Consider the following 226,580-nt stretch of genomic DNA (forward strand, 5'->3'; position numbering starts at 1 on the left):
AATAGGTACTAATATAAATGAATAAATAAATCTTAAAACGAGTGAAGCTTAAATTGCAAATACAAATCGAGGTCGAAGCGGATAAAAATCATTTCAAACAAGAGTTTGGGGTTCGCCTCCTTCTCTCATTGTAAATTCTAAAACTACTGCGTCATTGGCGCTTTATTGAAAACTATATGTGTCTTGAACAGTCTTGTAAAGTACAAATGAAATCAAACTGAATATTAAATATATGATGATATTAATTGTTGAAAGATCATCAGTTCAAGATTTTATTTCACTTTAATTTTTATTTTCATCTTCAATGCTGCTAAAACGGCAAAAAAAGTATTTGTAATATGATTCGTTTTTAGTAAAGCGCCAGTGACGCAGTAGGCTTTAGACATTTACAGATAGGGAAAGAGGCAGTATCCAAACTTCTGTTTGTAGAGGAAGTATATTTTTCTTGAACATTCTTGGAAAGAACTACTAAAATTAAACTGAATATTTAATATATAACGATATTAATTGCTGGAAGTTCATTGACAAAAACTTCAGGGTCCACATAAGCCCCCAGAGCTTGGGGGAGAAATGTAACTTATGCCCGAGGGTGGAATCAAATGAGGAAAGTAAAACTCTCCTAGACTTAGGTTATACTAATGATTTAAGCATCCTAGATGAAAATGTTAGCAAAATGAATGAGCTTTTAGAGGTTTTGCGAGTTCAGGGTGCAAGAATAGGTTTGAAAATAATATCAAGAAGACTAAGGCGCTAAGACTATGAATAAGCGATGGTTAAGAGATGATGTTGGGTAACGAAAAGACCGATCAAATTGACAGCTTCACTTACTTAGGCAGTATTATTATTAAAGCCGTTGGGTGTAGTGAGAATGTTCAAAGTAGAATAACCAAGCTCCAGGTTGTTTTTTACAGTTGAAAAAAGTTTGGAAGCTACAGTAATGACAGCGGCCAAGTATTGTTCCAAAGCGTGGGCGCTCCAAAAAACGAAAGAGGAGTTGCGAGATGATTTCCAGAGAAATTGCCTACAGATTGCTTTCGGTATTCGACTGACTCACTATATCTCAAATAGAAAGCTGTACGAAAAAGCTGGCTCAGTCCCACTTTTTAGGACTGTAACCAAAGAAATGATGAGATGGCTAGGACACAGCGGGCGGAAGAAGAATGACAGACTGCCAAAGATTGTCCTTGTCGGCCAACCCTCCAGGACCAATCGAAAAGCAGGTCTTCCCCGAATGGGTGGAAGGATATTGTAAGGAAAGATTTAAGGGAAATGGGAACTTCTTGGGATGGCATAAAAAGGGATACTTCTGATAGATTGGGATAGAGGAGAAGCGTGTGTAGCTGTTCTGGCCTTACGCGGCTTGGCACTACAGTGAATTGTTATTACTAGTAATTAATGATACAAAATCATTACCGGAAGCTTTAATTTTTATTTCGTAGCTGACGTGCTTGATCTCATTTGGTGATACAGGTATTAAACACATTGACACCTCAAATTCATTAAGGTCATCAAAAATACGTGGATTGTGTAACAGCGGCCAGATTCCTTCAGTAACACACTGTCATACCGTCGAAAAATACTTTCCGAATTTCTCCGAGACATCTTCAGTATTTTTTTTTCGTATCACCTACTTAGTTTATAATTTCAAGCGGAATAATTTTTACTGTTTTCTGAAGTGCTTCCTTGATCTCACGCCATCCGTTTGCTAGACTTGTTAAAAATAATTATCAATTCTATGTAACATTAACTAAAAATGACTGTTTTTATAATGACATACTGAACGACAACAAAATTAAAAGAAAATTAATTACCGTATACATAATGAGGTCGCTATTCTCAGTTTCTTGCTCTGCAGGCCAAAGTCTGATTTGTGCTCAATTGAAAACGATAGATATTTTCACATGTTTAATTATGTTTTTTATCAGAAAGCTCTCAGATTGAATTCGTTCAATTAGGTGTGTTTTCTGGAATATAAGACTTCCGGAAAGATTCAATAGGTTCAATTTTTAGTTCAATTGCTTTAAAGTATAGCGGTATAAAAGGCTTGGAATTGTCTTTGCTATATTCCGTGCAGTCAATGTAATTTATGATAAAGCGCCAGTTAAACTGTCTACTCTTATCTGAACTATAATCTCAGCTGTGTCCATAAATTTTCACCCAGATCCGAGCACTTTCATACTGAATGTAAGTTTAAATTGCAAGTGGCTTATGCGTCAGAGAATTTACCCTTCTGATTCTTTGACCCAAGACACTTGTAACATAAACACTATCTCGTCGTATCCCATTTAGCCACGGTACTAGTTTTAACTTGATAGAAGAAAAAAGCCTGCAAAAAAGGCTGGTGGCTTTAGTAAAAGAATGCAGTAATCAATGAACCATGATTTTGGTTCAAATAAGGTGTTACATGACTAATTTTCTTCTGAGGGTTTGTCAAGGGGGGGATGTCGAAGGGACCACAGTCAAACATTGGCCCTCAAATCATGAAGATTATAAATCTTTGAAAAATTTTGATCCATAGGTAATAGATGCTTACCTTTCTTCGATCAAAAATATTTGCAATTTGAATCTACAATAATAATCTATACGTTTAAATTCGTTGCATGATTCCTGTTTTAATAAAGTGCAATATTCCCACCTTTTTTACTAATATATATTTATTAGTATAGCTTTAGATAATCCTGTCTCAGCCTGTGCAGGTCGTATCCTCTTTACGGGGCGCATTTTTGGATCTTTCGAACATTCTTAGTGAAGTGGGTCAATAAAAATTTTGAGGCGACTCCGTTAGGGGACTGGTCGCCCTTCAACCACTTTTGACCCTTAAAAAAGGCCCTATACGTTTCAAGTTACAACTGACTAAGGCCCTCCGAAGTTTCCATATCCATCTGTTCTATATAAAGCGGCCGGGAAACAGAAAGTGTAAAAATTCTTCTTGTTAAGTCAACATAACTGTGTCGACTATATGGATTATTCTTCATTTCAAAGAAAATATGAACCGAAAATTCCTCCTTTGTCATTCAAGTAAAAACACAATAAATTTGTGTATGAATGAAGAATCATTAAAATTTATACGCCCCCATATGTTAACATAATCACATAAAGAAAAAAGAAAGAGATTATATTCAATAAATGAAAACGAAATTAAACATGTGTTCTTTAAATAGAAGGAACTGGTCTTTTCGGCAATTGTAATAGCACTACAGGTCGATCTTTTTCATGTTTCTCTTTAACAGCACGGACAAAGTCTTCAACCTCTTTTTCAATGTCAACGTCACTCAGAGGTGGGCACTAGAAGAAAGAATACAAGTAATTATGAAATTTACTATAAAAAAAGCAAAAAAACAAACGATAAAAGATTACCAGCAAACATTGTTTACTCTCACTTTCTGCAAGTTTATTTATGTTTAAGTGCGAACTATTGTCAAAGTAAAAACAACTGGTTGAAATTTATATCTTTCCGCAAAATTCTAAATATATCTAAATGTCCTTCGTAGGGTTCATTGCCCATTACAAAAGAAGGTACAACCTAACCTAATATTTTATGTCTTACCATTAAAACCGTTGCCCCTGAAAAACATGTTAGTGGCTAATAGCTTGTCTCATGGTCTTCTATTTTTCTCCATAAAAAAATGCTTTTCGCTTCCTCTTCTTCTTCGCTTTATTTCTTCGCAGCTATCACTGCAAATTTGCCGTCCATTCCATCTGAATCAAAATCTGGCTTATGCGCTTTTGGCCGGTCAACTCAGTAGCTTTAATACTAATATCCATTCATAGAATTTAAAAATAAAATTTCGAATTAGTGACTGTAGGTAATTAAAATTAACGGTACCTTTTAGTATTTCATCTGTAATATTTTTACCAGTCTCGGGTTTTTAGCATTTTAACGTTAGAGTGGGATAGTAAAATGAGCAGAAATAAAGGATTAGGGTTCATCCTTTATTTATTGATCATACCTATCATGATTAGGTAATTTCATTCACCAGGAACCATCATTTCAGCTTATTCATCAACCATAAGGCTAAGACTTTCAAAAAATGAAACATCTATTATCACAACTAGATAAAAATTGCTATTTTAGCGTTTCAAGAGCAACCAGACCTTTCTTACGACAGGTATAACTCTAGAAATACCCTTTATGACACAGATAGCAATTTTGACAGGGAGTATTTCCGACTTTTGAATGCAACTCAATATTTTTACCTTCAAAACAACATGATCAGTTTCAAAAACCTCGCCATTAATAGGATTGTAGAGATTCATTGCTGAAAAAAGCACTTAGCCTGAATCGTTTCTCTGAAAATCTGCGTGATACTAGGTAAGAAAAACTCGAAGAATGGCACTAATACATCCAAGCTATGGGGAACCAAGGGGGGGGGGCAAGCACATGGCAGAATATCGGTGAAACTTGGCAAAACTCTTGTTTGGCTAAATGAGTCTTGGAAGAGCAACAAAAGAAGTTTCTGAGCTGTGGAAAGACAAAACAATCTCACTATCTTTAACATACATTTTCTAGCAAATAAAATTAGATCTACGTTGCATGGGAAACGTGAGGCGTTGCGGCATTTTGTTCGGCTTCGCCGAGTAAAGTGTCGCGAGAGCAACACTTTGGTTTTGTTTCCTCGCTTTGATTAAACGCTAAGATCAGCTTATCAAGAGCTATCGACTGTCGTCGAAAAAAAAAACTATATGTCTTAATTCCAAAAGTTGACTTTTTTTGCCGTAGGCCACGTTTCTAACGTCATGACTTAGAAAGGAGCAAAGGATAAACTCTAATTTCTTTAGCAATGAGACAACTTCTAAAGTTTAAGAAGCAGATAACTTCGAAGACCTTTCCATGACTAAAGTAAAACAGTTCAAAATAGGGATGAAACCTTTTTATTGACAGTGAACAGATATAAAATTTAACTGGATATTTCGAACACATATACAGTGTTCATCATCAGCAGTGAAACTAACAGACATGAATAAAACCAAACAAAATTTATACCTAATAAACTAATTACATATAATTTATTGCTCTTATTTTTTCAATGCAACAGCGGAAGCCAGTCTCTTTGACCTTTTCGGTTCCGGTTCATTAGATTTATCTGACATATTACGTGGACAGAGGTCATAGCTTTTAGATGAGGTGATATTTACTTTATTTGAACTCAGTAAATTATCGTAAATTGAATTCAATCCAAATTCACCTGTATCTCTGTTTATGGAATTATTCTTGAATAATTTTTTTTTTATTTCGATTGTTTCCCTGAAAATTTGCTTTAAACCTTGGTCCCTAGAAATCAAAGAAACACTTTCAAACAAAATAAAATGATTTGGAAAATTATAGATATGTTCCGAGAGGGCCGACGTGAAATCTTCAGGTTTGGCAATTTGCTTTAAAGACGATGAAATGAAATTATGATGTTGTAGCAATCTCATTTTTAAATTCTGGTTAGTACGTCCCACATAAGAACTTCCACAAGTATATGGGATTTTATAAACCCCACTATGTTGCTCTACGGAAGTTCGATCCTTTCCAGAATTTAAAAAACTAGCCTAAGTATTACTACCTCTTAAAGCTACCTTTAAGCCATTATTTTTTAAAATTCTTTTAAGCTTTTCACTCAACCCTGGAACATATGGTAAAGAACAAAAAAAAAAATCTTTCTTTTCTGTTGTTTCCAGTATATCGTCAGAAAATTCTACAAATGTTTTCCTTCTTTTCGAAAAAGTCTGGTCAATTAACCAACCCGGATAATGGTTACTTATTAAAATCTCTTTTAACAACAATAATTCCTCCTCAATGAAATTTGGAGAGCAAATTCTAAAAATGCGGTCAGTTAAGGATATGATTAAACCAATTTTTACTTGGCGAGCATGACCGGAGAAAAACGACAAAAATCTGTTATTGTTAGTAGGTTTTCTGTAAATCTTAAAATCCAGACTATTTTCATTTTTTAAAAGAAGAACATCCAGAAAAGGAAGTTTATTATCCTCTTCTAATTCTATTGTAAATTTTAAATCACCTCCCCAAAAATTAAGATGTTCTAAAAAACCTTTTAATTCCTCCTCCCCATAATTCCATATTGAAATTACGTCATCCATATTTCTCCCCTAAAATTTATGTTTTAAAAAGTATGAATCTAAAGCTATTGTTTCAATATTTTCTACAAAACAATTTGCTAATAAAGGACTTAAAGGGGCCCCCATGGGTAAACCATTTACTTGTTCGAAAAAACCTCCTCTGAATTGAAAAAAAAAATAAGAGAACGTGTTGCACAACCTAACTAAATTCATAATCACACCGACAAAAAACAAAAAAAAAACGACAAAACCAAAGTGTTACTCTCACAACACAATTACACACATACATGATCACAAGTCAGAGCCAAGGGAGAGAGATCCAAGGCAAAAAAAAAATAAAAATCTTGGACTGACCTCAGAGGAAGGGAGATTCCGCCCATTTATGTTGGTGCCTGGGTAGAGAGTTTAAAGTACCGAAACCCAATAGGCAAGTATGTATTCTCCTGGTGGACCCTTGTGTTGGGTTGTTGCCTCTGAATTATTTGTCTTTTCTCTTTTTTTTCTTTTTTTTTAATGTTTGGTAAATGATGACTTATACTTACTGAAGACACGACTGCCTGTCCACGGATTATTCTTTATGGTTGATTGTGTATGGCTATGCTGTTTGACCTATGTGATCGTATGGATGAGTAGGGTTAAGGCCTCATTCAAGTGCTGATCTATATTAATCACTAATGTAGGAAAACAGTCTTCCTTTTCTCCTTCTGTTTTTTTTTATGATTTTGTGCTGTTGCACTGGTGATCTCTCTTTTCATTATACAATATGCCTAAAATATTTTGCGCCCAGAAAAAACAAGTTATTCTAGTCTATATTTTAGAGTAGAATGATACAATTCGTACAAAAGATAAATTTTGAAAAACTAGACCAGATAAGAAAGAGCTAAGCGTAAATTTAAAACAAAAATGTCAGTCCGAGTGTTCCATCATTGAAAACAAATCACACACATATGATTATTTTACATAAACTAGGCAACAACAATAGAACCATAAAATAGGCTAAAATTACGCCTAATGAGAGACGGGATTATATTGGTTTTCATTGACCGGTCACTTTTGAAAAGCTTCTGCAATTTCAGAAAAAAATATTATTTTTTCATTTCATATAAAAACAAAAACTCGTACTTTTTTTTATAAAGTATAGCTAGTGGGAATAAGATGTACTATGGCTCCTCTTATGTTATTCAGTAGGTTTATTATAAAAATGAACCTAATAAAGTAAGGATGCCAACACAGACAAAAAAAATGATGTAACTCTTAGCAAAAGAATCAACGGCGATGGGTAAAAGCGGCAAAAGCGATGGATTTTCTCCATAGTAACTTGCTATCACAAAATGTCATTACGATATTCACCTTATTTAGTATTTATATAAGCTTAATAATTTACAAAACTAAAATAGCATGATACATCCCCCACAATCTACACGCACTAATAGCTTCCCTCTTGATAAAAATATCATCCAAAAACACTTGTTCCTAGGCGTAATTTATTATGAGTTCTCACTGACTCGGAACAACTCGTAAGGAGCGACTCGGCTCAATAGTAACCGAAACTCTAAAAAAGGGAATTTTAATATCAATAGATACATCGCAAGAATCAGCTTATTATGCCGATTCCAAATATATAAGATTCATCAGGTTTAGTGTTACCCATCAAGAGTTACGAGCCCAAGAAAATTTGCCTGATTTTTGGAATAGGGGGGAAACCACCCTAAACCTCAAATAATCTTAATGAAAATAACGCCATCATACTCAGCGTACCAGGGAAATCTACAATAGACGTTTCAAGCTCCTATCTGCAGAAATATGGAATTTTATAATTTTTGCCAGGAGATAGATTACGGATGCGTGTTTATTTGTTGTTGTTTATTCCAGGGGTAAGTAAGCAAGTAAGTAAGACGGCACTAGACCCATAAGGTCCAAACCAGCGGTGATGATCTCCGTTTCATGGCCCTTCAGCCAGGAAGTCCAATGGGGGGCTGGGGGCCAACCATCTTGTACTTTCACACACCCTTCCTGCTTACCTTCCACAGATTTCTCCAGGTGTCCATTTAGAGCTGGGTAGACTCTGGATGAGCTTACAGAGTCACGCCACAGACCCCCGTCCCAAACTAAATAACTGGTTACAACTGAGATTGAACCCGTGCCCCTTGGACAAAGAATTCCCACACCAGCGCGCCAACCACTTAGCCAGGACTGCTTTTTCCAGGGGTAATTGTATAGCAAACCTATCTGGTCAATGGACCCTTGTTTAAAGTCGATAAAAAATAAAGCGAAACTATGGCTCCAGATATGGAATGAATACGGTCGGCCAAGTTCAGGGTGTATCGCTGATCTCAAACGTAAAACTAAAACCAAATATAAACGTTATCTGAGGTTGGCACGTTCCCGCAGTATGGACTTCCCTGTGAGTAGGAAGGATTGGCGAAAAGTGATCAATTCTGACATGTTAAATGATGAAACTATGACAAGTAATTACCTTCCACCTTCTGCTTGGTATAAACATTATTCTTCGATTTTTTCAGTGATTAACTATTCAGTGCATTCTGTATATACTCGCCTTCTTACCCACCTCTTTAGTACAACGCTTTCGCAACGCCATATAGTGCCCATATCTTTTTCTTCCGTAATTGATGTTGCGAAAAGTTTAAAATCTGATTCAATAGATAAGGATAGCATTTCTAAGATGCATATGCCGATTGAATGCACCCCCCTTATATCTCACTTTCAGCTTCTTTTTCAAATGTGTCTATGTACTTCATACGTACCTGAGAGTTTTCTGTGTGGCACTGTTTCGTCAATTTTAAAAAGGGGAAAGTCACCGACTGATTGTTCCTGCTATCGACCTATTACTGTATCTTGTAATATTAGTAAGGTTTTTGAGTATATCCTTCTACCTTTTTTGACTAAAAATATTATTGAGGGTGAGAACCAATTTGGTTTTCGATATGGGGTGGGTTGTCAGCATGCACATAAGATTCTGTCTTCTCTACTGGCTGATAATTCTTCCAAGGGAGATGGTCTTTATATTTGTACTTTGAATCTTTCGAAAGCGTTTGATAGTGTGGTCCACAGTCAGCTCCTTTTTTCCTTGTATAATTCTGGGGTCAATCTCTCTGTTATAATGCTTCTTAGGTTTTGGTATTCAAACTCTTTTCTTCAATTAAGATCTGCACCAGACACTATTATAACAATATGAAGAGGAGTTAGGCAGGGTGGTGTTCTGTCCTCTACGCTTTTTAAGATTTGTATTTCTAGTGTGCTGGCTAAGATTTCAGGTACATACCTTTCTGGTCTTGTGGATGTTTCTTATCTTACATATGCTGACGACTTGCTTCTGATTTGCCGTTCCAAAAAGGGTCTTCCCCAAATGGTCTCTATAGTTTCTGATGCTTTCTTTGATATTGGCCTTTCACTTAATATAGATAAATGTGAGTTTATTCCCTATAACTGTACTACTGCAACTCGCCTTCACTGTAATAACTTCACTATCCCTCTTGTTGATTGTATTCGTTGGCTTGGTATCTCTATTACTAACAATCTTTCGAGCTTACGTCAGCGTACTGTTTGTGATATAAACAAAAAGATTCAGATTGGTTAGGCAAAAATTGTTGCAAACAGAGGGAAGTATAATAGACGTGCGCTGGCCAAACTTTATTCTACTTTTTCTGATCATTCTGTCCTTTATGCTTCAGGTCTTTTCCCACTTCTTAACAATTATAATTTAAAAAGAATTTGGATAAATTATTTCAAATTTTGTAAATTTCTTATGTATCTTCCACCTTGGACAAAAAACCGGACTCTTGTCACAAAAATTTTCAGTTCCTGATATAACTTTGAAGTTGGAGATTCTTCACAGAAAACTCTCCAGTACAGCTTCTGCGCGCCTATCCCTCACCACCGTCTTATCCGTTTTTTTCGTTGACTTTCTGGTGGTATTTGTTTTTCTCTTTGTGTTTTTTTATTTATTCTTACTCCACCATATTTACTTTATGTATCGTGTGGGTGAAAAATAAAATAAATAATAAAAAATAGAAATAATGGTCCTAGAAGACTGGGAGAAGATGTATTCGAACGGAAATTAAAATTCTAGTGCCCTTTTTAAGTGACCAAAAAGATTAGAGGGGTGATGGGCCCCCTCCCACGTTCATTTCCACCAAAGTTATCTTATTAAAATCTTGAGATATCTATTTTGTTCAGTTTAGTTGAAAGATCAAATAACTATGACTTTAGGTGTAAAATGACCCCCCCCACACACAAAATCCGTGGGGAGAGGCCTGTTAGTTATGAAATTTGCCTGTTTACGCATTGTATTTTTTATTGGGAAGTATACAGACATTTCTAGAGGGGAGGGGGTTGTGGGTTTCTATAGGGAGTCTTCCTTGGGGAGGGAAATTTCTGGGGGGGTGAATTTTCCATAAGACATGTTACACATGGGGAGACTCGACATAATTATTATACGAAATTCTTTTTAATTGTCTGCCTTTCTCTTTGCCAAATTTTCAATGAGAAGATGTTCCGGGGAAATCACCCGGGGGATATTTTCCGCGTATTTTGATTTCTGGGAAATAATTCCAACGCAAGGGGGCATCTCAGGAGTGATCGAGAAACCGATTAAAGATTAAAGTTTTATTCAAATGAAAGAATGCTAAGGAGAATTATTCAGGCTTAATCGTCCGGAAGCAATTTTACAGAGAGGGGATGTCTAGAGAGAATTTGACTGGAGGGGTGCACTTTGTATTGGATGAAATTTCCATGGAGTTGTTTTTCGTGAGGGGGAGGGGTATATTCATAGAGGGTGAGCCAGATTTACCGGTATTATTTGAAAAACGAACATAAATCATTCAATATATGAAGAGTTGCCCCCTTCTCAATATCTTGATCTTTACGCTTAAGCTTGACTTTTGTCCCAGTTTTTCAATAGCGGCTACTGAAACACCGGGGCCGTTTAATTAGAGTACGAAGTCTTTTTTAACAGTGCTAACAACTTTAGCGTAAAGAGCAAGGTATTGAGGAGAGGGCAACCCTTAATAAACGGAATAAATCTACAAAAATTAGTGTGCAAATTTTATTTTAATTTTTCATATACGGTGTGCCAAATTGGAACCTGCATTAGTTGAAAAACGTTCAGAAATTAAATGAAAAGAAGAAGTTTTTTTAACTGCAGTTAAGAAGCAACATTAAAATTTGAAATAATCAGAAATTATTCCTTATATGAAAGGGGATGTCCCCTCCTCAACGCCTCGCTCTTTAAGTTAAAGTTTGACTCTTTGCCACATCTCTACTTTTTAAAACAATAAAAACTTTAGCGTAAAGGACGAGGCGTTGGGAAGGGGACAGCCCCTTTCACATACGGAATAATTTCTGTTCGTTTTAAGTTTTAATGTCACTCTTTACTTTCACTTAAAAAAAATCGTTTTTTTTTAAATTTAATTTTCATTCAAATCAGAGGGTCTCCATAGAAGCCGAAGCAAAGTCTCGCGCAGCGTTGAATTCCCTAGCATATGCTATGGGTTGAACAGAAACCCGTAGGTTCAACCAAAGATTTCAATTCGTATTCAAAAACCAAACCGTTATTTAGAGTATAAGCTTAGCATTTCACCTAATTTAATCTGTGGAAAAACAATGAAAATGTTTTTGGTTCAAAATAGGTGTGATGTTGTAATCAACCGACACCACCCACCCCTAATTTCCGATTTGGAGATAAGAATTTGACATATTTATCAGTTTGTTAAAATTGGGTTTTTCTGTCAAAAAAAAAAGAAAAACAAACCAATAATTAAGACAATGCATTTTTGTGCATTGCAAACAATTTCTCTAAGAAATTGTTCTAAGAATAGAAAAGAGAATTGATTTATTCTCCAGGAATAGAACTTTATTTGACACCATTAGAAACAATCCACGGGAGATAAATCCTTCATCTTCATTCCTTTAGTACCCCCCCCACCCCACCTTACCGAACAAAATCCTGGATACGACCAGGGCTAAGGTTAGACAAAACCGTAAAGAAGAAGGACAAAAAATACTACCTTGCAGACTTCTCTTACGGCGGCAGCACTACCTTCAAGACCCTTTAAATGATCTCTACGCGTGGCATTAGCTGGATGAGTTGAAATCCAGTCAGGTATCTCAATTCCCATTTCGATATCTTCCAAGAGGCGCATCTTCTCCCAAAATACAGCACCATATCTGGTATCATAACAGGCCTGTAAAAATTGAACTAGAAACAAATAGTCAATACCGTATGTAAGAAATCTGAAATGTGTTCCCTGTCATAGTCAGCGTAGAAGATAATAGTGATAATGGTCCAACTACTTTTTTTCCAGCCCACTACGTATGGAGTAAGTTGTCACAAAAACTTGTCAAGAAGGGGGCTCATTCGATAGGAAATTGAAAGTTCTAGTGCTCTTCTGAAGAGTAAAAAGTGACTGGAGATCAACCGGCCCCCTTCAAATTTTGAGATAGCTGTCTTTTTCAAAATAGTTGAAAGGCCAAATTACTGTGCCTTCGCGAATGACAAGACCTCTTACAGACCCAAGAGGCAAGGGCTACAAGTTATGCAAGTTGTACATTGCTTAAACATAAGTTTTGTTATTAGGAAAAGGGTCATGTCTTATCCTGGGTCTCCAAAAAGGCTAAGGATCTCAAGGTGAAACTTTCAGAGAATGTTGAGGGGGTTGTTGAACTAAACCAACACAAACTTTGTGCCTGCCGGTTGTCAAGCCGGCGCAATATTTCAGGAGCGGCTTAGAGCATTAAGCTTAAGTTTCCAGGGCCTATTGAAGGGGATGTTGAACTAACTAGAAGAAACTATGTGCACTGTGACTGTAAGTGTGGCCACTTGCGACTGCCCGTACTTGCGAAAGCGACTGTGACTACTTGTGGCTGCTTCTATTTACCACCACTATCACAATTACGCCTATGATTGCGACTGCTATGGCAACTTCTACTGCCTTAGTTATTACTGCTATTACTTCAACAAATATTGAACTAGATTAAAAGGTTTTGAGTGCACGAAAATATCCAAATTCGACTGCGATTAATTGAGATTGCAACTGTGACTACTTGTGACAACGACTACTAGCAACTACTACTACTGCAATCATGACTGGGAAAGCTAAAGTTACTTCTACTGCTGCTGATAGTACAACAACTATTACTACTACTACTAGTACTTCAGCTGTTGAACTAGATTCATCTATTGAATAAAGAGTAAGTACATCGAGGTTGTCAAAATGGCATAGACACAATATCTCAGGAACGGGATAGGGTATCTAGTTGAAACTGACAGTGAATGCTGGGGAGGATTTAAGACTTAGTAAAAGACACTATGTGCATCTAGATTGCAAAAAAAGGCGTATGTATAATATCCGAGAAACAGCTACTGCTAGCACAACAACTATTACTACTACTACTAGTACTTCAGCTATTGAACTAAATTCAGCTATGAAATAAAGAGTAATTGCATCCAGGTTGTGAAAATTGCATAGATACAATATCTCAGGAACGGGATAGGGTATCAAGTTGAAACTTTCAGTGAATGTTGAGGAGGATGTAAGGCTATGTAAAAGACAATGTGTGCATCCAGGTTGCAAAAAAGGCGTCTGTATAATATCAGAGAAACAGTAAAGGGTATTATGCTGGAGCTTTCAAGGCATGTTGTTGGGCATATCAAACTACATCAAAGGGCACTATGCGCATCCATGGTAGTCAAAATGGCGAACCTGTGACACCTAATGAACAGGTGAAGAGACAGAGAGAGAGAGAGAGAGAGAGAGAGAGAGAGAGAGAGAGAGAGAGAGAGACTTTTAATTCAAAAACGACTTTCACAACGCGTGGCGCCGAATTAACGCATTACGTCAGGTATTACAGTCAGATAAAACTTGTCAAATAAAAAAAAAGAAGAAAACACTGACACACAGTGTCATACAGACACTTGTCAGATTAAAAAAAAAAAAAACAATCATCAACTAAAAAACCGAGTCAATACAACAAATTCACAGATTAATAGTGTTTACAAATGCAGGAATGAAACTCTTCCTGTACCTCTCGTGGATTGGTAGGAAAGGTTGAAGGGTGGGAACTGAATTGGTAGGAAAGGTTGAGGTCGGGATCTCAAAGGTTGAAAGAGTGGGGGGGAATAAATATTGGAAATGGGGATTCGTCATGACTTTATTGCCAAACTGGGTACACAGGAGGGTTCTTCTCTCTGATAGGGTAGTGAGCTGGAAACACTTAAGAAGAAAGTGATATGGGAGTTTACCTTGACCATACATAATTCTTAATGCTCGCTTCTGGACTGACTCTATTGAATAAGATTTGGAAGTAGTTAAGCCAAAATGCCAAGCCGGACAAGAATGTTCCAGAACAGGGCGAATGAAACTTGTATAAATTCTTAAAAGGTGAAATGCAGGGCAAGAAAACTTGAAGAAAAATTTATACGTAGAAAGTGCCAAATTAGCTTGCTTTGTGATGTTAGTAACGTGGACCTCCCACTTCAGACCGCTCGAGCTAGTGATACCGAGGAGCTTGCACTGCTGGACAGACATCTCCGGAGGAATTGATTGCTTGAATGAAGGTGTATTCTTCAAGAAACTGATAGTCATGATATCAGCCTTTTTGGCATTCACAGTCATGTTGGCCTGTGCAACGTCACTGGACATATCTTCCAGGATTTCAATGACTGAGCTCTTCAAATTTGTTCGGCAATTTCCAGTAAGGACATGTCGCCGAAAAATTTCCAGTGGCCAAGGTGTTGAGTAGCAAGTCCATTTATCATAATCAGGAACAGGAGCGGGCAAAGGAGGGTACCCTGGGGCACACCACAGTAAACTGAAAGGAGATCTGAATAGACATTTTTATACTTTACACATTGAGTTCTACTGGAAAGGAAAGATGCTATTATTCTAATAAGGTCTGGGTTAAAATGAAATTCTTTTAGGAGTTTTTCAACTAAAACATTGTGGTTAAACAGATCAAAAGCTTTTTGGAGATCTATTAGAAGTAGATTTAGCCAAACATCAGGGTTTTCCAAATTTTTATATATTGTATCTAGTAAACTTACAAGATAATGAGTAGTAGAAAGGTCACGCTGATTACCAAATTGCTCTGGGTCAATAAGTTCTTCAATTTTTGTTTTGAGCCAATCAGTCAGAAATCTTTCATATAATTTCGAAAATACTGAGGTGAGAGTAATTGGCCGAACCCTATTGAAACCCTCCTCAGCTCCCTTCTTCTGAATCGGCGTCACGAATCCCTGCTTCCAGGTGTCAGGGTAGCATCCACTTTCAGTGATCGTGCAGAAAATATCTGCCAGTGGTAAGGACAGCTTGTCAGCGAAGGTTTTGACAAGTACGATCAGAATATCTAATGGACATGTACTTGTCCTTTTTAGGTTATTTATCTTCTTATCAATATCCTTTGGTGATATATGGGTAAAGTTTTCATCCTGACTATGGGAAATAGACTCAAGAGTCTCTGCGGAAAGTGGAGGTAATGCCTGGACAATCTTGGCGATGTGTTTGTTGAGATCATTAGCAGTTTTAATACTAGGCTCATCAAGCTGGAAATCAATATTACTAATTCTCTTGCCAGAAAGTTTTTTAACTAGATCATACCACTTCTTGGGGTTATAATTAAAAATATCCTTCATAGTATTTTTATTGTGCTTGGTAGCTGCCTTTCGAATTTACTTTTTTATCATTGTACGCATATGGCTGGCTTCATCTTTTTTACCATTACGAAGTAAACGAATTTTTTCTTTGATCTTGGCTTTTAGAGGTTCATTAATGTAGGGTTTAGCATTTTAACACTTTTTAGTTTTCTTTTCGGGAAAAGATTTTCCATAATTATCAGATAGCTTCCTTTGAAAGATTTGAACTTTAGAATTGACATCAGGAGTAGCTAGGACCTCAGACCAGTGATCTTCAGAAATCCAGGAACAGAAACTGAGAAAACCTTTGTCGGTTAGTAGGCGATGTAGCGTTTCTATGACTTTGTATTTGACCTTTATTTGATCCAGAAGCTACATTCTGAGAATATAATGGTAGCTCCCTCCTAATGGTGGCAAGGCTTCTGGTTGACTGTAGAACTTATGCAAGTTCGTAGAGATGACATCTGAAGAGGAGCCTCCCTTGGTTGTGGGTATATTTACACCTTGCTTTAGGTGTAGACTCCTTCATAGGTATTCGAGTTTCAGTTCATTGGCATCACCAAGCAGTAAAATCCCAGCGTTTGGGAATTTCGAGAGAGCAAAATCGGCACTGGCTCGAAGTTTTTTCAAGTAACTTTCGCCGAGACCACGCTTGCTGACCTAGAGAGTAATAAAAATTACATACTAAGATATTAGACGGTGGACGAGGGAGTACTCTTTGTTTAATACTTATCCACATGATTTCATCATAATCATCAATGCCGGGGATTGTGATCAGTTTTGGACTAAGTACCTCACGGAAGAGCAAGAGAAGTCCACCACCACGCTTACTAGGCGGGTGATCGGTTGGCCTCAGTTTCAAATTTTCTTTTTAGCCCGAAGCTTTCAGGGAGTCAGGGTGTTGCGCCTGGACTTCAGTTACGGCAACAAGGTGGGAATTTGTGATATTCGCCGTAATAGCCAGTTTTATCATTTTCTCGAAGTTGAGACTCTCAGCATTACAAATCATGAAATTTGGAAAATGGTCTCTTGAACCAAACGAAGAAGAAACTGTTTTATTTTTTATTTTCGGGGCTCTAGGAGAATAATTGGGGGATGTCTGAAGAGTGAACGGGGGAGACTGTGGTGTCACAAATGAGGGTAAGACTGGAGGAAGTATCAGGGTGGGGGCAGGGGAGGGGTCCAAATGGCTTTCTGGATCATTATTCGGGGACCTAGACAGGGAAAGGTCCCTACCAAAATCAGATAACCTATCCTGCGTATTCGAGGGGAAAGTCAGTGAGAATCGCGAAAGAGACCGGTTCTTCGGTAGGGGGGCTGTGCTGTTTGGAAGGAGGAATGGGTCCTTTGCGATCGGAAAAAACCGACTAGGGGGGCCAGTCATTGCACCCCACCTTGCGAAGTTTTTTGGGTGGGAATAAGGTAAAGGTTAAATCAGGCAAGGACTCGAAGGTTTATCGTGGACTAGCCTAGTCCGGGGGGAGAGCTCTTGTCTGGGTATGGAAACAAGGGCGAAACTACAAGATCTGTGACTCGAAGGTTTATCGTGGACTAGCCTAGTCCGGGGGGAGAGCTCTTGTCTGGGTATGGAAACGTGGGCGAAACTACAAGATCTGTCAACACAAATTAAAATACTACACAAATCTACATGATCAAAAGAGGAGTTTCTATTTCCACAGCTTTTCGACCTAAAATGACGACATACATGTAAAAATTTGCACTTCTTTTTCTTTTTACAAAAACCACTCTAAAAAATCTACATAGCGTACTGAATTTGCAAGGTCACTTGTGCGTCTGTCACAAATTTTTTTTGTATTTTAAGGTATTTTTGGACCACTTCCAACTGTTCAATTACTTCCAAATTTGATCGATATAGGGACTTCTAGTAACAGTGTAACAATACGACGAAAGGGAATCCCCACTCTTGTATGGCCCCTATATATAAATTCTCTTGAGACCATAATATCTTTTCAATGTGTAGAGTTCCATCCATAAATCATGCATCTAGTAGATTAATGCCTAACAGAAACCAAAACTAATTTTAAAATTTTTTAGGTATTTTTCTAGGTCGAATTAAAAATTAAAATTATTGCTGAATACTATAAAGATTTTGCAATTTACATAATAACTTTAGCGATTCTGAACTGAAAATTAAAATATTTCATTAAAAATTTTCAGGAACTATTCTACTTTTGATTGACAAAACAGATTTTCTGTTAAAACCCAAAAGAATTAACGCATTTTATAAAACTAAATTTATATTATTTTGTGATGTTAAAAATCCTATTTTGATCTTTGCATGCAAAATGACGTTTTTCACATTTTCTATTACAGTGTTACAGAAAAAATCAGTTTTTTCATAAAAAACTGATTCTATTTTAAAATTACTTTTGTCAATTACGAAAAGTTTACATCAATTTACTTTAAAATGAGCTCGTAAACAACTCTCTATGATGTTCCAGTGCCCTGCTAGCTAAGGAGAAAGAACGGAAAAGAAGATGCTGTCGATATAGAATATCTTGGTTTCAGCCGTTTTCTTTTTTCAAGCCAATCGATATGGGTTTTGGACAAGGCGGATCTAATAGTGTACTTCTTGTTTTGATCTAACACCGTTTTTAGGAGTTATGGGATATTGTATTTTTCAGCACTGTTACTAGGTTACTAGCTACCGCTGCAACCCGGATAAAACAAGGCAAACGGTGTTGACTGGACATGGCAAAAAGAATAAAACAGCATATATTATACAAGACCTGATAGCGCAGCAGTAAGAAAAACTTGCCTGTGGCCGTGGTAACTTAGGGTCGAATCTTAAATAATACAATTTTTTTTCTTAGAGAAGACTAAAGTTTTTTTAGCATTAAAGAAGACTATAAAGTTGAAAATAATAAATAAAAAAATTTAAGAAAAACCTTATTTTCAAAATGGATCAAAAAGTAGAAAATAATTTTTTTTTTCGAGAATCTATAAATATCAGTGAGAAGTAGGGGTAAAAAACGGACTTGGCTTTGCATAACTTGATCATTTTAACTCGTTTACCTCAACTACAGACTTTTTTCCTTTTATGCCTTTATAACTTATATCAATTTGATTTCTATGTTATGTAAGGCTCATCCCTCTTTTTCACTTATATTCATAGATTCTCGAAGAAAACATTATTTTGTACTTTCAGTTCATTTTCAAAAAAAGTCTAAACAAAGTTATATTTATTCTTAATTCTAATCTTTCCATGTTAAACAGCTGAAGAAACAACTCTCAAGTTTACTATTCTTTTTTACAGAGTTGCTAAGCTAATGAAGTAGAAAAATAACCTTGATTGTTTGTAGTAACCTTGACATTGCTGTTGGTAATAAATGATTACTTTTGGTATTAATATATATATATTCAGCCATCAAATAAGAGAATTTGGAAAAGATATCTCTTATTATAATCATTTTTTTAAAGGCCAACAAATTTTTTACACTTAGCTAGGCAGTATCGTATTTAGAAGAATTTAGTCTTGGTACAAAGAAAATACTTGAATATGATATTTAGTCTTAAATTTTTTCAGTAATCAATAATTATAAAGGAAACAGTAGAAACTCCGGATGTCTGGCGCTTTACCTTGGTTGTTATTTCAATTAAATTTTATTAGCACCACCCCCCCTCCCCATTCTCAGAAAAAAACCTGTGATAATTTCAATATCTCAAAATTTACCAGTGTATGAGCAGAAAAATAATAACCAAGACGACATTTATTACCCTTGCTACAAGAGTAAGTCCAACTTCATCAGCTTCTCGTTCCAATTCCCGTCCATACGGCAGTTCAAAGGCTGCAGTAAGCGTTCCAGACCCAAAGAGATACGATAATATTCCTGTCATATCTGTCGGTAACAGTGCCATACAGACCCCCATCAACACAATTTTGATTGCATTCAGGACACTAGTACGAGAGTAAAGCTCGGCCTAAAATAAAAGATCAATTTTATACATAAATTTGCTTCATATAATACATTTCGCAGCCCCAACTACACCAACAATGCCTGAAATTCTAATGTTCATTAGCCGAGAAATGGACTACGGATGGACATGTACTGCTGATCATAGCTAATTTTCTGTAATATTTCCTACTTGTATCTTGTTTTAGGTAGTTAGAGAAAGCTGCATTCTTACGTATTTGTCTCGATGCCAAGACAAATGATGGCAAAATGAGAAAGCTACCCAAAAAGAAGTGAATTTATTAATTTGAGAGATATTCGTTGGTCTTTCGCGTGTAGCAGTTGGCAGCTGAAAAATGGTGGACTCTGCAATAGACCAAACAAGCTTACCTAATAAAAGTTTTTAATATCGGTGATTTCAGTGTTTTAGGCTCGTAGAAAAAAGACAAACACACAATGTGTTGAAAAGTCGGCAAATGCGAGTGATTTCTGTAGAGATCTTGAAACAGTTTGTCTCCAATTGTATGATGTTTGAAGAATAGATAAACAGAATTTCATTCGCTCTCAAGTTCCCATAAAAAAAGGGGGTGGAAACAGGGGTTTTGAGGGTGTGTCGGCAGATGGAATGAAAAGTTGTTTGGAAAGGTTGGTGCGACCAGGAGTAGGGCAAATCCATGTTATTTCCTTTTCTTTTCTTTCTTTTCTCTTATTTAAATTTCATTCGTAAGTTCAAAGGGTTACTCCAAGCAAGCAAAAGCTTACGGAGGGTTAAGTTTTTTGTTGTATTGTTTTTCTAGTGTTTTCTTTGTGTGTTTCGTTGTTGTTTGTTTACTTAAATAAACCCCTTTATTAAATTGAAATTGAATTGAATGAGCGAAAAACTGCTTATGTAAATCTGACATCAATGTTATAATGTAAGGTTAAAATATTTCTGCTGAAATATGCGAACCCCTTACTCATATAATTAATTTGTCTTTAACATTTCTTCATGTCCCTTTGAATGTACGAGGGATCTGATGAATCCGATGTACAAAAAAGGGTCCATATCAGATTTTAATTATGGGCCAATTTCATTGGATCAATATTTTGTCATTTTAAGGGAATAATGATGGCAGCTCGAAATTAAAGGCATTTTTCTGATGAGTCCTGCTATAGAGCCCTGCTCCACATGTTTTTCTAAGATACTACAATTTTGTTTCTCTGATATTAACTATAAGCTATAGAGCCCTGCTCCACATATTTTTCTTTAAGAGCAGCTAACATGGAGCTAAGCTTCTCAAGACTTTCTGAGTGTTCTTTTACATAGCTGGAATAAGAGGGACATATTCAGCACAAAAGTGTTGACTCAAGGATAAGAAAAAAATAGTGTCCCAAACAAGAATCATACGTAGCTTTCCCAAATGTAATGTCACCTTCATCCATCGTACCTTAAGTTCACACTTTCTAAGAAAAACTGCAGTTGTTAAATCTTTCATATTTTCTAAACATAAGCTGAAACTAGCTGCACAGAAAAATAAAGAAAGAAAAAAACAAATTGTTGCTCTCGCACCACAATTGAAGGATTCTTCGTAATATCCAAGGTAATATATACAATATACCAACAAAGTTACATCTAAGGAATTAAAAAAAAACAATTAAGAAATGTGAATCCAGTTAAAAATTGAAAAATATAACCTAATTTTTACGAAAAAATTAGCGCTGGTAGGGAGAGAGTGAAGACCCAAGGAGAAATTTATCCTGAAAAACAAAAGCCTATGACAAGTTCCTTTAGGTAGTTCTTAAAGTTCGTTACAGTAAAAATACGCTCGATTTGCTAAATACATACTTTATTCTCTATTTCCAGACACCTAATCAATGTTTTTACCTTTAGGACATATATACAAGCTAATCCTATATTACTGTGTCCATGAATATGCATCTAACCAAATCCATCTTGTTATTTCTATAATCCCAAATTTTCCGAAAAAAAGGTTTCTCGAAGAAAATAGACCATCTAATTTCTCGGATTTATAAAACACTAGAAAATTCTTAGTGACTATAAAGTACCAAAAATAAGCAATGGGTGAGAAAAAGTACCTTGCCTCGAGATCATATAAAATAGACTCTGATGAGGCAGCTTGAGAAAGTTTTTTGTATCTATTTTCTTCAGTTAACTAAGAGTTTTAGTTTTCTCTTTTCCGCCATCTATAGCACTGCCAGGATTAGCTCTGGCAGTTAGCCGTCACTGTACTGTGTTACCATGAGCTAAAAAAAAAGAAGAAATTCAACGAATTTTTTTTTAGCAGTTTTACAAATCTGCTTAAATAAGCATATCGAAAAGGGGAGAATACTCGCAGCAAGAGCAGTTGTACCAGTCAAAAGTGGAACCTCTTTTAGACTTCGGAGAATAGATAGCAGGAACCCACACTTCCATTGCTTTGTTTGACTATTCGACTGCTTATTAGCGCTGTCAACTTCCATTATTACTTTCAAACCAGTACACAGCGCTGTGCTGAATTCTGTCTATCGTTCAACGCAAGCTGCCGTGAAATCTGGTCTGTTTATACGATATTGTGCTATTTTTTGAGAAATGTGTTATTTTGAAAGCAAAAATGATTCTGTACGATAAAGTTGAGTAAGAAGAGCAATACATTCAAAATATAAGGAGACATCGAAAAAGGACCGGACATAAAAAAAAACTGGCAAAGATGAGAGAAAAATCTTAAGGGGCTACAAAAATTTGTACTTTCGACCCTTCCAAAGCTCCGATCCTGTTAAGGGCCCCCCTCCTCCACGCCCTTTGTTCCCCAAATGCGCTAGACGAAAATATTGATACAATCATTTTCTTCAAAATAGTTCAAAAACATAAAACTATACCCCCAACCTCCTAGGAAAGGGCAATAAGCTATGCAAGTTGCCCATTGTAATCATATAGGGAGGGCGTGTTTGATCCTGGGTCTTCAAAAAGCTTAGGGTATTAAGGTGAAACTTTAAGAAAATGTTGAGAGGAATGCTGAACACAATGAAAACTCACTCTGCTTTCTGAGTTTGAAAAAGGGAATATCTGCAATATTTTAAGAAAAACTAAAGGTATTAAGTTGATACTTTCAAAGTATGTTGAGAAAATTTTCAAGAGAGATTAGAGCGCAACCGGCTCCTCTCCTTCCCCTTTTTAGGTGCCCCTCTTCTACACACAGAATTTAAATTTTGGAATTGTTATTATGTTCAAACTAGTTAAAAGGATCTAGTAGCTAAATTCCAGGGACACCACATCCCCCCAAGCTATGGGGGCAAGGATTGTAAATAATGCAATTTGCCTATTCGCGGAATCTATCATTAGGAATAGAGGAAATATTTGATTATGGGTGTATCCAAAAAGGCTACGGGCCTTAAGACGAATTTTGGAAAATATTGAATGTTATGTGGGTATGTTATACACTAAGTGGTATGTTAAGAGACACTAAGTGAATAGGGTTTATCAAAAAAGAAAACCGGCAATATTTTAAGGATGGCTGAGGGTATTAAGTTGAAACTTTTCAGGATATGTTAAGAGGGATTTTAAAACTTGGCTGGAGGTCCCAGCCCTTCCATTCTCTTTTTAGTTACCCTTCCTCCAATTGAATTCGATCAAAATTTTGAAATAGACATCTTGTTCAAAATAGTCAATAGGTCAAACAACTTTGTCAATGGGGATGATATCACCGCCTACAGCTTTGGAGAGGAATGCCTAAGACTCTGTGTGTGTGCTCGTTGTCAGAAGGACGCGTAATCAATATCTAATTAACGGCTGACGATGTAAATTTGAAAATATCAGGATATTGAAGAGCAACCGAAGGACAACCAGCTCCTTTTACCCTTTTTAGATGCTCCCTTCCCTCATCATTGACCAAAATTTTGAAAAAGTGATTCCCCATAGCCCCTAGGGCAATTATTGTAAGTTATGACATTTTCCCCTTTATTTTATGCAGAATTTATCAGTAATAAAAGGGGGGATGTTTAATTCTAGGTGTGTCCTAAAAGGCTAAGGGTATGAAGGTAAAACTTCGGGGAATGTTAAGGGGCATATTAAAACAATTCTAAAGATAGTATGTGTACCCTCTTCATCAAAAAGACGTATCTGCAACATCAAAAGAATAGCTGAGGGTATTAAGCTTAAAGTTTCAGCGCATGTTGAGGAGGATGTTAAAAAGTGGTCGGAGGGCGACCAGTCCCCCTATTCCGTTTTTAGTTGCCCTTGCCACAACAGCAATATCTGAGGACGGCTAAGGGTCTTAAGTTGAACCTTTAAAGACATGTTGAGACGAATGTTGAAAAAGGAACGAAGAGCATCTTCCCCCGCTTGCCCTTTCAATTGCTTCCTTAACACTGATAAAAATCTTAAAAAAAAACATTTTATTTGAAATAGTCACAAAGCCCAAAAGCTATGCCTCTGGGATGGGATACCCCCACAGCCACGGGGCAAGGAATGTAAATTATCTGATTTGTACATTTTTAATCCGGGATATATCAAACAAGGCTAAGGTTTTTGAATTTCAGGAAATGTTGAGCTAAATAGGCTACAAAGAAACAATTTGTATCCAAGTTATACAAAAGAACTATCTGTCATATTTTAGCAACATGGAAGGATATTCACTTGAAACTTTTAGTACCGATACTAATACTGCTACTATTACTGCTACTAATACTGCTACTGCGACTACAACTGAGACTGGTTACGACTGCAAATGTGACTACTTCCAACTGTGACTGCGACTGCTTGCAACTGCTACTACATCTACATGTGACTACTTTCAACGAATGTTTAGGGGGATGTTGGATTTTGAAATTTTAATGTCGAAAAATAAAACAACACTTATATGTTAGATGTTTTGATACTTTGATGAAACTTTGATTTTGAAATGGGGAATATCGACAAACTTGAAAATTTGGCGATAAAAAAAAATAGTGGAAATTGCTTTAAAAAAAAAGACTTCCCAAAAAAAAATTTCTCAATGAAAATTAAAGAGCCATATTAATTTTGACAAGCAGAAATAAATTCCTATAATGATTACAACTGAAGACAACCAGAAATTACTATTTAAGACAAAAATGAAACTCAAAACAAACAGAATTCAAATAAACGATCATAAAAAGCAAACATACAACATGTAGTAATATAAATGAATAAATAGATCTTAAAACGAGCAAAACTTAAACTGAATTATTAAAATGAAACTTAAAACAAACAAAATCACTACACAGAAAAGTTTGGCAACTGCCAGCTTCACCCTCCTCAACTGTAAAAGTCTAAGGCCTACTGGGTTATTTGTGGTTTACTGAAAACTAATCATGTGACAAATCACATCAATTTTTTTTTTTACTTACGATATAGAAAATAAAAATAGATTTCAGTAAAATAAATTCTTGAATTCCTGAGCTTTCAGCAATTAATTTCATAATAAATCAAATATTCAGTTTCATTTTATTAGCTCTTCCCGAGGACTTTTCAAGATACACAGGCTTATAGTCTTCAATAAAACACAGCTTTGTACGGATGGAGTGGTTGTAGAAACTTTGGAGGGGGCTCATTCAATTGTAAATTGGCACTTCTAGTTCCTTTTTTAGATTCAAAGTGACTCTTTTCACTCTTATAGTCTGTAAAGGATAAACAGAAGCAGGAATTGAATTCCCGCCACAAATTCCCTAATCCAACTGAAATTGCTGATTTGTCACCCTATGACATTGAAACAAATGAACAGAAGCATAATTATGCCTTTGCATAATGTGGATACTTCAAAAAGCATAGGCATTGTAACATTGCTGGTTGTTACTGAATTTTGTGAGAGCGCAATTGAAGCAGAAATACAACGACTTGGGAAAAGTTGGGAGTATCTGTGACAATATGGGAAATTACGCTTGATTTCAAATGGATCTGAACAACTAAAGCAAAAGTCCTGGAAAATGTCTGCAGGTCCTGATACACGAAAATGGAGCACAAAGAACGACTAGAAGACGTGGGACAACAAGCGTCAAAACAAATCCCAAATAAAACAGTGGAAAAAGAAATCCACGGTTAGAAGAAAAACAACAGGATCACAACAGGATAATCACATCGAATTGTGGACGAATTTTACGGTTAGACGATCTGCGGTTACGCTCAAATGGCTCTTCTTAGTTCAAGAAAGTTGCTGCTGGCCAGGGAGTTAAAAACTTCATAATTGTCAAAATTTCTTTATCATATACATGGCCCCCTCATTCTGCAAAAATAAAACTAAGAAAATAAGTTATTCTGTTTCTTGAAACTGCCCCTGTTTTCGATTTCTAATTTTCTATGTTTTAGTCTAAGAAAACCCTTTAGCAATGGGGCCATGAACCAATACACACACGGTTTTTTAGATTTTTGTCTCAGTTCGTAACGAGAGCCTACTTGCTTACCAGCTTCCACAAGATTTTCGAAGAAAAGAGAGCTTGAGAGAACGGCTGGAGCAAGTCGTCTCTAACTGAGTTATCGGATTCGGTTATGAATTCTACTAGTAATTCGGATATGAGTGTCCATGCGGAGTGCCAGAAAACGAATGCAGAGAATATCATTAAAATTTTGGAAATGGTCCAATCTATTAATGTGAACATGGAAACCCTAAAGCAAAGTGTACTTAAAATTCAGAAGGATTTGGGTACAGTTAACAGTCGTGTTGTGGTGCTAGAAAATAAAAGTAGTGCAACGGACAATGAAATTGCAACAGTGAAATCGGAACTTCTAGCTCTGTAAAGTTTTGTAAAAGCCCAGTCACAGCTCAGTTGATTAAGAAATGCAATGAGGAAATGAATGTGGTTGTGTCCAAGTCTCTTGTTGATGAAAATCGGGACAAGTTGTACAATTTGCTGTTTTGGGGCTTTATTGATGCCCCCATGAATGAGGCGGCATCTAGGGTTTCCGAGGTGATTGTAGATGGTTTGTCACTCCAACTGACAAGTTGCCACCATTCACTGTGGTTCACAGTGCCAAGAACATTGTTAAAATTAGGGTGGACAGTGTCCAGGCACGTTTCTCGATTTTAAGCAACGCAAAAAATTAAAATGGAAAGAGTTCGGTGTTTATAAGTATGTTTTTATTAGTGATGATGTTACACCACGTGTAGGGGTTTTGCGTAAAGAATTCCTTGGGTTACGTAAGCGTTTGATGGATAAAAGTGTGGAATACTGGATACCTCCAACCCTACAACCCAGCATCTTTGTCAAAAAGGACAACCGTGTTACTAAAGTGCCTTGGTACAATGTTAAGAGTTTGTAGAATTCTTAAATTTTGTTTGCTGCTGTTAAAATTAGTGAGTGTTTATTTTGTTACTGAAAAAACCAATTAAAAAACAAAAAGTTAATAAAAAAGATTAATAAAAAAGATTAATAAAAAACAAAACTTTCTATTTTGTGGCGATAATTATGGTTGTGTGATTATGAGAATTAGTAGCCGTTGTATTTGGTGACTTGTATATGAATTCGTTACGGGCAAACCAAGTACAGCCTGTTTCTTTTTTGTTTATTTTTTTACGAGATGGAAAGTTTTTTTTTTTTTGTTGTTGTTTGTTATATTCTGTTTTGTTCTTGTTTTTTTGTTGTATGAATATGTTTTTTTGTTGTATGAATATGGCTGATGGTGATCGTGTCACCCTCGGCAACAGCCGTCTTAAAAATTTGGAAGCTTCAATTGTGGATTTTGGTAGTATGTTTACGGAGCAGCTCCACCGGAATTATGATATTGGGATTGCTGGTCAATATGATTCTTGTAATTCGAAGTTCCTATTTAAAGATGGTTTGTCCTCATGGACAAAGAGGTCCGAGTTTAGTGGTGGTGATTCTGAAGATCTCAGAATTTTCCATCTTAACTGCCAGGGTTTGAATTCATCTTTTAATTTTTTAAGCGAGATATGCGAACTTTCCATTTTTCAGGTTATTGGTCTCACAGAAACTCTGAGCATAACTCTGCTCTCTTGGATACTCCAGGGTATACGCTTTATCATAGGAATCGTCAACTTCGACAATTGTACTATATAGACCACCATCTGGGTCTATACCGGCCTTTATGGATTTTGGAGGAACAGTTGGATAAACTACCTACTGGTTCGCACCCATTCTTTATGCTTAGGGACTTTAATGACCTTAACAATATGAATTCAAACACTCCTATTGATTTTCTACAGCTCTGCATGTCATATAGTTTATTTCCCACTATAAGTATTTGTACGCGTGTTACCACTTTAACGGTAAAGCTACTTGATGACATTTTTTCTAATTCAAAATTTTCACACCCAGGGGTTATTGTCACTTATGTTTCTGACCATTTTGGGATTTCGGCAAGTTTTTAAGTTTGTTTCCCGAGGCAGCAAGGCCCTAGACTGAAAACGAGTATGTTACCTGTGCTCTATCAGAGGAACCTAGAAAAGTTTAAACAAGAGATTTCTAATGTTGATTAGAATAATGTAGTTGAAAATCTAGATGATATAAATATCAGTTTTCACAAATTTTATAATACATTGATCTCTATCTTGAGTAAAACTTCTATAATGAATCGGACAAGGAAAATGATACCTAAAAAGCCGTGGCTGTCACCTAGTCTTCTGCGGTGCATAAATAAGAAAGACCAGTTATATAGGGATTCAATAAGGAATAAAAATGATCCAGTTTGCACTAGAATTTTAAAAAAAATATAGAAATGCTCTTAATAAACTTTTGAGAAACTCGAAGAAAAAAATATTTTGAGTGTAAATTTAAAGATACTTGTGGTAACCCAGCTAAAACATGGAAAATTATTAAAAGTGTTATATCTTCAACAGGTCCGGTTCTGCCTGATGAAGTTAGTACAAGTGATGGGTTAAAATCGAATGACCCTGAAGTAATATGTAATGCCCTTTCGGAACATTTTGCAACTGCTGGGGCTCGATTTTCTCGTACTACAGTAGCTTCAGATAATGATCCTCCGCTTGAGACTTTATGGGTACTTCTGTCGGTGTATCAATGTATCTAAGACCTGTCATTGATAATGAAATTCGTAAGATCATGTTTGAGATGAAAAGTTCTTCGGCTGGGAGTGATTCCATTAACCTTCCTGTTTCAAAAATCGCGTTTCCAAGCATTTCACATATATTTACATCCCTTATTAATACTTGTTTAAGCAAGGGAAGTTCCCCCAATTGTCTTAAAATTGCAAGAATAACTCCTGTGTTTAAGGGTGGTAACAAGAATGATTTGGGGAATTATAGACCAGTTTCATTATTACCTGTTGTTTCACGAGTTTTAGAAAAATGTGTTAATATTAGAATTTATGACCATTTGGAACGTCATAAACGTGTACATCCAAATCAGTTTGGTTTCCGGAAGGGTAAAACAACAGAAATGGCGATTTCATTTATTACTACTATAATTATGATGCTCTTGATAAAAAGCTTAGGGTAGCTGGTATATTTTTGGACTTAATTAAGGCGTTTGACACTTTTGACCATCGGATATTATTTAAAAAATGTGATTTTATGGATTAAGGGGTGCTATATTGGGTTTGTTTTGCAGTTATCTTCAAAATAGACAGGAGTATGTCAATTTACAAAGATTTTCGTCTGGTAAAAATGTTTTTCATTGGGGGGTTCCCAAAGGATCCGTACGGGGTCCGACTCTGTTTTTAATTTTTATTAATTATCTGCTGTATGTTGTGAATGCTCTGCCCAGAATTGACGACATTGTTGACAATGGTACGAGTAAGACCCAGATTACTATGCCCTTATTTGCTGATGATACAACCTTGGTGTGTGTTGACCCTACGGAACAACTACTCATTCCAACGATAAATGCGGCGATGAGCAAGATATGTACATGGCTTAAAATAAACCACCTCGACCTGAATATAGATAAGTCAAATTTTGTTATTTTCTCTCGATCTCCGAATTTTCACCCTTGGTTTACGGAAATGATTTCGGAGCGGGGAATTATTAAACGAACAAGGTTCACCAAATACCTCGGAATCAATGTTGATGAGACCCTATCATTTAAAGATCATGTGAAGTCAGTTTCGAAAATATTGTCACGTAACTTAGGTATCATGCGCAAATTAAAACATATTTTCCTCCCAAATGTTCTACGATTGTTATACTTTTCCCTGATTCACCCTTACATTTTGTATTGCTCGTCAATTTGGCTTGGTACTTTCCCTTCGATAGTTCGTCCAATCCGTGTGATCCAGAATAATGCTATCCGAGTTTTTTGTAGTGTTGGGAACCAGGAGTCTTTGAGGTCTGTGTATAGAGATTTAATTGTAATTTCTGCAGCTGGATTACGTGATTTTTATACGTTGATTTTTATGTATAAGTATTACAGTGAGGGCCTTTCTGATTGTTTTAAAGGAATATTTTATGAGAGGTCTGATGTTCACCACCACGTTACCGTTACTCGGATACAAGGAAATACTGAGGTTCCTCGATTAGTTTCAAGTAGGTCTTCTTTATCACTTACTTACAGAGCTTCAAAACTTTGGAATAACAGAATATAGATATCAAGGAAATAGGTAGCTTTGGCCAGTTTAAGTTTTCGTTTGTAATATTTATATAAGTTTTTCTTTGTTATTTTTTGCTGTCTTGGGGTCACGCAAGGTAATGTATTGTTCATGTTTTTTATTGTTGTTGGATTCGGTATATAGTCTCATTCTCCATATTTTCCATTTTCCATTTTCTCTCTTTTATTTTCCTTGAATTTAGCACAGCCTCGCAAGCTTCACTTATGTTGTGTTATTGATTAAGAAATGTTTGTTTCTAATAAAATTGTTCTACTACTACTACTAATTCATTTATAGCCTCTCAAGCAAGCCTGTCACTTTAGTTCCTTGTGAGTACAGTTTCTGGCTCAAGGACAAGCGGAAACTATCCCCTTTGACCCTAGACAATAAGTATAAGCAGTTTTCAAAAATTTAATGTGATATTCATCAATTCATGCTGAAATTCGTAAAACCACGTAGATTAGACCTTGTCACATTCTTGCGACAAAGAAAGATTAGGAGCCAGAAATAAAGGGACAAAACTAAGGAGGCGCTCCCGTAGTAAAACTATGCTGTGGTGAATAGGTACCTATCGAATACTCTCTCTATAAATATAGCTTTTTTAATGGCAATATTTTTGGGGGAAAATTTTTTGCTTTTTGAGGGGAGGGTATCCATCCCCTATTTATGCAATTCCAAAAGGAAAATACATTTGTCCCTTCTTCTTCTTATTATTTAATTTATAGAAAAGCGAAAGCATAATCTCCACGCAATTCCTGGAGCTGCGGCAGCTCGGACTGAATCCCGTGTCTCATATTGCCAGCAGAAAGCAATCAACTGTGTCACCAGAGTTTGCTTGAGTTCATATCAGTTCACTATTAATAGAGCATGTATATACAATCATGACGTATAAATAAGCCATCAAGATACTTACATTATGACCAACAATGCAGTGGGACAATTCATGAGCTAATACAAATGCAAATTCATCTTCATTTGCACATCTGTCCAAAAGACCAGAAAATACTAGAATTGCACCAGACTGAAAAAAACTTGAACTTAGAATGGTACTAACTACTGAAGCACCTTTAAATAAAAAAAAAATGTTGTTACCTAGTTCTGAAAACTTTGCCATCAATTTTTTTCTATTATGACAAATATATGAAAAATAAAAATAAGAATATATAAATATATTCTATTGATATAAACATAGAGTTATCATTCCTGAACCATCTTTAAATGATAACTTCCTCTTTCGATAGTTTTTTTTTTACAAACTGCGTTTTCAAGACTGCGGTTACTATGGACTTCAATTCACTCATTACTAAATTAAATAAAAAAAAAACAAAAAACAAGTTCTTTCAACTGAAAGCACTGAAAAGAAATGATTCTTACAAGAAGAAGTTATTCCTTGTCTGAAAGGGGGACGCCCTTCCCTCAACTCTCACTCTTTACAGAGTCCTAAAGTGCTTTAAAAAAAATACATGTCATTAAAATTCAACATCCACTACTACTACTAACAACTCACCGTAGCACCAAGCCTCCTGAGGCCAACACATCTACGTACGCTCCTCCTTCTAAAACTATTCAAAGTTATATATACTCTCCCACGAAGATCCTGTTTCCATTAAATCTTTCTATACAAAATCCTCTCACGCCAACCGCGGACTACCTGCTTTCGATTCAGCCCTAGACGATTGACCAAAAAGCATAATCTTTGGCAATATTACATCCTTCATCCCCAAAACCTGCCCTAACCGTCTCAACCGTTCTCTCATTATAGCTCTAGAAAGCGGGATTGAACCACACTTTTCGTACAAACTACTGTTTGAAATACGTTCAGTCAGCCAGGTACCCAAAATAATTCCTAGGCAATATCTCTGAAAAACATCTAGCAAATCTTTCTATGTTTTAGAGCGCCCATTCAAATTCAACCTTTGTGTTAGAGCAATCTTTTTTAGAGAAACTTTCAGTTAAAAACAACTTGTTCTGCTCTGTTTAATTTCTGACTATTTTTCAAATCTTGCGAAGAAATCCCCTTCCCCCGTGTAAATTTCTCCTTGAAAAAATCCCCCAGAAAATTTCATCTCAACGGAAAAGTCTTCCCGTCGAAAATACCCCCCAATATAATGAAATTCTCTCTGAAATTTCTGAGCCTTTCCAGATAATCAATGTTAAACAATGAGTACATTGCGTAGCTTATAGCCCTTTCCTCAGGGGCTGTGGGGGATCATGTCATCACCAGGGGCATCGTAATTGGTCCATTCAACTATGCTGAATCAAATGGCTATCTCAAAATTTTGATTACATGTCTTTGGGGGAAAAAAGGGGGATGGGAGGGAGGTTACTTGCCTCCAATCTTTTTAGTTACTAAAAAAAGGCATTAAAACTACTGACTTCCACTCGAATGAGCACTCTCCCGATCTTCTAGGACCTTTCGTTTAATACGACCACCCCTAAAACACACACATCCGTGACCTTTCCTTCACCTTTCAGTTTTAAGAGTAAAGATAAGTAAACTTGCATATTTTACTATAACTCCTAAAAAGGTTAAAATCAAGTTCTCATTATCTAGTTATTTTGATAAGCGGTCTGCTTTCTTCTAGCAAAAAGAATTTCCAAAATTGCACATTTTTGTAAACAAGAGATTACTAGTAGTACAAAGGCTTGGCAAAAACTCGGCAGCTATCCCTGATTTGCGCTTCTTTACAACATATTCAAAATCAAACAACACTTGTAAATTTAAATAAAAGTATAAACATTAACTCTTATTATACATATCGATGAAAACCGGGACAAAAGAATGAAACCTATACACCAGAGTTATCTGATAAGCTGGACTGACGGTGGGATATTCATTAGATTTACTTGATTTTTAGGGGTGCTTCCCTCTTTCCCAAAAAATAAGGCATATTTTCTTAGGTTCGTAGCTTTTGTTGGGTACCATTAAACTTAGCGAATTGTATATATTTGGAATCAGCTTAAGAAACCAATTCTTTTGATGTCCAATTGCTACCAAAATTCCATTTTTTCTAGTTTCTGTGAAAGAAAAGAAAAAAAGGCAGCTACTGCGGGAACCAAAAATGTAGAAACAAACAAAAAAGAAAAATTCTTCAGCTTTTTCCTATCTGGGAGCTAAAATGGAAAGAACGACAGCCATAAAGATTTTTAAGCTATCAGGTTAGCATTTCTAGGCTATTCTCCCCTAGAAACCTTCCCCAATGGAAAGTTTCCTCTTCTTCCCCCAACGGACGATTCTCTTCTCTCAAGAAAATTCCCCCCTGGGCGATTGCCTCCGGAGAATTCCTCCGCAGACAATTATCCCCCCTCTCTGAAATTTCCTCCGTAGACAATTATCCCCCTCTCTGAAAATTTCTCTTTAATGTAACGAGTCAAAGGAAAAATATGACAAAAAAATGAATGAAGACAGAAGGAATTTTGGTATATTCTACTTATGTTATAAAAAAAAAAAAAAAAAAAAAAAAACAAAGAAAGGAATATAAAGATTAAATGATAAAACTAATTTTTTAAATCATTTCCATTAATTTGTAAGTACCAAATGAAAGGTTTTTCTCAGGAGACGGTCTTTTCAGAATCCATTTTCAAACTTCCCGTCACTATGGTCTGTAGTTTCCTCTTTACATTGTTGCAGCTCTTGCTCCAACGATGATATATGTGCGGGCGATACAATATTCGTATTTTTGGACAATTTTATTTTGGATCTGCTTAAAAGATACTTCGGAAGATACTAGGTTTTTCAAATAACTATAATAATAATAATTTACACTGTACAAGTTTAAGATAGTGGAGTATGAAAGAAAAAGAAATAAAGAAAGTACAAAAAGCAACAACTGAAAATCACTCAACGAAAAAACCGGATGAGACCATGGTGCGCACCAAGACGGAAACGCGCATCAGCGACAATATTGGTCTGCAGATTATCCAGCGAACATAAAATTTTAGTAGCTCCGTACGATCTATAAGGCGTCTGTTTCGAACCGACCTGAGTAGGTACAAAAGAAATTTACAATAACGAAAATAATTAACCCTCATTTAATTACGAATTAGAATACCACAAACGTAGCACAGATACGATTGAAATATTAATACCAAGCTGATGCGTTGACAGAAAAGCTTGAATTTCTATTTAGAAATTCAAGATTATATACAGAATATTTCTTTTAGCTTAAGCAGGATCAGTCCGCTACCTTCAGTCTCATTTAGTTCTCTAGTCACACTATGGTTTCGTGTATTTCGATACTTTCCTAAGATGTTACCCTTGTCCATGTCTGCATGACATGTATGTTTAAGCTAAATGATAATCTCCAATATATGAAATTAATGTCCAAAAACCTAAGGCGAAAGCGTTTTACAAGCTGGGGATTCAAATTTGCGTACTTATTATTTCAATCCGCAACCGTTTTCGAAGGTTTTAAAGCTCTTTTCCAAAATTCTCACAAATATGTTTCCGTCGTTAGCATAGCAAAGACAACAGTAACAGTTCCTGAATCACTTTCAAAAAGGAATTATCTTGAATTTAAAAATTTGTTTTTTAATCGCTCTTAACTATGTTTTGTATTGAGTATACAAAAAGAGATATTTTCTAGAATCTAAAGCGGTAGCTTTTTTCAATGAAGAAAGAAGGCATGTTCTTTCTACAAGTCCGCTATCAGTGCGTTTACAGTCTTTTCCCAGGAGATACCGACTCCGAATGGGTCGAGCTTACATGCAGAGCCCCACAAAGTAATAAGCTCGCTAGTCTACTGTTTTAGGCAGTGATAAATTTCATCCTTTCCGGCTATGAAGAAAGATTTAAGTATGTAGACGACTTGTCGGTCCTACTGAAGTACATTGTTGAGAAGTCTGAGGCTGTTCCCCAATTCTGTAACAAAATAATCAACAACTTTAAAGATGAATGTACTGCGAACAGCTTCCAAATCAACGAAGGACAGACTAAAATCCTTCGCTTTAATCCCCTGAAAAGAGACTTTGTGTGTCCTCCTCCTCCGTATCCTAGTGAATCTCGGCAGTAGTGCTTGGTGTCAAGCTTAGCATTGACTGCTCTTTCAGCCTTCATGTCGATACAATTATCAAAAAGGCAAATAGTGAGATGCGGACACTTATAATAAATGCGTCGATTTGGTTTCTCAGTGGCACAACTAAGGATAGCCTATCTCACTTACATCCGACCAATTTTAGAGTATGCATGTCCCGTATGGGGCCCACAAGTCAATAACACTATTTACTTTAATGACCAGCTTGAGCCAATACAAAAAAGAGCAGTCAAAGTAATATTGTGCGATGCTTTTACTGAATATAAGTTAGCATTATCCACTTTACAAATTCCCTCTCTTCAAGAGCGTCGTCTCAGTTTGATCCTTGAATTTGGCCAATATCTTCTCAGAAGTGATAAACACAGATCGATACTACCACCAGTTTTAGTGAAACATCGAAGTACTAGGTCGAAGAACATTGACAGATTAGCAGCACCTCCTTCACGCACAAATCGTTTTTCCAACTCATTCATCCCTTTCTTTGTATCAAAGTATAACATTTGTTGATTTAATCCTATTCGTCTTCTGATTTTTTTTTTTCGCTTGATTTAATCCTTTTTTTGTAAGCACAAGCGCCATTTAGTTTTATGACTAAGAGAGATTGTGCAAATAAAACCGATTCGATTCTATTCTTCTTTTTTAAATATGCCTTTTAGATTATGGACAAACCTGAGTACATTATTGGTTTCATCGCAAGAAATTGCTATGACAGAACTATTATTTCAGAATTTCCCACCTTCTCGATACCACAGTCACAAAATATAGTTATGTTTTTCTATAGGGATAGCAAATAATTGTTCATAAAATTGTATAAACTGCTATATATACTAGCAGCGAGAAGGGGGAAGTAAACTTTCTAAGAGGAGAAAATCCCCCCCCCGCCCTTCTCCAACAAAACTATTGGTAAAAAAAAACATTTTTTGCTCAAACTCTTCGCTGAAATCATCCAGTGGAAAAATAAATTGGTTGGTATCTATGCATTTGTGCTAATTTGTCTTCCTTTCATCCTTAGATTTATTAGAAATTACATGATGCTTGTTTTTCTTAGTTTAATGAACTTTCAATATTATTAGATGCTTTTGGAATTAAGGAATTATCTTGAATTTGAAAATCTCTTTTTAATCACTCTTTACTATGTGTATATTGAATATACAAAAAGAGATATTTTCTAGAATCTAAAGGGGTAGCATTTTTCAATGAAGAAAGAAGGCATGTACTCTTTTAAATATGCTTTTTAGATAATGGACAAACCTAATTACATTCTTGGTTTCATCACAAGAAATTGCTATGACAGAACAATTTTCAATTAGACTAACATAATTCATTTCATTCTCGTCAAACAGAATTCACTATAGAAGCTTGCATACGCTTAAACCATACAATACTGAAAGTAATAGCACTTGTTAAAAAAAGAAGAAAAAAATTAAGTCTCACAGGTAATACTGCAGCATTAGCAATATCTGGCTGATCAAAAACTGTCACACTCCATTGTTTATGATAAATTTCTTCGATATCTTTATTTGCCTCCAAGATGCGATTTGCTATTGCAGTGACCTTCTTATAAATAGAATGATGTGGAGGCAAGGCTTTTGAGCCAAACTGGACCAAGAACTAAAGAAATAAAAACGTGTTATATTTTGAAACTACAATTCAAATATAAAATTTGAAACCTCCGTTTTACAGTCGACTTCACTTTGAAATTCCAATTGCTATTCGTCTCTTCTTTTAAAACTATATTTAGGAATCTCCTTAACTTCTATACTACTCACAATAACTGATATTTTTGTTTTGTTATTTAATGTTGATAAAATCTTTCTCCGACTTCTTATTGTTTTGATTGATAATGTATTTTAATTTTATCAGTATATTTTACAGCGTTTTAGTGTACATTCTATATTTTCTTGGTGTTATTTTTTGTTTAGTGTGCTTCATATTGTATTTGTAGTATATTCTTAGACTAAAAAAGCAAAGCATCAGCGGTTAAAAAATCGTCAGCTAATCCTGAAAGATATGGAGGATTTATCCTCTGCTTGCCAATAGGGGGCCCAAAGGATCAATCATCGCTGACGCAACGCAGGGCAAGAGGCTGGCTCCATATCCCCGTAAAAAAGAGAACCAGCAATTGAAACGTCGATTTGGGGCCCTCTATCAATGGCGCTGCAGGATCATTATCCTTTTTATCTTTCTCCTCCTGTGTTGAGGTGTAAAAACCCTATAAATGATTATTATAGCTTTTCTTATTGTGGCTGTTTTCAAATCTTCTTGCATCAGTTCTTTTCCTTTTTCTTGGCTGTCTTATTTTTCTAATTCATAGGATAATATAATATTCATGGCTAAAATGTGTATTTCTTCAAATAATTACGTATTTTATTTTGAATTTACTTTCTAGTGTTTGAAGCTTTGCTTAGTTTTTGTTGGTGTGGTGCTCAAATTTCAGATAAACGATTAGACTCTCATCTTGTTATAAAAAAAATAAAGCCCAAAGTGGGCTTTTTTTATGTTGTTTTTGTCTGAAAATCTTCTACCAAGTCTACCAAAGCCTCGGATATTCTTGCAGCTACATGGTCAGTATTTCTTCACATTTTGTGAATGTTTAATATACCGTGAAGGTTATATTGGCATGAATTACATTGTGATCCAATATCAATAAATAACGAGCAACAACTTACATTTTTATTTCATTTTATACTACAGGTAATACCTATATCAAAATTTTAAGATGTACTAATCTAAAAAAAAAAAAGAAAAAAAAAACTGGAAACATACATCCAAGTTTTAAATAAGCAGATAAGACGCAGTTAATAATAAAGATAAAAAAATTCATTCTTAAATATGACAAAATGAGTCAAACACTATCTATTTAACGATAAATAAAAATAATCAACATTCCCAGCCATAAACATACAGTAATAATTTTTGAAACTTTCTGCTAAAAGGACAAGTCATTATCTTAAGGTTGCATGAACTTCTTCTAAAGATCTTTCTGTAATGATTTATGTATCAAGGACATACTTTTATATTGCTAAAACCAGCCTCCTAAATAAATTCGATTGTTTCATCATACAAGAAATAACTTGGCCCATCGCTGACAAGATAAAGCTTACAAATTTTAGCTTAAAAAAAAAATGAAACGCTATGCTCCTATGTATTACCTCCAGGGATTTCATAGGGGCATTAGCCTCCTTTTGTTACTGTCTGTTTTACTTGAATGGTCACAAAATGAAAATTGGATTTGTTTGATTGATGAAGTCATTGTTTAGCACCTTTATAACCATTCAAAAGAGCAAAATTACCATCGTTATTTTTTTTTTTTTTGGGGGGGGGGGGTACTGGTTCAACGAAGCTTTCTTTTCTAATATATTTTACTTCCCATAATTCCTCCCAAAGTAGAACATTCTCCCCAATGTAGATTATCTGTTTAGTTTTAAGCCTACATGCAGGATTCCAACACTGCCAACAAGACTATAAAGTTCTTCCTTCTATATTATTTCAAACTTAACAAGATGGTTCTGAAGTACATTTATGCGCATTAGATGTTTGAAAAGTTGTAGTCTACTTTTGATCTGTGGTAGCAGATTTTCAAAAATGTCAAGAACTGAGGGCAACTCTCCCCCCCCCCCTCATATCAGTTGGACTTGGTAAGGACCCCAAAAGGCATAACCGAGATGCTTATTGTTACTTTCCACCAAATTTGGCTGAAATCTGACGCCACCCGCTCTTTTTTCCTTCCATTCAGAGTCAGATCGGGTCTTTATCCCCCGAAATCATAGCAAGAACAGTATATTTTACTTCTCAGAAAATATGCTTAAGATCCAAGAACCATTTCAAGAACAAAACAATTCTAATATATTGGGACTTTTTTCAAACAAGGCGATAACAGACAAACTAATATATATGAATATTGTCTGGAAATAAAATTAGCAGGTCTTAACTTGATTAGGCCTTATCTTAACTTTAGCTAAACTTGTCTGCAGTAATGGTGCTAAGGCTATTTCGCTTTCAGTTTTGTTTCTCTCACATGTTTGTTAATTGTGAGTCATCTTATAGTTTTGTTTAAATTTTCTCTTTCTTTGAGGATGGGTACTGCACATATGGCCAACGTATTTTATTTTATTTCTCTGACTCTTGCTTTTGTATGATAGATATATGTACGGTTTTTGCATTGATTGTCCAACAATTCCTTCTGGTAGAAGTCTAAAGACAAAAATTTTTGGAGACTCTCTAAGTGTATAGGTCAGATTATGCCTTGACCCTTGACAGCCCAACAGGAACAGCTGGAGCACTTTCTTGCCAAACAGAAACTACTAGGATATTTACCATCATGTTTTTTTTTAAGATCTGATAATCCCTCTTGACAGTTGTGAATCATAATTTATAGCATTGTGGCACAAGTTGGAAGACCGTCTCCTCTACCTTGTCAACAAGCAGGATCACCGCCAGAAAAGTTTCAGTATATTTCTGTGCTTACGCTTAAAATTTTAAACAGTTTCTTAAAATTTGATTCCAGTTAAAGATTTCTGATAAAAAAATGAATTTGTATTTTCGAATTTGAGGTCAAGTTTTCCAGAATCAACTCCTGCAAATAAAGAAGACATAATGATTTCCGATAAAATGTTTATCAAGAAAAATTTTATGCCCTGCATTGGTCCAACATTACATGATCAGTAAGAATTTTGCTTTTGGTGATAGGACAGTCTTATTTAATTCCTTTTTCATTCTACTTTGTAAGTAGGACAATTTTTTTTTTTAATAAATTCTTCGTACTTAACTGGAACTTAATTCTCCTATTCATGGGCAACGCATCACAAAACTAAACTTCCATCTTTTACCATTTCAAACAACAGACAAACGATCATGAAAAAGAAGGGAAGAGAAAAATAAAAGCCATATTTCTTCATTGAAAAATTAGATGTAGTCTTTGCACAAAGCAATCCGGTTTCTTTCTCAAAAATCGAAGTTCGTGAAGGAAGAGGTTCCGTCTACTTTGTATACCTGAAACGTTTTCTTAAGAGTCAGATTACGCTTCCAACTTTTTTATCTCGCTTTCTGTTGATGAAATGCTTTCTTTGTAACTATCTCCAACTTAAAAATTGACTTGGCTTTAAATTCAATAGATTTTAATGAAACAAAGGGCAAACTGAAACAAGGCCAAGCCCAAACACAGGGTAAATACATGAATAAACAAGCAAGCTCTACGAAATACATGGAGCAGAAAAACAGATGAAATCCATTGCAAAAGATTTATTTTCCTGAAACATCACTGATGAAACTAGTCAACGTAGTAAGTTAGTCGGTTTATTTTTCCTTTTTAATAGCTCCTAACATGAATCAGAAAGCTTCTCTAGTATACTTACACTTTCAAATTCAAATTTTGAAATTTCAAGAAGGCTCTTTTCAGAAACAAACACAAAACGCCTACGACCAGTTACTGGGGCTTCTTCCAGGTGAGTAAAATAAAACGCGATTCCACCAGTGGTCAATGCACCAAATAAACCTGGAGCAAAGATTATTAGGATTATAAGTGTAACTTATGGGGTAAGTAACCATACCCGTCTATTCTTTTTAAACAAGACAAGTTATTGACTACACAACTGAGAATAATTGTATGAAATTATATTAGTTACCCTAAAGCAAAACAAATCATGTGCAGATAGAAAAATTTTGTTTAGTTGAATTTATTTTGGTTTCTAAGAAAGGGTGATTAAATACTTCTTGATTGTACTCATACAAGTGCCCAATAGATATTGTCCATTTGTTTGAGTTATTTTATCTCTTTTTATCTCAATTTCTTTTATGTTGGTTTCTGTGCTGTTTCTTTTTATTTATTCTTTTTTATTAGAATTTCATACATAGCTTAAACAGAATCTTGACCTTTGTTTGGAAACTACGGATGCTCAAGATTTGATCTCGCGAAGAGGGCTTGAGAAGATCAGCCTGTTTACTCCTCCGAAAATTCTTGAGATTCTTGCAGTTTTCGAATAGATTCTCATATTCTTAATAAATTTTACCTATTTATTGGACTTCTTATTGGATCGTTGGCCCCCTCCCCCCCAAAAAAACTACTACACCCTGAATTCTGTGTTTTCTTACTTACTTGAACATAAAGTGGCTAAATTTCCCTTATTTTCACTTGTCATTAACTTGAAACCATTCAGGTTTTGAATGTTTCTTTTTATTCTGACATGTGAGTGGAAAGACAACATATTTATCTGAATATCACTGAAAAATTGTGATTTCTTGCTGAAATTAATCCGAACCACTGCCATTAAAGTTAACAGGCAACAAAAATTAATGAATGAATGAATGAATGTATTTTACAACCCATCAATAACAGAAAGGCATGACGATGGAGTATCAAAAAGAAGAAAAAAGAAAAAGAAAGACACATTCAAAAACAGGAGCAAATATATACAAAAAACACGGATAAACTCAAAAAGGTAAACCACTACAAGGGTGGCAAACCTCTTTTGATGATATGTTTACATATAAATTAACCAGCTGTACGATTGGGTCGAGATATCAGTAATATTGTTCCAGTACGGTGTTACGGGGCCATATCGGAACATTCAGAAGAAACTTCGCATAACGAAAAAATAGCTTTTTAATCTGCTTCTTATCACTTTCATTCAGAATAACTGTGAACACAGCTAAGTACAAAACATGGGGAAGAACAACAGCATTATACATTTTCGCGAGGAGCTTTTTTGTCATATTTCTTTGCGACAGCACTAAAGAAACATAAGCAGCCCGGATTCTCTTTTCAGTTCTAGCCACCAATAAATTTCTTGTTGAAGATATTGAATCTCCAATAGGTAGGCCTAGGTAAGTAAGCTCTTGAGACGGCAAAACGGATGCTCCACCAAGATTTACGGAAGTTAAAGCCAGCTCAGACGGGCAATTAAACAGAAGAACTTGGGATTTCCAAGCGTTAAGATTCAAACCAATCTTTCTCAATTCACTCAAAATCACATTAAAACTCTCCTCTACATTACACACTGACCAACTCAAGTTTAGGAAGTCATCTGCAAAACATAATACTGACGCGTTAGTCACTTTTACAACACACTAAATCGGTATGCTATCCTGAGCTGGCAGCGTAACATTATTATACGCCATCGGTGACGTAATTGCGCCCTGTTTAATACCTATATACATAGGGATATCAAGCGGGACGACTGACCCCGCAATTTTCAGGCGTACCTTTAGGTGGTGATACATATAAAACAGCAGACCGACAAAATTAATTGCAACCCCACGCCTAATCAGCTCCAACATTGCCTGTGAATGAATCAATGAACCAAATGCATTAGTAATATCACAGGCACTAATAACCAAAATTTCTCCTTTCCCAACAGAATCAACCAATACCGAACAAAGGGATCTCAGTGCCTGGAAGCACCCAAGCCCCCGCTGAAAACCGAACTGAAAGGATCTAACAAATCCTCTGAACATCATGAGTAATCAACAGCTCAAAAATTTTTGGTAATACGCTCGACCCGTAATAGGACACGAGGGGTCTAGGCATGGGGGTCTAGGCAAAATACCCATACACAAACAAAGCAGACTTGTGGGTTTTAAATAATTTCTAAGCCTTTCATGTTTAAAAATGTCTAAAACATATATTGGTTATTTTTTGTTCCTTTAAGTGATTTAGTCTGAAAGTTAGAGCTAGTAAGTGAATCCTAAGCTTTAGTTGAAAGAGGGCCTCTCCTTCACCCTCATGGGACAGGATTAAAAATCACTTTGTATGCCTTGCTTGGGCTTCTAAAAACAAGGCTCAGAAGTCAAAAGCATATAATAATATTGAAAGTTCATTAAACTAAGAAAAACAAGCATGATATAATTTCTAATAAATCTAAGGATGAAAGAAAGACAAATTAGCACAAATGCATAGTTACCAACCAATTTATTTTTCCACTGAATGATTTCAGTGAAGAGTTTGAGCAAAAAAATGTTTTTTTACCACTAGTTTTGTTGGAGAAGGGCGGGGGAGGGGTTTTCCCCCCTGGAAAGTTTACCTCCCCCTCCCCCTTCTCTCTGCTAGTTTTCGAGAAATTTCTTTTTTGGAGATTTTTATTAAAAAAAACACCCTTTTAGGAATCTTTATTAAATTAAAAAGAAAGAAAAAATGGTTGCACCCTAAATTTTCTTTAAATACATTCAGCACATCTGCCCCCCCCCCCCTCCAACATTTTTGTGAATTGGAACCATATTTTTATACAAGGTATTCTGCAACACCATCATTAGCAAAACAAAACTAATTTTTTTTAGCATTCACATTTCCCAAAAAATAGCCTTTTTTTAAAGTCTTTTGGGAGTATTTTGAAACTATTCATGAAAGGAATAAGCCTGCCAAATTTGAACGAAGTCCATGACAATAAGTGTCATGGTTGGCTCTTTGTCTTTAAACATCTTCCCTGTACCCACCATCTTTGCTAATAACACTACCTAGTTAAGTGAGGTTGTCCACTTTGATTGTTCTTTTCTTTACCAAATGTCACCTGTTAATCTTTACTTATTCATAGCCTTAGGGCCTTAGTATTCTTAACATTAATTTTCAAACCTAATCTTGCACCCTAAATTTGAAATACCTCTAAAAGCTGACTCATTTTGCTAAAACTTTCACCTAGGATGCTTAAATCATCAGCATAATCCAATTCCAGGAAAGTTCAAGTCCAGAAAACTTTTTGGTCCCCATTTGATTCTGTGTTCTCCCATTGCCTTTGCAGTGCTTCTTAAGACAAAGTCTTATAAAAATGATCCACATAAATGGGGATAGAACGCAAACCCTGCTATACTCCTGATTTAATACAAAACCAGCTAGCCTCATTTCCCACCTTAACCGCAGCAGTGTTATTCTCGTACATAGCACTAATCACTTTATTGTGTTTGTCCAGAATACTATACAAGGATAAGACCTCCGCTAAAGCAGCTCTTCTATTAGCTGAATCAAACAATGAATCACTATCAGCTGAATTAAGGATGACAAAGTCATCCTTGATTCTACTAAGGTCATAACTTCCCAGGAGGTAGTTACCTTTCCGAAATTTCAGCTTTAAATTAACCCTAGATACTATTAGATGGTAATCTTTACTTTTAACATCAATAACAGCACTCCTAGATAATCTGGTATCTTGTATTGATCCTGCCAGTCTTTGGTTTACTATAATATAATCAATAAGGTTTGCTATCTTACCACCAGGTGAATACCATGTCACCTTGTGGGCCATTTTATGACCAAACACCACATTGGTTACAACTAGATTGACTGTACTTAGGGAGTACAGTCACGTCCAGTGGCAATTCTGAAAAAGAATTGCACACCAGGATAGCCTTGGCCACCGCATCTTTTGAGAGCCTTCTACCAGTCTGGAAATCCACCGTGTACTTGCTGAAGTTAAAACTCAGGTTGTTCCAGAGCAATGTAATGTCTGTTCTGAGTTATGCAATAGAATACCTTAAGTTAACTGCAGAACAGGAGAAATGCCTTACCACCTTTGAGAATAACTGTCTTTGCAGAATCCTTACAATCAGTTGGAGAGACTGTGTCAGCAACAATAAGATCCGTACACGCACAGGCCAGACACTTATTGAAATCATTGTATGACAGTGTAGATGGCCATATCTTGGTCACATTTTCTGCAAAATACTCTTCCATTGGCAACCAGAAGGCACCCGTCATCAAGGAAAACCAAAGAACATGCTCCATAGGGCATATGAACATGACAGAAGAGGCCTCCAGATGAGTCTCATCCCAGAATGGGAAGAAATATACACAGCAGCTCACATGAGGGAGGATTGGAGGATACTCACCAACACCCTGTGTGCCTCCAGAGGCACTGAAGGAACTAGAGTCTAAGGTAAGGTCTAGATTAAATTAACCTTAGACAGTAGGCTACTAGAAGTTGATCTTTACTTTTCAAATCAATAACAGCACTCCTATATACCCTAGAATATTTTCTTGATCCTGCCAGTCTTCAGATTACAATAGCGTAATCAATAAGGTTAGCTGTCTCACCACCATGTGAATTTCATGTTAACTTTCAGTCTATTTTATGACGAAATACTATATTGGTTACAACTAGATTGTTACACCTACAAATTTGCAGTGGTCTATAGCCATAACTGTTTCCTTTTCCTACACAAAATTTACCTAAGCTAGGATACCATCTATCCCTATTTCTACTAGCCGAGTGTTAATATCTTCTAATGAAAACACCATATTTCTACCTAGGGCCCTTTCTATTTGTTCCTGAGGCTGTAAATAAAATTCATCTCGGTTGCCAGCACCTCCATCGGGTGGTTCTAAATGGGCATATATTACTATCACTGATACCCTGCACCTTTTATTAATAAAATGATTGACTAGCATTTTATTATTAATAAAAAAAACTTACATAAAACACAAAAACCTAAACAAAACTTAGCAGCTTCCTTGTTCATCATGAGCCCTACTCCCCATCTCTGTACCCATCTTGTCTGCCTGAGTAAATAAGTTTTTATATCACCAAATTTCATATTTCCTACCCCCAAGAATATGATTTTCTAGAACCCGGAGACTAACACATATTCTCAAGTCTACATTATTAGGCCAGCTTAGAACCCAACAGCAAGAAGTCCCTGGGACCTACAGTAGGAATAAAGGCTTTGTGCAATCCTGGGCTCATCTTGGTTGCAACATAGTTTCAGCACTTGGCAATGTTCTTTAACCAACAAGAGTTGGAATCCTGCACAGACAATCTCAAGCCTATCACCTTTGACTCATTATATATTCATGCCTAGACATATTATGTTGTGCAGGGAAGCAGCTCATAGTACATATATCAGCTATGAAGAGGTTTATCAGACCCCTACCCCCCCCCCCAAAAAAAAAAAAACACCAAATGCCCATCTTGCTTGGTGTAAAGCATAGCAATATTCACCACTTTGAGGTATGCTGATGGAATTTCCATGTTACCTAAGGTCAGAGGGATAAGTTTCACTTTTCTAGGCTTAGCTTGCCCCTTGCCCCCAACGAGTCAGCAATACAGTAGCTACACCTATGAGGATATTTCAGGTATAGTTACAACAGGAAATGCAAGGAAATACAATATAAAATACACAAAAAGAAAACAAACTTACTCAAAAATTTCATCAATAAAATGAATTTTAAAACAAAAATCATAAAATTAAGTTTGAAAGAGTCTCAATTTCCTCGCCTCTCACAAGTTCAGGTAAAATTGGCAAAAAAAAAGAGTTATTTATTCATGATAAGTGAATTTATTGAAAATAGAGCAATTCTTTATTGTAATATGTGCCCTTTGCGCTGCAAATCATGTATTTCTTTTTTAAACAGGTTCATTTTAATCAACTCCTAATTTATTTTATTCTGTATTAAATGATTTTTTAAATTAATTTTGTGTACATAGGATTGAGTTTGTACTCACTCAAGTCTCTATTTAGGGATGCATTATTATTTAAAATTGGTTTTATTTCAGCATGGACTGGCTGCCCCTGCAAGCTTAGAGTTATTACCATAAAAGGTCATTTTATTTTCTCTGCAATCAGGGGTAATGCTAATATGAATGTTGAACAGAGTAGGGCCAAGCCAAGTATATTGGGGTACTCTGGTTGAGTATTGAAACAAACTAGTAAGTCATCTGAAATATAAACAACTTCAATCTGCATTTTGTCTATCAGGAAGGTCATTACCTAATCAATGTATTCTTTATTCACTTGCTGCTTTCCAGTTTAAGCTTCCATCTTCAATGTGAAACCTTATCAAATGCCTTAGCCTGGTAAACTACTACTAATAATAATAATAACTCACTACAGCACCAAGCCGCATGAGGCTAACACAGCTACGCACGCTCCTCCTCCAGCCTAATCTATTCAAGGCCTCCCTATTTACACCTTCCCAGGATGTTCCCATTTCCTTTAAAACTTTGTTTATGACATCCTCCCAACCCAAACAAGGACGACCTGCTCTCCATGTAGCTCCAGATGGTTGGCCAAAAAGGACAATCTTTGGCAATCTATCAACCTTCATCCACAGAACATGGCCTAGACATCTCAACCTTTCTTTCATTATAGCCCTAGAATGCGGGACTGAACCATATTTTTCGCACAACCTACAGTTGGAAATACGGTCAGTCAGTTGGGTACCCAGAACAATCTGTAGGCAATTTCTCTGGAAAACATCTAGTAAATTTTCATCTGCTTTTTGGAGCGCCCATGCTTCAGAGCCATATTTGATCACTATCATCACTGTAGCTTCCAATATTCTAATCTTGGTTTTCAGACTTATCTTCCTATTCTTCCAAACTTTTTTTAACTGTGAAAAAACACCCTGAGCCTTGGCTATTCTACTTTTAACATCTTCACTGTTCCCACCATCTTTACTAATAATACTACTAAGGTAAGTGAAGCTGCCAACCTGATCAATCTTTTCGTTACCCAACGTTACCTTTTCATCTTCACTTATTCCTAGCCTTAGTGACTTAGTCTTCTTCACATTAATTTTCAAGCCTGTTCTAGCACCCTGAACTCACAAAATCTCTAAAAATTCATTCATTTTGCTCATGCTTTCATCCAATATGCTTAAATCATCAGCATAATCTCAGTCCAGGAGCGTTTTTCCTCCTCATTTGATTCCGTGGTCTCCAATTGCCTTTCCTGTGCTCCTTAAGACAAAGTCCATCAAAATGATCCATATTAATGGGGATAGAAAACGACCCTGCTTAACTCCTGATTTAATACAAAACCAGTTGCTAACCTCATTTCCTACCTTAATTGTAGCAGTATTATTCTCGTACATAGCACAAATCACTTTAATGTATTTTTCTGGTATACCATATAAGGATAAGACCTTTGCTAACGCTCTTCTATCAACAGAATCAAGAGCTTGCTCATAATCAATAAAACTGAGGACCAAAGGTGTTTGACAACAAAGGGACTTCTCAAATATTAACCTATGAGTGAAAACTTGGTCGACACATCCTTTATCTTTTCCAAAACTGCACTGTTCTTCCCTTAAAACTTTGTTTACAGCACCTCTTAGTCTAAAAAGTATCGAATTACTAAGTAATTTGCTACCTACAGAGACCAAACTAATGCCTCCATAATCATGACACTCACTATTGTCACCTTTCTTATACAGTGGTTTAATTAAGGTTTTCCTAAAATCATTGGGCGCTTCCCCCTTTTCAAAAATCATATTCATAATCTTTAGTAGCTTATTCCTAACCTCAGAGCCACCATATTTAAGAAAATCATTTATCACACTATCAGCACCTGGAGCCTTATTATTTTTTAATCCTTTTAGTACTGTTGCTAATTCTTCCTCACTAAACTTATTTCAACTGGGATCTCTCTATCTATTAACTGAATGTCGTCATAGACATTAAACAATTTTAGTCTATTGACCTGCCTTTCCTAAAAACGTGTTGGCAGTTGGACATGAGGTTATTAGCTGTGGGGTATTGTATGATGGCATCATTTACAATACCTTCCATAATTCCTGAGGGGACAGAGATCAGACTAATAGGTCTATGGTTTTTGGTGTATATACCTGTCCCTTCCTTGAATACAGGTAGCACATAAGTAGTCTGCTAATTACTGGGAACTGTTCTGGTATTCATAGATGCCCGAAAGATGTTAGCAAATGAGGGGGCTGTCTGGTTTGCTATTTCTTTAAGAAGCCATATAATTTAGTCACATTAACCTTAGATTACTGTTTATCAACCTCTGCAGTAGCTAACTTCACAGTAAGATTTTCTGCAAACTAGAAATTGGATTGTCTCACCATTGGATTTGTCTGAATTTTCTCAATAAAAATTTGATTAGCCTGAATGTTTAATCCACAAAAGATACTAAATATTTTAAATACACTAAGAGTCAATAGTGGAGCTCAATTTTGGACAGATATTAAACAGTTCATGGTAATATACTGTAAGTAAGGAGCAACTTGGCCCAATAATAGTCAACTCAAAAAAAATGATAGCCAATAATTCATCGAAATAATTGGCTTTCTACATTGATTCCAAACATATCAAATTTATTAAGTTTGATGTTACCTACCAAAAGTTTAAAAGCATGAGAAAATATAGGAAGGAATAGGTTTTAGGAATAGGTTTTATTTGCACAATCTCTCGTAGTCATAAAACTAAATGGCGCTTATGCTTACAAAAAAGAAAAAAGGATTAAATCAAACAACAAAAAAAAAATCAGAAGACAAATAGTTTAAAATCAACAATTGTTATACTTTGATACAAAGAAAGGGATGAATGAGTTGGAAAAACGATTTGTGCGTGAAGGAGGTGCTGCTAATCTGTCAAATTTCTTCAACCTAGTACTTCGATGTTTCACTAAAACTGGTGGTAGTATCGATCTGTATTTATCACTTCTGAGAAGATATTGGCCAAATTCAAGAATCAAACTGAGATGACGCTCTTGAAGAGAGGGAATTTGTAAAGTGGATAATGCTAACTTATATTCGATAAAAGCATCGCACAATATTACTTTGACTGCTCTTTTTTGTATTGACTCAAGCTGGTCACTTAGGTAAATAGTGTTATTGACTTGTGGGCCCCATACAGGACATGCATACTCTAAAATTGGTCGAATGTAAGTAAGATAGGTTATCCTTAGTTGTGTCACTGAAAAACCAAATCGACGCATTAGTATAAGTGTCCGCATCGCACTATTTGCCTTTTTGATAATTGTATCAACATGGAGGCTGAAAGAGCAGTCGATGCTAAACTTGACACCAAGCACTACTGCCGAAGATTCACTAGGATAAGGAGGAGGAGGGCACACAAAGTCTCTCTTCAGGGGATTAAAGCGAAGGACTTTAGTCTTTCCTTCGTTGATTTGGAAGCTGTTCGCAGTACATTCATCTTTGAAGTTTTTGATTATTTCGTTACAGATTTGGGGGACAGCCTCAGACTTCTCAACAATGTACTTCAGTAGGACTGACAAGTCGTCTACATACTTAAATCTTTCTTCATAGCCGGAAAGGATGAAATTTATCACTGCCAAAAACAGTAGACTAGCGAGCTTAGTACCTTGGGGGGCTCCGCATGTAAGCTCGACCCATTCGGAGTCGGTATCTCCTGGGAAAAGACTGTAAACGCACTGATAGCGGGCTTGTAAAAAATTGATCACTAAAAGGAGAATATGTTTTTGCGCACCCATGGTGCGTAGATTTGTGATAGCAACGGAATGGCGAATAAGATCAAAAGCCTTTCGGTAGTCTACGAGGAGAAGGTCGACTATAGCACTTCCTCGGTCGAGCCACTCGACAATGAGATGGTACATCCGTACTAAATAAACAGTTGTGCTGCTGCCTCTTAAGCATCCATACTGATACGGGTCTAGATGTGCAGAGACCTGTGACATAAGTTATGCCTGACTTTCAAGAAAGGGGGAAACACTCCCAAAAAGTCATGCTAAAACTCTGACTAGGACAAGGATGCTGTCAAATTGAGCATAAAAAACAGGTGTAAACAGTATGAGAAAGCAGCAGCTTCCAACAAATGTCAAGTTTTAAATTCTTGCTTTTGCACTGTAAGTAGCTGCTATTGCTTACAGCAAAGAAGAAGCTAAAGGTTCTTTTCAGTGTCTGATATACTACCTTAAAGAGCAGCTAGGAAAACAGTGATAGTGCTAAAATAAGATAAATATTTAACAAAATTTGAATAACTGATTCAATCAGCTTCAAACCATAGAGCCTTACTTTATGTCAATTAACTTAGAAAGAAAACATTGATGTTTTGAAGGAGCTTTGAAACTGTTTATTTTTAAGTTAACATCTACCATGGCTATTCCAACCCCACAGCAATGGCTCTGTTTTGTTTTTTTTTTGTTTTTTCAGGCTTGGCATCAACAGCAATTGAAACAGAAGTGGCAGTTCCTAAAAATGTAGAAGAACCACAACATTTTATCCATTTCAAAAAAGGTTAAATAATTAGCATACTGATGACACATTTTTCTGTTTTTAATAGCAAAAAATGAATTTTGAACAAATAGTTTTAATGACTGAATTCTATGGAACTGAAAAATAATTTGAGTTACAAGACAAGTTTCAAAACATATCCTAATGGACCTTTTAGGGATAACAGAAATAAAGTACAGAATGTAGGTGTAGTTAGGGTATAAAGGAAAAGTTATGAGCAGTATACAGTTATTTTACTAATCATTTTAAGATAAATACAAGTGACTTCTTCAGACCCATTGTCATTGTACTATATATTAGATGTTGTTCAGAGAATACAAAATTCCTCTCATGAACATTTTTAAGATTGAAAGAGGAGAGGAAATATTATCTGGGGGGTTAGAACCCCTTACTTTCTGCTGGTTTTGCTTTTTTTATACACTATGTTTAAAATAAAACCAATTACATGAAACAGGATAACAGCAAATAGACTAAAAAAAGATTTCTAAAACTTGACACAAAGCAAATATTTCTCCCATAATGTTATTCAGGGGAAAATTAGGTGAAAATTAGTCTAAAACACTAATATTTGAACCTCACATATTGAAACCCATGCATAAAACCATAATTTAAATCAGTATAATATCTAGATATTGTTGTTGAATCAAAATTAAGAATTTACAATAGGGTCCATTTCTTATAATTTCACTTCTGTAACAGAAAGTTTGGCCAAGTTCATGAAATGTCAGTACCCTTTGGTGGTGGAAGGAATGCAGATAGCTACTTAAGACCTTTCAAGACATAGCTTTGACTCTGGAAGTGCTCCTGTAAATATCATTGACCAGACTCAATTACTCTCCAAGACAGTGACAAGTCCCTTGTTCAGAGTTTTTATCCAGTAAATCCTTTAATCATTCTTTTTATCCTAATGCTCTTTATATATTGCAAGTACAAGATAATATACAGTTTGACTATCTTGTGAATACTGAAAAACTTTTTTTCTTTTTTATATAAGATCTTAAATGTAAATTCTTTTATACAATGTGGAATAATGACTTGCCCAAATCATACAAGCCATGCAGATGGATATTGCACAGCTTTATTTAAGGTAATTTTTTTCTAATAAATTTTTGTTGTTTTGTTGATAGTGCTCAGGGAGTTCCAAAGGAGAACAACATGGTTGCCTTAGCCTACCCTAGGTACCAATTTGAAGAGGGTGCCATCTTGTACTACACTTCACATATGATCAAAAAAAAATTAACCCTAATGTCCATTTCTGGAATGTGTCAACATTTGACTTGAAGAACTATTTAGCTAACCTTATATCAGTTGCTTTTAATGAAAAAAGCTTCAGATTAAAAACTGCCTAGAAACAAGATTACCAAACAGTAGTTGACAAACTTGAGTATAATCCACATGTAGCATAATACAGCTTTGAAGTTTCCATACACAGATATTATAATGACATTTATTTGAGAAAAGAACATGAAGTTAAGTTTTAATTTTAGCATAAATATTACAATAGTAGCAGAAAGCTCTATACTCTCCATTAAAGATTTTTGAGACACATCAGTCAACACCTCTCTTCATGACTCTGCCTTTGTGCATGCACAAGGAAAAATAATACATATGCTATGATCTGATCAAATGCAAAGTAGTGACTGAAGCTATTGCTCTGACAAAGTGGTAACTTCCTAGTCACCACGCTATGATGCGTCCCATTTCTGAACCAAATTTTGCTATTGTTATAATATTTATACTGTGATTTCAATCTACAAGACATATCTGGGCTACTTTAAATTGTCTTACCAATAAAATTGCATTACATGGTATTTTAGAGTTTTTCTTTAACCTAATTGTACAAATTAATTTCTTTTAGATTAGATTTATTCATAATTAATTGACATATTAAGAATACACATTCATAAATATATTAATAACAGTAAAAGAGAATAATTATATAAATGATTGAATATACTGCTTATAAAAGTAAAATAACATTAATTTGATATCTATGATGGGTTTGTTGAATGGAGGGGGGAGGGGGCAAAAGCCATTCTTGCCCTGGGTCCTGACATCTGTCCCTGTACTACTGGATGCTTCAAGAATTGTTTAACTCTGTAGAATTGAGGTCTATCATACTCTAGTGCTGGATTAACAAGTTTTTATTACATATGGCTTTCTGCTGACAATTGTTTTTTTGATGGTGCCAAGATGTCTCTCAACATGTGCAATGGTTGACAGAGTATGCTGACAGAACTTTTGCTGGGAGTCTACCCTGACTCCAAGGCCATGCTAATCTTTTGTTGATGTAAACTTTGAGCAACTGCCAGATCTGGGATTGACCAATGAGTACTGTTACTTATACTTGTTTGGGCCAGAATGGAGCATCTGAATTTTTCTCTTGCAGCCAAAGCCTGCATGGCACAAACAATATATTTAAGCATTTAACTCTTAACTATTTTTGTGTAATTATTTTAAAAGCTTGACTTTACAATTTAAAGTTTGATCCTAATCTTGAAAAATGATATAGTATCCTATTTTTTAACAAGCTTCTAAGCCACAGATAGACTTTTTCTGGACACATGTAATCAAAACAAGTGTTATAAAGCAAAAAATTATATTTAAATAGGCTAGGCTGTTGGAGTAACTTCAGTCTAAATTTAAATGTTGGAAAACAAAGTTGGCCTGCCAATCCCAAGTAGCATAGTCTTAAATACCACCTAATCCTAACAATCTTAACCTACATAGAAAAAATCATGTCCAAGATTAGAAGCTTACTGACCAAGTTTTAAAAAGATACTTTTTAATTGAAATAATATTATGCCTAGAATTTGGGCTGTTGAGAAGGAATTATATTACCATGGTAATAAAACAATTCATACTTTATAACATGCAGAACAATTGTAGTTAACAAATGTTGAAAGCAATTCTTTTACAATTTTCACCCTTAATTTGCAAACATATAGCCCAAAATATGTATTCCTTGTGCTATCCCATTTTCTGGTTTTGTCAGTGCTGAGCTATTCTATGGCTGCACAGATCAGAGCAAGAGTGATAGCATGGCAAAATTTATAGGAAATATGTAATTTGGGATATAGCCTATATTTGAACATTGGGGGAGGTGAAGTAAAAAAGAATTGTAATCAAAATGTGTTAACTATAGTTATTCTGCATATTATGAAGTAATAATTAATCATCAAGGTCAGTGCTTAAGGGAGGGGGAAGAAGAGGAGAAAGCCAAGTTCCTTGGCAATACCTTCCCAGGTTGTATTTTTGGCCCTGGATTCAGTCCTGAAAGTTCATTTGCCAGTAAAATTCTAGTTAATTGACTTCTTGCTATCTTGGAAAGGGTTTAGGTTAGGAAAATGAAGGTTTCAGGGATAGGTCTACAGGCTAAAGTATGTCCTGAGAAGGTATTTTAAAGTACCCACCTCCACTCCTTCTCCCTCTAGAGGGTCCTGAAATTTGCCTTCATAACAGGTGCTATACCTATTGAAATTTTGACAAAACAACATTTTACCTTAATTTTCAGTTACTAGTTGCTTTTCTCTGCCTTTAGCCTAGTTCTGAAAATGCAATTCCTGTTATTTCAGTAGAATTTTGAGCCATAGGCTATCAATGTTTTTTTTTCAAAATTTAGGAAATGTATTTTCATATCTTTAAAACCTTATAAAATGGAACTGAGCAAAGTTATGAAGCTGTAAACAATTTTGTTGTACTTCAATTAAGCAGAAGATCTATTTTGGAAGGTTTCACTTTTATAACATATTTTTAAAGGTTGTCAAAGGTCAGAGCCCTTTAGAGGACAAAGGAGTGGAAGTTGTTGCTTAAAGATACCTTCACAGGACATACTTTAGTCTGTAGATTCATTCCTGAAAGTTTCATTTTCCTAACCTAAACCCTTTCTGAGATAGCAAGAAGTCAATTAACTAGAATTTTACCCATTATTTTACTGATGTTGTTTTCTTTATCCTAAACTACAACTTACCCAAAAAGTAATTCTTCTGTTTTCTTAATCTTGATATATACAATGCCCTGGTTTCTGGAGGTAAATTTTTCCACCATTTTCGAAAGTTTCTACCAAACAAGAATGCACCTATTCTGGCAATAGGAGTTAAAACCAAGGCTATAATTGGTGGAATTGCTCTCCTTGGAGGAGAAGAATGAAAGAATAACTTTTGTGAAAACGATTTGTCTTGGATCATATATTTGCTATTTTTAAAAATTAAGCTTCTAGAAGCAAATAATAGTGCCTGGCTGAACATATTTTCCAGTTTTCAGCTACTCTTCAACCAAAACCAAAATCCCCATTTGCCCTGTTTAAATTGTTAAAATTTTCAGTTCGACAACAATTCACATAAAAAGACCTAACCCTTAGATTTCAGCTAGTTGGGGGCTTTAGCAATGTTGTTTTTAGAAGTTTTTGAAAGCGAGTAAAAAAAAAAGATTTGTCAAAACAAAGTGGAAAAGTGATCTGTCACCGTCTAGAGCACTGGTTTTTGGCCAATGGGCCACCTAGGCATTTCTAAAATCCTAATGCCTCCCTCGTGATATTAAAATTTGGTAATTAAGAATTTTAATTGCATTCACCCGAAGCAAGCTTAAAAGGACATTAACTTGGTGTAAGTGCCAATTAGGGCAGGGACCTTACCACTTGATTTTTTTTTCGGGTCCTCCAACATACAAACTTTATAATAATTAAAAATTATTCCCTGAATACAACGCCTTATATATAATGTAGGTCATTTCAATACTACCATGTATCTTTTTTGCTATTTAAATGCATATGAATGTGAAATCATTCGCATTCAAATTGTTATTATATTAAAAATTAAGGCTCTAAAAAACAGTCAGCCAAAGGGTACACGCCCTGCCATGACCCATCAAGATATTCCTATGCCCTTTCGGTGGGGTATGTGCCCTAAATCGGGAATCAAGAGTCTAGAGCAATTTAAGGGCGCATAACTTGTCATTAACTTAAGATGATGAGAATAAAACACTGAACACAATAAAGCTATTTATTTTTTTTATGAGATAGCCCCATGATTAATAAGTGTCTTGAGATACAACTGAATTTACTTTGTACTTTAGCCACTTTTGCTAAATGAGAAGAAAAAAGGCCTTCGGGATACTAAAATAATAATAAAAAACGAAGAAAGAAAATTGCTATTAAGAAATAAAGAATAAATGTTTGAATAAGAACAGGGGAAGAGTTGTTAAGTGTATCCCTGGGAGATTTTTGTGGGGCTACTAATTTCCCCTAATAGGTGTAGCTATTAATATCCGTGTGAGAGCTCGTGGTCTTAATTTTGGGCATATTCTTGTGTTTCTTATTTCTCCTTAGTTTCTTTTTTCCATTATTTACTTTTTTCCCAAGCTAGATCTGTCGGTATTAGGAGGGGGGAGTATTTGTGGAGAGTATTTTTAACGGGAGGGGATTTATTTTATCGGTGTATGCAATTGCTGACAATTGGAAACGGAAAGCTCCCAGTAGACTCAATTTCAGGACGTATACAACTACCTGCTGATTTCTGTAATTTAGTGACGTCCAAAAATGAATTGATTGAAAAAGTATTTCCGAATATTCTAAAAAATTATAAAAATAATAAATGGCTAAGTGAAAGAGCGATTCTCGCACCCAAAAATATAGACGTCCACGAAATCAACAATATTGTTTTGACCAAGATTCGAGACCAGGCAGTCCTTTACAAGTCAGTCGACACAGTTTTGGAACCAAATGAAGCGGTTAATTATCCATCTGAATTTTTAAATTCCATAGATCCTTCAGGGTTTCCACCACACGTGCTACAACTAAAAATAGGCGTACCAATAATACTTTTAAGAAATATCAACCCACCAAAGCTTTGCAATGGCACGCGACTTGCCGTAAAAAAAAACAATGGAAAACCTAATAGAGGCCACAATCTTGACAGGGCCTTATGAGGGTGAGGCTGTTCTTATTCCTCGCATTCCCATGATTCCAACGGATCTGCTTTTTCAATTTAAAAGATTGCAATTCCCAATTCGATTAGTATTTGCAATCACCATTAACAAAGCTCAAGGTCAATCATTAGAAAACTGTGGTATAGATCTTAATACTGATTGTTTTTCCCATGGACAATTGTACGTTGCATGTTCGAGGGTCGGTAAACCTGACAATGTATTTATATGCAGCGAGAATTGGACAGAGAAGAATGTTGTATATTCGCAAGTTTTACGCAGTTAATTTGTATTGTATCTATCTATCTATCTATCTATATAAAAACGAGTTGTGTGGATGCATGTTTGTTTGTTTGTAAAAAGAGCGTTTGCATATGACGTCATTATTAGTACATACGGCTTTGTATATGCACAGACAATGGGAAAGCCAAGAATGTTGTTTATTCGCAATTTTTACGTAGTTTGAAACACATATATAAATCTGTCTATATTCACAGGTGGGACACAGGGACACAACTACAATGGAGCATAACTAATATGGTGCGTAACGACTTACGCGCGCGGGGGGGCTTGGGGGGGCGCGAAGCGCCCCACCAACATCAGCTAGTATCCAATATTTCCATCAAGAGAATCATATTAGCGGTGGATGGGTCTTATTGTGTTACCTTTGTCATATAGATTCCCTGTCGAGCATTCCTAGAGGTCATGAGAATAATGCCTGGTATCTGGATACATAAGCAAAGACGATATAACAAACAATAATTTACACACAGTACTTTACACACGTACTTAAGCACAATTACTTACACACTCAATACTTACACACAATTTGTCTAATAAATACACTTCAATAGATTGAGTGTTCAGACAAGCATAAACTCAGATTTAGAGATGATTCTATCCTGCTTCAAAATCCTCAAAAGACTAAAACTGGACTGTCTCTCCAAAAAGCTAAAACTTGAACTAAAACTCGACTAAGAGCCTAAAGCCTTTTGTCTCACACATATATATATATATATATATATATATATATATATATATATATATATATATATATATATATATATATATATATATATATATATATATATATATATATATATATATATATATATATATATATATATATATATATATATATATATATATATATATATATATATATATATATATATATATATATATATATATATATATATATATATATATATATATATATATATATATATATATACTAGCTGTTGGGGTGGCGCTTCGCGCCACCCCAACAACTAGTTGGTGGGGCGCTTCGCGCCCCCCCAAGCCCCCCCGCGCGCGTAAGTCGTTACGCGCCATATTAGTTATGCGCCATTGTAGTTGTGTCCCTGTGTCCCACCTGTGAATATAGATAGATTTATATATGTGTTTCAAACTACGTAAAAATTGCGAATAAACAACATTCTTGGCTTTCCCATTGTCTGTGCATATACAAAGCCGTATGTACTAATAATGACGTCATATGCAAACGCTCTTTTTACAAACAAACAAACATGCATCCACACAACTCGTTTTTATATAGATAGATAGATAGATAGATACAATACAAATTAACTGCGTAAAACTTGCGAATATACAACATTCTTCGCTGTCCAATTGTCGCTGCATATAAATACATTGTCAGGTATACCGACCCTCGAACATGCAACGTACAATTGTCCATGGGAAAAACAATCAGTATTAAGATCTATACCACATTTTTCTAATGATTGACCTTGAGCTTTGTTAATGGTGATTGCAAATACCAATCGAATTGGGAATTGCAATCTTTTAAATTGAAAAAGCAGATCCGTTGGAATCATGGGAATGCGAGGAATAAGAACAGCCTCACCCTCATAAGGCCCTGTCAAGATTGTGGCCTCTATTAGGTTTTCCATTGTTTTTTTTACGGCAAGTCGCGTGCCATTGCAAAGCTTTGGTGGGTTGATATTTCTTAAAAGTATTATTGGTACGCCTATTTTTAGTTGTAGCACGTGTGGTGGAAACCCTGAAGGATCTATGGAATTTAAAAATTCAGATGGATAATTAACCGCTTCATTTGGTTCCAAAACTGTGTCGACTGACTTGTAAAGGACTGCCTGGTCTCGAATCTTGGTCAAAACAATATTGTTGATTTCGTGGACGTCTATATTTTTGAGTGCGAGAATCGCTCTTTCACTTAGCCATTTATTATTTTTATAATTTTTTAGAATATTCGGAAATACTTTTTCAATCAATTCATTTTTGGACGTCACTAAATTAAAGAAATCAGCAGGTAGTTGTATACGTCCTGAAATTGAGTCTACTGTTTGACCAGAGTCATCGTTTTGCAATCGGACACGCATATTTGTAGTTAATTTTAATATTTTTACGTGTGCCCATAAATTAGAATTTTTTAGGCAAGCATTCATTTCGTCTGCAGGAGTTAAACTACGTAAAAATTGCGAATATACAACATTCTTGGCTTTTCCATTGTCTCTGCATATACAAAGTCGTATGTACTAATAATGACATCATATGCAAACACTCTTTTTACAAACAAACAAACATGCATACACACAACTCGTTTTTATATAGATAGATAGATAGATAGATACAATACAAATTAACTGCGTAAAACTTGCGAATATACAACATTCTTCGCTGTCCAATTGTCGCTGCATATAAATAGATTGTCAGGTTTACCGACCCTCGAACATGCAACGTACAATTGTCCATGGGAAAAACAATCAGTACTAAGATCTATACCAGTTTTTTCTAATGATTGACCTTGAGCTTTGTTAATGGTGATTGCAAATGCTAATCGAATTGGGAATTGCAATCTTTTAAATTGAAAAGGCAGATCCGTTGGAATCATGGGAATGCGAGGAATAAGAACAGCCTCACCCTCAAAAGGCCCTGTCAAGATTGTGGCCTCTATTAGGTTTTCCATTGTTTTTTTTACGGCAAGTCGAGTGCCATTGCAAAGCTTTGGTGGGTTTATATTTCTTAAAAGTATTATTGGTACGCCTATTTTTAGTTGTAGCACGTGTGGTGGAAACCCTGAAAGATCTATGGAATTTAAAAATTCAGATGGATAATTAACCGCTTCATTTGGTTCCAAAACTGTGTCGACTGACTTGTAAAGGACTGCCTGGTCTCGATTCTTGGTCAAAACAATATTGTTGATTTCGTGGACGTCTATATTTTTGGGTGCGAGAATCGCTCTTTCACTTAGCCATTTATTATTTTTATAATTTTTTAGAATATTCGGAAATACTTTTTCAATCAATTCATTTTTGGACGTCACTAAATTACAGAAATCAGCAGGTAGTTGTATACGTCCTGAAATTGAGTCTACTGGGAGCTTTCCGTTTCCAATTGTCAGCAATTGATCTGAAAATGTTTGACCAGAGTCATCGTTTTGTAATCGGACACGCATATTTGTAGTTAATTTTAATATTTTTACGTGTGCCCATAAATTAGAATTTTTCAGGCAAGCATTCATTTCGTCTGCAGGAGTTGATCTAGGTATTATAGGTAATGTTTGCCTGAAATCTCCCGCAAGCAATATTAATGTGCTGCCAAAGGGTTTCGACTTCCCTCTCAAATCTTTCAAACATTGATCCAGAGCCTCGAGCGATTTTTTGTGTGCCATTGTGCACTCATCCCAAATAATAAGTTTGCATTGCTGCAATACTTTACCCATCCCAGATGATTTGAAAATATTGCACGTGGGAGTTTCTGTAGAATGCAAATTCAGAGGCAATTTCAAAGCGGAATGAGCAGTTCTTCCACCAGGCAGCAATGTTGCGGCTATTCCGGACGACGCAATTGCCAACGCTATATCATTTTTTGATCGAATTGATGCCAGAATCAGTTTTATCACAAATGTTTTACCAGTACCTCCTGGCGCATCCAAAAAGAAAATTTCTCCAACGTTGTTATCGACACAATGCATTATCGTATCATAAATGTCTTTTTGTTCCGACGTTAACTTGGAAATGTTATTTTGTACATACGACAATAGATCACTCGTACTGAAACTTTGTTCACGATCCAATTCTACACATGTCGAAACAGCAGCGATACGGTTAGGTGAAGGCATTCCCAAATCCTGAAGAGGTTTGTTTGCCATACGTACGCACAAATCTTCTATAATAACTAAAGTGTAGTTATAAATTTCTGATGTAAAATCAAAAGTCATATCTGACGTCTCTAACTGTTTTCGATGGAGTATATCTTCGGACATTTTTGACTTATATTTTTCCCATAACTCTGTAGGAGCTGATGGAGAGCAAGTTGTTAAAATGATGCCAAACAATGCACGAATTTGACTTGGGGTTGATGTTTCGCACGCGTCATTGATGCAGTTATCCCAGTGTTGGTCATTCTCCAATAAATTCAGAGCTTGGCATGCACTACGGTAAGTGTCATGTATAGTACCGTTTACAGTTCTCAAATACTCAAAGGATGTCGGACCGGGTACATTCACCAAAAGCAGGCGTAGAAAGAAGCATTCATGTTGATTGGGGTGAACGGTGTAGAGTCTTCCTATCGTGGTATCTTTGAAGATGGTAGGTTGGCCGTCGACTGACTTACCCTGTTTTCGACGTTCAAATACTTTATTTTTAGTATTCCACGTGTAATACGAAGGCACTTCAGTATACAGCAGTTTTTTTGCAAAAGAATCATTTTTGCAAAGCGAAAAAAAAGCTGTTAATGTTGTATCACCGTCAAAGCAAAACTGACGACAACTAACTTCATGACGTCAGTCAACACAGAAACATGACGTCACCTGACAGACAGACAGACACACAGACAGACAACTTATTATATATATATATATATATATATATATATATATATATATATATATATATATATATATATATATATATATATATATATATATATATATGTATATATATATATATATATATATATATATATATTCCGCGCTTTTGCGTTGTTTGACTTCCCTCTAAATAAATGTAACATGACTGCGCAATATCAAGGATACTTTCATCTTGATAAGATGTTGTCCTTTTATATAATTGACAAAACACATAATTGAATATATTCAAATTTATGCAATTAATAGTTGCTTTAAGTCACGACTTTGTTCTTTTTAGCTAGACAAGATGTTATTTTCTTATGGCCTGCATTTAAATGTATATTCTTATTATCTTGACAAGATGTTGTTTTCTTATGAAGTGCATTTAAATTTATGAAAGTCACGACTTAAGTCACAAAGAGTTGGTTGATTGTAAGAGGCTAGTTTATTATCATACTTGTTGGCTAGTGTATTGAATACTTCAAGAAAAATGTTTTTTTCGCTATTTCGAAATCATGTTACAAAAATAACAATTTTCAAAACCTTTATAGATTTTAGGGGAATTGTAGAGTTCTATGTCACATATCCCCCTCCCTGTCGTAGTATGATGCCCTCATCATTCATATTAATCTCCCATGCTTATAATAGTTTATTTTGTAAGTTTTTTTATTGTTTATTAATGTTTCAAAATTCAGTCTTATATTTCCTTCACCACAGAATGCTTATTGATCTATATCTACAGTATTATATTCCTTTGTCTTTATTATTTTTATTCTTAAACTTAGAATTACAGTAATTAGGGTGATATTGAACGAACATATTAATGACATAATTTAACGCTACAAAGCTTAAGTTCCTACACTTTATATTAATATGCTGCACTTGAACAAAATAGAGGTTTGCATTGAGAATATCTAGTTAATTTTGTCTTAAGTCGTACTTATTTTTAGTAAAATTGATTTTGATTCAACTATCTTTCAGATTGATTCAAGGTATTCAAAAATATTAAAGTATAATAGTTAGTTTGAATTTACATCAACAATTAAAAACACCTCTCCGTTTAATAATATTGTGCAAATCACTACTGACTCATTTTTGTTATAAATCTTCAATTAGTTAGTTTTATAATATTTAGTAAAAGACTACTGGCACATTCTTGTTATAAATCTTCACTAAGTTTGTTGTGTCTCTTTCTTTCACATCTATTGCATAATTTTTCGTGTCTTTGCCCATTTCCCTTTTGATTAGGTCAATTATTGTTCCTCCCTATCAATATAAGTGTTTAGTTCTTTCCCGTTTCACTTTCACCTCTTACTACTTTTAATGTTTAAACTCTTCACTAAATTTCTTAAAGTTTGTAATGTTTCTTAAAAAAATTTTAAGTTATCTAAAGAGTTTCTTCCAATTTTCACCTTTGAAAGGTTGTCTGATTCAAAATGTTATCAAAACCTTACTTGGATATGTCGATTCACAAGTTATAAAATTCGAGCTTACGTCGGAAATCTATATATATAAAAATAAGTTGTCTGTCTGTGTGTCTGTCTGTGGATCAGGTGACGTCATGTTTCTGTGTTGACTGACGCCATGAAATTAGTTGTCGTCATTTTTGCTTTGACGGTGTCGTCATTAACGGTATTTAAGACATTTGTTCACGGAAGTATGTTTAATTGTAAAATGACTGAAGAACCTACAATGGCAACAGCCGAGGAAGCTGCTCAAAGAGTTTATGCCAAAAACCTTGCTGCTGATAGAGAAAGTAAGAAAAGAAAGCGTTCCGAGGAATCACAAGAACAGCAAGAAAACAGGCTTGCGGCTAAAGAACGCAAAACCGCGCAGTTAGATGAAAATCCACCTGGACAGCGAGAGTCAAAACATATCAAAACTGAAAATGATAGCGATGATGATTGGGTTTGGGATTTTGACTTGGATAAGGTCATCAATGCCTACCAGATTTAAGTTAAAAAAACAAAGGTTCGTCGATATGTACTTCATAGTGACGCTGAAAAATAAAGAAGAAAAAGAAAACTGAAAAAAGAAAAAAGGTAAAAAACTAAAAAAAAATTAAAAAGAAAAAACACTCAAAGAGAAATTACAGACCGGGACACAAATGACGACCGAGACAGAGAGAATATAAGTGACGACCGGGAACCTCAAAGAGAAATTACAGACTGGGACACCCGGACACAAATCACGACTGGGACACAGGGAATATAAATGACGACCGGGACACAGGGACACAACTACAACGGGGACGCCGGGGGCACAGGCGGGATATATAAATGACGACCGGGACACAGGGATTGTTCGAATAGAAATTACAGACCGGGACACAAATGACGACCGGGACACCGGGACACAGGGAATATAAATGACGACCGGGACACTCAAAGAGAAATTACAAACTGGGACACCGGGACACAAATGATGACCGGGACACAGGGAATATAAATGACGACCGGGACACAGGGACACATCATTAGAATAATGAGGTATAGATCTGAATACGGATTGTTTTTCCCATGGACAATTATATGTTGCATGTTCAAGAGTCAGTAAACCTGACAATCTATTTATATGCACAGACAATGGGACAGCGAAGAATGTTGTATATTCGCATGTTTTACGTAGTTAAAAACATATATTTATATCTAACTCTATTCACAGGTGGGACGCAGGGACACAACTACAATGGCGCGTAACTAATATGGCGCGTAACGACTTACGCGCACGGGGGGGCTTGGGGGGCGCGAAGCTCCCCACCAACTAGGTGTTGGGGTGGCGCGAAGCGCCACCCCTAACAGCTAGTTTCTCATATTCTTGATTACTGATGATGTTTATATTTTGGGTTTCTTTATAGCTTGGGTTGCAGGTGATCTGTTGGTTGGTCATGGTTCTTGTTGGAGCACTACCGTATCTGTGGCGGGTGCTTTGCTTCTTTGAGTTATTTTTTCAAGTGTTACTCGATGTCAGTTCGATATCAGCTCGTGTATATTTTTCAACGGTATACATTTTCTTCTTATGTTTACTTGGTCTACTTGTCTTCGTATTAGGAATGTAGATAGAAGGTGATTATTGAGTAATCATAGTTGGAATTTTTCCACTTTATGACTGAGATTATGACGAGGTGTTCTTGTTTTCCTTGATCGTTGCGGGTTGGGAAATAACAGTTGTGGGGTTTTTTGGACGTTCTTCGGTGATTGATAAATCATGACAATAGATGTTACTTGTTATTTGATTTTTAACAATAATGGGTGGTTGGTTGTTGCCATAGTATGCCATTTTCTGTAATAAAAATTTCTTGGAAGAATCACATTCTCAATAAGTAAAATATCACATAAAATAGGTAAAATCATCATAACAAAATTGTAAATAATACATAATCAGCATTATTTTAAGGATTATTATTCCACCACTAATTATAGAATTGTGGTGTTGAATGCGAGAACACTTTTCTATAGCTAACTACTTGGTAAATGTGAGAAGTCTGAATTTATATATATTTTTCTGCCACCTTTTTACATACTGATGTCTGGCTATGCCAAACATGAATGAAGAAACACAATTCATTGTGTCATAGCCGCTCAACAATAAATTAGCAATATTTATTGGTATATACAAGAGATGACCTCTTATCTCTTTTGTACTACGATATTCTCCTAGTTTTTTTTTTTTACCTTGATATCATCGGGAGCACTGGTGTTTAATTGATGCATCTCTTGTGCTGCAATCACGTGATGTTTGGGTTTTGTTTTTTGCAGTTTTAAGAACTTTTCGTAGTTCAACATTAGCAGTGCTCTTATTCTTAATGAAATGAAAATACCAGGAATATTGTTTTTAATCTTTGGTCCTTATTAGTGAAGAGTGGTATTTGTCAGTCTAATGCCTCCTTTATCTTCGTTAATGGTATCGTTCCTGTAATCTTCTCGATTTCTGGCCAGATGGAGGACTTCGTTTTCACATTGTTTATATTTGGGATTGTGAATGACAAATTTATTACTTGAAAGTTTGTTACTTTCGAGCTTATGATATTCGTGAATGTTTTCATTAAGGGTGTTTGTACGGCTGTCTCTTTGGTCACAAGTTGGCAACCTTGCTTAATAGTTATTGTTCCAATGTCCTGTAAGAACAGATTAGTTTGACTACTGGGGTCGATTTTCTCGGTGTTATTGTAACAGGATAGGGTTCCTTCTGTCATTTTGGGCACAGTAAATAGCCATAGATCATTTCGTAGATTGATAAATATTTATCTTTTAGTGCTTCCTATTAGAGCTTCACATGAGTTTGGAACAATTTGTTGTTGTGACTTTCAAAAAAAGCTTCAGCGTACACGATTCTGTTTTTACGTTATAGATGGGTAACGTTACTTGGCAAACTAAGTTTTTGAATAAGACGAATTCTTTTAATGGAATTTTTCTTTGAATTCTTTTAGTTCCTGGACATTTGCTAGCGCATATTTCCTTCTGTCCTGATCAATGAGCAAGTATTCTGCTTCTGGCACGGTGCTCATCAAGCAGTTAGTTTCCTTAACGTTAACGGAAAAGGTAGATATTTTATATAAATCGGATATGGACTGTTGATTGATTAGTAGAATCGTTACTACTGCAAAACGTTATTCATTAGTTTCTTTGATATGTAACTTCAGTTTGCTGTATTATAAAAAAAAAAGTTTGCTACTTCTGGTTCTACTGGCAAATGGAGACCAAATGTTCAGAGGGTCTTTATTTCATCTAGAATATTTTTCAAGCTTGTGGGGTCTACTAAGTCGTATGATAGGGTTCCACCCATTAAGGCAAACAGTGCGAACTTGAGTTTACTGACATTAGTAGCCAGATTTCTTAATGATATTGTCAATATATCAATTCAAATCATCGTCTAGCTTGAATAAGCTATTACTCTATCTACTTCATTATTTAAATCATTCATTTTATTGACAGTTTCTGATTTTTTTTTTTGAAAATCGTCTCAATTTTTTTTTTTATAGTTGGCTATACTTGCTTATATTTTTGTACATGTAGCATGGTATTCACAGCTGTATTTAGTATTTTCACATTTTCTCTTAGTATATTTAAATCTTCTTCTGTTGACAAGCCGAATTGGCGAGACGCAAATTCACCGATAATGGGAATTAGGTTGGTTGATCTTAGATATTTACTTTTGCGAAAAGACTTCAAAGATTTGCGTTGTGCTTTGCTTAAGCTTTGGTATTTCTGCATTAAATGCAGAAATAAATGCAATGCTTCCAACCTTTACCTGTATAGTGATAGGAAGGCTTGGTTAGTGCATATTTTTAATGCATATTCTTTAGCTAATTCTTGAAGAACTTCGAAATCGTCCTTTGGTGGTTCGTCAGCCATAGTTAGTTGTGAAAGCTCTTTTTACCGTCAATTTTCCAACATTCTCTTTTATAGCGCGTTTACACGGACGAGAATTCCCATCGCGGACAAAGGAATTCTGGTCCACTTGAAAGGATTCCGTTCGTGAATCCGGGTAGAAAAAAAGTCTAGCGACCAGCAAGGATTCCTTTCACCGAGACCGTTTTTGACCAATTCTGCTTGATGTGTAGGCAAGAAGAACGAGAATATTTACAATTTTGTTGATTTTGGCCGACAAACAAATAACATGTCAGTAAAGAATCATCCCAAAATTACTGATTTAATCTGTTTGGTACAGGACAAGCCTTGTATTTATGTGAGCAGTGTCATAAATACAAGGCTTGTCCTGCACCAAACAGACTACAAGAAAACAAAGCTAAAAGACTTTATCATTTAATTTAAAGATTTCCATGTTTTCTGGCATATCCAAGCATAATTATTACCTTAAATTGTCATTTGGAATCATTCTAAGGATTGACTTCTTCCAGGTAACATTGAGGCTCCATTAAATTGCCACATGGTAGCATTTTAAGCATTAACTCCTTTTAGGCTCTGTAAACAGGCCTAGGTGAAGTATTACAGATAAGTTGAGGATTTATGGGCTGCCAAATCATTATTCTGAGACTGTCTTTAATCCTATTGAAGAAGTAGGCTAGGGTAGACTATTCAGAGTCTATTCCAATGGATGGTAATTTTATCCAGTAAAATTCTAGTTGATTGACTTCTTGCTATCACTGAAAGGGGTTAGGTTAGGAAAATGAAACTTTCAGGGATGGGTCTACAGGCTAAAGTATGTCCTGGGAAGGTATTTCAAAGTACACATCTCTACTCATTCTTGCTCTAGAGGGCCCTGATCTTTGATGACCTTCAAAAATATATATAGCTGAAGTTACATGTTTCCCATTGATTCTGTCAATCTATCCCTCAACCTTTAACTCCCTGTTAATTGAAGCAACTGTAACAAAGCAAGAATGGGGGAAAAGGTAACAGGTGACAGAATACATTGGAACTACATAATTTTGGCTATATATTTGCACATTAGGCAGGTTGGAGGTAAATTATAGTATAGAGATGCATGCTTTTCCTTTTGGTATGTAGGCTAAGTAGAAGGTCACTTGTACCTGATGCTGTCTGTGTTGTTTTTAGTTGGATGAGAAACATCCAAAGAAAGTTTCCTTTGAAAAGGAAAGGTGAGAATGCCCAAAAGTGAGATTGAATTTGTCAAAGCTTGGAGGTTTGCCCCTTCAGTCTGTTTAAAGGAAAATGGATTCATAATTGAAGCTTTGTTCATTTCAATCTTAAGGGTGACCTATATTTGTGACAATTCATTAAATGGTTGTAAAGGGGTACTTTTGTTTATTCATTTGTCTTCTTTGTTTTCTAACAGTTTTTTTAATCTTTAAATTGATATCCATTTCTTACAAATTTTTATTGATACCAGAGGTTCATTTGCAAGTTTTCACCTACTTTGTAATCACTGGTCTCACAATTACATTTAAATTTACTGAAGCTAGGAAACATATAGCTACTATCTATATAAGAAAATCAATGGATATAAGTAGGTTTTATTGTATTTAAGCCCTAGGGCCATGGCAATTAAAGACAAATTAAAGAAGATTAACTTTAAAATACTGAACATTAAATAAGCATGATAGTCACAAAGAAAAACAAATAACAAAATTATACTTCTGTGTTCAGTTGCCAACCTGAGCAACAGTCATAAATTTTTTAAATCTAGTAGAACATTCACCCCAATTACATTCACAAGCTATCTCTCATGACCCTCACTCTTGTCCATACATCCATATTTCAGGGAAATAGAAGGACCATCATACTGGTATTCTTCATTTTTACTTATATTTAATGGGTTTGAAAGGAAGTTTCTATGGCTAAGTCAGTAGGCCAGTAAAGGACCTGGTGGTCCTCTAGCCAGGTAGTGCAATAGGAAGCTAGGGACCAGCCAGCCTATGCTCTTGCATGCCCTTCCTTCTTATTGTCCCTAGATTTCCATCTGTACTCATTTAAAGTTTGGCAAATTCTAGCTGAGGTTAGTCATATCACCAACCCCTATCCAAAACAAAATAAACTGACAATGCCAGGAATTAAACCTGTACCCCTTGGACAAAGCATTCCAGCCCAGAGCGCCTACCACTTAGCAAGGAACACAAGTTTGACCAGAGAACAATAATTATTTAAAAAAAAGTAGAATATTGAAAAAAAAACTTGCTATAGTTGTCCCACTACTATCCTGTAAATGCTATAGGCCCATTTTATTTAGACAAATCAATTTAAGACAGGTATCAACAAAACTCCATCAGGGACTGTATATGCTTAAGATACAATCAAGCTATTTGAATACTTAGTTTTGTGATATTCTAGTCTTGAAATAATAAAAAAAGAGAAAAAGTATATGATCTATTGCTAATATTCTAATAATATTAGCAATATCATAATATTCCTGTTGGTTTCATCCATTCTTACAAAATTTTCAAATTTTCTGCCTAAAGGACAAGCATCGTTTCCCACTTTTCCCTCTGTGTGTAAACATAAATCCTGTCTCCGAGACAGGATTCCCGTCAAGTTTTCCTCTCCGTGTAAACGAGGCATTAGATTTGCTATTCGGATAATTTTAATTTTCATCAATGCATTCCTTTTTACCATAGTCAGTATCAACGATAGGAACTTTTTACACTGAATCATATTCTTTCTACTTGAAGATGTCCATAACCATCTACTGGATTTTGCTGGCTGTCTTATTTTATTAGGTACGTGTTATAATTTTCAGTTGGTCTTAGATTTTTAGGTATGTTTTTAGCAGTCTCTGATATTGATATATCCAATTCCATTTGCTGTGGGTCAGTATACGGTTTTGTAGTAGGGATGATGTCTTACATATCTGTTGAGGTGGTTTATTTAGTTTTGGATATAGTATCTTCTTTGTTTGGAGTTCGGAATTCCCATAAGATAGGCTTGGTTGAATATTTCTTCGAGATACATTTTTCCGAAGATGCTGACACTTTACTAGTGGTTGTTTCTATATTATTGTTGATGATAATATTGATATACGGGGAGGCTTTGTTATTTGTCTCTAATTTTGTAGTCGTGTTTAATTTTTTCAAAAATATTGGCATTTAAATTTGTGTATTTGTTTACTTACATTATTAGTAGAATTTGTCGTTATTTCTATACCATCGGTACCTTTTGTTAGTTCTGTTATTTTTTTTTCTCTGTGTTACAATATTTAACTCGACTTGAGTTGGTTGAATTTCAGGTGGCATGGTTTCTGATGTGTCTTGAGCAATATTTGCGTTAGATTTGACCGGGTCGGATTGATATTAGTTAGTTTGGTTTCAGATGTGTTTTTGACCTTATTTATAACCTTTTTAATGTCTTAATGTGTTAATTTTTGATCAAAGATACTGGATAATATCTGTTTGCGCCACAATCCCTTGAAGAAATTCCATATATTTTGGTATTTCATTTATTAACGCGTAATTTCCACCATAATTTTTTTCTTTGAGGGGGCAGGCGTGTCAGGGACCAGACCAGATTAATGAGAAATAGACGTTTCCCTGATTTGACCCTTTGGGGGAGTGGGGGAGATGGTTAATTTGGAAAATTAGAAAAAGTGAGGTATTTTTAACTTACGAAGGAGTGATTGGATCTTAATGAAACTTCATATTCGAAAGGACCTTGTAACTCCAATCTCTTATTTTAAATTTCGACCGGATCAAGCGTCATTGGGAGGAGTTGGGAGGGGGAACCAGAAATCTTGGAAAAGGCTTAGAGTAGAAAGATCAGGATGAAAGTTGGTGGGAAGAATAAGCACAAGTCCAAGATACTTGACTGAAAAACCCGAGCCGGATCAGTTCTCTAGGAGGGAGTTGGGGGGGGGGGGGGTAATTTGGAAAAATAGAAAAAATGAGGTATTTGTAACTTAAGAACAGGTAATCAGATCTTAATATAATTTGACATCTAGAATGATCTTGCGCTTCAGAGCTATCATTTTAAGTTCCGACCAGACCCAGTGACATTGGGGGGAGTTTGAGGGGGAAAACGTGAAAATTGAGGTTTCGTTACCTAACGAATGGGTAATCGGATCTTAACGAAACTTGATATATAGAAAGACCTTATGTTTCAGATGTTGCATTTTCAATTCGAATCGCATCCGGGGACATAGGGGGCTGGAGGCGGGAAACAGAAATCTTGGAAAGCGGAAATCTTGGAAAATGCTTCGAGTGGAGAGATCGGGATGAAACTTGATTGGCATAATAAACACAAATTCTATATACGTAATTGACATTGTTGGAAGGTATCCGCTCTCTCTGGGGGAGCTGGGGGGTGATAATTTGGAAAAAATTAAAAAATGAGGTATTTTTAACTTAAGAACAGGAGATTAGATCTTAATGGAATTTGATATTTAGAAGGAAACATTTCTCGGAGCTCTTATTTTAAATTCCAACTAGATCTGGTGACATAGGGTGGAGTTGGAGGGGGAAATCAGAAATCTTGGAAAACGCTTAGATTGGAGAGATCGGAATGACACTTGGTGGGTAGAATAAGTAAATGTCGTAGATACGTGATTGACATAACCGGACTGGACCCGCTCTCCTTAGGGGAGTTAGGGGGTCTAGTGCTTTGACGAGTTTGGTGCTTCTTGATGTGCTAGGACGATGAAAAATTGATAGGCATTTCAGGGACTTGCACAAATTGACTTGATAAAGTTGTATTACCCGATTCGACAATCTGGAGGGCTGAAAGGAGAGGAAAATTTAGAAAAAATGAGGTATTTTTTAACGTAGGAATGGGTGATCGGATCTTAATGAATTTTGACATTTAGAAGGACCTTGTGTCTTCAGAGCTCTTATTTTTTAATCCTGACCGACATTAAGCCTCTGATTTTCCTTTTAAATCAATCTGTTGATTCTTATAATTTTGCTAGAGCTCTTGCCATATGAGCTCTTGTCTCTTCCGACCTCGTCACAAGTGCCATATGAGCTCTTAGCTCTTGTTTTTTTTTATTACAATAAAAAGCTTAACTCACTCACTATAGTGGTCAAAAGTTCAAAGGCAAAAAATTATACGGAAAATATCAAATATTATTATCTTTTTATAGATGAGTAGCTTTTATTTTTTTTTTTGTGGCGGGAGGGTTTTTATAACTTACTATTTTTTGTATCAATATTTTTATACAATTAAATCCCGACAGATTTATTAAAACTTTAACCCTCACCAGATTTTTGGTTTTAAGGCCATTTCCACTACCTACCTACGACGCATAATTTTTAAGGATCTCTTTAAATTGCAGGAATTTCTTTGTCCATAAGTTTATCCAAGCGAACTGTTATGCGCCCCCCCCTTAGGAATATCTTGGATCCGCCCCTGATTTCACCAAGGAAAAGTGTAAAAATGTTAAGGTTCACATAGCATTGTTGCTGTGCCTTTACTGTAGCATTGCTATAGCATTGTTGCTACGCCAAACTGCAAGTGGTAGAAAAACCTGTTTTTCAGCACGAGGCGTCGTTTTTCAGTCGTTGTTTAAATAGTTTTCATTAAATTCTTTTTTTCTCATAAAGGAAATGTCTCTTTCTAATCAACATCTTGAAATTTCATCTTCAATACTGAGTTGCGTTCGAATCACATTCCAAGTTGACTGAAACCAGCATTCTGACGTTTTATTTGTGATTCCGAGTTAACTGTTAGCGTTCGATTTGTAAAAGTTGACTGAAAGTTAATGAAAAGTTGACTTTTAACAACTTTTACATTTTGTACGTTCGTCTCAAGTTAACTCGGAAAGAGGGCAAAAGTTTCAATTATAGGTAATCATGGAGTATGTGTTCAGATGGATCCAGGATGAAGGCACCACTTTTGTGTACCAGTATGGTGAGTTATTGAGCCAGATTTTTGTTGTTGGGTAGGTTGCACTAAAATAGACTTAAAAACTATGTTATTACCCTAGTTAAAACTGGCTTTTTTCTTGTGTGAGTGGGTGGGTTTTTTCTTTTACTGGGTGGGGGGATAGGTAGATAATAAAATGGTTAAGAAAAAACTTATAAAGTTATTGCAATATTAGTTAAAGTTACTGCAAAGCTACTTGAGCAATTATTTCAGAGCTGGGTATCCTAATACAATTTGTGTTGCCAGAAGTTTAATTGTTAGATTGCAAATTGTGATTTTCATTTGTCTTCTTTTAGTCATTCCATTCAAGATGCCTTGGCTATTTTTTTTTATTGTGATGGATTGTCTTAATGCTCTGAAAAGGTAAAATATTTCAATTGCATAGGATAGGTAAATTCCAGTAGGCTAATCAATTTAAAGTCCTAAATTAGCAAGGGAAGCGTTTAGTTCACTAAAAAATCACTTATATACAGTGATTTTTTAAAATCACTGTATAATTGGAGTTCTTTGAACTCCAATTATACAGCCCTGTTTTTGGCCCCCTTTAGCCTGTATCCAGTTCCTGATTGCCATTTAGTCCAAATTGCATTTTTTCTGTTACTCATTTCTTGTCAATATTGCTAAGGGGTCATGCTTAAGCACTAGAGAAGTATGCAGCTCTGCTTTACTTTAGCACCAACCCTCCTAATATGGAAATCTAAGGCTGAAATTGCATATTTCCTATTGATTCTGCCAATCTATACCTCAACCATAGTACCTGATAATTGAAGCAACTGTGGCAAAACAAGAACTGGAAAAATAAGTAGGCTAAAAGGTGGCAAAATACATTTAAAATATATAATTTGGGCTATATATTAGCAAATTAGGCAGGTCGGGAGTAAATTTTTTGTTTTTTTCATATTTTGACTTAAAAATAAAGTGAATATACTACTTGATGCCTTTTTGTATGTTCTTTACAGATATAATTGATATAATTGCTTATGTATATATATATATAATATAATAATATAAGATATATAATTGATATAATATACAGATATAATTGCTTATGGGTATGTTCCAGCTGATGGTTTTTCAGTAACTGCAGTTACTGCATGGTAACTGCCCATTTTTAACTGCAGTAGAGCCAGTGGGAACGGCACAGTAACCTGACTAGCAGTAGCATCATTTTCAAATTAAATACACGTGTTCAAATTTAAGGGATAGTTTAATGCTGATTAGTATATTTTTTTTTAATTCCTGCTGTTTCAGAGCATTTAGAGAGGTTCTAAGCCAACCATGGGCATTTGGCTGTCACAAATGATTTTGCTCAAATGAGTTGGTGAAAAATAAATAGAAAATATAAATTTTCTCTTTTTTTTATTATTTCAAGACTAGAATATCACAAAGCTGAGCATTCACATAGCTTGATTGTATTTTAAGCAAATACAATCCCTGATGGAGTTTTGTTGATACCTGTCTTAAATTGATTTGTCTAAATAAAATGGGCCTATAGCATTTATAGGACAGTAGTGGGGCAACTATAGCAATTTTTTTTTCAATTTTCTATTTTTTTTTTCAAATAATTATTGTTCTCTGGTCAAATTTGTGTTCCTTGCTAAGTGGTAGGCGCTTTGGGTTGGAACGCTTTGTCCAAGGTGTATAGGTTTAATTCCTGGCATTGCCAGTTTATTTGGTTTTGGATAGGGGTTGGTGATATGACTAACCTCAGCTAGAATTGGCCCAACTTTAAATGAGTACAGATGGAAATCTAGGGACAGTAAGGAGGAAGGGCATGCAAGAGCATAGGCTGGCTGGTCCTTAGCTTCCTATTGCACTACCTGGCTAAAGGACCACCAGGTCCTTTACTGGCCTACTGACTTAGCCATAGAAACTTTCTTTCAAACCCATTAAATATAAGTAGAAATGAAGAATACCAGTGTGATGGTCCTTCCATTTCCCTGAAATGTGGATGTATGGACAAATTTGTGGGTCATGAGAGATAGCTTGTGAATGTAATGGGGGTGAATGTTCTGCAAGATTTAAAAATTTATGACAGTTGCTCAGGTTGGCAACTGAACACAGAAGTATAATTTTGTTATTTGTTTTTCTTTGTGACTATTATGCTTATTTAATGTCAAGTATTATAAAGTTAATCTCCTTTATTTTGTTTTTAATTGCCATGGCCCTAGGGCTTAAATACAATAAAACCTACTTATATCCATTGATTTTCTTTAAATAGATAGGAGTTCTGTGTGTCCTAGCTTCAGTAAATTTAAATGTAATTGTGAGACCAGGGATTACAAAGTAGGTGAAAACTTGCAAATGGACCTCTGGTATCAATAAAAATTTGTAAGAAATGGATATCAATTTAAAGATTAAAAAAAAACTGTTAGAAAACAAAGAAGACTAATGAATAAACAAAAGTATCCCTTTACAACCATTTAATGAATTGTCACAAATATTGGTCACCCTTAAGATTGAAATGAACAAAGCTTCAATTATGAATCCATTTTCCTTTAAACAGACTGAAGGGGCAAACCTCCAAGCTTTGACAAATTCAATCTCACTTTTGGGCAATCTCACCTTTCCTTTTCAAAGGAAACTTTCTTTGGATGTTTCCAATCCAACTAAAAACAACAGGGACAGCATCAGGTACAAGTGATCTTCTACTTAGCCTACATACCAAAGGGAAAAGCATGCATCTCTATACTATAATTTACCTCCAACCTGCCTAATGTGCAAATATATAGCCAAAATTATGTAGTTCCAATGTATTCTGTCACCTGTTACCTTTCCTGCCATTCTTGCTTTGTTGCAATTGCTTCAATTAACAGGGAGTTAAAGGTTGAGGGATAGATTGGCAGAATCAACAGGTAACATGTAACTTCAGCTATATATTTCTATATTGGGAGGGTTGGGGGTAAAGTAGAGCAGGACTGCATGTAAAATTATGTAAGCTATAATTATTGTGCAATTATAAAAATCGGTTTTCTTAACATATTTTTCTCTAGGCCTACAGGTCCTTTCTTTGGTTTATGCCACATCAAACATTGTATTCCCAGAGAAAAATAAGTAGCAACAAGCTATATATATACAAGCACATATTATTTATCAATGAGGACTCTAGTGCTTATCTGTGACCCCTCAGTAATATTGACAAGAAATGAGCAACAGACAAAATGAAATTTAAATGGCTATCGGAAACTGGATACAGGCTTAAGGGGGGTAAAAAAAAACAGGGCTGTATAATTGAAGTTCAAAAATAGGTGGTGAGTTTTTAGTGGAATAAATACTTCCCTAGCAAATTTCAACTATAGGTCATGAAAGGAGATTAATGTGAAGCTTGATCATTTTTAAACAATAATATGCACATAAAGAAAGAGAGCATAGCCTAGAGGGTTGTATACTCAACCATGCAGCTTGCCAAGACAATTTTAAGCTCCCATTATAAACTATGCACTCATAGCAGCAAATAGCAGCTACATCAGGCTAAAGGACCAATTACTACAACTTATCTTGAGGTTTTTGTGCAAGTCAACATGGGATTTGTGTTTTATTTTGGTGAGAATAGAAAAAGCATAAAAGGCGTTTCTGACTTAAATTCCATACTTTACTCATTGTCAGACCTTTTGCCACTGTTGAAGAAGCAGTAAGCAAATTCAAGTGTTTTGGCTCCCTAGGTAGGCTAGTTTGCTTTATACAGGCATTTTAGCTAATATCTTACCTCATAATGGCAATTTTAAAAAGCATTTTTTTTGCTCCTGTATAATTAGAGCATATCTAAAATTTGAAGGATGTTTTTTACCAGACAGATAAAAGGTAAAATTCTAGTTGAGTTACTTCTTGCTATCTCAGAAAGAAGTTAGGTTAGGAAAATGAAACTTTCAGGGATGGGTCTATAGGCTAAAGTATATCCTGGGAAGGTATTTTAAAGTACCCACCTCCACTTCTTCTCCCTCTAGAGAGCCCTAAAATTTGACTCCATGACAGGTCTGTACCTATTGAAATTTTGACAAAACAACATTTTACCTTAATTTTCAGGTACCATTTGCTTTTTCTCTGCCTTTAGTTCTGAAAATTCAATTCCTTTTATTTGAGTAGAATTCTGAGCCATATCAACATTTTTTTTTTCAAAATTTAGGAAATGTTTTTTCATATCTTTAAAACCTATAAATTGGGATTGAGCAAAGTTGTTAAGCTGAGAACAACTTTGTTGTACTTCATTTCAGCAGAAGATTTATTTTGTAAGGTTTCACTTTTATAACACAGATAGCCTATTTTTGAAGGTCATCAAGGGTCAGGGCCCTCTAGAGCAAGAATGAGTAGAGATATATACTTTGAAATACCTTCCCAGGACATACTTTAGCCTGTAGACCCATTCCTTAAAGTTTCATTTTCCTAACCTATCCCCTTTCAGTGATATTTCAGAGAAAATTTCAGTGATATTTATATCACTCACATATTTCTCATATTTTATATCACTTTATATTTCAGTGATATTTTTCATAGAAAAATAATTCAAATTTTTTCTCAAAAGAAGCTTGATTTTTAAAAATAAATGTATGTTTAACAGAAAGCAACTGACATCATATGAAATCCAATAAAAAAAAATTCATGGAGAATAAATAATATCTGCCAAATATTTAACCTATAGTGAGGTGGCATAAAAGATTATTTCTAAATTTAGAAAACCCAGTGTTATGGCAACAACAGTATGGCAAATCAACAGGAATTGTCTTTCACAACTAAAGCCAGAGAAAAAGAAACTGATAACCCAAAATTTCAGGACTATTTAGAGGGAAAAGAAATGGAGGTAGGTACTTCAAAATACTTTCCTGGGACATACTTCAGCCTGCAGACACATCCCTGAAAGTTTCATTTTCCTAACCTAACCTCTTTCAAAGATAGTCAAAAGTAGCCAAAGTAAAATTTTGCCCCTACTTTATGTTAAAAATCCAGTTAAACAACAATCTCAATGAATACAGACTATATAACTAGGGAAAAGGGTAAAATTGGTGCAAACAGTATTACTGGCTTTCATATAAAGTGAATATACCACTTGATGCCTGTTTTAATGCTGTTTACATATATAATAATTGCTTTTACTGCAAATTCAGATTTAAACATTTTTTGGCCTCTTAAAAATGACCTAAATATGGGGTATAAAAAATCTGTAATAGATTAGAAACAAATTTGGGCTATATATTTGCACATCAGGGGGGGGGGGGGGTAAAGCATAGCATATATTAAATAAGTAAACTAACCTTTGCTGTATTTTTTTTATGTGTTTGTGCACATTGAATTTTAATGAGGAGAGAAATCACCAGTGCAACAGCACAAACATAAAAAAAATACACCAATGGTTAGTTTACGTATTTAATATATGCTATGCTTTACCCCCACCCCCTGATGTACAAATATATAGCCCAAATTTGTTTCTAAGCTATTACAGATTTGTAATAACCCCACATATAGGTCATTTTTAAGAGGTCAAAAAGTGCTTAAATCTGAATTTGTGGTAGAAGCAATTATTATATTTGTAAAGAGGATAAAAAAGGGCATGGAGTGGTATATTCACTTTATTTGAAAGCCAGTAATACTGTTTGCACCAATTTTACTGGGAAAAGAAGCCAATAATTTTTAGTTTTTAACTAACCTATAGGCTAATATAAAGTTACAAACCAACCTATAATTTTTAGTTTTTTCAACTAAAAATTATAGGTTGGTTTAGAAACTAGGCCTGTTAGATTTGGTAATATTAGAATAACTCACCAATGTGACAGCTGCCTTCCTGAGAATCAACGTTTTTAACAACATAAAAATTTTCTTCTCATTCCTTATTAAGCTTAGCCTATGCAAGATAGGCCTAGAACACCAAAAACCCTTTAAATCCTAAGGAATATGCATAAGATTACTTACAGGTCACTGAAAAGCTAAGATTATTTCCACTAGGCCTATTAACAATTTCCTTGTCTTTTCTTTAGACTAAACGATTTCATATTTCTAAATTTTTTGCCATTGAAGCGTTCGATTCGCAATTCTGTGTTGACTTTCTAGGTCAACTTTTTACTAAATAAAACGGCAGCAGAGAAAAAAGTCAACTTTTAAGTTGACTTTTTCGAGTCGATTCGAACGCAACTCTGTTTGCCATGCACTCGAAGAAAATTATTTCAGCGTGAGGAAATAAAATTAGTTTATCTTTCTAAACACTTTTATATTCATTTCCACATGTGACTCTGGATGATGAAGTAGCTCAAGTTTAAAATATTTGCTTTTAGCTAGATAAAAAGGTTTGGTTTTTTCTATTGTCTTTGAAACTACTTATTTATATAGGCCTACCCTCGGCCTTCTCCATCATGGTTTAGTGATTTCTAGCTAGCCTTCCAAGGCCCAGCCAACTGAATCCCATATAGTCTAGGCCTATTATTTTTTCTTGGCTTGGCTAAATTGTTTTCCAATTTGAGTTATACCCAGGGCTTCTTTCTCAACCCTAAAATTGAGGCAGGTACACACGAATGATTTATTGTATCTATAAGATTGGCCTTTGGTTGTCTTATTGTAGGTTTCTTGTGATTGACTGCATGGAAATTTACCAAAGAATAAGATCCTAGGTAAGCTAGCATTAGGCTACATTTCATGGTAAAGTTTCCATTAGGAGGGGACTTTCTTATGATTAAGGGAATTTTTGATAAGTATAGTCAGGGTGAGGACAATTTCACTTGCAACATCTTTTAGCAGTCAGGGATGAATGATGACAGAACTAACATTCCTAATGTTGTTCAGACTTTCAAGTTTTTTTTTTACCATAGATGTAGTAACAGTTTGGGAAAAAGGTAAAATTCTAGTTAATTGACTTCTTACTATCTCAGAAAGGGTCTAGGTTAGGAAATGAAACTTTCAGGGATGAATCTACAGACTAAAGTTTGTCCCGGGAAGGTATTTTGAGGCAACTACCTCCACTTCTTCTCCCTCTAGAGGGCCCTGACCTTTGATGACCTTTAAAAATATGTGTGTTATAAAAATGATACCTTGCAAAACAGATCTTCTACTTAATTGAAGTACAACAAAATTGTTTTCAGCTTCATAACTTTGCTCAATTCCATTTTATAAGGTTTTAAAGGTATGCAAATACATTTCCTAAATTTTGAAAAAAAAACATTTATATGGCTCAAAATTCTACTCAAATAACAGGAATTTCATTTTCAGAACTAAAGGCAGAGAAAAAGCAACTAGTAACTGAAAATGAAGGTAAAATGTTGTTTTGTCAAAATTTCAATAGGTATAGACCTGTCATGTAGGTAAATTTCAGGGCCCTCTATGGGAGAAGGAGTAGAGGTGGGTACTTTAAAATACCTTCCTGGGACATACTTTAGCCTGTAGACCCATCCCTGAAAGTTTCATTTTCCTAACCTAAATCCTTTCCGAGATAGAAAGAAGTCAAGAATTTTACTGGAAAAATTCTAGTTTAGCTACTTTTTAGTCACTTGGCCTTTTCATGCATTAGGCTATGCTAATGATCATCTAAATTTGTTTCTGTTAAAGTGGGTTGTGTAGGCCTAGTTGCTGCTGTAGCAACAATTGTTAAATATTGTTGATTATTTTGTGATGAATAAGTTTATCTTACATATTATCCAATCCTCCTGCACTGTATATTCAGGTTTTATGTTAGCTCCATGTCTACCTTTTAATGGCACTTGGTATTTACCAATTGACATAAAGCAATTGCAATTTCTGTTATTCTGTCTGTCTGTCCTGGTTTTGCTAGTTTGGGCACATCCAGATAACCTAGGACAATGAAATTTGGCAGGTGTATCAGGGACCAGACCAGATTAAATTAGAAATAGTTGTTTTCTGATTTATCCATCTGGGGGGATGGTTAATTTGGAAAAATTAGAGAATATGAGGTATTTTTAACTTAGGAATGGGAGATAAGATCTTAATGAAATTTGATATTTAAAATGATATTGTGTCTCAAAGCTCCCATTTCAAATCCTGACCAGATCTGGTGAGATTGGGGGGAGTTAGAGAGGGAAACCTAAAATCTTGGGAAATGCTTAGAGTGGAGGGATTTGGATGAAACTTGGTGGGAAAAATAAGCACATTTTCTAGATACACGATTGCTGCTGTCTTTTGAGGATGGGTGCTGGGTTAGTTTAGAAAAATAGAAAATATGAGGTATTTTTAACTTACAAACAAGTATCTGCATTTTGATGAACTTTGATATTTAGAAGGACCTTGTAATTCAGACCTCTTGTTTTAAATCCTGACTGGATCCAGTGTCATTGGGGGGAGTTGGTGGGGGGACTGGAAATCTTGGAAAATGCTTAGGAAATCTAGGGGAGTCTGGGGAGATTTTCAGTGCTTTGGTGAGTTTGGTGCTTCTGGACATGCTAGGACAATGAAAATTGGTAGGCCTGTCATGGACCTGCACAAATTGACTTGATAACAGTCGTTTCCCTGCTCGACCATCAGGTGGGCTGGAGGGAGAGGAAAAATTGAAAAAAGAGGTATTTTTAACTTAAAAATTGGTGATCAGATCTTAATGAAATTTAATATTTAGAAGGACCTCATCTCTCAAAGCTCTTATTTTAAATCCTGACCATATCCGGTGATCTTGGGGGGAGTTCAAGGGGGAAACAGGAAATCTTAGAAAATGCATAGAATGGAGAGATTGGGATGAAACTTTGTGGGGAAAATAAGCATAAGTCCTAGATACGTGATTGACATAACCATACTGAATCCGATTTCTTTGGGGGAGTTATGGGGGGGGGTTAATATGGAAAAATTGAGGTATTTTTAACTTACAAACGGGTGATTGGATCTTAATGAAATTTGATATTTAGAAGGAATATATGTCTTAGACCTCTTATTTTAAATCCCGACCAGATCTGTTTACTTTGGGGGGAGTTGGAGGGGGAAACAGGAAATCTTGGAATTTGCTTAGAGTGGAGAGATCAGGATGAAACTTGGTAGGTAGAATAAGCAAATGTTCTAGATACGCAATTTACGTAACCAGACTGGATTCACTCTTTTTGGGGGTGTTAGGGGGGTCCAGTGCTTCTGGGCATGCTAAGGATGACGAAAATTGGTAGGTATGTCAGGGACCTGCTCAAATTGACTTGATAAAGTCATTTCCTCCCGATTTGACAATCTTGGGGGCAGAAGGGAGTTTAAATATTAAAAAAATGAGGTATTTTTAACATACAAATGGGTGATTGGATCTGAATGAATTTTGATATTTAGAAGGACCTTGTGTCTCAGAACTCTTATTTCATATCCTGACCAGTGATAAGCCTCTGATTTTCCTTTTAAATCAATCTATTGATTCTTAGAATTTTGCTAGAGGTCATGCCATATGAGCTCTTGGCTCTTCTGGCCTTGTCATAAGTACCATATGAGCTCTTAGCTCTTTTTGTAATGGCCTTTACCTTGTTTGTTATAGGGCAAGAGACCAGAAGCAATTTTTTACATATGTGTATAAGGAACAGTTTCTAGAAGTGAGCAATTATTGGTAAAAGAATATAAAATTATTTATTTCTACATACTAAAAGGATAAACTTTGCCAACAACGTCAGTTGAATTTTTATTTTTAAGGACTGGGGATGGGCAATCTCCAGTGCCATTAGGGCTATGCTAATTATTAATTTAAAAAATGATAAATTGCCAGCAATATTAGTTGAATTTCTATTGTTGAGGTATGGGACAGAGCGACCTCTAGCACTATTATGGCTCCAATACTCATTAATGCTGTTTTTGGTAGTTCCTGTAGTAATATAATAGAGAATAATTGGTTCTGTTATTAAGTATTCTATGGCAAGTATTTTACTATTTATAATTTTAGATCAACATGTAATTTTTGGAAAGCAATGTGCTAGCAATGTTAGAATATCGATGTTTTTAAAGCTTGGAGGAAAGAAAAAAAAAGACATTAAATTTTAAGTTAGGATAAAACATTGTTTATCAGTTAACACAAGAGTAGAAGTAAACGCATGGTAGGGAGCTTTAATAGTATTTTTGAAATATGTTAATTAAAAATGTATAATTTATATAAAGTTGGAAAAAAATCTTTTTAATTGGAATTTTTCTCTGTATTGGTTTATCATTTTTTTTACTCTTTACTTATGTAGAATACAGATGAAATGGAATTTATACACTTATAATAATTGACAACTAGGATTGTTAGTTGTTATTGCATATACTGACTTAAGGCAAGAATTCAGTTTGCAGCTACTTGAGAAAAGTTTTTTTTTCTACTTCTCTTATATCGAAACAATTTTACATGTTTCCATTAAGAAGTTTCATTATTATACTTTTATCTTACTTAAGATGTAGTGGCAAAATGAATGATTGAATATTTTTTTTTCAATAAATATGAATAATCTTTAAATAAATTGTTGACTGCTGGAGCTAATTGAACAGATAATTTATATTTTTCCTTTGATTTGGAAATGCTGCCCAAAATTATAATTAGATCCAATAAGCACTGGTGTTACGTTTTCAAGCGTGTGCAATTAGTGTTAAGGCTTGCGCGGCTAGTGTTAGTGGAGAATAGCAGTTTTAATAAAAATGTTATTAGGTAAAAATATTCTTAAAAAAAATAATTTAGTTAAAAATATTCTATAAACGTCTTTGTTCCTTTGTCCTTGATGATTGAAAGAAAGAAGGAGATATCTTCATCTCATTTTAAGAATATGATTTATCAGAAAATGCCTTTCAACTGCTTGGTCTATTTGTCTTTTGATGTCTTTTGATTTGCTTGGTCCTTTGTCTTTGATGATTGAAAGAAAGCAGGAGATTTCTTCATGTCATTTTAAGAATATGATTCATCAGAAAATGCCTTTCAACTGCTTGGCCTATTTGTCTTTTGATGTCTTTTGATTTGCTTGGTCCTTTGTCTTTGATGATTAAAAGAAAGCAGGAGATTTCTTCATCTCATTTTAAGAATATGATTCATCAGAAAATGCCTTTCAACTGCTTGGTCTATTTGTCTTTTGCTATCTTTTGATTTGCTTGGTCCTTTGTCTTTGATGATTGAAAGAAAGCAGGAGATCTCTTCATCTCATTTTAAGAATATGATTCATCAGAAAATGCCTTTCAACTGCTTGCTTTCAGAGCACAATGCATCTCATCTAGAATTTTGCACTGATTTTGTTATCTGTGAATTAAAGAGTAAAAGAAAAAGACAAGATCAACTAAATAAGCAAACTTTTCTATAAAAACCAGGACTCTATCCAGACTTTAGATGGGGGGAAGGGGAGAGAGGGCTGGAATTCAGTTAAACTATGAGCAGCTCTAATGCAATCCGTTAAAAATATAATAAAAATTAATTGGAATATGATCCAATAAAAGCAATGTCCAATAAAAATGATTATTAAGTATAACATATAACATTTACTGCATTATATTTTCAAAACGATAAGCAATGAAACTTTTGAGGATACTACTATTACTACTTCTGCTTTTACAATTTAAATAAATGAAAAGAGTGAAAGTGTATCCAGGTTGTCAAAGAGAATGGATAGAATCTTTTGGGAATGATGTTAAGTTTATTTTTCACGTCATTTTCAGAAATGCTGTCTGTATCAGGATTAAAAATTGCTGAAAAGTTTCTCCAACATACAAATAGCAACCCATACTTTGGGTTCTTATTGAATGACACTGAAAAGATATATAATAAATATAAAATACTATGTCAATAAAAAAACAAACAGAAATTAATTTAAAAAAAAATTTTTTCCACAAGACAAGTTTGCCATCGATTTCTCATTGAAGTCGGTAAGGTATATTCAATTAAAATTTTTACCATTTTTATGTCTGATTGTGTAAACTTGTTATTGCATAAAACTTTTTGAAGATGTCGTCTTTAAATTTTCAAAACTTTTATAAGAAAACAGATTGTAGTTATGAAACTAAAAATGTTCATTTGTTTGAATGTTCATTTCTGTTACTACCAAGTATAAATTTTCCCTATGGCATTTAAACTGTGATGTTTATGAAGAGACTTTCAACAGGAGGACACTGCTTCTTCGTAATGCGTTTGATTTAACCAATATTCTAGAGGAAAATTAATGGATTTTGGAGTAAGTTTATACTTTTGCATTCCAGATACAGAAAATGACATGGAAACAACTCTATTTTTACTGTACTAACTTCTTTCAGTATATTTGTTTCTTTTGTAGTAATTGTTTGCGATGCAATGTAATAATATAAAGCTTTAGAAAGTCAAAGTTCACAGGTTTTTTTTTTTTTGCAGATGTGTTAGAAGAACTATAATGGCAGACTGGACAAAGTGTAAAAATGCACTCAATTTTAAGCTCTGATCCATTTGTTGCAGGATGCAATAGTTAGAATGGTTAACCCTTATCAACTAAGTGAAAATCCCAGATGCAAAACCAAAGTGTAGATTCTAGATGCAACGTCAAAAAACTTCCCGATGAAACCAAAGTGTTATTTGATACTTTATCATCTAAGATACCAGAATCTGAAGACGATCAATTGAATGAAGTGAAAAACGCTGCAAAGAAAGAGGCGGACGTCAATGCACAAAGTACAATTACTAGAGACAGCAAAAACACTCTATTACATATAGCTACTCTTAATGGCTATAATAGTGTTGTTACATATCTTTTAGGTTATCCTAACATAAAAACTGATATAAAAATGACAAAGGTGAAACCACATTGAATCTAATAGAAAAGATACTAAAAAAACGAAAAATTGGAAAACAGGACTATTTATGAAGACAAAAAAAAACATGGAAGATCATTGTGACTTTGATGAAAAAACTGATCAAACCTGAAGAGGTGAAATGGTGGAGAAATATGAATATATGGTTTTCTGTATGATGGAAATGGCAGGACAAACAAAATTTCAGAATAGTGAATTTAAGATTGGTAGAGAATTTAAAACAAGGGAAACGAGTAATCAGAAGTTTGATGATACAGTTTTTAGCAATAAAGAAAGTGACAAGAAATATATCATCCCAATTCAGGTTAAACACAAAGCAGAAACTAAACAAATTAACAATTTAGATTTAGAATCAACTAAGGATGAGTTTGGTATACACAAATATTTCCTTTTTTTATCTTGACCTTAAAATGGATATTAGAAAATTTACAGACAAAAAGAGTTCTAACACAGAGGATAATGAAGAAGCTAAGAAAAGACAGCATTTTGAAGATGGTGAGATTCAGTATGTAGTGTTGTTTATCAGTGTTAATTCGACACTCTGCAGTTAGAGGAAGCAAACTTCAAATTCAAAGAGGATGTACCTTTAGGTATTACAGATATTTTTGATTTGTTGTCAGGACCTAAGAAACATGACTATAAAAACTATAAACAACTTAATTAGATAAGTGATAAACCAGAAACGAGTCTATCGCAAACGATTTCTGATTTCGAAAGTCAAAATAACAACAAACGTTTAAGAGTATCTGAACAAGAAGACGAAATAAAAAAACTTTATAAATCAGTTAGTTTTGTAATTAATCAACCTAAAGCAGATTTTTTAGAGTTGGAACTTTGTGGTCTAAATCAGCAAGAAATATTTAAAGATACTCCTTTCAATGAAATACTTGGTACTTCATTTAAACATTATTGACAAAATCTAGAAAAAAGCCTATTTAAAAAAGGGGGGTTGTCCTTCTGGCTGGATTGATGGGGAAAATTCTGTAAGTTACTTAAAAGAATTGGAATACAAAATCCACACGTCCATAATAGTAGCTAGCATGACTATAATTTATGACAAACAAACCCTTTTGTATGGTTTATTTGAAAACTTACATGTATTACCTGGACTATATCAATTTTTAGATTATTTTAATGGATCTGTATTTCATCTACAAACTTCAGAATATCTTTTCAGTAGCATAAAACTTTTGCAGTACATTAAAACTAAAAACGATTATAGTTTAGATAAAGGTAATAGAGTTTTCATTGCCCTAGAAGAAGTTTTATAGAGTGATCAATATAAAAAAGCTGTAGGGCTCAATGCATTCAAGGGCTCAGCCACAAATTTGTTGATAATAGAATGTGATGATTGGTCCTATAGTCAAGAAAGTCTATTTGATCTATATAATTCCTTATTGTCTAGCATAACCCAACTAGGCTCTAAGAAAAAGATCGCTGGTTGGGTGGATTGATGCAATGGATTAAGGATCCTTTGTCTGAGAGGACGCGGGTTTGAATCCCAATGTACCCAATTGTTCAGTTTGGGATGGGGGTCAGTAGCATGACTCTGTAAGCTTAGCCAGAGTCGATCCAGCTCTAAATGGGTACCTGGAGAAATCTGGAGAAGGTAAACAGGAAGGGTGTGCGAAAGCATAGGATGGTTGCCCCCCATCCCCCCATTGCACTTCCTAGCTGAAGGGCCAAGAAACGGAGATCAGCACTGCAAGTAGGGACTGTAAAGTCTAATGCTGTATCCTTTACCTGTTTTACCAGGTCAAATTTGAAAACAGATTTAGAAAATACGTTCGGTTTTCTTGCTTATAATCTGAAGCCATTTCTTGAGGATTCAGATCAATTAGATTTTTTAGTTAAATTTTGGAAACAAAAACTCAAGGATGAAAAAGTTTCTCAGGTTGATGATCAACAGCTTGAAATTTATGGACATGAGTTAATTACAGGATTTTCTACATCAACTATTAATATAGACAGAATTTACTAGCATTCCATTACACACGTCGATGGTAGCAAACATTTTTTATGAGAATAAAGAGGGAAAGCAAACGAAACAATGGCAAGGATTTAAAGAATTTTTAAATGCTACTAACATTCTAAATAAAAAAAAAACCAGCCCTACCAAGTCAACTTAACATTGCAGATTTATATGAACGTTTCATAGAAACAATGTTCTACTATATACATCTTGAGAAGAAACAAGCAATAGATTTCACAAAACCAGGGAATAAAAGGTCACTTGAACAACAGTACTAAAAGTTAAAAAAAAAAACAAAGTAAGAGTTAAAAAAAACAAAGCACTATACACATTGTTGAATAACAAAGATTTTAAAAAAGTGTCCTCTACAAAACAAAAGGAGATTAATGGTTGGATCAAAGATATTAGAAGTGGAGGTGAAAACCAAGGTATTATCGATCAAATTATAGGTGGCGAACCTCATTTTACCCATGCTACTTTTGCTGTTGCTGAAAAGATGGTCAATGATATTAGTGGGATACTGGAAATCATTAACAAAATTCTACCTCATACCTCTCGTATTTTTATTAACAGCATAATTTAAAAAAATGAAAGCACAAAAAGAACAGAAATTTTTGCTTTTTTGACAGGAAACTACTAAATTTGGCTATTCAAAAAGGTTTTTAAATGTTGTTGAAACGAGAAAAGAAATTTCTCGAAAAATAGCAGAGAGAAAGGGGGGGAGGTAAACTTTCTAGGGGGGGGGGAATTCCTCCCCCGTCTTTCTCCAACAAAACTATTGGTAAGAACAATTTTGCTCAAACTCTTCACTGAAATAGTTCAGTGGAAAATAAATTGGTTGGTATCTATGCATTTGTGCTAATTTGCCTTCAATTCATCCTTAAATTTATTAGAAATTATATGATGCTAGTTTTTCTTAGTTTAATGAACCTTCAATTTTATTATATATTTTTTACTTTTGAGCCTTGTTTTTAAAGCTCAAGCAAGGCATACAAAGTGATTTTTAATCTTGCCCCATCAGGGAGGGTGAAGGAGAGGGCCTCTTTAAAGTAAAGCTTAGGATTTACTTATTAGCTCTAACTTTCAGACTTAAATCACTTAAAGGAACAAAAAATAACCAATATATGTTTTAGACATTTTTAAACATGAAAGGTTGAGAAATTATTTAAAGCCCACAAGTTTGCTTATGTTTGTATATGGGTATCTTGCCTAGACCCACTTGTTTGACCCCTTGTGTTCTATTATGGTGTCAAGCGTATTACCAAAAATTTTTGAGCTGTTGATTTTTCATGATGTTCAAAGGATTTGTAAGATGCCCCCATTCCAGTTCGGTTTTCAGCAGGGGCTTGGGTGCTTTCATACACTGAGATCCCTTTGTTTGGTATTGGTAGATTCTGTTTGGAAAGGAGAAATTTTGGTTGTTAGTGGGTATGATATTACTAATGCATTTGGGTCAATGATTCATTTACAGGGAATGTTGGAGCTGATTAGGCGTTGGGTTGCAATTGATTTTGTTGGTCCGCTCTTTTATATGTATCGCCACCTAAAGGTACGCCTGAAAATTGCGGGTTCAATCGTCCCGGCTGATATCCCTTTGTCTATAGGTATTAAACAGGGTGCAATTACGTCTCCGATGGTGTATAATAATAGTACACTGCAAGTCAGAATAGCATACCGATTTCATGTGTTGTAAAAGTGACTAACGCATCAGTATTATGTTATGCAGATGACTTGCTAAGCTTGAGTCAGTCAGTGTCTAGTGTAGAGGAGAGTTTTGATGTGATATCGAGTGAGCTGAGAAAGATTGGTTTGAATCTTAACGCTTGGAAATTCCAAGTTCTTCTGTTTAATTAACCATCTTCAACTTCAGTGAATCTTGGTGGAGCATATGTTGCCCCATCTCAAGAGCTTACTTACCTAGCCCTACCTATTACCTAGCGCTTGTTGACGATTAAATATCGTCAACAAGAAAGTTATTGGTGGCTAGAACTGAAAAAAAATCTCGGCTGCTTATGCTTCTTTAGTGCTGTCGCAAACAATTATGACCAAAAAGCTTGTCGCGAAAATGTATATTGCTGATGTTCTTCCCCATGTTTTGTGAAGTTGCTGATGGTGTCCTAGGGAAGAGTGCTAAGACAGCAACTAGGAATATTAGTGAAAAAGCTTTAGGTTTAATAGAGAGTAGAAGGGGTTTGTATAAGAATTATCTGAGCGATAGGTCGTATGAAAACAAAAGGAATGTAAAGAAAGTGGAGAAAGTATTAAAATATGAACTAAGGAGATGTGAAATGGAGGCGATGGATAAAATTGCTGAGGATCTGGAAGATGCGGCTAGACGGCATAATAGTAAAATATTATACTGGCATGTTAATAAATTGAAAGGGAGTAGCCGATCCGGACTAGTCCCAGTTAAAGATAGAAATGGGGCCACAATTAGTGATAAGGAAAAAGTTAAAGAAAGATGGGTGGAACATTTTGAGAATGTGCTAAACCGAGATACAGTTGCAGGAAAAGATATAGATGAAAATGAAAAAGTTTGTGATACCTTGGATGTGAAGGAAGATTTGTTTAGTGAGGAAGAATTAGCGACAGTACTAGAAGGATTAAAAAATAATAAGGCCCCAGGTGCTGATAGTATGATTAATGAGTTCCTTAAATATGGTGGCTCTGAGGTTAGGAATAAGCTACTGAAGATTATGAACATGATTTTTGAAAAAGGGGAAGTACCCAATGATTTTAGGAAAACCTTAATTAAACCACTGTATAAGAAAGGTGACAAGAGTGAATGTCGGAATTATCGAGGCATTAGTCTGGTCTCTGTAGGTAGCAAATTACTGAGTAATATGATACTTTTTAGACTGAGACATGCTGTAGACAAAGTTTTAAGGGAAGAACAATGCGGTTTTAGAAAAGGTAGAGGATGTGTCGACCATGTTTTCACTCTTAGGTTAATAATTGAGAAGTCCCTTCGTTGTAAAACACCTTTGGTCCTTAGTTTTATCGATTATGAGCAAGCTTTCGATTCTGTTGATAGAACAGCGTTAACAAAGGTCTTATCGTTATATGGTATACCAGAAAAATACATTAAAGTGATTTGCGCTATGTACGAGAATAATACTGCTGCGGTTAAGGTAGGAAATGAGGTTAGCAACTGGTTTTGTATTAAATCAGGAGTTAAGCAGGGTTGTGTTCTATCCCCCTTTATATGGATCATTTTGATGGACTTCGTCTTAAGGAGCACAGGAAAGGCAATTGGAGACCATGGAATCAAATGGGGAGGAAGAACGCTCCTGGACTTAGATTATGCTGATGATTTAAGCATATTAGATGAAAGTGTGAGCAAAATGAATGAATTTTTAGAGGTTTTACGAGTTCAGGGTGCTAAAACAGGCTTGAAAATTAATGTTAAGAAGACTAAGTCACTAAGGTTAGGAATAAGTGAAGATGAACAGGTGACCTTAGGTAACGAAAAGATTGATCAGGTTGGGAGCTTCAGTTACCTTGGTAGTATTATTAGTAAAGATGGTGGGAGCAGTGAAGATGTTAAAAGTAGAATAGCTAAAGCTCAGGGTGTTTTTTCACAGTTAAAAAAAGTTTGGAAGAATAGAAAGATAAGCCTACAAACCAAGATTAGAATATTGGAAGCTACAGTGATGACAGTGGTCAAATATGGCTCTGAAGCATGGACACTCCGAAAAGCAGATGAAAATTTACTAGATGTTTTCCAGAGAAATTGCCTACGGATTGTTCTGGGTAACCGGCTGACTGACCGTATTTCAAACAGTAGGTTGTACGAAAAGTGTGGTTCAATCCTGCTTTCTGGGGCTATAATGAAAGAAAGGTTGAGATGGCTAGGCCACGTTCTACGGATGAAGGATGACAGATTACCGAAGATTGTCCTTTTTGGCCAACCGTCTGGGGCTACACGGAAAGCAGGTCGTCCTTGTCTGGGTTGGGAGGATGTCATAAATAAGGATTTAAAGGAAATGGGAACTTCCTGGGAGGGTGTAAAGAGGGAGGCTTTAAATAGATTAGGTTGGAGGAGGAGCGTGCGTAGCTGTGTTGGCCTCAGGCGGCTTGGTGCTGCAGTGAGTTATTAGTAGTAGTTAGTAGTAGTAGTAGTATGTTTTGTACTTAGTTCTGTTCATAGTTATTCTGAATGAAAGTGTCAAGAAGCAGACTAGAAAGTTTTTTTTTTGGCTATGTAAAATTTCTTCTGAGTGCTCCAATATGGTCCTGTAACACCATACTGAAACAATATTATAGAGTTCTCAATCCGATCGTACAGCTGGATAATTTAAATGTAAACTTGTCGTCAAAAGAGGTTTGCCACCCTTGGAGTGGTTTACTATTTTGAAAAGTCTAGTTTATTCATGCTTTTATTTTGTTTATATTTGTTCCTATTTTTGAATGTGTCTTTTTTTTTATTCACCATCGCCGTGCCTTTGTCCTACTATTGATGGGTTATAAAATTCATTCATTCAGTCATTTTTGTTGCCTTTTAACTATAATGGCAGTGGTTCAGATTAATTTCAGCAAGGAATCACAATTTTTTTAGTGATATTCAGATAAATCTGTTGTCTTTCCACCCACATGTCATAAAGACATGTAGATACCCCACACAGAATAAAGAGACACTCAAAACCTGAATGGTTTCAAGTTAATGACAAGTGAAGATGAAAGAAATTTAGGAACTTAATGTTCAAGTAAGTAAAAAACACAGAATTCAGGGTGTAGTAGTTTCTCATGGGCAAGGGGGTCAACGATCCAAGAAGAAGTGCAATAAATAGATAAATTTTATTAAGAACATGAGAATCTATTCGAAAACTGTAAGAATCTTAAAAAATTTTGGAGGAGCACACAGGCTGATGTTCCCAAGCGAGATCAAATCTTGAGCATCCGTAATTTCCAAACAAAGCTCAAGATTCTGTTTAAGGTATGTGTGAAATTCTAATAAAAAAGAAGAAATAAAAAGAAAGAGCACAAAAACAACATAAAATTAATTGAGATAAAAAGAGATAAAGTAAAAATAACTCAAACATATGGCTAATATCTATTGGGCACTTGTATGAATACAATCAAGAAATATTTTTTCACCCTTTCTTAGAAGCCAAAATAAATTCAACAAAACAGATTTTTTCTATCTGTACATACTTTGTTTTGGTTTTATGTGATTAGTATAATATCATGCAATTATTATTATCAGTTGTGTAGTCAATAACTTGTCTTTTTAAAAAAGAATAGATGGATATGGTTACTTACCCAATAAGTTACACTTACAACCATAATATTCTTTGCTCTAGGTTTATTTGGTGATTTGACCAATGGTGGAATTGCGTTTTAGTTTACACACCTGGAAGAAGCCCCAGTAATTGGTCGTAGACGTTTTGTGTTTGTTTCTGATAAGAGCCTTCTTGAAATTTCAAAATTTGAATTTGAAAGTGTAAGTATACCGGAGAAGCTTTTTGATTCATATTAGAGGCTATTAAAAAAAAAACCGACTAACTTACTACGTTGACTAGTTTCATCAGTGATGTTTCAGGAAAATAAATCTTTTGCAATGGATTTCATCTGGTATTTCTGCTCCATGTATTTCGTAGAGCTTGCTTGTTTATTCATGTATTTACCCTGTATTTGGGCTTGGCCTTTTTTTCAGTTTGCCCTTTGTTTCATTTAAATCTGTTGAATTTAAAACCAAGTGAATTTAAAACCAAGTCAATTTTTAAGTTGGAAATAGTTACGCAAGAAGCATTTCATCAACAGAAAGAGAGAAACAAAAGTTGGAATCATAATCTGAATCATTGGAAAAAGTTTCAGGTATACAACATAGATGGAACGTCTTCCTTCATTTGATTTTCGAGAAAGAAACTGGATTGCTTTGTACTAAGGCTACATCTAATTTTTCAACGAAGAAACATTGCTTTTATTTTTTCTTTTCTCTTCTTTTTCATAATCGTTTTGTCTGTTGTTTTGAAATGGTAAAAGATAGAAGTTTAGTTTTGTGATGCGTAGCTCATGAATAGGAGAAGTAAGTTTCAGTGAAGCATGTAAAATTTATTTAAAAAAAGATTTCTGCCTCACTTACTAAGTAGAATGAAAAAGAAATTAGGCAAAAGTGTCCTATCACCAAAAACAAAATTCTTACTGATCATGTTATATTGGACCAATGCAGGGCATAAGATTTTTCTTGATAAACATTTTGTCGAAAACTATTATGTCTTCTTTATTTGCAGGAGTTGATTCTGAAAAACTTGACCTCAAATTCGAAAAGACAAATTCATTTTTTTCAGAAACCTAACTGGAGTCAAATTTTAAGAAATTGCTTAAAATTTTGAGCTTAAGCACAAAAATATACTGAAACTTTTCTGGCGGTGATCCTGCTTATTGACAGGGTAGAGGAGACGGTCTTCCAACATGTGCCACAATGCTATAAATTATGATTCGAAACTGTCAAAAGGGGTTGTCAGATCTTGAAAAAACATGATGGTAAATATCTTGGTAGTTTCTGTTTGGCAAGAAAGTGCTCCAGCTGTTTCCTGTTGGGATGTTGAGGGTTCAATCATAACCTGACCTCTACAATAAGAAAGTCTCCAAAAAAATTTTCTCTTTAGACTTCTACAAGAAGGATTTTTGGACGATCAATGCAAAAACCGCACATATATCTATCATGCAAAAGTCAAAGTCAGAGAAATAAAATAAAATATGTTGGCCATATGTGCAGTACCCATCCTCAAAGAAAGAGAAAATTTAAACAAAACTATAAGATGACTCACAATTAACAAACACGTGAAAGAAATAAAACTGAAAGCGAAACAGCCTTAGCACCATTACTGGAGATAATTTTTGCTAAAGTTAAGATAAACCCAATCATGTTAAGACTTACTAATTTTATTTCCACAAAATATTCATATATATTAGTTTGTCTGTCATCGCCTTGGTTGAAAAAAGTCCTAATATAACAGAATTATTTTCTTAAGCGTATTTTCTGAGAAGTAAAATATACTGTTCTTGTTATGATTTTGGGGGATAAAGAACCGATTTGACTCTGAATGGAAGGAAAAAATAGCGTGTGGGGGTGAGTTTTCAGCTGAATTTGGTGGAAAGCAACAGTAAGCATCTCGGTTATGCCTTATGGGGTCCTTTCTAAGTCCAACTGATATGGGGGGAGTGACCCTCAGTTCTTGACATATTCGAAAATCTGCTACTACAGATCAAATCTGACTACAACTTTTGAAACATCTAATGCGCATAAATGTACTTCAGACTCATCTTGTTAAGTTTGAAATAATATAGAAGGAAGAACTTTGTGGTCTTGTTGGCAGTGTAGGCATCCTGCATGCGGCTTCAAACTAAACAGATTTGACAGATGATCTACATTGGGGAGAATTTTTTACTTTGGGAGGAATTGTAGGAAGTAAAAATATTTTTAAAAAAGAAATCTTTGTTGAACCAGTACCCCCCCCCCCCCCCCAAGAAAAAAACGATGATAATTTCGCTCTTTTGAATGGTTATAAAGGTGCTAAACACTGACTCCATCAATCAAACAAATCTAATTTTCATTTCGAGACCCTTCGAGTAACACATACAGTAACAAAAAGAGGGACATAACGTTAAATAAATAGTGTTTGACTCATTTTGTCACATTTAAGAATAAATTTGTTTATCTTTGTATTATTAAACGCGTCTTATCTCCTTGTTTAAAACTTGGATGTACAGATTTCTTTCCAGTATTTTTTTTCTTTTAGATTAGTACATTTTAACATTTTGATATGGATATTACCTGTAGTATAAAATGAAATCAGAATATAGGTCGTTGCTTGTAATTTATTGCTATGGGATCAAAATGTAATTCATACCAATATGGATTAGAAAAATAAGACAGCCAAGAAAAGATCTGGAGCAAGAAAAGATTTTTAAGATTTTAAAACAGCCACAATAAGAAAAGCTATAATAATCTTTCATAGGGTTTCTACACCTAATCACAGGAGGATAATAATCCTGCAGCGACATTGATAAAGGGTCTCAAATCGACGTTTCAATTGCTGGTTCCCTTTTTACGGGGATATGGAGCCAGCCTCTTGCCCTGTGTTGCGTCAGCGATGATTGATCCTTTGGGTCCCCTATTGGCAAGCAGAGGATAAATCCTCCATAATTCTTTAGGATTAGCTAAAAGTGTTTTAACCGCAGATGCTTCGCTTTTTAAGCCTAACAATATACTACAAATACAATATGAAATACACTATAAAAAGATAACAAAGAAAATATAGAATATGCACTAAAACGCTGTAAAATATACTGATAAAATTAAAATACATTATCAATCAAAACAATAAGAAGTCTGAGAAAGACCATATCAAAATTAAATAGCAAAACAAAAATATCAGTTATGGTGAGTAGTATAGAAGCTAAGGAGATTCCTAGATATAGTTTTAAAAGAAGAGACGAATAGCAATTGGAATTTCAACGTGAAGTCGACTGTAAAACGGGGATTTTATATTTGAATTGTAGTTTCGAAATATAAAACGTATTTATTTCTTTAGTTCTTGGTCCAGTTTGGTTCAAAAGTCTTGCCTCCACATCATTCTATTTATAAGAAGGTCACTGCAATAGCAAATCGCATCTTGGAGGCAAATAAAGATATTGAAGAAATTTATCATAAACAATGGAGTGTGACAATTTTTGGTCAGCCAGATATTGCTAATGCTGCAGTATCACCTGTGAGACTTAATTTTTTTCTTCTTTTTTTAACAAGTGCTATTACTTTCAGTATTGTATGGTTTAAGTGTATGCAAGCTTCTATAGTGAATTCTGTTTGACGATAATGAAGTGAATTATGTTAGTCTAATTGAAAATTATTCTGCCATAGCAATTTCTTGTGATGAAACCAAGAATGTAATCAGGTTTGTCCATTATCTAAAAAGTATATTTAAAAAAGTACATGTCTTCTTTCTTCATTGAAAAAAGCTACCCTTTTAGATTCTATAAAATATCTCTTTTTGTATATTCAATACAAAACATAGTAAAGAGTGATTAAAAAACAAATTTTCAAATTCAAGATAATTGCTAAATTCCAAAAGCATCTAATAATATTGAAAGTTCATTAAACTAAGAAAAACAAGCATTATTTAATTTCTAATAAATCTAAGGATGAAAGGAAGACAAATTAGCACAAATGCATAGATACCAACCGATTTACTTTTCCACCGGATGATTTCAGTGAAGAGTTTGAGCAAAAAATGTTTTTTTACCAATAGTTTTGTTGGAAAAGGGTGGGGAGGGGGGAAATTTTCTCCTCCTAGAAAGTTTACTTGCCCCTTCTTCCTGCTAGTTTTCGACAAATTTCTTTTTTTGGCGTTTTTATTGAAAAACACCCTTTTTGGAATCTATTGAACTAAAAAGAAAGAAAAAAAGTTGTACCCTATATTTTCTTTTAATACATTCAGTACATATGCCCCCCCCCTCCAATATTTTTGTGAATTTCACTACATGCTGAATCTCACCGTCTTCGAAATACTATCTTTTCTTACCTTCTTCATTATCCTCTGTATTAAAACTCTTTTTGTCTGTAAATTTTCTAATATCCAGTTTAAGGTCAAGATAAGAAAGGAAATATTTTTGTATACCAAACTCACCTTTAGTTGATTCTAAATCTAAATTGTTGGTTTTTCTAGTCTCTGCTTTGTGCTTAACCTGAATTGGGCTGATATATTTCTTGCCACTTTCTTTATTGCTAAAAACTGTATCATCAAATTTCTGATTACTTGTTTCCCTTGTTTTAATTTCTCTACCAATCTTAAATTCACTATTCTGAAATTTTGTTCGTCCTGCTCTTTCCGTCATACAGAAAACCATATTTTCATATTAGTTCGCCATTTCACCTCTTAAAGTTTGATCAGCTTTTTCAACAAAGTCACAATCATCTTCCACTTTTTTTATATCTTCATAAATATTCCTGTTTTCCAATTTTTTGTTTTTTAGTTTCTTTTCTATTAGATTCAATGGTGTTTCACCTTTGTCATTTTTATATCAGTTTTTATGTTAGGATAACCTAGAAGATATGTAACAACACTTTTATAGCCATTAAGAGTAGCTATATGTAACGGAGTGTTTTTGTTGTCACTAGTAATTGTACTTTGTGTATTGACGTCTGCCCCTTTCTTTGCGACGTTTTTCACTTCATTCAATCAATCGCCTTCAAATTTTTGTATCTTAGGTGATAAAGCATCAAATAACGCTTTGGTTTCATTTGATATTGCATCTAGTTTTTGATTTTGCTATCCAGTTTTTTGTTATTGCATCTAGAATCTACACTTTGGTTTTGCATCTGGGATTCTCACTTAGTTGATACGGGTTAACCGCTCTGACTATTGTGTCCTGCAAAAAATGGATCGGAGCTTAAATTGAGTGCATTTTTATACTTTTCCAGTCTGTCATTATAGTTCTTCTAAGACATCTGTAAGAAACAGTGAACTTCGACTTACAAAAGCTTTATATTATTACATCGCATCGCAAGCAATTACTACAAAAGATACAAATATACTGAAACAAGTTAGTACAGTAAAAATAGAGTTGTTTTCATATCATTTTCTGTATCTGGAATGCATAAGTATAAACTTACTCCAAAATCCACTAGTTTTCCTGTAGAATATTGGTTAAATCAAAGACATTACGAAGAAGCAGTGTGTGCTTCTGCTGAAAGTCTCTTCATAAACATCAGAGTGTAAATGCCTAAAAGAAAATTTAGACTTGGTAGCAACAGAAATGAACATTAAAAAAATTAAACATTTTTAGTTTCATAACTATGTTCTCTTTTCTTAAAAAGGTTTTGAGAATTTAAAGACGACAAATTCGAAATGTTTTATGCAATAACAAGTTTACACAATCACACGTAAAAATGGTAAAATTTTAATTGAATATACCTTACCGACTTCACTGAGAAATCGATTGCAAACTTGTCTTGTGGGAAAAGCTTTTAAATTAATTTCTGTTCATTTTTTTATTGACGTAGCATTTTTCATGCAAAAAAATAATATTGTATATCTTTTCCGTTTCTTTCAATAAGAATCCATAGTATGGGCTGCTATTTGTATGCTGGAGAAACTTTGCAGCAAATTTTTAATCCTGATACAGACATTATTTATGAAAATGACGTAACAAATAAACGAGTACTTTTGACCTTGATTGTACTTTTTCTAAAACCACTGCTTGTGGATGTGATTGTTAGTAAATGGGACTACGACCGCTTGTGACCAGGACAACTTCACTTCTGAGTGCTTACGAATGCGACAACTGGAAACTAACTTCTGGAGACTGCATACTTTGGCTGGGGTGACATCTTGTTCCTGTGACTGTGTGCTTATAACTACTATTAGTTTCAACCTCGACTGGAACTGCTTGCAGTAGGGACTACTGAAAACTCTAACTTTTTGGGATTACAATGCTTTTTGATATCAGCTGCAAATAACAGCAAATGCACCCAGGCAGGACTACGACGATGGCTTCTTGAGTGACTTATGTTGGCCCTAATTCTGTTTTTAGCAATTTCTGTTCATTTTAAGCTTGACTTAGTTGTCTATTTCACTTAACTAAACCATTGTGTCTTCATAAGCTTTATTTGACAAGTTTAACTTTTCAAACATCATTTATCTCTTGTAACTTAACTTTAAGCTAAACTTAATAAGCTTAACTATTGCAAGCTTAACTTACAACATAAAGTTCTTGTGACTGAGACTACGAAAGACTGCAAGTACTTTAGACTATGAATGAAACTTATTTTAACGGAACTGCTTTTAACTGTGGCTGTGATTACCTGGGCCTACGAATGCTTGTGACTGCGACAACTTACACTTGTGCCTCCTTACAACTGCAATAACTTGAAACTTCGACTTCTTGAAATTGTGAATCATTGCAGTGTTGACTCCTTGTGACTGTAACTGTTTTTACATGTGACTGCAACTAATTTCAAATTCGACTTCAACTACTGACAACAGAAACTAGTGTAGATTTCAACTTCTTGCGAATACTAATACTTGTGACTGTGGCAGCAAGTGCCAGCAACTCCTCATCGGCGTGTCTGCAACAATGTCTTCATTTGAGACTGTGACTTTTTAAGACTTATGTCAGTACTAATTCAGCATATTGTTGTTTTTGTTCATATTAAGCTAAACTTGACTAAATATCTAATATCTCTAAGATTTGGATTTCCCTTATTCAAATTTACAATAATTTACTATTTGATTTTATTTCTGCTTGACTTAAATTTATGGTAGCTCCTAAGCTCCGCTGAAAAACTTGTTTAATGGGAAAAGTTTTTTCTACGAACTTAGTTTACCTCGTTTTGACTGGCACAATTTTTAATATTGTTAAAAAAAAAATAGTTATAAGCAAGTTTTTGTAATTGTATCAAGAATCTTTGGCTTGCTACCTTAATTTTTCAGAAAATCTAGAAAAAAAATTCTAATAGTTTTATCAGTGTAGGATGAGTCTTGTGTAACTGCTTTATGATTATGTCTTGTAAGGCTGTCGTTTGTTTAATTTATACAAGTTTGAATGCTTATTAGGTAGCATACATTGTGCATAGTATCTAGGGGAAAGTAACTGTCGGTATAAATCTATTCTTGAAATATTATTTGTTTATTATTTACAATTCAACCATTGTCAAATTTTATTAAGACAAAGAGACTTAAAATGTCTTTAAACTTTGGACTTGTATAGGGTATGTGGATGCCTGAGAACAATCATCCTACAACCCTAAGGATGGGCTTGTATGAATTGACCATCCCCATCAAGAGGCCCAGAGTCTCACAGTTTAATTTCTGTTGGTAATCCAGAGATATCATTAGTTGTCTTTTTCGCTTGAGAAAACAAATATCTGTACATTTTTTTTTTATTTCATTCTTGAAGAATTCTGCCTATGGTTAGCTATCTCTCTTAAGTGAAAAATTTGTCAAAAAAAGCTATTGTAGTTTTATCTGTGTATATTTCTTTATGTAAATTTCTTTATGCGGTTTCAGGGTTGTAATAGGGTAAATTTCTTTATAATGTCTTCTTGGCTGTTTGTTGAAAATATATCTTATTATGTTTATAAAAGTTTGGATGCTTGGGTACTTTAGATATTATTCTGATGAAAGGATTTAAATTATTTGTAAACTTTGGACTTTTATAGGGTCAAATCTATTTTGACCACCATTGTTTTACGATTTGAAGTATAGACCCATATAAATCAACCTTTCCCCTCAACATGATTTATACCATTCATTCAAAACAACCCACATTGTAAGAATTAAAAAGCTAATAATGGGAAGACAATAACAGATACAATCAAAAATGAACGCATTAAAACAATAGAAGCTATAGGTTTTAAACTAATATATCCAATTCCAAAAAAGGTCAAGCTAAATCTAAGGAGACACAATGAGTTCTCATTTAGAAGCTAAAAAAGCAACTATATGATTTTAAAGGAAAATACAATAAAATAATAACGCAGAGATCTCCATCATATTAGTTGAACTTCAGGTAAAGCGTGTTTAGCCTACAACCTATTAGATCTGAGGGACAGGCTTCTGTATCATTTTCGAACGGGAAAGTTTCATAGAATTTAACTTGGAATAAAGAAATCATCCAATTTTCTTTTGAAAAAATAAAATAAGAATCACTGATTTTAAAATCTTCCATTTCCCTGTTTAAGAACCAAACCTAAGTTCTGATACTAATGCATTTCAAACGCCTCTGTGCATTATTTTCAATAGTTGAATATTATGTGTATTAAATCTGTTGTATATATTTGAGGTAAACTGTATTTTGTTGCCTTTTTCTTTTTTTTCCTTTTTTTATTTAATAGTTGAATTTTGAGTTATTTAATCTGTTGTATATTTTTGTGTTAAACTGTAATTTGCTACCTTTTTCTTTTTCTTTTTTATTTGTATTCTGCCCCCTGTTGTATTTGTACAAGTTTTGGCAGGCAATAAATCTTTATCATATCATTGCTAGGCTAAACCCCTTTAATGAGAAATTAAGATAGATTGGTCAAATAAAATGTAGTGGTACGGGTGGTCATTAATATTACGTGGTAAAGATAATTTGGTCTTTATAAAAAAAAAAATATTTTTAGCTCAAGTATTTAATCAGTTAATTACTTGAACGAGGCATTGACCCTACGTACTTATCCAATCCACTAGGACATACAGTACAGCCAAAATAAATCACTCAAAAGATGAGTTCATAGACAATCGGTATCAAACAGTTTGTGGTAACTAGCTGTAGTAAGGAGCGACCCGGCTCAACAGTAACCGAAACTCTAAAAAACTGAATTTTGATACCAATAGTTACATTAAAAAATCGCATTTTAATGCTGATTTTAAATATATAAGTTTCATCAAGTGTAGTTTTACCCTTCAAAAGTTACGAGCCTGAGAATATTTGCCTTATTTTAGGAAATAGGGGGAAACACCCCCTAAAAGTCATAGAATTTTAATGAAAATCATATCGTTAGATTCAGCGTACCAGAGAACCTACTTTAGAAGTTTCAAACTCCTATCTACAAAAATGTGGAATTTTTGTATTTTTTGCCAGAATCACATCAGATCACGGATGCCTGTTTATTTGTGTGTGTGTTTGTTTGTTTGTTTGTTTTTTTCAGGGGTGATCGTATCAACCCAGTGGCCCTAGAATGTCGCCAGAGGGCTCATTTTAACGGAAATTATAAGTTATAGTGTCCTTTTTAAGTGACCAAAAAATTGGAGGACACCTAGGCCCCTTCCCACCCACATTTTTCCCCAAAGTCACCAGACCAAAATTTTGAGATATCCATTCTGTTCAACTTAGTCGAAAACCTAATAACTGTCTTTGGAGACGACTTAATCCCCCACAGTCCCCAGGGGAGGGATTGTAAGTTACAAACTTTGACGATTGTTTACATATAGTGATGGTTATTGTGAAGTGTACAGACGTTTTTAGGAGGACTTTATCGTGTTGGGGTCGGGGTGGGTCGGAGGGAAGGGGTTACGTGTGAGAATTTTTCCATGGAGGAATTTATTATGAGGGAAGAGAATTTCCATGAAGGAAAAATTGGAGGGAAACTAGACCTACTCCCTCACCCCTTTTTTGGCGTCTAGAAGATCTACGAAAACGACAATTAAAGCTTTCCAGAAATGAAGAAAAAAGACACGCGGTTAGAAGACATGGAACACGGAGCAAGTTAAAAATAAAACAGAAGAGCAAAGACACACGTGGTTAGAAGATATGTGAAAACGACAATTAGAGAGTTTCAAAAACGAAGAGAAAAGTCACGCGGTTACACTCACGTGGTTAAAAGATATCTGAAAACGACAATTAGAGTGTTTCAAAAATGAAGAAATAAGACACACGTAGTTAGAAGGCATGTGACACCGAGAAGGTGATGAGTCAAAAATGAAAATGAAGGTTAGCGGTTAGATGAACAGTGGCGGCTTGTCAAAAATGAAGAGCAAAGACACACATGGTTAGAAGACATGCGACACTGAAGATTTGAGCGAGTTGCAGTTAGTTTGCAATCAAGGAGGCACACTCGTGCCTCTATAAAGAGGCGACACACGACAATGTTAAGCGATCTTCGGTTCCAGTGGTCGCAGACGGATGGGGAGGGATGCATTTCGTAGCCCGAGCTCCAACTAAGAAACCTGCAAAATTTCATCCCCCTCCAACTTTTTCTTCATGGGGAAAATCTGGCCGAAAGTTTCGACCTGTCAACCCAAGCCCCCCTTTAACGTTGTCCGATCGGGCTGAAATTCACAAGTTAAGGTCCCCTAGGGCCCAGGAGCTTATCCGCGAAATTTCAGCTTGATCCGATAACTCCTTCCCTGTTTTCCAGAAACCACGCATAGCCACTTAAAATTCATTTACTTTTTTTTTCGCCACGCCTACAGGTCACATCCGACATCGGATCTGGGTGTACGAAGACTCATTCGATGCGGAATTCTCCGAGTAAGTGCCCATGAAAGTTTCGTAGGAAAATCTTAACCCCCCGAAAGTTTCGACCCTCCAACCCCCCCCACCCCTTTTAACGTTGTCCGATCGGGCTGAAATTCACAAGTTAAGGTCCCCTACGAACCAGGAGCTTATCCGCGAAATTTCAGCTTGATCCGATAACTCCTTCCCTGTTTTCCAGAAACCACCCATTAGCTATTTAAATTAACGGATTTCTCTCCATAAGAGCCCATGTTAATTTGAAATTTTTAAAAGCTATTGAGAAGTTATATTTACACACATGCAAGTTATTAGCTCAGTTGGTAGAGCGTGAGACTTTTAATCCTCTGGTCAAGGGTTCAAGTCCCTTACGGGCGATTTTTTTTCACAACATCAAAAAAATTTTGATAACACCTGGACAGCTTATCATTTGAGAGATAACAGAATATTAGCTTCTTATGAGCAAAAGAAACATTTCGGTCATTCTATCTATTTTTTTTCTATTTTATACAATGATTTAAAAGCGGGAGTGGGTTCCTCTCCTAATTCCTGTACGAGGAGTACAGGAACTATTAAATTACATCCACCATGGATTGTAGAAAAACGTACAGAATTAATATGAAAAAAAATTAAACCTGTACAAAAGAGTCTTTAAAAGCGGGGGGTTTGCCTCTCCTAATAGTCTTCTTATAGTCCTAATAATTTTTTTCTATTTTATACAATGATTTAAAAGCGGAGGGGGCGGCAGCCACCCAAGTTCCTCTCCTAATTCCTGTACGAGGAGTACAGGAATTATTAAATTACATCCACCATGGATTGTAGAAAAACGTACAGAAATAATATGAAAAAAACTTCGTTTTCTTAAAGAGTTAAAGAGGCTGCGTCCCAAAGTGGAACCTTAAAACGTACAGGAATTAGAAGAGGCAGTTGGGGGGCTGCCGCCCCCCAAACCCCCAGCTTTTAAAGACTCTTTTGTACAGGTTTTTTTGTGTTTTTGCTAACCCCCGCTCTTGGCTTCGGAAAGGCCCTCTTTTAATTAACAAAAAATTGAAATGAATGAATAATGGAATAACTTCGAAAAATGTTAAACACAAGAGGACAGGAGAACCATTGCGCCGAAACTAGTAAATAGTAACAATGAAGTCCCCCCACAAAAAAAAACCTGTACAAAAGAGTCCTTAAAAGCTGGGGGTTTGGGGGGCGGCAGCCCCCCAACTGCCTCTTCTAATTCCTGTACGTTTTAAGGTTCCACTTTGGGACGCAGCCTCTTTAACTCTTTAAGAAAACGAAGTTTTTTTCATATTATTATATAATGAATTCAGATAAATTGGATTCCAATCATCTGATGTGGGGATTCAGTTCACGGTTGTAGAATTCTTTGCTTAGTTTTGTAGCTTGGAAGCACTTAGTTGTCATAAGGACTTTGGACTCAGTTTGTGTTGCTTACAATTGGGACTTATTTAAGTTTATTTATATATTTTTTATTTTCTTGATCTGAAACGACTGAATTTTAATGGAAGATCGAACTTTATTTTAAATACTTTCTTAAAAGATGAAATAAAATTAAACAGATAAAATAAATAATTCCCGAAATCAAGGTCCTCCTGTCATTAGCACTAGCAACACCCATGCACTTAAAAGTAAGACTCGATGGGATACACAAAAAATTACCATTATCACCGGTTACGTCTTGAGAAATGAAGCCGAGGAAGATTAGGATAAGTTTTATACCTTATTATGGTTTGAGACCTCGTTAGCACCTCGCATGACCTTCAATGAGAGATATTCTTTTCCTGTTGTCATTTGGACTATCCACTTTTACTAATTCAACGGTAAATCTCACTGGCGAGACTCATTTGTAATTCCAGCATTCATATCTCCTAGAAGGACAAGGTAGTGATAGGAGACAATAACAAGATCTCAGAACATAATAAGGTATAAAACTTATCCAAATCTTCTTCCTCGGCTTCATTTCTTTTCGTGTTCCCCATCGAGTCTTATTTTCAGGTCTCTGGAAGTTACTATTGCTAATTACAGAAGGGCTTTAATTGCGGGATTTATTTATTTTATCTATTTAATTTTATTTAATCTTTTAAGAAGGCGTTTAAAACAAATTTTGATCTTCCATTAAGATTAAAGTTTCTAAGATCAAGAAACTTAAAAATATACATAAACTTAAATCAGTCCCAATTGTAAACAACACAAAGTGAGTCCAAAGTCTTCATGACAAGTAAGTGCTTCCAAGCTGTAAAACTAACCAAAGAATTCTACAACCAGGAACTAAATTCCCATAACAAATGATGGGAATCCGGTTTATCTTAATAAATTATATAATTGCAACCTAATAAATTCAAATTGATTTAATTTTGGCGAAAAATTCAATCCAACCGTTTCATTGTTAAAGTTGCAATTATTACTTAACCTAACAAAGGAATTCTTATTTAATTCACTGGTGGGGTCACTGATTTCGATTTTAGACATTCCAGACTGACAGAATAAAATTTCTAAGACCTTTTGCACACGACTCATCAGCATCATTTCATTAAGATGGTATTCAGTCAACTACGTTTTGATACGGATAACAGTTTGCAGACAAATCTAATCTGGAACAACTAGAGATATGAGGTTAATGAAGCCCATTATATTGTATTACTGTTATTTCGGAGTGACATATGAAAAAATAAACTTTACTATTACTACTACTATTCTCACTACTATTATACAACTACTGCTGCTGCTACAGCTACTATTACTACTTCTACTACAGCTGCTGGTGTTACTACTCCTAAGATAAGATTTTATCGTGGAATACACATGCAATATTACACTTTACGATTCCCCCAAAGGCTCATGGTCCTGTTAGGCAAAGAGAGTACAAACCAGTCACTAGCTCAGATAATAAAAAATCACTTACTAACAAAGAAAAGAGCAAAATTAGATAAATAAATACAGTTAAGAAAAATTGATCATGAAATTAATGATTGGACAGACTAAAGTAATCAAGTCGATTGAATAGACTTCAATAAAACAATAATTTTGAAAAAATTAAAAAAGGCAAAAATAGCTCCTTGACTGAGGTTTTAGCTTTATTATAAGCCTCAGAAAGTTGTTTTAAAAGAAAAGGACAAGTTAACATCCATACTATTGGACAGTCAAAACATAAGATTGGACCGGGCGGGAAAAAAGGTATTTTAACCAAACCAATGTGACGCTTGAGATACGGGTTTTCATTAGCAACGAACGCCCTAAAAGTAATTATACTGATATTGAGATTACCTAATTTTCCCACTTGGCTGTTTAATCTCGGATAATTGTGATAAACCTGAATAAAAAGCAAACAAAAATCTGGACCTAGCAAAATTTGAGGTAAGATAATCAGCCTGAAGTCATAAGATTACTTTCTCAAACATTTTTTTTTACATTTTAATTGTCGCTACTAATTACTCATTTAATCGTAAAACTACTAAGACTGTCACTACTGATGTTGCTGCATCTACTGCTACTAGTACCGAAGCCATGGAATTTTTGGTGTTTTAATTTTGATTATGTGTCTTCATTTGTCGGTAAATTGGACAATCTTTTCGGTAGCCTACATTGTTTATATCCCTCCAACCAAATTCATAACGCTAGCTTCACCCCTGACTACTTCTGCTACAACTGGCCCTACTCCTACTAATTTTACTACTACTAATACTGCTAATATTACTACCACTGCCACCACTGATACTAATACTACCACTAATACTTCTAGTAATACTAATATCACTGCTATTACATCTATTAGTACTAATCCTACTACTAATACTTTTACGATACTACTACTAACAATGCTATACTATTTCTATCAATAGTAGTACTGATACTACTAATACTGTTACTACTACTAATTCTAATACTGCTAGTTGGACAGCTACCGCTATTACTACTACTTCGTCTTCAATTTTAATTTAACAACGCGGTTTATTTTAGAAAAACAAAAACAAAAGAAAACACTGGAAAAGAAAAAAGTGAAAACACTTGACTGGTCGAATGCCTATGAAAATGTAGTCCACAATAAATTATTGGAAATCCTAATAAATCTTGACTTCCCGTATCCTTTTATAAGTTTTATAAAGTCTTTTCTAACTGATAGATATTTTTACGTTCAAGTAAATCAGTCTAGAAGTGAGCAATGCCCCATTACGAGAGGACTTCCTCAAGGTACAATATTGAGTCCTCTTCTATTGAACTTGTATGTTTCTGAATTTCAAGTATCTCATGCATCATTTGGCCTTTATGCAAATGATTTGATCATTTGGAAGTCAGGAAGAGATATTAGCCTTCTTCAAAGCCTTATTCAACAGGATATAAGTCTAGTCCAGAGATTCTCTTTAGCATTTGGCTTCCCAATATCAATCAGTAAAACTAAAGCCATTATATTTACTAATGGTAATCTAGATCCTCCTAATCCACTGACAATTTTCTCAAGGGAGATCCCATATTGCAATTCAGTGAAGTTACTTGGTTTATTAATGGATTCTAAAATGCAGTGGCATGAACATATTAACTCTTTGAAATCTCTGATTATTCAGAGACTTTGTATTCTAAAAAGACTTGCTGGAAATAAGTGGGGATGTCACCCAAAAATTATTTTGGATTTTTACAAATTATATATTCGTTCAAATATAGAATATGGGATTCAAATATTTTCAGCTCGTCCCCCATCCTCATTCAAAATCCTTGAATCTTTACAAAATTCTGCTATTCGAATAGCTTTGGGTGTGCATCAGCATACTCCTCTGTCAAAGTTAAGAACACTGTCGGGATTGGTGTCCCTAAGTGAAAGAGCATCTAGTCTAAGGATAAAGTATTTCTCGCAAATCCAGGCTTATGGGGCCAAGCATGCTGTATATGCACATACCTTTGCTGAGAAGTCAGCCTGTCCCAATGCCCATTCATCATGGAATCAGTTTCAACTGGAGGTCCCAAACTGGAATCAACATTCGCTTTATGCATATCCCTTTACTGAGTCCCCCCATGGGAAATGAGTCCTCCAAGCTGTCAAGTAGAACTTATCTCTATTAGTAAAGATTTGATTCCTAATTATGAGATCCAGACTATTTTGGCTGAACACATCTCAAAGGCTTACCCCAACTGTAGAAAAATATGTACAGATGGATCCGTCCAGAGGGAAAGAGCTGGAGCAGGAGCATGTATCCCATCCCTGAATTTGAATATTTATTCTCCTCTCCCATTGGGATCTTCTATCCTGTCTGCTGAATTATGCGCCATCCGCCTGGCCTTGGATGCTCTTATAAATTATAACATTGAATCTGAAAATATACTCTGTCTCTCCAACTCTAACTCAGCATTACTACTGATCCAAAATATTAATAGAATTGCTAATGACAAAGATTTATATAATATTAGAAGACAGCTTCTTAATCTTAAGATCAAGGAAAATGAAGTTTATTTTCAACATGTTCCTAGTCATAAAGGTATAAAATATAATGATATGGCTGATTCTCTAGCAGCAAAGGCTTCCATGTTATCTCCTAGTCCTTCCTCTGACCTCAATTCACGAGATATTATCAGGCAAAGATCCAAAGTTAATCACAGTACATTAATGTTATCTCCATTTCATACAAGATTAAATACAGTGCTATATTACCGGCTGAAATCAGGTGCCCTACTTCTAAATAGCTTGTTATTTAATTGGAAGCTACATCATTCCCCTTTATGCCGAATCTGATTTTCAACAGAGGAAACAATCCAGCATATTTTATTTGATTGCCAGGCTCAGAGTGAGGAGACTGTTGCTCTTAAGCGTTTCTGCTCCTTGGCTAAGATTTCAAATACTTATACAGCTATCCTGGATTCTAACCTGCCATGGGAAATTGATCCTAAGATATTTAAGGCAGCAATTGATACCTTAAAGAAGAGAAATATTGTTTAATAAAGATTAAAGCTTGAAGAAGTCAATTTTTAAAGGGACGCGATTTATCCATAGTTTTTGATTGTGCAGAAGAGAGCGGGAATGAGTAGGAAGAGCCGTATTGGTACCGGCCGGCCTAGTGCCTTAAACTGCTGGGGACAGGTAGCTCAGGTACTCGCACTTCCCACAATCAATAACAGTGTATTATTGTTCATAATCGTATATATCCATTGTTCGCAGACTGGAGGAGAATAGCGCTTCCAGTAGCTAGTTTTTTTTCTGAAGAAGAAGTCAAAGAGGTGAAAGGACTTGTTGTTAGTCCATATACCTCCCTACAATTTTTGGAACTGGAACACTAAAAAACCGATACAATACAATATACTTTACCTCTATTTTGCTTTCCCTTTATCCCTTAAACATAGAAATAAAATTTAAAAAAGAGAAAAAAAAATAGAGAGAACGCTTGAATAGTGCATGATAAATTTTCCTAGAATTCATAAATATTTCATTTGGCAACGGTAATTATTCAAAAATAATATTCGCGCTAGTAGGACCTGGAGATAGTTGGTTTGAATTTTAGAGATATATTGCTGTATTTATTTAAGCAAGAATGCATTTTCTACCTTTTACAGAGCGTGATAGAAATCACGTTGTATGATAGCTTGAAATACCAGCCAGCTGTGCCTTGGTGTCTATCTTTGTTCACAGACTAGGCTATCTTGCCTGTTGTCCCTGAGGATAAAAGTTCATGAAAGATATGCCTAATGGCAACAATCTGGCGTATCCCCTATTCTCAACTAAACACTACAATACTACAACTATTATTTAGTTATGTTAATTCAGTTTCTATAATGAGATTAGGCTGGTCTATAGGTCTAGCCTGTGAAAATACAGTTTCAGTGGGATTTGGCTTGGCTAGGATGAAAGTGAATGCATCATTTGTTGGTTTGATAAAATTCTAGTTGATTGACTTCTTTCTATCTCAGAAAGGGGTTAGATTAGGAAAATTAAACTTTCAGGGATTGGTCTACAGGCTAAAGTATGTCCTGGGAAGGTATTTTGAAATACCCACCTCCACTCCTTCTAGAGGGCCCTGACCTTTGATGACCTTCAAAAATATGTCTGTTATAAAAGTGAAACCTTGCAAAATAGATTTTCTGCTTGAATAAAATACAACAAAATTATTTTCAGCTTCATAACTTTGCTCAATCCCAATTTATAAAGTTTTAAAGATATGCAAATACATTTCTTAAATTTCAAAAAAAAACATTGATATAGCTCAGAATTCTACTCAAATAACAAGAATTGCATTTTCAGAACTAAAGGCAGAGAAAAAGCAACTGATAACTGAAAATTTAGGAAAAATGTTGTTTTGTCAAAATTTCAATAGGTATAGACCTGTTGTGTAGGCAAATTACAGGGCCCTCTAGAGGGAGAAGGAGTGGAGATAGGTTCTTTAAAATACCTTCCCAAGATATACTATAGCCTATAGACCCATCCCTGAAAATTTTATTTTCCTAACCTAACCCCTTTTTGAGATCGCAAGAAGTCACTCAACTAGAATTTTACTGTTGTTTTTAGGCTCTTGTGTAATTTAATAATCACTTCAGGAGAAATTATATTCTTAACTCTAAAAGGGCTTGAAGCAGCCCATAGTAACCAGAACTTTAAAAATAAGCTTGTAAAAAAACTGAATAGTAAGAAAAAATTGCCTTTTGTATTTGATTCAGGAATATTTATTGTTGTTTTTTAATCTCAATTATTAAAGCATTGTTAGCATATAGTAACATATTTTCAAAAAGAGCAAGAAACTCTTAAAAACAACCTTAGTTTTGCAGGCTTTAGTTTCTTTTTAAAGGTTAGGCTAGGTTTTAGCCCCTTTGAAGGATCAAAATGCAATTCCCCCTCAAATCAATCATCTAACTACAGAAGAAAAACGGGCATTCATCCTTGTTGTATTCACTTTCAACCTTGTTAAATTATGCTGAAAACTACATATTGACCAGCCAAGCAGTTGCATCCAGTTTAAATTTGTCCTAGTCCTTTTCCCTAATGTCTTGATGGCATGGCTTAAATCCCTAGTAGTAGAACAATTTTATGTAAGATAATCATTTTTACATAATAGCGCAACAAAAGCAGAGCTTGCAAGGAAATTCTAAAAAAAAAGAAAAAGAGTATAGAGCATTAGACTATTTACCAAAACCAATGTACAAATAAACAACAAAACACTATAATATAAATGTAAAACCCCAAAACAACACAATGAAAAATACAGAAAAAACCCACTGAAAATATAGTTAATCTGTTTCAAAAGTGTACCTACCAAGCAACTCCAAATGTAAATTGGATTTAAACTGGTTAAAATTACCATAATCCTTAATATCCTTATTAAGTTTGTTTCAAAATTTGGAAGCTCTATAAACAAGAGAAAAAGAAGACCTACTAGAAGCAAGTCTAGGAACCTCAATATTTCCTTGCATTCAAGTATTATGTTGGTGAACATCTGGCCTCTCACAAAATACACCTGCAAAACAATCTGGAAGGCCCTCATTATGATACTTATATATAAAAATCATCCAATCTGGCTGCAGGCATTATATTTATTTCACTGTAGACTGACCTCATATACTCCTGGCTCCCCACATGACAAAAAACTTGGATAACATTATTCTGGATCACACAGATTGGACAAAGTAACAAGGGGAAAGTACCAAGCCATATCAAAGAACAATACCAAATATAAGGGTGAATAAGGGAAAAATATAACAACCATAAAATATTTGGGGGGAAAATACGTTTTAATTTATGCATCATACCTAGGAGGTTCCTTAATGAGGGTCTCATCAACATTAATTCAAAGGTGCTTGGTGAAGCATGCATGTTTAATAATTCCCTGCTCTGATATCAATTCAGTGATCCAAGGATAAAAATTTGGAGATCTAGAAAAAATAACAAAATTTGACCTATATTTAGGTCAAGGTAATTGATTTTTAGCCATATGCATATCTTGGTCATTGTTGCATTTAATGTTGACATAAGCAGTTGTTCCATAGGGGCAACACACATCAGCATTGTGTCATCTGCAAATAAGGGTGCAGTGAACTGTGTTTCACTAGGACCATTATCAACAAAATCAGTAATTTTGGGTAGGGCACTAACAAAATCAGGCAGCTCATTAATAAAAATTAAAAATAGAGTAGGACCCAATACAGAACCTTGGGGAACCCCACAATTAACACAATTTTTACTAGACAAAATTCCATGTAAATGAACATACTGTTGTCTATTCTGAAGATAATTATGAAGCAAACTTGATGTTGCACCCCTTAGTCAGTAAAAATCACATTTTCATAATAATATACAATGGTCAACAGTGTCAAATGCCTTAGCCAAATCCAAGAATACACCAGCTACCCTAAGCTTCTTATCAAGTGCTTCATTAATTACTGAAGTAATAAACAAAATTGCAATTTCTGTGGTTCTACCTTTCCTGAAACCAAATTGATTTGGATGTAAAAGTTTATGTTGTTCCAGATGCTCATATATTCTATAATTAAGACACAGGTAATAATGAAATTGATCAATAATTCCCCAGATCATTCTTATTGCCACCTTTAAAAACAGGGGTTAATCTTGCAATTTTAAGACATTTAGGAAACTTACCCTGTTTTAGGCAAGCATTAATAAGGGAGGTAAAAACTTTTGAAATTATTGGAAATGCTGTTTTTAAAGTAAGAAGATTAATGCAATCACTCCCAGTCAAAGTACTTTTCATCTCAAAGATTATCTCATAAATTTCATCTTGCATATCAGGCCTTAGATACATTGATACATAAACAGAAGTCCCCATAAAAGTCTCAAAGGGAGCCATGAGTCTCAAAGTCTCATGGCATTACAGACATTTTCTGGCTCACTTGAAGCTGACCCATCATAAGTAATAACCTCATCAGTCAAACAGAGTCTTTTGAAGATATTACATTTTTAATAGTTTTTCATGCTTTAGCTGGGTTACCACAAGCCTCTTTAAACTTACTTTCATAATATTTTTTCTTAGCATATCTCAGGAGTTTGTTAAGAGTATTTCTGTAATTTTTATAAATTTACCTGCAAACTGGATCATTTTCATTCCTTAATGAAACTTCATATAACTTATCTTTCATATTGATACACCAGAGCAAACTAGTTGACAACCATGGTTTTTTTGGTACCTTCTTTCTTGACCATATCCAATCCTCAATACAAATTTTAATCAAAATCAGTGTATTATAAAATCTTTGAAAGCTTATATTTATGTCATCTGTATTTTTAACAAAATTATTCCAATCAATATCTGAAATCTCTTGTTTAAACTGTTCAAGATTATTCTGGTTAAGCACAGAGAACACACTCATTTTAAATCTGGAACTTTGCTTTCATGGGATACAAATTTTAAAACCTGCTGAAATCCCAAAACGGTCAGATACATCTTACAATAACTCCTGGATCCAAAAAATTTAAATTAGTAAAAATGACACTAATGCTGTAACATGTATACAAATATTAATAGTAGGGAACAAATTGTATGACATGCATAGCTGTAGAAAATCCATAGGAGTATTCAAATTCATGTCCTGTAGGTCAATGTTGAAGTACCCAAGCAAGAAAAAAGTGTGTGAACCAGTAGGTAATTTCTCCAATTGTTTCTCCAAAAGATCCATGAAAGCAGGTATAAACCCAGATGGTGGTCTATATAGTACCATCACGTAAACATCTGTTGGCTTAAGCCTAAGCTGAAAAATAAGTGGCTCAAATAGCATCTCTTGATATAACAACAGATCACTTCTTACCAAAACCTCAATATCACTCCATGTATATGCTCCAATTCCTTGGTGTTGTCTAATCTGACAATTCTTATTATAGAGTGTATATTCTGAAATCTGTAAGATACCCAAGTTCTGAGCGTTAAGTCATGTTTCAGTGAGACCAATAACCTGAAAAATAGAAAGTTGACATATCTTGCTAATAAAATTGAAAGATGAATCTATCTAACTTCTATTTTGCAATGGTAGCCTTGGATTTGTAATTTATAGTTGGCTATAGTAAATCATTTGCTACAGACTTTAGTGAAAACCAAACGTGTTTTGTCAAGTATCTGTTTAGTATTCTTTGATTTTTTATTAGTCTCATATATTTAATTTTTAAGCTCATGAATAAGCAAACATTAACCTTAACAAAAATCAAGTGCAGCTAGTTAAATGTGTGATTGCTGTATTTTGATTTAAGATGGTCATGTATTAATCTTATTGAATTTTACCCATGTTGTTTAATTACTTATGACCATTGTGTAAATAATACCCAAGCAATCAAGATGGGCAACAAGTCTGTATAAGTAAAGCTGGGGAAGAGGAAGAGCTTTATTGGAGGGGGGACAATCTCACCTATGCTTTATGGGTCCTTTAGGCTAATCATGCAAATTCAAATCCAACAAAAGATAACGTGTCAGCTACTACTACTAGTAGCTCACCGCAGTACCAAACCGCCTGAGGCCAACACGGCTATGCACGCACCTCCTCCATCCCGATCTATTCAAAGTCTCCCTCTTTACACTCTCCCAGGAAGTTCTCATTTCCTTTAAATCTTTCTTTTTGACATCCTACTAACCCAGACAAGGATGACCTGCTTTCCATTTAGCCATAGAGGGTTGGTCAAAAAGGACAATCTTAGGCTATCTGTCATTGTTTATCTGCAGAATGTGCCCTACCCATCTCAATCTTTCTTTCATTATAGCAATAGGAAGCTGGGCTGAACTACATTTTTTGTAGAACCTACTGCTTGAAATGCAGTCAGTCAGCCAGGTGCCCAAAACAATTTGTTGGCAGTTTCTCTGAAAAACATCTAGTAAGTCTTAATCCACTTTTTAGAGCACCCATGCTGCAGAGCCATATCTGGCTGCTGTCATCACTGTATCTTCTAATATTCTAATCTTGGTTTGCACACTTATCTTCCTATTCTTCCAAACTGTATATAGCTGTGGAAAAACACCCTGAGTGTTGGCTATTCTAGTTTTAACATCTTCACTGCTCCCACCGTCTTTACTAATAATTAAAGTAAAAAAAAACAATTTTTTTAGCTGAAAGTAAGGAGCAACATTAAAACTTAAAATGAACAGAAATTACTCCATATATAAAAGGCGATGTTTCCTCCTCAACGCCCCTGTCTTTACGTTAAAGTTTGACTCTTTTCTCTCAACTCTACTTTTTAAAACAGTAAAAAACTTTAGCTCAAAGAGCAGGGCGTTAAGGAGGGAACAGCCCCTTTCATATACAGAGTAATTTCTGTTTGTTTTAAATTTAAATATTGCTCCTTACTTTCAGTTAAAAAAAACTTGTTTTTTTATTTAATTTCCGAACGTTTTTGAATTAATGCACGTTTTGCTTTTGGCTCTCCAAACATGAATAAATAAAATGAAAATTTGCATATTAATTTATTTTTTTGGCTAAATGGTTTTCTCATAGTTTTGATTGAATGGTTTTGAGAAAAAAAGGAGCGGGGGAGTAGGCCTAGTTACCCTCCAATTTTTTGGCTACTTAAAAAGGCAACTAGAAGTTTTAATTTTATGAACGTTTTTATTAGTAAAAATGTATGTAACTTACGAATTAACTTACGTAACAGGTTTTTGACTATGTTGTTATGTTTAGTTTTTTTGACTATGTTGAATAAAATGGCTATCTCCGAATTTTGATCCAATGACTTTGGGAAAAAATGAGCGTGGGAGGGTGCCTAGGCGCCCTCCAATTTTTTTGGTCACTTAAAAAGGACACTAGAACTTTTAATTTTCGTTAGAATGAGCCCTCTCGCGACATTCTAAAACCGCTGGGTCAATGCAACCACCCCTGGAAAAAAACAAATAAACACGCATCTGTGATCTGTCTTATGGCAAAAAATACAAAATTCCACATTTTTGTAGATAGGAGCTTGAAACTTCTACTGTAGTGTTCTCTGATATGCTGAATCTGATGAGGAGGTTTATGTTAAAATTCTATGAATTTTAAGGGGTGTTTTCCCTTATTTTCTAAAATAAGGCAAATTTTCTCAGGCTCATAACCTTTGATGGGTAAGACTAAACTTGATGAAGCTTATATATTCAAAATCAGCATTTAAATGGGATTCTTTTGATGTAACTATTGGTATCAAAATTCCGGTTTGTTGCCACTTTTTTCTACTGTTTGTTGCCACAAGTTGTTTGATATTACCAAGGTAGATGAAGATGCCCACCTGACCAATCTTTTCGCTACCCAACGTCATCTTTTTATATTCACTTATTCCTAGCCTTAGTGACTTAGTCTGCTGAACATCAATTTTCAAACCTATTCTAGCACCCTGAACTTTCAAAACTTCTAAAAGTTTGTTCATTTTACTCACACTTTCATGTAGAATGCTTAAATCATCAGCATAGTCTAAGTACAGGAGAGTTTTTCATCCCCATTTGATTCCGTGGTCTCCCATTGTCTTTCCTGTCCTCCTTAAGACAAAGTCCATCAAAATGATCCATATAAAGGGGTATAGAACACAACCCTGCTTAACTCTTGATTTTAATACAAAACCAGCTGCTAACCTCATTTCCTACCTTAACCATAGCAGTTTTATTCTCATACATAGCACTAATCACTTTAATGTATTTGTCTGTTATACCACAGAAGGATAAGACCTTTGCTAAAGCTTTTATATCAACAGAATCGAACGCTTGCTCATCTATATATAATATATAAAACTGAGAACCAAAGGTGTTTGACAATTAAGGCGCTTCTCAATTATCAACCTATGAGTGAAACTTTGGTCGACACATCCTCTTCCATTGTGGACCATAAGCCCACCTGACCTGTAAAGCGTAGGTAGGACCTCTGCTGTTAATTTACTTATAATAACTAAGCTAAACTCAGGCTTCTAATTAATTCATATAATACAAAAATTAACATTAGAAAGCTGCATTACTCCAGCTTTTAATCTTTCCAACCTCTCTTCTGTATTTAGCTGTTCTTCCCAAAAAAGGGAAAATCAGGAATGCTACTAATTGAGATGCATGCTTTGGAACGTGGGTACTTTGGATAAATAGGTTCTTTTTTAAGTTTAGCAACTATAAATCCAGAATCTGTCAGAGGCGTAATTAGGGTTTTCAACATGTGGAGACAGTGTCAGTTTTTCTCTCTCCCTCGCCCCGCTAGGCTAAAAAAAAAAAAAAATACAATTTACTTATCTATTTTTATTTTACATACTAAAACATGGTAAACCACTCCAAAGGTTACCAAGTCAATCCAGCCTTAAAATAAACATCAATTACCGCAAATTAGAGTGGAGTTATCCCCCCCATCCACCCTGTAATGGCTAGGGAATTATTTGGTTTATACTTTAAACAATATTTGTTTCGAACAGTTTGGTTTCATTTGCAGAATTCATCAACAAACTGCGAAAAACTACAATACTTGACAAGATTACAGGAAAAAAAATACTTACAGTTACAAGGACTTTGAAAATGATTACATTATTTTTGATAGGGCACTATCTTTGTCAAGACATTTCTTTTTGATTCTGTTCCATTCAAATATATGTAAAGCCGATGAATGAATAAAACTTAAATGATCATTGATTAACAATCTGTTTTGCTTGCTGAAGCAATATTTGAATTGATGAATCAGTAGATGATATATCAATTGATTTTCTAAATCATTTGTTAGGAAAGTGTTTCCAGCGAACACACATTTGAATAATAAGACAGCACAGAAAATGTACTCCATACACGACTAATAAGTCTAGATTTTTTTAGTATGATAATATTAATTCCTGCAATTCCAAGGAATTTTTGATTTTCTAGTGTAATTATTGTAAAAGAGAAAATATATAAAATATGCTTTGTTTTCAACATAGTCAAACGTCAGAATGTTTTCTCTTCATTAAAGAGTGCCTTTCTCTGTCTACACGTCCTGTAAGTTTTAAGTTCATCAGAGAAAAAAAATCTTTTGGATCGTTTTTCTCGATCATGACCCAATATAGGCAAAATTAATTTCATTGTTGTCTGGAAAATGGACCACCTGTTCTGGTCTAGTTAAATGTAATTTTAAAGTTGAATGGTGACTGAAAATGCATGACCCTGCTAATACACGTTACGTATCATTCCTGCTTTTGGTCTGGTAGGATTAAAAAAATTCCTTATATTATTAGTAATCCCATTATTACCTTATTAGGAATTATATTATTACCTGATAGTAATCCCTTATAATTTAAGCTGAACAAAATATTGGCGTCCTGGTGAATCTGAAAAAAAAAGTTTTTCCGCCCATTCACAGGAAAAATAGTTTTGATTTTACTTGTGTTTTTTTTTCTGTACGTAGGAGCCCACTTGACCAATGGGCTTATGTGTAAAATTGAGTTTTTTTTAGATAAAAGTGGTTTGATTTTTTCTTGGGCGAAATAATATTTTTGCAACAAAAATCTTTTGGTCCCTCTCATCCCATACCCCAAGCATACAATTTTGATTTCTCTTTTGATCCTTCCCTAATACTCTCCGAAAGTTTCAACCTGATCACAAACTGTTCCCGAGATATAACATACTCTTTATTTTGATAACTAGGGTACACACAGTTTCTTTTTTTTATTTTGTTAGTTCACCAATGGAGATAACACAAAATTGTCTTATTCCAATCAAAGACAAAAATTTTAGTGTTCTTGTCTCTTCCTCTAAACAAAAAATTTGAAGTTGTCTTGCCCCCTCCCTCAAACACTGAACTTATTTCCCTTTAGTAATTTCTGAGATATTGCAGATATGCTATTTTGACCTTGTCAAGATGTTGTTTTTTTTTATTTCAATTGCTACTTCCTTTGGAATATTTTTTAGTCCTGTAGTGGATTATAGTGCCAAAATTTGTAGGTTGAATAGAGGCAAATTATTTAAACCCCTTTCCCCTCCTCCTCTGCCCCCTACATAAGTCAAAATTCCAGGTCTACTTGCCCCCTTCCTCCCCCCCGGCACATGCAATTTTCAACTTCCTTCCTAATGATGTTCTTGTGATTTTACAGATAAGTTATTTTGATAACCTGGCAGCACAGTGTCTTGATTTATCTCTCTACTTAGCCTAAATGGGGCCGGAACAGATGCTGTGTCCAGAAATAATTATACCCGCTTATTCCCTCCCTAGCTACGCCACTGGAATCAGTAGCAAAAACTATTGCTGAATAAAATGCATGCTTCGCTATATTTCTAGCTTCCTATTTCCAGACAAACAATGAACACGGTTGTAGATCCAAGGAGGAAACTGAAAACCATCCAACAAACCGCTGAAGACAAGAAAGGACTTGTTGGAAGAAATTTGCCAAAGGAAGATACAAAAAAAAAGTAATGTTTCTGTTATACATGTTTGCTTGTGCATCACTAGAAATGAGGCAAGATGATTTGTGACAAAACAATATACTCAGGGCTCTAATCTGTTCTTTACAAGATCATGCTAGTACCTAGCTGTAGAACCACTATATTAAGAGATAGATCCAAAATATTTTTTACATTCCATGTGAATGTAGCATAACGTTCAGGAAAAATTAATAACAGAAATAGGATAGTCTTTAAGGTAGTCATTCTGTAGACTTCTTGAGGTTCCATATTATGGCAGGAAGAAAGTTAATAATAAACATTTCTATTATTGCTAGTTTGAAGATAGTAAAAGGAGCAAAAATAACCAGTGAACTTTTATTGAGAACTCCTATTATGTAACGATTAAGCCTCGGCACTATTTCTCATTTTATTTCTGTTTCTGTTTTTATATAACCTGTTTCTGTTTTTCAAAAAAAAAAAAAAAAAAAAAAAACAGAAATAGGTCATCTGTTTCTGTTGGACCTGTTTCTGTTATGCTTTTTTAATCTTTTTTTTTTTTTCATTTTATCGAGGACTTGCGTTTGTACTATTTGTCTAGCGGGTATAGGTCAGTGAACTTTTGCGCTGCTGTGTGACGGCAAAAGATTGTAGCGTCTGGGTAACAGAAAAAGAAAAGAAACAAGTCAAGTGCGGTCTTGAAAAACATGGAATAAATGATCCATAGAGGCAAAAGGTTGAACTTAATCTTGAATTTGCATTGGTTGCGAATAAACTCAGGTGACCAGAAAGGGTTTGCCACCTTAGGTCTGAAGTGAACTGAACCTAAAACCTTCGAACTTCCTTAAATAGTTCTTTCTACATTCATAAAATAAACATTCACGATGAAACTGCAAGACCACTCTCATTAAAAAATATGTGTTCATTTGAGTGATTGATGCATAAGCACGTATTAATAAAAAGACTAAAATTGATTTATTTAGGCACCTTTTTTTTGCAATTTTAACACTTTTTTTTAACATTTTCTACTAAAAAAGAAGCCTTGAAAACACAAAAGCCATTCCAAACATTGATCTTCTATCTTCCATTTGTACCTGCTCATGGCGTGAATCACTCGGAAAAATAACAACTTTCATCAATAATCTTGAGAATGTTGACAAAATAAAGGTGAAAGTATCTGTTCCTCCATTGCCAAGACCCCATGGAAGGAATAGTTTAGTGAGGAATCCTGAAATTGCTGTTTGTCATGCAGGAAAGGATTCGTGTTTCTGAAAATGAGAAGTTGAAATAACAGCACAAGATCCAAAGAAGTTCTGGTAAAATCTCAAGGAAGTTCTAAATTTCAATATTCTAAGTTTAAAGATTCTAATTTTAAAATTCTAAGTTGAAGGAAACCGTTTGAATCAGGTGAAGTTGACAAAGTAGTGTGTCACTTACGTACTTGTATACCTCTGTCTGTATTCGACAATGGTGGTATGCCTGGACTTCTTAAAACTTTGACCGGACTTTCCCTCCATCTGCTCATACAATCAAGAGAAACGTCTTTCAAGCAGAGAAAAAGAAACTTATGAAAGCAGCTATAAGAGAGCCAAAAAAAGTCTCGTTGACCTTTGACTGCTGGTCATATACAATAGGGGGGAGGGGTAACTGGCTGTAAATGTGCACTACCCCAAGCAAGTAAGTGGACAATGGGCCGTCCAGGGCTGCATATTACACTTTCTAACATCGAATGACATGACTCTGACGAGTTAGATGAAGAAAGTGCGTGTTACCAGTTGGCCGAAACAACATTTGACTCTAGAGACAGTATTAGAGACATAGTATCAGTGTCAATAAATGCTGCGCTGCAGAAGTTTCGCAAAACCCTGAACTTACTGAGAAAATCGAATGTCCAACATGACATATTTGAAGAGTTTTGCAAAGACATAGGGCTGAGTGGTCATATACCTCATGACATGAAAGTTTGCTGGAATAGCACACAAACCATGATTAGATCCTCCCTCCAGAGAAATTCTGCCCTTCAGAAATTATATGAACCTAATGTTCGAGATATTAAGATCAGAGAACAGGAACTGTCCGAGCAGGAATCGATTCTTCAGAGCATATCTAGGTGTTTGGGGTCTTTTGAAGAGGCAACTAAAATTGTCAGTAGATCTACCTACACAACATCAAGCAAAGTGTACATGCTGATGAAGGGGCTGGTAAGCTTCTACGAGATGAGATCGGCAAGCCAGTTCGAAAATTCTCTCAAGGATCGGCTCTTATTCCAGCTGAAGATGTACTTTGTTCGTAACCCTAGATTCAAATTAGAGCTTTACCAACATGCAGCTTGTTTGGATCCATTGGCCTATGAATGACTTTGGTGGAGAGAGTGGTGGCCAGACGGTCTCTCACAAGCTTACTGGGAGCTCACTTCCTTTGGTGAGAATATAAATATGAAAGAACCAGAGAGTCTGAGTAAAGTTGATGACTTGGTTTTCAAACAAAACAGGATTAACACCCTCTGTCCAAAGATCGATACTACAGCAAGTTGGAATACGGAGAACATAGTCAAAGCCTATGAAGAGAGGGCTCTCGTCTGTCTTTTGGAACGTCGACTAAATACCCTTTCAGTAATTAACTTAGTTTTATTATATATATATATATATATATATATATATATATATATATATATATATATATATATATATATATATATATATATATATATATATATATATATATATATATATATATATATATATATATATATATATATATATATATATATATATATATATATATATATATATATATATATATATATATATATATATATATATATATATATATATATATATATATATATATATATATATATATATATATATATATATATATATATATATATATATATATATATATATATATATATATATATATATATATATATATATATATATATATATATATATATATATATATATATATATATATATTATATATATATATATATATATATATATATATATATATATATATATATATATATATATATATATATATATATATATATATATATATATATATATATATATATATATATATATATATATATATATATATATATATATATATATATATATAAATATATATATATATATATATATATATATATATATATATATATATATATATATATATATATATATATATATATATATATATATATATATATATATATATATATATATATATATATATATATATATATATATATATATATATATATATATATATATATATATATATATATATATATATATATAACGAAAAGAGAAATCACCAATGCAACAGCACAAACACATTAAAAAAAAAAAACAAAAAAAAAACTGTTGATCCGAAACAGAAAAAGGAGCTTGCAGCTCCGTTAACTTAGATCTTGGAATAAAATAAGTAATGTCGGAGAGTTTGCAAAGAAGTGGAAAGGGTTTTATAGTACAAATCAGTAGAAAAGATGGCTCTAGTGATTTATTAGTGTCTGTACTCAACGAATTTTAGACACCATGGATGCAGCAGTAACTGCAACCTAGTAAAGAGTGAATCTTGGCCCATAGTAATCGAAAATAAAACAAAACGTATTTTTAGAAAAACTATTCTATACAAAAAAAAATATTTAATACTGATTCAAGAATGCTAACTATTCCCCATGTTAAACTTCAATGTAAATCTTTTGCCCGAAAACATATTTCCTTTATTTTCGAAAAAAAAACGAAACCTCTCTGAAATGATGTTGGATTGAAATAAAAAGTACGCCATTGACATCATAATAGTCAAAAACCCCTAACCGGAGAAATACAGTCCTTAGCTCTAAAAGCCACAGAAGATCGTTTTTAGTATGGATAGCACTGGTGTGTTTCCTTTATCTTTATTTTCGGCTTCTTCTTTTTCCTCCCAAACGCCCACAGGTCACTGAATGGTCGTAGAGACGATTGAGGGCTCTTAAAAAAAATCGTTCATAGTTAGTGCCCTTTCTGTAAATTGAGATCATTAGCGCCATTTTAAAGTGTTTTTTCAACCTTCCGCTGTGCCACTTATCAGACTTGTCCCTATTTTATTTAACTGATCTGTTCGACTTTTAGAATCAGAATCACACCTCGGAGCTCAAGGCATGTGTTCTTGATCCTCTCGTGGTCCCTGCCACGAGTGTAGCGAGTGAGTAGGCATTTAGTGTGACTGGCTACTTCGTTCGGAAGAAATGTGTGAGGTCAACTGAAATAACCCTAGAAATAAGAATGTTTCTAAGTGACAAGTTCAAAGTTTGAACTTGTCACTTAGGAAGAAGTTTGAACCTCAAAGCAGACTGGATAGAAAATGTATCGACCATAGTGCAGAAAGGAAGTTAGTAGTGAATCATAGTGTAATTGTTTTCCATTTTATTCAAAGCTGCCGTGCTTTTTTATTAGATTTGTTCCTTAGAATATATAATCCATTGTTCGACATCTTGATGTGGCAAGAACGAAATGCTGTGCCCAGGTTCTCTAATATGTTTTAGATTCGCATGTACAGTCGGGGTCGTATCGTATGCGCCTGTGGTCGATTAAAAAAGAGATGGATAAGTGGATTTGGGATGGCCAGAAGGCGGTTTCTTTACGCCGACTTGGGAATTGCAGCGTATAATCTCGCCCAGTATGGATGACAGGGTGCGAGATTCTAAAAAAGATGAAGATAAGAAAAAAAACTGTTAAAATAGCTTTTTTTTCATAAAACCGCTGTTTTCTGTTTTTCAAAAAAAAGAAGAACAGAAAAGAAAGCAGGTCACCTGTTTTGACTGACCTGTTTCTATTTCTGTTGTTTTTTTATCTATTTTTTTCCGCTTCTGATTTTCTGAAAAATGGAAACAGTACTGATGTTTTATAACAATGACAACCTTTATTATAAGATAGAATCTAATTCTTGTCGTATTTTATTATTATTATTATTATTTTTTGTTAAAAAGAAAAACTCTTTACCCACAGCATTAAAATATTTATGATTAAATTATCAGCATTTGGTCTGAAATTTGGAAGGAGGGTTGACTACTAACTGTAGGGCTACAACAAACCTTCAATATATTTTGTCTACATTAGTTTATGTACTTTTTTTCTATTTTATGTTAGATTTTGTTAAAAATACTGTAAATAGTCTCACCAAAATTTCTGATACGAAAGTGACAATTTTAAACTGAGCATCCTGTTTAAAAAAAAGGAGAAATTTCAGTATTGTGTGCTCAAACATAGAGAGAAAGAAAAGATGGACATATTGTATTTCTAGCGTAAAGTCTTCTTAGATTTGAAATATTCTATGGTTTCTGCTAAAACCTTCAATTGTTCAGTTCAATATTATATCTTTTCGTTGTTTAACTTCAATTTTATTACTATTTTACTTTGCTTTAATTACAAAACATTTTTTAATATTTCTCAAAGTCCAAGGTATATTAAAAAGTGTTTTAAAAAGAAATGGCTCTTTCCATAATCTCTCATCAGAATCTTATCAAATATTGACATTTCCTAAATGAAGTGTCTCCTCCAGCAGAAAGATCAATTTAGAGGAACAAAAAGCTACCTCAAACAGCAGGCTTATTAAATTGCGCAAACTTTAAATTTTAATTGTCTGGATACCACATGCTGCAAAAAGAATACTTTCAAATCTTGGTATAATGTAGAAATTTCAAAAGATAAGATTTTGAGTACATGCTTTTATTTGTGTCAGTAATGCATTGAAATTTAATAAGTATTATGCATTTGTGCAATTAAGTTGTCAACTATTGCGATTTCTATCCAGATGGATGTCAGTACGAAAATTATTTCGTTAGTGTGGCAGAACTAATTGGTTTGAGTTATTTCATTTAAATAATACAGTGAGTAGCATTTGATATTAGTTTTCTCTTGATTTATCTTCTGATACAGAGTTAGAAACACGGATTCTACCCTTAAAAGAGAAGAGCTCAGATGAGAAATCTATATATATAAAAATAAGTTGTCTGTCTGTGGATGGATGGATGGATGTGTCAGGTGACGTCACCTGAAAAAACTGGATTAGGTGACGTCAAAACTGAAAAAACTAAAAAAAGGCAAAAAATACAAAAAAAACTAAAAACTAATAAAAAAAATAAAAAAGCTAAAAAACTAAAAAAACTATAAAGGTAAAAACCAATAAAAAACTAAAAAAAAAAAAGTGAAAAAACTAAAAAAAGGCAAAAACTACAAAAAAAAACTAAAAACTAATAAAAAAAGTAAAAAAGCTAAAAAACTAAAAAAACTAAAAAAACTAAAAAAAGGTAAAAAACTAAAAAAAATAAAAAATAAAAAAATAAAAAATAAAAAAAAACTAAAAAAAAGGAAAAAACTGAAAAATAAGCTAAAATAAAGGTAAAAACCAATAAAAAACTAAAAAAAAAGGAAAAAACTAATAAATGACGACACTCAAAGAGAAAGCGACCAGGACATGTACACCGGATACAAATGACGACCGGGACACAGGGAATATAAATAACGACCGGGACACAGGGACACAACTACAACGGGGACACCGGGGGAAACAGGGGGATATAAATGACGACCGGGACAAAAAAACTAAAAAGAAATAAAAACTAAAAACTAATAAAAAAAACTAAAAAATCTAAAAATCTAAATAAGCTAAAAAAGAAAAAAAAAGGAAAAAAATAAAGGAGAAAAACAAAACTAAAAAACGAATGTATATACAGACCGGGACACCGGGATACAAATGATGACCGGGACCCGGGACACAGGGAATATAAATGACGACCGGGACACAGGGACACAACTACAACGGGGACACCGGGGGAAACAGGGGGATGTAAATGACGACCGGGACACCGGGACAGGGAATGGTCGATTAGCAATCACCATCAACAAAGCTCAAGGGCAATCATTAGAATCATGAGGTATAGATCTGAATACAGATTGTTTTCCCATGGACCATTATATGTTGCATGTTCAAGAGTCGGTAAACCTGACAATCTATTTATATGCAAAGACAATGGGACAGCAAAGAATGTTGTATATTCGCAAGTTTTACGTAGTTAAAACCATATATATATATATATATCTATATTCACAGGTGGGACATAGGGACACAACTACAATGGCGCGTAACTATTATGGCGCGTAACGACTTACGCGCGCGGGGGGGCTTGGGGGGGGCGCGAAGCGCCCCCACCAACTAGGTGTTGGGGTGGCGCGAAGCGCCACCCCAACAGCTAGTAATAAATAAATAAAAAATAAAGTTGTTTTCAAAATGGACTAAAAAGAAGAAATTTTTTTTTCGAGATTCTATAAATATAAGTGAAAGTGAAGGGTGCAAAACGGACTTGGCTTTACATAACATTACCATGGGACCGGCTTTGATTAGTTTGCCCATTGACAAAATAAGCAAATTTGCCTATTGTTTTGCATTACTTTGTAGTCATTGTTTGCAATTTGGCCATTGTTTATATGCAGGACTTATCACGGGAAAAGGGAAAATATTTGACCGTGTATGTACTTAAAAGGCTAAGGGCATTAAGCTGAAACCTTGGAGAATGGTAAGCTAAATTAAAAGAAACAATATATATCCAAGTTATCAAAAGGCCTATCCGCAATATCTTAGGAACAGGTAAGGGTATTAACTTAAAACTTTCAGGGCCACTACTGCTGTTGCTGCTGCAAATGAGACTGGTTGTGACTGTAACTGTGACTACTTCCAACTGCAACAACTTACAACTATGACTGTGACTGTTTGAAACTGTTACTTAATCTATTTGTGGCTATTTCAGGGAATGCTGAACCTCGAAACTTTAATGTTGAAATAACATCGCTTGATGTTTTGATACTTTGATGTGGAAAAAAATTTGATGTGGAAATGGGGAATCTAGAAAAATTGAAACTTTGGCAATCAAAAACGAACGGAATTTAATTTTAAAAAAAACTCTGAAAATGGAATCTTTCAAAGCTAGTAAAGAGCCATATTGAACTTCAGACCTGCAGAAATAAATTACTAGAATAATTCAAACTCAAAATGACCAGAAATTACTACTAAAGAATAAATGAAACAAAAAATGAACAGAAATTAAATAAACAATAATGGCATACAAACATACAACAGGTACTAATATAAATGAATAAATAAATCATAAAACAAGTAAAACTTAAATTGAAAATGCAAATCAAACTAAAAGCGAGAAAAAATCACTACAAACAAGAGGTTTGCTACTCCGTCATTTGCGCTTTACTGAAAGCGAACTATATTACAATTAATCTGTTTTGTATTGATACTTGATTAATAGAATCTTGAACCGCTGAGCTTTGAGTAATCAATGTCATTATAAATGAAATATTCAGTCTAAACTTATTACTTCTCTCTAAAGACTGTTGACACCTATAGTTTTCGATCTAAAGAAAATGACGCAGTAGGCTTTGGACTTTCATAGTTAGGGAAAGGGGCAGTAGTCAAACTGTCGTTGGTAGTGATTTTTGTTCGTTTTGTTTGCTTTTTATTTAGGCGCTGCCTAAGTAAATATTGTAAAGATAAGATGATAAAACTGTATATGGTTTTTGCGCCTAGAAACTCGAAGATAACGGGAATACTAAAACATAGTGTCTCATTTCCCATCCCTTCAGGTTGGTCCTGGGGGTTCTTTTTCCGAAAAAGAGCTTGTCTTACTTGCTTCTGTGCCCCGCCTAGGAAAACTATCAATATTCCCCATGGAGTTCTCCTCGTTGGAGACACGTTCAATTTTTCTAATCATAATGCCGAGAGAACGTGACTGCACTTTACAGCAATATTCGTAGTTGTTTTCTGCTAAGTTAATGTACTATCTGTAGCGTTTACTCTATTTTTCCTTAACACTATTTCGTTTTTTTTAGGTCAAGTAAGAACATCAAAGTTTTTGAGGATGGCCTCCCAACTAAAAAGAAGATTGGAAAACAGACGAACAACCAGAATGATGTCAAATCAGAAGGTACCCAAACAGATCATGTAATGGTCTTGGATTTAGTTGAAACAATGACCTCTGGTATGTTATATTCAATTTTTATTAAAATTTTAATTATCTACATCATTCGTAGTCTTCAAAAAACGTCTAACTTAATATGTCATCATTTTGTATTTGCATTTAGTTGTCGGTACCATATTTATTTTCCTTTTTTTATGGCACTTGGTATTAACCAAGTGACATATAGCAGTCACCAATTCTGTCGGTCTGTCTGTCGGTCTGTCGGTCTGTCTGTCGGTCTGTCGGTCCCGGTTTTGCTACTTTAGGCACTTCCAGGTAAGCTAGGACGATGAAATTTGGCAAGCGTATCAGGGACCGGACCAGATTAAATTAGAAATAGTCGTTTTCCCGATTTGACCATCTGGGGGGGGGAGTGGGGGCCCGGTTAATTCGCAAAAAAGAGAAAAAATGAAGTATTTTTAACTTATCAGCGGGTATTTGGATCTTAATGAAATTTGATGTTTGGAATGATATTGTGTCTTAGAGCTCTTATTTTTAATCCCGACCGAATCTGATGACATTGGGGGGAGTTGGAGGGGGAAAACCTAAAGTCCCGGTTTTGCTACTTTAGGCACTTCCAGGTAAGCTAGGACGATGAAATTTGGCAAGCGTATCAGGGACCGGACCAGATTAAAATAGAAATAGTCGTTTTCCCGATTTGACCATCTGGGGGGGGGGGGAGAAGGGGCCGGTTAATTCGGAAAAATAGAAAAAATGAAGTATTTTTAACTTATGAGCGGGTGATTGGATCTTAATGAAATTTGATGTTTGGAATGATATTGTGTCTCAGAGCTCTTATTTTAAATCCCGACTGGGTCTGATGACATTGGGGGGAGTTGGAGGGGGGAAACCTAAAATCTTGGAAAACACTTAGAGTAGAGGGATCGGGATGAAACTTGATGGGAAAAATAAGCGCAAGTCCCAGATACATGATTGACATAATCGGAACTTATTTGCTCTCTTTGGGGTAGTTGGGAGGGGGGAGTAAGTCTTAAAAATTAGAAAAATGAGGTATTTTCAACTTACGAACGGGTGATCGGATCTCAATGAAATTTGATGTTTAGAAGGATATCGTGTCTTAGAGCTCTTATTTTAAATCCCGACCGGATCTGGTGATGGGGGCGGGGAGTTGGGAGGGGAAACCTAAAACTTGGAAAACACTTAGAGTGGAGGGATCGGGATGAAACATGGTGGGAAAAATAAACACAAGTCCTAGATAGATGATTGACATAAACGGAACGGATCCGCTCTCTTTTGGGTAGTTGGGGGGGGGGGGGGTTAATTCTGAAAAATTAGAAAAAATGAGGTATTTTTAACTTACGAATGGGTGATTGGATCTCCATGAAATTTGATTTTTAGAAGGATATCGTGGCTCAAAGCTCTTATTTTAAATCCTGACCGGATCTGGTGACATTGGGGGAAGTTTGGGGTGGGGAGACCTAAAATGATGGGAAACCCTTAGATTGGAAGGATTGGGATGAAACTTGGTTGGAAAAATAAGCAAAAGTCTTGCATACGTAATTTACATAATTGGAACGGATCCGCTCAATTGCGGGGGGGGGGGGGTAATTCTGAAAAATAAGAAAAATAACGTATTTTTAACTTACGAAGGAGTGATCGGATCTTCATGAAACCTCATATTTAGAAGGACCTCGTAACTCTGATATCTTATTTTAAATCTCAACCGGATCAAACGTAATTGGGGGGGGGGGCAGTTGGGGGGACCGGAAATCTTAGAAAATACTTAAAGCGGTGAGATCAGGATGAAACTGGATGGGAAGAATAGAAACCTGTCTAAGATACGTGACTGACATAACTGGACCGGATCTGCTCTCTTTGGTGGAATTGGGAGGGGGGAGGTAATTTTGAAAATTGAGGTATTTGTAACTTACGAAAGGGTGACCAGATCTTAATGAAATTTGATATTTAGAAGGATCTTGTGCTATAAAGTTTAACTTTAGGTTCTGACCTTCTCACAAGTGCCAAATGAGCTCTTGGCTCTTGGCTCTTCCGACCTCGTCCAAATGAGCTCTTGGCTCTTCCGACCTCGTACCATATGAGCTCTCGGCTCTTCCGACCTCGTCACAAGTGCCATATGAGCTCTTAGCTCTTGTTTTTTTTTTTTTTTTTTTTTTTTTTTTTTTTACAAATTAAGTAAGTAGGAACTGTATGTGGGCTTAATTTGAACATGGAATCCGACTGTATAGGTATTTGGGCTTCTCTTTTTTGCATATCCATATAAACATATAAAATAAAGAAAGAAAGAAACATAATAAAAACAAAAGGCATACAAATAAACGAAGCTGTTTGTCTGTATTGGTACAATTAAGTTATAAACTTTTGCGATTTCTATTCAAATGAATTCATTGAATTAATATAGTAAGTAGCAATTGATTTTGGTTTTCTCTATATTTATCCTCTAACGTGTAGGTAGTAACCTAGGTCCTACCCTAAAGGAAAGGAGCTCAGATCAGAACTAATAAATAAGTGAATAAAAGAATTTAATTCATTTTCAGAATAGATTAAAAAGTAGAAAATAATTGTTTTTCTCGATAACCTATGAATATAAGCGAAAACTAAAGGTGCAAAACGGATTGGCTTACATAACAATGCCAGGTCACCGATATTTGTTTAGTGAAGCGAATTTTAGACATAAATAACTGTGTCCGGCATGTCAAGTCTAGCAAATGGGTGACTTTCGTCCTGTGGATGGCCGGTTGGATCGTTTTCACTTTGTTTAACTTGACTCCTCAAAGAAGGTCAAGGATCATTCATCCTCTCTATGGAGTAGCTAAACACAACAATATTGAGATATTTATTGCTGAAAACTCGCTCTTCAAAGCTTGAGAATTATTATGAGAAAATTTTTACTGCTTAAAAGCCACGTACCTACCTAAGGAGGATTTTTTAAACCTTGAAATGGTAAATATTCAGGGTGTCAATTATATAAATCTAGCTTCAAGGGTATCCGACATGAGGCATAAGACAGAGAAAAAACTCTTGGGTTTACTCTTTTTCGAGCACCAGAGAAAAAGTATTTTCTTCACTTCGCCCAATGTAAAATTTTAAGTTCCCCCTTGAAAAAAAAACTTTCTGGGAAGTTTCAACTCGATCTCCAAGCAACAAGACAAAATAGGTTATACTTACAAAAAATGCATAGAAAACTACGTCCCCATTTTCATCCAATTCGTCGACATGTAATAAATACTCGCATGACTTCGTGTTCTCATTGTATAACGTTGAGTATTTATATTTCAAATTAAAGATAAGTGATTGGTTGTGAGTTCAGGATGCATACGAATTACTTAGGTAGATTGTGGAACTCGAGGAAACCCGAAATTTTCTTCTTATCTTCAACATCTTCTTATTTTTTTTTATATATATTTGACTGAGGATTCTGCATCGATTGTTCATAGAATTGCTGTTAGAGTTCTTGAGATATATCCCCTAAGATCTCTTTTGTTGACTGTTTTTATTAGATCTCTTTTATTTGTTATTTACATTTATAATTATTTCCTTTTTGTGCTTTGGCATATTAACACAAAGGCAACCAGCAAGCTTTTTCCACTGAAAGTAAGGAGCAACATCAGAACTTGAAACAAGCAAAAATTAGGCTGTATATAAGGGGGAGGGGCTGCCCTTTCCTCAACTTCTCGCTCTTCACGCTAATTTATTTCTTTTAGTCCCAATTTATTAACTTTTAATGTTTGTCTCGATTGCTTAAGAACGACCGCTCAAACACCAAAGCCGATTAACTGAAATACGGAGTATTTTCAAAGCAATATGAAACTTAAACATATAAGTACAATATGAATGTTCGTTATGGTGTAAGATTTAGAGGAATGGCCAAGGGGTTGAGGAGGGACAGACCCCCTAAAATTCAGAATGATTTCTGTTTGTTTTACGTTTTAATGTTGCTCCTTATTTTCACTTGAAAAAACTTTTTTTTCTTTTATTTCGGATAGTTTTTAAATCACGAAACTTAAATATAAACTAGTTCATTTTACCTCTCTTGTCTAGAACAATCTGAACAGGAAGAAAAAAGTTTAACAGAGAGGAGGGTTTTCAAAAAAAAAGTATAAAATAAGGCTGTGTCAATTTAAAAACAGGATTGCTATATTTAAAGAATTCTATTTCAGACTCAACACCGCCAGAATATTACGTGTTACTTGCCGAGCAGCGCCGGGTCGCTCTCGAGAAAACCTTAGAAGAAAACATGAATTTGCATAATATTATCCGTCAGTTGCGAGACGACTTAAAGGTAGCTGAAGAAGAACTAGTTATTTTGAGGCCTTTTGAAAGTGTTGCAGAAGACTATAAGAAGCTTTTAGAGGTAACTCGTTTCCTTGTTTAAAATTGACTTGGTTTATTTTTAACCTATATAAGGGTTTCTCTCCCTCCCTCTCTCTGTCTTTCTCCCTCTCTTTCTATCTCTTCTCTCTCTCTCGAGAGCACATTAAAAACATGAAGAATATCGCATTTTATGCGTCCTTTTGTTTCGCTATTTTCGTTTCCTTTTTCACTATTCATTTCAACTCGAGCATAATTCGCAATAAAGTGTTTTGTATCGTAGAGCCTCAGAAGTCCAGGATGTCGCTTCTTTATTAAGTAATATTGAAAGAGAATAATTTCTGTTATGGTACTTGGTTTTAAATTTTTAATCTAAGACATCAAATTATTTTAACCAAATAACTAAAAATATGTATCAGCTTTTCTTATGATGAATTGAAGTAAAATAGTCCAGATAAGAAACCTGCTTCTTTCCTCTCCATCATTATATTTGGGGTCAAACTTGGGATGCAGCTTCTGTTGGGACTGTAAGTCCAAAAATAAAACACTTTTGTTCGAAATGGCCAGTAAAATGGTATTCTAATGAATTTTTTTTTTTTTTTTAATAAGAATATGTCAACAGAATTAAAGCTTTGGTCCTATTAAGTAGGGGGGAGGATGTTCAACCAAATGGACAGTGGGTTTTAGCTACATGGTTTTATTTTAAAATTGTCATTTGAAAATGAAGAAAAAAATTCAATTTTTTTTTTAATTTTTTTTTTTCATTTGATACGGCCGCTGAAGTAATGATAACTAATTATTTGGTCAGATAGATGTGTTCCTCCTGTTAGCTTATTGTACTTGCGAAAATCCTGGCGGCCAGGTACAGCTATGTATTCTCGGAGGGACTTCTCATGTCTCTGTACTGATATTTAAGTTTCCTTTTGCATGACAATTTGATATAAGAAATATTGCCTTATTATCAAATCACAAGAGCCTTGTCCTCCCTCACGAAGCTGAATGGCGTACCTCTCCCCAGGCGCTTTAGTTGCTTCTCAATTTTTACTACGGCATCTTCTAGTTGATTCTTCAGGATTCTGTCCGGTGCATTTACCTTTCAATCTGAGAACTCTTTTAGCAGTCAGATGCTAGTGAAACACCAGTAAAAATAAAAGTACGAGTCTTCTCTGAAATTCTGGTTGAGGGGCAGTACAGCAGAGTATTGTTTGAGACTATTTCTTCGAAGAAACGGGATGATCTCATTGTCGATGCTAAAGAAAACAATTCCCTTTCGAGGCTTGAGCAATGTTGGCGAAAAGCGTCCAATGGCTTTCCATAGGCGGTCATTCAGCTTTTCTTATGGTTGCACGTCGTAGCACACGAGGATCATAAGATTTTGTCAAATCCGAAAAAAATCGGCTGCGAGATATGTTTTCCACAAATCACAAGAACTTTAAACTTTTAGCTCCAGTAACTATGAATCCTTGGCGATTTTATATTATTCATAATGATAGGTAGGCCAAAAACACTTTCTGTTCAGAATTCACATAGAAAGGAATTTTTTTCTGACACTGATAATTCAATGCAAACCTCATTTGGTACTTGAGGAAATACCGACACAGTTTCTATTCACTTCCTGGCGCAGAGGCATCTTCAGAGCTCGTTGGCGAATATTCGAAGGTGTTTAACAAAAACGATAGGATCCATTTCTTTAAAGGGTGGCGTTCTTTATCCAACCTGGTTGCTTCCGCATTGGTACTCGGCTCATCTTGAGTTCTGTAGGCTTGTGGATCTTCCTCTTCATCATCAAAATAACTTCGAAGTCTGCGATGATCGAAGGTTCAAAAACAGGGTCTTGCTCTCCTTGCTGAGTATCCGATGCGTGTTCTGCTTCCGTTGCAGCAAATGGTGTACCCTAAGTTGACTCTCATACTTCATCTTCACTTTCCTGCACACTGAGGTCACTCTTCAAGGAGGAACATTGCATCTCGGACCGAAATTTCTATCCAAGTAGAACCAGATTATCAAATATAAAAAATCGACCTTCAACAAAGAACACCTGGGGCTACATATCAGCTATAAATGGAAAATGAAAAATAAACTAAAAAAAAGAAGCAAAGCGAGAAAGGAAACACTGATGAATTTTTGCTCAGTGACTATCTTACACTTATTATTTCAATTTTGAAGTGCTTTCGTATTTACAATACTCCAGTAAGCTAAAGATTTATAGTGTAAGTGTATTGCAACATGATAATTTTTTAATCAACCATACAAAACTGAAATAAATTATATATTATGAAAAAAGGCTTCACAATTTAGTTACCTATTTAGGACGTTTTTTTTGCCAGTTTTTTTATTTATTTAATTTTTTTATTGCTCAGCAGATGGCAGTTTTACTTTCTAAGAATAAGTTCACTTCTATTTCAGGAAATAAATAATCTATTTCAGACCACAGGTTTTGTTTTACCTAACCAAAAAGATAATTTTGGAAGACTTTATTTCTTGCGTTGAATTTTATAATAGAAGTTTCATAGGCAGCGCTATTGTCTTGCCTATGAAACTTCCATGAAGCAGGTTGTCAAAAGGGCCTATCAGCAATGTCTCAGGAACTTCTTGGAGCATTAAATTGAAACTTTCAGGGCATGCCGAGGGGATGTTGAATTGACCAAAAGCACTACGTGCATCCTGCTGCTACTACTAAGGCTAAGGGTATTAAGGTAAAACTTCCAGATAATAGTCATTGGATGTTAAATTAAATCAAAACACCCTGTGTGCATTCACGCTTTCAAAAAGGCGTACCAGCAAAATCTCAGGAACTGCTTAGTGTATTAAGTTTGAAAGTTTCAGGACGTGTTGAGGGGGATGTTAAACTAACCAAAAAGCACTGTGAACGGATTACAGTATCAAATTGAAGCTTTCAGGGTATGTTGAGGGGGATGTTCAACTAACCAAAAGGCAGTATGTGCTTACTGATGATGCTGCTTCTATTACTATAGCTAAGAGTATTAAGGTGAAACTTTCAGGGAATGATAAGGGGAAATTTGAACTTAATCAAAAAACATAATATGCTGGCAGGTTTTCAAAAGGGCGTATTAGGAATATCTTGGATTGTTTGCCTAGGCCCTAAGGTATTAAGTTGATATTTTCGGGGCTTGTTGAGAGAAATGTTGGACTGCTCAAAAGACACTATGTGCATACTACTACTACATTACCACTACTTGTGGCTGTGACTGCGAATACTTGCGACTATGACTACTTGTGACTGCAACTATTTACGACTAAGACTATAGTAGCTTGTGACTATGACTACTTACAACTGTTACTATTTACGGCTGGGATTGTGACTACAGCTACTTGTGACTTCTTGTGACAGCGACTACCTACAACCGCTACTACTTGCGACTGTGACAACCTGTTACTGCGAATGCTTGTGACTGTGGATACTTGCGCTTGCTAGTTAGTTGCGCTGCTAATATTTGAATTACCCTTACTGTATGCCTGTCTACCTTAGTTCTTCCCTAGGATGGATCATAGACTATAATCAACAAGTGAAAATAATTTTTTTTGCAACTCTGAAAAAGTCATGCCAGATTTGCCTCGCCTCTCACAGATTCAATTTGTTGGTTTTACTCTTACTAGCCCTGTCTTACTAGCCTTACTACTCTTACTAGCCTTTTATCACTTCCTCCAAGTCGATAATTCAAAAATCAACGGAAGAAAATCTACTTGTGACTCTGACGGTGACTACTTGTGACAGTGACTGCTTACGACCGCAACTATTTCCGACTGCGACAACCTGTGTGCAACCTTCTGTGCAATTTCAATTGCAACTGCAAATGCTTGCAATTGCAACTGCTTGTACCTGTGACTGCAACGATTTTGACTACTTGCAACTGCGAGTGCTTAAAACTACAAGCAATTGGGAGTATTTGTCTGTGACTGTTTTTAATTGCGACTACTTGTGACTGTGACTAGCTGAGACTGCAACTAATTGCTGCTGCAAATTCCAGATTATTAAAAGACTGTATCTGCAATATCTTAGGAGCAGCTTTGGTCATCTGTGACCAAATCTGTGGTATGACTGCTAGTATGACAACTACTATTACTTCTACGACTTTTTTAATTACATCAAAAGAGCTTAAGTCCATTCAGGTTGTCAAAATGACACGTAGATACAATATCTCTGTGGCAGAATAGTATATTCAGTTGAAATTTTCAGGGATGGTAAAGGAGGATGTAAAACTAAATCAAAAGACGCTATGTGTGTCTATATCTGTTCATCAGATAGGCAAGAAACTTTAAGAAGTTGTTGAGCACATTCATGCAAAGGTTTTTGGTATAAAATCGCTTTTGTCCCACTCCTCTTCAAGGTTCTTTTAGTAAATATCATGTTGACTGAAACTAGAGACCCTTGAGCAAAAAATACTTGACAATCCTTCCGTTCAAATGTCACATTATTCATATATTCTAGATATTAATTACTCAACAGCGCCCGACCGGTAAGTTAAAGATCCTAGCTCAGTTTTTTTGATATTTTTGAATTTTAAATTTAATTTTATTTTACAAATGGAGAAATTTTCCCCGTGGGGGGGGATTATCCGTGGGGAACTGTTAGGGGAGAAATTTTCCCTTGGGGGACTGTCAGGAGATAATTTTTCATGGAGGGGGGGCGTGGGAGGAATTTTTCTCGGAAGGGGGTTTGCTTTTACAGGCGGAATTTTCTATGGTGTTGGGGGATTCTCGGGGGAGAAGTTTTCATTGAATGTCGTTTCTTTTGAGATCTTACCAGTGTGCGACGGGTATGCTAGTTGACCGACAAAAAAAGCTATGTCCATCAAAAAGGAACAATTTTTTTTTTTTTTTTTTTTACTTATTTCTACAAAATTAAACAAAGAAACCTAAAGAGACGAATTAAGCCTCAGATGGGTCGAATGGTAATTCAGTTTGAATGGTAACTACAATAAATAATCAAGCTAAACATAAAATGAAAAGAAAGTGCCACAAGTAGGAATAAGGGGGTTAGCCCTTATGTAGCGATCAACTTTGAAAAAATCATAGATGTCATTGAGGTAGCCTCGATCCTTAAGTGGTATCTTTGAGTGGCGAAAACTCTCCAAGTTTACATAAAAAAAATATGAATACGAAATGCCAGCATAATAACAAAAAAAGTTACTAAAATAAGCAAAGAGCTTGAATCAAAGAGCTACAATGTATTTTTTCTTTTTTTTTAGGACACTTGTATGTAGGGAGTTGTTGTAGAAGTTTCCAAGGGGGCTCCTTTGATTGAAAATTGAAAATTGCAGAATCATTTTAAAAGTGACTGGATGAATGTGAATGTTGAATGGGATGTTCGATTAATATTTGTCTATATTCAAAGCGGTAATATGATGGGGGTTAGAATGGTTTTAGCCCTATAGAATCCCAAAGATTATGCAGATTTTCAGTCCATTTATTTTAACTGTATTGCAACTTCATTCGAAGTTCTATAGTACAACTATTATTAACGATTATTACAAAGTTGGATCCAAAGTATAAATAGTAAGCCAAAATCTTGATTCCTAAGGAAAAAACGATGAAAGCTTTACAAATGTCCTTTTTAATAACCAGCAAAAACAATGTAAGTTAAAGACGAACTGAAATTAATTTATAAAAAATTCCACAAAAGATTTTTTTTTTTTTTTTTTTTTTAAGCAAAGAGTTTCACTGAACCTGAGGCGATCCGAGTCAAATAGCAGCTCAAGCTGAAAATGAACATAAATCAGCATAAAAAAATTAATCATGCTCAAAAAGCGGACACCGTTTGTGTTTTACTGAAAAAAAAAAATACTGTGTTCTCTTGTATAGCAAAGAAAAATAAAATTTGCTGATACTTTTAGGAATAAATATCAGTATGTATTAAACTCGGAATCTTTACTGTAACAAACAAAACACTTAGTTCGAAATAAAAATTATTTTCAATAAAGTGCAAATGACGCATAAACCCTGTTCTTTTCTTGTAGTAGTTTCTGTTTGTCTAAGTTTGACTTGATTATTTATTGTAATTTATGTTCTTTTTGCGTCATTTATTTATTGATGATGATACATGTTCGTCTTAGGCTAAATGTAACTTTCCGCTTTTCTTTGGAAAACTTCTTTTAAAAAATTTGGTTTTGAACTAACCATAGCCAGCGCAATAGTGTTGCTTAAGTAAAGAGTAATGTAAGCACAATGGTTTTTTTTTATCAAGCAACTACGTATACAAGGAGTTGTCGTAAAAACTTCTAAGTAGCTCATTCGACTGGAAATGGAAAGTTCTAGTCCCTTTTTTAAGAGTCAAAGGTGATTGGAGGGCAACCAGCCCCCCTGCAACGGTCATCGTATCCCCAACCATATCCACCCCCCAGCCCTCAGGGCAAAAGCTTTAAGTTATACAATTCGCCCATTGTTTAAATACAGTATTTGTTATTGGAAAAGAGAGCATGTTTGACATTTAGTGTTTGAAAAGACCAAGAGCATTCAGTGAAGCTTTCAGACAGTACTGCAATAAGTACTCCAAATTTTTACTTAAGTATTAAGTACTCATTGTTTTTTTTTTTACTTAAATATCAAGTAATAAGTACTTTCCAAATTCTTACTTAAGTATCAAATATCAAGTACTTGTCAAAATTGTACTTAAGTATTAATTCAAGTACTACTTCAAGTATTTATTCTATATATATATATATATATATATATATATATATATATATATATATATATATATATATATATATATATATATATATATATATATATATATATATATATATATATATATATATATATATATATATATATATATATATATATATATATATATATATATATATATATTTCTGATATAAAGCCCATACTACCTTTTTTTAAAGCCATATCTCTCTTGGAAATCTTAATCAAGAACCAGAATTTCTGTTTTATCGTTTTTAACCGTTTCCCTTGTTCGGCTGGTACACACCCAATGAAGTCCAAGAAAATAATCTTAACCAATTTTCTACACAACGGCTTGAAAGGAAAAGACTATCAAAACAATTAAGTGCAGTCAAAAGATTCTTGATTGGATCAGACTTATCACATGACAGGATTAACACATGCACGTAGAGTTGAACTTCTGGCGATTAGTGTTCAATCAAATCTGGTACGTTTGAAAAAAATACAGGGTTATTCTGCAACATGTGGGAATAGTGGAAAAAATATTGAAAATATTTTCTTCCCTTGTTTGGCTGGTAGACACCCAACGAAGTCCAAAAATAATCTGAACCGATTTTCAACACAACGGCTTCAAAGAAAAAGACTATCAAAACAATTAAGTGCTGTCAAAAAACTCCTGATTGGATCAGACTGATCACATGACAGGATTAACACAGTGCACGTAGAGTTGTACTTCTGTTGATTAGTTTTCAGTCTTCAAATATTCAGTTGATTAGTTTTCAGTTTCAAATATTGAAAGTATTGTTTTCCATTGTTTGGCTGGTACACACCCAACGAAGTCCAAAAAATAATCTGAACCAATTTTCAACACAACAGCTTGAAAGAAAAAGACTTTCAAAACAATTAAGTGCAGTCAAAAAATTCCTGTTTGGATCAGACAGATCACATGACAGGATTAACACAGTGCACGTAGAGTTGTACTTCTGGTGATTAGTGTTCAGTCAAATCTGGCACGTTTGAAAAAATACAGGGTTATTCTGAAACATGTGGTAATGATGGAAAAAATATTGAAAATATTTTCTTCCCTTGTTTGGCTGGTAGACACCCAACGAAGTCCAAAAATAATCTGAACCGATTTTCAACACAACGGCTTCAAAGAAAAAGACTATGAAAACAATTAAGTGCAGTCAAAAAACTCCTGATTGGATCAGACTGATCACATGACAGGATTAACACAGTGCACGTAGAGTTGTACTTCTGTTGATTAGTTTTCAGTCAAATCTGGTACGTTTGAAAAAATACAGGATTATTCTGAAACATGTGGGAATGATGGAAAAAATATCGAAAATATTTTTTTCCCTTGTTTGGCTGGTAGACACCCAACGAAGTCCAAAAAATAATCTGAACCGATTTTCAACACAACGGCTTGAAAGAAAAAGACTATCAAAACAATTAAGCGCAGTCAAAAACTTCTGATTGGATCAGACAGATCACATGACAGGATTAATACAGTGCACATAGAGTTGAACTTCTGGCGATTAGTGTTCAGTCAACCTGGGACGTTTGAAAAAATACAGGGTTATTCTGAAACATGTCGGAATGCCGGAAAAAATATTGAAAATAGCAAACATAAACTTTGGATTGGCTTCAAAACAGATAAAAGGTAATAAAGTAGTTCATTCTCTGAATCAATAAGTAAAAACCTTAGCAACAAAAAACTCAAATTTAAAAGTAAGGAGCCAAGTGAGTCAGTTGCAGACTTTTTTAATAAATCAAAGCTCTTTAAAAAGGAGCAGCAAAAATCCACACTTTTGGCAGCTAGTTGAAGGTCGCTGGCTCTCAGCTTGCTGAAAGAAAAGAAGAGTATGAAAATGAAGTCTTGATTCACACTTTGATGACATGTCTCATCCTCGGCACCTTTACAAGGAAACTGCCTCAAGTTTTCAAGTTAAATTTCAGACACGCAATGAAAATGCATGGCATCTATATCCTTTGGTTGGTTTTCACTCAAGCAAGCCGCATGCTGTGTGGTCAATTCAGATGGTCGGTAAAACTCCCTGCAAACTTATATTATAAAATCACGGGCCTGCAGCAAGCCCTTTGATTCAGACGCATTCCGTACGGCTGGTCAAACTGCAGAATGAATGAATGAATCAATGAATGAACTTTATTATCCGTAAAAGTATAAAAAAAAAACCCACAAAGTGCGGAGTATTATAAATAAACAAAAACAAAAACGATAAACAGCAAGAAAAAAAGCTTAAACTAACAAAAGACAACATGGACTAATTAACCAGTATCAATATGGAAAAAAGGCTGCAGAGGGTCATAAACGTGAATAAAGTAGATAGTCTTTTTACATAAATCATCACTGGATGACCGAATCCAAGAAGGCATATCTATTAAACCAACTCGAGCAATTATTTTTCTGTTTTGGTGCCACCTAGGAAGCCGTAGAAAGAATTTGCAATATCTGAAATAAGCCGCACGTAGAGTATGGCGATTTTTCTTACGAAACAGATAAACTATGCCTGATAAAAACAAAAGAACAGGGGCGCAATAAGCGTTATAAATTATGCACAAACCGTTGCGGTTGTTGTTAGGGATGAAAAGGTAGTGGAAAGTGTTGGACCGAAACACAGACCAAGCCAACTAACTATAGAAGAACATGGCAGAATTGCAGTCCCAGCAACGAATGGAGCGACCGCATAAGGGCTATTAAAACAAATAAACTCGCATTTTGACGCATTAAATGACAGTCCAATTTTAGATAGTTCATTGGTTAATATAGTAAAATTGGAAAGCAATCCATGGCGAGTCCGAGGAACAATAAGAACGTCGTCTGCATATTGAACAGAAGACAAACCAATATTACCGTAAAAAACAGAACTTTTAAGGGGACGCAGGAACGATGCAAGCACACATTTAAATATACTAGAAGACAATACGGCGGAAGTTGCAACCTATCTATTTCTAGCAGCAGTTTTCGCACCATGAAGTGGCAAAAACCATGAGACTAAGTCGAAAATCTGAGAAAAAAGGAATAAAACAAGAGCTAAGAGCTCATATGGCACTTGTGACGAGGACGGAAGAGCCAAGAGCTCATATGGCATGAGCTCTAGGAAAATTATAAAAATCAATAGATTAATTTAAAAAAAAAAATCAGAGGCTTAATGCTGGTCGGCATTTAAAATAAAAGCTCTGAGACACAAGGTCCTTGTAAATATCAAAATTCATTAAGATCCGATCACCCACTCGCAAGTTAAAAATACCTCATTTTTCTAATTTTTCCTCTCCCTTCAGCCCCCCTAGATGGTTGAATCGGGGAAATCAAATTTATCAAGTCAATTTGTGCAGGTCCATGACATCCCTACCAATTTTCATTGTCCTAGCAGGTCCAGAAGTACCAAACTCGCCAAAGCACTGGACTCCCTAACTACCCCAAAGAGAGTGGATCCAGTCCGGTTTCGTCAGTCACGTATCTACGACATTTACTTATTCTACCCACAAAGTTTCATCTCGATCTCTCCACTCTAAGCGTTTTCCAAGATTTCCGGTTTCCCCCTTCAACTCTCCCCCAATGTTCACCAGAACTGGTCGGGGTTTAAAATAAGAGATCTGAGACATGAGTTCCTTCTTAATATCAAATTCAAAAATACCTCACGAACGGTCACCCTCTCTCAAGTTAAAAATACCTCAATTTTTGTGATTTTTCCGAATTAACACCCCCTCCAACTCCCCCAAAGAGAGCGAATCCATTTCGGTTATGTCAATCACGTATCTAGGACTTGTGCTTATTCTTCCCACCAAGTTTCATCCTGATCACTCCATTCTAAGCGTTTTCCAAGATTTCCGCGCCCCCCCCCCTTGCAAATCCCCCAAATGACACTGGATCTGGTAGGGATTTAAAACATGAGATCTGAGTTACGAGGTCCTTTTAAATATGAAATTTCATCTGTTGAAATTCAAGGTCCGATCACTCCTTTGTAAGTTGAAAATACCTCATTTTTTCTAATTTTTCAGAATTAACCCTCCCCGCAACTCCCCAAAAGAGAGTGAATTTGTTCTGTTTTGTGTCAATCACGTATCTAGGACTTGTGCTTATTTTTCCCTCGAAGTTTCATCCCAATTTCTCCACTCTAAGCATTTTCCAAGATTTTAGGTTTCCCCCTCCAATGTCACCTGATCCGGTCGGAATTTAAATTAAGAGCTCTGTGACATGATATCCTTTTAAATATCAAATTTGATCAAGATCCGATCTAATTTTTCCAAATTAACCGTTCTCCTACCTCCCCCCCCCCCAGATGGTCGAATTGGGGAAACAACAATTTCAAATTTAATCTGGTCTGGTCCCCGATACGCCTGCCAAATTTCATCGTCCTAGCTTATCTGGAAGTGCCTAAACCAGCAAGACCGGGACTGACAGACCTACGGAATATGTGATCACTGTATGTCACTTGGTAAATACCAAATGCCGTACAAAGTAATTTTTCTCTGGGAATGGAAAATTTGGTTGAAGGTTGGCTTCAGTATGACTTATTTTGGAAAAGGGTTATTTCCAGGCTTTGGGCAAGCCATGGGTGGAAGTAGTTATAGGCCCTACTAAACTTAAGGAAAACTCGAATTTCTTAAAACTTGAAACCCCCTCCCCCTCGCCCTATTTTAAATAGGGCTTGTGATATCAGAGCTCGATATGAGCCCTGATCCTAGTCATCTTTGGTCTAGCTTTCATTTGGATCCTTTGCTCCATTCGCAATTTATACTAAATTAAACCAAAAGCTTGACTTTTTTCAGCACTTAAAACCCACTCCCCCTTGTTCTATTTGAGCTAGGGTTTTCATCTCAAAACTTGATGCCTGTCACGGTCTTAGGCACCTTTGGTTCAATCTTCACTGAGATTCATCAATCTCTCGCAAGCTATACTGAATTAAATGAAAAACTCAACTTTGAATTAAGCTTGGGTCTCCATCCCAAAACTCAATGCATATCATACTCTTAGGCATCTTTATTCAATTTTCATCGAAATTCATCTCCATGTGCAAGTTGCAGTGAATTAAATGCAAAACTCGATTTTTTTTTTACGCTTAAAGCACCATCGCCCTAATTAAGCTCAATTTTAATCCAAATAGTTCAATTTTAATACAAATCTGACTGGCGGTTCTCCCACTGTACTCGATTGCACAGACGGGCGGACAGACAGACAGATCTCAAAAACCTATCTTGATGGATATTTTCCACTATCCAAATAGGTGATGATACCTGGATGATGATATGCCATTGTTTTCCTTTTTTTGGATCCAATTAGCCAACATGGCTACCTAAGACGTTGCAAAGTCCGTCCGTCCGTCTATCTGTCTGTCCGTCCGTCTATGTAATCATGTATAGGGGGAGGAACGCTGGTTGGATTTGGATGAAAATTTTGATGGCCAGATTTGGTGCCAAGGATCATGAGACACATCAAGTTGACAGATGAAGACCCTAGCTCAAATAAAACAGGGGGGAGAGAGCTTTACCTGCTAAAAACAGTTTTTCGTTTAATTCAGAGTAACTTGCGACTGGGGTGATGGATCTGAATAAAAATTAAACCGAAGAGGCCTAGGACCATGACACATATCAGGTTTTTAGATAAAGACCCTAGCTCAAATTTAACAAGGGGGAGTGGGTTTTAATTCCTGAAAAATTTAAGTTTTCTCTTTAATTTAGTATAGCTTGCAAATGGAGTAACGGATCCGAATGAAAACTAGACCAAAGATGCCTAAGATCAGGGCTCATATCAAGTTCTGGTATCACAAACCCTATCTCAAATAGGGCGGGGGGGGAGATGGTTTCAAGTCTTAAGAGAGTTGAGTTTTCCTTTAATTTAGTAGGGCCTTTAACTTACGAATGGAGTGACAAATCTGAAGTCAGATTCGGCCAAATACCTAAATTTGCTGGAATGAATTTGACAAAATACCACTGCATTGGATCCAGCTAGAATTCCCTAGACTTGTTTATTGCAGACAGCATTTAGATGGACAAATATTCATAGCTTCATTAGTTTTACCAATAATATGGTCCTGAAGAGGAGGAAATGGTAGAAATCTGGTTCAGTTGACGAGATGACAAAACTTAAACACCAATGTCAGAAATGTAAGCCCAAATGGACTACAGTATGCAACATTTAGCACAAAACAAGGGATTTTAGCTCACTGTCGACCAGTGAATTGTGAAATAATTTCAATTTTCTTTGTTATATAACTTTAAAAAAAAAATTAAACCAAGTGTTAATCATACTATAATTTGTTTTTCGTCAAAAACAAATACCTTATTTCATATCCAAAAATAGGGCATGGAGCTATATCTGAGTTTACTCTAAATCTAAAAGGTGATGTTTTCTTGTACATTGCCAAAGCACACACACACACAAAAGCTATATCTGAGTTTGCTCTAAATCTAAAGGTGATTTTTTCTTGTATATTGCCAAAGCACACACACAAAAAATTTTCGTGTCAAAGGTAAAGTATTTGAAAAACAAGTACATTAAAAGTATCTTAAGTAATAAGTATTTCGTAATCTTACTTAAGTATCAAGTAATAAGTACACCCTAGAGTTTTTACTTAAGTACAAGTACAAGTAATGGAAAATTTTACTTAAGTAGTACTTCAAGTAAAAGTACTTCAAGTAAGTGACAGCACTGCTTTCAGATAACGTTAAGGGAGGTGTTGAACTAAATTAAAACACGTTATGTGCATACAGATTGTCAAAAGAGCATAATTCAGGATTGACTGAGGGTATTAAGTTGGAACTTTCAGGGAATGATGAGGGGAGTGATCAGTTAGCCAAAAGGGGAATATTTGTACGCTACTACTACTACTATGCCTGAAGAATGCCAAAAAGGCGTATCTCAGGAATGGCTAAGGGTATTATCTTGAAACTTTAGGAAATTCTGAACAGAAGATTAATCGACCAAAAAGACAATATGGGTACTCTACTACTGCTACCACTACCACTAATAATTCTCCAGATACTGCTTCTATTGCAAATATTGCTAAGGCTAAGAGTATTAAGGTGATAAATAGGAAATATTGAGCAAGAAATTGAACTAAATTGAAGGCTATCAAAAGGCCATAACGGCAACATCATAACAACGGCTTATTCTGTGAAATTGAAACTTCCAGGGCTTGATGAGGGGAATGTTCAACTGATCAAAAAGTAAAATGTGCATACTACTCCTACTACTATCGATAGTGTTGCTAGTGTTAGTGCTACTTCTGCTATTGAGACTTATGCTACAGCTAAGGCTAAGGGTATGAAGGTGAAAATTTCAGGGAATATTGAGGGGAAGTTGAAAAGAATCAAAGCATGCTGTGTGCATGTAGATTGTCAAAAGTGCAAATATGCAACATCTTGGAACGGCTTGTAGTATAAAGTTAAAATTTCAGTGCTTTCTGTGAGGACGTTGAACTAACCAAAAGGTGACCAAAGTAAAGAGCAAAATGTAAAATCGTCCTCTTTGTTTATGTCTTGATTTTGTTGGGCTTTTTTCCACCAAGGCACTTGGTATAGATGGAGTTGTCATAAATATTATTGAAAGAAGTCATTTAATTGGAAATTGAGAGTTCTAGTTCCCATTTCAGAAAAAAAAATAATTGGAGGGCAATTAGTCCCCTCTCTCAGTCGGCTCTATTCTTCAAACACGTCCAATAATAATTTTTAGACAGCCATCTCGTTCAGCATAGTTGAAAGGTCGAATACCTATTTCTCTGGGGATGTCAGCTCCCAAGAGCCCTCGAAGTAAGGGCTGTAACTTATGGATTCACCCATAGCTTATATATAGTATCTGTTAGGAAAGAGGGGTATTTTTGACCTTGAGTGTTCGAAAAAGTCAAGGGTATTCAGGTGAAGTTTTTAGAGAATGTTGAGAGGAATGTGCAACTAAATTAAAACAGCTTATGTACATGCAGGTTATCAAAAGGATGTAACTCAGGAATGGCAGTGGGTATTAAGTTGGAACTCTTATGGAATGACGAGAGGGATGATCAATAAAGGCAATATTTGCTGGCCAATACGACTTCAAGTACTACTACTGCCTCTGTAGCAACTACTGCTAAGGCTGGGGATATTGAGATGAAAACCTGAGGAAATGTTGAGGGGAAAGTTAAACTGCAACAAAACATTCTATATACATACAGATTGACAAAATGGCGGATCAGTAATATATTAAGAACGGCTTACCGTATCAAGCTGAAACTTCCAGGTTGGAGTGAGGGGGATGTTCAACTGACCAAAAGACGACGTATGGAAACTACTACTCCTGCTACTACCACTAATATGAAGCTGTTACTACTAAGGCTAAGGGTATGAAGGTGAATATTTTGGAAAATATTGAGGAGAAAGTTGAACTAAATCAAAAAACACTAATTGCATACATGATGTCAAAAGGCTGTTTTTCAGGAATGACTTAGGGTGTTAAGTTGTAACTTTCTGGAAATGCTTAGGGGGAAGATTCATTTGACCAAAAAGCAATATGTGGTTATTCTTACTACTACCACTGCTACTGCTTGTCCAACTACTACTTCTGTTGCAACTAATACTAAAGCTAAGAGTACTAAGGTGAGAACTTAAGTAAATGTTCAGGGGACGTTAAACTAAATTAAAACACAGGCTACTGTGGGCATATAGGCTATCAAAGGAGCTTATCGACGATATTTAACCAGCGACTTATAGCATTAAGTTGAGACTTCCAGGGTCTGATGAAGGGATTTTCAACAGGCCTAAAGGCAACATACTGCAACTGAAACTTTACTACAGCAGCTAATGTTTGTACTACTACTAATCTTACTACAACTATTACCAGTAATACTCATATTACTATTATTTTGACTACTGCTACAACTAAGGCTTCGCCTTCAACTAAGGCAATGAAGGTGAAAATTTCAAGTAATATTTTCTGGGAAGTCAATCCAAGCTGTCAAAAGTTGAAACTTACAGGGCTTGTTGTAACTGACGTTGAACTAACCAAAATTAAATATTTGCATGCTACTGCTACTGTTCTTACTATTTTTACCACTAATATCACTACCAAAGTTAAAAGAATTAAGATTAAAATTTCAGGGAATGCTGGGACAGTGTTGAACTAAATCAAAACACACTATGTGCATGCAGATTGTCAAAAGGATGCATCCGCAATGCCCCAACAGCTGTTTATATAAATAAGTTGAATCTTTCAGCTTCTGTTGAAGGGCATGTCTAATAAATACAAGGTTTTATGGGCATATTGCTGCTAATGCTACTAATACTACTACAACTATTACTACTGAAGCTAAGAGTGTTAAGGTGAAGCTTTCTGTAAGTGTTTTGGTGGATTTTGAAGTAAGTATGAACACGCTCTGAGCATGTCGTTCTTCAAAAGTGTGTACCAGCAATACCATTTTTGCTGCTTCTTCAACTGCTGCTAATACCATTATTGCCACTATTGAACTAAATCAAAATAGCTTAAGTTCATCAAGGTTGTTAAGATATCCAGGCGGGAGTAGGGTTTAGAATAGCGCATAAATTAGAAAGTTTCTCGGAAAATACCTGCTGCTTTAAAGCTAAATCAAAAGGTACTTTGCGTATGCTGGTTCTTAACAAGACGTCTCAGCAATATTAAGAATGACTCAGTGTATCAAGTTGAATCTTTCGGGGCTTTAAGTTGAAACTATTTTATAACGTCTGCTCTTAAAATTGGACTAAATTAAGAAGTGTAAGTACATCCAGGTTGTCAAAATAGCGTAGATGCAATTTTTTTATAATGGATATTAAGTTTTATTTTTCTCAGAAACTTGATTAGGTGTGAAACTAAATCAAAGGATGCTATGTGTGTCCAGACTTTCAAAAGGACGTGTATTATTAGAAATAATGGAAAATTATAATCCAAAATTATGAAGACTTTTAGGAATGAATATCGGTATATATATATATATATATATATATATATATATATATATATATATATATATATATATATATATATATATATATATATATATATATATATATATATATATATATATATATATATATATATATATATATATATATATATATATATATATATATATATATATATATATATATATATATATATATATATATATATATATATATATATATATATATATATATATATATATATATATATATATATATATATATATATATATATATATATATATATATATATATATATATATATATATATATATATATATATATATATATATATATATATATATATATATATATATATATATATATATATATATATATATATATATATATATATATATATATATATATATATATATATATATATATATATAAAATGTCAAACCAGATTCATTTTTTGTTGTTGTTTTTTTAGTAATCTGTGTTGTGATAATGTTCTTTTTTTATTATTATGAGGAAAAAAACCATCAGCTCGAAATAAGGATTAATTTCTGCTCGTTTTGAGTTTGACTTGGTTATTCTATTTTAACATTTGTTCGTTTGGGGTTTCATTTGTTTATTAATGGTGACTTGTGGTATTTTTTATGTTAGGAAATGATTTGATTTTATTTCTACTCTTTTTTAGTTTACTATAGCTTTTTACTTTTCTTTGAAAAACTTTTTTGAAACATTTTTTTTTTGTTTTTAATTAATACCATAATATTGTCGACATTACTGTCTTTATCGCAGTTGAATCACACAAAAATCTGTGTATTCCGCAAAGAAAAAGCTGTTGCTACAATTTACTCCTTTTTTCACTTACAGTATATATACTTTTAGATGCTTGAAGACCCAGAACCAAACCCACTACTGGTTAAAGAAGAAGAAGATGAGGACGAAGTTCTGGCGCGCCCAATAAACAACGATGATGATTGACTACTGCGATAAATATTTCTTAGAAACTAGTATTAAATTTACTTGTAGAGTTAGACAGTTTCTGTTTGTGATATAACAGTTGAGGAATTATGTTTTAAAGGAACAAGCTGTAGTTGAAGCCTTCTTAGAATCGAATTTTCGGTTCAATTAATGCATTCCCAGAACTATATTTAAGTCTGCTTGTAAAGATTTAAGACTTAAATTCTGGTAAAGAAAGACATTAATGCAATACATTTTACACGGGTTTCAGACTATCTATAAGCCAGTTGTGTCAATCAATCAATTTATGAATAAAAAAGACTGTGCAGTAGATGGTCATGAGTGCTTTAATCTTTAAGATAAGTTTTTCAGACCCTTAATTTTTTTTTAGAGAGACATACTTCAGAATTAGAAAGCCCTTATTCTGTACTCAGCAATCCTTTCAATTTTCATATGGAGTTTTATATAGAAAAGCTAGATATAAAATACATTCTATGAATGCTTATTGTCAAAATTGAATAAGCAAGTACAAAATTGTTTATTTGGATAGCAATATCTCATAGATAATGTTTAAATATTGTTTTTTTTTCTTATTGATCATTGATTTTCTATATAATTTTATTTCACTTTATTGATCAGCTGAGTTTGATCACGTTTTAGTGATCACATTGATCACTAAAACGAACAAACATTTTTTTCCTACTGTGCGCTTGGTTCCCTTTCACAATTAGGACCTAAAAAAAATGTTCAAGCTGCATATGTTTAGGGTTAAGTGAGTAATTTTTTCGTGTGTTTACTACACGTTTTCTATCTTTGAATGGATGAGTCGGAAGTCGTGTTTAAAAAGAAACAAGAAATGTATTCCATGTAGTAATTTGTTTAGTATACTTTCATTTGAGTTTGAGGACAATTAAATATAAACATAAGTTGAGGGGGTCCCAGTGTTCCATTCAAGGGAAGAATTCAGAATTTTGACTAGAAATCACTACGAAATATTGGAAGTGTCGACTCTTTCTAAAAATGAAGCATATTTTGACCGTAACAACTTCTGTGAAAGAGGCTCCATTCAAAAGTTATAAGCATTTGAAAAGCTGCAAAAACAATCTTTCAATTGCATCTATTTTGCATCAAATTGCATCTATTTAGTAGAGACTGGCATTCAAAGTACGGAGGAGTTCACCCTCAGCAACCTTATCGAGAGTAATCCGCTCTTAGATCGTGATGAGGGTTGCACCATGATACCCTGTGGGTACCCATTAACTCACTTTTCTACAAACAGATTTGTTATTTTCTTGTTTATTTTATTATTACCAAAATATTTGTTAAAAATCACTTCTTATGGGACGTGCTAACCATTGTTGTTGTCATGGCTAAATGTTGTATCTCACATTTTCACGCTTCTGAGATAACCGCAAACCGTTTTGTGGTTTGCAATTCTCGAAGATATGGATCAGCAGGATAACACAGATTCCGATCATCAAATTATGATTGTCCACATGCCCCTCCCCTTAAGATCTGCTTATCAGACGCTTTTTGGCAGTTATCTAAGAAGTGTGAAATTCTTATAAACGACCGATAGGTGTCATTGCGTGATATGTGACTGGCTCCAATTCTTAGTGTTTTTTTTTTTTTTTCGGACTAGTCATTTATGTGTCTTCATTATTGTTTATAATCGTGAAATCTGCAGTATCCACTTTCAAACAAGACTTCATAATCAGCCTGTTCCTTTTGCGTTTACCTCTTCGACTGATATTATTTACGATGTTTAATAAAGGACAGCGTTAATTTTGTTATTGACATTGTGTGACTTTTCAAATGGGAATAGAATTCTGTATTCGGATTAAGTCCTTAGGATAGTATCATAATAAATCTTTTTTTTAAATTAACTGTTCTCTTAAATATCTTGTGTGTTTTTGTTCTTGGTCAATTTTGAAATATAGCCTATTAATTTATTTTAAGCTATTCCCATCTTCTAATACACTGAAACAATAATTAAATCTACATAATTGGGCAAATTATGAAATCTAAAAAATTGCCGTTGTCATCCTTTGGCAAAAATATGAAAACCAGGGATCTTAGTTTTTGGGAAAATTCAGTTTTCTCCGTAAAGAGCATGAAATTAATTAGATAGCGAAATTTGATTAAAGATAATTTCGAGGTTGTATTTCTGCTTAAAGCTTGTCATCAAACCAGTAAATAAAACACAGGTATGGTCAAAACCAAAGCATGAAGCTTAGAACTTGGAAAAATGGTATAAAATATATGTATGGGGAAATTGAGATACAGATACCTTTTTTTTCCAAGATTTGTCAAAACTGTAACAAATAGAACCGATGTAAGGAAATTTTTTTCTGTCATTTCAAGAAATAAGGAAAAGGTATTGAAACGAGGGAGGGGCTTTGTATAGTATTAAACACGTACAGAGTTTAGCTGTCTTTTCTTCTTTCTATGAAATGTTTAAGTCTATTTGGATTTAACCAGTATGTGAAGGTTTGCTAGAGGGTTCTTCCTGACTATTTAATAGTAAGTTTTTAAGCAAGTGCAAGATATACCCTTTTATTTTGGGCCCGACGCTTTTAGACTGTCGGAAAGACGAAAATTCGTCCTCAAGAAATTAAAAAAGTTCCTTTGGGTTTTCCTCTGCTGAAAGTTGGAAAATGATGTCTAACAGTCTTGTTGACTTTCGAAAATGTTAATTATGTAATTTAAAATTAAAATATAAGTGTAATAGTTAGTTTTACACGGATTGGATTCCCATCATTCCTCAATGGAATTCCTTTCAGGATTGACCGTCTTCCCGTCATGTCTTTCAGTTAGATTTTTTTCAACTTTTTCCCTTGGAACCCAATTGGTTTTATGTCAATTCCAAGGCGAAATATTTAAAAGTTAGAATCTCGTCGAGAATAAATAATCCGAAAACCCATGATCTTATAGCCATGTGGAGAATTATTTGTATTTATTTGTCACTTATCATGAAGAATATATAAATATGAAGAAGAAACAACAGACATGGCAGGAAATTTCCTGAAATGGGGAACGATGAAAGGAAAATAATGGGTGGACATGCCATCTTCTTTTATTTTTTTTCTGGATTAACTAGTTCCTCAGATTCTAGCAAACTGGAACTGGCTAAAACAACTGAAAATACTGCCAATGCTAAAGTCTCTGAGTCTGAATCATTTATGCTGTATTGATTTGAAACTTTGCTTCCCTTCGTGACGTCTGGTGTGTGCGAACACTTTCCTAAGAGTGTGAACAGTTTCCCGTCGATATTTGATAAAAAAAAATTCCTAATCGTTTTCCCATCCGTGTGAACTAACTATAAGGAAGAAAAATTATGAGCATGCGCTTTTCGAGTAGCCTATTTTCTATGGAGGAAGTGGTTTCCACTTAATTTTTTCGACTTAAATTTTACCCGCCGTTTTAAAATTTGGAAGAAAATGCTACTTTTGATGATTTTTTTTTATTTACTCATAGTGTCTGTAATGTAAAACTAAGCCTTCCAACTTAAAGAAGGAGATAGTTGGTGATCCAAGTTTTTTTCTAGAATTAACATTGTCTTCTAGGATTTATTTCTACTTTGTCAATATAGTTGCCTTAAGGAATTTTACTAGACAGTTTATTAAAAATAGGAGTTTAATGTGTAAAATATATTTTTCCTATTTGAAAGGTTGATAAAAGACCTGTAGCCTTATATTTAGACTGAAATAAAGTTTTGCTAATTTTTCATATATTAATTTTTGTACTATTCTTTTAGGTTTTTTTTCATGGTTTGGTTCTCGTTTGCCGTTGGAGAATTACGCATTGCGTTTTGACAACTTAATACCCTATAATTTAAAGGAAAGAAACAAAAATTCAACTTCTAAGCTCCGTAAAAAGAAAATCACAAATTTAAATTTGGAAAATGTTTCCTCAATAAATTTTGGTTACAATCCTAATAATTCTATTGGCTTATTAAAGTATTTCAATCCAATAAGTACATCTAAATTCCATAGCATTTAGATTGTCGTTTCCGACGACCATTTGGGATAGCTTTTTGCTTAATTCAAGCCCCACTGCATCTATTTTAAAAAATTGCGTCTAATGTGATTTAGAGTTTTTTTTTTTTTTTTTTGAAACTGGACCTTCCTCACTTCCCAAGTAATTGAAGGTGCTGAGAATGTAAAACGAGACGAAAAAACAAAACAGACTGACTGTGATTTTTAATAAGCAATGGTAAAAACGAAAATTAAGTAAGTACACCGAATCATAAATCGAATTACTTAGAACGGTTGGAATCCGATAGACCAGTAAGAGATCAGATTGTTTGGCTTGCTACAGAACAGCAAAACAATATACCAGGCAACCAGAGCCGTTTAGTGGGGGGAGGTAACCCACTTTGATCAAATTATTCATTTTGAGTCAACCTTTTTTATATTTGAGTCGGGAGGGGATGCTCTAATTAATTTTTCTCTTGGCACCATCAACTCTAGGATCGTTTCTGCGGCAAACCCACATGCTATCACAGATGCCCCCCTTCTATATCTTAATATCAGCGTTAGTCCATCATCAACGGAAGAAATAATTACTGTGTTAAAGAAAACCTATGTAAGAACCCCTCTTGACATTCTGACAGTCCTAATGAATGCCATATTGAATATCCAATGATTGGACAAGGAGTATCCTCCTTAAAATTTTAAAGATTAAGACGAATGCAAAAATTGAAGAGGAATTAGTCTCCTATTGACACCTCGGTAACTCCTGTCGATCAACATGCTGGAGAGAATAGCTCCGTCCTGGACCAGCTTCTTAGGGAAAACATAACGGTTTTTTGCATAACAGGTCCTCTGTCATCTCATGTTTGTCCAATGTTCGCTACTAAAAAAAAAATCCTGTGATTGAAGAAACAGGATATATTTTGTCTTCATGGACTTTAAAAAACCGTTCGATTCGGTAGACAGACTGTGTAGGAAGTCTTTTGACGGTGAGATATCTTAGAAACGAAAAATGGTCTGAATTACATATTCATTCTGAAAGAGCACTGGGGTGTTGTGATTGAACAACAGAAGGAAAGACAAGATTTTGAATTATAATAATAATCGGAGTTAAGCAGGGCTTTATCTTATCATTGCTGCTTTTTATGCAGATAGTAGACTTGCGGTGGCTATGGTATTCCCCTGGAAAACAGAAGAAATGGAGATCTGGGCTTTGTTGACGACATTAAACTGCTCGAGTCTTGCAAACAAAAGCTCCGAGAGCGCCTGAATAGCATACCTGAGCTGGTAAAACAATTTAGCTCTATGTTGACAGAACAAAGAGCATTGTGAATATAAACTTCAGTCCGAACGTAAAGTGTGGCCCTCAAATTGTTAAGCAAGATACCAAATTCATGTACATAGGGGGCATCATTCAAATCACTGGGGGATGTTAGCATGATTTAAAGACCGGGTTTGGACAAGCAATGGGCGCCTTGAAAGATTGCAGTAAGTTGGAAGATCTTGGAAATATATGGTACGGCTGAAGCTGAGACTGTTTAAGAGCAATGAGCTGTCAAACCCTTGTTGCGGTTCAGAAGACTGGTGATTGAACCCCAAATAAGGGAAGGGAAAACCGAGATCCGAGAACATTCGCCAACTTCGCATCCTAAACCTTCACTGGACACAGCAAGTTACGAACGCGCTTGTGAGATAGTTCACTTCGTAACCATTGCGAATGCCTGAAACTCGGCTTCCCCAAACCGTTTTTCAGTGGTAGCCTGTTGGATTAAATTGAAGAGAAAGATTGGCGAATACCCTTAAGCGTAGATATGCGACCGACCTCTGAAGTCTCAGAGTATCTCTGCAACCCAAGAGGGAAGACGCATTGGTAGTGACACTCCTAAGGTCTGACTAACGGCTTTCCTTGGATCCCGTAAACGCCTCTGGAGGCACAGTAGGGACTAAGTTAAGGTCTCATTCTTAATGAATGGTTGTAAAAATGAATGCATACTAACAAGGTGCGGGATATCAGTCATAGTAGTATGAGCCCCTGTAGAACCGACAGACGGAGACAATAGTGACTCTGATGAATTTTACTTGCAGCTACCGGAGCCAATAAACAGGGCCACAGGTGCAAATTCGTTTTTTTTTTATTTGGAGACTTTAACGCCCACGTCGATAGAAACAGGGATAGGTGGAATTCTAGCCTAGGTAAATTTGGTGTAAGAAAAAACTGGACCTTCTAGGGCTATAATGAGAAAAAGGTTGAGATGGCTAGGGCACGCTATATGGATGAAGGATGACAGATTGCCAAAGAGTGTCTTTCTTGGCCAAACGTGTACGGCTAAACTACAAGCAGGTCGTCCTGGGCTGGGCTGGGAGAACGTCGTAAGGAAAGATTTATGGAAGATAGGGACGTCCTGGGAGGTGTAAACAGGGAGGATTTAAGTAGATTGGGGTTGCAAAGGAGTGTGCGGAGCTGTATTGGCCTCAGGTGGTTTCGTACTTCGGTGATTTTGTTAGTAGTAGTAGCAGTACTTAGTAACAAAGTGGTATATACCGATTTTATGTACCAAATTAACATTATAACACAGTATTGCTCTTTTTTAGTGTGTATCATTAGTTGGCAGTAGAGTGTCTTCGAAGTGTTCAGCTTGTGTCTTATTGTGCGACTTGCAGAGTATCCCGGCTTGCAATTTGTGTATGAATTAATTTGATTCTGGCATTCTGCGCATCTGTTTTTATCATCTTCAGGCCTAAGAGCAAATTTTCAGTTGCTCATTTTGTCAATGTGAACCAATTCTATTTAACTTTGATTCGGCATAAAATTTCGAACAAATGTGAGGTCATCTAAAATTTTTGAATTTTAATTCTGTTGCCGGGAAAAAGAAGAGAAATGATGCTCAGAGGAGGCAAATACTTAAAAAAAACATCAAACCAAGAGGCTTTTTGTCTAGCAAATGCAAAGAATGCGCTGTTAATTTGACATTTTTTGGGGTGGTGGGGGAGGAGGGATTAACCTGAAGCGCACACCTTTTAGCGACATGCACACCTTTTTATGTGTGATTATGTGTAGACTACCTCTTCTCATTGATGATTCTACTGATTTTTACCGTATACTTCGCCTCATTTTTTAATTCAGAAGGTGTTTTTTTTTTTTTTTTTAAATGAGAGACCGTAAATAAAGTGAAAAGTGGTATTTCCTTTGTCGCTGTGCTAGGATGAAAATTACCCGCCTTGAGCACCTGTCATGGTAAAAGGAAAAACAAAACCTTCAATTATAACATTAAAACTAATTTAAACATTAGTTTTGCCCATCAATTTTAAAAGCTGTAACAAAAAATGAATAGAAATTTATTTCATAAGGGATTGTTCCTATGCAGCTATAATCTATATTTTCATGCTACGAAACCCGAGATAAACCAAATTTCAATGTAGTAGCATTTTTAAGCGTTTATATCGTCCAAACTACATGCCGTAAGCTTAGGTACCCAATTACACTTTCTATAATGGAGACATTAAAGACTAGATTTAGGTATTGGAAAACTTGTTTTTCCCCCAATAGTTTTATATATATTTTTTATATATATAATAGAAGGGCCACTAAAAATTTAGAAAGGATGAGAAACGAGCCAACACATACAGATCATAGATCTCGTCTGTTTGGTAATAAAAAAATTTAGCCGGATGTTTTTTCTTCATTTTTTCGGTAATTTTGGGGACAGAAAAATCGTTTATTGGTGGAGGTACATCAGTGAAAAGAAGAAAAGTTCAGAACAGGTGGATAAACTGCCAGAGGCAGGAGGAATCTGGAAGGGGAGTGTTTTTCGGGAAACGTATTTTCATGCTGGAGTTTGTCCTTGTAATCTTTTAGAAAAGAAAAGTACAACGTACCTCTATTGGATTATTGCTTTTTTAACCCAGATATTTTTTTAAGAACATAGTATGGAACTATACCTTCTTTCATAATTATTCACAGAGTTCTTTTTTCTGGATAGATTCGATTTTATCTTACTCTTTTTGGGAAATACCGGGGTACCAAACTCAACAAGCAGATTCAAGGTGAGGATTGTCAAAGAAATTATGAACACTTGAAGAATGGGAAGGAGGGGATTATAGGTTTATTTACTAGATTAAGGAGGCAGATAGATGCGTACCCTTATGGATGGGTTTTCTAACATGGTTATCCAATTTCAATTGTGTTCTATCGGACGTGGTTGGAACATCACAATGAATTTCTCTTTGCGAAAATCTTGTAAGAGAATAGAGCATCGGAAACTAACAGAAAATATTGACAGTTTACAATAGCCTAATAGATTCAGTCACGAAAATTGTAGGGAGGTATATGGACTAACAGCAAGTCCTTTCACCTCTTTGACTTCTTCTTAAGAAAAACTAGCCACTGGAAGCACATTTTCTTCCATTCAGCAAACAATGAATGCTTACAATCAATGTTATTGATTGTGGAAATTGCGAGTACCTGAGCTACCTGTGTTCAGCAGCTTAAGGCCACTAGGCCGGCCGGTATCAATATGGCTCTTCCTACTTGTTCTCGCTCTCTTCTGCACAATCAAAAACTATAGATAAATCACATCCTTTTAAAATTGACTTCTTCAAGCTTTAATCGCTAATCAACAATATTTTCCTTCTTTAAGATATCAATTGATTCCTTAAATATCTTACGATCAATATCCCAGGACAGGCTTGAGCCCAGGATAGCTGTATAAGTATTTGGAATCTTAGTCAAGGAGCAGAAACGCTTTAGAGCAATAGTATCCTCACACTGGGCCTGGCAATCAAATAATACACGCTGGATATGATGGAATAGCATGATGCATGATGGAACAGATAAATATTCGAAGATTTTTTTTTATTAGCAAAACGACGGATTTAAGCTCATTGGACTTATGGCTTAGCGAAAAAAGCAAATAGTTATTCACAATAGGTTTCGATACGGGCTTTTGAACATTAATTTATTAATTTGATTACCTAGTGAAAGCTAAAAACTACAAAAACAATTATAATGTGCTTTTTGAAAGTGGTCAATGATTTGTTTTTGATAATTTCATTTTCACCAGTCCCAAACTTGATTTCGCTTACTTTTTGAATACAAATTCGTGATTTATCTCTTACGTCGCATTTGAATTTGACAACAGTGCTTGACAAAATTTAAAAACTGATCAAAAGGCTTCAATTTGCTAAATGGAAACTCCTAGTCCAGTCGACGAGGCCCCGTTCCGCTCAAGCAGAAGGTATAATCAATATCAGACTAAATTCAGACCTAATCATTTTCTTTCATCAATTACATAGGGGCTAGACTACATGCCTGACAAAGTTTAGGCCTATCATGGTTAAATTGTAGTTCAGCTACTTTTTGCTAGGCCTAGGCCTATCTTGAAAAGAGATTAGGTTAGGAAAATGAAATTTTAAGGGATGGGCCAAGTCTACAGGCTAAAGAATGTCCAGGGAATATTTTTTTTTCTGAATTACTTACCTTCACTCCTCCTTCTAGAGGACAGTGACTGTTGATAACCTTTAAAATACCTTGTGATGTGAAATTGAAACTTTGTAAAACAGATCTTCTGCTTAAATGAACTATGAGAAAGCTGTTTTCAGCTTCATAGCTTATTCAATCCCAGTTTATAATGTTTCAAAGATTTGCAAATCTTTAGAAGAAATGCAGTGATATGGCTTAAAATTTGGTAAATGTTTTGCTGTTCATATTATTTACTCACAAATAAAGTTAAAATATCACTCAATACCTTTTTTATACTCTCTAAATATAATATTCATTTTTGCTGGAAATAAATTTTGCTGGCACCCCTATAGCCTATAGGCCAATATATACCAATTTAGGGTATATATTTTCACACTGGGAGGGTTAGAGCAAGGGTTATAAAGTTTATTTCTGATGCAAATCAGAGGGAAGTTTAAACCTTACCCCCCCCTAATGTGTAAACATATACCCTGGATTAGAATATAATCAGGGGTGAGGGTTAAATTTATTTATTTACAAAAAACTTATTATATTTGGAAAGGCATAAAGTGGTATGTTCACTTTATTTGTTAGTCACTAAGGTAAAATTCTACTTTAGCTACTTTTTGATATCTTAGAAAGGCATTAGATTTAAAAAATAAAACTTTGAGGGCAGGGGTAGATCTAGGATCTTCTTTTTTCTTGGGAGGGGGAGCATAATTGGTTGCTTTGGTTAACTTTGTAAACAAAGGAATACCTATAATTAAAAGGGAACCTTGACAATTATGTGTTGTAGGTATGTAGTGGAAATGGTCATGTGTTGTTGAGGGGGAGAGTACATAATAGGTTGCTTTGATTAACTTTGAAAACAAATAAATACCTATAATTAAAAGGGAACCTTGACAATTATGTGTTGTAGATATGTAGTAGAAATGGTCATAAACTTAATCTAAAATTTGGTGATGGTTTAACTTCTAATAAATATGTTGAAATTAAAATGGTATAAAAATATTGATACAAAAAATAGTAAATTATAAAACCACCCTGCCATAAAAATACATAAAAAGCTGTTCACCATCTATAAAAAAATCTGATATTTTTTGCCTTTGCACTTCTGACAAGTATAGCAAGTGAGTTAAGCTTTTTATTGTAAAAAAAAAAAAAAAAATAGTCTTGAACCATCTTTGGGGTCATGCACTCTTTGTGACAATTTGTATAGTTCAAATCATTTAGTATGTTGCCTAACTTTGTGGCATTGCTTAGTAACTATGGCAGTAATGAAGAGTGGGATATGAGGATAAAGATACAACTTGTATATTTGTAAAAGATATGTCAAACATTAAATGCTAGTTCTTTTAGGAGTGAAGGCAGCAGCATCAGCTAGCTCATCACTAGGGCTCATAAAAAGAACAATTTCCTCCAGTTCTCCTAAAATTCTGAGCCTTTTGTATAAAGAACTTGTTTGGCCAAGGCTTGAGACAGGCATGGTCCTTGCATCCCCCTTTTTCAAAAAAGATGCTAAAATTCTTGAAGATGTCCAGAAAAGAGCTACTAAGATGGTGATTGGACTGCATGAGCTCCCTTACCCTACAAGGCTCTGCAAGCTGAAACTCCCAACTCTGGTTTATAGAAGAAGATGGGGTGATGCCATTCTGGTTCATAAACTTATTAATACAAAGGCAGTTCCTGGTCTTCTTCCTCTGGTGTCTCAGGATTCTCGTACAAGGGGACATAACTTGAAGTTATCCAGGCATTTCTCCTCAAAGTGGCAACACGCCCATTTTCTTACCAACCGTGTTGCCAACCTCTGGAACAAATTACTGCCAGATACCATTGCTGCCCAAACCACAGACAGCTTTAAGAACCATCTTGACAACGAATGGTCAAAACAAGAATGGAAGTATAACTGGGAAGCACTTGAATCAGAATCAGCAACATCAAACCACTAGTCAAGTGTATGTATTCAACTATGTGTCATGTGTTATCAACTCTGGAGTTTCTACAAGGAAAAACCCTTATATTGCTCCAAGCTGCAATTTAAGGTAATTTAAGGTAACAAGAAAAACAGAACAAAGAGATAGAAATGCACAGAAGACATTTAAAACAAAGATTTAAAGTATAGACAATAAAGCATTAACTAATCACTGTTTCTTTTTAAAAATAGTGTTTTAATAAACATTATCAACTTTGACAAAATGTCAAAAATTTACTAATCAAACTTTTACTTTTTATAACAACATAGCATATCTGTCGACTTTTTAATGTTCAATATATTTTGCTAAAATTACAAAATTCACAGTTTTATAAGAAAAAGTTTATTTCTCTGTTTCCACAGTCAACATCTACCTCAATATTTCAGTGAATGTTTATAATGGGCAGTCCTGTCAGTCTAGAGTCCTGTCAGTTTAGAGCTCTTCTTCTATTCGTCCTAGAATATTTTAATAAAGACCAAATTTTTCAGAAAAATGGGAACTCTAATAAAGAGGCATGTAGATATGTGCTTCAAGCTAAGTATATGAGTTTAAATAGTCCTTAAGAAAAAAACAAACAATTAGTATGTGTTTGTTATCTTTGTATTTAATACATATAGATTGGTGATTCAAATTCTCAGGTTTTCAAGCTGTGGAAATTTCTAATTATTTTTTTTTTAAATCTTGATATTTTTACATATTCAATTCAAATGTTTAAATCTTGATATATCTGTTGAGCACAAAAATAAAAATTTGAAATTTGACTGAGATTTAGCATTAAGAAAGAGAATTTTCCTGTAAAAGTTCTGATTTATAAACAACTTATCATGGAAATATGATTAGATAGAATGTTTCAAAATAAGTATAAAAATCCTCAGCAGTATATATAGCAATTTAGACAATTTTATGGACAAATATATGCAACCCCCTATACAAAAACATAGCTAAATATAAGCACTGGTTGGTATTGAGAAGGTGAGAAATTCTGAAGTAATATTGCAGTTGCATTCTGTTTCTGTGGTTAACTCAAGTTGTGTGAATTTCCCCCCTTTGTCATTTCTTTTTAAATGTTTGAAAAAAATCAGTGCCATTCTGCTGATTCAAACAGAGAATTCAGAGACCCATCTATACTGATTCCAAGATTAGAATTTATGAGAAACTTTCTAGGAATAGTTGAATCCTGTCTTTTAGGCAAATTTCAGGGCCCTCTAGAGGGTCCTTGTGGTCTCTAGTTGAGGTAGGTACTTCAAAAAACTTTATATGTCCTGGGGGAATTTAAGGTGTTTTTGGAAGGGTGGTTGTATAAACTTCAAAGGGGGATCATTTGATTAGAAATTGAAAGTTTTAATTCCTTTCTTAAGAGTCAAAAGTGATCAAAGGGCATCTACCCCACTTCTGTTTTCTCCAAGTGCATCTTATAAAAATTTCATGATAACCGTTTTATTTGAAATATTCCATCAATCAGATAACAAAACTTCAGAGGTCAACATAACCCCCATAGCCTAGAGGAAGGGTGGTAACTTAGGCCCTAGAGGCATATAAGGTCTTTATGGAAGAGGTGGTCATATAAGCTTCAGAGGGGCCTCAAATGATTAACAATTGATAATACTAATTCCCTCTTTAAGATGCAAAAGTGGTTAGATAGCAACTGCCCCCCTCCCCTCACACCCTTCCCCCCCAAATGAATCTGATTAAAAATTTGAGATTGTCATTTTGTTCAAAATAGACCAAATGTCATAAAAAAACACTCAGGGGTTTACACCCCCCTTAGAAACTGGGGTAAGTGTTGTGTTTCCCCAAGGGTGGATAAGGTTTTTATGAAAGCGGTGGTTTTATCAACTTTGGAGGGGGCTCAATTGATTAGAAATTGAAAGTTCTAGTTCTCTTTTTAAGAGAACTAGACTAGACCCTTGCCCTCTTTTCCCAAAATCACTCCTATTGAATTTTTTATATAGCCATTTTGTTAAAATAAGTTAAAAAAAAATCTGATAACAAAAACTCTAGTGTCAACACAACCTCCAATAGCCCAGAGGCAAGTGTTGTAAGTTATGCCCTTGGGGCAAATGAGGTTTTATGCAAGGTTTTTAAAATAGTTCAAAGATCAGAGATCCTGACCCCCACTAAAAAGAAAAAAAATCTATTAATGATATTGTATTCTGAAACTTATGGAGGCCGACCACTTTCCCCCTGTTGTTTGATCTTCCTCTCCCCCCAAAAACTTATCAATGACAAATCATGAGAGCTGACCCCTGGTCCTTCTTCTTTGGCTTCACCACCCCAAGAATTTTAGCAATATTTTATTCCAAAAATACAGGAGCTGATCCCCTGGGCCTCTCTCTATGTCCCCTTACCCCCCGCAATTTTTTTTATTAATGATGATCTGAAATCAGGGGAGTTGACCTATGGTCCTCCCTTCATGGACCAACACCCCACTCTAAAAACAACTTATCAACAATATTTTATTCCAAAAATCATGGGAGCTAACCTTTGGCCTTCCCTCCATGGCCTGGACCCCCCCCCCTCCCTTCCAAAGAAAAAACATTTATTGACTGCATTTTATTCCAAAATTTATAGGGACTAATCATGGGATCTGACCCCTGGCCCTTTCCCCATTTCCCACCCTCTATAAAAAACAGAAACTTGTTAACAATATTTTATTCCAAAAGCCATGGGAACTGAGCCCTGGCCCTCCCTTCGTGGCCCAATTCTGAACCCCATAAAACAAAATTTATTAATGATATTTTACTCCAAGAATCATGGGAGCTGACCCCTTGCCCTCCCTCCATGTCCCAACCCCTTCCCGAAAAGACGACTTATTGAAGATATTTTATTCTGAAAGTCATGGGAACTGATCCCTGGCCCTCCCTTCATGGCCTGACTCCAATTCACCAAAAAAACAATAACGATATTTTATTCTGAGAATCATGGGGGCTGATCCCTGGCCCTCCATCTTTGTTCCAACCAATTTCCCCCAAAAAACAACTGATTAACAGTAATTTATTTCCATAATCATTGGATCTGACCCTGACCCTCCCCCATGGCTCGACCCCCCTCCTCCCCCAAAAACTGATTAACAATATTTTATTTCAAAAGTCAAGGGAGCTGAACAGTGGACCGACATCATCCCCCAACACACACACACAACTTATTAACAACATTTTATTACAAATATCATAAAAGAGCTGATTCTTGGCCCGTCCTCCATGGCCCAGCCCCTATACAAACAGGAAGTTATTCATGATATTTCATTCCGAAAATCACAGCCCTTTCTTCATGGCTCGACTTCAACTCCCCCCTCTTAAAAACTTATTAATGATATTTCATTCCAGAAACCACGGGAGCTGACCCCTGGCCTTCCCTCCATGTATCAACTCCTCCCCCCATAAACAATAACTTTTTCACGATATTTTATTCTGAAAATCATGTGAACTGACCTCTGGCCCTCCCTTCATTGCCCGACTCCACCCCCCCCCCCCGCCCCTAAAAAGCTTACACATGATATTTTATTGTAAAAATCATGGGAGCTGCCCCCTGGCCCTCCCTCTGTGTCCCAACCCCTTCCTCTCAAAATGTAACAAATTATTAACGATATTTTATTCAAATACTCATGGCATCTGAGCTCTGACCTGACTCCCCTCCTCCCCAAAAAACATATTAACAATATTTAATTTAAAAAATCATGGGAGCCCCCTCCCTCACACAAATCTTATTGACGACATTCTATTAAAAATGTTATGGGAGCTGACCCCTGGTCATCCCTCCATGGCCTGGCCCCCTATAAAAAACGGAAAATTCTTAACAATATTTTGTTCCGAAAATCATGGGAACTGACCCCTTGCCCGACTCTGACCCCCCTAAAAAACTCATTAACGATATTTTATTCCAAAAATCATGGGAGCTGACCCCTGGCTCTCCCTCCTGACCCCTGGCTGTCCCAACCCCTCCTCCCCCAAAAAACAATAACTTATTGACTCCTCCACCCAAAAAACAATAACTTATTTTCTGATACCTGGCTCTCCTCTATGGGCCGACCCCGTCCTTCCCCTCAAAAGACTTAATTACGATATTTTGTTCCGAAAATCTTGGGAGCTGACCCCTATACTGACCCCCCCCCACAAAAACCCATTAACGATGTTTTATTACAAATATGGTGGGAACTGCCTATGGCCCTCCCTCCATGGCTCCCCCCTTAACAAAACTAGTTGACAATATTTTATTCAAAAAAAAATCATGGGAACTGACCCCATGGCTCTCCTTCCATGGACCAACGAAGTTTTTCATGAAAGGTAAAGGCCATATTAAACTTAAGATCAGACCGAAAAGAAGTTTTTCAATGAAAATTAAAGGCCATATTAAAATTAAGATCAGAAGAAATCTACAAATAGAAGCCTGCTATAACTCAAATTAAAACCACCAGAAATTACTACCAAAGAAAAAATGAAGCCCAAAACGACGGAAATCAAATAAACAATCATAAAGTGCCGAAACCCTATAGGCAAATGTGTATTCGCCTGATGAGCCCTTGTGTTGGGTGGTCGCCTTTGAACTATTTGTCTTATTTATTATTTTAAATATCCGATATATGACGACTTATACTTACTTACAACACGACTGCCTGTCCATGGATTATTCTTTGCGGTTGATTGTGTATGGCTATGTTATTTGACCTATGTAATTGGATGGATGAATAGGGTTAAGGCCTTGTTCAAGTACTGATTTATTTTAATTACTAATGTAGGAAAACAGTCTTCCTTTCTCCTTCTGTCTTTCTTTTTTGTTTATATGATAATTTTTCTTGTATATATTATCTATTATTTATTATTCATTATTTATTATATTTTATATTTTATTTAATATTTATTTTTTAATATTTTTTATTATTTCTTATAGTTTAAATTGTTTATGTTTGGTTGTATGGTGTGTGTTTGTTTCCGTGTTCGTGCTGTTGCACTTTTGATTTAGTTTTTTAATATAGAAAAAAAATACAACAGGTACTAATATAAATGGATAAACAAATCTTAAAACAAGTCAAGCTTAATTTGAATATGCAAATCAAGCTTAAAACAAACAAAAATGTTTTGCTGTTGAAGTACAAAAAAAAAACCAAAACGAACACAATTTAATTAAACACTCATAGGAAACAAACATACAATAATATAAACTATAAAATAATATAATATAATATTATACAATAATATAAATATAATATATACTAATATAAATTTATAAATAAATCTTAAAGCGAGTGAAACTTAAATTGAATGTGCAATTCAAGTTTAACATGGACAAAAATCACCACAAACAAGGCTCTGGACATTGCCTTCTTCTCTCAATGTAAAATTCTAAAACCTACTGCGTCATTGCCGCTTCACTGAAAACGATTTATATTGCAAATATTTTCTTTTGTACTTATTTTAATATTGAAAATAAACATAGATATTTCAGTGAAATTAAATTTTGAACTGACGAGTTTCCAGCAATTAATATCATTATGTATCAAATATTCAGTTTAATTTTATTAGTTCTTCCAAGGCTGTTCAAGACAAATATAGTTTCCCTACAAACAAGAGTTTGGATACTGCCCCCTTCCCTAACTGCAGGAACGTAATTTGCTATGGGACAGGGGGGACAACTGCCCCCTCTAGTCCTAAGTTTGCCTCCCCCTACCCCAGCTGTAATTTTGTTTCTGCAAAAAATCCTGTCAGAATTAAAATAAGCCTGCATAGCTTAATTATCCAGAGAAATAGGTCAGTTTTCTTTAGTATATATTGGCTTTTATGGTAATATTTCACTTGATTTGGGAAAATCGGTAACAAAATCCCTCAGGATTTTGTCGAAATTATGCCACTGCCTAACTGTAAAAGTCTAAAGCCTACTGCTTCATTGGCGCTTCACTGAAAATGAATTATATTGCAAATATTTTCTTTTCCAGTTACTACAGTATCGAAAATTGAGAATAAAAATTACAGTGAAATATAATTCTGAACTGACGATTTTCAACAATTAATATTGTTATATCAAATATTCAGTTTTATTTTTTAATTGTACTTTGTTTTGGGTTTCATCTATACTTCAGTAATAAAATATTTTTGTTTTTTTTAAGCTTTATTTGCATATTCAAACTAAGCTTTACCCGTTTTATGATTTATTTTGTATGATTTCTCGTTATATGATTTATATCAGTTTTCCCAGGATGTGAAAACTGAAAGATTTGTCTCCTCGCTTCTGAAAATGGGCAAGCATAAATAATTCAGACATAGGTTTCTTTATAATTTTTGGAAAGAAACCTTTTATGAAAATTTTTGCAAAAAAAATCAGAATGGGGCTGTAAATGAGCACCCTGGCAGTCCACGCCATCAACACTGAGCACTGAATGAATATTGGATGAAAAAACCTGGGTCTGAGTAGAAACGTGTCAGAACTCCTGTGTTAAAAAAAAAAGCCAAATTAGTAGAAAGGGAAGAGGACTTAGGAAGAAGGCCTGTGGCCATTTGAACAAAAACACCACTAATATTGATTGACAAAGCCACACTAACACTTATTGGTCATTAGATTGAAAAATCTTCTATTTTGTGTTTCAGTCTCTGAAAAATATTTAAATGCTTTTGTTCCAAAATGTGTGAAATAAACCACCTTTTCTAGTTAATTTGCCTAAGACGCAAGAATAGCTTCTAAGCCAAAGTATTAATAATCTCCTTCAGGAAATAGACCAACACTCAGAAGATACCTCAGTCACTGTACCCATAACCACCGTGTTTGACATTAATCTGGAGTTCTTTGATAACACTGACCAGATCTCTAATGCGCGAAAGTTGGACTTAATGTGTAGGCACTGGTAACCAGTAAAGAACTGCAAATTTCCTGAAATAGTTAAACAGAATGTTGAGGGTAAAGTGAAAAAAATTTGTCGTTTTCAAAGTATGTGGCTCCAAAAGTATTCATGGTTTGTGTTCGGTCCTTAATAAAAATGTGCCTCCTATTAATACTGCTTCCTATTTGCAGAATCTGAGACTAGTGAAGGCTCACATTAGACGCTTGGATGCTTAGTTTCGAAGCCATACTAACCTTAAAGATGCTCTTACTAACATTAAGTATCATGGTGAAAGGCAGTTTTATCTAACTGAAATACAAAGATCTATGCTGTTTATCAAAATACAAGATGAAAAACATACCAGTTGACGAGCAATTGAATTTGAAAATTGCAAGGAAAGGATTAAAAACCGATTATGGTCAAGACCAATGGCTTGGCTATTCTTTTTGTGGTTTTCATGAACTAGCCCTGCTGGGTCTTTAGGAAAAAAGTGATCTCCTTGCAATAGCGTTGAAAATGAAGGGGTATTCAAAGGATTGTTGTGATTGATGATAGATTGCAGAAACACAAATTGTGGGAGCATTTCGAATTATCCACTAAGAGTGCGAAATATAAATCTGCTCCAGCGCGGAAGGATATCGTCGTTAGTGTAGGCAGTGTCATTCGGGACACAATTTTGAACAGATCGAAAGTTGTGGTGTTTTTTTTTTATATTGGCTGATGAGATGAGTGATGCAACTTCAAAAGAACAGCTTGTTCGTATCGTCCGTTTCTATGACAATCATCAAATAGAAAAAATATTTTTTGCGTTTCGACACTGAGAGTGATTTCACTAGCGTGGTTCTTGCAAAGTAGACTATTAGACTCTACTTTGAGTTTGGATAAGACATGAATAAGTTAGTTGGAATTGGCCTTGATGGAGGTAGTAGCATGTCAGCAGGCAGGAGGCAGTAGAAGGCCTCCAGACGGGACTTAATTCAAGGGCTATATATACTTACAAGAAGTTTTTTTCCCTAATCCCACTGATGAACTGAGTTATTAGCTTCTTTGCTGCCGCATATAAAAAAGCAAAAGTTCCTTTGCTTTTGTGGCACATGGCGGGTTGAAAGGCATGATAGTATTGTCACTTTTCTGGAGCTTTTCCCTGCTTTTGTTATATTAATGGAGAACTTTATGGAAAATTAGTCTGATCCAGGTCTAATGGCTTAGTAGCAGCCATTACCTAGTTCAGCTTCATTTTCCCTCTGATTCTTGTGAAAAAGTGATTTCGATTCTAATTTCAGCATTTGTTTTTTTCTGCAGAAGGAAAATTAGGTCTACATACCTTCTGTGAACATATGGATCTACGCAAGTCTGTATTAGTGGTCTTCAGTTAGGTTAGTTGAACTCATTACATTATCTTCTTTAATAAACAAGCTCAAAAAGGGAACTATGACAGTAATATACTTAGTTGCTGGTGAGTTTCTGGACTTCTGGTAGCTTTTAGCTGGAACCCCTCCCCCCGACCGGAAATTCTATATACTTCACTGGTTGCGGTTACATCAGCAAAAAAATAAAAATATAATGAATAAAGAAAAAGAAAGAACTTTAACTGGTTTGACTTTCTTTTCGCCAATAAGAAATTTGCAACCAGATGTCAGTATATATATATTTATGAATTAGATGATAATAAATTCAGAATTGACAGCCATTCCTAACAAAATTTGCCTCTCTTTTCCTTTCTTTCTTTTGTGTACCTAATGTTTCAGCGTTAAGTGCATACAACTAGAATTTTAGAGCAGGGAGGGAGAGGTGTGTAATGCATATGCATTTGAACCAAACTCAAAACGAGTCCTGAAAGAGCCTTGGTTCAGTCGTCTGATTCTCCTCTCCTGTATGCGCAAGTGCTGTTACAGTCTAGGTGCCACACTATTTAAATGTATAAATTAAATGATGTGTTTTTTGTTTTAGTTTGAAAATACAAGCACAGAGAAAATTTGCACAAGGATATGGACCGGCTGCATTTTTTCAGACACAGTTGAAAAATCCATCTGCTACTGAATATCCCACAACCATTCAAACTCCGCTAAAGGATGTTCCTGACTTTGATATTGACTCATTGCCATCTACTGAGGATTTTTTAGATTTCTTATGCTACAGAGGTAGTCTCTTTATTTTTTTTTTTTTGATTGCTTCAATCTGTTTTGGTCAAAGTTATGACCAATGGGTCATAAATGTCCCTCAGTGTTATGCAAGCCTGCAAATGATGTCCTAGCAATGCATTTGGGAAGATAAATAGTTATTTCAAAACATCAATTTTAAAAGTTTTCCCACAAAATTTTTTTTCAAAGAATGCTAAAGAGCAATGTTAAAACTTAAAAAACCAGAAGTTACTGTTAAACAATAATTAAAGCCCAAAACTAACATGAATTAGAATGCGTCAAACATTAAGGTGACAGGTAATAATATAGATTAATAATTAAAAATGAACCCAAGTCAAACTTAAAGGTAACCAAAGTTATTACAAACTGGTATTTGGATACTGAACCTCCCCTCTAACAATAATCCTTCTAAACTCTATTCTGTCATTTGCATTTTGTTGAAAAATATATGTATTTTTGACAATGTGCTTTAATTTTCCATCAATGAAAAACAAAAAATAAAATCACTGTAATAATCAATATACTTAAAAGAACTAATATAAATCAATTGAATGTTTTACATTTAATGATTTCTGGAAATCTCAGCAATTCACGACTTTATTTAATAGTATTTTTTTATTTTTTCAATATATAAATACAAAAATTACATTTGAAAATAGCTTATTTTCAGTAAAGCACAAAAGACAATAGGCTTCCAAAGGTTTACGGTTGAAGGGGGAGGGGGAGTACTCTTTTTTGTAGTATTTTTGTTTGTTTTAAGGTTGACCTGAGTATTCAGTTTAATTTTCACTCGTTTTAGGATTTAATTATTCATCTATATCAATACCTGTTACCTTTATGTTTGATGCGATTGCTTATTTAGTTTCTGCTCGTTTTGGGTTTCTATTATTCTTTAACAGCGATTTTCAGTCGTTTTAATTCTGAAATATTATAGGACTTTAGCTCTGTTTGTCTTAAGTTCTAATATGGTTCTTTACTTTTCTTCGAACAACTTATTTTTGGGAATTTTTTTTTTAAAATCAAAGTCTGTTCGTTTTTGATTGGTGTTCGAATTTGCGTTTGATTCATTGGTCAAAATATTATCTGGAGCAACATAAAAGATATGTAACAGAAGAATTACCCACTTCTCTTTATTTCTTATTTATTAATCTCCTTTATTTATGACTTTGACGTGAGTGTTTGCTAAGTACAGTGTGGAATTCTGACAACCTGGATGCGCATAATGTCTTTAGGTTGTGTTCAACATACATTTCAAAATTCCCTAAAAGTTAAAACTTAATACCCTAGCAGTTCTTCAAGTATTTTACATACATCCTTTTGACAACCTGGATGCAGATAGTGTCTCTTGATGTATTTCAATATGACTTGGCCTGCTTTACTTAAATCCCTTCTATCCTTCAAGGTCGTTTTTCGGCCATTTTTTTTATCAGTCTATTGAAGTAATTCCTATACGAACTTTTATCCTCTGTCAGGTAGAGTAGTTGCAGTATATTCAGCGCAGAAAAATTATATTTCCATCTATTTTTGGGGCTTCCTCTAGGGCAAGAACCATGTACACGGCCTTCAAAGGCTATCTTTGGGAGGTGAGTACTAATTATTATGTCAAGGATAGCATGTTTTCAACTTAAGACTTTGAAGAAGCTTGGTGTTGAATACTCTATCATAATAAGTGATCCCATCAATACGTCATATTGATTTTGTTTCAAAGGCAGAAAGGCGACCCTAATCATCTGTTTTAAGAGTCCAAGTTTCAAAGGCATAAATGGCGGTAGGGATAATGAGCAAGTTGAATAGTCTCGCTTTAAGCATTGTTGAAAAATTGTTGAAAAAATATTATCACTGGCTATTTGGTCAGAAACCCGCTTGGTATTCAGGGCTGACCGCCGATCATATTGCTTAGATGCGTGTAAGCATTACTCTTGTCAAAATTTTAGTGGTATGGCTTGTAAGACTGGTTGGTCGATAGTTTTGGCTATTGCTTTAGAAAATTCTTATGAAGGGGGCCTGTCGTAGTTTTGTACCATGGTGAATGGAAGTAACCTAATTCGCATGCAGGTATGATGTTTTTTTTTTATGAAGGTCAACAAGGGGCTCGTATTTGACTTTTAGAAGTTTCGACTGTATTCCATCAGGGCCGGAAGCTTTATTTGTTTTATGATCTCTGACGATAATTTCTATTTCCGAGCAGAGAGGGGGGGGGGGTCCGTAGCGATTACGAGAAAACTAGGAAGTACGGCTGGGTCAAGGAGGATGGTCGAGTTCAGATTCTTTTTAGTGTTCTTTTCATCTAGAGTGGGTTCCATATGTGGATTGAAAATGGTTACCGTGTTCATCGAAGAAGGAGCATATTTTATAATCTATTTTTTTAGCAAATTCCCTCACACCTTTGTACACGAAGTGTGAGTCGCCTTTCTTGAAAGCCGTTTCGCACTGCTCACATTTTTACTTAATGAGGGCGCCGTGGGCACAGTGTATGGTTTTTTCTACTCCCTGTTTATGTTGCTGATATTTGTCTCTGGTTTCTCTGTCTTGCTTGTCGGCAAGGTTGAGCTTTTCACCGCGGAGCTGAATGATCTCGTCAGTAAATTAAGGCTTCTGGCCAGCCAGAGACAAATATAACATCCAGTTTTGTACATTCAACAGGATGAGAGCGACATCGCTGACAATTTGTGTGCTCCTTGTCACCAGGTTGTCAATCTCGTTCTTAGACAGTGTTAGCGAGGAGCTTGACGTGACTTCTGAGATTTTCTTGGACAGTAGATGGCAATGTAGGCTATTCAGGAGATCTGTTCGAAACTTAAAGATATTCAAAGACAACTTTGAGGCTATTTTAAGTCTCGCTCTGGAAATAACCATAACACGCGAGTGATCAATATAAAGGTCACCATTGGCCAGCGTGACGCTGTTCTTAACAGACGTTTTCCAACGCCAAGACATGGCGTTATAGTTTATGAGATTTTGATTTTTTCTATCGGGGGAATTCTATGTAGTTTTACGTAGGAGTATATGCTTGATGACTGTGTTTTGGATGATTACGTCGCTGTCTTTGCAGAACTTTATCAGGCCCTCACCTCTCTGTTTAGTTGTCCATTACCAGATTTATCCTTCACATCTTTCTGGCCTACGTGTTCCTTGCAAGCCGTACATTAAAGTCATCAGCGAAAAAGATTTTGTCCTTTTTTGGGACAGAATCGACTAGATTTTGAAGTTTGAGATAGAAAATTTCAGACTCTTCGTCATCTCTGATGAGGTCCGGAAGGTAAACTTGAATAACTGTAAGATTGACAGTGAGTCTTTTAGGCGAATCATAATAGGTCGTTTTGAGATGAGAGTTGTAATAATCAGAGATTTTTCAGCCTTTCTAGACAGTAAAAATCCAACTTCCTGTTGACGTTTTCCATCATTGCGTTCAGAGAGGGTAAGGGTGGCGTAACCGTGTTTCTCTTCGCCAGTGGTCAGGGTCGGGTGTAGATAGACCGATAACGTCCCAGCTATACCGGTTTATCTCTCTCGGAAGAAGATATTTTGATCGGACGATTTTGATAAAAAAAGAGGTGGGGGAGGAGGCCTAGTTGCCCTCCCATTTTAGGGTTATAAAAATCTATAGTTGCAAAAATGAGAAAAATCAATAAAAGGAAGTATACCCAGCCTCTGGAAAGAGGCTAGGTATCATTCAAAAAGGTAAAAAAAATATAAAAAAATCCACGGTAGTATATACAAGATGTTGGAGAGATTGTGTCCTCCCTACAAACTTTATATTTGGCTTTATACGGCAGAGGAATTTTTTTTCCTGAACATCTTCAAACTGAAGATAACATATTTTTAGATTAAGAGGATGAGCGGATTATAAAATTAGTATTGAATTGCGGAATAAAACAGGTCAGATATCTAAACAAATTTAGATCAAACTAAGTTTTAAATCTTAACCCCAAGAACCTGTGTGGAGACACGGGCGTCAGGTGTTTTATTGCACCTGTATTGACGCACAGGTCGGTTAAGAACTTTATCAACAATAGATTGGAATTTCAACAACTGAAGATCGTTTGAATCCCAACAAAGTGAATATTCAAAACAGCATTGGGTTATTCTAATCGTTGTTGTATTTCCGATTTGTTTAGAAGCAAAATTGTTCGTTTCCTAAATCCGTGTTGCTTTTTAAACTTTTTGAACAATAAGCTAGTTGGGTTTCCTGTTATATTATTGAGTTTTGAATTTGTTCATGAACAAATATTTTGGATTTTCTCTGCCTCTACTGAGTTTCCAATTTGTTTGCAAATGAATATGTTGGATTTCCATAACCATATTGAATATACAGTTTGTTGAAAATTTCTGTGTGCCTATTCAGTTGGCTAATCTCAGTGTTGAATTCTAGGTCTTTTGAGTTCCCTGACTAGTTTTGTTGAATATCTTAAGCCTACAGTTGGATTTACAGTTCTTCTCACTGCGTTTCCTATGCTAGCGTTGTTAAATTTTTTAGGTTTTCAGTCTGATTCCTGGTCGTTTGATTTCCCTTTCTAATCTTTGAAACAACAATAAATAGAGCAATAATTGTGTATTTATGTATGTGTGTTTTTTTTCCCGAAAACGGCTCCATATTTTTCGGGAAATTTTGTATCTTGGAACATTCTGACCTAAGAAAAATATGCATAAATGTGCATTGCTTCTTTAATGAAATATCTTTGAAAGGAAATATCAGTATGAAAAGACGTTAAATTGCGTAAAAAAGTAAAAAACAGGGAATTGCAAAAAAATATTTTTATACATTTTAACAAGGGATTAGAACAATCCAAATACCTTAAAAACAGAACCAAAAGCTTAAGCTTAGTAGACAATATACACATACCATTTTCATTTCATATTCCAAAAACATCATTACCGAATTTCTTTTGTTACAAGTATATGCAATGTCTTTTTAAGACATGAAAAAAAGTTGAAATTTTTTTAATCGATAAAGTTATTATGTAAACTGCAAAAATATTTGTGAGGCCTGAGCAATAATTTTAATATTTTAATTCAAAATTGAAAAACACCTAATTTTTTTTTTTTTTTTTTTTTTATAGATAAAACCATCTCGCTATGTGATTAAGCTTACAAGTTTGAACGCAACCAGTTATATAATGTCAGTTGAAAGGCCCAAAAAACGAAAATTTGCAATTATTACAAATGATGATTCTTTGGGACCACCTGAACTATCAAACGGGATAAGGGTTTATTTTGACAAGGGATTACAAAAATTCAAAAACGTTAAAAGGAAATCAAAAGTTTGAAGCTTAGTACATATCTTTGTTAGAAATCGGACTAGCTTTAATAATCTAATATCTTTGAACATACACAGGATGAAAAGACAATAAATTGCGGAAAGAGCAAAAAAACCGGTAATTGCCGAAATATTTGTATATATTTTAACACGGGATTACAGCAATGCGAAAACCTTAATAAGGAAAACTAAAAGTTTGAAGCTTAGTAGATATCGTTGTTCGAAATCGGACTTGTTTTAATAATCAAATATTTTTGAAAAACTTCAGTATGAAAAGATAACAAATTAAATACGGTTAGAGGAAAAGCGATGCAGTATGAAGAGACAGCAAATTATCTACGGTTAGAGGAAAAGCGACAATGAGAATCCATATATAAAAGCCTGCCGCGTACCGAGTGTCGGGGTCCGATGGCTGGGAATTGCAAAAAATATTCTAATATTTTAACAAGGGATTGCAACAAATCAAAGACCTTAAAAGAGGAAACCAAAGGTTTGAAATGTAGTAGATATCGTCTTTAGAAATTGGACTTGCTTTAATAATCAAATATCTTTCTAAAGACATTAGTATGAAAGTCATTAGTATGAAAGACATAAGTATGAAAAGACAGCAAATTGTCTGCGGTTAGAAGACAAGTGACAATGAGAATCAATATATAAAAGCCTACCGCGTACCGAGTACTATATATATACTATATGTAGTACTGTATATAGCTCCAGGTACTATATATATATATATATATATATATATATATATATATATATATATATATATATATATATATATATATATATATAATATATATATATATATATATATATATATATATATATATATATATATATATATATATATATATATATATATATATATATATATATATATATATATATATATATATATATATATATATATATTATACTTATAGCGACTTTAGTGTAATTTAACAGGCCTAGTAAGAATAGTGTATTCGCATAAATGTTGTGGTGTTGGCGCTTTCTGTTTTGTGAAATGTGAAGATGTTCTGTGTTCAAATTCATAAATACTGAAATAAATACGACACTTTTACGGCTGAATGAACTTCTTTAACTCTGGAAATTCTTATGTGGAATTACAACACCGCCCTCTGTTTGCTTTTGTAAAAATGCTCCTTAAAAGTAAGGCTACACGACAGCTTCCCAAATATTTGAAGAAAGATTGGTTCTTTTTTTTGTCTTTGTCCCCACTTTACTTCTAAAAAGGAAGACCTGAAACAAAATTTGCTTAATGGGTATTATTTTTCACTTTTTGTTTCAGAGAAACGTAAAAGGCAATAACTAAGCTACAAGTACAAACTAAAATTGCATATTTTTTTGGATCTAGACATCTGGCTCAGTAGCCGTTCTCAAAATTAATTTACTTCATTTCCTAACAGATATGTTAATAGTACTGTCTTGTTTTCGCTTTTCAGAGACAAATTTATACAAACCTAAGAATGACGTGTTTTTGAAGTTGAAACCTCTTAGCTCTTGGGATACACCTGGCAGTGATGATCGGACAAAAGATGAAAGTGACGAAGCGGAAGATGAACCTCTCATTAAACTAAAACATGATAAAAAGGTGACAAATGTTTTTGAATGTCTGTTCTGTCCCCGTTAGAAATAAAATCTAATGTGGGAACACCGAAAATGTAAATTAGCTCTGTATTTTTCTCTATTTTTTTGCCAGTCTATAAATATAATTCGTTTTTCTTCATTCGTATGTGAGCTTGACTTTTCCATACCTAGCCTTTTCTATAAGTAAAAAATAATTTTTTTATATATGAAAGTAAAAAATGGATTTGAAACCTAAAAACACAGGATTTCCATAAATATAAGGAGGACTGCCACCATCCTCAACCCCTTGCTCTTTATGCTAAAGCTTAAATTTTGCAAAAGGTGTATTTTGTTTCAGGTATTGTTTTCAGTAAGGCTAGACACAATATAATTTTCAGTTCAGTAGTTTTAAAAGACCATTACTCAGTAAAATATTTTCATCAATATGTTTGATGTTTCATCACTTTGGGAATGACTTGGCCCAAAATGAGGCCCAGGGGCAAATATAACCTTACGCTTCTTAAAGTGTGTTCTTAGCCTGTATCTTCCAAATTTTGTTGAGAAGTTTTTAGATCAATTTTATCACAGAAATTTGGATTTGCTTCCAAACTTCCATTCATTTGGGCTAAGTGCGCAGTATGGATACTGTATTACACAACCTCCTAAATCTATGGGGATATGATTAGATTTCAGTGAAACTTACTTTAACTTAATTAAAGTAAGTTCAATTAAAAAACAACAACTAACCCTTGGAGTAAATATAGGGCATGGTTGGGGTGGGGTGAGAATCCTACAAATTTTTACTGTGATTCTTGTCCTTTTAAGTTCTAAGGTTTTTTTTTTACGAAATTTTCTGTTTATTGTTTTATGTCTTTTTAATGGTCTTAGTTTGGTTAATCAGAGGCTATACTGTGACGTTGCCTATAATAAAGAGCCTTCAACAAGGCTCCAATGTGTTATACTTTTTCCAGAGCTATACAGAGCTTATATAAGAGCTATATAAGCCAGAGCTTATACTTCATGTGGAATGGGTGGTCGTATAAACTTCAGAAGGGGCTCTTTCATTCGGAAATACGAAACTCTAGTGCCATTGTTTAGGTGTCACAAGTGATCTAAGGTTAACCAGCCCTGATCCCCCTCCCACACCTTTTTTTTTACCCCGAAGAGATCTGATCAAAACATTGAGATAGCGTTTTTTTGTTGTTCAACATAGTCCAAAGATCAAGTAACTATGCCTCCGCGGTTGAAGTAACCTCTACAAACCCCGGGGCAAGGGCTGTTAGTTATGCAATTTGCCCGTAGTTTAATATAAGGTTTTTATTGGGGAAAGGGGGCATGTTTAATTCTTCATCTCCATAGAGGCTTAGGGTATTAAAGTGAAACTTTAATGACATATTGAGAGCAATGTTGAATAAAATCAAAACGCAGTATTTGCATGCTGGCTGTCGAAAGAGGTATAAATACCTAAGGAAGTGCTAATGGTATTAAGTTGAAACTATAAGGGTGTGTTGAATGGGGAAGTAGAAGACTGATCAGAGGGCAACCGATTCCCCTGCTCTTTTTAGATCCCCCCTCCCCTCAACACCGATCAAAATCTTGAAAAAAGCCATTTTGTTTAAAACAGTCAAAGCGTGTAGAAACTATGCCTCCTTAGATGCTATTACCCGTACAGCTGTGGGTCAAGGATTGTAATAAATTATGCAATTTGCCCTTTAAGAGGGAAATTTCTATCTAGGGTGTTCTCTAAAGGCTGAGGGTATTGTGGTAAAAATTCGGGGGATTTGAAGGGGTACGTTTAAACTAGATTAAAAGACACCATGTGCATCCAGTTTATCAAAAAACGTATCTGCAATATTTTGAGAACGACTATGAAAATTAGGTTTGAAAATTTCATAGCTTGTTGAAGGGATGTCCCATACCCTTTGTAGCTGCACTGCCCCTAAAGACATCCGATCAAAATCTTGAAATCCCTATCCAAATAGTCTAAAAGCTAAATAACGATGCCTCCGAAATGGGTTCTGATACGACTTCGACTACGACTTCTTGCAACTGCGACTTCTTATGACTGTGACTTCTTTTACTTGCGACTACTTCCAGGAATTGTTGAGGGGGATATTGCGGAAAATGAAAACATACTATATGCATCCTGGCTGTCAAAAGAGTGTTCAGTAGTATCTCATGAGTGGCTAAGAGTATTAAGTTGAAACTTTCAGAGCATGTTCAGGGGGATGTTCCAAAATGATTGTAGTTTTGCCACATCCTTCCAACTTACCTTTTTAGAGGTCCCCTCCTCAACACTGGTCGAGTTTTTGAATAAAGCCTAGGCGAAAGGTCTAATAAACATGCCTCTGGGTATACCAAGACCTCCACAGCCCCCGGGGCAAGGGTTGTAAATATGTAATTTGCACATTGTTTACGTATGGGATTTAACATTAGGAATGGTTGATTGATCCTGGATGTGTCCGAAAAAGTTAAAGCTCTTAAGCTGAAACTTCAGGGAATGTTGAGGGAGATACTGAGCTAAATGAAAAAAAAAAAAAAACACTGTATGCATCCAGGCTGTCAAAAGGGAGAATATGTAATAGCTTAGAAACGGCTAAAGGTATTAACTTGAAACTTTCAGGACCACCACTACTATTGATACTACTGTGGCCGCAACTGTGTATGTGACTACTTGCGAATGCGACTGTAAATGTGACTACTTGCTACTGCGACTGTGACTATGACAAATTGTGACCGCTACTTCCACTTGCGACTACTTCCAGGAAATGTTGAGGGGACTGTTGAAGAAAATCAAAACACACTACCTGTGTACTGGTTGTCAAAAGAGTGCGAAAGTAATATCTCTTTAAAGGATGTGGATGTTAAAGTTGCAACTTATAGGGCATGTTGGAAAGTTCTTGTATGGTAAAGAGTCCCCTAGTCCTTTTTAGATGCCCAACCCCATCCCCCTTAACGCTAAATTTCGAAATAACAACTTCATACGAAATAGTGAAAAAGTCCAATAACTATGCCTCTGGGGATGCCATGCCCCCTACACTCTCCGAGAAATGGTTGTGAATTATACTATTTTTCCATGGGTTTACATACAGGATTTTTCATTGGCAAGGGGGATGGAGGTGGTTTGAATCTAGGTATGACACAATAGGCCAAGGGTATTAAGGTGAAAGCTTAGGGAATATTGATGTGGATGCTAAGCCAAATCAAAAGACACTATATGCATTCAGGGTGTCAATAGGACGTATTCGTAATGTCTTAGGAGTGGCTAAGGGTATTAAAATAAATTTTCAAAGCCACTATTGGTGCTAATACTATGACTGCAACTGCGAATACTTGCGACTGCACCTATTTGCGATTGCAGCTGTGGCTACTTGTGACCACTTGCAAGTGTGACTACTTGCGACTAGGATCATGACTACTTGTGACTGTGACCATTTGCGACGGCTACTTCAACTGCTTGTGACTGCGGTTGTGACTACTTGCATCTGCGAGTAGTTACGACTTTGAGGACTTGCAACTGTAATTACTTGTGAACTGCGACTAAGCCTACTTGCGATCGCGATTGTGACCAATTTTGACAGTAACTACTTGAGACTGACTACTTGCTACTGTGACTATTTGGGACTGTGACAACTTGCGACCGTGGCTACTTGCGATTATGACTTCTATTTCTATGTCAGGTCCTGGGGGATTTTTTTTTTCGGTTTGTAATTAGATTATCAAGAATGTAATCATACATTTCGCATGGCCTTGTTAGACCTATTTAAATACGGCCGCTATTTCGTTTTGTGGATATCAGGGGTTTTAAACTTTTATGATTGGCACGGACGTGACGTAATCCGGATCTGTCGCTGTCCAACGTTCTTCAACAAATTAATGCTCCGAGGAAGCTATTTTTCGATAATTCTATAAAACTTATAATTAAAAATGGAGAAAATATTTTTTTGGTAAGGGGATTGGAGGAGGCTGATCTAGAGACCATCCGTATACTTGTCTGCTTTTGGAAATTCTTTGTTTTGATTCTCATGGATGAAAAAAATAGAGAGAGCATAATTTCATGATTTTCGGTTTGGTTTTCTGGTAAAGTACTCAACTGAACATGCGTGGAGTACTCTTTTAAATTTTCAACGTTCGGCTCTGGATTTTGGTCTGGTTCCTGGTGCTATAGTTTCGGGCGCTCGAAAAGATTTGGATTCCTTTGCCCACCAAATTCTTCTCAAGATTATCTCATTACCATAAATGAAGGAATGCTAGCACTTGGCTTCATTCCTATTTTTCTGGAAGGGTTTTCTCCATGGATCCTCTTCTCCGTTCACCGTCACGAAGTGAATTTGGTTTTCTTTCTGCAAGACCCAGCTCTAGGGGCAGTTCTCTTTGAAATTTGCATTAGTGCTCTTATTTTTATATTTAGAAACCCAAAGCGAACAGTATGTCGTTGTCTTTTTCTCTAAGAATCTTTCCATTATTCAATAGGTGACGACGATTTCTCTTAGCTGACGACAGTATCCTTGGCACTGCTGTCCGAACGAAGCCTTAGATCCGTATTAAATTGACCGCTCTCTTTTAGAGAGTAATTCTATGGTTTTAAGCTAATTACCTGACCTTAAATGTTGCTATGTCAAATTTTCTGCAAATTTATAAGCCTGCCCAGCTTTCGGAAATCCATCTTTCAATGGGTCCTTTTGGTAGACATAGAGATCGGTATTCCAGTTAATGGTTCTTCTTCTTTATAAGAATCTCTCCTTCAGCTTCATATTAGTCAAATTGAAATGAAGTTATCGAGGAATCTTGGGATTCTGAAAAAGCTCAAACACATTTGTCCTGGGTCGTTTTTAAAATCCATTTTCATAATTTGGTTCAATCTTGAGTCTCTTATTGCCCTACTATACGAACATTAACTTCTTCTTCCCATTTGATACCACCCTCTAAGGTGTATACCTAAGCGAGGAGCCTTGTCCTTGAAACAAATAGTTCAGTTAATAAGCCGTTGCTGAATTTCAAGTCACTTGGTTTTCTTCCATTTGCGTCTTTTTTTTTGTTTCTTTCAATTATACAGTGACGTCCCTCCGGCCCTCTTTCTCTTTTCTATGACTATTCTGCTTATCTTAATAATTATGGTACCATTGGAATTCTTATCAGTCAATCAGTTAGATCGTGTTTCAATCCTATGGATGATTCTCAAGCTCCCTGGAATATTTTGCACGAGTCCGCTAAAAGTGCCACTCGGTTGGCGAATTCACGTTGATTTTGGAATTCAGAAGAATTCTAAAATCAATGTTGATTTCTGAATAATTTATTTTTATTTCATTACTTGCTGCGTGTGGTTGATGTCTGTGCCAAGTTAGAATTATGTGTTTTAATGTTTTTGTTTTGTTTTTGTGTTTATTGCACTTGGTTTCCGCTTGGTTTTTGGCAGGCAAGTGTTTAAGGGGGCTTCATGTCATTTTACTTTGCATGTGACTTTTTTTTCTTTGTATTCCCGGCCATTGATTTTTTTTTATTGTATGTGAACAAATATATACCTGTGTACCTAGCTAAATACGATGCTTTGGACACCCAGAGTCATTATAATAAACTAAGGTAAAAAAAAGGAAAAAAATTCAACGGCAGCCATTTTCGAAGCAGTATTAGATGTTAGACCGTAGGAACTTCTGGCCACCTTTGATTATTTTTTTTTTCAGGTCTACTTAAAAACTTACAGCTAGACGCTTACCATCATTATGATAAACTAATTACAACATGCTTCTGTCAATAGTCCCCACTTAGAATAAGGCCTACAACTTAAAAAAAATGCACTTTCCGTTGCTGTTGCATTCGTTTGCTTCAGAAGCTATTTTGACGTGGTGGTGATGAGTGTATGCAACAACTAGCCGCCCTTCCTATCTTCTACAATGTATCCAATATGTTCCAAGCCAGAACCAAAGCAGTGTGAGTAACTCCTCGTAAAATCTTCTGCAATGGTTACCTTCGCAAGGAACCTTGCAGAAAGCTATGGATGTCTAAAACCTTTATTCGCCCATGAGTGGTAATAAGGAACTATTTGTTACTAGCAGTATAAAGTAGATTAATACAGTTAGTGGATCTTAGTAGATTAACATTCTAATTATTGGTGCAGCCACCAATCTTGCTAAAAAAAAAAATTAGGAATGTGCTTTACCATATCGGAAACAGTAATAGTCGTCCAAGTTTAAAAGCAACTCGCACAATAGCACATTTCGTTAGTATAAAATTGGTCTGTCTTGTCTTTAACAACATTTTGCCCACAAACTAACTATTCAGATAGAACTTGGTACACGACCAATTAGGGAAGTATTCCCTCCAGCACAATCCAGAGAAATTGCCTACGGATTGTTTTGGATACCCGGCTGACTGACCGTATTTAAAATAGTAGATTGTACGAAAAGTGTGGTTCAATCCCGCTTTCTAGAGTTATAATGAGGAAAAGGTTGAGATGGCTATGACACGTTCTGTGGATGAAGGACGACGTATTGCCAAAGACTTTTTTTCGGCAAACCCTCTTGGGCCAAACGGAAAGCAGGTCGTCCGGGGTAGAGGTGGGAGGACGTCGCAAAGAAAGATTTACGGGAATGGAACTTCCTGGGAGGGTGTAAAGAGGGAGGCTTTGAATAGATTAGGATGGAGGAGGAGCTTGCGTAACTGTATTGGCCCTAGTCCGTTTGGTGCTTCGGTGGGTTGTTAGTAGTATTAGTTTTAGTACAAAAGCATAGAGCTGATTAAACAGTGTTCTTTTTATAGTGGTTTTTACTGTATGGTTTTGTTTTCTTGTAATCTTTGGATTTGTAGATTGGAGTTGCAGATGAATCTAGTCTAAAAAAAAATTGAACTACTATAGACAAGGTAGAACTCACTTCACTACTCTAAAAAATAAATGTAAATAGAAGCTTGCCGGTAAGTCTAAAAAACATGGAAACCCTGTCTTTACCTCTACATTTTTTTTTTATACAAGATATCAATTTTTTTCAGTAAATTCTTCATTTTGTTTATACGGGATACCGAATTTTGTCTAGGTCCACTACACTAAATGGTCTGACGATGGTGTTTCTCCTTGGGAATCCAAACGTGGCGTACAACAGTGGGAATTGTCATTATTCTACCATTATATGGCTTAGGTTGCTCGGAAAGTGTGTCAATACTCGACTATGCACTTTTTGTAAATGCTTGATATATTTAGTCATTCACTTAAAATGGCTAAGTATTCAGAAAAAAATTAGAGATTTGAATCCTTGTTTGTACAGTAAATGGGAGCTCAGCAAGCGTTTTGTTTTCACTGAGACTGAAAACGGAGACAATTCCTTTTCAAATGTTTTGAAAAGCAATAGGTGAATAAAACGCTTCTAATTACCAAATGCCTTTGTTCTTCCGGTGTAATGAGCTGTCAATAAAGCACAAGTTAGACTTTATGAGTAAAGAGTAGGGTAGAGGTTGTGGAAGCCCCTCATATCTTAGTTAATCGCTCTCCATTATAAGTTTAAACGTTGTTCTTTACTTATGAATGAATGAATCTAATTCCCATCAGTGAAAAAACAGATCTAGAAAAAACAAAAAAGAGAAAACAAAACAAAACAAGACAAATTGTATAAATCAGTTTGCAACAGAATCGCTTCATCAGAGCTGGTAACACTGTAGGCACTGGCGTGTAATATACCTGTTGCTTGTCCATGGCGGTGACTTGTACTTGTAGTACAACGCAATTTCAGTTTATCTGTAGAATACGCTTATATGTGAAGACACTTCTATTTATAGAGGGTCCAGTAGGATTTTATTTTGATTTTCCTCACACGTTAGAAGTTTTAACATTTTCCTGGAAGAGAAGAATTGATTCCTCTTTCATAGTTCAGTTAAATGAAAAGTGAAATCTTTATTGGTAAGAACAATTTTTTTGTAATTTTGCTAGTGTTTTTCCTATAAAGCGACTATATTAGTTATTTTAACTTAAAAAAAGGTCCAGGAAAAATCTACTGATCAAGTAGCAAAAGCAGTTGTACGTCCCACGCGACAATTGACTCGTGTAAGAAGAAAAACTTTTCCACTTTTACTTAACAAGAAGAAGAAGAAAAGACTTGAGAAGAAGAAACCAATGATGAATCGCCTAAGAAGGTATGTTTACCTTGTATTTTATGCTTGAATAAATAGAGAATCCAATTTCATCTTGTATCAGGAAATTTGGCGCAAATGCTATTAATGTGTGAGTCCTAGTTTACCTTCAAACGGTATCCTTGATCTGGTGCAGTGCATCCACCCATAGTGTTTTATCACTCGTTTTTGTACCTCTCTCTATTGGTACTAGGGATTTAGGGATTTTAGTGGTACTAGGGAAATAAGAAATCTTATTTCTTTCTTGTAAGTTTTCTCCTATCTCTCTAGTAATGTTATTTTTAGCTAAGAAATTTGTTGAAGTCCTTTGTAAATATTGTTTTACAAAAAATAACGAGTTGAAACAGGAGAGTTTCACCTTTCAAATAATTTACTATTCTTCGTTGAAAAACAAGAAAAGAAAGTGAAATTGGAGACTGTAGAAGTTGTCAGGTGGACGATTAAAAAAAAAAGTTATTCCATACTGAGAAAGTACCAAAACCTGGAATTAACAGAAATGACACATAGTTTTATTTTGTTTTGGCAGCCTATAAGTTGTATTGTTTTTATAATCTACAATGTTTTATTCCTTATATATTTGATAATCACCGGGATATCCATAACCACTGGGTAGTGGAGATAATCGTTCCGTGTTTACCATGAGAGTAGTAGGCACAATTAGGGGCTTACCACTGCTAATTTCAGTCATCTGACTGCCACTAACCATCTTCAATCCAGGGGCTGACCATGAGGCAGGGTATTTTGTGGAATACACTGTGGAATACCTTCTCAAGACCAGGACACAATTTGAGCTTTACTGAAAAGAAAATACTTTGGAAATGTTTTCACCTTTCTTACTTTCATAAATGAAAAACAATCAAAACCTTAACGAAGAAATGTCATATATGTCAATTTAACTAACTATCCACGTTCATTTGTTTGTTTATCTTGGTTTTTTTTTAGTAAAGTGCAAATTATGTTCAGGTCTTGAGATGGCATAGGGGTTATCAGCCCTACCTCATGTTAATTTTTGCTTGTTTTGAGTTTGACTCGGCTATTTATTGTAATTTCTGTTCGTTTTGGGTTTCATTGGTTTATTGATAGTGACTTGTGGTGGTTTGACGCATGGAAAATTATGTGAATTTAATTTTGCTCATTCTTAGCTTAATGGATTCCTTTAATTGTCTTTGAACATCTTTTCTTGTGCAAAAAGTTTTTTAAATTAATAAGATTCAAAAGTGATTCGATGAATTCATCTGATCAACATTTTGAGATAGTAATTTTTTTTTCAATATTCCAACGATCAGATGACAAAATTTTGGGGTCTATATACCCCCCCCCCCAAAAAAAAAAAAAAAAAAAACAGAGGAAGGGTTGTAACTTGTGCCCCGGGGCATATACAGTTTTTACGGAAAATGGTGTCGAATAAATTTCGGAAGAGACTCAAACGACTAGAAATTGAAAGCTGTCGAAACTTATTGAAAGTTAGCGGCTCTCTCTCTATGAAAAATTCCGGTACTTGTTTGTTATACGCCGTTCACTCAAGTTTACTTGACTCGAGAGCAAACTGGTTTCTTCGTTAGTTTCTTGGTTTCTTTAAAATCAAATTTGGGCTATATATTTGCAAATTAGGGGGGGGGGGTAAAGTGTAGAGCGTCTGCATGAAAAATGTGTTAGGTACACGGGGAGGGGGGGTAATGTATAGCAGGTCTGCATGCAAAATGTGTTAGGTACAGTTTTTCTGCATATTATGAAGTAAGAATTGTTTTCTGACTTCAAACTGTCGAAAAACTTTACCCCCCTTCCCCTTATGTACAAATATATAGCCCAAATTATATATTTCCCATCTATTCTGTACTTGTCTATGTCTTGTCTTGCGCTAAGCTGAAAGAACCTAACGAAGAAACCGGTTTGTTCTTGAGTCATACGCAGCATAAACTCGAATGAGTGGCGCGTAATACACAAGTACCAAAATTCCTTCCCCCTTTGGAAATTCAAAAAACAAAACTAAAATAAAATTCTTAAATTTGAAAAGCGTTATTTTCCGCGGGGGTATTTCCCGAGGGTGTGGTGTTTTACCCGGGGTGGTGGGTGCGTATTTTCGGGAGCTATTTTCCGTGGGGGTATTTTCAGGTGGTTATAGCTGGAAGGGGGGGGGGGGGTAAGAACCATGCCTAATATTCCCAAAGAGATAGTTGCTGGACCGTTCTACTATGCTGAATAAAATGGTTGTCTCAAAATTTTGACTGGATGTGTTTGGAAAATGAGTAGGCTTGAGAAGGAAATGAGTAGGACTGCTTGCCCTCCAATCTCTTGTTACTCCAAACACTCGCGTTGTAATTGGAGTGCAAGGGGAGGACTTCCCCCCTTATATGTCTTGTAAAACATTTTAGCACAAACCAGTAAAAACAAAATGAAAACATTTTAAATGAATTTAGTTTTAAGTAAAGTGCAAATTGTGTTCTGGTCTTGATAAGACATGGGGGTTATCAGCCCTACTCATTTTAATTTTTGCTCGTTTTGAGTTTGACTCGGTTATTTATTGTATGTTTTTGATAAACAAAATACGTTTAAAATGTTTTAACTTTTTAACTTAAATAAATTGAAAATTCTTAAAACTTTAAGGAATATGTATCAGTAGGTGTATGCCAAATTGGAAATCCACAGCCGTTTTTTTCTTAGTAAAGTGCAAATTAGGTTCTGGTCTTGAGAATGTATGGGGGTTGTCAAAGAATCAATTTCCAGACCTTTCAACTACACTGAGCAAAATGGCTATATAAAAATTTTGATTAGATGTGTTTTGAGAAGTGATGGGTGTGTGGGGGGGGGACTTTTTGCCCTTCAATCACTTTTGACTATTAAAAAGGACACTGACCCTTTCAATTTCCAATTTAATGAGCTGTTTTCGAAGTTTCTACAACAACAAATGGCCATTTCAGAATTAAAATCAGATGCATTTTGGGAATACAAGGTGTGTGGGGGTTATCCGCCCTCCAATCACTCTGAATCTTAAAAAGAGCACTGGAGCTTCTCATTACCAACCCAATGCACCCCTCTAAATGTTTTACGATCACCCTTTCTACATATACTTTATATGCCCGCAGGGCATAACTTACAACCATTGCCCTCAGGGCTGTGGGGGGATATCATCCTCAAAGACATAATTTTCAGACCTTTCAATTATGTTAAACAAAAATTTATTGGATCTGTTTGGGAAAAGGGTGGGCGTGGAGGGGGGTTAGTTGTCCTCCGATCACTTTCGACTATTAAAATGGGTACTAATCCTTTTAATTTGCGATCGAATGAGCCCTTTCGAAGTTTCTACGACAACTCCTTCGATACAAAGTGCCCTGGTCTAAGAAAAAAGAAAAAAAATACACTATGCCCACATCACTCTTTGCTTAGGCAGCACTATTGCGCTGCCTATGAAAAAGGGAACTAGAATTTTCAATTTCTAATCGCTTCAGTCCCCTCCGAAGTTTATATGAGCATCCCTGCTGTAAGAACCATAATTGCCACCAGGGTATAACTTATAACGCCTGCCCCGGACGGAGTTTTTGTTATATGATTTATGAACTATTTTTAACAATGTGGTTACCTCAAAATTTTATCGGATGTATTTGAGGAAAAGGGCGGGAGAGGGGGCTAGTTGCCCTCTGATCACTGTTAACTATTAAAAAGGGCCCGGGAACATACGATTTCCAATCGAATGAGCCCCCTTCTGAAGTTTATACGACGGCCCCTTCCGTATGAAGTGCCTCTGGGGAAAAATAATTTTAAATAAATACGGTTCCAATGTTTTATGTACGTTTTGATGTACGTTTTCACTTCTCCTTTGTTTGTAAGATGCCTCGGGTATAAATGGGAAGACCACCTGAAGAATAAGCTAGCGAAGATAAACCCCATTTTTCTGAATCCTTCCGTAGCCTTTTCTTGCTGGGAGCTGATGCCTTGGTGCCTTGCTTGATATTGTTATCAGACAAGCTCTTAAATTATTGAACCCGTTCAGAAGCACACGTGGCTTTGATGATCAAGACAATTTGGTTGGCTTCTTTTCATGGTCCTTCTTCTACATTTCTTGGACTGTACCATTCAGTTTATGGTATCCATGACGTGGTAATATGTGTAAATTATCCAATTGTTGAGGCATGGACTGCTCTTTGGATAAGTCTTGAAGGAATCAAACAGTTCGTGGTAACGAACTGTAGTAAGGAGCGACCCGGCTCAATAGTAAACGAAACTCTAAAAAATGAAATTTTGATAATAAAAGATACTTAAAAGAATTGGATTTTTATGCTGATTTTAAGTATATAAGTTTCATCAAATTTGGTCTTTGTCATCAAAAGTTACGAGCCTGAGAAAATTTGCCTTAATTTGGAAAATAGGGGAAAACACCCCCTAAAAGTCATTGAATCTTAACGAAAATCATACCATCGAATTCAGCGTATCAGAAAACCCTACTGTAAAACTTTCAAGGTCCTATCTACAGAAATGTGGAACTTCGTGTTTTTTGCCAGAAGACCGATCACGAGTGCGTGTTTATTTGTTTTTTGTTTTTTTATTTTTTTTCTTTTCCCCACGGGTCATCTTATCGACCAAGTGGTCCTAGAATGTCGCAAGAGGGCTCATTCTAACGGAAATTAAAAGTTCTAGTTCCCTTTTTAAGTGACTAAAAAATTGGAGGGCAACTAGGCCCCCTCCCACGCCCATTTTTTCCCAAAGTCAACGGATCAAAATTTTGAGATAGCCATTTTGTTCAACATAGTCGAAAACCATAAGAACTATGTCTTTAGGATAACTTACCCTCCCCCCCACAGTCCCCAGGGGAGGTTCTGCAAGTTACAAACTTTTACCAGTGTTTACATACAGTAACGGTTATTGGGAAGTGTACAGATGTTTTTCAGGGGGGATTATTTTGGTTTGGGGGGGGGGATGGGATATGGCTATGTGGGAGGATCTTTCCTTTGAGGAATATGTCATAGGGGAAGAGAAATTTAATGATGGGGGCGCAGGATTTTCTAGCATTATTATAAAAAAATAATGAAAAAATAAGTATGAAAAAGTTTTTTCAACTGAAAGTAATAGTACTTTCAGTTGAATATTTTGTAAGTATTCAACTGAATATGTAAAGATAATTTTTACTAATAAATATTTTTTACAGTTACATATTTTTTACTAATAAAAACGTTCGTTAAAAATTAGAAATTCTAGTTGCCTTTTCAAGTAACCAAAAAATCGGAGGGCAACTAGGCCTCCTCCCCCATCCCTTTTTTTTTATCAAAATCGTCTGATTAAAACTAAGAGAGAGCCATTTAGCCAAAAAAAGAATTAATATGCAAATCTCATTTTAATAATTTATGTGCCGAGAGCCAAAATCAAACATGCATTAATTCAAAAACGTTCAGAAATTAAATAAGAAAAACTAGTTTTTTTACTGAAAGCGAGGAGCGATATTAATATTTAAAACGAATAGAAATTACTCCGTGTATGAAAGGGGCTGTTCCCTTCTCAACGCCCCGCTCTTTACGCTAAAGTTTGACTATTTTTCTCAATTCTACTTTATTAAACAGTAAAACTTTAGCGTAAAGAGCGGGGCGTTGAGAAGGGAACAGCCCCTTTCATACACGGAGTAATTTCTATTCGTTTTAAGTCTTAATGTCGCTCCTTACTTTCAGTTATAAAAACTAGTTTTTTTATTTAATTTTTGGTAAGATCACTGAGGTGCCTTAAGTCCTTCTAATCAGTAAATTCTTCACAATCCTCCTCTTGTGCACTTTTTTTTAGCTCTGTATTTATATTTTATATTAGTCTGTAATTTATTTGTAGAGAAACTTCTAAAAGTTATGAATTATTTAAAAAGGACGTTTGTTAAAATTTTAAATCAAGTTTAAAATTCACTGAAAAAGGGTAGTTTTTCAAAATAGGGAAAAACATAATAATTTTATAGCTTGCAAATAGCTTCCCAATTTTTGTTCTGTATATTCACTTCTACAATCTACCTATAATTGCGCTCTTCTAGCTCATCTGTGTCTTCATCAGAAGAGAGTTTAGCAAGTTTGAAGAAAGATCCCCCATTTGAGGAAGAAGTGAAGCCTAAGAAACGATTTCCCATGCTACGTCCTATTGCAGTTGGTACACCCTTAATTAAAAATGTAAAGACTAAGTTGCAATTACAGCAAGCTGAAAGCGAAACAGCTTGTAGAACTCTAAGATCCGGAAAAGTAACTGAGGTAGGAGAGCCTAGCACTTTGGACCCAAAATCAAAAACACAACTATCAAAAACAGTTTCGTTAGTTCAAGATTTGAAACAAAAAAAGAAAGTTCAGTTAAAAACCAGGACAAGGTCTCAACCTGTTGAAAAAACTGCTATTTCGTTGTCGCCTTTAAGCGAAGTAGAAGATAAGCCACTGAGAACACGGGCCAATGCTTCAAGAAGGATGTCAGAAGAAATACCCCTGGAGATATTGAAACGCATTAAAGTTGATGAGGTAGATGGCCCAGTCAGCTGTTTTAGAAATACTCGTTCAACTACTACTACAATAGAACCGGCAAAAACAAGGCGTGGGTCATTATCCCACCCAAGTACAGTTAAGCTAGGAAAAGCTGAGCTCTCTGTAAAGAAAAACACAGCAAAGAAAGTAAGGAATAAAACAAGGTCAAGTACATATTTTGAACGTTTAAAAGAAGATGGATTCATATCTGGTGATTCATTGAATATTTATGACAATTGTACTGATTTTCTACCTGATGATATTATTGATGCTCCTGTATTGAAGCCAACAGAAGAGGAATTCTCCAATCCTTTTCGCTATATTGAGAAAATTAGTAAAAAAGCTGAGAAATTCGGAATTTGTAAAATTATTCCTCCTACCTCATTCAAGTCTAGTTGTATTCTTAACGAAGATCTTCGTTTTGTTGGCTATAAGCAGCATGTGCATAAGTTATTTGATAGATTTGGCCCGAATGTTAAAGAATATTCAGCAATACGACGTCACTTACTAAGTCAAGGGATTGAAACTAGCCAGTTGCCAATAATAGCTGGACTTGAACTTGATTTACCTATGCTTTCAGCCGCTGTAGAAGCCAATGGAGGACTGAATAAGGTAGGCCATTAAGTATGTTTAAACAGCATATATCATTGTGTCAGACCATTCAAAGGTACCTATATGCGACTTAGCTTTTACCCAGTTCAATCACTAGGCTAAATGCCTCTGCTGGAACTTCGCTTGAAAGAATAAAAACGTGGCTTCTATAGAACTATTTTCTACATACTACTATTTTTATTTTAGATTATTTTCTTGGGCATTTGGAGAGATATAACCATCTAGGCCTTCCAATATAATTTTCTCTTTGTGATTTTGATCTGTATCTGTCAAATTCAGTTGAAAATGAAATTTGTAGTATACATTAAGAAATGTTCAAGGGATTTCTTTTTAATTTAGTCTAAAAAAACAAACAAATTCCAGCTCGTTAAAGTTTGCGACATATTTCGTAGATGTAGGCTCTTTATCTTGGGCTATAAACATGAAATACATTGGGAGAAAATACGTTGGGAGTTTTCTGTAGTAATATTCTGCCACTAATTCAGCGCTGAACTTTTAAAATGAGCTTTTAATATTATAATTTCTAAATTTTAATACCTAACTATTAGGTAAAATTCGAAAATTTTATACACGACATGCAGTATCTCCAATTATACCTTATTGTACTATTTTTTTTAGTTAAAAAAACAGCCAATTATTATAACTTAACTTAAAAAAAGGTCTTAAACCTGTTTTATTTCAAGTTATTTTTTACTTGTTTCTTCTACCATAGGTCATTGGTGTGCTCAGCTCAAAACACAAAAAGGGGGGAGGGGCATATGGTTAACAGCATAAAAGATCTCTTGGTCAGTTTTAAGGGGCTAAGCCCTTTTTTCAGTAAGGGGGGGGGATAGAAATAAACTTACCAGTTGATGTAAGGCAAAGTGGGTTTAATAAACTGTTTAGGGGTTTAGTGTTATAAGCCTTCAGAACCGTTTCTATTTATGCAGCGCTTTATAAAGAGATTTGACATTTTTTCACCGTTTCCTTTGCAATGAATGCTGAAAATTAAAATAGATTGACCTCCAAACCTCCATTAGCCAAAAACAGAGCATAGAATATTTGCTGTCTCCCTCCCATCCATCTTTTTTTCCTTGTATAGTCTATTTGCATTTCCACTATGTATTTTATATGTATTGTTTTTATTCCATTATCTACGCTGTCGTATTCCGTTTTCTTCTGTTTATTTTCCGATTGAACATAGTTTAAATCCTTCACTGCGTTTGTCCACTATGTATACCATACGAGTTTATTCTATCTTGATTTTTTTTTTTTTTTACATTCGATATTCAGTCTGTTTATGTTTTATCTTAAGTTTAAGTGTATAGATGCATCGAAAGAAAAAAACAAAAAAAAAAAAAAAAAAAACAAACAAAAAAACAACAATGCAGACCAAGTGCAGCAAAGAATCCATTTACGTCATACTGATTTTTTTTCAAATGTAAGTGAAGAATGAGGTTAAAACTAGCAGATATTATCCTATATATTTGGGGCGGTGCCACCCTCTACAAACCTCTCTTTCTACGTAATTTTTTGAGGGTCTATTCTTTGAGTATGCATCTTCTAGCACATGAATAATATAATAAAAAATACCCTTTAGTTTCCTTTTTTCAAAAATCATATTCATAATATTCAGTAACTTCGCATCATCATCTGTCAAAAACTCAAGTAGTGTCAAAACTCCTAAAAGTTTTTGTGCTTCATCTCCATATTTTATGTCAAACTACCAGAATTGATACACAAATAAAAGGGGTAGCTATGATCGCTACAGAGACAAGTTTGTGTCTGTAGGAGCTTTTATAAACAAAACTCTGTCAAAAATATTAACCATGCCACCTTATTGCTTTTGACAGAAGGATAAATGAAAATAAACTTACTTACCATGGATAACGAGTTCATTGCTTAAAGCTGTGCCCAGATTGAAAAGCTAGAGACTGAACTCATTTACCACGCTATCAGCATTTGGGGCCTTATTATTTTGAATTCTTTTGGTACTGTGTCTAAATAAACGCAAAATAAATCTTCCTTCACTTCCAAATTGCCACAAGCTTTTTCATTCTTTTCTGCATCATTTCCTGCAACTTACTCACGGTTTAAGACATTCTCGAAATGTTCTGCTCATCTCCCTTTAACGCTTTCCTTACCACTAATTGAGGCCCCCATTCTTATCTCTTACTGGAAAAAGTCCACCCAACACATTCCTCTCAGTTTCATACCAATGCAAAATTGTACTATTATGCACGTCTGACCTCATCCTCCAGATCCAGGGTAATTTTATCCTTGGCCTTTTATTATTTAAGAATTAACGACTTGACTACTAAGGTCCCTGCGTCGGCCCTGCAGTGCATTCCAGCAGCGTGTTTACCCTTGGCTTATATTTCACACCTCCTTAATTCAAATTTAAACGCCTTCTCTACTTCCCTTACTTTGTTCTTATTTCCGTGTGACGAATCACTCATGAAAATCTTTTACGGACCCCTTCTCTTTTTTACTGAGTTGACAGTATTTTCGAAAATATTCCGACCTATCTTTCTAACTTTCCCCCTTGACACGCCTTCTTCTACATTGCAAACTGTTTTACTAAAATTATTCAGTCAATCTTCTACTTTGTCCAATTTTAAACTCACCAGTTTTGTTTTCATCTATTCCTGGAAAGTTATTATGAAATTCTCATCCCGGAGTCAACCAACGCCACAACTGTTCGGAAGATAGATGCTCTTTCTAATTTTGACAAAAAAGAACAGCAAACAAACAGAAAAGTATCAGAGATTATTTATTGTTTACCGTGAAAATTAACAACACAGTATTTACAGTTTGGTCGTATTTATAGAAGTAGTGGAGTAAAAATACTTTTTGACTTCGGGGAAATTGTAGGATTTTTTTTTTCTGCACCAAAATGTTCAGAAAAATCAGCTGAATTACACAAAAAATCCACCAAAATCCCTATTGCACAAGTGTCCCGAATTTGTCCTTATATGGAGAAAATGAAAGGGGAAAATTGATTTTTGTGTTTATAAATGTTTTGGAGTTTAAATAGTCATTTCCTGTCAAATGAAGCATGACGAATCTGAATATGCCGTCAGAAATCCAGGGATATCAAATTTCACCTTCATGGAATGGGGGGAGGGGTGGGTGATCTACACAGATCATTATTTGACGGATTCCTGCGACTAAAGGATAATTTTATATCAAATAAAGTAGTGTATTACCAAATATGAGGTCAAAAAGCAGTTCATTTTTACTATTTATCTGATTTCCACCCCTGAGGGCCCTGTAATATGAGGGGTTGACAAGTATAATTGCTTGAAAACCAATTCTTTAAGCGAGGTCAAGTTTCAGATCAATTAGTTATAAAAGAGAACGTTTAGAACTCGGGTATAATAATCACACAAACATTTTGATTTTAAAGCATAACCTAAAGTTAGCTCTTCTTCCTACTCGTCTCTGTTATCGTCCTCATCCTATCTTGCTGCAGTGTTAGCACGTAACGCCTCTTTACACTCCCCACATGCACAGCTGCAGGATAAATTGTTCTGACGGCAGCTACACCTGACAGACTCATACCCGATGGTGCACTGGCACCGCACCATCTTCAGCGGATTTTCTGGCGCTGGCGAATCATCAGTCATAATGGAAAGACACTTATCCCGTGATGAATAGAGGAGCCTACCCCATTCTTCGGGCTTTGCCGAATTGGAAATGTCTTGCCATTTCATTATTTGCAGATAGCACCTGTAAAAGTGATACTTTGCGGCTGCCAAAGTTGGCAGAAGCCGCTCTGCCTGAATGAAAGCTTTTGCACTTGCAACCTGGGTAGTGAATAACCGCACCTGGACATCCTTCAGGGTCTTTTTGGTTATTTTCCCTTTGCATATGTGAAGCAAAGCTTTCTCTTCAACTTATGTAATATCCTGGTGGTTGGATCCTGGTGTTATGAAGATCTTGCGAGCATTCTCAAAAATATCATCTTTAAGTGACAAGGATACCACTGCTGGTTTTTTCCTGTGCCGTGAAGTCTAGATGTTGTATCATAGCAGGAAACTGGGTGGCAAACGAGTAGGTTTTCTGTTCCTTCGATTCCTAGTTTGTTCTTGATCCTCTTTATGTCATACACTTGTCGGCTATTTTCATGCGTTTTCGTCTGTATAAAGATTTCACATGCATCAAGCTTGGCATTATAAATCAAAGTGGTCGACAAATTTTCAACACAACTGACTGCAGTTTCTACAACTAAGACATCGGCATCATCCTGAGCCTGTAGAACTTAACATCCTGAGTTCGCCAGCCTCTCAGTAAATAGGTCGATGAAGCTTTGTTTATTTTTCAGACTTATAAAGAATTCTTCCTTACTTTTTGACGATCATGTTAGGAAAGAATTCAATCGTTGGATGCAACAAACCTTTGGTTCTCTTCATCTCTGTGCAATTTTTCGTCGTTGGTATTTCATTGTCAGTCAAAAACTATCACTGTCTGACCAAAATGTCTTCACATGACCTACGTAAGATTATGCTAACTTAGAGTATGTGAATTTGGCAGTTTACGGTATTTAGCAGTTTTACGACCTCCAACAGACCATGATCTCCCACGGCATGAGAGAGAGCTTTGTCTTGTAACATACTTTGCCCAGTGTTAGGCACGTATGCATGACTTATGATTTCCAAAATTCCCGAGTCAGCCATAAGGAAGGCAACTGCTCATAGGAAACTCATGCGCGTGTGGAATCCACCTACGGCAATAATATCATCTCTTAAAGCACTTATGGCAGGCTCTGCATCGACGATACACTTTGGCTTCCAGTAAAGCGGCTGGTCAAAGGTAATGACTAGTTTTTCTAGCTCGACTAGCGCGTTCTTTAGCTTTATTCTTTTGTCCTTTTTTCGGAAGCAAATCAAACGGCGCAAACCTATTATATGGTCTTGAACCCAGTCATGTAGCAAGTACTATGGTAGATGAACCCACTGATTAGATCAGCTAAAGAACGGCATGGAAACCGCAAACTGAAGGGGGAGGGAATTCTAGAATACTGTTTTGAAATTAAACTGTGCGAGACTCATATTCTAAGGCACCATTCCTAGCTTGACATGAAATGGTAAAATAACCAAAAATGATCAAAATAGCTAGTTCAAATATGTCAATTTTCACAACCTTTTTAGGTAAGATGAGGTGCTTGACTACGTAAAATCAAGTTTTTAGTGTCATTTTCGAATTCGCCACCATTCATTTCATAGGAGACGATAAAAAAAGTACTACAACATCTTAATTTCGAGTTTTAACCTCCACCGCGTCCTTTTAGGATAGAACTGGGCAATAAGATACGGAAAAATGGAAACCTGAATTCAGATTTGGAGTCAGCATGCTTGATTTGTTAGGAAATGACTATTTAAACTCCAAAATATTTATAAACACAAAAATCGATTTTCCCCTCATTTTCCCACTTCAAGAGCAAATTTGGGACCCTTGTGCAAGAGGGATTGTACAATTCTGCTTATTTTTCTAAACATTTTGGTGTAAAAAAAAAATTCTAATGCAATTTCCCCGAGGTTTGACCATATTCCCCACATCTTTCCTCCACTAAAATGCTGAAGGTAGAATTGAGCCACGAGTAATAGAAATTAATGATTGAAACACACGTAAAAAAAAGGAAAAAAAAAGACAAACCAAATTTCTTCTAAAAATTTCTTTCAGCAGCATTAACCCTTTTTTCAAGTTTAGCTCGGAATGCAATGTGCTCCTGACATTAGTGCCAGTATGTCGAACAGAGAAACTGGCTTTTGTTGTTGAACGAAAGTAATTGTAAACTACTCATTACTCAGACTAGGAGTAAAGTAATTGTGGTACGAAGGTGGGTATTTTATCAGAATTTGAAACTAATTCTGCAATTTACTGGTAAAAAAAAAAGATAGTATAAGGATCTAACCGAAATTTATTACAGTTGAGATACAATTAAGATCTTTACATGCTTCAAAAGATTGGAAGAATAGATTTGTATGAGTAAGTAAACTTAATAGCTTTATTACGTAGAATCTGAACGGGTCTAATAAGCAGGTGGAACGTAGAGCCCCAAATAGGAATTAACACAAGAGAATACATAATTAAAATATAACTCAGAAAAATGAGATATTAAACCCACGTTGCGTGGAAATTTCAGACAAAAGGTATAACCGTGTCTTTTTTATGAAAGATCTTCGTCCAAATTAATCCTTAAATATTTAACTGAAGCTTTTCGTAAAATTTGATGCGTTCCCAAAATTAAAAATACTTCTAGGAGATACAAATAATCTGGGAGTATGTTGAATAGAAAGATTGGAACTGATTTAGAACAAGTTTGATATTTAAGTACCTATCAGAAATAATAATTAAACACTGATTTACATTTCAAAACAAACTTATTTATATTCAAATTAGAGAACCTAATTACAACCTCGTCAAAAAACATAAAGGTTTCGCAAAGGCAAAAAATTTTAGAAGGTTATTAATGTACACGAAAAATAAACTAGAACCCAGCACACTACCGTGAGAACACCAGTTTGGAACTGAAAAATGAATAAGTAATACCACTGAACAAGAAATTAAACGATTGGTCAGATAAGAAGAGAAAAAGGTAACAGCCTTTTTTATTATGGCACTTGGTATTAACCAAGTGACATATAGCAGTCGCCAATTCTGTCGGTCTGTCTGTCGGTCTGTCGGTCTGTCTGTCTGTCGGTCTGTCGGTCCCGGTTTTGCTACTTTAGGCACTTCCAGGTAAGCTAGGACGATGAAATTTGGCAAGCGTATCAGGGACCGGACCAGATTAAATTAGAAATAGTCGTTTTCCCGATTTGACCATCTGGGGGGGAGTGGGGGCCCGGTTAATTCGCAAAAAATAGAAAAAATGAAGTATTTTTAACTTATCAGCGGGTATTTGGATCTTAATGAAATTTGATGTTTGGAATGATATTGTGTCTTAGAGCTCTTATTTTTAATCCCGACCGGATCTGATGACATTGGGGGGAGTTGGAGGGGGAAAACCTAAAGTCCCGGTTTTGCTACTTTAGGCACTTCCAGGTAAGCTAGGACGATGAAATTTGGCAAGCATATCAGGGACCGGACCAGATTAAATTAGAAATAGTCGTTTTCCCGATTTGACCATCTGGGGGGGGGGAGAAGGGGCCGGTTAATTCGGAAAAATAGAAAAAATGAAGTATTTTTAACTTATGAGCGGGTGATTGGATCTTAATGAAATTTGATGTTTGGAATGATATTGTGTCTCAGAGCTCTTATTTTAAATCCCGACTGGGTCTGATGACATTGGGGGAGTTGGAGGGGGGAAACCTAAAATCTTGGAAAACACTTAGAGTAGAGGGATCGGGATGAAACTTGATGGGAAAAATAAGCGCAAGTCCCAGATACATGATTGACATAATCGGAACTTATTTGCTCTCTTTGGGGTAGTTGGGAGGGGGGAGTAAGTCTTAAAAATTAGAAAAATGAGGTATTTTCAACTTACGAACGGGTGATCGGATCTCAATGAAATTTGACGTTTAGAAGGATATCGTGTCTTAGAGCTCTTATTTTAAATCCCGACCGGATCTGGTGATGGGGGCGGGGAGTTGGGAGGGGGAAACCTAAAACTTGGAAAACACTTAGAGTGGAGGGATCGGGATGAAACATGGTGGGAAAAATAAACACAAGTCCTAGATAGATGATTGACATAAACGGAACGGATCCGCTCTCTTTTGGGTAGTTGGGGGGGGGGGGGTTAATTCTGAAAAATTAGAAAAAATGAGGTATTTTTAACTTACGAATGGGTGATTGGATCTCCATGAAATTTGATTTTTAGAAGGATATCGTGGCTCAAAGCTCTTATTTTAAATCCTGACCGGATCTGGTGACATTGGGGGAAGTTTGGGGTGGGGAGACCTAAAATGATGGGAAACCCTTAGATTGGAAGGATTGGGATGAAACTTGGTTGGAAAAATAAGCAAAAGTCTTGCATACGTAATTTACATAATTGGAACGGATCCGCTCAATTGCGGGGGGGGGAGGGGTAATTCTGAAAAATAAGAAAAATAACGTATTTTTAACTTACGAAGGAGTGATCGGATCTTCATGAAACTTCATATTTAGAAGGACCTCGTAACTCTGATATCTTATTTTAAATCTCAACCGGATCAAACGTAATTGGGGGGGGGCAGTTGGGGGGACCGGAAATCTTAGAAAATACTTAAAGCGGTGAGATCAGGATGAAACTGGATGGGAAGAATAGAAACCTGTCTAAGATACGTGACTGACATAACTGGACCGGATCTGCTCTCTTTGGTGGAATTGGGAGGGGGGAGGTAATTTTGAAAATTGAGGTATTTGTAACTTACGAAAGGGTGACCAGATCTTAATGAAATTTGATATTTAGAAGGATCTTGTGCTATAAAGTTTAACTTTAGGTTCTGACCTTCTCACAAGTGCCAAATGAGCTCTTGGCTCTTGGCTCTTCCGACCTCGTCCAAATGAGCTCTTGGCTCTTCCGACCTCGTACCATATGAGCTCTCGGCTCTTCCGACCTCGTCACAAGTGCCATATGAGCTCTTAGCTCTTGCTAAAACCGTAATAAATAAGTTTCTTATAGAGAATCGCAGAGTTAATACAATTTTAAGCTGTATGATGTATATTTCTTGTATATATACTTACATATGCACTTAAAAATGGAAGTTTTTCCAAAAAATTACTTAGAACTGGAAAATGTGAAATACCTGAGTGTCTTTCTCCCGAAAAATGTGAAATCTCTATTGATGCTGCTTTTAGCTTGACATATCTACTTTTGGCTTCTGAAATATGTCGAATTTAATGTTGTAATTATTATAGAGATCCTTCTCTCATTCGTTTGGGATTTTTCGTCAATATAACTGTTTCCAAAACTTCGATCTGTTGAGCTTAATTCGTCCTGTTAGGGGTCATTCTTCTCTGATAAGAGCCACTTCGATTGTTGAGCTTAGTTCGTCCTGATAGGGGTCATTCTACTCTGATAAGAGCCACTTCGATTGTTGAGCTTAGTTCGTCCTGATAGGGGTCATTCTACTCTGATAAGAGCCACTTCGATTGTTGAGCTTAGTTCGTCCTGATAAGGGCCATTCTTTTCGTACCGTTCATTATTATGTACGTATTAATGATCTGCAGCGTTAACCATTTTCTCGTTTTCAGGTTATTGTTAAACTTTAAAAGAAGAAGGGAAAGTGCTCATGAGGTTATTCAATGCACTTTGTTCTTATTCTTAGGGGGGGGGGGGGTATAGAGGAATCGAACCTACCTTTGTGCAACCTAAAGCCGAAATAATCATGTTTCTCAACTTTCAGATTATTGAAGAAAAGAAATGGGCAGCCGTAAGTGATTTCTTAAGAGCACCAAAATGGGCTCAGGATAGAAGTGCAAGGCTAGATGAACTGTACATCAAGTATCTTTTAGCTTACGATCTATTATCACCAGAAGAACGTAATAGGCTTTATGAAGAAGCAGAAGCTGCTAAGGACAAAAGGTTCAAGAAAAGATTGAGTAATGAACCAATTGAGGAAGAGGATGATCCACTGCAAGAAAAAGATGAGTGTACTATCAAAGGAAGGAGTATGTCCTTAAAGGTATTATTTCCTCATTCTTTAGTTTAGAGTATAATTCTGGGGAAAAAACTAGAAGAACCATAAAAATGACCGAAGTGACGCAATGTGGCTGGTGGAGCGTGGGGGAAATAAAATGAACAATATATTGCGCTGCCTAGTAAAGAATGATGTTGACATAGTGTATTATTTATTTTTTTTCATTTTTTTTTTTAGGGCACTTCGTATGGAAGGAGCTGTCGTAGAAGCTTCAAAATGGGCTTATTTTTAATAGTCAAAAGTAATTGGAAGGCAAATAGCCCCCACGCCCGTCATTAACCCAAAAACAGACAATCAAAATTTTGAGATAGCCATTTTGGTCAATGTAATAAAAGAAACATCCGGCAATCTTTGAGGGCGCCCCCCCCGCATCCCTCGGGGAAAGGGTTTAAAGCTATGTCCCTGGGGCATATAGAGTTTTCATAGAAAGTGTAGTCGTATAAATTTTGGATGGGGCTCGTCGAATTGGTAATCAGAATTTCTAGTCCTTTTTTAAGAATTAAGGTTATCAGAGGGTATCTACCCCCCCTCCAACCCCACACGTCGTGTTTTCCCGAAATGCACCCAATAGAAATTTTGAGATAGGCATTTTATTCAAAATAGTCCAAAGATCATATAACGAGGCTTATAGGGTTGAAATAGGCAGGGGTTGTAAGTTATACTCTGGTGGGATTTAAGGTTTTTGTGGAAGGGATGGCTGTATAAACTTTAGAGGAGGCTTGTTTATTTAGAAATTAGAATTTCTAACTCTGTTTTAGGAGTCAAAAGTGCTGGAGGGTAACTAGCCCCCCCCCTCCGACTACCCCTCTTTTCACCAAACACATCTGATTGAAATTGTGTGATAGCCGTTTTGTTCAAAATAGTCTAAAGAACGTATAACAATTCCTTCGGGCTTGACACGTCTCCCCCAGAGCCCTGAGACAAGGGTTGTAAGTTATGTTCTGGGGGTATATAAGGTTTTTATGCAATGGGTGGTCATATAAACTTTAGATGGGGTTCATTTAATTTGAAAATGGAAGTTATAGGGCCCTTATTAAGAGTTCTAGTTCCCTTCTAAGAGTCAAAAGTGATGGAGGGCAATTAGCCCCCCCCCCAGGACTACTTCTCTTTTCACCAATCATATCTGATTGAACTTGTGAGATAGCTATTTTATTAGAAATGGTTTAAAGAACATATTACAATGCGTCCTGGGTTGACACAACCTTCCAGAGCCCTGGGGAAAAGGGTTGTAAGTTATGCCTTGTGTGCATATAAGGTTTTTGTGGAATGGATGGTCGTATAAACTTTAGATGGGGCTCATTCGATTTGAAATTGGAAGTTATAATGCCCTTATCAAGAGTCAAAAGTAATTTGAGAGCAACCGTCCCCCTCCACGCCCATCATTTCCTCAAGCATATACAATCAAAATTTTGAGATAGCAACTTTGTTCAGCGTAGTTGAAGGATCCGGAAACTATGTCTTTGAGGATGACATGCCTCACACCCCTCAAGGCAATTGCTGTAAGGTTTACCCTGGGGCATATAAGATTATTATAGAAAAGGTGATCGTATATTCTTCAGAGGGGGCTCATTAGATTGGTAATCAGAAGTTCCAGGACCATTTTTAAGTCAAAGTGATCTGAGGGCAGCTAACCCCACCCCCCCTACACACACACACGTTGTGTTTTCTCGAAATTCATCCAATAGAAATTTTGAGATAGTAATTTTATTCAAAATAGTCTGACGATCATATAACAAGGCTTTTGAGGTTGATACAAACCACTAGATCATGGGGACAAGGGTTATTAGCTATGCCCCAGGGATATTTATGGTTTTATGGAAGGGGTGGTTGTATAAACTTTAGGGGTGGCTCATTTAGTTGAAAATCTAAGTTCTAGTTCCATTTCAAGACTCAAAAGTGATGAAGGTCAAATTACCCATTCCCAACTACCCCTCTTTTCCACAAAAGCATCTGATTAAAATTGTGAGATTGCCATTTTGTTCTAAATAGTCAAAAGAACATATAAAAATGCATCCAGGGTTGATACAACCCCCCAGAGCCCTTGAGAAAGGGCTGTAAGCTATACCCTAAAGTCATATAAGGTCTTAATGGAATTTGAAGTTATAGCGTCCTTTTTAAGATTCAAAGTGATTTGAGAGTAATCAGCTCCCCTCCCCATTTCCATCGTTTCCCAAAACAAACATCTACACAAAGTTTTGAGACATTTATTTTTTTCAGCATTGTTGAAAGTTTAAGTAATAATGGGTTTTTGGATGTCCACCCCCCACACGAGGTCTCAGGGCAAGCGCTGCAATTTAGGCAGTTTGTTCATTGCTCAAATATGGTATTTGTGTTATTGAGAAAGGGTATGCATCTTTGACTTCTACTTTCCCAAAATATGAAGGACATTAGGGGGAGTACTTCAGGGAATGTTGAGAGGAGTGTTGATCTAAATCAAAACATGCTATGTACATATTGGTTGTCTAAAGGGTGTAACTTAGGAATGACTAAGTATATTAATTTGGAACTTTCAGGAAATGATAAGAGAGATGATCAATTGACCAAAAAGGCAATATTTGAACCCTACTGTTACAGCTACTGGGGCTTCTATTGCTATCACAACTGCTACTGCTACTATCACTACTATCACTAAAACTTCTTCTTCTGTAGCGAATACTACTAAGGCTGATGATATTGAAATAAAAATCTGAAGAAATGTTGAGGGGAAACTTGAACTAAATCAAAACATACTAAGTGCATACAGATTGCTGATACGGGCTTATCAGCAATATTTTTGGAACGCCTTATAGTATCAAAAGGAAACTTCAGGGGTATCATGAGTGGGATGTTCAGTTGACCAAAAGGCAAAATGTCCATGCTAATACCGCTAATAATTCTGCTGCTACTACTGTTACTAATAATAATAATAATACACTATTACTGCTACTACTGCTCCTACTACGACACTACTAATATGGTGGTAGTACAATTAAGGCTTCGCGTATGAAGGTGAAAATTTTACAGAATATTGAGGGAAATTCAAACCAAATAAAAACACACTATTTGCATCCAGATTTATAAATGGGCGTATCTCAAGAATGGATTTGGGTATTAAGTTGGATCTTTGATAGAACACTTAATGGGGAAGATCAATTGACAAAAAAGTAATATATGCATGTCAATACTAACACTACTACCACTGCTATATTTACTAATACTGCTACTAAACTGCTCCAACTACTACTTCAATTGCAACACTTTGTAAGAGGATTAAGGTGAAAAGGGTGTCAAAAGAGGGTCAAAAGCCTACATCAGCAGGATTTTTGAAGGCATTCAAGGGTAAATTTCCGGGGCATCATGAAAGGGACGTTCAACTGACAAAAAGGCAAGATGTACATGCTACTACCGCTGCTATTATTGTATATGCAAGTAAAATTTGAGAGAAAATTGATGGCAAATTCGAGCTAACAGAAGACACTATATGCATTTAGATTGGTAAAATAGCGTACCTGAAGATTTGATTTTTGTATTAAGTTGGAACTCTCAGACAATGCTTAAAGGAGAAGATCAATTGACCAAAAGGGATATGTGCACACTGCTACTAATATTACTACCACTGCTACATTTACTAATTTTACCACTATTATTACTATTGCTCCAACTACTACCTCTATTGCAACTACTTCTAAGGCTAAGAGCATTAAGATAAAAATTTCAAGAAGTATTTGAATATATAGGTTATCAAAAAGACATATCGACAATTGTGTAACAATGGCTAATTATGTTAAGTTGAGCACTAGTGCTACTGCTGTGACTGATATTAAAATTACACCTCAGGATGTTACGGTGAGATCTTAGGGGTGTAGGTAAACTGAATCACAATACGCCATCCGTATGTAGGTTGTTAAAAGGGCATACCAGCAATATTTTAGAAACAGTTTTGTGTTTGAAATTAAAAATTTCAAGGCTTGGTGTGGAGGATGTTGAATTAAACCAAAAGACAGTATTTGCATCATAATAGTACTGATTCTACTCCTGCAACCACTACTACTGATGCTATTATTATTACTGCTACTACTACTACTGCCACTAAGGCTAAGACTACTACTATTAATTCTAATGCTACTACTACAACTGCAAATGCTATAACTACTTGTACTACTACTATTGCTACTGAAGCTAAGGGTATTAAGGTGAAAATTTTGGGCAATATTGAAATTGTTTTGTAGCTAAATCAAAACACACTGTTCCCACATAGGTTGTCAAGAGGACGTACCAGAAATACTTCAGAAACCGTTGATGGTAATAAGTAGAAACTTTAATCGTGTGTTGAAGGAGATGTTGAAAAAAACCGAAGGGGCCATGTGCATACTACTACAATCCTACTATTGATACTGCACACGCTAAGGGTATTAAGGTGGAGCTTTTCAAGGAATATTTAGGCGGATATTGAACTAAATCAAAATAAACAATGATCATGTAAATTGTCAAAAGGGGGACATGCAATATCAGAATAACGACTTATATTGTAAAGTTAGACCTTTCGGGGCAAGTTGCGACGGATTTTGAACTAGCCAGAAGCCAATATGTGTATATATTTAATGCTGCTTATACGTTTAATGTAACTAACAGCACTAATGGCATTAAGTTGAAACTTTCGGGGAATGTTTAGGGAGATATTCAGTTAAACGAAAAAAAAAATATGTGCGTGCATGTATTAAAAGGACATATAAGGACGCTGTGCGGCTCTATCATAGCTAGTAATATCATTCATATTTTAATAGAGCTAATTTGTCTGGAACTTTGGAAGTTCTAGTTCCCTCTTTAAGAGTCTGATTGGAGGTCAGTAAGCCCTCTTCTTTTGCTCATAATTTTCCCAACATTTCCAATCAAAATTTCAAAACAGCAATTTTGTTCAGCATAGTTGAATGATCTAGTAACTATACTAGTATCTCCAGGGTAACTGGGTATGTCAACCCATCAAAGTTATGTAATTTGCTCATTATGCTTGAAAACTAAACGTTGCTTTAAGAATAGATCCAAACGCAGTGTTTATGTCGGTTGCTAATAAGACATCTCAGCAATATAGCAAGAACGACTTAGAGTATTAAGTTCAAACTTCCAGGGCTACTTCTATTACTACATCTGCTCTTAAACCTTAACTAAATTAAAAGAGTGTAAGTGTGTCTGGGCTGTCAAAGAGCATAGATATAATTTTTGAGAATGTAATCATCTTTTATTTTTATCAGGTCAAATAGAGGATGTATATGACTAAATTAAACACTACTATTTGTGTCAAGATTTCAAAAGGGTGCATGCTGTTAAAAATTGTTAACAAATTTTCTCCAGCATATAAATATCAGGCCAAAATGTAAATTCTTAAAAAAACCGGAAAAATTCAAACTATCATTTTCTTTTTCCCTGAAAAATACTATTTCAAGATAAAACGAACAGATATTAATTAAAAAAGCTGTTTCCACAAAATAAGTTTTTGAAAAAAAGGCAAAAAACTGCATTAAACCAAATATGGGAAAAAATAGAATAAAATAATCTACAAAGCATAAAACTACCAAAAATCAGCATTAATACATAAATGAAACCCAAAACAAACAGAAATTACCATAAATAACCGATTCAAGCTCAAAACGAGCAGAAATTAACATGAGTAAGGCTCAAAACCTTGGTGCTATTTTTGTCCCCGTTCGGGTGCTATTTTTTGATAGTTAAGTCAACTACGCGCAAGTTCTTAAAAGCTCTTGATGTCTGAAAAATAGCCTATTCCAAACGGCAACACGTGAGATAAAAAATAATCCCAGCAACTTTGGAAGAGACTTTAGAGGCTGACACAAGTTCGTCCTTCCAATCTAACCCGATAGATATGGCTGCGTAGGAAAAAAAATGTTCCTCTCTTTTCTCTGATGATCCTCTTCTTGTTCAAGCTACCTATTAACATTTTCTCCCCCACAATATGTCCGAACGTTACCGCCTGAGGAACTTCGTCATTGTTACATTTTCAGCTGTCATGACCCAAATTCGTCTAATGAAACGTTGTAAAACCCCAGGAAACGGTGGGGTGCAAGCTGACCACCTCCTATCCACTTCCCCACTTCTTATACAATATTTGTCACTGCTGTTTCAGGCTGTTATTGCTCAGAAATTTTTTTAATTACTCTTCCTAAACGTCTTGTTACCTGTGTCTTAATGAAGAGCAAAAACCCGAAGGTTCTTGAATCGTACAGACCAGTTACCGATAAGGTGCAACCATAGAGACAACCAGTTTGGATTCTGTGAAGGCTTTGGCGTGTAAAACGCACACGCAACTTTTTTGGCTATTTTAGACCGCCATCGGATGCTGAAAAAGAATCTGTATGTGTGTGCGATCGACATTTAAAAGTCGTTAGATTCCATTATTCATTCACAGGCTATTTTTTCTCTGTTGAGAAGTGGAATAAACCCTTTTCTCTACTGTATCTTGAAGGATTGGTATGGCAATGCGTCCATACGGATACAGCTAAGTAGCCAACTAAGCAACTCCTTCACTTTTCGGAAAGGTAGCCACCCGTTACGCAGACGAGATTCTTCTACTACCAGACGATCACCAAGCTCTCCAAAATACAGTTCGCTTAGCCTGCTCTGGTCTCAATGAGATTGGGCTCCAAGTCGCCTCCTCTAAAACTGAGCTTCTCGTCTAACGTTCGTCTCAGCACCCTGCCGTAACTATCAATGTTGGCCAAGCAACTATTTCCGTATCTATATCTCTGAAATATTTAGGTAAATATTTAAAAATAACTTTGAGCAGACTTTGCAACGCTTTTTTTTTGCCCCACATGTCATCTTCGTCGTCTCTTTATGAAGTTGTTTCGCACTATCTGAGTGGAAAAAAGGTAAATTCTCAGTTCCTCTGTTTTCAAAATATCTTCTGCAGCTGCCACTTTAGACTCATTTCCGGTACATTTCAACTAGGTACGGAGTTTTTATATTTCTTCAAAAATGAACCAGCTTGTGGACAGGTTCTCTAGGTGTTGAAATAATATTCTCGACTTTCCATTTAAGACAGGACGGGCTTTCAAGGAATCTTCCTATACCTACATGTTAAACATTTGGAGTTTGCCTGACGTTCCTGAATTTGTGATTTCGGTGGTTTTTATTTTAACAGATATAAAAAAAATCTGGTGAATATTTTAATCTAATCAAAATTTAAAGCCAACAATTATTTATTTTATAATTCCAAAATATATATAAAACCTGTGTCGGGTTTGCATTCTAGATTGCTACACTTGATACTGTTGTTGTGTAAAATAGAGCAAAGAATATTCTATTCAACTATCAGAAACTTATTTCTATAATATATACTTGCTGGCTGCAGTCCCTTCAAATACTTTACATATATGTGTTCTGAAGTAAAAAATTCTTCTCAAACGACTAGATACAGCTGTAATCGGAGCGCGTGAGAATACATAAATCAGACCAACGGATTAACCACTCGGATTATTCAGGAGCGATTCAGTCAAGTATTTCTTAGTTGTAACCGGTTTAAACAGAGTCTGGAGAATTAGTAGTGTGCAGACACCAAACTACCGGTTAATAAATATACAAAAAAATTATATTGTATAAATAATTACTAGAAGAATTGCTAAGGATAACCTGCACCTAATCGTAATTTTGAGTGAGAAACTTCTTAAGTTTAACCCCTTCATGTTTGTTTAGTTGAAGCGACGAAGAAAACTGATAACTTTGTTTTTAACCAAATTGCCGCCGCAGAAAAAGAATTGACTAGGGAGTAAAATGCTTGGACTTCGGCTAGGCCTTAACTGCATTGCTTAATTGTCTTATCTTAGTAGCTGAGATGTTATTTCTCTTGTGAGTTTTTCTTGATAGTGCTTTCACTTTTTTTTAATTTCCTCTACTTTGTACTCCTCTAAGTACATTTCATTACAGAGGGTTAAAATAAATCGTTATTATTAAAACACGATGCTATCTCTTGTGATGATGTGAAACAAACTAGATCCTGATTATAAAATTCTTCATAAGTTATTTTGTCTTCAACTGCCCTTGGCATAACCTCACGTGATTGGCCAGGTTTACGGACACTGAACAGTTATTTAAAATAGTGTTTGAAGAATCTGTAATGTAATGTTAAAATATTTTTCAGGACTTTAAGAGGGTTGCTAAGAATGCAAGTGCACAGCTAACATACGATTCTGATACTTGCGAGACTATAGAGGGAAGATTTTGGCGATTAGTTGAAACTCAGCTTCAGCACACGTGTGTACTCATTGGGAGTGTTGACGCCGGAGACACTGGTTGTGGTTTCCCCTCCTCGAAATCACCTTTAGCTAAACATCCTTGGAACCCAAAAGTAAGTTTTTTTTCCGTAGGTCGTAATAATCGCCTGTTAGGCTACAATCATCTTCAGCGATAAGGAGTTTGCAACTTTTGCGTGTTGGTGTACCTAGTATTTATTTCAAGATCCTTACAGATTAATAACTTCAGCGTTTAATCGAAGCGAGGAAACAAAACCAAAGTGTTTCTCTCGCAACGCTTGTACTCGGCGAAGCCGAACAAAGGTTGCTGCAACACTTCACGTTGCCCATGCAATATATATATATATATATATATATATACTTTGTACAAGTGTGCATTTCTTACCTGCTCAGATTTAAAACGAAATTGGTCCTAAAATAATAAATGGGTATTACTAAAAATGCAATTATAACTTTTCCTGTTATGTAGATAATCTGTAATTCTTTTCCTTGTTCCCTAATTCATAAAATATTTATGTGGTTAATTATACCAAATAATTGTAGGTTTTGACAAATAGCAGTGAATCTGTTTTAAGAAGTATGTCAAGAATAATTGGTGTAACTGCCCCAATTCTGCATTTCGGAATGGTGTTTAGTGCTTGTTGCTGGTTCCGTGATCCTCATGGGCTTCCTTGGATTGAATTTATGCACTCAGGCTCACCTCGTGTATGGTAAGCTTTCACTATACCTTATAGGCCTAAGCTTTTGTTATATTCCATTTTTGACTTTCTTACAATCCTGTTGACCTGGAGAAAGCTTTTGTTGTATCTCATCAGACATTCATTTTCAGTTCGGGCTATGGGATTTTCGATTTTAATCGAAGAGCTTATATTTCCAGATAGCAGTGCTGGTAAATAAATATTGAGATACTTGAGAGGACATCTGTCCAGGAGGCAGAATGTACATCATTATCTATATTAATGATCTATCTCAGGTCTTTGGGTATGAACCGTACAGATAAAACCTATCGAACACGTATATAATAAAGGCAACTTGTATCAAAGCAAAACCAAGTGGACTTGACCCTATGTTGATGTGACTGTGTCAGATTCTTTCCTTACCGACAAATGTGTCAATTTTTTTTTTGCACAAACAAGGGAAAAACAAAGAAAAAAAGGACAGTATGAACAAATCTAGATTTCAGACAATAAGCATTTTAATCAGGTCATCTATCATTATTGATTAAGATATGTTTCGTTTCTTAGTGATTTCAAGGGGTTTCTTAGTGGGGAACAACGATGCTAATGATGGACTTATTGTTAGAAGCATATGAAATTATTTATTTTTCTAGCATGTAGTAGGGCTGACTGACTTTTCAAAATTTTCTTAAGCCTGAAAAGTGTTTTTCAAAGAACTATAGCTTCGCTAATCAGCTCTTTGGAATTAAGATTTCTATAACCTCTGCTTAATTCATTTCACGTTTAGTTTGTATTTGTTGGGGTTTATTGTTCAATAAATCTTTTCTGTTGCAAGGCAGATTGTTCCTATGGAATTTTTAATTTGAAAAGAAAAGCCTTAAAAGCGTGTAAAGTCGGTGTTCGTCTTTTACAATAATTGTGGCAGAAATGCTTAAAAATTTTAACGGTGCCAAAAATAGACCTTTGGAATTACGACTATTAGCGCCCCACCCATCTCCCCCTGTCTCTAATCATGAAAGGAATGAACAAGATAGTTGAGGAAAATTTTATGTGCCGATAAAACAAATGATTGTTCTTCTTAAGTATGGCTTGTGGTCTGTGAATATGATTCTCACTTAGGGTGCGAGAGGTTACAGGCTCGAATCCCGGACCACCTCAATTTTTACATGAAGAAGATCTGAACTTAGGTACGTGATCAATATAGCGATCACTGAAAATTGGCAGGTGTATCAGGAACTCGACCGGATTAAATTATAAGTAGTTGCCTCCCCGATCCGACCGTCTGGGAGGGGGGGGGGGAAGGACGGTTTATTCGAAAAATTAGAAAAAATGAGGGATTTTTAACTTACGAACGGGTTATCGGATCTTAATGAAATTTCATATTTAGAAAAACCTCATGTCTCAGAGCTCTTATTTTAAGTCCCAACCGTAACCGGTGACATTGGGGGGAGTTGGAGGGGGAAACTGGAAATCTTGGAAAACGTTTAGAGTGAAGATATCGTAATGAAACTTGGTGGGATGAAGCTCTTGGCTCTTCCGACCTCACCACAAGTGCCATATGAGCTCTTGGCTCTTGTTCTTAGAGGAAATCACATGCTGTTTTACGATCTGCGTATTATATTACTTTTAAACCAACTTTTCGTTTTATAAGTAAAATGCAGCTTTTCTTATAGTTGGAATCATCTCATATTCGATCTATTATGGCAATAAAGAATGTTGTGAACACGGATCCTGTCATTTACTAGTATGTTTTAAGGTTAGTTGGAACATACAGAGTAATATGAATCTTTTTTGCAGAACCCATTAAAGCGATATGATCATTCTTAATGAATGAACTACAATAGCTATATGAATTCTTTTAGATAAGTTTCTTTTTGTTTACTGTAGGTATGGTTTGTCAGTCGATCAGGAGCCGGCTTTCCGGAGTGCTGTTCAAAAGCTTTGGCCAGGTTTTATACAAAATAAACGGGTTTGGTTGCCCTCTGATGCCGTCATGATCTCACCGCGTGCACTTCATGAGAAGGGTATTCGTCTTTCAAGAACTGTTCAAAATCCTGGGGAATTCATTGTTGTGTTTCCTCGAGCGTTTACAAACTCAATATCGACAGGGTAACCTTTACTTTTTTTCTTTTACAAGTATTTTTTTTCCATTTTATATGATACGTGTTTCAATATTTTCTACTTTAACGACAAATTTCTTTTGAGGACCTCCGTTCTTTTTCGATAGAGACACCCTCCGGGAATAATTGCGGACACCAATACAGTATTTTTCAGTATTAAGGGTTTAAGTTGCTCCTTAGCCTCCTTGGTTTCTTTTTCACTCTTGGTTGTCAACCTTTTCGATCCATCTTGGTGGTTAGAATATTCTTTTCATGAAGTATCTGCTATCTATGTTTATTTACTTTACTACGTATTTGTCTTCATTTTTTTCAGCTTCACTCTTTGTTAACGGAATGTACCAGTCAGAAAAATAATTACCACTATCTTTGAAAGGGTCACTAATCATACTCTCAGTACCGATAGATTGATCCTTGTTAATTAAACATAAATTAAACATTCTTCACTAAAATATCATTCACAAATGCATTTTTTTTACAACCTTGTTGGTTTGACACACACACTCAAAATATTCAGCCCATTTCTCCTAAATATTCGTTGTAACTAATTTACATCCAATTCCTACCTCTGAAGGGAACTATTCCTTACTGGGTACTGGGTACTGTCAATACAATATCTTAACTGAAGATTGGTCTGACATTTATAGTTTACGAAGCCTTGATGAGAAAATGGCAACGTTTCATAAAAAACTAATTGATAAATATCAAATTTGTTTCCCAGAAAAAAAAATAAAAGGTGCTCAAATGATAAACCCTTTATTAATCAAACAATAAAAACACTAATTAGAACCAAATTGAAGTTTTTTAAAATTGGTATAACTCTATGAACCCAATATACTAAGAAAATCAATTAAAAGAGAAATTTGTAAACTACAAAAATAAGATCCAAGAAGTGTTCATTAATAAACCAAAATATGGTACTCCGAGGTTAAAAAGCTATGCGGCGGGAATCTTGACCAGCTTAATTTATACTTACCATAGCCCCCTGATGTTACCGCAAATAATCTAAATAAATTTCTCGCTTCCATTGTCCAGAGCCTTTCAGCATTGTCCATCCAATTATCAAAAGGAGCCCAATCCCCCTTTTTTTCGACTGTTTCCCCGTCTGAAATACAAAGAAGAATTCACAAACTAAGGAAGACAAGTGTTTGTCCTTTGGATATCCTGGTTCCTCTTATTAGAGCCTTCGGTGGCTTCCTTTCTGAGCCTTCGTCTTTCCTGTTTAACTAAATTACTAAGTTTGGGCAAATTCCAACAATTTGGAAACATGATTTCATTACCCCTTTGAAAAAGAAAAACGAAAAGCCTGGCTTTGAAGGCGTTCGATCTATTGCTCTTACTTCTATTTTCTCAAAATTGTATGAAGGATTTTTTGCAGATTTGCTAAAGGAAAAAATCTTACCTCTTACTGACCTGAAGCAATTTGGAAACCTAAAATGAACTGCTACTTCCCACTACCTCGTTTCCCTTATTGACCACATCGGGAAAATCCTCGAAAAGCCTAATTTCTGGCTAAACTTAATTTCTCTTGAACTTCAGAAAGCGTTTGACCTTGTTAACCACAATATCTTAATTTAGAAATTAGCTAGTGAGTTCAACATCGATCCCTTACTGGTAAAATTGGTTGTCTCCTTTTTAACAAATAAATCGCAGGTGGTTAAATAACAGAACAGTTACTCAAACCCTCTCCCTGTCTACAATGGCATACCCCAAGGTACTCTCTTAGGCCCCCTCCTTTTTTCAGTCATGATCAACAGCCTCGCGAAGGAAATTCCTGACCGATGGAAATTTATTGATGACCTAACGATTGTTGAAAGTTGGTTCAGAAATTTAATAAGCGACCCTATGAGTATCCTCAATGAAATTGGAGGTGAGGCTTTGGGCTTAGACATGACAGTAAACCCCTCTAATCCATGATAATGCCGATTTGTTTCCTCAAATCCTCGCCCTGTTTTCTTAATCCTATCCCTCCTGAAATTTACGTGTCCTCGTTTAAATTACTTGGTGTCACAATCTCTTCAAATTTAAAGTGGGATACCCACGTTAAAAACATCATCCATAAAGCTAATGTGTCTATCGCCCTCCTTAAGCTTCTAAATAAATATAGCATCCCCCCTTCTCACTCCTTAAGGATGTACACGTCTTTTGTCCGCCCGCATCTTGAATATGCTTGTTCAGTTTGGTACCCTGGCATCTCTCGTGAAGAATCAGACAAAATTGAGTCAATCCATAAAAGAGCCTTGCGAATAATTTCCATAGAAGGCAAGGTGCCTTACTCTCTGCTCCTAAAAAAGCTAGTTTGGAAACCCTTGAGCGAAGGGGGGTGTCGTTGTACCTCCGTTTTTCAAAAAATGCAATAACGAACCTTCGGACGGCAAGTATTTTCCCCAAACGTCACTCCCCATCCAGAATACGACTGCCTCGAGCTGTTTCTGAGCTCATCCTAGGTTTGTCCCCCATTCGCTGCGTTACTTCCAGATATGGAAAAACTTTTGTCCCATTCATCACAGAAAAAATGAATAAAATATCCAACCAGTTTCTCCCCTTTTTTTCTTTTTTTTTATTGCAGTGTCTTTTTCTGACTTGTATCTTGTTCAAGTTTAGTTTGACCGGTTTTTTTTCTTTTTAACTTTTTAATTAGCTTATTATAGTTTATTTATTGACTCATAATTGATTATTCATTATGAATTTTATTTAACGTTGTCGTTTTTTGCATTGTTAGTGCAACCATGTATTATGTCGACTCCGAAGTTCGAATTCGGCCCTTTAAAGGCTTGTGATAGATATCTAAAAAAAAAAAATCTTATCTTAGTACTATGCCATCTGGCTGTATTTTCCGGATCATTTCTCCTTTCATTATTTCTCTCTTGTTCATGTAAATGTTATCCCTCGAAAACTTGTTGTATAAAACCCATTTGTCTTCAGCCAAATTTAAATGTTTCTTGCCACTTCTCCTAGGTGCTTTTCTCACTTTCCTTGCTAATACTTCGCCTTTAACTTCACAATGTATGTCTCTAGGTTAGGTCCATCTATATTTTCTTCTACATTTCTCAGTTGTAAACTCTCCAGTTTCAAACCCCAACTGTTCTTGGAACACTCCTTTCCATAGACATAAATCAAAGCAAAGTCAAATGGATTTTGATCACTCTTGAGTGAAGAGAAATCAGATGTTTTAACTGCAATTCACCAATTGTTGAAATATCTGAGTAAATATTCAATGTCAGAACTACGTTCATGAACAACCTGAAAATAATTGAATCTCAGCAGTGGTGTTGTATCAGTACTTTTAATTGACCTGTTCGTCTTTAATTCTGACCCTCCAGAAAGGATAGTTCAATATCCTTCCAGGGCATAAACATATGTTAGGAGATTAATGTGTATTTAAGAGGTAATCTCAGTACATTTATATGCGCTATCTATTTCAGACTCTTAATTGTTTCTGTGAGTTGTTATAGTATTTTTCTTTGTTAGATACTCAGTTTCTGAAAGTGCTTACTTTGCACCAATAGCATGGCTCAAAACTGCTCCCCAGATATTTGCAGATGCTAGGGAGTCTTGTGAGCCAACAATGTTTTCTTTGGATAGACTTCTTGTATCAATGGTGCAAGACTCGAAAGTGAGTGGAGAAATGCTGAAAGAGGTTTGTTCTCTTCATTTTTGGTATGTTTTTTTCTCGTATCTCTTAGAGAAAGCACTTTAGGTTGATAAAGCATCTTTTTTACAATAAAAATAGTGCCTCACACAGTGCAAGCATAAAGGAAAGGGAAGCGTACGACTTTCTGTTCTGTATTTGTGTGCAATATTTATTTATCATTTGGAAAAAGAATGACGAAGAATAAGTCATAGACAAAGATGGGAAAAGAGAGAAAGAATGAGAGAGAACGAGGATAAAAAGAGTCTACTTATTAATTAAAGAGTATTAAAAGTAAATTAATAAAAAGTGGAGAATTAGAATTCTACTTGTGGTGTGGTCGTCTAGAATCGTCAGAAAAATATTTATAATTTGAATTCCCACAATTGTTTTCATTGCTATATGGCTGGCAGCTCAAATATTGTTGCTTTATACCAGTGGTTTCCAAACTTCACTTTACCGGGACTCTCTTAAAAGTGTTTGATTATTGAAGGCCTCCTATCCATCTTATAAAATAATACAGCCATGAAAATTTTTATTATTAAAAAATTTACTAAGAAAAACTCTTACAAACCAAGAACACAAAAATGGATGTGCTTTCCTATAATTAGCACAAAGTTTATCAAATCTTGGGGTCAATGATGAGATGACTGCATGAAGCTTCTTTTCTACAGCCAGACGAACTTGATATTTCGGTTTCATTTCAGATAATGCAGAAAATCCTGTTTCGCATAAATAGGTTTTGTAATCGGCATCATTGAAGTTTTATTTGATAAAATATTATATTCACTCGTAATTTCTTGCCAAGTTGAATTAGAGATGCATTCTGAAAATTTTGTTTAAAGAATTATTACAAGCTAATTCAATCAAGTTTTCTCATCAGTTGTTAATTCAAATTCGCTTCCTCGTCTATAAATAGATTATGTATTCACGCATGTTTTGTAAAATCAAGATCATCAAAATAATTCAAGAAATAACTTAACAAAGCATCAAATTAATAGATTATGTGTGTTCAATTTAATGATGGATTTACATGAATCAATATTTTTTCAATAAATGAATTTCTTTTCCTTGTATGTTATCTTAGGCGCATAAATTTAAAAGTGGAAGCGTGTCAAACTTACTTTTTCCAAACTTGCCTTCCATAGCTCAATTTTTTATGAACACGTTCACATGATCATTTTGAATCAATAGATATATTTTGGCCCTTGCATCAATTTATTCAAAAGTTCGATTTTCTAAAATATCCACCAAACAGGTCAGTTAAATGATTAAATTACCTAAACATATTTGCGTCTTCATTTTTATTTTCTTCAATAAAAGTGAAATTTTCCACTTTGACATTATTTATCCTCTGAATCACTTTGGCACAAGATACCTAACGCTCTTCACAATAGTGCAAAGGGGATGTATAAGTAGCTCCAATACAGTCATACAACTTTGTAGACCATCTAACTAGTAATGACTATTTTTATGTAGTTTATAGCTTTTGTTACTTTTGTAAAAATTCTTTAAGTTCCTCACTCATATTTTTGAAGCGAGAGCTTCTCTGTGGAGCTTGCATTATAACCAGTGACGATAGGGTGTTGTCATTTTAATTAGTGCTAGAAGACGAGTTCCGTGTTCTGCCATTGACTTTACACTATCTCTACAAAGCCAAACACAATTTCTCCACTATATGCCTTTTTCATTGAAAAGTTCACTGGATTTGGCTTTGCCAGGAACGAGTTTGCTAAAAATATATCATAAGTTAGGTTATTCTCTTCGACCCACTAAAATAAACAAGCAGTTTTAACTGCATCACTTCCTTTTTCTACTGGTACAGATTATTGGTAGTTTTTACGAAAAAGAACTCTCGAAAGTTATTCAATAAAAATCTCATTCTATAAATGGATCCTATAAAGTTGAATAAATTATTAGTGAGTTTAGTGAAAACTAGAGAAATACAAAGAAATGTAGTTCAAGAACGTTTCTTAGAGCAAGCTGGATTTCATGACTATGCTGAAAAGTTGGTCCTCCAATCGTTGAAACAGTAGATAAAAATACAAATATGATTACTGATAAATTACATGAAAATGACACTAATCTAAGAAAACGATTTCAACGACTGGATCAATCTTTAAGCGACGTGGTAAGTTTTCAAGCAAGCAATCAAGTTCACTCAAGCCCGAACAAACCAAATTTCATTGCTAATATCGATTCTGGGATAGATGAGGAACTTCTGAGAGAAATCAGTAAGCACTATGCTCCTAATGGATTCTATTTTGAAATGCCTAGTTTTTATTTAGACAATTATCAATATTTATATGTATAATTTATACAATAGATGAATCAATCCAAGATGAATCAAATAATATAATCCAAATTATATTATATTTGCTAAATATATTATTATATTTGCAAATTATTTTGCATTGATAGTAAATTATATATTAATACTAGCTGTTGGTGTGGCGCTTCGCCCCACACCAACACCTAGTTCGTGGGGGCGCTTCGTGCCCCCATGCCCCCCGCGCGCGCAAGTCGTTACGCGCCATTGTAGTTGTGTCACTGTGTCCCACCTGTGAATATAGGCAGATATATATATATATATATATATATATATATATATATATATATATATATATATATATATATATATATATATATATATATATGTATATATATATATTTAAATACGTAAAACTTGCGAATATACAATACTCTTCGCTGTCCCATTGTCTGTGCATATAAATAGATTGTCAGGTTTACCGACTCTTGAACATGCAACATATAATTGTTTATGGGAAAACAATCCGTATTCAGATCTATACCGCATTTTTCTAATGATTGCCCTTGAGCATTGTTGATGGTGATTGCTAATCGAATATTCCCTGTCCCTGTCGTCATTTATATATCCCCCTATGCCCTTCCTGCGTCCCCGTTGTAGTTGTGTCCCTGCGTCCCGGTAGTCATTTATATTCCGTGTCTCTGCGTCCCGGTAGTCATTTATTTTCCGTGTCCCGGTCGTCATTTGTGTCCCGGTGTCTCGGTCTGTAATTTCTCTTTGAGTGTCCCGGTTTTAATTTGTGTCCTGGTGTCCCGGTCTGTAATTTCTCTTTGAGTGTCCGTTCGTTATTTATATTCCTTGTGTCCCGGTCCTCATTTGTTTTCCGGTATCCCAGTCTGTAACGTCATAAAGTCTTCAATGACTCTGGTGGTGCAGCCAGTTGAGGAAGTTTAACTTTTCCTGAGGCGCAACACATTCCCATTGTTTCACCATTAAATTTCAAGTCCTTGCAATAGGTACAAATTTTAGACATAGTCCCGATTTGAACACATCTATTCAAGCTATAGTCATCGACTGAGCTGTACCTGAATGCCAGTCGATAATTTTGACGTTGCTCTTGTGATTCCTCGGCACGCTTTCTTTTGGTATTATCTCTTTGAGCCGCAAGCCTGTTCTCTCGTTGTTCTTGTGATTCCTCGGCACACTTTCTTTTGGTATTATCTCTTTGAACCGCGAGCCTGTTTTCACGTTGTTCTTGTGATGAACAACGGTTTTTTTGGTAATTTCTCTTTGAGACGCAAGCCTGTTTTCACGTTGTTCTTGTGATTCCTCGGCACGCTTTCTTTTCTTACTTTCTCTTTTAGCCGCAAGCCTTTTGGTATTTACTCTTTGAGCCGCTTCCTCGGCTGTTTCTCCTGCCATTATAGGATTTATAGTGAAATTTCTCTTTGAATCGCCCCCTTATATACTTACAATGACGTCATATACACAGCCTTATATATTTATAATGACGTCATATGTGTACAAACACACAAACATACAAGTTATTTATATATATATACTAGCTGTTGGGGTGGCGCTTCGCGCCACCCCAACACCTAGTTGGTGGGGGCGCTTCGCGCCCCCCCCCCCCCCCAAGCCCCTCCGCGCGCGTAAGTCGTTACGCGCCATAATAGTTACGCGCCATTGTAGTTGTGTCCCTATGTCCCACCTGTGAATATGGATATATATATATATATATATATATATATATATATATATATATATATATATATATATATATATATATATATATATATATATATATATATATATATATATATATATATATATATATATATATATATATATATATATATATATATATATATATATATATATATATATATATATATATATATATATATATATATATATATATATATATATATATATATATATATATATATATATATATGGTTTTAACTACGTAAAACTTGCGAATATACAACATTCTTTGCTGTCCCATTGTCTTTGCATATAAATAGATTGTCAGGTTTACCGACTCTTGAACATGCAACATATAATGGTCCACGGGAAAACAATCTGTATTCAGATCTATACCTCATGATTCTAATGATTGCCCTTGAGCTTTGTTGATGGTGATTGCTAATCGACCATTCCCTGCCCCGGTGTCCCGGTCGTCATTTATATCCCCCTGTTTCCCCCGGTGTCCCCGTTGTAGTTGTGTCCCTGTGTCCCGGTCGTCATTTATATTCCCTGTGTCCCGGTCGTCATTTGTATCCCAGTGTCCCGGTCTGTATATACATTCGTTTTTTAGTTTTGTTTTTCTCCTTTATTTTTTTCCTTTTTTTTCTTTTTTAGTTTATTTAGATTTTTAGATTTTTTAGTTTTTTTATTAGTTTTTAGTTTTTTTTTCTTTTTTTTGTAGTTTTTACCTTCTTTTTAGTTTTGTTAGTTTTTTTTTTTTACTTATGTCCTGGTCGTCATTTATACTCCCTGTGTCCCGGTGCTTTGTTGATTGCTAATCGAACATTCCTTTTGTCCTGGTCGCTTTCTCTTTGAGTGTCGTCATTTATTTTTTTCTTTTTTAGTTCTTTTAGTTTTTACCTTTTTTAGTTTTTTAGATGAAAATTTTTTTTAGTTTTTTCCTTTTTTCTTTTTAGTTTTTTATTGGTTTTTACCTTTATTTTAGCTTATTTTTCAGTTTTTTCCTTTTTTTTAGTTTTTTTAGTTTTTTAGCTTTTTTATTTTTTTTATTAGTTTTTAGTTTTTTTTTGTAGTTTTTGCCTTTTTTTTAGTTTTTTTAATTTTTTAGCTTTTTTATTAGTTTTTAGTTTTTTTTGTAGTTTTTGCCTTTTTTTAGTTTTTTTAGTTTTTTAGCTTTTTTATTTTTTTTATTAGTTTTTAGTTTTTTTGTAGTTAGTTTTTTTAGTTTTTTACCTTTTTTTAGTTTTTTTAGTTTTTTAGCTTTTTTATTTTTTTTATTAGTTTTTAGTTTTTTTTGTAGTTTTTGCCTTTTTTTAGTTTTTTTAGTTTTTTAGCTTTTTTATTAGTTTTTAGTTTTTTTTGTAGTTTTTGCCTTTTTTTAGTTTTTTTAGTTTTTTAGCTTTTTTATTTTTTTTATTAGTTTTTAGTTTTTTTTGTAGTTTTTGCCTTTTTTTAGTTTTTTCAGTTTTGACGTCACCTGATCCAGTTTTTTCAGGTGACGTCACCTGATCCAAATAGATTGTCAGGTTTACCGACTCTTGAACATGCAACATATAATGGTCCATGGGAAAACAATCTGTATTCAGATCTATACCTCATGATTCTAATAATTGCCCTTGAGCTTTGTTGATGGTGATTGCTAATCGACCATTCCCTGTCCCGGTGTCCCGGTCGTCATTTATATCCCCCGGTTTCCCCCGGTGTCCCCGTTGTAGTTGTGTCCCTGTGTCCCGGTCGTCATTTATATTCCCTGTGTCCCGGTCGTCATTTGTATCCCGGTGTCCCGGTCTGTATATACATTCGTTTTTTAGTTTTGTTTTTCTCCTTTATTTTTTTCCTTTTTTTTTTCTTTTTTAGTTTATTTAGATTTTTAGATTTTTTAGTTTTTTTTATTAGTTTTTAGTTTTTTTTTGTAGTTTTTACCTTCTTTTTAGTTTTGTTAGTTTTTTTTTTACTTATGTCCTGGTCGTCATTTATACTCCCTGTGTCCCGGTGCTTTGTTGATTGCTAATCGAACATTCCTTTTGTCCTGGTCGCTTTCTCTTTGAGTGTCGTCATTTATTTTTTTCTTTTTTAGTTCTTTTAGTTTTTACCTTTTTTAGTTTTTTTTAGTTTTTTAGATGAAAATTTTTTTTAGTTTTTTCCTTTTTTTCTTTTTAGTTTTTTATTGGTTTTTACCTTTATTTTAGCTTATTTTTCAGTTTTTTCCTTTTTTTTATTTTTTTTTTATTTTTTATTTTTTTTAGTTTTTTACCTTTTTTTAGTTTTTTTAGTTTTTTTAGTTTTTTAGCTTTTTTACTTTTTTTATTAGTTTTTAGTTTTTTTTGTAGTTTTTTGCCTTTTTTTTAGTTTTTTCAGTTTTTTTTTTAGTTTTTTATTGGTTTTTACCTTTATTTTAGCTTATTTTTCAGTTTTTTCCTTTTTTTTAGTTTTTTTTAGTTTTTAGTTTTTTTAGTTTTTTACCTTTTTTTAGTTTTTTTAGTTTTTTAGCTTTTTTATTTTTTTTATTAGTTTTTAGTTTTTTTTGTAGTTTTTGCCTTTTTTTAGTTTTTTTAGTTTTTTAGCTTTTTTATTAGTTTTTAGTTTTTTTTGTAGTTTTTGCCTTTTTTTAGTTTTTTTAGTTTTTTAGCTTTTTTATTTTTTTTATTAGTTTTTAGTTTTTTTTTGTAGTTAGTTTTTTACCTTTTTTTAGTTTTTTTTGTTTTTTTAGTTTTTTAGCTTTTGGATTTTTTTTATCAGTTTTTAGTTTTTTTTTGTAGTTTTTGCCTTTTTTTTAGTTTTTTTAGTTTTTTAGCTTTTTTATTAGTTTTTAGTTTTTTTGTAGTTTTTGCCTTTTTTTAGTTTTTTTAGTTTTTTAGCTTTTTTATTTTTTTTATTAGTTTTTAGTTTTTTTTGTGGTTTTTGCCTTTTTTTAGTTTTTTCAGTTTTGACGTCACCTGATCCAGTTTTTTCAGGTGACGTCACCTGATCCACGATCCACAGATCCACAGACAACTTATTTTTATATATATAGATATACTAGCTGTTGGGGTGGGGCTTCGCGCCACCCCAACACCTAGTTGGTGGGGGCGCTTCGCGCCCCCCCTCAAGCCCCCCCGCGCGCGTAAGTCGTTACGCGCCATATTAGTTACGCGCCATTGTAGTTGTGTCCCTATGTCCCACCTGTGAATATAGATATATATATATATATATATATATATATATATATATATATATATATATATATATATATATATACATATATATATATATATATATATATATATATATATATATATATATATATATATATATATATATATATATATATATATATATATATATATGTGTGTGTGTTTTTAACTACGTAAAACTTGCGAATATACAACATTCTTTGCTGTCCCATTGTCTGTGCATATAAATAGATTGTCAGGTTTACCGACTCTTGAACATGCAACATATCCGTATTCAGATCTATACCTCATGATTCTAATGATTGCCCTTGAGCTTTGTTGATGGTGATTGCTAATCGACCATTCCCTGAGTCGCCATCGTCATTTATATATCCCCCTGTGCACCCCGGCGTCCCCTTTGTAGTTATGTCCCTGTGTCCCGGTCGTCGTCATTTATACTCCCTGTGTCCCGGTGCTTTGTTGATTGCTAATCGAACATTCCTTTTGTCCCGGTCGCTTTCTCTTTGAGTGTCGTCATTTATTTAGATTGTCAGGTTTACCGACTCTTGAACATGCAACATATAATTGTCCATGGGAAAAACAATCCATATTCAGATCTATACCTCATGATTCTAATGATTGCCCTTGAGATTTGTTGATGGTGATTGCTAATTGAACATTCCCTGTGTCCCGGTCGTCATTTATATTCCCAGTATTCCGGTCGTCATTTGTGTCCCAGTGTTCCCCTTTTAGTTTTTTTTTTATTGGTTTTGACCTTTTTTTAGGTTTTTTAGTTTTTTTCTTTTTTCTTTTTAGTTTTTTTATTTTTATTTATATTTTTTTAGTTTTCTTTTTCTCCTTTATTTTTCAGTTTTTTTCCTTTTTTTAGTTTTTTTTTCTTTTTTAGTTCTTTTAGTTTTTACCTTTTTTAGTTTTTTTTTAGTTTTTTAGATGAAATTTTTTTTTAGTTTTTTTCCTTTTTTTCTTTTTAGTTTTTTATTGGTTTTTACCTTTTTTTTAGCTTTTTTAGTTGTTTTCGTTTTTTCTTTTTACTTTTTTTTCAGTTTTTATCTTTTTTATTTTTTTTTATTTTTATTCTTAATCTTATTAGTTTTCTTTTTCTCTTCTATTTTTCAGTTTTTTCCTTTTTTTTAAGTTTTTTTTTTAGTTTTTAGTTTTTTTAGTTTTTTTTCCTTTTTTTCTTTTTAGTTTTTTATTGGTTTTTACCTTTTTTTTTAGCTTTTTTAGTTTTTTTCGTTTTTTCTTTTTACTTTTTTTTTTAGTTTTTATCTTTTTAATTTTTTTTTATTTTATTCTTAATTTTATTAGTTTTCTTTTTCTCTTCTATTTTTCAGTTTTTTCCTTTTTTTAAGTTTTTTTTTTAGTTTTTAGTTTTTTTAGTTTTTTAGTTTTTTTAGTTTTTTTAGTTTTTTAGCTTTTTTTGTTTTTTTTATTAGTTTTTAGTTTTTTTTGTAGTTTTTTCAGTTTTTTTTTTTAGTTTTTAGTTTTCTACCTTTTTTGTGGATCGTCACCTGATCCACAGATCCACAGATCCACAGATCCATTTTAAGGTTTTTTTTTAGTTTTTAGTTTTTTTAGTTTTTTTTCCTTTTTTTCTTTTAGTTTTTTATTGGTTTTTACCTTTTTTTTAGCTTTTTTAGTTTTTTTCGTTTTTTCTTTTTACTTTTTTTTTAGTTTTTATCTTTTTTATTTTTTTTTATTTTATTCTTAATTTTATTAGTTTTCTTTTTCTCTTCTATTTTTCAGTTTTTTCCTTTTTTTAAGTTTTTTTTTTAGTTTTTAGTTTTTTTAGTTTTTTAGTTTTTTTAGTTTTTTTAGTTTTTTAGCTTTTTTATTTTTTTTATTAGTTTTTAGTTTTTTTGTAGTTTTTGCCTTTTTTTAGTTTTTTCAGTTTTTTTTTTTTTAGTTTTTAGTTTTTTACCTTTTTTGTGGATCGTCACCTGATCCACAGATCCACAGACAACTTATTTTTATATATATAGATATATATATAGGTATATAAAATAACATATATTACAAAATGATT

The 226,580-nt window shown here is 35.0% G+C and overlaps 3 protein-coding genes and 1 long non-coding RNA gene across 5 annotated transcripts; 3 read left to right on the top strand and 1 right to left on the bottom strand.

The window, feature by feature from the left end:
* Positions 1 to 3,098: 3,098 nt before the first annotated feature.
* LOC136028205 (metalloendopeptidase OMA1, mitochondrial-like) lies at positions 3,099 to 55,420 on the bottom strand. Of its 2 annotated transcripts, XM_065705919.1 has the most exons (7): positions 55,056 to 55,413; positions 40,506 to 40,645; positions 36,586 to 36,762; positions 31,032 to 31,139; positions 19,451 to 19,654; positions 12,090 to 12,266; positions 3,099 to 3,285 (listed from the first exon to the last, which is right to left on the bottom strand). In XM_065705919.1, exons 1-7 carry the CDS (start codon positions 55,330 to 55,332, stop codon positions 3,154 to 3,156), a joined length of 1,215 nt encoding a protein of 404 aa, XP_065561991.1. In that variant the 5' UTR covers positions 55,333 to 55,413; the 3' UTR covers positions 3,099 to 3,153. The 2 variants fall into 2 exon arrangements, with proteins under 2 accessions (XP_065561991.1, XP_065561992.1); XM_065705920.1 differs by lacking the exon at positions 40,506 to 40,645 and having other exon boundaries at positions 55,321 to 55,420.
* Positions 55,421 to 79,231: 23,811 nt separating this feature from the next.
* LOC136028202 (uncharacterized) lies at positions 79,232 to 101,731 on the top strand. The gene is made up of 4 exons (XR_010617759.1): positions 79,232 to 79,380; positions 85,344 to 86,367; positions 93,053 to 93,192; positions 96,290 to 101,731. It is a non-coding gene; the product is annotated as an uncharacterized LOC136028202 (long non-coding RNA).
* An 8,432-nt stretch (positions 101,732 to 110,163) lies between these two features.
* Positions 110,164 to 154,485, top strand: LOC136028209 (uncharacterized). Its single transcript, XM_065705924.1, has 5 exons — positions 110,164 to 110,209; positions 119,855 to 119,971; positions 128,827 to 128,975; positions 133,094 to 133,287; positions 150,678 to 154,485. Exons 2-5 carry the CDS (start codon positions 119,862 to 119,864, stop codon positions 150,771 to 150,773), a joined length of 549 nt encoding a protein of 182 aa, XP_065561996.1. The 5' UTR covers positions 110,164 to 110,209; positions 119,855 to 119,861; the 3' UTR covers positions 150,774 to 154,485.
* A 5,364-nt stretch (positions 154,486 to 159,849) lies between these two features.
* LOC136028204 (protein Jumonji-like) lies at positions 159,850 to 217,486 on the top strand. Its single transcript, XM_065705918.1, has 10 exons — positions 159,850 to 159,960; positions 170,916 to 171,106; positions 177,812 to 177,960; positions 185,899 to 186,053; positions 192,049 to 193,132; positions 202,441 to 202,719; positions 210,866 to 211,072; positions 211,521 to 211,687; positions 213,542 to 213,763; positions 217,243 to 217,486. Exons 1-10 carry the CDS (start codon positions 159,911 to 159,913, stop codon positions 217,469 to 217,471), a joined length of 2,733 nt encoding a protein of 910 aa, XP_065561990.1. The 5' UTR covers positions 159,850 to 159,910; the 3' UTR covers positions 217,472 to 217,486.
* The last annotated feature ends 9,094 nt before the right edge of the window (positions 217,487 to 226,580 follow it).

This window comes from Artemia franciscana, chromosome 6 (assembly GCF_032884065.1).
Source record: "Artemia franciscana chromosome 6, ASM3288406v1, whole genome shotgun sequence".
NCBI classification, from domain to species: Eukaryota; Metazoa; Arthropoda; class Branchiopoda; order Anostraca; family Artemiidae; genus Artemia; species Artemia franciscana.

What these genes read in the sequence shown, in the direction of transcription:
- LOC136028209 (XM_065705924.1), top strand. Translation starts at nt 119,862, where the DNA reads ATGAACACGGTTGTAGATCCAAGGAGGAAACTGAAAACCATCCAACAA. An exon ending in AAGGAAGATACAAAAAAAAA is followed by an intron (nt 119,972 to 128,826) that starts GTAATGTTTCTG and finishes CGTTTTTTTTAG; the next exon opens with GTCAAGTAAGAACATCAAAG. An exon ending in AGTTGAAACAATGACCTCTG is followed by an intron (nt 128,976 to 133,093) that starts GTATGTTATATT and finishes ATTCTATTTCAG; the next exon opens with ACTCAACACCGCCAGAATAT.
- LOC136028205 (XM_065705919.1), bottom strand. Translation starts at nt 55,332, where the DNA reads ATGTTCAGCCAGGCACTATTATTTGCTTCTAGAAGCTTAATTTTTAAA. An exon ending in CTAATGCTGCAGTATTACCT is followed by an intron (nt 31,140 to 36,585) that starts GTGAGACTTAAT and finishes AGTTTTTTTCAG; the next exon opens with TCTGGTGCAATTCTAGTATT. An exon ending in CCGTAAGAGAAGTCTGCAAG is followed by an intron (nt 3,286 to 12,089) that starts GTAGTATTTTTT and finishes TCTTTCTTCTAG; the next exon opens with TGCCCACCTCTGAGTGACGT.
- LOC136028204 (XM_065705918.1), top strand. Translation starts at nt 159,911, where the DNA reads ATGGAAACTCCTAGTCCAGTCGACGAGGCCCCGTTCCGCTCAAGCAGA. An exon ending in ATGATGAATCGCCTAAGAAG is followed by an intron (nt 186,054 to 192,048) that starts GTATGTTTACCT and finishes GCGCTCTTCTAG; the next exon opens with CTCATCTGTGTCTTCATCAG. An exon ending in CCAATGGAGGACTGAATAAG is followed by an intron (nt 193,133 to 202,440) that starts GTAGGCCATTAA and finishes CTCAACTTTCAG; the next exon opens with ATTATTGAAGAAAAGAAATG.